Here is a 208,951-nt window from a genome sequence, read left to right on the forward strand (position 1 = left end):
GATCCATTTTGTGTTCTGTATTACTATTGAGCAATTTTTTCTTTTTCAAAACAAGATCTTTTTAGTAGAACAACAACTGCATAATTAAGAATTAACTTGACAAGACAGGACTTTGTCCACCTATAAAATGATTTGGACAACTATACAAACCAAATATTAGCTAAACATTGTTTTAGAGCAATTCATGTGAGTAAAAGTCAAAATTCATTTCAACTTGTTGTAAAAACAAAACTTTTTCTTTCGAATTTCTCTTCTTTTTTTCTGGCTTACTGAAAACACACTGTTGAGAAAATGTAGGGAGTATCTTAAAAGTTAATAGCTAGTCAAGCAATCTTGTTTTGAATGCTAACTACATACTGAAATGAAATGTAGATTTTCATCACCAGAAACATTTTTAGTGTGCAAATTAGGTTTTATCATCTGATCAGTAAAAAAAGGGGAAAAAGGGAACAGGAACCATGGATTTTCAAAGGTGTGAAGCATGAATGCGAGACTGAAAAAGTGCCTGAAGCTGAAGAGAATTTCAGGTAAGAAATGCATTTGAAACATACAAAAGATATGGATCTTAAACCTTGAAATTACTGATTAAACCTTGGTGAGCAAGGAATGCACAATAAGTATCTGTGAGCTTGGATACTGTATGTTACATTAGCATTCTTCCCTGTAGTTTCCCTTTGGAACAAAAAATGATCTGCAGCCCAGTTAAGTATTGATGCATCAGCACTCCTCATCATCTTTTTTTCATATAAACTAAGTTCACACGACCTAACGTCCGAAGCCTGTAAATTTATTAGCATTTAGCTTAGTACAGTGGTCCTCATTTGGGTTCACTGTCCTCTTTTGATGAGATAGCTTTTTCTGCCCTTCTTTAAGCACATTTCTCCATATAGGCTACTCACTTAATCTGACAGCTTCAGACTGTGTGAAGCTGTGAGGAGAATCTCTCCCTATTTACAATCTCTTTCTCTTTGATTAGAGATCTGAAGGTGTCAGGCGTGATTATCTTCTTTTCAGTGTAAATAACTTTAGTCTTTAGTGCTTAACTCACCCCTCCAGTTTCGTCAGTGGTCCCTGTCAAAGTTCTGAGTTGCAAGGATTTTAGTTTCCATGGCTTAGTCTGAATTTTAATTAGAGTCTCCCAGCTTTGTACTTTTAATGGCGTGTTCTATTCATCTACTTATGTTCTGATAATAGAAAGTAAATCCACCATGAGAGAAAATACGTGAAATGAATAAGGTTTGAAAATGAATGTGGGTGGTTGTTGGGTAGCCAATGCCATATGGAACAGTATATACACTAAAGTATACATTATTATTTATATTGCAAATGTATTAAAATAGAAAGCAGTTATTTTAAATTGTAATAACATTTTTTGTACTTCTGATAAAATAAATACGGGCATGGTGAGCATAAACATTATATATATATGACACACATCCTAATTATTGAATCCAGCTGTTTTAATGAGACCTATTGCCACAGTTGTAAAAAACAAAAAAAACAAAAACAAAAACAAAAACAAGCACCTACTGTAGCCATGCAGTATGCATTTACAAACATTTGTGAAAAAAAATGGCTTGTTGTGAAGAGCTCACTGAATTCAGCTGTGGTATTATGATAGGATGCCACCTTTGCAATACTAGATTTTCCACAGTTAACTGTAAGTGGTATTATTGGAAAGTGGAAGTGTTTAGAAACAGGAACAACTCAACCATGAAGAAGAAGACCACAGAGCATGGTGTGTAAAAGCTGACAATGCTCTGCTGATTCCATAGCTGAAGAGTTTTAAACTGACATTAGCTTTTTGCAATGGGTTTCCATGGCTGCATGCAAGCCTCACAACTACAAGTATGATGCCAAGCACTGGATGGAGTGGTGCATAGCACTGGACTCTGGAGCAGTGGAGCAATGAATAATGCTTCTCTGTTTGGCTGTCTGATGGGTGAGTCTGGTTTTGGCAGATGTCAATAGAACATTACCTGCCTGACTGCACTGCACCAACTTTAAAGCATACCAAGACATTTTGGATAATGCTACACGTCCAGAAACAGTTTGAGAAAGGCCCTTTTATATTCCAGAATGACTGTGCCCCAGTGCTCAAAGCAAGGTCCATAAAGACATGGTTGGATGAGTTTGGAAGAACTTGACTGGCCCACACAGAGCCCTGACCTCAACCCCATTGAACCTTTGGGATGAACTGGAACAGGCCTTCTCTTCCAACATCAGTGTCCGACTTCACAAATGCTCTTTTGAATGAATTGGCAATCATCCCCACAGTATGTCCTTTATGCTGCTACTGTCTTGGTGCCAGGTACCACAGCCACTGTCATGAGGAAACACCACTGCCATGAAGGGGTATAACATATTTCACAACAATCTTTAGGTAGGTCAGGTGGTATGTGTCAAAGTAACATCGAAATGAATCCAAGGACCCAAGGTATCCCTTATTGCCTTCAGTGATGCACACTCAAAAATAAAACCTGATTCATCAGACTAGGCATCAGACTAGGCAACCTTATCGCATTTCTCCATGGTCCAGTTCTGATGCTCACATGCTCATTGTACGCGCTTTCAGTAGTAGACAGGGGTCATCATGGGCACTCGGACTGGACTGCTGCTATGTAGCCACATACTCAGCAAGCTGCGATGCATGCTGGCAGCTTTCTGTTATGACCAGTATTAAGTTTTTCAGCAATTCAAGCTACACCAGCTCTTCTGTATGATTGGACCAGATGGACTAGCCTTCACTTCCCTTGTGCATTAGTGAGCCTTGGGCACCCATTACCTGATGCCAGTTCACCGGATGTTCCTTTCTTGCAGCACTTTTGGTAGGTATTAACTAAATACAGTGGGAACATTTGACACAAGACTTGACATTTGGGAGATGCTCTCACCCAGCCATCAAACTTTCACTATTTGTCCAATATCTTTTTGCTTGCCCATTTTTCCTGCCTCCAAAACATTAAATACAAGAACTGACTGTTCACTTGCTGGGCAATATATCCCACCCCTTGACAGGTGCCACTGTAATTCTATAATCAATGTACAGATTTGAAGATTTTTAATTTAAATGTTAAACTCCTGTCACAGCAACCTGTATACATTGTCTTTGATATGCATTTAAAGAAAAAACGTACATTTTTCACATATGTGATATGCTACTGTTTTAGACATATTCCCTCATTAATTGGAGTTCTATGTTAATAAGGCACTGTGTTATCTGAGGACATTTCTGCAACAGTGAACACATTAGTGAGGCTTTTATATTGTCCCACTGGCAGTTTGTTTATCCATCAGCTCTAATCCTATATTCAGTGGTTCATTGTATGATTAGCAGAAACATCATACCCCTGCCCCTGTCTGGAGTAGCATTTTGATTTAGGTCACAGTCATCATTTTCCTTGCAAGTCTTATACTCTGATCACTAACTTTCATCAATTTTTATGCTATTGTGATGACTCAGTGGGCTTTAATTGGTTAAAACACCACCGTAATTCAATCTAATGAGCCATGCTATAACACTTTTGGCACTTCTTTGCGTGATATCCCTAAGCACGGCACTGTATATTTCCCTTCACACACGTGCATACATTTAAATGTGCATTTATGCAAACACATTTGCATGCATCTTAACTGTTGTGGGTCAATGAATGTAACAGGATAATTGAACATTGTACGCACACGCCCTAGAAATGAATCTTCAGCCATTACTTTTGTGTTTAACTCTTCATTAGAGGAATTAAAGCATCTAATACAGTGCTTCAGCAGCAACCCTTAGGAAACTAGCGGGAGGTAAGAACAAAGGGCTTGTCTTGACTGTTTCATAACACAAGCTTTAAAAGATTTAAAATGGAGCATTAACTGTAGTTCCTGCCTCACCCACTCACTGCCCTGCCTAATGGCTCAGTTGGAGGTAGATGGCAAAATATAAATTGTGTCCGTCTGTCTGCTGACGAGAAAATAATGTGTTTTTAAAGTGGTGACAGCACTTAAAGAGAGAGACGGAGAGAGTGAGTGAGTAGTGATGCATAAGGGCCTAACTTACACAGCATTGTCTGCTTTTCTAAAGCAGGCAGGACCGCCGTAGGTTAAACTGGCTCATCTAATAGCTTGCATAACAGAGATTCGCAAATTAGTCTACTATTTTAAACCTATGCCTATGGTTTATAAAATATTAAATAATATCCCAATTTAAAAACCTAACCAATCAATAATACACTCATTAGTACTAAATATACCCAACGTGAGCATTACATTTTTCCCATTTGAATGAGCAATGGATGTAAACTGGAATATTGGTGCGATGCTTCGTATTCATGCACACATATCAACCAATTAGCCTTTAGACTTATCTTGCATTATAGACTTATCTGACTGTTGCAGTCAGACTCAACAGCAATCCGTGTAAGTGAAAAACCTAGAGAATCTGTGCTCTGAATGCATTTTAACACCACACTCCACAGACTTGGCATCTTCAGCATAATCTTCTACCCTAAAGTTCTTTTCCACCGCACTAAAATCCTCTTAATGTACACTTTAAGCATTATTGAGGAGCAAAGGAATAATTTTTGAAATTCTGAAACATCTACTGTTATTTAAAGACTGTCTCTCTGATAATCATGCTATCTTGCCCATCAGAAAACCTTTTAAGCAAGAGTTTTTTTTTTTTTGAAAATTCTGTTGCTAAATTAAATTTTGAGTGCAGCCAGTGTTTGGAGAGGTTTGCAGTCTTCGTCATATGTTCCTCTGTTGGTGAGAGAGATGAAGATGAGATAGGTGAAAGCAGGATATTATGTAAAATAAACAAATTTACAACCCTAATCAAATTTTTCAGAAATGAGCATGCATGATGTGGAAAGCTGGTGGAATAAGAACAAATGTCTTCTCGTACGATCTGAGAGAACAGGTCGGGATGTTTAATTAATCCTCTTAGATTGAGTTTCATACAATCTGTTTTTTCATGCCTCACCTGTCTCTGTAGTCTCTGAGCTTTTAAACAAACCAAATGCTTTTAACAGACACAAGTCTACTGACATATTTGTGCAGAAAGTGCCTGCTTTTAGCTTAGATTAAAACATATGGATATGAAAATAAAACTTTACATCAGTTTTGTTAGTTTTAATTTTTATCCATCTGCTGCCTGTGACGTCAGTTCACAAAAAGTAAAGAACAATGCAGCTTTCCAAAACGAGCTCTGTGTCTTTCAGAAGTGGTCCATTGAAGACCAACATTGTTAGCTTATTTCAATAAAAAAATAAAATAAATAAAGTTCACTTATAACTCTTCAGGTCGAATACATCTCACAAATGCTAATGTCCAGATAAAAAGTCAAAATTAATAAGAGCAGAACTAATAAATAAATCTTTCAAAAACTGGTAATCAAGTGGAAATGAATGGTCATATGCATTTGTTAAAGGGATCCCCGTGTATTAAGACATGTATAGCTTAATATAACGTAAATGATGTCTCTTATTTAAATATGTAGTAAAAAACCCATGAAAATGTATGTTATTTGAAAAAATATTTGCACGTTTTTGGACTATGGGGGGCGCCATTATTTTACGTGCACAGTACATTCTGCGTCGATGACGTCAAATGGTTGCACTCAGTGAGCTACTGACGCTTTTTACCGCAACACAACTCAGAAAATAAAATACTGATACGATACCACATTGTGAGGCTTTTGGTTGTAATTTTCAGTCGAAGGGTAACAAAATAAGCGATTTAATGTAAGACTTCACTGCTTTCCTAGCGATAAGAAAAGGAGAAAAGAATGGAAAATGCCCGTGGACGAATAAAACTTCCTAAAGACCCGCTTCTTTGTTCTCTCCACTTTAGCCCTGATGCCTTTGAGTCTTTTAGTAGACCACAGCTACTGAAAGAGCTTACAAACGGCTGAGACAAGAAACGCTAGATGCCATCTGTTAGGATGTACACATGCCGACGCGCGGCCGCTAGAGGAGTTTCTCAGCGCGGATTTCCCTCGAGATCCGGGGCGTTTAGACTCATTGTGGGGAAAAATCGATGGTACTGCATTTGGTTTAAACCTATACTTATATCCATCGTCACTGTAAGCTCTTTCAGTAGCTGTGGTCATCATATCAGTATTTTATTTTCCTAGTTGTCTATTCTGAGTTGTGTTGTGGTAAAAATAGCAACAGGTAGCACTAGTAGCTCAAGGAGTGCAACCATTTTACGTCATCAGAATAATGGCACCCCCCATAGTTCAAAATATGTATAAAACGATGTGATTTTTTAAAATAACACAAATCTTTAATGGGTTTTCTACTACATATTTCAGTAAGAGACATAATTTACGTTATATTAAGCCATACAAGTCTTAATACCCAGGGATCCCTTTAAAGGTATCGTAGGCTCATTGGAAAATTCAATCTCCAAAACGTACCTACAGTATACATATAATTCAATGTAGCTGATATGAAAACTAAAATTATGATTACAGGGACAAATGATTGATTAATAAAGACTTATTTTTGCATGGTAATTCTTATATTATGGCGTCAAAATTTTTTTTATAAACAATTACGTTTTGATGCTTGTGTCACATAACCAGCTCCAGATGTATGGCTTTTCTGATGTTGTAAACTTGCTTGATAGCCCACCTGGTACAGCTTTATAGATGCAATGCTGAGTGCTCAAATACCGGGATGAGTCATATGAAACGCAAGTCATGATAAAAGCACTCAAAGAATTATAGAAGCAAGCTAAAATGGCATGGTTGCTTCAGTAAATGTGTTTTTATCTCACATTTACATTTGTTTATCTCACATTTACATTTGTTAGCTTTAGGGTAAGGTTTTAGGGGTTGTGTGACCTACCGTGATTCATTTCTGAACTGCTGTGATATACACAAACAGCGTAATAAATGCTTTTCCACATTCACGTTCATCTGTTTCAGATGAAACTGAATGTGCTTTTAGCACCATTTACTGGACATCATTTTGCAGAAATGTTGCCACAGGCAGGTATTTCCAATGAGCCTTAGGTATACATGTTAAAAGTGCTATACCAAAACACAGGGAGCAGGGAGCTCTGAATAGATTTCTCTCACTGTAACATCACACTGACTATGTCTTAAATCTTAGATTAATTTTAAAATTCTCCTTCTTATGTCTAACAATATTGCTTTCAACTGTCCTTTGCCAACCCCTTACTGTGAAAGTAAATGCTCTTATACTTACAAGGGTCAAATCCTCAATATATACTAAATCACTTTGCCATTGTGCTGCCTTCTTGTGGAATAATTTATATTCTAATGTCTGATATTCATACTGAGCCAAGAGCTTAGAAACATTTTAGCCATGCTAGGACTTTAAGACTTGTCGTTGTTTTGGAATGGGGCCAGTATCAGAATCATAGTGGTTTGTCCTGTCATCTTCTCATTGATTGGCTGTGTTTTGCTTGCAAGTCATGTTGGTGGGACTGCATCTTGCTTACACTGCTTGCTACTGATGGTGATTCCCTATGCAATTTATACCTTGGTTACGCTGCCATGCTGGTCTGGGAGAATGCAAAATTACCCTCATCATTACCTGACTATAATTGTTCTCCCTTTCAAAGCTCCAGAGACTATTACAGTATCTCATTCATCAGACCTACCCTACCTTTGGCCTGACTGGGCACAATCCACCCTGGGATCTTTCTGACCTTTGGTATAATTTGCGCAGCTTCTACTCAAGGCCACATGCAGATGCTCCCAACCTACCTTCAGCCTGTCTTCTAGTTTCTCATGAGACCTGACCTTTAACCTCAGTATCATTCAATGTGTGATCAAGCTTATATGTGCATTTAATATTATTACTTATGTATATTTTTAATGACATTAACGACTTTTGGCTTTGTTGAATTATAGTTGGGTTCATCCTTTCTACTTTCTTCTATGAAAAGGAGGTTGTCTTTTGCATGGTACCTCATTCTTGCTTGCTGTGTTGCAATACCATTAGATTTTTTAGTTCTAACACTATATATTTGTGGGTGTATGTCAATGTATGTGGATAGTTTTCATGTAACTTAGCAGTCTGTTCTTTCTTTCTACTGTTTTAGACTAAAAATAATTAGAGAGATGTTGGCAAAACCCTGCCAGACCTCACAGAGCGGAAAAGGTAGAAATCAATAGTCTCATACCAAAAAAAAAAAAAAAAAGACCCTCTCTGTGAACTGAAATCAATTACAGCTTTTAAGTCTTCTCAGTTTCCTGTGGAGTTTATTTATTTATTTTTATTTATTTATTATTATTATTATTTGTAGAAGTTTAGGAAATGTTTGGCAAGTACTGTAAAATTGTTGTTTGGAGGCGTGAAGTGAGATAGATACTGATAACAGTATCATAAAAAAAGTTGCTATTTTTTGTGTGCAAATTTGTATTTAGCTTAGTTATTTTTGTTGTTAAGTTTAGGTATGGAGAAGAATTAAGGGATCTAAAATATGGTAATGCAGAACAGGGCATCGATATGTGATTTACATATACTAATATACAGCCAATATTCTAGTAATATGCATGCTAATAAGCAAAATTATTACCGTGTTGTGAAGTCATATAATTTCATACGAATTTGCAACCTATAAGAATGTTAGCAGTTTACACCTGTGGTGGTTGGGTCAAACTGAAGATCTGCAACTTAAATGCTTCATAGAGATTGCTGTTACTTTTAGTGTCCATTTTAGTATACATTTGAATGAAAATGCAGTGAAAATCAAAGTGTCTCTCTCATTCACTTGCTGTCTTTTTACAGCTGTTCTTTCCAGACACTTTGTCCTTTTTGTACCCATCCTGCTTTTCTTCTTTTGAACTGCGATAGATGGTTATCGCCAGGTAATGGAGTGTTCTGATCAAATCGACTGAACTCATTTCTCCTAACAATAAGGAACCTGCCCAAAAGATGATCCCTCACCTCAAACGTTGGAAATTTCATTATTTTTCTCAATGATTATTACCATTAACCATTTTTGAACAGACCGAAAAAATGCATTATTGCCTCCATTTGTAATCCTGTAATGTAACAAGAAACATTTACCACAGTTGCACTGCAAAATATCTTAACATTTCTTAATAGAGATATTGTTTGAAAGCTGACAGGACTGGAAAACAAAGAAAACACATAAATATGGCGATGATGTTAAAAAGTGGCATGATCTGATCTATGTGATGATCTTTGACCTCTGGTGTTAGGTGACTACTCATAAGTAGACTTGAAGAACCACTCTTGAGAGAGTGTTCTGCTATGCATGCAAAGCATATTTTTAATGATGCATAATGAACCACCATTCAATCAGGGAGAAAAGCTATCCATTCTGAATGCTGTGTTGGCTGAAAATAATGCTGACGACAAGCAAACTGACCCAAACTATTCAATACCATCCCCAAATATATAGGAACTCACGTGTAGGCAAAAAGCTAACAGAAATGTTTCTTCATTCTAAAAGAGAAACACTCAGCCGGTTTACACAATGGTCATTCCTGCCTGAAAAAAATAAAAAAATAAAAAGCTTACGAATTGCTGGATTTCGTTGCTCTACTTAATCAACACATTATTAATCAAAACCTTATCACTTTTAATTAACATAATTTCCTTCTGATCTGCATATTGTGTTTTTTGTTGTTGTTATCTCTGTGTTTTTTCTTTTTTTTTTTTTTTGTGAAACGCTCCCATTGAGCAGTGCTGCAGGGCTTCTTGTGTTTCTCTGTAATTAGCTGCTGGTGTTTGGCCTTCATCCCCCCTTGCAATCATAATCACTAATTAAACGCCCGTGTTCATTGTGCAATTTGCTGCTTATTGTGACATGATTAGGTTCTTTTTTTTAAAACTGGATTCTCAGATTTATTAGGGTTGCAATGCACCAAGGTCATTTTAAGGTAATTTCCTTCCCAAACTTCCTAAAGAAGTTGAAAAAGGCCTCAGACGATGTTGCTTGACGTGAATCGGTATATCATTAGAGTTTTTGGTACTAGCAAGGAGCTTCATCCACTAAATCAGGGGTCACCAAGTTCAGTCCTGGAGGGCCGGTGTCCTGCAGAGTTTAGCTCCAACCCTAATCAAACACACCTGAAGCAGCTAATCAAGGTCTTACTAGGTATACTTGAAACTTCCAGGCAGGTGTGTTGAGGCAAGTTGAGCTAAACTCTGCAGGACACCGGCCCTCCAGGATCGAATGTGGTGACCCCTGCACTATATAATAACGTAACATTAAACATAGTGGGTATGGGTATCTAACATCGCTGTGTAACCCACCATCATCCATCTTTACTGTTAAAAACCTTGTCATTCTGAAACATATTTTCTTCAGCTGAATTTTGTTGTCATTTACATATATAATAGCATAAACAAATATTATAAAACAAGGCACAACATACAACATAATATATATATATATATATATATATATATATATATATATATATATATTTATTTATTGTAAGTATGTTGTGCCTTGCTTAATAATATTTGTTTAATGTCTTGTGATTTTGTATTGAGGTACTTTATTACTGTTTTATTAGTACTTCAATTCAAAATCTCAGAAATGATCAAATATTTAATTTTAAAATCTTTAATAGTTAAAATTCACATTATTTCCCCTCTTTTAAAGACAACAATTAATGTATTTTCATACGTGCCTTGTTTTATAATATTTTACTTTTGCACTTGTTCTCTGGTTAGGATGAAGTTTCTAAGAACAAACTGAATAGCCGATGCTCACTGGTTTAATACTCCATCCTGAGAATTTCTAGGGGGAGAACATTTTAGTGCAGTGGAATAATTTTGATAATAGGATAACATTAGAAAGGGCTCCCTAGCCAGCACACTGACTGAACTAGGAAACCTTCAGCCTCTGTAGTACCCAGTTTCAGAGCAGGAATCAAATCCCCAAAGACCTTGTAGCAGATGTTGTTAAAGAAAACACCTGATAGTGAGCTCACTAAGTATTTGCCTTGGGTCTAGTGTACACCTTGTGATTGGATTAGGAGCATTTCCCACCAGTATCTTCACTGGCTTTTTGAAAGTTTGTGAAGGCGTGGAGGAACGTCAGCCAAGCAAGGAAAGCAAAATGATGATAAGGGAATTTCGGGTGAGCAAAAGCACTGATGTGAACAAACTTAATATATCTAACACTTGAGAAGACTCCTCAAATGAAATAGTCCTTCTGATGCTTAGAAATCTGGCCAAATGTGCTTTTTTTCATTAGCAAACTGAAATCAGCAGCGCAGAATCTTAAATATTTTTTGGTTCATTTAACATTTCTTTGTTTTAACATTAAAAACCTAAAGCTTTCTGTCTGGACTTGTGAAAAGGAATACATATTCATATGCACACACACATATTCCTCTTTTATGTCTTAGCATGTTGCCTTTGCCCATAGGCATAATTTACGAAGGTAATTGCAATTTAATAAGTGTTTTAACAACCTCTAATTTGCTTGAAGCTTGAAGCTATGTGTTGTCATCTTGGGTTAAGATCAGTTTTATTCATGAGAAAATTAATTGAATCTACAGTTGCATTGATATGGATGGTCTGGCTGTGCCCATATTTGCGTAACATTTCATGGCAAATGTCAATATAGATCAGTTTGCATCGCAGGCATAAAATGTCAAATTATCATATGTTTGGTGTTTCAGTGGTTTTCAGTAGACAAAAGATTCCTCCTCTAGACACAGTTTGCAGTAACAAGAGAAAATGGTAAATCAGATATCATAATAGTGGGGGCACCAAATGATTGAGAACTATTACACATCCATTTCTGTGTACCCTTGCGTATGTGTACATACAGGTGTATATGATTCTGCACACCAGCCTTCGGGCACCAAAGAGTGTCCATCAGTCATCAGGGCGTTGAGATGATGCTGTTTGTGTGTTTCTGTGACAGAAAATCGATGGCTTTCCCCCCACAGTGACTGTTTAACAGTCAGAGCAGCACGCTGTGAAAACTGGGTGTCTGTTTTAGTCAATGACCCAGCACTGAAGCCCAGCAACTGAGTATGGAAACGCAGATAGAGAGAAGAGGTCAAACACGCTAGATCAAGAGTATGTGAATCTATCCTCTCCTTGCTGTCTTTTCTCAGACATTTTATTCCATTATTGGCTAAAGCAAAAACACATCAAGTAGCCTACTTCTCCTCCCAAAACAACTTACTTAAAACCACTTCATAATGTGGAACCCGGTCTAAAACATTTTTAGCAATGTATTATCCATTAAAACATCAATGATGTTTGAGAACAAGTGAAGTCCACTGTGTTTAACAAGGCTTTAGTAGTTTGCTACTTTAGTAGTACGGCTACATGTCTGAAAGTTTCACTTTTCAAACTGACAGCCTGATATGAAATGTAGCACAAAGTGCTTTAAGTACAAAACGGACCATGAATGAGTTTAGCTTATTCTGGTCAATACAATGCAACAGCTTTATGACATCTTCCATGCTTTTCTTTATGCTGTGCTCTCTTCCTTCTTTCAATCTGTCCCCCACTCCTTCTTTTTGATCTTAATAATAGGTCAAGACTAGAGCTGCGTTTTTCTGAAAAATGATTTTAGGGTACAACAGAGACATGTTTGAGAAAACGTTTAACAGTGACAGATATATTGTTGTTTTGAGCGTTGCAAAACACAGCACTCTGTGTGCTTGATTTAACATGTGTTTGATTTTCTTGCTTCTGTAACCATTGTAGAACTAGTGGACCAGCACTATAACTGTTTATTGTCTGTGCGTTTCACAACTGCTGTGATTGGTTTGGCTTATAGGTGTTTGACAGAGATGAAGTGCTTGAGCTTGTGTTATAATGTCTGCTTTGTGTCTCTGAACCCAGTGTCAAAGCCATTACCAGAGAGGACACTGGGAGTATCTGGGGGCTTGCAGCCAGAATATTTCCCTTAGAGGTCACAGATCTGGAAACAGAATTTCTGTGCATATGCTTCCCTCATCACGCCCACAGACTGAGTTCCTGTCAGTGAAATCAGAGCAGGCAGATGACTCACTTAATAGCTTACAATTTAGAGCACAAGGTGCCTGCAGAAGTGCGGATGGGCTGCTAGTGGGGAAGGATTGCCAGAAGATGTAAGAAGTTGCACCTGGGTGCTTGTTAGTGTGCAGGTGTGTGTCATCATGTTCTCCATTGCCCTCTATTGCATGAGTCCTGGTAGTGCTAAGAACAGCTTTATTTGAGAAGCAGATTTACCAAGAAGCTATTTAGTATTAATGTGAGTGCTACACGTACATATAGACAAGCTTATTCTCATAATTTGCTATTTAGATAAGTCTATACTACTGTCTGGTCAGAAATTTGCCTGGGTAAGGTTGCACCTGCTGTACATAAGATCTTATTTAAATAGGAGATTAAAGCCCACATTAGAGGCTTTTTCTGGTTGGACCATTTGTTCTTAGAGCAGAATATAGCTAGTGAATCATAAGCACTCCATAAAGTAATGTGTAGTCACATAATGTTTTCCCTTAATGATTTAATAGCAGCCTTCAAATATTGTGTTGAAATACTGTGAATTTTAGCCTGCTTGTTCTTTCAGTTTATCAATTTTATTTTATTTTTTCACTCATGTAACTGATGGTTAAACTATTTCTATTGAAAATATGATGCTACTTCATTATGAATAAAATAATAGCTATTTTAATATGTCACAGTCAGACATTTTAAGAGTGTGCGTTTTTAAAAAAATTATTAAGGAACAATAAATAAATATTGATGAAAAATCATGATAAATTACACTTATTTACTGCGATTGATGATATTTTTGCGGTATATATGTGTTATATTTTACATGCACCGAGGCACACTGTTTAGGTCATAATGTTCTCTCTTAAAATTAAAACAAGAGTAAATATCATATATGTTTAAATGATTAAAGTTTAGTTTTTATTAAAACTAACATATTTCCTTCATTATATTACATTTTTGTTTTATTGTTGTTGTTATATTCATTTGTTTTATCTAATGTGAACTTTTCTTTTTATAAAGGTCACGTTAAAACTGCCTTCATTTCATTTTGCTACTTTTTAAAGGCCTTATATATTTTATAGTTTACCCTTTTAACGGTTAATTTTAAAATATGAAATTCCATCAAAAAAAATTAATTATTGCAAAACTCTGTTCTAAACAAAAGAGTAAAGTAAGCATGAACTAATTAAATGTTTAATATGTGAACATTATTTTTACACAAATTACCACTGTCCTTCAGGCCTCAATTATGCCTAGTAGTTTTATCAAGTTTATCAAAAGTTAGTGTACTTAGCTATCAAGGACAAAAAAAAGTGTCAGCAAAGAGCATGCTTAAGATGCAATGTGCTGTCAAACACAATAAATAATTTAAACAGTGGAAATGTTGCATGACAGAATTCTCCTTTATATAGTTAGACATTGTTAGTGGATAAATTAATAGAATGCAAGACTATAAAAGAGTTTTTTAAAAGTTTGTTTTCTAAAATAAAAGTAGTTGAAACACCCAAAAACATGCAAACTCAACAAGCTAAAACAGCAGAAATGTGTGCAGTGTGAGGGAAATACCTGCTTGTGGCATCATTTCTGCAAAATATTACATTACTTCTTGCATTTTTTTCCACAACATATTCGATGTGAAATGTCCAGTAAGTGGTGCTAATTGCGTGTTCAATTTGATCCAAAACAGAATGTGAATCTGGCAGTGACTTTCTACATTGGTTGATGTATGTAACATGGCAGTTTGTCAATAAATTGTCTTGCGAGTTTCGCTGCTCTATGCTCTATTGCATTTAAAAATAATGTAGCCTACCACCTACGTAAAATCTATCCAATAGTGTTAACAAAACCAAAAGTGATGTGAAATGCATTTGCTAAAGCAAACATGCCATTTTAGCTTGTTTCTTCAAGTCTTTGAGGTCTCTTATGTTTCGCGTGACTCCCGAGTGCTCAGTATGGCAAGTGCAGTGCTGTAACAGGTGAGCCACTGAGCAAGTTTACTTCTGCAGAAAAGCTAAACATATGAAGCTGGTTATGTGATGCAAATGTCAAAATGTATTAGTTTACAAATAATGCACTATGGCAAAACTGTTTTGAGGTCATATTCAAAGGAACAGTGTGGAATAGTCTTTATTAATCTATAATCTGCGATGTAATTAATTTGTGTCAAAAGGAATAAAAGTGGTTGGTGTTTTACTGCCTCTAGTGTTCATTTCAACAGTGAATTTTAGATATAGGTGCATTTTTTAGGTATAGGTTTCAACAGTATTATTCTTCATAGTTTTCCTGAAACTCAAACAACTTTATTTGAATTGTATTCATCTAAAGCTACCTTTTAGCTACCTTGTTGTTTGTTCTATAAACAACAATTATAGGCCTTTATTTAAATTATGCCTTAAAAGTGCAGATTAATATCAGATCTCTTCTTGTGCTTTTAAGGTAGAATTAAAGAAAAGGAGCAAACATTTTCTAAGAATGCACAGAGCATAAATTATGCAGTGGACTGTGTGTGGTTGTAATCTGTCTCAAAGGCCATTTCTTAGATTAATTAAATTTTATTCACTTGTTTTGCATCAACATGATACAAACTCATGAGACAAATGAAAATGTTATTTTCTCAAAATTACAACATTCCCAACATTGTTAGTTATAGAAAACAAACAATTAGATTGATTCAGTAAGTCGAACAGATTTTCACATAGCCCAATTACTTCAAATGATTTCAAAATTCTTGCATTAGAGTACAGCATGCCCAAGGCCAGAAAACATTTCAACAGGCCACTGCAAAATACCATTTCATCATCAACCTTGTCCAAAGTCAAGTATCCTCTCTATGCCTGTTGTGTCCACACAAATTAAGTTTGGAGTGACTATGCGCAGTCTGAAAGAGAAGATAGATGGAAAGATAGATGGAGAGGGGAATACATTTTAACTGACAGTACACCTCAGGGAAAAGCTTCAGGCCAACCCTGCACAGGCTTGTATAAATCAAAACGGTTTTGTGTGGCCAAATCATCTTACTCATCTTCTTCTGTAACCTAAAAGATGATGTGATGGTCCCCCCAAGGTGCAGAAAGATGTAGGCTACAGATGTGGTTGCAAAAAAAAAAAAAAAAATAGACCTATTTTGATGAGTGTGAGCAAACATTGCACAATAGATACCCATGGCATGTTCAGTCAGCTGTCCTCCTGGGTTCTCTCTACCAGAATATTGCTATTATATTATCAAATAAAAGCAGGCAGGAGAATAAATTCTGCTTTTAACAATTCTAATCATCTCAATTACAGAGTGAGAAAAGATGAGCATAAGATCACGAGCAAGATGGACACTAATAACAACCGCTATTGTTACAGAATCACAAACTACAAAACCTGTAAAAAAAAGATCATTTTAGAAAATAAAAGATCTCATCATATTCCAGAGTGCTTTCTCACTCTGACAGAAAAAGGTTAGAAGTGTGTTTAGAGCTAAATTGTCCACAAAGATTTTCCTAGTTAATATATTCATGTGTTTTCAGCACCTCTTTATTTTTTCCTGCATTGCGAGCATCAATAATGGCATTCATCTTCTCATTTAGACATGGTGCCTGAGGCAGTCCGATAAACAGAAATCATTTGCATAAATATGAAACACCTCAGTTTTGGAGTGGCATGGGGTGATCTAATGAACCCTCTTTCTCCTGTGTGAGGAGAGAAGGAGATTGATTCCTAAATTAGACAGACAGGTTGTTTTCCATTGCTCTGACTGAGGCGGTCGTATAGAATGTTTCTTAAGTGTGTCTAATATATGGACTTCGCCTGAGTAGAGTTGCGTCTTTATCATTTATTTAATCTGGAAGTGTTCCAAACTTGTGGTCAGACTATAAAATGGCATCTAAATCAAACCTATTTTAAGATGCAATGTTAATCTTGTTACCAAACAGAGGCTGCAACGTATTAAAACACCCACACTTTTACTTACCTCAAGATTAATGAACTCCTCTTGGTGATAAACATGTTTGTAAAGTGCTCATGCTGTACACCCTTTACCGCGGTACCATGATCTAGTATTCAGGGACACCAGCATGCACAAAACATCCTTCAGCTCACTGGATCTGATGTCTTCGATCTCACACCTAGACACCTGGAAATGAGCAGGGAGCAGTTACAGATAACAGGTACATATAAATCCAAAGTTTCAGAGGTAGCTTTCCTCATAGCTGCTTTGTTGTATGTCTCAGGTGTGATTGATAGTAACTGATTTTCTCTCCCAAGAGACACAGGAATCTTCTTACCCTGGAATTGCACATTCGCTGATCAAAGAATAGGCCAAAGCCTGATGCATTTTTCTATGTGAGCTGTCTCGGTTGATCAAAGTGATTACAACTCACCCAAAATACCGAGATGATGCAAAAAGGAGATCAGGTTCTTTCTTACAGCAAAGACATCTGCGTAACTGCACTAAAGCCTATTTATGTGTTTGGTAAATTGTGTTTAATATATAGGGCCATAATTCACTCAAACACTCTGTACACAGCAGGACACATCATTCTGCTTTTCCCCACACTCATTCATTCCTTTCATAATCCACTCCTTTAGTTCCTCTGCCACTCATTTCTTTCTTGTTGCTACTTCCCTCTGAGTCATCTTGCTGTTCTTCATAACGGAAGAAGCAAGGAACCAAAAAGAGAGCCTTGATTGAGATCAAATGTCATTCAGTTTATCGATAATGATAGGTTGTGGGCAAAATGGTTTCAGATATGCACCTCTTAAACAAAAACGCTGGAAAAAGTGTTCTGAATGGTTCAACACAAGTCCATTAGGTTATAACAGTATTTGTTCTTTTTTGTTTTAGTTCAGTAATCCTGTTAGAAATTCTTATTTGTTCTTGTAAATTAAGCATAATGGAATAAGTGACCTAAATAAATAGCCTCAGTTGATTTTAATTTCTTTGTTTTTATGTAAACTTGTGTCAAATCAATTATAAGTTTGTACTAGATAGCTAACTACTAATGGCATCGTTAGCACGCTATATATGTAACTCTTTTACTAAGTGTATTTTATGCCATCGGTGGGAAGTACAAGCAGGAGGTGACCAGTCGCTGCACTGGCTCTTGTACAATAATTGCTCATTTTTAGGGGAATGAAGAGGAGTCCTGTCTTTACCTCAGTATCAGTAGTGAATGCTGTCCGAGTTCTGAGCATAAATGGAGGATCTTATGCATTTGTGCAATGTTGATTTGTGCGAATGACCGAAATACATGAAGCTAATGGGAATGCAGTTCTGTTGGCGTGCATATTCATGCTGGGGGTGTTACTCATTTCAGTGCATCTGAGACTATTTTAAAGCCATTTTTTCAGCTGTGTTTATTTTCACTATTATAAACCCTATCATTTCAAATGCAACATGAAATGTAAATACATGTAATGTGGCTATATTATATTATGTGCATGTACTGTAAGTGCATTCGTTTTTTTTCCCCCATCAATTTTTCATGGAGAGCATGCTGTGAACTTAAATTCCCTGCCCAGTTTCAGTTAATGCCAGCAAATATGATTCATGTATTCCCAAAACAATTGGATTAAATCAACTTTTTATTATTATTATTTTAGAAATTTAAGTGGATTACTTAACATGCAATGAAATTAAGTTGTGACAAAATGATAAAAAATGTATTGCTTTAATGTAAATTGAACAAGCAAACAAAAAAGAGTATGGACTTGATTTATGCACATCCACATGGTACAGCTGTCTGTATTACTCAGAATTTTTAATGTAAACACCATATTCAGAATCCATTACTGAACATTTATTCATACCTGTGCATGTCCAAACAAAGGTAACTCTGGGTGATAGTAGTTACAGACAGTGTGAGAAGTCAAGCTGTTCATTGAACAAGAGTCTCGTGACCTACATTCTGCAATTCATCGCACTCTTGTCTGTTATTGTTAAAGACATGGATGATAATTAATGAGCTGGTTAAATTACTGCCCACAATTAATAAAGTAATTTTGTAGCATAATAAATGACAAGAGCATCTCCATTATTTCCAGAAGAAATTAGCAGGAAATATAGAGAAGAGCAGGAAAAGAATATTGGCATTTAAAGGGGTCATAAATTGAGAAATCAATTTTTCCCTGATCATTTGACATATAAGAGGTCACTATATTATAAAAACATATAGTAAGTTTCAGAATTCAAAACTTTCTCATTAGTCCAAAAGCAGCTTTTATTGAAACCAAGCTGCCAAAACAAATTGTTTTCTACTTCTGGGTTTTTATTACATAACAGAGATGAAAGCACTAAAAAAACCCTTTCTTTATAATCACCGGGGCTGTCAATCAGAAAGGGCAGGCTCACTGACTGCACTCTTCCATTACAATCAATGATACAGACTACACTGCTCAATAAATCTCTTTTTTACATTGTTGGGACATGAAGTACAGACACAGAACACTCCAAATCTGATGTTTACTCTGTATTTACCAAATATATTTGGGAACAGCCATTCAGGGAGAGTCATCGCAGAGTAAATCATGTGTGAGAGGCATTTAAAACTTCTTCTCTGTCAGTCGGAGTGGCTTAGAGTGGTTGATGCATGGAAAGAAGTCAGAAGTGGGGCGCTATCAGAGCAGCTCGAAGGAGAAGTGAAGCAGCACTTACTTTCACCTTAAATCTTTCTCAAGCTGAGTATGTGTATGATTACGTGTTTGTTGAGGGAGGAGGCGTGGATCACTGTCAGCGTTGCTTCCTGGGGGGAGATTAATAATTCATGAGATGGTTGGTGAGACTCAAAGATTCGCCTGGTGTGTCAAGACTTCGTTACACGTCTTTGCGTGTTTGTATGCTGCAGCGCAACACGTAACATTCCCCTCACAGCAAGGATAAATGATGGGACCACTTCTCTTTTGCTCTCAGATCTCTTCATAAATATAAGATGGACTTTCTGTCTCCAGGTCTGTCACCACTGAAGCTTTGAAACGTCTCGAGTGTGTTTGACAGGCTGCTACTCAACCTTTTTTCAAAGAAAAAGTCGACAAGAGTTGTTCTAATGTTCTGACTATAAACAAAATTGGGAAGCGGTCAAAATGTCCTCAAAAATTCACCCCCAAGGTCCACCTCAGTGTCTTTCTTTGAATGAAATGCTGTCAGACTAAATTACTTTATGATTCACAGGACCAATTCTGTTCAAACTCAGAGCTGCTTTTGAATAGCTGGTCATCAGAAAGCAGACCCCGGTGGCCTCCGATTATCTAATGCTTTCTCTGTTGAGATGGATGCATTTGTTCAGTAGACAAGTCAGGTAGGCAGCTTTGTTGTAGTACAGAACTGTATATAATACATATTACACAAAGCATTTTCTTTTAGATGACGGATGACCAGTAGCGGCTCCTGGCCGTAAATTTAGGTGGGGCAGATTATTTTGTAAACTTTATATTTTAAGCTCTGAACACAAACTTTTGGCAGAGATGTCCTTGCGTTATCCTGTGGGTGGCGCACTAATGTTGATTGACAGGCTCGAAGTAATGTTACAAGCATAAAATGCTGTATAATAATTGCCTTAATATAGAATTTATCACCTCCAAATGTTGATTTAGAATGTTACAAGTTGTGGAGCAATTCGGGTGAGGATAGAAGATCATATGTTTATTCTCAGAATAAACAAAACAAACACAACAGAACCATATAAAGGCTATTCGTGTGAGCACATTTAAACTAAAGGATTTAATGTACATTATAGCCTGCTTTGTTAATTTGGTCGGTTACACTTTATTTCGATAGTCCACTTTATACATTCTACTAATTATAAGTAACTTTGTAACTACATGCCAACTAAATGTCAACTAATTCTCATTCATTTGCAACTACATGTCTACTAACTCTCAGTAGGGTAGGTTTAGGGTTAGTAGAATAAGTTTCTCATACTCAGTATGTTGTATGTTGTGGACCTATCAAAATTAATTGTTAGAAGATATTAAGCAGACAGTCTACTAATACTCTAATGACTGCTAGTTGACATGTAGCTGCAAAGTTACTTAGCTTACTATTAGTAGAAAGTCTGAAGTGGACTATCTAAATAAAATGTTACCATTTGATCCACTACTCCACAAAAAAAACCGACATGCCAACTAGTTAGGCCCTACTGACCTGATGCAGACACATAGCTGAAGCGGATTGACATCGTCTTGGTGGAGCGAGGTTCACATTAAGGTAACGTGAAAATAAGCGGCGCAGTCTTAAATGTGCCCCAATGGCTCTCAATTAGAGCGCGCTGCAGTTCCCCTTTTCACCACAGATTTATGTTGCAAAATTGTGGGGCGCTGTTGAGCTCGAGAGGGCTCAGGCACCGTTTGCCCCGCTTAGTATCATGTATACATGCCTGCTAAAGCCACGTGCGGGATTTTAATATATACTGCTTACTTTACGACTTAAAATAGTCTAGAAAATCCAAAAAATATTTGTTGCAGAATGCTGAACACATTTACAATTTATTATTGATTCAGTTTATATAGAGGTCTATGTTTTGGACGAGCCGCGCCTGCGGATGACGAGTCAACGTTGTTTGAAAGCACTTTTCTAAGCACAGTGTTATATATCACTATGTACATAGAAAGCATCCTCATGGTTCTTAACAATTTATCGCTCCTTTTCTCTCTCATACTTATCATTTCTGTTTTTGTCGGGCATATTTGTGTTTAAAAGACTATTGATGATTATTGCATTTATTTTTGTGTTATGGATATCTGATGTACAGTACATTATGTACTTGTAGACTTTTTTCCAAAGAGACTGCAGCTGAGCTTTGGTATGTGTGTGTTTGTGTTTGTTTGTGTGTGATCACGCTACTCCTTAATCACTTGTTCTCGCATCTATCTAATCAATGGTCTGTCAGTCTCTTTTTTTTCCGGCAGGGAGGGAGATTGATCTTCAGGAGTCGCCTCACACTCGTTACAATGTTCTCAGTCTTCATTAACACCGCCATTAGTCTCACATTGTTACTCTCTAACACAACAGCACAAACAACACTTTGGCTACAGCACACATGGGGAGAGTGGAATAGACAACTTGGGAATAGACAACTTGGGAATAGATGCAATTTTGGAAGAGTGGCTCATGTGCATGCATGAACATAAATGCAGACATACAAAAACAGATAAAACACAGTCAGCATATCATTTCATTTGATACACACATTTACATTTGTTCATCTAGCAGATGCTTTTATCAAAAGCAACTTATAAACGAGGAGCATCACAAGCAATTTGTCATGAGAAGCAAAAATATTTATAGTACACAACAGAGTGCTGTAACCGTGACGTCAAAACCCAGAAGACTTATTCACCATGGGTTCCCTCGTGAGTTTCCTATGGGTTTTTATAATGTGGTTTTTCAATTTATGAGTGAAACAAGGTCTGTGGTATTTGACGATACGATACGATGCTCTAAATTACACATACTCATACATGAAAACACAAATTTATGCTTATTTTTAAAATGTGTGTTTATCATAAGTAACTGTAGGACCATTTGGGGTGTGAGTGTGTGTTTTTTTATATTTTACAAATTGTACAAGTATAAGAAAACTTTATTTTACCCATAAAATGAAAAACCTCATTATAAAACCCCATAGGGAAATCTGGGTTCTGGGTTTTGACGTTATGGCTGCAGCACTCTACGCCAAACATATAAATAGTAGAAATGAATGTGTACACAAGCTGAATTTAACAAAATTGACAGGATTTATTTTTAAACTTCATGATAAACTGGGATTTAAAAAATGGTAAAACTGAGAAAAATTATGACATAAATTAAAGCAATATTTAACATTCTTCCCTGTTTCAGTGCAATATCATTAGGCATTCATATGTAAAGTGTGTGTTCTAGCTACAATACATTTTCAGACATTTGCCTAGACATTGAGAAATACCAAATTCATATATTAACAGCATTTGTAATGTAACTTTTACATATGAACAAATTTAGGGACATACAAATGTTTGAAAATCATTGATGTAATATCGGATTCATGGAATTAACAGTTCAAAAGCATGTATATAATATTATATAGTGACTAAAATGATTGTACATGGATATTCCAATTACTTTTAAAAAATTTTTTATATTTAGACTAGGATCTTAACATTTTTGTAACATGTACCTGTACAAATTCATTTGTATTATTGTAATAAATATACAGTATTATAATAAAGGATTTTTTCTTGTTGTTTTACATTTCTAAAGCTGTTATGCATTATCTGCTTTCAATTAATCTATACTGAGATTCAATTAATCTATAGTCCAAATTTAGAAAAATGTATGTGTAAATGGTACACACGAATAGTTATAAATTCTTATGTTACTAACCATAACATATCCAACATTTTTTGACCTTCACCATTTCACCATGTGGACTTCTTTGTATAAATGGCCAGATGTTTGTTTTTTTTTTGCCTCCGTTGAAGCACAAAAGAAGCTCTTTTGTACATTGTCAAATCATGCTGGAAAGCATGGATCAAGTCAACTTTTATTCATACAGTGCTTTTCACAAACCATGTTGTGAGCCTTATTTGTGCAACAAACTTGCCAGGTATGCTGTCTTTAAACCATGAAGGACGTACCAAATAAGATGCATTTTCTCTAGCGGATTCTTGCACCCTACTTTACCTACAGTGCAGTCACATTCACACCTGCTGAGTAAAAGAAAGATAGAGAAAGAGCACAGAGAGTGGAAGAAAGAGAGTGTCGTGGTGGAGACAGTGAGTGACCGCTGTAAGTGGATGTAACAACCTGCTGCTGTGAGAGAAATAAAAGCTCTAGTGTGGGTTGGGACGGCTCTTCTCCACTGAAGGGGAAATAACCCCTGCCTTCTCTGCTCATGTAATATTAAATATCTCTCCTTCCACTTCTCTCTCTTCCCCTCCTGTTTCTTGTAGGGCATGTAGAGAGGGCAGCATTTTTACTCCCTGTCTTTCATATCAGCACTCTCTCCGGTTCCCTTACTCTCTCCATCGCTCTCTCGCTCTCTTTCCCTGAGTGTGCGAGAGGAGTTCGGGCAGCAGCTACGTCAGCCGTCAGCGAGCAGCTGAGGAGAGCTGTGGAACTCACATGTGTGTGTGTGTCTCTCTCATCTTTCTCTCATAGTCTCCAGCTCATGCCTCTACTCTCTCTGGAGTCTACGGCTGTGGCACATCCTGGGGCACTGACACGGCGAACGAAGCACCTCCTCTCACCATCTGCACTCTGCTCCTCAAACAGCAGCAGACCACAGCACAAACCAAGGAGAAAAGAAGGAGAGAGTGGAAGCAAAGGATGGAAGAGAAGAAGAGAGAGATGGGAATCTGAAGGAAAAGTGCAGAGGTAGGAGAGACTGATGGACAGAGTAGAAAAAGTAAGTGAAGAAATAGTATTGGAAGAATGAAACAGAGATGAAGTGAGGAATGCAGAGCTGATAAAGGTGAAACTGAAAAGAGAAATATTTGTTATAAATAGGAACGTAGCTGGGTCCGGGAGAGAAAAACAACCTCAGAGAAAGAAGATTTAGGAAAAAAATGTTTAAACAGCCACAGTGTGGTTGAATATAGCTGGTGAAACGGAAAAGAGCAGAGGCTCAGGGAGAGATCAGCAGGAGGGATCAGAGTCATTTGCAAAGGACAGCCCTGGCCAACCACATGCCCATCGAATTTGTTTGTAAAATCAAGTTTGCTGAGGGCGACGAAGCCAAGGGGGCCTCGACAGAAGGAGGCGGAACCGTTATGCTAGATGAAGGCCTTCGGCGGCAAAAAGGAGGCATGGCTGACCTGGCGTCCTTTGCAAGCTCCTCTTCGCTACACGGTCTGGCTCGGGTGTTGGGGACCTCAGGGCGCTTGGGCTTCAGACAGACCCTCTGGGGATTGGCACTGTTGTCCTCGCTCGGTCTCTTCCTGTACCAGGCGACCTGGAGCACGGCGACTTATCTAGAGCGACCCCACCTCGCAGCTATGAGGGAAGAAACCCGTCGTGAGCTCACCTTCCCGGCCATCACGCTCTGCAACGTCAACCGATTCCGCTTCTCAGCCCTCACCGACGCAGACATCTACCACTTGGCTAACCTCACCGGCCTGCCGCCCAAAAGCCGTAAAGGACACCGGCCAAGTGAGCTCCAGTACCCACCCCCTAACATGCTAGACATTTTCCAGAGGACTGGCCACCAGCTGGAAGACATGCTGAAGAGTTGCAACTTCAGCGGGCAGAACTGCTCGAGCGAAGACTTCAGCGTGGTGAGTAGCACAGGCTATGATTGGCTACCAGGATTGTTTGTTTGGCTTAAAAATCTTCTCTTTGCATGCATCTCTTTGTTTTGCCTCTATGAGAGACAGCTAACAGCTAAACGATTTGTCTGGAAAGAGGAAATTAATCCCCGTGCATCTGTGTCTAACCTCTATGCTGGGGCAACAGACAGTAGAACGATGCAGTTATTTGCTGTCTCAATTCGAGATCTGCCACATTTCTCTCTCCCCGCTTTCTACGTCCTTTTCTTCTCCTGTTACATCATAGTCTGTCCCATCTGATGCCGAGTCTTATTTTGGCCAGAGAATGGATGAAAAATTCAGGAGAGGGACAAGCGACATGATTCCTGCATTAGCCCAATCAGCCTTGAGGAGACACGCTCAACTCTCCAAAGAAAGTTCTTTCCCTTACGTTGACATTTTTTGCTTGTCACGATGGTGTAATTCGCTTTAGTTTTGCTGTTGTTGTTGTAATTCAGTCAGTAATTTCCTCTTAGGGCTCTTGCTATCAGTCTAAACAGGATTAGATACGAGAGATATCCGTGATATAGATCATGAGACTTCTGTCAAGGATATCAGCTCTCTCTAGAGTTCAAGCCCTCCTCCTTTTCTCTTCTCTGCTACCTCCTTCATTCTGTTTAGTCTTGGTTTCTTATGCAGTGTTTTGAAATATAATCATTTACTATGTGATTTCACGGGATTCATCAGTGAATGCTTAGGCAGGTGATTTACTTTATTATCCTGTTCTGTTCACAAATTTGTTTGCCAGTATGTATAAATTTTCATTGTGCCCCATGACCCGGGAGTTACAATAATTTCTGGTTTCTCTTTTCATATGGATATGCGCATCCAAATTGCTGCAGTTTTGTGCATATTGCTGACAGTCTGTTTTTCAGTGATTGACATCGTAACCTGCGCTTATTAAAGTATTTTCCCATGTGTACTTAGAGAGCTATAGTCAAGAGACTAACATCCTATTCTACAGATCTACAGTATTTTAAATAAGCTTGCATTCAGAAAAATATTTGGAAGTAGTAACCTTAAAGTGTATTTTAATTGTTATATTATTTTTATATATTTATTTTTATATTGCCCCATTATAATGGAAAAAATATTTTTAGCTTGACACTTAGTGTCTGTTTGTTTGTATTTCTTTGGCTTGATTTACTCATTTAGATACTTCAGAACAAATGTAATGGTCACCAGCTTTATTTGCACATTGGGATTTAACCCCTTTATTATTTTGCAATTGCTAAAACTGCTGCCAGTTGCTGTGTTATCCAATTACAAAAGCCAATTTTTACTCACATTTGGTGCTTGTTAGTTAGTTTTCAGTGTTGTGGTATGTTTGTTCTGTTGATATTCTATTTAGTTTAACGTTTCATGCTCTTTCATCAAACAAGTCACTAGCAGCTGTGATTTCTCTGATGTCTTCAGATCTTGAACCATCCTTATTAGGCTCCTTTGTTGCTCAGTTATGATTTCCTGTTTTGTCAACAGGTCATGTAGTAGTGCCAAAACACATTTAATACAGTACCTGTGAGGTTAGCACATCATAGTTTTGACATAAAGCCCTTGTTATGTTCTGACATTGCAGCAGGATGTTATAGTCAAAAGTCTGCAGAATTTGAGGTTGCTTGATGCAGTAATGCATCTGTAGACATCTCATTGCACAGATATGAAATAGTGCTGCTATACTATTTGTTATGTAAAAATTAGGTCATAACTGCATTCTGTCAAAATGAATTTTAATGTCTGTAAATTAGGGCTTTAAAACGGAAGGAAGTTCCATGTGAGAAAGACTGAGCATAAAAATCTTCTGCGTCGTCAATACAATCATTTGCTTAGATTGTTGTACCATTACTGGAATGAGTTATGAGAAGCCTATCTACAGTATTTTAACATCTACCTGCCTGTCATGTAAAAAAAGAAAAGAAAAGAGGAACAATGATTGATGGTTTTAATACAGTATGGAATTAGCCTTTTCCTGTCAAATTGAACAGTTCTTGTCGAGAATAATGCTTTTGTCAAAAGTCTGTTTTGTGTTACGGTAAACCACAGTCGCATCTGGTGCTAACCAGAAGTGCCAGATTATTATCAGGGTAGTTTTTGTATCTGTTTATTTACTGGATGATCTAGTGCTGAATAAATGTGCCTTCATTTTTTTTCAACCATCTAAGCTTTTTAGATCAATATTCAGTAGAGATGTGAGATAGAATTCTTTCTACAAGCCAAATGCTCTGTAAGTTACAAGTTGATCTATCTGTTCTCCTGTCTTCAGCGATCGTAATGACCCTTTTTATGGCTCTTACATAAAAATTGCTCCTGTCTAGATGTCCATCTCTTAGAATGAACCGATTAAAGAGCCTTTAAAATCATTATAATTTTTTTTTTCAGTACCAGAAATAGACTAAAGGCATAAGGGTGACAAACTGTGCATGAACTCTTTGTTGACAACCTCACTTACCAAAAAAGAATGTGTAATCCAACCTTATGCAGTCCACCAGGCACTAAAGACCATCATGTTATTTAGAATCAATGAACACCTTATAACTATATCAGTTTAAACAGGATTATTATTTGCCACTTAAAGCAAAACAAGTCATTTTCAAGTGCATTAAATAATAATAATAACAATAGGCATAATAATAATGCCTTTTTGATTCAAAATGCACCTTAAATACGTATTTATTTACATATTTATGTAAATATATGTCTTAAATATTCCAAACAAACAACCAGAAATCTATAGTACACCACTTGTGACTCTAATGCTCCAGCCCTTACAAAACATATAAGAATATTCTGAAATATATAAAGCTATATTAAATAATACATTTACATACAGGAGACTAAAGTGCTTATATTTTTCAGTGTACTGCAATATTTGCATGGACCATGTATGAAAATATATCACAATGAAGACAACCCTGCACTACATTTTTCCTCCTTTAATGAATCACTTGATTATTTAATTTCTCTTTCATGAGTTAACACGTGTTTAGATACAGCAATAAACTTACTCATATTTAAATTTATTGTTTACATAATTACACGTTTCATATATGAAAATATGTGATGTAGCCTATTAAAATGGGTCTATATTGAAAATAAATATTAAGGTATATTTCAGGGTTTTTTGGACAATTGGATGGAAATTTACACACATACACACACACACACACACACACACACACACACACACACATACATTTCCCTCATAGTTGTTCATGTTGCACATACATGTATGTAAATACATATAGTACATATATCAAATATATTTATATATGAACGGAACTAGATTTTATTACATGTATTACTGAATACAAAATTACATACATTACAATGTATAGAAGAAAATATATTGTTTTTATTTTCAGTATTTAAATAGTGGCAGTTCCTTTTGTATTACAATATATTGTAATATCTTAACAACATATTTTTGCATATAATTTCAATATACATTAAATAATTGAATACATATATGCCAATATGAGGAAATTTCTTTGCATAAGGGTGAAATATTCTTTTATCATAAAACGTCAGCATTGTTTTTTTTTCATGTCTGTCAGTAGTTCTGTACATCTGTAGTCTCCCCTTTAACTAGGAGAGAAATGAAAACTTGTTACATAATTTTCCCATACAGATGCAGATCTAATATTCATGCACTCAACAATAATTAGATGCTTTATAATGATATGATATTATTCATCCAGTAGTCAAAATGCATTATATGTAAACCAGTTTGCTTATACGGTGCCACTCAGAAAACACTTGCAATTTGCATTTCCATTCTATTTCCATTCAAATCAGACCGGTTGAAATTTTTTAAGCAGCCAGTGGTTCAGGTGCGAAGGTTGCAACATCCCGGTTGTCAGAGATAAATGTAATTACTATTTTTGGCATACAAGAAAGTCAGCAGTAATCATTTCTGTAAATAATGACCACACAACGACCTTGGGGGAACAAGAATAAACAAGCCCACTGGAGGTCAATGGATCAGTTCTCCCTTTTCCCTCCATCCTTTAGCTCGGTAATGATTTTGCATGCTTGATTTTCCACAATAGAGTGGCATAGATTAGTGAAACTCACATGAAACATTCATCAGAGCTCCCTGCCACTGAGATGGCAATGGATGGCTCCTTCCTGCCACTCACTGGATTTAGCTAATCACTCACACATACTGACCACTGAAACATTTATGCTGACCATAAATTTAAAGCAAGATTCTCTCACATTCAACAAAAATCTCATTACATGCATGGACATAAACATGTTTTTTTTTTTTTTGTTCACACAAAAAACAAATAACTTACTGATCTCAGATGTGATATAACATAGACAGTTACTTCACTTCACACATTCTTTCCTCTCTTCTCTGTCTTTCTCCATTCATCTATGTTTCCTCTTAAATATATGACTTTATCTCTAATGTAGTTTTAAGAAAAAAAAAAGAAAAGAAAACAACAAAATCTCCCAGCAGCAGATATGTCAGCTGTAGTCTCAGACTGCGGATGACTAATGTGTACGCAGTGGGTGATGTTAACAAACTCTTAGGCTTTCACAGAGCTTTTACAGTTCAGTTAGTTCAAACATGAGACATCAAACTGAGATAATGTTTCATTTCCTTCATTTTCCCATCCAAGAAACAGATTTTACTTAAATTCATTTGTTTTATTTCTCATCTCAGAAACAGGTTTCACATGGAGGAGTAATTGAGCGCTTCTGGTCTAAGTCCAGGGAATGTGAATCATTTCTTCCGATTAACGTCATGAAAGTGAACTGTGTTGGACTGCTATTTTTCTCTGACTTTAATGCTCTGCCGTTTTTTTTTTTTGTTTGTTTTTTTGATTTGGCAGAGGAGGTTTATCAAAATGTTCTGTGATGTTTTGATTTTTGAATAGTTATGAGTTTCACATAGCAAGGTTGCCAAACACTCTCAGTTTCGTTTTAGGAAAATAATAGATATTCTTGTTTTTTTTTTTTTGTTGTTTGCCATTTGAGATTTTTGCCATTTGAGATTTTTGTATAGTTCTGAATGATTGACATAGGACTTTATTGCAGTAATTTATTGTAATAAATTAATTTCATTGTACTCTCAAAGTGAGTTTGCTAGGTGAATTAAAACAATAAAGAATGACTGTACATGCATATTTTAAGGTGAAAAGATTTACTGTTCAACTTCAAAGTGCTTTGTATTTTAGAGATTTTAATTAACATAGCAACATAGCAATGTGAAAATATGACAATGAAAGCACAAGAAACTGAAGAAAAAAGTAAAGAGTAATTGTCTTTACATTTCACTGTAGATAAAACAGTTTGTTCAGTACTCTAACTCTTTTCAGTGCTTGTATCACAAGTAATCAGGTTATGTCATTACACCAGTAGGTGGCGACAAGGGACTGTCTTTGAGGGATTCACTGAATAATACGTTCAACTGATTCGTTCAAAACTCTGATTCATTAAGGAACAAAATAAATGATTGACTTTGTGTGTTTCTTAATTGGAAATTTGCATCCTTTCTGCATTTTTCTGCATCCTTTCTGCATTTGGACGCCGTCTAATTCTAGGGGAGGAGTCTAGGCTAGAAACCTCAGATGGACTGGCCCAGGAAGGACGCAGCCTCACTAGGATGCAGCCTTCCAACTGAAAAACACCTAATATGTTATCCTTCATCCCTATGCCCTAATCTCTTTGAAGGGTTTACCCTCCAGAGTGTAAGCGTTGAAAGAGTAACTGCTCCTTGCACTGTCTTGTCTTAGCACTCAGCATACCCGGTTAAAAAAGTCACAGCTCGCCACTGGTTACTGAACACGGTCCCACTTTATATTAGGTGGCCTTAACTACTGTACTTATATTTAAATTAATAATTTTGATACAATGCACTTATTGTGTACGTACATGTTTTTACATTGTACTTATATTTTTAAAAATACCTATATGTAATTACATCTGTAATTAATTTCTGTAATTACATTTATAATTACACTGTTGACCCATCCCTTACACATTAACCCACCCTTAAACCTACCCATACCACCAAACCTGTCCCTAACCTCACCCGTATCCCACCTCAGTAGCAGTAAAAGTGTTTTGCAATACAATATGACCACAATAAGTACATTGTACTTATTTTTTGATGTAAATACATAGTAGTTAAGGCCACCTAATATAAAGTGTGACTCTAAATATTAACTTATCTGTTGTATATAAGCAACAACATAATTTTGTTGCTTGTTACTCTAGTAAGTTCACAGAACCTTAGTCATTGCTAATTCTAATGTAACATTTTTGAATTAATAACAAAGACTTTGACACAACTTTTAAACAGTAGATCCCAAAGATAGTTCCACACACATTTTTTTTTGTTGTTGTTGGAGGGGTTGTTCCTTATGTATTTAATAGAGATGTGCATCTCCATAACTAAGGCCACATAGCAAACGATACGATACATTAAAGATATATATGAAACAGCTATGCGATACGATTCACCCCGATTACGATGCAGTGTGATCCGATTTCGATTCGATTAAATTCAATCAGTGCAATTCAATGCAATACGATGCAATGGGGAAAAAATTATGATGCTATGCAATTCAATATGGTACAAATAGTTCACATTTAAATTAACTTAAGTCCCTTCTGACTTCTAATGCCTCGGTTGTGATACATCATATTCAGGTAGAAGCTGTGGTAATAAGAGAATGCACTTGAGAAATAGATAAGAGAGAAGAAATCAATCTACATATAAAATATTGGTCACAAAATAATAAACAATAAAAGTATAGCACATCTTCTAATAATTATATATAAATAAATCGATTATCGATTTTTACCAATGCAAATATGTTAAAAAATGTTGCACCGCGATACAAATGCCAACACATATCTGGTGCACAGTTTTTTAAACTGATGCATCGCATCGTTAACTTTTATGCCGATGCACCAATGCAAATCGGTGAAACTTACCATGCCTAGTATATACTTGTCTGTTGAACTGACTGTTGTATTAATATCACTTGCAGAAGGCCATGTGTCAGCACTGTACAGTATATATAAATATTCTGCTGAAGTAAACTAAAAGTCCAAAAAGTTAACAGATAAAAGTTAGCAGCAGCTACCCTATTCTCATCTTCCTTGATCCTGCCCCACTGTCAAGTAAATCTCTATGTTTTGGCTCTGACAGAACTCAAACAATTAGCGTTTGTGTGTCATATCTATTTTATACGATTCGCATTGCACATCACAAGTGTAAACTGCTTGAGGGACATGTCTTTCATTGAACTAGTTTGTGCCGCTTCTTTTTTTTAAAAACCTTAAAATCATTGTTTGCTTTTGCAGCTACTGAATGTGAATGTGTTTGCACTCATGCGAATTTCTTCTTATTTTCTGACTGCTAATAGGAGTTTTGTTTGCTGTTTGATGGAGGGAGTGAAGTGCAAATGCCATAACAAACTTCTGTGACTGAATATGTTCTTGTATGTCTTAGTATGTAGGACATTTTAGGCTTTTTATAATAAAATAGACTTTAGTTACATATCAATGTGTTTATTGTACCTTTGTGTTTCAATTTGCAACATACTTTGTGTTCAAAAGGAGCACAGAATAACTCATGAAATATGTATACATTGTATTTTATAGAAAAACACAAATGTGTTCAGAGTACAGTGCATGTGTGCATAATTTAAGACAGAAAGTGAGCTGAAACAGCAAGCTTTCAGGTGCTTATTTCCCAGTTATTCACTCGGATGATGCCTGGCGTGGTGAGTGATCTACACATTGTTTATGCACACTGAGCACTCTATACTTCTATTGATTCTCATAGCCAGTATCAAACTGTAGAATCAAGTCAGTGATGTGGTAGATGACAGGTGTTTTGACTCATTGTGTCTCTGATTGGCTCAGCAGGATCTGTGATAGCATTAGTGACTAGGTAAGTCCCTGAGACAAGCTTATTGCATTACTGAGTTATTTTTGCATTACACCTGTGAGGGAGCCACCGATCTCACCTGGTTTTCAGACCCACTTCTTACTCTCTAGTCTAGAGCAATGTGGCATACATCCTAAAACCTCATAGACACAGGTTTTGTGCACCCTTAAACCTTAATTATAAAAAATAATGCATAGTTGAACAAATAATACATATTTTATAATAAACAAATTAGATAATAAACAAGTTTGGAATAATTACGATTTGTAAATGTTTTTTGAAAAAAGTCAGTTTAATCAAAAATATTGTAAAACATTATTACAATTTAAAATAAGTATTTTCTATTTGAATATATTTTAAAATGCAGTTTATTCCTGTGATGGCAAAGCTGATTTAATTTTATTATTATTTTTTTTATCAGCCATTACTCTAGTCTTCAGTGTCCCATAATCCTACAGAACATGTTGATTTGGTGCTCAATTAATATTGGTACTCAAGTAATTATTATTATTTTTTGCGGATTAGTATTTTTGTGGAAACTGTGATACATCTTTTTCAGGATTCTTTGATGGATAGAATGTTCAATAAACAGCATTTCTTTGATATATATATATATATATATATATATATATATATATATATATATGTAACATTATAAATGTCTTTACTATCACTTTTGATAAAATTAATGCATCCTTGCTGAATAATAGAATTATTTTGTTTCTTTTTATAGCGCACTTACCCACAATTTTTGAATACAAGTGTAGCACAATTTCCATAAAAACTATTATAGACTGGAATAATGACTGCTGAAAATTCATCACAGGAATAAATGAAAGAAAATATTTTAGAATATATTTAAATATAAAACCATTTAAATTGTAATATTTCACAGTAGTACTGTTATAACTGTATTTTTGGATCATGTAAATGCAGCCTTAGTGAGCATAAAAGACATAAAAAAACTATAAAAAATCTTAATTTCATTCTCTCAGAATGATTTTATTTATCTCTTCTCTAACTATAGAGTTCTGATGCTGTAGTCTCAATAAAAAAAGTGATTTGAAATTGAGATGATAAATATGAAAAAATGAAATAGAGATGATGAATATGGGCAGATTATAAAGAGATGAAGCAATGAAGAACAAATCCTCAGAAGGTTAAATGCAGGTCAGTTTTGCAAAATGCACACCGTATGACTTTAATAACATAATTGAGATCACACAGTGGTCATTGTCATTTCATCTCTTTGCGAGCACAGTCGTGGAAATATATCATAGCAAAAACACAAAGTACTATATAATGATTATAGCTCTAGGGACGAAATAACAAAATGTATTAATTGCAAGTTGCAGTAGGAATAACAGGGCAGCAGTGAATCCCGGATCCTGTCCTTTCCCTCTGTTTTGGACTTTGGAATTATGATGATTCCCCCTAGATGGTTCTCTTCTTTCGTGACAACTTCAAAGGCAAACTCGGTATAGCAACAGGATTTAGAGATTACATATAAAATCAATTGCGTGTTTGAAGTTGCTTTAGTATGAATGTAACGTTTCCCATTACTCAGCAACATGCAAATTGAGGGGCATCAAGAGGATGAGAGAGAAAGAGATGGATAGTTAGATACTAAGCAAGCGTGTGAGAGAGATCTGATGAACTCTACCACTGTCTTTAGATGATTTAAAACACTAATCACATCTCCATCAAAGAGTGCTTGAGATAAAAGGAAATCACTTCGCTTTTATTAATACAATCACTTTCAATTGGCATTTCATTGACGTCTAATCATCTTTCATTATCTGAGGTGCCCGGAGATTTTATTCTGTAGTACAATGTTCAAGCTTTTTTTGGCACATAGACATTTTTATGAAATATTGACAAAAATGAACACATGACATTTAATTTTTTTTCAAAACTCATCAATGTTTTTGTGTGGCATCTAAAGTGGTTTATTGACATTCTCTGTGTAAACAGTCTGAATGCGCAAACTAACTGCCTGAACAAATTTTCTGCTCCTCAATTCTGATTGCTTGTTTGATGAAGCATGTGTGAGCATTTAACCACATGCTCAAAAATAAACTGTAATGATGGCACAATATATCAGACTCGTTAGATAAATATCACACAATCACGCTCATATGTTTACACACCAAAACTGTCAATGTCAAATATATCAGAGAAGATATGTAACCACCAAGATATGAACAAAGCAGTAAATAGAATTGGATTAAATATTAATTTGATTATTGTAGAACATGCTATTTATTGCTTGTTAATAAACCAACATGCTGTCATTTCGTGAAAAATCAGAGATTCATGGGTGACATTTCTTTCAATTCCAAGAAATCTGCTGGGGTCAGAAACATTTTAATTAAATTATCTTTGCTCTGTCCTTGTACAGAATAACTTTGTTATTTACTGTATATTCATGTGGGGTTTTTTTCTTGGTTAAACCAACAAGCATAGTAGGTTAGTTAGAAAGAGAAAAAAACTTTGATAACATCTATGCATTTAATACATTGATGTTATCAAAGTTTTTTTCTCTCTCTCTCTAACTAACATACTATACATTGTATTAGAATGATTTCTGAAGGATCATGTGACATTGAAGAATGGAGTAATGCCTGCTGCCATCACATGAATAAATTACAAATGTATTCGTAAATTAATAAACACATTTAAATTATGTAATACAATTTCACAATTTTACTCTTTGTACTGTATTTTTCATCAAATAACTAACTTCTTTTAATAAATAAATAAATAAAATCTACTGACCCCATACCTTTGAAGGTAGTGCAATAATAAATCATTGATGAAGTCGATAAAATAAAACTTAAAAGTCAGTTGTTGTCAATTCCATGAACATCTATTGTTTTGGTCTTTTTTTACAGTGTACTGTTGTTTTCTCTCTTTTTCCATTGACTTTGTTTTATCTGTTTTCTTTTTGTTCTGTTTCTCATCGTCTTTTCTTTTAATAATCTTCCCCCCCTTAGATATCGGTGTAAATAACCCATTATATCACAGATATGGCAGTTCGGGTGCTGCGGTATGCTGACACCCTCTGTCACCCAAATGGCCGTAACCAACCACAACTGTCATAATTACACAGAAATGACCTGTCACCATGCAGACGCATTATGCACGACACAAACACAAAAGATTCCACACTGTCATTGGGTGCTTTGATCTGTTTCCTGATATGTGGTGGAAAACGCTCTTGTTCAGACAGGTTTTAAATTGCTGAAGGAAATCATTTTTAGATCAAAACAAATTCAGACAGTTTTAATGTTCAGAGCCCTGAAGACGTCAGACGTGAGCATGTGATTCACTAGAAGGAATTGAAGCAATACAGAGCTCTCTTTTTTTTTGTTATCTTCTACGCATGCAGCAGTAAATGTGAAGATTTTATGGTTTTATATGTAAAAGTCTCAGATGTGATTCATGTGCTCTGTCCATATCTCATTTCCCCTCCTCTCAGCGACAGGACAGAAGTGCTGACATTTCTTTTGACTCTAGGCTGATTCTCTGTGATGTCAGTGCAGTGTCCCGATTGGTTGGTCCCAACAGACAGGACAATACATGTGCAGAATTTTATTTCTGCTGTGTCTGGTCTGCAGTATAGCATTCTGTGTGTGTAATAAACATTGAGATGTAACTGACGCTTTGTTAGGTCTAACCTTTACGTCAATCGATGGCGCATTATCTCTTTAATGAAAGGTTCGAAGGCTGAGACTGACAGATGAGATGATTGCTGATCTTTGTGCTCAGGAAAAAATGGCCAAAAAATAAACAACAAACACAGACTGATATATGAGTAATGGCAAGCTGTCCCAGTGAGAGGTCATTATAAGGACAGGAAGAGAGAGAGCGACAGACAGAGACAGTAAAAGAGAGGGAATGTGATCCAGGTGGTTTCAAAGTGGGACACCGAGGTGTTTTTGTACATCCCGCCATCTTTCCAATTGCAGATTGACAAATCTCTTGTTTCAGACTGCAAGTAAACATATCTAAACAGACCCTACCGTAAATAAAAAGAAACAGGTCAAACAATGTCTCCAAATTGTATTCAATCTAAAAGACTAAGTAGCATTTCTGTCAACACCTGCCTGTTTCTGAGCAGTAAAAAAATGGGCTAAAGACAAGCCCTCCAGCTCTGATACAACATCTGTCTCTGAGTTCCAGGATGTCTTAAACTGCCCAAGGCAAAATGAGAGCACATTTTCAAAACATTCAGCTCTAGGACAGGAACACGCAGAGAGATTCAAACCTGCATGAGAGGAGTAAACTACACACACACACACACACACACACACAAATGCTTGACACACTCATTAACAATCAGACAGGTATAATCAAATTTTGATTATGGGTTGTTTAGACTCAGTTTGAGGCATTTATTGTTATTAAGTTATGAGAATCCATCAGTGTTATGCATAGTCTCATTATAATTTGTCTATGGGAGATCATGATTGTTAATAAACAAAAGCCAGTGCTGTTTGTGTGTACTCTATTGTTCACATGACAAGTTGAAATGAAAATGATCTTTCGGTCACACTTTATTTTAAGGTCTAATTTTTGCTATTAACAAACCATTAACTCTGACTTTTACCTAATATGTTAATAATAAGCATTCTAATAAGCAACTAGTTAATAGTGAGAATTGGTCACTATACTAAAGTGTTACTGATCTTTCCTTTACCTTAGTATTACAGCAATATTTTGAATTAGAAATGCCCCTTTGTCTTTTTCGCCAATACATTTCTTCTTTTTTTAATTTATTTTCAAACACAACATCATAACATCCATTCAAAACAAATTAAACAAAACAAAACAACAGACATATAATCAATACTTTAAAAGTCCAGTCAAAAAGGAAAGAATGTTAAAGAAAAAACCTTGCCAAGCATCAATAGTAGAAGGCTTGGCCCCATTAATTCGCGCTGTTGTACATTCACAAGTCACTATTTTCAGGAGGCTATGGATCCAATATGTTTTTCCACACATGTGCAGTGTAAACCAGTTCTGTATTATTGTCTTCTTCGCAGCTGTAAAACCAGCAAACAACATTCTCTTTTGTATTAAGCTTATATAGAGACCAGAATCATCATTAAGAAGACACAAACTTGGGTTAGCAAAGCAATCAATTTGTAGTAAGGAGGATAAAACCAGGTTTACATGTGTCCATATATTAATGACGATAGGACATTCCCAAAACATATGAAGAAAAGTACCTGATGATGCAGTATTACATATATGGCAGTTAAAATTTGGTTGTAGTTTCATTTTGAATCTTTTGTAAGGAGTTGTGTATGCTCTAGGAATGACTTTGAAGTGAATAAGACGATGAGCCAAGTTTTTAGATGTTAAACTGAGGTTAGACCACACTCTCTCCCAGTCGACAGATAAATTAAGGTCAGATAATTCCCGATTCCAAATAGATTGAATAGAAAGAGGTTTTGTAATGCAATCAATAATTTTATTATATATTAAGGAAACAGATGGCCGACCAGAAGATGGTGCAATCCAATCCCGCATAGGATGAGAGGAAATGGGAGATGCCCAAGGAACTCCATATGCTTTGAGAGCAGAACGTAATTGAAGAAAGACAAAATATACGGATGCTGATAAACAAAATTTAGTTCTTAATGTCTGAAATGAACAGAGGCCCTGGTTATCATATATATCACAGCACGTGTTTACACCCAAATAAGACCAAGAGGGTTGGACAAATGGACGATTTCCGCATACAAAACTAAAGTTGTGCCATAAAGGTGTACTGTTACAGAATTTGAAGGGTCCTCCTATCAGACGTTCAACTGTTTTCCAGATTTTAATAGAATTAGCCACAACCGAACCAAATTTCTAATTATCACCTTTTTTCCCTGTGCCAGTAAATAAAATGTCTTGGAGTTTTGATTTAACCTTGTCAGCTTCAATCACTCTCCATGAAACTTTCGATTGAGGATCAACCCAATTATAAAGAGCCTTAAGTTGGAACGACCAATAATACAATTCAAAATTTGGTACAGCCAGTCCTCCTGTGTGTATGGATGTTGTATTGTGGTAAGTTTGATTCTGGGGCATTTATCATTACAGATGAATTGAGAAAGTATGGAGTTGATCTCCTTAAAGTAACCTGGAGGGGGAGAAAGTGGTAGCATAGAGAAAAGAAAGTTAAACCGAGGTAATAAAAACACCTTAACTGTGGAGATTCTTCCTTGAAGAGAGACTTTAAGATTCTTCCATCTTTGAATGTCATTTCTGACCATAACTAGAATACTATTCAAATTGTCTCTGGCAATCTTATGGATGTTTTTATATATGGTAATGCCCAAATAGATGAAAGATTCCTTAATAGGGATAAATGAGGGAAGAGAAGAATTAGCCTTTACATTGTTAATTGGCATTAAAGCAGATTTGCTCCAATTTATTTTGCATCCTGATGAGCTATTAAAATGTTCAAATTCCTTAATTATACTAGAGACTGAAACATCAAAGTGGTCTAAATATAGAATAATATCATCAGCGTAAAATGAAATTGTACTATGATTATGATCACGAATCTTAATCGATACTTCAGATTTCCTGATGGCTTGTGCTAAGGGTGCAAGAGATAAGCAAAACAATAAGGGGGAAAGCAGACATCCCTGCCTCGTTCCTCGCTGTAAAGGGAACGGGAGGGGTGGGGGATAATATTACCAGTCAAGACTGATGCTGCAGGTGAGTGCTATAATGTCTTAATCATAGAAATGAAATGTTCACCGAAGCCGAAACATTGCAGAACTGTCCACATATAGTTCCACTCTAGCCTGTCAAAGACTTTTTCTGCATCAAGTGAAAAAAAAACGCACAAGGGCTCGGATGAGAGTCTGCAAAGTCAAGAATATGAAAGAGTCAACGCATATTGTCAGACGCATTGCGCCCCTTGATGAAATCGGTTTGGTCCTCCTTGATCAAACTATGAATTACCTTCTCCATACGAGAAGCAAAAACTTTAGCATAGATTTTTAGATCACATGGGATAAGTGATATCGGTCTGTAGCTGGAACAATCTAATGGATCTTTCCCTTTTTTAAGAAGTAATGATATCAGTGATGTTTTTTGATCTCTATGAAATACACCATGTTCAATTGCAAAATTAAATGAATTAAGCATGAGTGTCCCTACCAAATCCCAAATTTCCAAATATAATTCAGGGGGGGAGACCATCTAGACCCGGTGATTTGCCCTTTTGAAGGCTTTTTAGAGAGACATGGAGCTCCTCCAAACTTAATGAGGCCTCCAAAGATTTTTTTATCCACCTGTGAGATCCGAGGCAATTCTAATTTATCTAAATACTGCTTACAAATTGGTTCATCAAAATATGTTTCGGCTTTATACAGATTTGTGTAAAAACCTTTAAATATGTCGTTAACCGCCACAGGGTTCGTAGTGACCTGACCATACAATGATTTTATTGCGCTAATGTATGCCTTAGACTCACAATATTTCAGGGCCAATAAGTGACTAGGTCTCTCTGATTCAAAATAATATTTTTGCCTAGTCCTATGCAAGATAAATTCCGCCTCTGAGTGTGAAAGTAAATCATATTCTTCTTTTAAAGAGGACAGCTGTGTAGCCTGTTGCTCAGTAAAATGTTGTTTTTGTAGGTTTTGTAATGATTTTCTAATTGTGTAAACTGGTGAATTTTCGCTTTGGCAAGAGTAGAAGAGAAAGATATACAGAATCCGCGCCATCTAGGGGATTTGGCTTTAATATCAGAAAGAGGAATATTGCACAACACAGCAGAATGATCAGATAATAAAAAATGGTAATATAGAGATGGAGGAATTAGACTATGTAAATATTAGGAAATATGTAGTCTATCCTAGAGTAGTTTTATGTCTTTAAGTCTTATGTCTATTAGAAAAAAAAGTGAAGTCCTTAGATTTAGTATTTAGTAGTATATGTAGTATAAGCAGGATTTAGACAGCATTAAAATCACCACCCACCACTAATTCGCAATCAGTATGCTCAAGTAGTGTTTTGGAAATATTTGTAAGGAATTCACTGTCTGTCTCATTCGGACCGTAAATAGAGACCAATGCTAACCTATTATTATTATGTATCTTGCAACGGGTAAAAACAAATCTACCCACCTCATCACTTCCGATACGTTCAATTGTTAAAAGTAACTTCCTGTTAACAAGGATAAGCACCCCCTTAGTTTTATTAAGCACGCAGGAGAAGGCTGCCAATTTATAATACTTATTCTGGAAACGTGCCACGTCAGATTGCTTTAAATGTGTCTCTTGTATCAGAGCACAGGAAATTGATTTACGGTGTAAATATTCTAATTCACGAGTATGTTTAACAGCAGAATTTAGGCCATTCACATTCAATGCTAAAATATTTAGAGTATGCATTGAGTATTCATAATCCCAAAATTGTATTCAGTAAATGAAGAAAAGCAAAAGCACTCCCATTCTGTAAGTAACATGTAAATGCTGGTGTGCATTCTAGATACCAAACCACCTAGATGAAAAATCCTTTTAGAAATAAGGTAAAATAAATAAAAGTATGAATGTCTGTTGCAAAAATAAAAGCAACACAGAAACAGGAACAACAAACAACTATAAACAAGAAACAACTCAGACCGCACATTACCGAGTACGTAGGTCTGATTGAGCAACAAAAAATGGTGATGATACATGACCGGTCCACTTCAATGCAAGACATGTCCCCAAAAGGCCCACACAGTCAAAAATTAATTATTGTAATTAAACCTACTCTCCATTAGACCCCTCCAAAAAAAAAGGGTGTTAGTCTTACCAGTAAAGAGACAGTTGTGCCGGATAAATAGGAACAATATCCCAGGAGGAGAGAGAGAGAGAGAGAAATAAAAATAAATAAATAAATAAATAAATAAAAATGTCAGATAGGTGAGAAAGGGCTGGAAACCAAGTGCTATCATCTTCTTCAAGACTGGATTAAAGCTCTTTCTCTTGGTAGTTATGGCTGGACTGAAGTCGGGAAAAAATAGTAGCGTGACATTGCCGAGCACCCTTCAGGATCGCCGATCTGTCATGCCATCTTAGTACACGAAAGATAAGAGTACGCGGGCGATTGGAGTTTTTCCTTCCGTCATACACGCGATGGGCCCGGTCAATCTCGATGTCACGGCCTTTCAAGGAAGGGATCCACTTGGAAAGATTAGCTCTGAGGAAGCCAGCTGCATCGGAGCCTTCCGCCCCCTCCGGCACCCCCACAAGTCGCACGTTATTTCTCCTGCTCCTATCTATCTTCAGTGTCCATCATCTTCTCAGTGAGTTGCTCCAGCTGATTTCTTAAGTTTGTGACTGTCCTCCTATCCTCACGTGCAGCTGCTTGAACGGAATCGACCTGGTCACATGTCTGCTTCGCCGCGCTAGCTAGTCCCTCAAGCTTTGCTCTTAGCTCTTTAACAGAATTGTTGGTCGCTTGTATGTCCGCACGCAAGTCACGCAACGCTGGGGTCAGTACAGAGTCTACCGCATCTCTTACTGTCGAGGCCACAACCAAGTCCAAAGTACTTTTCTGCTCTTTAAGTGCTAGCTTGGTACCGTTAGCGATAACCCTGTCGAGATCTTCTCTGGAGATGGAGAATCTTGATTTATTTTTTTTTTATTGGCGATTGCTCAATCTCTCTTTTCCGATTGTCTTTGACTGTTGAAGTATTTATGATGGGTTAAATATAGAGTGGTTCGAAATTTACTGACAGGATTATATAATATTTGACAGAGTGAGCAGAGCAAAGGACTACGCTTGCATCGCTGCCGAAGGGTCACATGATCTCTCATTTCTTCATTTTTGTGTACTTATAATTTAATAAATGTCATGCATACAGTTCAAAAGTCTGAGTTTTTTATTTATTTATTTTTTTTAGAAATTAATACTTTTACTCAGCAGTGATGCATTAAATTGATCTTAAGTGACAATAAAGACATTTATAATGTTACTAAATGTTCTGTTTCAAGGAAATGCCATAATTTTAAACTTTCTGTTCATGAAATAATTGTGAGAAAATTGCAGTTTTCACAAAATATTAAGCAGCACAGCTGTTTTTAACATTGATATGTTTCTTGAGCACCAAATCAGCATATTAAAATGATTTCTGAAGGATCATGTTACACTGAAGACTGTTGAAAAATTCAGCTTTGAAATAAGTAAAATTTTAAAATATGTCAAAATAGAATTCAAATAAAAATAACAACAACAAAAAAACAACAACATTGGTTGAACTTAAGGCCTTTATGTATAATGCATTATAAAGGGTTATTAAAGGGTATAATACATTATAATTAATCATAATGTGCGTTGTAATGCATTATATCGTGTTGTACATAATTATAACCGAATTTAAAATGCATAGTGTAACAATGAATTGATAAGTGTTATAATGTCTTAACTATGGTTACAATTATTCATGAGATTGTACAATGCATTACAGGGCATAATTAATGCATTAAAACTACTTTTATAATGCATTATGCATAAAGGCTTTAAGTAAAGTGTTACCGCATTTCACAACAGTACTGTTTCTACTGTATTTTTGATCAAATAATGCATCATTGGTAAGCATGAAAGACTTTGCTCAAAAACATTGAAAATCTTACCAATGCCAAACTTTTAAACAGTAGTAAATAAATATAAAAAAATACCAAATAAATACCAAAACAACTTTCAGCGTCATGCACATTTATTATTAAAGAAATCCATTAGGAGCATTTTCTGTAGTTGTGCTATAATGCATAATGCACACGCTGTATATAAGGTAAGCAGATGCGGTGCTAAACACAGCGTGATGTGTGAGTCAGGATGACAGAGAGACAGAGAGGTTCTAACCTCAGCAGGGGATCAATCAAGCGATCATTAAGTGTGATGTTGTGCATTGATTAACCCCAGCATGAGGTCGAGAGAGTGATGGAACAGATTCCATATAACCTTCAGCTTTAAACATACACACACCGATGGAAAATGAAACAGGTCAATGTTAGCCAACCTGAAGCAAAGCAAGCACACACATATTCCTGCAGATATTCTCAGGCACATACATGCTTTACAGATGGTGTGTATGATGGACAGACATGATTGACAGCTAGCCCACTCAAGCAGAATGGGGCCAGAAGGCTTGTGCTGCAATTGATTACTGGGTTGCTTTGTAAAATTAGCTACAAATAAAAAATAATTATTTTTTAATGAATTGTACTGATAGGCAGCGTGCGTGTACAATTGCCTGCCTCTTTGCAACAAAATCTCAAGGCTGTTCACCTCCAGTATACTGTATATTGCTCTCCTCAGACGTTCAAGCTTTTAGCCTAATGGTGTTCATTAATTAAAATAGTCTTTAATTAATCAGATATGCCTACTTGGACATGTCTTATTTGCACATTTTTGCCGTGACTCTCTCAATAGGGACCCAAATCATGTGAATGAAAACCCTACTCCACTTACACTACAAAACTGCATGGCCATGAACATTCACAAATCTAAACTTTAATTGCACATCCACATTCATTTTCATCATGTTAAATTGGGTCTGTACCTCAGAGTGCATCCAATTGAGGCTGTGAATGGTGATGAATGCTTTCGTTTGGGTTGCTTTCTGGAATCCTCGTGACTTGAAGGGAGGGAAAAGAGTGAAAGATAGATGCTTTCTAGAATCGCAGGGCTCAATACCGTGTCTGTCTCCACAAATCTGTGGGCAGTCAAGCATCTGGTGAACATATCTGTGTCTTTGGAGGGTTTTTAGAGAACATGGAACGGAACTACCATTTTTCATTACAGTTGTTCAGATCACTGGAGCAGAAAACCTGAGGCAAGACGGCATGGCTGTGGATATGTGTTGTTTATCTGTTTTAGGAGCATGTGTGAACCAGGGCTGTATGATGTTGCCATTTCAAGCTTTTCGTCTGATTTTTATGGCAGAATGAATGAAGGAAATATTTCAATTAATTAAAATCATTCAGATAAAATAAAAAAGTGAAGTGACTTTTAGGACATTGTGCTGTAAACTGTATTAATTTATTATTTTATTTTAAACACTCATGACAAAATTTAATTTTAGGTTGAAATGAATTGAAATAACTTAAGTAACAACATAAAATTCTATTATTAATTACTCACCCTCATGTTATAGACTTTTGTTTATCTTCAAAACACAAATAAAGATGTTTTTAATGAAACCTAAGATATTTCTGTCCCTCCAAGTCAAGTTCATAAAGACATCGTAAAAGTAAGGAATCATATGAATCAAGCGGTTTAATCCAAGTCTTCTGAAGAGATATGATCACTTTATATGATGAAAAGGTTTAGTTTAGGCTTTTATTTACATATAATGATTAATGCACATACAGTACATAGAGAACATATCAACATATCACTATCAAGCAAGTACAGAAGCTCAACTGTACTTGCTTGATGCACGAGAACAAATATCATTGGTTCTCATATGGTTTTATTTTATGATCTTTTACATGCCAATGTTTTGGTTTAATGGACTTTCAATGGAGGGACATACATTTCTTAGGTTTCATTAATATCTTAATTTGTGTTGCAAAGATAAGCAACAATTTTTTGGCTTTGAAAGAAGGGTGAGTAAATGGTGAATTTTTATTTTTTTGTTTTTTTGGGTGAACCATCCTTTTAAGTCCGGCATGCATTGTGTTCCAAGCCCATAATTAAAGAAATATTTAAATAATTTTAATGGATAAAATGAATTAATGCTTTAAAAATAACAGTATCTGAATGATTTGTGTTTGAATATTTCAGTCATGTAGAAATATAACCCTGACTCACTTGTAACCTTTTAAAAATATTATAATTCATTTATATAATTTGGAAAGGAGTGAAAACAATTCTCAAAAAAATGTAGTTGGACTGCACTGAATTGAACGAAAAAACAACAGTTTGTAATAAAGAGCTAGGAATGCCATGCTGTGTTAACAAAAGTGAGGAGTTAATTAGAAACAGGAAATCACAAACGAAAGAGAACGCCTGAGGCAGACCTACTGGCAACAGTGGTGTCTTGTTAGTAACACACACACGCACACAGAATCCATATGTCTCCTGTGTTCACTAACTTCTGCCTGTTTTTCGAAAATACATTTAGCCAATTAACTTGTCATAACCATGAAAACAGTATTTCAAAACATAAAAATGATCTATGGTGTATTACGAGAATATGTTCAAATACAGCATACAGTAAATAGTACTAAAGATAAGGCTGTGTTTACATTGAATGTAGTGCTTTGGTTATATAAGACTGTTAAGGTATGTTTCTGTGGAAACAGCACAGAATACACTGGTTCCGTGAAGAACCTTTTACATCCATGAGAAAACAATAGGTTCTTTGAGGCACCAAAATGGATCCTCAATGGCATTGCTGTGCCCCTTTTTGGTACCTTCATTTTTAATAGTGTAAGTAAGGAATCATTGTTAGGACTCAAAAAATAAGACGTTCTGGGCCTCAGATGCTGAGGGAATGTTATGCAGTTTGAGGTTTGTAGTGAGACATTTGTGTTGTGATATGTATTTATCGTCAGCAGCACCTTCACAAACACCCGAAAGGAAAATCGCTCAGTAACAATGACAAGCATTGCCGCAGGCACAATTAAAGACTACACGTAAGTCTGCTGTCAGAAAGAATTAATGTAAGAGCACACACACAGTCTGTCACACTCTCTTTCTTAATCTTACTCTTGGACTTTCTCTTTCTTGTTTTATTTCTCTCTTTTCTTTGAACTTGAAATTTTCTGACTGGAATACATTCACACGTTACCTCTATCCAGTTAGCAGATTACTCATGAAATATGCATCTCACATCCATCTCTTTGTATCTTTCACGAGAGTCAGTCATGTTGTTTTTCATACCCACACTTTTGCATCTACGCTTAACCTGATTGAATCTTTATACCTCATGCGTCTTAAGTCAGTGTGAAAGTGTTTATTCTAATGCCATATTTGTTTGTTTATATGAGGTTAGTATTTATTTAATAGGCTACTGGAGTAACATTACTGTTTCGTTTAGTACAAAAGCTCTTTTCCTGACCTTTAGATTAAACCTTAGGTTAAGCTTCTCTTTCCTTCTCTTGTCCTTTCAATAACCCTGAAGAACAACTGTGTGTAATGAAAATCAGCTGCAGTTTGACAAGGAAATGGGAGATGACAGATACATATCAAAACTGATGCATTGATAAAAGTGATAAAAGTTTCAGATGCATATCACATCCTCAAGCTCTTGATTCTGAACTGGTGAAAAAGTATATATCACTTTATCTGTCAGAGAAAAGGGTGATCTAAGGGTAACAGATTAATGTAGCTAGGTTGATAGGTCTCACGCTGGATTACCACAGATGTACATAATTATCTGTCCAGACACATGCAGGTCACACACAAACATATGTTACACACAGACACACGTCACTCACATACACAAACACGAGTCACACGCAAGAGACTAGCTATAGAGGACATAAATTTAAGTAATTACACAAAACTTTTGTACATATTTCGTATGTACTGACCAAGGAAGTCTATAATGCCTGAAGAAAGCTTTCCATTAACATTCCCATTCATCTTAATGGCACATGCCCAGCAATTGCAGGGCTCCTCAGAGGTATGTGATCTGGATGCTGCCATCTTGGCTCCTGGGCACTTAGTTCCTGGTAACATTTGTCATGTGGCTGATTACTCGTCAAAGGCAGTGGGTAGAGGAAAACATTTTTTTTTCTCAAAATAGCTGAAGGTCCCCGCGGGTTCTTAAGTCCAAAAATGTCATCTGTCAAATGTCCAATTTAAGATCATAACAAATATCTTAAATGGTATGACAAAAGTCTTTATTATTTTAAGAGTGATTAATTATGGGGAAGGAAAACAGGAATCGCGATACGGTCACGGGACATGGTTGTAGCAATAGTGCACAAAGGAGTAAACATAGGTTCTTTAATTCCAATTTGTAATCCAAAACTAAGAACAGAACAAAAATCACCACACATTACATTCAAATAACATTAGTCAAGGATGAAGAACAGACAGAAACTAAAGGCTTATAAAGACAGGGAAACAAAAGGAGCAAACGAGATGATTAACAGGTGGAAACTAAAACTAAATCAGGGAACACCAAAAAAGGAAAAACAGGAAACTCAACAGGAACATAAACATAACCGCTACTCCCCTCCCAAACTTTTATTGGGAAAAATAAGGTCCTTTAAAGCCCGAAGGGATTCTGGAGGGCGTTCAGGAGTAGCGGAGCTGGCTGGAGCCAGCGAAGACTCAAGAGATGGTGGAGGACGGGACCAGCGGAGACGAAGGAGACTCAGGAGGATAGCTCCTTTGAGCGGACTCTGGGGTGAGGATACGCGCTGAGAACTCTGGGGGTAATGCCATATCCAGGAGTTTGGAGTTGCATGCTGGAGCCGACTCAGGAGCTGGAGCCGACACTGGAGCTGGAATGAGGGCTGAGAGCAGTCTTTACCTCCTCTTATTCCTCTTCTGGTTCACAGTGAGGAGGCTGCTGCTGACAGCTGATGGCCTGAGTGAGCCGCGGACAGCAGGCTTGACAGCGGAGCGGCCGGCGAACTTGGCATCCGGGGCTGAGGATTATGGTGGCGCTCAGGAGAACATAGGGACGCCTCGGTTTGGGCAGGTGGTCGGAGCTGTTGGCGAGGTATGTGGGGGTTCCTGGCATGAGGTGAGCTGGGGAGACAAGGCTCGTTCCAGAGGAGGCTGGACGAGGAGACTTAATTTATATTGATTTCTTCCACTTCGAAGTCCGGAATCGTTTAAATAAAGGACCAGATTAATCAGCTCAATCAAGGGAAAATCCCACATGGGGAGATCGCAGCAGATGGCACCATCGTCCAGCACCCGGCTGGAAACACGCACCAAGTAAAGAGTCGCGCCAGCTCACCTCATTGGAAAGTGTGAAGAATTCCTCCACATATCTTTCCAACGTCCGACCACTCTGCCACAGTGCACATGGTTTATCCTCTGCTGTTGTCATCTTGATCGGTTTTTAAGGCCTGGATTCTGTCACGGGACGTGGTTGTAGCAATAGTGCACGACAAAGGCGTAAACATAAAGGTTCTTTAATTCCAATTTGTAATCCAAAACAGAGAACAAAATCATCAACACACATATTCCATTCAAATAACATTAATCCAGGACGAAGAACAGACAGAAACTAAAGGCTTATAAAGACAGGGAAACAAAGGAGCAAACGAGATGATTAATTAACACAGGTGGAAACTAATAAACTAAATCAGGGAACATGACCAAATAAGGAAAAAAGGAAACTCAACAGGAACATAAACATCACAGATACAGGTTAATGTGATACTAGAGAGTAGATGAGTTTACCTGTTTGGTGTGACAACCTCTGTAGTCCCATTTAGTAACTTTTTCAAGACAAGTAAAAGCTTTTTAAAAATACTATACTGTATTTGCTGATTTATTATAAGTTGTAGAATAAAACACGAAAATATTTTGAGCTTATGTTTACCACAGACCTTATTTCAGGCATTTAACCAAAAACCCACTCAAAAAACCCACTGACTTCAGGACAATGGAACCGGAAATGCTAAAATACTAATTGGTTTTGGCCTACAAAAATGTGTCACCCTTGCAGCACTCAAATAACATATATCATATAACATAAACAGCTGGAAATAGCAAAGCATGTCAAAATAAGAGTCTGGGTGTATTTCGGGCTTGTTTATAATGAAAAATCCTCTTATTACAAATCTTGTTATTACCGGACTATAGAACTATAGAACAGGCTAAAAAGATTTGGTAGTGTCAGAAATTTGTTTACTGCCTTTTTTCAAAAACACATTTTTATTCTATCAGCAAAATCCAATATCAGTCATCATCTATCTATCTATCTATCTATCTATCTATCTATCTATCTATCTATCTATCTATCTATCTATCCACATTTTACATGACAAAAAAGTTATATGTTATGTGTATCTAGTTTTATACAGCATTAGTCATGTTTTTTACACAATGTTCCCCAGTGTCTCCTCTATCAGCCACATGTTTTGTGAACAATATTTGGTCATATTAGACTTTTATACCCCCATGTGTGTTATCAGAATGACTTGTGGGAATGCTTCTGCTCTACATGAGTATTTGATTTTCTCTGGGGGAAAGTTTTGTGCATTGAAATAAATTAATAAATAAAACCCTAACCAGCATGACATTGGTAAAATTGCTGCTATACTGGGTAGATATAAAATAATTGATTTCCCGCATGTTTGTGTTTATCTGAAAATCTGTGTTTGAGTGACAGATGTGCACAGTATTTTATGCAATGTGAAAGCTATTTCAACAGACTAAATTGGCCTTTTGTAGAAGGAAAAGTGTTCTCTTACATTTACATTCAAGGTATTTAGCAGATGCTGTTTTCCAGAGCAACTTACAAAATTGCTTTAGCATCGCGTATAAGACCATTGTTATCAACAGATGGCATGCATGCAATTTGGAAAGCTATCTACTAGAAAGCAAGTGCTTCTTATTGCAGTATGAAAAAACAAGATAAAAGTCAAGTCAAGTTGGATGAACAAAGGAGCTTGACCCTTGACTATCTTTATGCTAGGTTGTGTACTACAACTAAGTAATTTTAACTGTTTGACTTTTGTCATCAGGAGAGAGAGAGAGGAAGGCGTAGGTGGAGGGTTGAGTAGGGAGTAGAAGGTGCAAAAGAGTTTCCTCAGGGCAGCAGCGTCAAGCTTTGCTCCATAGTTTTTCGGCAAGATTGCAATATGAGGTACAGTCATCTGGAAATCCCTAATGTGCTGTCTGAGAACCCCTGTAAGCTACAGAAACTTGTTTCTGTCACAGGGTAAAATAAATAAATAACAAGACATGTAATTGTGACTTTTTATCTCACAGTTCTGATTTGTTTTCTCTCGCAATTCTGAGTTTATATCTTACAATTCTGACTTTGACAGAGAAAAGGTCATAATTGCAAGATATGTACTCTAATTGCAAGTTTATAAATTGTAAGATATAAACTTGCAATTGCGAGAAAAAAGTCAGAAGGATAAAAGGTTGGAATTACCTTATTATTATTTATTATTTTTTATTACATGGCAGCAACAGGGTATTAAGTCATAATTCTGATAAGAGAAGTATGAAATGTGATTTATAAACTTGCAATTGTGACAAAAAGTCATCTGCAACAAAAAAATAAATAAATTGCAATTGCAATTAAAAAAAATCTTAATAGCGATATAAAAAGTTGCAGTTATCTATTAGAGGGGGCAGAACAGAGAGTCAAAATAATGCAACAGTTGATGCTGCTGCTTCGATAATGGATACATCATAAGGTGCTGGTATGGAAGTGAAAAGAAGTGAAGTGCCATTTGCTAACACCTTTGTATGAAGATTGTGGTGTGGGTGAAAAAGACTAGGTAGAGGAGCACAGGTGTTGAGGTGTTTTCAGTAGTGCAAATATGTGTAATACATGTTTGTGTCTGTGGTCTGCAGGTGTATACACGGTATGGGAAATGTTACACATTTAATGGAAACAAGACATCACCCAAGCGGGTAAGGCAAGGCGGCACAGGAAATGGACTGGAGCTGATGCTGGATATTCAGCAGGATGAGTATCTGCCCATCTGGAGAGAAACCAGTGAGTGACAAACACAATTGCTGCCATTTTTCATCTCACTTAATGACTGTAGTGAAAATGACTTTGAAGAGTATCAGTATTCATTTTACTCTTTACTGCTAAGCTGATTGTTTTGAACAATGTAATTTTCTTTATATACTACCATTTAAAACTTTGGGGTCGGTAAGATTTTGAAATGTCTTTTAATCTTACCAAGGCTGCAGTCATATATTTGACCAAAAATACACAGTACAAACAGTAATATTATTACAATTAATACTGTTTTCTACTTTCATATATTTTAAAATGCAATTTATTTCTGTGATGGCAAAGCTAAATTGTCAGCAGCCATTACTCTAGTCTTCAGTGTCACATGATCCTTCTCAAGAAACATTTCTTAGCAACATTCTAAACATTATTTTGTGGAAAAAGTGATACTGGACATGATTCTTTAATAAACAGAAAGTTCAAAAAAGAATAACAATCTTTTGTAACATTATAAATGCATACTGTTGTCACGTAGGTGTCTTCCAAGAAGGGTAAAGAGACGAAGGAACGAAACTTAAGTATTTTAATGATGAATAATGGTTCAGAAATCACATTACAAGATGACATACATCCTCACAACGACACTACTTAACTTTATGACACGACAAGGGAGAAAACCAAACTGAATGCTTATAAAGGAAACAGGAACAAAAGAGCAAACAACAATCAAACTCAGGTGGGGACAATCAAACGATAATGAACTAATGAGGGCAGGAACTAAACCAAATAAGGGAAACAAGGACTGAGAACAGACAGACATGTAACAGTATCTCCCCCTCCCGGTAGGCGCGTCCCACGCCGTAACAGTTCCAACCGGGAGGGGGGGTGGGCGCCCTGGATGCCGGAGGGTCAGGAGGCTTGGATGGCCTAGGCGGGTCAGGAGGCTTGGAAGGCCTAGGCGGGTCAGGGGGCTTGGAAGGCCTAGGCGGGTCAGGGGGCTTGGAAGGCCTAGGCGGGTCAGGGGGCTTGGAAGGCCTAGGCGGGTCAGGGGGCTTGGAAGGCCTAGGTGGGTCAGGGGGCTTGGAAGGCCTAGGTGGGTCAGGGAGCTTCGGCGCCCAAGGAGGATCTAGGGGCTTGGGCGCCCAAGACGGAGCAGGAGACACAGGGGAATAGCCCCCCCCCCCAAAATTTTAAGGCTGAAATTTGTGGCTATCCATATTTTTCTGGACTCTTGGGGGCGCTCGGACAGCGCGGACTCTTGGGGGCGCTCGGACAGCGTGGACTCTTGGGGGCGCTCGGACAGCGTGGACTCTTGGGGGCGCTCGGACAGCGCGGAGACAGGGAGGCGCCTTCGTGGCGCAGGCACTGGGGTGCGCTCTTGCAGCGCGGGCTCTGGGCGGCGCTCTTGCAGCGCGGATTCTGGGCGGTGCTCTTGCAGCGCGGAGACAGGGAGGCGCCTTCGTGGCGCAGGCACAGGGGTGCGCTCTGGCAGCGCGGGCTCTGGTTTGCGCTCTTGCAGCGCGGATTCTAGGGGCGCTCTTGCAGCTGGAGACAGGGAGGCGCCTTCGTGGCGCAGGCACTGGGGTGCGCTCTTGCAGCGCGGGCTCTGGGCGGCGCTCTTGCAGCGCGGGCTCTGGTTTGCGCTCTTGCAGCGCGGAGACAGGGAGGCGCCTTCTTGGCGCAGGCACAGGGGTGCGCTCTGGCAGCGCGGGCTCTGGTTTGCTTTCTTGCAGCGCGATTCTAGGGGCGCTCTTGCAGCGCGGAGACAGGGAGGCGCCTTCTTGGCGCAGGCACAGGGGTGCGCTCTGGCAGCGCGGGCTCTGGTTTGCTTTCTTGCAGCGCGGATTCTAGGGGGCGCTCTTGCAGCGCGGAGACAGGGAGGCGCCTTCTTGGCGCAGGCACTGGGCGGCGCTCTTGCAGCGCGGATTCTAGGGGGCACTCTTGCAGTGCGGAACTGGACGGGACCAGCGGAAGCGAAGGTGAGCTGGACGGGACCAGCGGAGGCGAAGGTGAGCTGGACGGGACCAGCGGAGGCGAAGGAGAGCTGGACGGGACCAGCGGAGGCGAAGGAGAGCTGGACGGGACCAGCGGGCTTGCCATACTTTTTGGCGGGCTTGCCATACTACTTGGCAGGTTGGCCGCACTCTTTGTCGGCGGGTCGGCCGCACTCTTTGTCGGCGGGTCGGCCGCACTCTCTCTCGGCGGCGGGTCAGCCGTTCTCTCTCTCTGCGGCGGGTTTGCCTCTCTCCCTCTCGGCGGCGGGTTGGCCGCATTCTCTGTCGGCGGGTCGGCCGTACTTCTCTGCGGGTTTCGCGGCGGGGTTCTCGGCAGGATCGTCGTGCTTCGCGGCGGGCTCCCAGGACTGAGGACGATGGCGGTGTTGAGGAGGACTTGGGGGTATTCGGGGTTGGGCAGGTGGTCCGAGCGATTGGCGCGGTATGTGGGGGTTCCGGGCTTTAGGTGAGCTGGAGCGATGCGGCGTGCTTCTGCATGGGCTGGACGACTAGATTGACGGGGTTCTACAACTTCATGAATTTCGAAGTTGGAATCATTTAACAACAGTACCAGATTAAGGAGTTCTTTCAGGGGAAAATCCGAGGAAGGAAGATCGCATCGGATAATATCATCGTCCAGCCCCTGCAAAAAGCACACACCAAGAACGGCGTCGCGCCTGCTCAGCTGATGGGCTAGCTCGCAGAATTCCTCCACATACCGCTCCAATCTCCGACCAGCCTGCCGTAAAGTCCACAGCCTGGTTTCCGCCACCAGCATTTTCGGTGTAGGTCGTGTCTTCTGTCACGTAGGTGTCTTCCAAGAAGGGTAAGGAGACGAAGGAACGAAACTAAGTATTTTAATGATGAATAATGGTTCAGAAATCACATTACAAGATGACATACATCCTCACAACGACACTACTTAACTTTATGACACGACAAAGGAGAAAACCAAACTGAATGCTTATAAAGGAAACAGGAACAAAAGAGCAAACAACATAATCAAACTCAGGTGGGGACAATCAAACGATAATGAACTAATGAGGGCAGGAACTAAACCAAATAAGGGAAACAAGGACTGAGAACAGACAGACATGTAACAACTGTCACCTTTATTAATTTAATGTGAATAAAACCATATATATATATATATATATATATATATATATATATATATGTACACACACACACACACACACACACACATATATATATATATATATATATATATATACAGTTTTAAATTGGTCATGAAATGAGATCTGATCTTCACCAAAGTCACAAATATCATCAAACACAATATTTCTAAGCCGATAAAACACAAACAGTCATGATCTTTCACGTTTTTTTTTTTTAACACACCCATCAAACATATAAAGTGATGGTGGAAAAATAAGTGAAACAGTGCTTTAATAACTGGTTGAAACACCTTTTGCAGCAATAACCACAAGTAAGCACTTCCTCTAGCTGTGTATTAGAGCTGCACAATGTCCAGGAGTAATTTTGGACCATTCTTCCTTACAGAACTGCTTCAACTCACCCTTAGGATGTTTGGTGTAAATGGCTCTCTTGAGGTCATTCCACAGTATCTTTATTAGGTTGAGGTCTAGGCTTGACTGGGCCACTCCAATGGTGGATTTTATGTTTCAGAAGCCATTCTGAAGTAGATTTACTTCAATGTCTAGGGTTATTATCCTGCTGCATCATCCAGCTTCCTCTGAGATTCAGCTTGCGGACAGCCACCTTGAGATTATCCTGTAGGATATCCTGATAAACTTGGGAATTAATTTTCCCCTCCACAATTTTGGGATGACATTTTCCTGTTGGTACAGTGTTTTCTTTTTACACCATAAATAGAGCTGCATGTTCTTCCCAAACAATTCTATTTGTCCAGAAGACATTTTCTCAGTAGTGTTGTGGAGTGTCAAGGTGGTCTTTGGCAAACTTTAGGCATGCTGCAATGTTTTGTTTTGAGAGCAGTGGCTTCCTTTGTGGTGTCCTTCCATGGATACCATGCCTGTTCAATGTTTTACGTATTGCTGACTCATGAACGGAGATGTTAACCAGCTTCAATTAATCCTTCAAGTCTTTAGCTGTTACTCTAGGGTTCTTTTTCACCTCATTGAGCATTCTGCGTTATTCCTATGCCACTTCTATGGAAAGTAGCCACAGTACGATATTATCTCCATAGTTAGACAGTTTGTCTAACTGTGGACTGATGAATATCTAAAGTCTTTCCAGCAACATGCATATCAACAACTCTTGATCGTAGGTCTTCTGAGGCATAGCTCACATCAGATAATGCTACTTGTGAATAGCAAACTGTCACTGTTTGGGTGTTTATATAAGTCAGGTCAGCTCTAAACCACACCTTTATTCTCATTTCATTGATTGGCCTTCTGGTTTGCTAACATCTGACTCCAGTTGGCATTTAGTGACACCAGAAGCCTAGTTTTTCACTTACTTTTTCCACCATCACTTTGTAAATTTAATGAGTGTGCTCAATAATGACATGAAAGATGATGGTTGTTTATGTTTTATCAGCTTAAAAATATTGTGTTACAGTGTTGATATTTGTGGCTTTGGTGAAAATCAAATACAATTTCATGACCAATTTATGCAGAAAACCAGAAAACGTACTCGGTTACTAACATAACCTCGGTTCCCTGAGATATGGGAATGAGTACTGTGTCTGCTAAGACGCTATGGGAAAAAGTCCTTTTTTCTCCTTACCTGAAGCCTTTTTTCAATAACGCAGTGTAACTGCACGGCCATTGGTTTGTGCAGTAACTTAAAAATGAACCAATGGCTAGGCTGGCAATGAAGCCTGCCAGAATGGGTGGGGCCATCTGGCTACATAAGCGGGCATTTCGCCACAGGATCCTCAGGTTACTTTGACTGAAGTGACGACTGAGTTGTGCAGCTACAGAGCATGGCTAGTAACACAGTACTTGGTCACTGTATCTCAGGGAACTGAGGTAACGTTAGTAACCAAGTACGTTCCCCATCGATACTTCACTCGTACTGCTAAGACGTTATGGGAACCAGTACAATCACGCCATGCTATGGCAGAGGAACGACTACATATATAACTTGCCTTAAGCACCCAGGGCCCAGAGGGAAGTATAACAATAAATCTCCAAGGCGAAAATGGGCTAAAGTCACAGAGGTCACCCTGGGTGATCGTTCTAGAGGACTCGTACAGCCTCGGCACTCCAAGGGCCAAGAGCACACAAGTAAGCAGACCTGGCAGGTTTGAGCGTGTTACGGCCAAAACTCTTGCTAAGAGCTGGTTCTACATAAAGCAAGTGTGTGCCCACTTAAGCAGAAAGGACCCCAGCCTTCAAGGCAGGGATGTCCAGGTTGTAAAACCTAGCAAATATGGATGGTGAAGCCCAGCCGGCAGCCGCACAAATCTCTGTGATGGACACACCACTAGACCATGCCCAAGACGAGGCGACGCCTCTGGTGGAATGGGCTCATACTCCAATGGGGCATTGCAGGCCCAAGGAAGAGTAAGCTAGCGTAATAGCGCTAATGCTAGAAGCAGAGCAGTTTTCAGCGACAGGGACTGAAGGTCAGCAGATTGTAGCGGCTCAAAGGATGGGCCCTTAGAACAGTGGGCAGATCCCATGAAGGGACAGTGAGGGGGTGGGGCGGATTCAGCTTCTTGGTCCCCCTCAAGAAACGGACAACTAAGTTATTCCTGCATGGGCAGCCGCTATAGCTGCTACAAAGACCTTAAGCATGGATGGGGAGTGCCCTTTATCCAGCATCTCTTGTAGGAAGGACAATACCACTCCACGGTTTAGGCACCAGTCGGAGAAAACAGACCACTTATGGGCATAGAGGCGTCTTGTAGACATAGCTCTAGCCTCCAAAATAGTGTTTAACACACGCTCTGGGAGGTTTGCAGGCTCCCATCGAGCGGCCAAAGGTGCAGAGCCCATAGCTCGGGCTGGGGGTGTCATATTGTCCTGTTTACCTGAGAGAGGAGATCCCGCCTCAGGGCAATGGGCTAAAGGGCTGCTACGAGCAGCTGAGTCAGCTCTGATAACCAATGCTGGTTCTTCCCTAGGGGGGCCAACAGGAGAACCTTGTGTTCTTGTTCCCTGATTTGCCTGATTACCTGTGGGATCAGGGCGATCGGGGGAAATGCGTAAATGAGGAGGTTGGGTCAGTCGTGGGCCAACACGTCCCTTTCCTTCGAATAATAAATTGAGCAGTTATGGAGGATGGAGCATCCACTATTCTGAGGGGACATTGCTCCGTGATAGCATGTCTGCTCCATGGTTCAGTCTGCCCAGTACATGCGAATGTAAGTTGAGCTGAGCCCATTCCAGGAGGCGCTCTACCAGGATGAAGAGGTGCTTCGAGGAGAGTCCTCACTGGCGATTTATGTAGGACAGCACAGACATGTTGTCCGAGTGGACCAGAACGTGGTGTCCCTTCAGGTCTGGCAGGAAGAACTGACAGGCCCGACACACTGCTAGCATTTCCAGGCAGTTGATGTGAAGCCCTTCCTCTGCTTTCGACCAATGGCCGAAAGTCGGTTTGTCATCGCACAGAGCTCCCCAAACTGTGTTGGAAGCATCTGTCGAGACAACCTTCCTCCTGCAAACCTTTCCCAGGGCCACGCCCTGTTCCATCCACTGAGAGTCCTTCCAAATGGCTAGGGCTGTTACACTCGTCCACCTTGATACGTAGGCGTCCGTGACGCCATGCATGGAATGGAACCCGTGGTTTCAGCCAGGGCTGAAGGGGCCACATACGAAGCAGGCCCAGCAGTAGTGCTGGAGATGCTGCGGCCATGAGGCCCAGCATCCTCTGAAATGTCTTGAGAGGGCAAGATGCTCAGATCTTGAAGGAGGCCGCGAACTGCTGCATGGCCAGAGCACGCTCTGGCGTGACTACCGCCCTCATCTGAGCAGAGTCGAGAACTGCCCCCAGGAACTATATTCGTTGGCTGGGGACAGTGCACTCTTGGCAAAATTGACCTTGAGTCCCAGGCAGTGTTAATTTTGGCAGGCATTTTTGATTTAGTCTTGAGATGAAAATGCTTAATAGTCTCAGTCACATTTTAGTCATTTGAGTCTTTCATAGTTTTAGTCGATGAAAAGTCATTACATTTTTGTCAACTTTTAGTCATTACTTTTAGTCAAACTGCAGTTACCAACATTTATTTTGGTAGCTATTTTATATGTAGTTTTCAAACAAAAATAGTCATTGATTCTTCTCTCTTTAGACCAAATCAATTAAGCTTATGAGAAATTTGAATCAAGGATTGAATTTGGAAAAAACTGGAATGAATTTTCATTCTTTGGTAGAGATACAAATTAAACTAATTTTTCAGATACAGTAGGTACATTTTTAACTTAAGTGTACATTTATTTAACATCTTTTTTTTGTTAACACTGATGACACAGATAGGTATTTAATTAGGAATGCTGTCCATATAAGACGGAAGGTATGCATGTAATACTGACACACATTCAGTTTCCACCCACCTGTTTACGTTCACTTAAGCCGACTGTATTTATGTGAGATATTCTACTACACAATAGACATTTGGACTGCTGTGTGTGTATTTGAGCACTGAGAATTGATCATGAGCTGTATGAAAACTGAAGAAGTGGAGCGTGCGTGAGAGAGAGCACTTCACCGTGATTCCGCCTATCCTTCACTAACTTTAAGTTAATCGACAACGAATTGTGACTCCCGGGAAAAACGGGACGTCTGGTCACCCAATCCCTGACCTTTCAGGTGCTGAGGCCATTGTTTCAGAGCGCTAGTTTGCGTTTGGTAGCCAATCCATCCACCGCGGCTGTCATACTGAGACTAGATATACGAACGCCCCTCATCCGATTGTAATCCAATGACAGGGACACACATTTCGAAAGACAAGACAGTTAACTTAGTCTATTGGATGTATTTTGAATGTCCGGTAGTCCTCAAATAACATTCTAGTCCCGCCTCGTCTTGTTAACGAAGACGTGGCATGAATTTTGTCATAGTTTTTATCATCAGATATTAGTTTTAGCTCGTCAACGTCTCGTCTTAGTCACAAAAAAAAGGTTCATTAGCGAATATTTTTCATCGTCGTCTTCATTGACGGAATTAACTCTGGTCCCAGGCACTCTAAGTGGCTGAGGAGGAGGGTCCTGTGAGATAGCAATTCTGCCTCTGACTGGGCCAAAATGAGCCAGTCGTCGAGGTAGTTGAGAATGAGGATTCCAATCTGCCTCAGAGGGGAAAGAGCTCTTTGTAAGTGTCCATGCACTTTGTAAAAGTGTGGGGAGCCAAAGACCGTCCGATAGGCAGGACCGTATATTAATAAGCGACTCCCTCAAAGGCGAATCTCAAGAATCGCCTGTGATGGGGGCTATCTGGATGTGAAAGTAAGCGTCTTTCAGATCCAGAGAAAAGAACCAGTCCCCTGTGCGAATTTGCGAGAGGATCTGCTTCAGTGTAGTCATCTTGAACGTCCTTTTCATAAGGACATGTTCAGGCGCCTGAGATCGAGGATGGGTGGGAGGCCACCATGAGCCTGAGCTGGAGGAACGGCTCCTCTCTACGGCTCCTTTTGCCAGCAGATTCATCTCCTCGGAGCGCAGAACGTGTGCGTCCTTCCTCTGAACCGAGATTGGAACCACACCACTGAAACACGGGGGTCTTTGAGTAAATTGAAGTGAATAACCTCGTTTTATTTTCTCCAAAACCCATTCTGACACTCCGTGGATGGCCTGCCAGGCCTCGGCCTACATGGTAAGGGGTTGGATTAGTTTGAGTGGCTGGTCGCTGCATGGGGAGAGGGCACTCGTGAGGAATGGAAGAGGAAATTTTCTCTCTTTTTGAAAATGTTTGTGCTTTATTTTGTCCACTATAACAGCGGATGGTTGCTTGGGCGCTTGAACGGGCCCAGAAATTGCGACACATTGCTTTATGTATCCAGAACTGAACGGGGTGATAGGAGGCTTAAGAGAGGCTGTTGGGGAGCTGGTCCGGCTGTAGCAAGACTTGGCCCCCTCCTCTTCCTGTCCCGCAGTTCAGGATGACGCCTGTGGCACCGGGTCCAATGCTAGCTTGGGCCAGGGTCCCTGCCGTTTCAGGAAGGGGTAGCGTCTGCCCTTGGGGCTCAGGTTTGACAGGCTGGGCGGCGGCGGCAGCATGTGCAGGCTTCAAGGGCTGCTGAGTCGGCATAGACTTAGGGCGACTAGAGGCAGCTGCAGAGCTGGAGCGCTTCGGCAGTGTTATGGGTCATGTTGTTTTTGGTTCTGTTTTGCTATTGTTTTCTTTGTTTCTATAGATTGCCAGCTAAGGATCTACCTGTTCTATATTGGAGGACTGGGAATTTAAGAGAGTCCCATTAAGAGAGGAGGCTGCATCTTTTGTTAACATCCTGCCTTTGAGCTCTGCTGGACAGCTGGACCCTTTTGCCATTATCTTCCTTTAAATATTTTTTCTGTTTATTATTCATTTATTTGCTATTATTAATTCTTTATTCCTATCTATAAACCCTAGTCCGAATAAATGCTTTTGGCTTAGAATGATACTTTTGGACTCAGTTCCCTTATTTATTGTTGTTTACCCGAGTCGTGTAACAGCAGGAAGTGTCGCATGGCCTGGGACGAATTCTGCCTCTCTGTGAAGTGCTCCGCGAAACCCTCAACTGCAGGTCTGAAGAGGCCAGTGGGGGAGATCGGGGGTGTCAAGGAAGGGGACCTTGTCCGTGTCCTTGATTTCCGTCAAGGTGAGCCATAAGTGGCACTCGGCTGGCCATGAATCTCCCAATTGCCTATGTCGTGGTTTTAGTAATGACATGCTGTCATCAGGCAGTTCGTCATCACTCCCACCAAACGAGACCATGTTGCTCGTGCTGGCAGAGGGATGCTGGTCAGGTTGAGTAAAGAGGACGGGGGAAGCCTCTCTGTGTGGAGAGAGCGAGGTATGCGAGACCTGAGCTCACTTGCATCCGAGCACTGAAGTCCTCTGCTCCGCTACTTTTTCCTCACAGGCTCCAGGGAGGAAGAAAACAGGAGGGTGCGAGGGGCAGAGTCTGTGAGCGCAGAGAGGAGAGATTCATGTTCTCCCAATGAGAACAATCCGTCCCCATGAGCGTGGTTTCCGTGTGGGATTTCCCAAAGCAGGAAACGCACTCACTGTGGCCATCATCAGCATGCAGGGGGGACCTGCACATGCTGCAATAACAGTGCGGCATTTGAAACAACGCCAATTTGCTCTTTTAGAATGCTCTTTTAGAGTCATCGCCGGATGGCGGCAGGGAAGTGGGACCACTGCAGCTACGACACTGAAGACAGCGGATCAGCCGAGCAGAGAGAGGTCACTGGATCCATTGCGAGGCATGTCAACAATGAGCGGGCTTCTCCCTCTGAATTATATTTAGAAATTTGGGATTTGGTAGGGACACTTATGCTTAATTCATTTAATTTTGCAATTGAACATGGGGTATTTCATAGAGATCAAAAAACATCACTGATTTCATTACTTCTTAAAAAAGGGAAAGAGCCATTAGATTGTTCCAGCTACAGACCGATTTCGCTTATCCCATGTGATCTAAAAATCTATGCTAAAGTTTTTGCTTCTCGTATGGAGAAGGTAATTCATAGTCTGATCAAGGAGGACCAAACTGGTTTCATCAAGGGGCGCAATGCATCTGACAATATACGTCGACTCTTTCATATTCTTGACTTTGCAGACTCCCACCCGACCCCTTGTGCGGTCTTTTCACTTGATGCAGAAAAGCCTTTGACAGGCTAGAGTGGAATTATATGTGGGCAGTTCTGCAATGTTTCGCTTCGTGAACACTTCATTTCTATGATCAAGACATTATACCACTCACCTGCAGCATCAGTCATAACTGGTAATATTATTTCCCCGTTCCTTTGCAGCGGGGAACAAGGCAGGGATGTCCGCTTTCCCCTTATTGTTTTGTCTATCTCTTGAACCCTTAGCACAAGCCATCAGGAAATCTGAAGTATCGATTAAGATTCATGATCATAATCATAGTATTTTGTTATACTCTGATGATATTATTCTATATTTAGACCACTTTGATGTTTCAGTCTCTAGTATAATTAAGGAATTTGATAATTTTAGTAGCTTATCAGGATATAAAATAAATTGGAGCAAATCTGCTTTAATGCCAATTAACAATGTTAAAGTTAATTATTCTATTCCGTCATTTATCCCTATTAAGGAATCTTTCATCTATTTGGGCATTACCATATATAAAAACATTCATAAGATTGCCAGAGACAATTTTAATAATATTTTAGTTAAGGTCAAAAATGACATTCAAAGATGGAAGAATCTTAAAGTCTCTCACCAAGGAAGAATCTCCACTGTTAAGATGAATTTGTTACCTCGATTAAATTTTTTTCTCTCTATGCTACCACTTTCTCCCCCTCCAGGTTACTTTAAGGAGATCAACTCCATAATTTCTAAATTTATCTGGAATGATAAATGCCCCAGAATTAAACTTACAACATTACAACATCCTAATAGTGCAGGAGGACTGGCTGTACCAAATTTTGAACTGTATTATTGGTCGTTCCAGCTTAAGGCTCTTCATAATTGGGTTGATCCTCAATCTACAGTTTCTTGGAGAGTGATTGAAGCTGACAAGGTTAAACCAAATAGACTCCAAGATATTTTATTTACTGGCACAGGGAAAAAAAGGGGATAATTATAAATTTGGTCCGGTTGTGGCCAACTCTATTAAAATCTGGAAAACGGTGGAACGTCGGATAGGAGGAACCTTCAAATTTTCTAACAGTACACCTTTATGGCACAATTTTAATTTTGTATGTGGAAATCGTCCATTTCTCCAAACCTCTTGGTCCTCTTTAGGTTTAAACATGTGCGGTGATATACAGTATATGATAACCAGGGCCTATGTTCATTTCAGACATTAAGAACCAAATTTTGTCTACCAGCATCCGCATATTTTGTCTTTCTTCAATTACGTTCTGCTCTCAAAGCGTATGGCATTCCTTGGTCTTTTCCCATTTCCTCTCATCCTATGCAGGACTGGATTGCACCATCTGCTGGTCGGCCATCTGTTTCTTTAATATATAATAAGATTATTGATTGCATTACAAAACCTCTTTCTATTAAAACTATTTGGAATAGGGAATTATCTGACCTTAATTTATCTGTCGACTGGGAGAGAGTGTGGTCTAATCTCAGTTTAACATCTAAAAATCTGGCTCATCGTCTTATTCACTTCAAAGTCATTCATAGAGCATACACAACTCCTTACAAAAGATTTAAAATGAAACTACAACCAAATCTCAACTGCCATATATGTAATACTACATCATCAGGTACTTTTCAGCATATGTTTTGGGAATGTCCTGTCGTCATCAGTCTATGGACACATGTAAACCTGGTTTTATCATCCTTACTGCATATTGATTGGTCTGTTAATCCAAGTTTGTGTCTTCTTAATGATGATTCTGGTCTCTGTATAAGTTCAGTAAAAAAGAGAATGTTGTTTGCTGGTTTTACAGCTGCAAAGAAGACAATAATACAAAACTGGTTTACACCGCACATGTGTGGAAAAATATATTGGATCTGTAGCCTCCTGCAAATAGTGACTTGTGAATGTACAACAGCACGAATCAATGGGGCCAAGCCTTCTACCATTGATGCTTGGCAGTGCTTTCTCTTTGATATACGTGACTGTATAAAGGAGTGACTTTTGTGTTTTTCTTGTCCTTCCCTCTCTCCCTCCCTTTGACTGTACTTTGAGATATTGAGTATGTGTCTGTTGTTGTTGTTGTATTTTTTTTTTTATTTATTTTTATTATTATTTTGGATGTTATGTATGAAAAATACAAAATGTTGATAACAAAAAAACAATGAGATCTGCAGATCAGCGGAGAATGCCGTTGTCGCTGAAGGAGAAGAAATCACAGGATCCTGTTAAAACACCCGCTTATATAGCCAGATGGTCCCACCCGTTCTGGCAGGTTCTGGCGGGCTTCATAGCTATAGGCTCGTGCAGCACCGCTGCTGAGCTATTGTTTCATTTTTAAGTTACTGTACGAACCAATAGCCATGCTGTTACACTGCATTATTTAAAAAAGGCTTCAGGTAAGGATAAAAAAGGACTTTTTCCCATAGTGTCTTAGCAGATGCAGTACGGGTGAAGTATCGATAGGGAACTGTATTATACTGTATATATATTTACTCAGACAGATTTACATCAATTCACCTTCAAAAGTGCAAAAAAATATAACGTCAAGATTTTTTTACCCATACAATCTGTCCATTTTCAGATGAGACAACACTGGAGGCAGGTATTCGGGTTCAGATTCATAGTCAGAACGAACCCCCGTACATCCACCAGCTGGGCTTTGGGGTCTCTCCAGGATTCCAGACATTTGTTTCCTGTCAGGAACAGAGGGTAGGTTTAACTGGGGTAAAAACCACCAAAACCTTTTAAGGTCTGAATGTAACAGCAAGCTGTTCTAAACTCTTGAATTCCAGACATTTTAAATTAGGAACTAATTTACAAAAAGTCAAAAAGATTTCAGGGCTGCCTGGGATATATTTTAATTGAGACTGCATGTGCTAAATATTTCACAGCCATAGGGTGCACTCAGGCAGACAAAGAAGCAGAGACAGACTTTTTCTTTAAATGTCTGCTGTTTCTCTAGCTATCATACTTGCCACAGCCGTGGGGAAACTGTCGGGCTTCATCTGAGCCTGTGATCCCAGGATACGACACCTACAGCGTCAGCGCTTGCAGACTGCACTGTGAGAGCACACAGGTGCAGAGAGAGTGCAACTGCAGGATGGTGCATATGCCAGGTGCGTGCTTTGAGTGGGAGAGTTGTCATAAAAACTGTCTATATCAGTAAGAACAAATATGCCGTGTTGGTACTTGTCACGCCACCACACAGCTCATCTGTAAAATTGTTCTTTAAGCTGCTGACAGATTGGCAGCTGCATCACAGCATTCCTTGTTTCAATGTCGAGTCAGTGACTTTCTTGGAAACCTTTATGGAGCAGACTTCTGTAAACAATCTACAAGCTCTCTTACTGATGTGTTGGTTCAATTTTTTACACATCAAATATCTCTCTACAGGCAATGCTGATATCTGCACACCCAGTAAAATCAAGTGTGTTGACAAGGCTTTAGGTAAGATCATCACAGACACATCTTAAACACATAAATACTGATGCTGATTGATTATCTCAAGTGATTATAAAGTTTAAAGGGATAATTCACCCAAAAATGAAAATTCCGTCAGTGTACATGGTAAGTAAATATTTTATTTACTTACTTTCATGTTGTTATAGACCTGTAATTTGTATGAATTTCCTTCTTCTGTGGAGGATATTTTGAAGAGCAGCTTTTTCCAAGCTATGAAAGTCAGTGCGGTCCAAATCAAAACTGTAACATTTCAACTTTCATTGTATGGACAAAAAAACAAAAAAACACTTTTTTCAATATATTTTTATGTGTACTTCACTACTATCCGTACTTGATCAAAATACTCAGACGTTTGCTCAGTTACATTTACAAGGTAAAAATAATACTTTTTCTTCATTACAAATTCATGTATACTTAAAGGTCACATCCTTAAATCTTTTCCCATTTATTTAAAAATAAACATTTGTATTTTTCTTTATCCAAATGTGATTTTTGAAAGACAAATATAAGTAACTGATGACTAATGTTAAATTTTTTTCAGTGAACTAGTCCTTTCAGACATAGGCTTTGAACTATAGTAATAAGTCAAGTGTGAATATGATTTAAGAATAGCATTGATTATTCATTTAAAAATCATTATATTCAAATGTCAAACCACTGTAAAAACGTAATTGAAAACATATAGGTGACAGGTTTCAGGATACTGGATTTAGTTTAACACCTGCTGTGAGTTTTACATACAGTTTTCAGAACAATAGGAAAATAATGATTTTTGACATTTCTTTATGGAGTTTGATGGAGTTTTTTTTCATCAAAAATGCTAAAATTGAAAACGAAAAATCTGTGCGTCTTGTTTTCTCAATTTAACCTCAATTTAATGATAAGAAAATTGTTTATTTTTTAACTTTTGAATACTTACTATGTGGATACTTGAGTAACATTTTTGACATATTTCACACCCCTAGTAAATAATGAATAATCAGTCAATAATTATGATTTTTAAACAGTGATTATTTACAATTGCTGATTTAAAGTAACTGAGGTTTTAAAAACTCCCTTTTGTATTTAAAACTATTGAACAACACTGAGAGCTTGATTATTGATGGTAACAACAACACCATTTATTGCAGTTCCTGTCCTCAGCAAATATAATTCATCAATATTTCCTGTACACTTCTTTTGCAGCTTTACTCCAGAAGAGCACAGGTGACTCATGCCCCTGCGAGACACCCTGTAATTTGACTCGGTATGGAAAAGAGCTCTCTATGGTTAAAATCCCCAGCAGGGGCTCTGCTCGCTACCTTTCTCGCAAATACCAGAAATCGGAGGAATATATCAGGTAAGTCTAATGCATAAACAGCCACACATACACACAGTCTCATGGGGTAGTTTTCATTCTGCTGCTGAACATATTGAACATTATAGTTTGTACCCTCGGACAGACCAGAGAGGAAACAAACCCAATAGTTTTTTCATTGGAAGCTAAATGTGCTTCTGCAAGGATACCTGCCCAGCATTTTTTTAAATTTATTATTTATTTTTTTGCAAAACATGCTTCTCTCACAAATTCTATCAGCCTTTTCTAGCAGGATTTCTATTGTCCAAACTGAGGCTCGTTTCTGTCAGTTATATAATGGGATGAAAAATGTAATTGTGGTCTTCCATTCATTGGCTCAGTAATAGAAAAAAAAACTATTTTAATAGACTGCTCTATAATGACATTCTGTGGTTTCTACTAATTATTATTTTTTAACCATTTTGTAGTGCTAATCCTTTTCTTTCCTTAATACAAAAAATAATGGGCTCATTTCCATACTGTTTCCCTGCAGGAAATTAAACATTTTTATTAAACTTTTCATTGTGCAGAGACAACTTTCTCATCTTGGATATTTTCTTTGAGGCTCTTAACTATGAGACAATAGAACAGAAGAAAGCGTACGACATCGCTGGTCTGTTAGGTAGGTTTACAATCCCCACACACTATAAACATCTGTACTGCAACTGTTATGGTCATCAAGTGCGGCATATCCACCTTCTCAAAGATTATTAAAGGGATGGTTCACCCAGAAATGAAAATTGGGTCATTTTAAACCTGTTTGACTCACTTTCCAATAGGCAACAAAAGAGAAGATGTTCATGTTTTTGTTCAAATAGCTGGTCCCCATTGACTTGCATAGTGTTTTTTTTTTCCATACTGTGGAAGTCAATGGGGACCAGCTACTGAAGGCGAACTATCCCTTTAACATTCAGAAAGAAATTCATACTAGGTTGCACTTGGAGACAAGATGTCCAATAAATGCCACATGTTCAAATTTTTTGTGCAGCATTGAACAGACGTTGAAGCCCTTTTTTGTGAATTTTATCGTCATAAAACTATATACTGGGATATAGTTTTGTCATCCTGACATGATTCTTTGGGACATCATTTTCATTATCACATGCATTGGGAGTGAAAATGGTTTGGCATTTTTTAATGGATGTCAATGGAGGACAGGCTTCAATATGCTGAGTTCAGCATGCTGATCATATTATTAAACTGATGAGAAATATAATAGTGTGCTTTTGATAATCTTGTTCATTTCTGATGTTGCTGTTTTGGCTAGTAGAAATTCTTAATAGCCAGTAACTTAAAGGGTTAGTTCACCCAAAAATTCTGTCATTAATTACTCCCCTCATGTCATTCCAAACCCATAAGACCTTCGTTCATCTTCGGAACACAAATTGAGAAATTTTTGATGAAATCCGAGAGCTTTCTGACCCTGCATAGACACCAATGCAACTGAAACGTTTAAGGCCCAGAAAGGTAGTAAGGACATTGTTAAAATAGTCCATGACATCAGTGGTTCAACCATAATTTTATGAAGCAACGAGATCAGAGGAATGAACATGCATGGGTCGTTATACTCTCGTGAATGTGCATCGAAAACTGACACAGACAAAAAGAAATTCTTGAATAAAGTCGTTATTTTTGTTTTCTTTGTGCACAAAAATTATTCTCGTAGCTTCATAACATTACGGTTGAACCACTGACAACGTCACATGGACTATTTTAACAATGTCCTTACTACATTTCTGGGCTTTGTTTCAGTTGCATTGCTGTCTATGCAGGGTCAGAAAGCTCTCGGATTTCATCAAAAATATCTTAATTTGTATTTCGAAGATGAACGAAGGTCTTATGGGTTTGAAATGGCATGAAGAACATTTAGTAGCCAGGTTGGCTGATGAGTAAAAAAAGTTCATTTTAAACCCAAATTATACAAAAACTAGACAATTAATACAGAAGAAAATACTTAATTTGTTTATGTCATCATTGTTTGGTTTTCATTTCCAGGAGATATTGGTGGACAGATGGGGCTCTTCATTGGGGCCAGTATTCTTACTATACTGGAAATACTTGACTATATCTATGAGGTATCATCAGTTCTTTGTGAAAGGACAGTCCTGTGACATTCACATAAACACACCATCATAATGCACACGATCTCTTGTCGTTTCAGTCTGCTTTTAATCTTTATCTCTGTAGGTGGTCAAATACAAAATCAAGCAACTCCTGAAACCAAAAAAGAGTCAGAAACAACAGAACCAACGGAACTTGATCCAAGAGCAGATCCAGAGAACAAAGAACCTGCGAGAACAGAACCTGAAAGCTCAGCTGGCAGCCGGAACTATAGCTACAGTCAGATTTGAAGAAGTCAAAGTCAAGGTGAGTCAGAGAAACACAGTGATTTTTTTTGATGGCTTATATGCATTGCACCTAATAACTGATGATCTGCATCATGCGATTCGTTTGTTAACAGGCAGCTAATGAAGTGGCTCAACCGCACAGTGCACATCCAACTTCAATATTACCAAATCATCACAATGCACAAGCAGTCGTACAGCAGGACTTTGCTTGTTAAGGGACGCCTCTTCTTTTCTGTATTTATTTTTCATATCACTGGACTTGAAATTGGGATCCTGAATGGACCCTGTACACTGAAATACAAATTTCATTTTTTCCACTTATAAAAGCTACAGCCAAAGCCTAATCCAGGACCTTATGTGAAACCGGCTCAAACCAGTCACACCATCACTGTTCTCATTGTTCAAGTCAATACCAGATGAAGAAACCACACAATGCGTTTCATATGTGCTTTTGTTGATTTTTTTCCATCTGGATGGACCTGAAAGGATCAGATTCGGTCAGAATGTTACATTTCACATAAATTACCTATTTGACAGGACAAATATGAACTAAATGAAAGTTATAAGAGATGAAGCAACCATACAGCTGTTGCTTAGTGCAGAAAAAAGTTGGTTTCTGCTTGATTCTTCCTATGGTAATGTACAGTGCTTGCGCCATTTCACCTTTTCACATTTCTTAATAACATAATGAGACTTCTTAGTAGGAGAACAGCTAAAATATACCACTCGTTTCTATGTGAGTAGGTGTTATGTTCTTTTTCAGTCTTATGTAACTTCTCCATTGCGCTGTAGTCCTTATAATGAAACAGTCTGTCTCTAGATTTGAAACATGGAAAACACCACACTAGAGCACACTGTTTGCTGAAATCATCTCTAGTAAAAAATAAATAAATAAATAAAATAAAAACACAACTAATATTCTTTATATGAATATAAAAAGGTAGAGGTGATATTTATTTTGTATTCAAATACAAGCACATTCAAATACAAACACATTTCAATTTGTAGTAACATTTTGCTGAATATCCCTCTCCTTTTTTATCATTTCATGTCTTGAATAATGTATTGGAGACTGGTCACAAGCCAGAGCCTTCTGATTGAATATGCAGAATTTCCACAATTAAACAGTTTTCATGGAGGAAAAAAAAAATCTGCTTTTACTGCCATCTAGTGGGCCTAATAATAAAACACAAACAGCTATTATGTTTTATCAACACCACTTTGTATGAATTTGTCAAAGTCTGGTGGCTCAATAACAGTGGACATTCAAGGGTAGAAATGTTATATGGAATAATACAATTCTGGAAATTACTGTGGAAGTATTTGGTGAATAAAAGGTTTTTTATTATTATTTTAACAAAATATCTCATGGGTATGATAATGTCTGTAATCCAAGTTGTGAGCAAATAGGTTGTGATCACATAATAATAATAATAATAATTATGAAAATGTACATTGACACACTTTCAACAAATAGAATTAGAGCCTCTTAAGCTCTTCATCTGTAACCATTTCTGTTAGCAGCAGAACGGCACACACTGTAAACATCTGCAGTGTGATGCACTAACTCTATAATCTCATTATAGCATGTCAGTTCCACAGAGCCCAACACCAGGTACTCTGCTCACAAACATCTTTTTGTAAAAAAAAAATTTAAAAGGAAGGAAAAAACAAACAAACCACCTAAACATAATTTTGACATTATAAATATTCTTAAATATTTGGTTTATGTGCAAAACAAAACAAAACTAAAAAAGTGTTTGTGTGTTCATTTGTTTGTTAGTTGCATAGATGAGAAGCATTTCACTGTGAAGGAGCAGATTTAAAGGCACAGATTTTTACATGGACAATATAGTTAGGTTGTCCCAGACAGCCACAGCTCACAGGAAAAGGAAGTGTGGGTGGAATACTGGAATGTATTTCTAACATGGGTGGATTCAGAAAACTGGAATAATGCAAAATACATTGTGGAAATAGCTTTATACATTCGCCCTTTCTGAACTGTCCAGTATTGTTGTAAACATACTTTATCCTCTCTTCCCTCAGCTGCAGACACAATAAAAATGCAAAGCAAATCCTTTCACTACAATTACTGAAAAAAAGCAAAAAACAATCTATTCACATTCTCTTTCTCAGCTCCATCACTATCCCCAAGTATACTTTGTTTTTATGTGAATGTATAGTGTATATTCATAAGCATTCATTTTTCCCTAAAACAGTTTAGCACAAAACCTTCAACAAGACTTCATGGATTCAGTTCAGTTTAAACGTAAATATAATGGATGGATTAAAATGGATACATTTTTAGAATTGGCTTTGGGTGGGGTTTGTGCTGTACTGGTTTGGGGGGAGGGAAACATGCTATGCGTACAGTGTACGTGACATAAATTTAATCATAGATAAGATACATTTTTCCCATATGGATTTAAAAAAAAACTTTTCGGTAAAGCGCTATAAGCCATGAACAAAGTCAACTCACTACAGGGTGAATCCCAACATTACAAACTTCATTTGAAGCTAAAAGTATTTGAAAATCAGACAAAAAGACAAACACATACAACACCTATATAGCGGCTTTAGTGAGGGAATGAATTACAATCCCATGAAGCATACCGAATGACATGAATTAAAAAATATCAATATTCATTAAAAGTTGTTGTTGTTGTTTAATTCAATAGAAACTATATATTTTAAGTTTACTGTAAAATATGTATATATACGCAAATATTTCAGTTTTATGAGAGCATAGAGAGAGGACTCAATGTTAGATTCTCTGATTGGTGGACTTTTCTATACTGCATTATGGGTAATGTAGTTTTTCAGCACAAATTCTGCTGATTCCACATGATTATTTTTAAAATAAGTTCAAATTTGTATAGATGTTTTTTTAAAGGTTTAAAAGTTATCCTCAAAATCGATTTCCCCATGGAGATTATTAAGAGTTTTTACTTAAAGAACTCGGCTGTTGTAGTCTAGTATCTGCATACTGTATGTACACTGGCAGATATTTCTAACCACATTAACTCTGTATGCTTGCCTTGCACATGCACCTTGGATTTTTTGCATTAATTAGTTTGTCCACAAGGTGGCAACACTGGCCCGGGCCATTTGTTTCACAGTCGAAAAAAGGTGAAGACAGATCAACAACAAGAACAACGAACTACTGGAGAAGGGAACAACAACAGATGCCTGCAATGACGAGCGCTTGTGTGAGGGGGTTAAGAGATACCCACAATTCTAGTTTAAGTAATTATAAAGACATTTTTTAGCTGTCAATTTCTGGGGAGAAATAGCACAGACACTGGACAAAGTTAAAACGTGTTCACGCATGCTATCAAATGAAGTATACTTTGAAAGGCTATGGAGTTTGGCTGTACGCATATGCTAGCATCTGTCAGAACTGAAGTATACTATGGGCTTAACTCCACCAGTCTGTAAGGTTAATTACATTTACCAATGAGGAATCCAAAAACGATGGCAATTCATCCTAATGAGGCAGCAACATGAAACGTGCCGCAACACAAAATTCTAAAATTACTCAGAAAAGCACAGTGAAAGAAGTTTTTTGTAGTGCAATTACAGTTGTGAGTCAAGTGCTCACGAAAAAGATGTCTCTAGACATTTCTTGTTGAATGTCACAGAATGTTCCTTTCAGAACATTTCTCTTTGGTTTCAGTAAGATTTTACTAGAGAACTGGTTGACAGATGTTAAAATGGACAAGGAGTGCTGCTAGCGGTCAGCCAGTCTACAGTTACCCCACTGTTGCTTCTTTGGAAGCTCCTCAGGTGCTGTTACCTGGCTCTTGTTCAAATATCAGCATGGCGAGCTGGGAACGTGACCCCTGGCTCTCCAGATTGCTCTGAAGACAGCGGTGGAACACGTCCTCACTAAGCCGAGGATCGCAGGTCCGGTTGCGGTACGCCTGCCGCAAAGCAGGCTCGACGGCACGGAACACGTGCAGCCCCGAATACTGCACAAACACGTCATAAAGATCCAGGTTCTCCAGCAGCTCCTCATTCTCCTGCAAATCCCCAGACATCCGTGTGCGCGAGGACATGTAGTCAGAGTTGTAGAAACACACCTCTTCAAAGATGTATCGGTCAAACTGACCTGCTTCCCTGACCAGGTCTGGTGAAGCCGGAGGAACCTGGTCTGGATAAGCCACACTGGGGTCAAATTCTTGGAAATGGATGGGAAAGAAAACCTGCCAGCCACTGATGGCATTCATACGACAGCGATTCAAGAACTCTGAGTTGAGTACAGTGTCAACGGTGACCAGGAGGAAGAGTGTTTCCACCGGATGCTTCCTAGATACAATATCCAGGATCCGCAGGAGACCCGGACTTTCTGTCTTTATGCTGATCCAAGACACCTTCACGCTGGGATATCTGTGCTCGACAGAAGTGATCTTAGCCTTGACCTCTGCAAAGACGTCATTTGTACTCACTTTTTGGGCCTCGGCGGGTTCGTAGGTGAAGAGGACGTTAAGAACTGCATTCTCACCGTTCTCAAACAAGTTGGAGGAACAGTGATCCAAGAAGCGCAGCGCTGCATGGGAGTCATAACTGGTGAGGGGCAGGAGGACATGGACTCGTGTAGCCTCGGTGACATAAGGCATGGGGATAATCTCTACTTGGCTGAGGGGTCGCACAAGGTGTACACGACGTGCGATAGATTTCTGGTGACCAGACTCAGTCGTGGCCTGGAACTGCAGGTCCAAGGTGTACTCCATCCCTCGTGTATGATCCAAGCGCCTGTAACCGCTCACCAGCCGTGGAGCGCTCAGCTGTACAAAAGGGTTGTATTTTTTGTTGAGCTCTTCAACAGCGACCTTGATGACGTCAGTCACGTCATCACGATCAGCACCATTGAGCTGGCATTTAGGGGCACCGTCCACGCAGGAGAAAAGGTTATCTTCCGTAAAGTAGTCCCAACGGAGTACCTCAAAACGGCTCTTGGGTTCAAAGGGAGGTGTGATGCCGATGGGCCACAAAGCACTCTTGTTTCCATCCGCTGCTAATTCACTGACATTCTTTATCTCAGACTAAAGGTGAAAAGTAAGATTCATGAAAAGCTGACAAAATCCATAAAAACAAACACGACACTGTATCTTTAGGAGAAAAAGCTTGTCACTGGGACAGTACATCTTCATACCTTTCAATAATCTTAAAACGTGCATTTTAGTTTCTTAAGAGTACATATCAGTATATTAAGGTGTAGTGGTTTTCAACCTCAGCAAACTTTCAAGGCGGGTTCAAGATAACAAAACATGTAAAACTTTTAGTAATATATTTCTTCTATATATTTCTTTATAAATGTTTTATTTTCTTTAGAGAACACCATGGTTTTAGAAACCTTGGATATATTGAGGAGGGCTATTTTTAAAAGTGTGGTTCATAGACCTCAAAAAGTCATGTAAAGATTATAATCTTAAAATGTCATCTAGTTATGCTAATTTCTAAAATATTTAGTAATTTTTTTTTTAATTCAATGAACCCTTGCTTATCCAGTAAATAACAAAAGTCATGGGGCCTTTGTATGGAGTTACTTTTGTGTCTTTTTTTATTCAGTCAGACATACTGTGTTTGAAAGCAAAACTAATTATATTGTAATTAAAAAATAAAAAATTACAAATAAAAGTCTTGTTAAGACTAAAGTAATTGATAAAACTCTTTGCATTGCATATTCTCTTTCCTTTATACAGTTCCCACACTTTTCATTACACACCACCACATTTTGCTTTCTGTTCTGCTGTCATTTTTTGCGGGTCTAAAATCTGTTGAAAAGTTTTGCTTTCAAGTTGAAGTGAGTGAAACAGCATCTCAGTGGGCAGTAACTATGCACCAGAATCAAAGACCCGTTTCTATTGATCACTCTCGCTTTGTGCAATAATTAGGCCACACCCACTGCAAAGTCCCAGACAGAGAGCGAGGTTGTGGCGTAAAGAACAACACGCCATTGTCTAATGTTATGATCATGATCTTCTTTGGAACACACTTAAATGCCAGTTTCAAAACTTTTCAACTCAGAAGCAAAACTTTTCAACTCACAAATAAAGATTTTAGACCCCCCAAAAATTAAAGCAGAACAGGAAACAAAATATATGGGTGCATAATGAAAAGTGTGGGAACTACATAAAGGAAAGAGAGCGTTTGTTTGCAATGCAGAGTTTTGTTATCAATTACTTTATTTTTGTAATTAAAAAAATCTTAGCAAGAATTAGTTTTAAATTACAATGTAGGCCTAATTAGTTTTGCTCTCAAACACGATATGTTTGATTGCATGAAAAAGGACACAAAAGTAACTCCATACATTTCAATATTGTTGTGAAATGTGGGGGGCATTTGAGTAAAAGAAAAAAAAAGAAAAAATTAAGCACTGCTTTATGGTGGGTTTTAGTGATAAGGTAGAAATATGTACCTGTGAGGGAACTGCCCCAGTGACAAGCTAAAGGTAATGTAGCATGCATTCAAAAAGTATGAATTTAGAAAAAGTACAGATGCTGATTTTGATGGCTTTTGTGAGCAACATTAAAGAAATGTCATGCATGATGTACAAAATAAATAGCTGGGAAAAAAAGCAATGCTAAAGTAAGATATATTGTTGTTGTAGAGAAGTTGAAAATCTAACCTGTAGTTTTTCAATCTCTTCATAGGTCTTCTGCAGTTCTATTTCTGTGAAATGTTTGTGCAGACGATACATAAGTTCTGCACTGGTCACAGGATGAACAGTAAGAGCATTCTGGAATCCATCATTCCCCATTCTGGAAAGGTCCATATTGTTTTCCATTGTAAAATAATTATAATTCAGGCCCTGAGGTAAAGCAAGATTAATATTAGATCAGAATATATTATTTTACATAAATATATTTATATGCATTGTGTTTTTCACATGCCTCAACATTTGGCACTATAACAAGAATGTGGTCATAGTTTCATAGGCAGCACCTCTAGGTTAATTCTGGTCAGCTCTAGTCAGCAGACCTTTGCAATTTGCAGTAATGCTGTTTAATGTCTTGTTGTAACCATGCTAATTAACTGCACAAATCGCAGCAGGTCTGCAGCTGGCCTGCCGAGAACAGGAAGTCATTTACTTTGTGGCTCAGCAGCAGAAGAAGTACATCATTCCATTAAAGTAATCCTGGTTTCTGGACGCTCACTTGTTTTATGCTGGATCCAAACAGCATGTTCAGGTCTGTGTGAATTACTAATGCTTTATGTTCAGGTCACTGCTTTTTACGTCAATGTTCAAAAGGTCTAAATTTGAACAACTAGACTGTCCTAAACACAGTCTAATGATATGTTGCCTCCACATGAGACTGATAGCTCACCTAATGAGAGCCAGTGATTTTGGTTTCTCTGTGGATCGTAGAAGAAATCATTATTTTGGATATTATTTCCACTTGCAGCAATAATTATTTATACATTTATTAATATTATTACGGGTTTTTTTTTTTTGTTTACAGTTTTACAGAGATAAACATTTAGCTGTATCTTCTTCCAATCCATAATGTTCCCCTTAAACCAGTTAAGTGCACGCTGTGTTGATTGTCTACACAACACTAAAACAAACACTAACCGCTAACCTTGGTAGCACATCCTAATAGATACCATTGAACTTAAGTCTGAACTTTTCTTTGACAGGTGACTGCATAATCGAGTTGACCAATGAAAGCTATACTGTGGGTTGGGGTTTATGTTTAACTGTTTTGCTTCTAAAAATGTAAAACCACTAATTGATTTCTGCAAATATTAAATAGTTATATATATATATATATATATATATATATATATATATATATATATTATGAAATCATGTAATGTCGTTTTAATTAGTCTGAATCTATTAACTTATAATGCATTAAATTATTTAGGTTTTCTTGAAATAAAAATAGCTATTCAAAAATTGTTTGAAAAGTTGAAAACAACAACAACAACATTTCTGTATCTGATATCTTTGTATCATTTCTGACTGCATTTACAGTAGAACTAAAGCACGGTCATATTTTTGTGTCCCTGTAACATGAATCCTCCGTCAATGGGTTACAGATGTATTTTGTATGAGACCTATGCTACCATTCAAAAGTGTGGGGCCAGAAAGATTTTTTTAATGTTTTTTAAAGAAGCCTCTTATGCTCACAAGTCTGCTTTTATTTGATCAGAAATATGACGGAAGTTTCAGAGGCAGTGTGTAAACGTGATTAACACAACGTGATGTCGTATTTATTTTTCAGCATACGAAAATTTTGTGTGCAATGGCCTTAAGTCATGCAGAAAACCTGAATCAAATCAGATCAGGCAATTAAGCCTTTCCATCACCTCTATGTCAAAGCACTTAAATAAACCAGCAGCCATCACTCATGTTTAATCCCATTGAACACATCAACTCACAAACTATAGCTTGTCACACTTACACCATTTGACCAAGCACATATACTATTCAATACTGTCTCTGGTGCAGATTATGTGCAATACATGTTTTGAACATATGCAGAACATTTTCACATGACTGTGAGCTTGTTTGAGTATATCAATGTACCTGCCTCAGAATTTTCAAAATACTGTAAACTATTGATTATTTGGCCTCCCTGTTGCATTGAGCCCCTCAATATATAACAGCACACCCTCTCAATAAAGCATGGACCCTTGGGTAATGTGGTTTCCTGTCGAAACTAGAGTGAAAAATGTAGTCATTTGTGACCAGCATAAACATTGCCAACTAAGGGAAACCAGCAACATGAAAAGTCCACTTTATCAACACGAGCCTGTTTTTAGAGTTTTCCAGGATGATCTGTACATAGTTCAGGCTCTGAGCCCCCCAGTCCTCCCTCCTTTCAGCTTATTTCGGTACACAGCTTTCTCAGCCACATTTGCCCTGGGATAGATACTATTTTAGCTTGTGCCTAATTGGAATCTCATGATATGAGAAATGTAACTGCCTGGGTGATTACAGAGAATAAGCAGATGCAGAACTGATCCTGTTGAAAAATCTGTGTTGAGATTTAGTGTATTTCTTTAAGAATGACCAACAAGAATGAACAAAACAGAAAAAGTTACAGGAATAGTTCACCCAAAATATTATGTGTTATGTGGAACTTAATTTCCATCCATACATTTTCCAAAACTGCTTGTCCTATGCTGGAGCCTATTCCAGTGTCTCGGGCTGAAAATGTAATATGCTGGGGATTTAGTTTCAATATAGTTAAAGGACTAGTTCATCAAAAAAAAAAAATGTAAATGCTGAAAATTCACTCACCCTCAGGCCATCCAAGATGTAGATGAGTTTGTTTCTTCATAAGAACAGATTTAAGAGTTCAAACAGCTGATAAAAACATCAAAAATCCACGAGTAATCCACATAACAACAGGCGATGGAAACATTATTACAGATTATGGATGCTATTACGGTATTTTGGCCAGAAGCAACAGTTTAAAGTTAAAATCGCTTAATGATGGATATTTCTTCCAAACACTCAGCTTTTCACTTCACAAGACATTAATTGATGTACCGGAGTTGTGTGAATTACTTGTGGATTATTGTGATGTTTTTAGCAGCTGACGGCACCCATTCACTGCAGATGGTAATGCTAAATTTCAGCAAATCTCTTCCAATGAAGAAACAAGCTCATTTACCTCTTGGATGACCGGAGTGTCAGTAATTTTTCAGCAAATTTTCATTATGGGTTAGCTATTATTTTAATAAAATTGAAAGCTGTTTAAAAAATAAACAATGAAAACAGAATCGATTGTTTTCAAGACTAGAAGGGATTAAAAAATTCTGTCATCATTTACTCAGCCTTATGTTATGTATGTCTAATATATCTGCCTTTGTGTTCCACAGAAGTATGAGGATGAATAAATGATGACAGAATTTTTTATTCTAAATGCTCATGAAAATATTGCATAGATGTCATAACCCAAATTCAAGTCCCAGTTAATCATTACCTCTTACCTCATATTCCTCCACACAGCTCATGCCAGCATAATCAATGATACAGCGACCGAGCCACTCGTCAGGTCTGATGCTTACAATGTCAGTCCTGCACTGCTCCAAGAAAGGCTGGAGCTTCAGAAGTAGAGCACGGGATAGCAGAAATCCTGGTCCACTGTGACAGTACCTCCCCTGGGTTTCACCTCCAATGAACTCTCCAGGGTGGCCCATGTAAAGCTGAAGGTCCATGCTCAGGTGGCTTACTAAGGTCTTCAGCCTTTCCGGCTGGGTGTAGGTTTCATCCTGGACGAAGAAGAACCAATCGTAATCAGCAATGTGATGCTCTAGAAGATATCGGACAGATTGGAACATGTTTGGAACTGGACGCTCGTCACCATGGGCCACCACAAAGAGTCCATTAGGGAGTTTACGATTGCGAGTGCCTGTAAAGAAGATGAGCCGGCCATCCAGGTGGTGGTTAAGGGTCCGGTTGATGGCCACAGCTAAAGTGCTTATGGTGGTTTTGGAGGTAAATACTGAGACAAAGAGACGTTCACGAATTCCAAGTTCTGTGCTGGCATACTTGGCTCTAAAGAGAGAAAGATTGAGGATAAAATAATAACATGAAGAGTAAAGAAATCACAGCAGAGTTGCATTAGGAAGACACAGGCACAGCTGGGTTTGATGTGTCAGTTGGTTAAATAAACCAACCCGACCATTTATAACATACCACACACACCAAAATAGGCAGCAGTTGTGTCATTATTTACCCATGTCATTTAAAACTGCCAATTTTTCCCATGAAACCCAAAATAATTTTCATGCAGTTCTTTCCAAATGACAGTTCGTAGTGATAGGACAAACCAAAAGCTGAAACCATATGATATAGCCCTTATGAAAAATAAATATACTAAAATGTATTTGAAATACATTTATTTCATGCTATGTCTACTACAAATACATTTATGTACTTAATAAAAATATCCTTCAGTTGTAATTTTAGTATACTAAACTGGTATATCTAAATTCTGCTAAATTAGAACAAATAATTTTGTACTTAGTGCACTTTCATTTTGTGGAAGTAGTGCTGAAGTTCAACTAAAGTTATACTAAGTATATTTGATTGTGCTAAGGTGGAACTATTGCAAGTATGCTTTGTGTACACAAGAAAATTTTGGCCAAAGTTATTCAAAGAAAATGATCTGCCACAAATCTAATTCTCTTTTCCACAAATTTGAATTGCCATTTTGTGTTCAGTTGAGACACACATGAGAAAAGATTTTTTTGGCATCCATGACCCTCAGTGTGAACCCAACTAGATTTCAGGAGATTAGTTATTGATTTCCCAATTTAATTTTCTTTGTTTCTACATAAAGTTACTGTGCGCCTTCATTGTAGGCTTGAAAACCATGAAGCTTGAACAGCTTTACTCACTATGGACCAAAAAATACTGCATAAAAATTCTCCAAAATTCCTTTTGTTTGTTCCTTTTGTTTTGGCAATATGTCAAAATCTTTGACATATTGCCAAAAAAATGTTGACAGGCAGCTAGGTGTTTATTCCACACAGAATGTATTTTTTCTGGCTTCTGAAACTGCATACGCCATTCTATGTTCTATTCACTCAAACTTCAGATGCCATGTCCCTGTGATGGCTGGCCATTCTTCCAGGACTTTTCCCTGCCAGTGGCCCAAGATGCTAAACTAATACTCCTATAACTTTATTAGTCACCACTTCAAATAAATAAATAAAATTATTATTATTAGATTCTTACGCTACTTACCCACTATTTAATGTTACTGTAACCAAACTATATTTTTGTTTTAGCAGAAACTATAGTTACTATATTACACTTTTTTTTTTTTTTTTTTTAATGGTTTTTGTTTCTGCATGTCTTTATTAAGGACGCTGCTGACTTGTTGACGCTCTCATTGTAGTTCAGATTACTAAACCGCTGATCCATGAGGCCGCATCAGCTTCTAGAGGCCAAGGGGCAAGATCAGAGCCTTTGCTCTTTAAATAGCAATCGCCCTTCTAAAATGTTCCCTCTTTTGTGCATAAAAGACAAACCAGGTAACTTTAGTTTAGCTGCAGACCTCTTGCAGAAAAGCGCAAAGAAAATAAATCTGCTTGAGATGCTGTTTTTATTATTACTACTGTCTGCTATTATTATAATTATCATCATTACATTTTTTTCTTCTTTTGTGTAAACTACTCACAACCATTCATGCACGCTTTAAATACACCCGAGAGACTTCAGTCAGGATGCGCTCTATAGAATCACTGGTGGAGCTCCATGCTACACCTACCTGAAAACTTTCTTTGGAGGACCTTCCTGGGCAGGCTTGTTATAAGGTACTATTCTGGGCTCAAAGTCCTCTTCGACATTTCCGTTGTCAGTTGTGCCAGTGGATATCGAACTAGGTTTACGGGCCCCTTTCGAGCTCCCAGGCTGCCCTATGAGCATCTCGTCGCCGGCTCCCATCCAGTCAGAGTCGCAGGACTCATCCACCCAGGTGACGCTGAGGAGACTCAGAGTGAATCCCAGAGAGATGCCCACAATAATCGGCCCGGTCGGCCTGATGAGAGACACTAACATTGCAATTCTCATGCTTGCAGTCGCTCCTCAGCACAATGAGGAGATGCGTTTAGCAGAACGAGGCTGGGGAATTTCGTCGCTCTCTCTCTTCACACCTATAAAGACAGACGCGACTGTCTCTTTTGCCTTCTGACGTGTCATCGCTCCGGACTCCGCCCTTTACTAACCAGACGTCAGTCAATGCAAATTCTAAGCGCTGATTACTGCCATTCGACAGAGACACGGATGGAGGAGGCGCCATCTGCGGGACCGCGACAAACCTATCATTAACTCCAGCTATAATTTAGGGGTAAAAGCGAATTTGGTCGTTTGCCCTAGGATATTGCGAGGAAACCGCGTTTGACCTGGAAAGTTTATGATCTTTGTCTCACTAGAGGGCGACCATTCTGTTTCAGACTATGAATGTAATTCTACATGTGGACACACACACACACACACACACACACACACACACACACACACACGCAAATACTCTCATTAGGTTTTATTTTAAACATTCAATTAAAAAGAAGAAGAAAATAAATTAGTCTAAAAAAAAAAAAAACTAGTTGAAAAAATGATTGAACGTGGAAAACACAGGCTAATAATACTAATGCATAGCCTATATTATTATATAAAAAGGCCTATGTAAAAAAAAAAAACATAATAATACATACATATATTAACATACATACATGACAGACAATGTGTGTGCATGTTAGTCACCTTGATAGATAGATAGATAGATAGATAGATAGATAGATAGATAGATAGATAGATAGATAGATAGATAGATAGATAGATAGATAGATAGATAGATAGATAGATAGATAGATAGATAGATTTTGTTTAACATTTAAACGTTTTCAGGAAATGTTAAATATGAGATTTCGCTGATTCGGAAGATCCTGTTCTGCCATCTAACATGCATTAACTTCATCATGTGAATCATATTTTAACCAATAAGTGAAATGTTTATTTTTCTGCCTTAAGATTTCTAAATAAATAAATAGCTTTTGGTCCCTATAAAACAGGAGCTATCAATCACATTATCTCCAAATACACAATCATGCGTTGCACACACCAATTTCTCCCATAAATCAGCTATTCACAGACAAATAACTATTCTACTCACAGACTTTAAATGTGCACAAACATGGTGCAATATACAGAAAACACAGCTCAGACCTGGCTTTCTCTTTCATTCTGTCTTCCCCTGGAGCATCACATCTGTTCCTTCTACTGCATGCCTGTAGCTACAACTGAAGAACACTCAGTGGACTCCCCAAAGCTGTGCTGTGCTGTCTTTCTGTCTCACGGTTGTTATGGAGAAAACATTTTTCTCCTTGTATGTGATTGTTAAAACAGTAAATATTCTGACAGTGGGTTGGGTTTGTTACGCTTTTACTTTCTGCAGATGAAGTGGAGCATAAAGTGTTCTCCCAGGGGTAATCATTTCTTTGGGAGTATAATGGTAATTGTTTTTAAAGTGCCTTTAGTAAGAAACAACATAACCCTTTAATATTACATTTGATGTGATTGTGTGTGTGTATTTACCCGCTTTGTCATTTTCAATAGTGCCTTAAATTTAATAGTGTATAAAGCTCTCAAAAACATATGTTGTCTGAAGCTAACTTCATCAGGCAATGTTAAAAATGGACAAGAGAACAATTCACTGAAGTGTGTAGTCTTTTTATTCTTCCACTAGGTGGCAGTGATTTGTTAAATTGAGTGCCCTCAAATGGCCCAATTACATTTAGAAGTAAGATGTGCTTTTTAAGTGCCATTTTTAGAGATACATCTATGCTTTGCAATATTGTTTTAAAGCATAATGTGAACACAGATATATGTTGAGAGAAAAACATTAAATGATTCATAAAAAATTTCATAAATTTTCCACATTATACTTCAAGATATATGAAATATGCATATGATTCTACTGTGAGTTGCAGCGGACCAACTGAAAAAATATATTACACCAAGGATTCATGACGCTGTTTTATTCCCCCCCCCCCCCAATGTCCACTTGTTCAACCAAAAAAGTACAATGAATAAAACCATAGGGATAGATTTGAAGGTCAAAGACCTTTCTGAGTGGATGGAGATGATTGTCCAGGCCCACAGTTGTGGTATTCACAGTAAGCCATCATAGTGTATGAGGCCCTGAGCCAGGCATTGTTCATTCACTGCTCACAGTTTTCATCTGAACACTGAGGCTGTTTACTGTCTCTGGGATAAACGCAAGGAATGTATGGCAGAGTTTACTAAATAATGTCACTATGCCACCACCTCCCTCGGAAAGCCCGGATCACATGATCGCAGAGGCTTGTGCCTCTTCAACACACTCAGTGTTATTTGCAGAACTCTGAAAAGCCATATTGATGTCGAGCCTTTTATTATGTGTTTCCAAGTGCAAACTGTGTCCAATTACCTTTATATCTAGTACAGAAGATTATAGGCTGTACTTAATTGGAAGTGAAAGTGATTTAGGGTAAATGCATATGAATATCATAAACAAGAAATGTACAAGCAAATGCCACTGATGCATCACATCTAGCATGTTCTACTCATGTAACTTTCACTGACAAGTGTGTTTTATGTTCAAAATAGAAAATAGATAATTGTAAAACTATTGTTATTTGTTTTGTCAAATAAAGCCCTACTTTTTAAAGTAATAGTTCATCCGAAAATGAAAAGTTGCTGAAAAATTGCTCACCCTCAGGCCATCCAAGATTTAGACGAGTTTGTTTCTTCATTGGAACTGATCTGGAGAAATTTAGCATTACATCACTTGCTCCCCAGTGGATCCTCTGCAGTGAATGGGTGCCGTCAGAATGAGAGTTCAAATAGCTGATAAAAACATCACAATATTTCACAAGTAATCCACATGACTCCAGTCCATCCATTAACATCTTGTGAATCAAAAAAACCTCATGTTTGTAAGAAATGAAAAAAAAGACGTTTAAAAGACGTTTTAAACTACAAACCGTAGCTTTCAGCTAAAGTAAGTCTTATTCATAATATTGCTTTTTCTATGTGATGTTTTTATCAGCTGTTTGAAATCTTATTTTGACGGCACCCATTCACTGCAGAGGATCCCTTGCTGACAAAGTCATGTACTGCTAAATTTTTCCAAATCTGATCAGATGAATAAAAAAAATAATAATAATAAATAAAAAAAAATCTACATCTTGGATGGCCTGAGAGTAAGTTTAATTTTTTGGGCAACTATTCCTTTAACTAAATTCCCAGATATGTTCAGCATACAGCATGCTCAGCATATAGCACGTATTTTGGAAAATGCATGCATGGACATAAAGTTTTTGTTTTTCCTTTCTGTGTTTTTGTTTCTAAAACATGTTTATTCAATTTAGACATACTGTATACTATCAATATTTAATAATTAAACTGTCAGCAATTCTAAGAATTCATTCAGTATGAATTTCTAAAATGAAGTGTCTCTAATGTTGTGTGTGTCATGTATTATCAAACTAACCTTCTGCCAATTGATGAACTCAAGCACTACAACTAATTACTATGTTGTTTTTTTGGAAAAAAAGAGAGGCAGATGCAAGAAAATATCAATGGCCATAAAAGGCTTCCCAATGCATCCAAAGATTGCCCTGAGAGAAAGACTAGAGCTCTTACAAGTTTTATCAAAGTTTGACATTCTAAACAGATGATAAATCAACAATCAACAAGTCAATCTAAGTTCCTCTTCAAGAACTCGAGCTGCGTCCAAGAACGCTAGGGGAACGCCTCCAGCGTGGCCGCGCTCTGATACAAATAGGCTTGTTTGAGATGAGCAAAATCTGCGCAGAACCGATCACCGGTGATCACCGCGAGATGCATGCCGGTTAGAAAAGTGTCCAAGTTACTTCCGCCTTGCTCTGATGTCACGCTGACCTGTGCCAAAAAACTCTCGCGACGGCGAGGCGGCTGTGTCGATTGAGCAGTCGCGCGCAGTTGCTCTCCACCTACTGCGCTGATCAAAAGCATGATGGGAAACGACTGATTGACGACACAGCTTAATGCTCATTGGTTCAGACAACCGTGATGCTGCGTTCTCTTCTCAAATGTTGTATTTTTTAAATCTGATTTCATGCTATTATGTATCATATCTCTGGGTGAGATATGTGATTGTTGCCATATTTCTATAAAAATCTAAAATACACGTTTGTATTGAAGTATAAATGGATGACAAATACGCATTTAGTATGGAATTAAATAGCAAGCACTTTGAGTGTCTTGTTCATCATATTGATATTCATATAAAAGCAACAGAACTGAAATTATATCATGTTTATCAGCAGCACAGCATATGAGTGAGAATAACGCGATATCTGCCTTTGATCTCGTTGGTATCTGTTCCACTTCGAGAGGTCAGAACTGTCTGTCTTGACTGCTCTTATTTCACTCCTCCCCTCACTGCAGCCGCCTACTCTCGCCTACATTTCAGTCGAGGCCAGGCGCATCTCAAACAAGCCTAATGTAATCTGTCCAAAGGATGGGCGAGACGTCACGGGTGGGTGACGTAATGGCCAGGAAGCATAAAAGCACGTGCGGTGGAACCGGCGTCAGCTTTTGTCATTCAGCAACCGCTACTCTGTGTGTGTCTGTTGATCTGTGTTGTGAGTCTTATTTAGTGTTGTAAATAATTAAATAATTAAATAATTGTAAATTTAGTCACTTGAAATAAGCTCCACAATGTCTAAAGTGCAGAGAAACTAGCACTTGGGCGAGAGCAGATCGCATTACAGGCTGTGTGTTTTTCACTAACAGTCCGTGTGTGGTCTGCTTGAGAGCAGAGCACGCAGAGTCAGCTCTCGAGGGAGCTGACTGCCCGCTTGTGAGCGTTTGTGGCTGCGTATGCTTACTCTCAGAGGGCTCTCTTTGAGGAGGGAGCTTTCACCTGCGTTCCTTGCGTTACCGGCCCGCTTTCGCCGAGGCGGAGCAGCGGCTGCGTTCGCGGGGATCGCAGATGGATCAGGTGGAGGGAATGAAGACCTTCCCATCTTCCTTCCCATCAGATCCAGCGCCCGCTCTCTGGGTTCGGAAGCCCCGCGGGTTCTTCCCCCCCAGAGAGAGGGCTCGACGCTCCGCCTGTCTTTCTCCGAGGAGGTAGACGTGAAGGGCGTCAATGAGCTTTGTAAAATCGCAGTGTTTGCACGAGCATTGTTTGCACAAGCTTATTATGAACGAGGTTGTCATTATAGCAGTGTCCCTGCTTAGGAACGGAGTTCGCGCTGTCAGCTCGAGAAAAAAAAAAAAGGGGGGGGCTGATCTTGCTTCTCCCCGCCGTATGATCTCGCGGTTCCGGTCTGCCGCTGCTGAGGCACGGCGGCGAATGAGATCGCGGGGATCGCACATAGATCTGGCGGACGGGTTGGAGACGGGTTCGCCCTCTCTCCACCTGCAATCCCCAGATCTAGCGCTCTCGCTCGGGGCTGGAAGCCCGCGGTGCGGTTCTTCCCCCTTTGAGTGAGAGCTCACTGCTGCAGCGCGCGTTGCCGTTTCATGAATCCTTGTCATATCAGACCGTGTTTACTTGTCTGGTTGTTTTTCTTCATTTAATTTTGAGGAATTAAATGATCTATTTCATCTAACTAGGAGAAGTTAGATGTGTATGTGTAAAAGGAGCCTAAGAAAACTTGGGATTTTCTCGAGTGAGAGCACAATGTTTTACCTCTCTTCCTCTGAGGAGGTTGATGTGGTCAGCAGAGGCTGCTGGGCGGAGCAGCCCCAACTGTGTTCCAGCTCCTCATATAGGGAGCGTCACTTCTCGTACTCCCCAGTATGTTGGAGTCAGAGTGGCGCTCCCGGGCCGAGGCCTACTAGCAGAAGGCGGAGCTGCGGGCTGTCACTCTCGCTGGATAGTCTTTGGCTAAAACATCCTGCTGCCTATGGCCCAGGACTTCTGAGGGCCGGCCCCTCTGGGGAAGAGCGGCATACACGGTGCCCATCTCTCCTCAGTGCCCTCAGGAGATCGGTCTGCCAACCCTGCCACGTACGGTGTTCCAGGGCGCAGCGATCTCCAGCGAGCACACATCTCAGTTTCTTCCGCCCGGAAACGTAGCGGAGCTGAGATGCTCGCCATCCCTTCGGGGGTCTCTAGAGCAGCTAATTTGGCCGTCTCCTACCGGCGTGCCGTTCCAGGACACCGAGCTAGCCGCCCTGGTTATACCAGAGGCCAGTCTTGAGAGGCTGGTTCCCTTAGTAGACTATTTGGCAGCGTGAAAACTACTGCCAAATGTGTCTCCATGGGACCTGCATACTGTAGAGAGAGGCTACAGGCTACTCCGCCTCGTTTCAACGGGGTGAATCCCACTCTGGTGGGCCCCGAGCAGGTTCTGGTAATGGAACGAGAAGTAGAGTACCCTCTTGAGGAAGGAGGCCATCGAGGTGGTCCCTCCTCTCGAAAGAGATTCCAGGTTCTACAGCCGGTACTTCATAGTTCCCAAGAAGGATGGAGGGTTGGCGCCCCATTTTAGATCTGCATCACTTGAACCACTCAGTCAGCAGACTGAAGTTCAAGATGCTCAAACAGGCCGTGTCTCAGATCAGGTCCGAGGACGGGTTTGTCACGATCGATCTAAAAGACGCATACTTCCATATCTCCATCCTTCCCACTCACAGGGAGTTCCTGAGGTTTGCTTTCGAGGGCGAAGCTCACCAATATCGGGTTCTTCCCTTCGGCCTAGCACTCACCCCGCACTTTTACAAAGTGTGTGGAGGCCGCGTTAGCTCCGTTGCGGCTACAAGGCATCCGCATATCCACTTTGGTTGATTCTCGCTTAATCAGAGCAGATGGCGGCTCAACATCGAGATGTTGTTCTTGCTCACATGAAAGTCTTGGGGTTAAGACTGAACGCCAAGAAGAGTGTGCTTTCTCCATTACAGAGAACCACTTATCTTGGTGTGGTGTGGGATTCGACCACGATGCAGGCACGTGTGTCCCCTGCTCGGATCGAGTCAATCCTCACGGCAGTCAGGAGAGTGAAAGAAGGCCAGTCACTCAACAGTGGTGGCTCAAGACCAAGGGGTTCTCCCCAAGGGGAAACCCGCTTCACATGATCAAGGTCACATGGTGGTGCCTACGTGCCTTAGACATGTGGAGACATCCTTGGTTCTTGTCTCAGGGCCCAGTGCTGGGAGCTCCGTGTCGCTGCGTACGTTAGCGACGGACGTGTCCCTCACCCTGCCCGCAGTCTGTGGAGTACTCGCCGTCTCAGGTGGCACATCAACTGCCTGGAGATGCTGGCGGTGTTTCACAGAAACACTTTCTCCCAGACCTAAAAGATCGCCAATGTTGGTGCGATAGCACCGAAAACACAGCGGTGGTCTCTTACATCAACCACCGAGGAGGTCTGCGTTCACGCCCCCTGTACAGGCTGACATACCAGATCCTTGGGTGGTCCCAGGACAAACTCCTCTCGCTGAGAGCAGTTCACATGCCTGGGCATCTCAGTGTGGGAGCAGACATCCCGTTGAGGCAGGGGCCGAGGCCCGGGAATGGATGCTTCACCCCGAGGGGGTGTACGTTTTTCCCCGGGAGTTCTGGCGAGAGTGCGCTGGGACGAGGTCAGTCTACTTCTGGTAGCACCGTTCTGGCAGGGCCGAGTATGGTTCTCGGACCTGATTTCTCTCCTCGACGGTTCTCCATGGGAGATTCCCGTCAGGAGGGATCTCCTCTCACAAGCGGGGGTCTGTCACCCCCGCCCGGAGCTTTGGAAGTTGCAGGTGTGGCCCCTGAGGGCTTCCAGTCTCCCAACCGAGGTTGTTGAGACCTTCCTCCAGTACAATGCTCCCTCAACGAGGAAACTATACGCCTTGAAGTGGAACTTTTCACCTCCTGGTGACCGCCAGCTCGACCCAGCCGACTGCCCGATTGGTACAGTTCTGGAGTTCGTGCGGGCCTGTTCCTCCGCAGGGTTAACCCATTCCACCCTGAGGGTTTACGTGGCGGCTATACTGGCCTACCACGCCCTTTTCGGTGACCTTTCAGTGGGTAGACACCCCCTAGTACATGTTCCCTCCAGAGGCTGAGGCCTCCTGCCAGAGAGCGTTTGCTATGTGGTGGATCAGGATGCTATTCCATAGTCTCGAGTCCTCTGCTCTCCCCTCTTGGGGATCAAGACTCACTCTTCAGAAGTTGGCCTTCGGGACGCAGGCCCCACTCACCTTAGCCACCTGTGGCCTTTTTTCTCTCGCCCTAGCTGTGCTCCATCCACACTAGGCAGGGATTTGTCAGTCTGGCGGCGTGGGGATCTCGTTCCCCTAGCGTTCTTGGACTCTCGAGTTCCTGAAGAGGAACGTCTTAGGTTACGTATGTAACCCCAGTTCCTCGAGGGAACGAGACGCTGCGTCTCGAAGCCATACTTCCGGCATCCCTACGAGCAGTTGCTTCATTCCTGAAGCTGACGCCGGTTCCACCGCACGTGCTTTTATGCTTCCTGGCCATTACGTCACCCGCCCGTGACGTCTCGCCCATCCTTTGGACAGATTACATTTGTATCAGAGTGCGGTCACGCTGGAGGCGTTCCCCTAGCGTTCTTGGACGCAGCGTCTCGTTCCCTCGAGGAACTGGGGTTACATACGTAACCTAAGACGTTTTTCTCTGCTCCTGAAATTTGATGGGAAGGATTGGCATGGACATTTGAAATTCATTCAGTTTGGCTTGAAAATGTTCTAACAGACAAATTCTGGCTGATAACACAGGATACTGATATAGCTTTAGGGCCAAGAGGACTGCCAAGGTCAACACAGGCAAGAGAACACTTTATGAAAAACATATCAAAAACGACAGCTGGACATCATAACACTAATTGAAATTTAAGGACTGATGAAAACGAGAAATAAAACGAAAACAAAGCGAGACGAGTTTTCTGGTTGACATTAATCCATGGGAATCATTTCTGTTTCCAAAACAAATAAGGGCTGTGCGGGTTTACATCAACTAAACTAGTGTCATGTAGGGTTTCTGCACCGTTTGTTTACAAACTCCTGAACCTTTTGACTTGATAGGGATTTTTCTGACGCTACGTCAACAGAGGTGGAATGCGCGCGTGCCAATAGATGTTAATAAGATAGACGCGCTGTTCAGAAGTGAGTCGCACGGGTTTTACTCAGTGAACGCTCTCGGAAAACATGCTTGTTTGATGCCAGTTTTTTGGTCTGACTACAGAAGTGGAATATGTTTTTTGTTTGTTTTTGGATCGAGTTGAAAGCAGCGATGAATCATTTGTCTTCGCGCCCCTCTTTTTTTGCGCATCATAGGGTCTTCACGCACTTTTAATCGCGTCTCGGCAGTGCATTTAAACGTTTTCATGCTGTTCTTGATTACTGCTGGATATGATGCCAGTACAAAGTCTCGCCGACAAAACACGGACACATCGGTGGGACAGTTTCAGGTAGATTGACCCGTTTGTGGATGTAAATCCCTGGATGATGCTCTCAATGCAGAAGAACGTCTTCTTGATCCTTATTATCTTCAATACGACCCTCACACCTCTGCAACGAAGGTAAAGCTGCGGCTTTATTCACGCCTGTTAATATTCTTGTTATTGAGCTGCTCAAATATAGTAATAATATAATAATATAGTTCTCTGAAAACTAATGCAGCATTGCTTCTAAAAAAATTTGTTTTGAGTTAATTAGGATCACACCAACAAACGCAGGAATTTATGACTTTGCATTCAGGTTCAACAGGCCTTTTTAAATAACAAGAGGCAATGAAAGATGTGAAAAAACTGGTTTGTTAATGGCAAATAACTTTAAGAGGGAGGGTCAAGACTTAAATGATGAAAGGAGGACGGAAGAGAGAAAAAGGACAGAGCAAGCAAGAGTTTTAGAATCACATTTTTGTAGATTTCCTGAAAATTCCACACTATGAAAAATAAAAATAAATAAAAAACTTTCAATAATTTCCAAGTTTCTTATTTAGAGAAAGCACTATCAAATTGAACCCAATGTCTCTGTGTGAGTGTGTATTTTGTTTTGACGTGTATTTACTTGTGTATATACTTATTTCTTTTTGCACCAGGGTGGATGGCAACCCTTTAGTGATGGATCCTAATAGTATCTGCCGTAGAACTAGAACGTTGGTAGGCAGACATGCCGACATGTGCCAGTCTCAGCCTGAGATAATTCAAGAAGTGGCAAAAGGTGCCAGGTTGGGAATGCGAGAATGCCAACATCAGTTCCACAATCGTCGATGGAACTGCAGCAGTCAGAGCAGAAACCTGGCCAAGATCCTGCAACAAGGTGAGGAACAATACAAAAGCTCCTCATGACTTTTACTTAAACAATTAAAACTCAGTTGACTTTCAGTGAGGATGAAATATATGCAGTCAGCCTTTTAACACTTAGATCAACAATGACCTTGTTCAGCAAAACATGAGTGAGTGAATGATGACAGAATTTTCATTTTTGGATGAAATATCCCTTTAATGAAGGCCTTCATTAGCACCATGTAGTTAGCTGTATGACCATTAGAGGGCATGATTGTATCAATTTGACCATGAAAATAGTTACTTGATATAACATAAGTGAAGAAAAAAGCAGTAGAGCTTATTCTTTTGTTGGTAGGTTAGCTTACCTTGTGGTGCATGTGTCTAAATGAGGCTGAGATGAGGCATTTTGCCAATAAAAGACATTTTGTTTATGTTTGCCCCTTTTTCAAATCCAAATATGACATGCCAATTGCCAAAGTACAGCAATTTATAAGTTAGACTTGTGTACATGTTAATCTGATATCAAGAGTGAGTGTGTCTCGGAGGAATCCTTTACACTAAGGGGAAAAATGCTCTTTTGGCAGGTCAACATGTATTGAGGCAGGTCTAGACAACGGAGATGTGTGAGGAATGTGAATCTGCTAAATGAGTTATTGTTAATGTGGCAATTCCTTAGATATTTAAGTGATCTTAGAAGTGAGATGGGGTGTTGTCCTGAAACAAGAGTTTAGATGAAGATCATATTCAAACAGGTACCATGAGATGATCCACATGAAACAATGCACTTTTTCAGATGATCATGAGACAAAATATAAGGTTTTGTATTTAGACAAACTGTAGATTTTTCCCTGTTCTTTAACTGTTCTCTAGATATCCGGGAAACTGCATTTGTGTATGCTATCACAGCTGCCGGGGTGCTGCATGCAGTAACACAAGCCTGCAGCCAGGGAGCGCTGCCACAGTGCGGCTGTGTGACCCTTCAGAGTTCCTCTGAAACTTACCACGACTCCCCGGCAGAGGAGGTACTCATCCAGGCTTCACCTGTCCAAGATGGGCGCTGGGAATGGGGGGGCTGTGGAGATGATGTGGACTTTGGCTATGAGAAGTCTCGTCAGTTCATGGACACCAGACAGCGAAAAGGCAAGAGTGACATCAGGACCCTTATTGACCTGCACAACAACGAGGCAGGAAGACAGGTACGTTTGCATTTCTGGGTTTGGCTTGGAACACAGAAGGATAGCATTTTACATGGACATTGTAGTAAATGTAACTTTTGCAATAGCAATAACAAAAGAAAAAAATGCGCTATTGCTTTTACACAACCTCCAAAAGAGGAAAAAAATATTTTGAGAGATATGGACAACAGTCTGAATAGAGAAATAATGTAAAATCTACATCACTCCTTCAACATCTGCAGTGATTACTCTTTAATCTCTTTTGTAGTCTAATCTCTTACCTTAAATGAAAATGATTTTTTTTTCTTTTTCTAAATTTACCGTTACTTATTGCGGATATGCGTCATCACAGTCTGTGAGGACATCAGTGGTCCATTCAGCTACTGGCTTTACTGTTGCTAACTGCAGTGATTCACTGACTACAAAAACTTCCACCACTTCAATTTTCATCCTTACACTTATGTAGTCAAATAAAATAGCATATTTATCTAAGCAAGATTACACGAGCAAGAGTGCTACTGTTCTGGAGATCAACTGAGTATTATTCAGCCATTGGAAGAATGCCGTGGGAAATTCAAACCAAGCACGTATAATATTGCTTTTGCACAACGGTTTAATAAACACTAGGTTAATATATTGAGTCACTTACATTTTAGACACAATATTCCCAGATATTTTGTCTATTTTTGATCCTGCCAACAAAAATAGTTCCACAAGTCAAAACAGACTCAACAGTGGCGCCTCGCAACGCACATCAACACAGATTCGTTCTTTCAGTACTGTCTGTGGTTGCTGATGTTTGTATATTGTAGCAGTTTTTATGCAGTCTGAGATTCTAATAGAAATGTAGATTTGGGAATATTAGGGATTTCACTGGTCTTCACAGAGCTTTTTATTACAATTGTTTATTATACACTTTTCTTTTCTTTTTTTTTATTTCATCATAATAATATAGAATTTATGGATAATTGTTTTTATACTTTAAAAATACACACTCACCAGTATTCATAGTAGTCAACACACTGTACCTGTATGTAGAGAGTGTGTGTGTCATGTAACACAAGTACACGTACAGGCAGTAAAAAGTAAAATCATTATTTATTATACAGACAATACTTAAAATATTTTCTTTAGATGTAAGCCAAAATGTTACTTAATGTAGGTTAATATAATATTTTTTTACTTTTTATCCATTATATTCACCATCAACAAAAGCTAGCTATAATATGAATGTGAAATGATATGAAAGTTTCACTTTTATTACTTTTTCAAAATGTTGCTAGTAATTCATTTAGTTTACTTAATATAAATAAAGACAACTCTGAAAGACCTTAACATCGATTGTGATGTCTTTTCAAAAAATTTCATATAAAATGTTATGTGCTAACAACAACAAAATAAATAAAATAATAATGATAATAATAATAATAATAATGATGATAATAATAATAATAAAATAAATAAAAAAAACACAATCATTTCTACAGCCAGTAAAGGTAGCCAGTATGTGTTCTGCACATCAACAATCTGGTGTCAAGCCATCATTTTTGCACATTAAATAAATGACATGGTTGTTTCACTTATTTATTTATTTTTTTAAGCTAAATTGAGCTGAATAATAAATATTGTCTTTTCTGTAGAGCTGCTTTACATCTGAAATTTGCTCTTCATGTAAGAGACTGGATGAAATGCAGGACAGATAAACAGTTGAAGAAAAAGAGCGGATGTCATCTTTTTTTCTTAATTCTCCCTTGTTTTATGTGCGTACAGGCCATACGGATACAAATGCGGACCGAGTGTAAATGTCATGGCCTTTCTGGTTCCTGCACTCTTCGCAGCTGCTGGAGGAAGATGCCGCTCTTCCGTCAGGTTGGTGACTACCTCATGCAGAAGTTCCATAAGGCCGTCCGCGTGATGGGTGGGAATGATGGTAAATCGCTAGTCCCCATCGATCCAGATACCCCTCCCCTGGATGCTAACATCCTTATCTATTCAGCTGAGTCACCTGATTTCTGTCAGGCCAATCAAAGGACGGGTACAGAAGGCACACAGGGTCGTGTGTGTAACAGCACAGAGACAGAGCATGGAGGCTGTGACAGCCTGTGCTGCGGTAAAGGATTTGCAGATTACACACTGGAATATGAGGAAAACTGTCAGTGTCAGTTTCACTGGTGCTGTGAGGTTCAGTGCCAGAGATGTTCTGTGAGAAAGGACGTCAGCCTTTGCTTGTGAAGTCCAGTCAAGGAGTTAAAAAACAGAATTGCATCTATAGTAGTCGTGTTTGAGCTGGAGGAAGAGCACATTTGTTTTCTCTCCTATGCATAGGAGTGTCTTCTGTGCAGAATGAAGACTTGTGAAAACAGGCGGTTATCATCCTCTTGCTCACATGTATTTTTTGATGGTCCACAAGATTGAGCAATATCAAGTCAGCAAGTCAGGTGGGAGCAGTGTTGCCAGGTTTTGCTAGAGAAATAAGCGACCTGGTCTGAACAAAAATAAGCCCAAAATTAGAGACCTGGTCTGGGAAAACAAGCCCAAAATATGCTACCCCTGGTTTTAGGAAAAACACACACACACACACACACACGTCACTTGACTGCCTAAAGGCAAGCCCAAAGTCGTTTATAATAAGTGGATTTGGCAACATTGGGTGGGAGTCAGAGCTTTTATGGCTGCTTATGACAATGAACATACAGTACATCTTACTGCCACCTGCTGGTCCTTTATTAAGAGAAATTAGTGTGTTGAAAATAGCGTATTTCTCTATATTTTCAGAACACTGAAAATCTGGGAATAGACTGTTGAGCTTGAGAAACTTTAGATAAAAGCATCCTCTACACACTCCCAAATGAAAGCTATGTGGTTTGTGTATCCTTGGTATCTGAAAATGATCCAATGTCAGTACTGTCCAAGGTACTGAACCCCTGACTGACAGTTGCCTCGCAGACCTAAAGATGCAGTCAGTACCTGACGGATTTAGAACATTTGTTGGTCTAATTATGAAACATTTGTCCATTTTTTTTAAATTTTTTTTTTACATCTTCCAGCAATTTCCTTCTGTACCTGCACATGCATTTTATTAACTGCACATATTTGTAACAAATAGTAGGCTATACACTGGAAAAATGGTAACCTAAAAATGTGCTTCATGTGGCAATATTTGATGTTCTGAAATATTTTCACAAACTCACATCGAAATAGATTGAAGGAGTGCTTAAATGTTTGAAAATTATATTTATCAAGCAAAAACCATGTTTACAGCATCAGAGATGTATGAGAATTTAAATCACACTTAAAATGAGGATAATATTGTAGAGCAATAGGATCAATTGTCTAAACAGCTATGTTTATAAAACCAAAATTTAGAAGTAACATCACAATAAAAGAAAAGGAAAGTTTTTCAAGAAAATAATGAAATATCTATTTAGGTAACAATTGCAGGTTTACCTCTTTTTACAGTGTATAACAACAACATGATAGTGGGCTTTTTCACTATGCCGATGTTATAAGATTTTGTCTTTCATCTTATGCTTGTCTACAAATGAATGTCCACAAAGTGGAGCATAAACATGCAAAAGTGTCTGAGGCTACTGTAAGCAATGCACCTGTACCACTAAGGTTTAAAATACCATATTTGTGTTATGGTGTATATACCGATTTAAAAAGTATGAATGATCTGTTCTAAATCATTGATTTTTTTTTAAGCAACAGTGTGAAATGAAATTACAAATACATCATTAAAAAATGTTTTTGTTATCATCTATTTGTCCACTTATTGCCCTTATTTCTCTTTTTTTCAGTTTTCTACACTAAAAAATCAGTTGGTGTTTCCACTCAGAAATTGCTAATTTGTGACCCTGGACCATAAAACCAGTCTTAAGTTGCTGGGGTATATTTGTAGCAATAGCCAACACTGTATGGGTCAAAATTATAGATTTTTCTTTTATGCCAAAAATCATTAGTATATTAAGTAAAGATCATATTCCATGAAAATATTTAGTAAATTTACTACTGTAAAAATATAAAAACATTGCTTTTGATTAGTAATATGCATTGCTAAGAATTTGGACAACTTTAAAGGCAATTTTCTCAATATTTAGATTTTTTTGCACCTTCAGATTCCAGATTTCCAAATAGTTGTATCTGGGCCAAATATTGTCCGATCCTAACAACCCATACATCAATGGAAAGCTTATTTATTCAGCTTTCAGATGATGTATAAATCTCAATCTCACTTGAGACTGGTTTTGTGGTCCAGGGTCACATTTTCACAATTAATTACAAACAGCAGGTAACTGAATTAAACATGACATTTTTAATGAGAAAGACTGACATTTTTTTTCCCCCTGTAAAACTCAAATAATCTTTGTTTTATTTACACCTTCCAAGCAGCTGTGAGACATTTTGGGAATTGATTGTGTTTGTCAGGGAGATCTAGTGAGCTACCTTGCTAGCTGACATGTTGAATAGTTGTAGTTATGAGATACACTGTTTTCCATTGTTGGGAAAAATCCACAAATACTCTCTGAACCGCTTGTATAAAAATAGAAATCTGAAAGAGACTGTCTAACCCATATACACGCTCATATAAGATGTGGGCAAATGTGTTTAAAGCTTCCGTGGTTGGTGAAAGCAGACATCAGTTGTTTCACGTCGCGTCAGGATTGGCAGACGGAGGAGGCTTATCCCGGTTTACAGGTCTGTACCTTTAGTTTTTTTGCCCGGCTACACATTACAAGTCCTGCCCATTGCTCCCGCTGTCTGAGGCTGCGCGCGCAGTGGGATGCAGAAGGAGTGGCGGAGCCGCGCGAGTGACTGAGGCGAGCATCGATTATTACATAGGTACGTTAACCTAATCAACTCAACAGCTGTTTTCCCCCACTGTATACCCGGTGGTCACGCGAAACATAAATGGACGTGAACCTGTGACTCTGAAGTCGCACCTCACCGAGGCACTGAACGGGACGAAAGGCGAGACAGCGCATTCCGAAGGGCCGGTGGGTGTTGGTCGTCAGTGGAAAAGATGGGCACTGTGCTCTCGATTTCTCCCACGTCCAGAAAAGGAGGGATTCTGGATGAAAAGACGGATGGAGCTAGCAGCAAGACGGAGAAGAGCCTCAAGCGCCATTCGGTGCTGATATCAGCTCTGACGTGGAAGCGGTTAGTCGCTGCCTCGGCCAAGAAGAAGAGTGCCAAGAAAGTGAACCCAAACCCACCCGTTTCTCAGATCACTAACCCCGTTGACCAGCTGAACACCGAAAATCTTAAGAAGTCTCAGTCAGGCTCCGAGCGCAAGACGAAGCCTGGGCCACTCGCAGTGCCAGTCCCTACAGTACCGGATAAAAGCCTTCGATCCAGTCAAACCCAGAATGCATCCCAGAACGGAAAGCAGCTCCTGTCGGTCCAGCGGCAACCGAGCAGCCGCTCCATCATCTCGCCTAGACGAGTCATCGTGCAAGCCTCCACAGGAGAGCTCCTTCGCTGCCTGAGCGAGTTCATGTGCAGGAGGTGCTACAAACTCAAAGAGCTGAGCCCAAATGAGATCATCCTGTGGTTCCGAAACGTCGACCGGTCGCTGCTCATCCAAGGCTGGCAAGACCAGGGTTTCATCACTCCCGCCAACTTGGTGTTCGTCTACCTGCTCTGCCGGGAGGCGGTGACCGAGGATATTTCCAGCGAGTACGAGCTGCAGGCCACCTTTCTCACCTGCCTGTACCTGGCTTACTCTTACATGGGCAACGAGATCTCGTACCCGCTCAAGCCCTTCCTGGTGGAGACCAACAAGGAGGTGTTCTGGGAGCGCTCTCTGCGGATCATTGACAAAATGAGTGCCAAAATGCTGCAGATCAACTCCGACCCGCATTTCTTCACCGAGGTCTTCCAAGACCTCAAGAACGAGGGTGGCTCGAGCGATACGAACGGAAGATGGAATAATAACCTGGACCGCTAAGTTTGTCTCGTGTCAAAGGGAGAGAGAAGCTCTCTGATACCTCTCCACACCCTTCCTTCAAGGGTGAAATGAATGTAAGGCCCGACTGCTGAAGGTGTGAAGAGTGTTTCGCTCTACTGCTGGTTTATTGGAAACGGACAGGGGGATTTCGCCTCACCTCCATGAGAGGGGGTTTACGTTAATACATGTGTAAAATACAACCTTCATGACCCAGTGAATGTTACGAGCGCGATCTGGGGTTTCTTCATAGTTTACTTAATGCATGCTTAAAATATTCTACTCGTATCATCATTGTGGATTTTGAAGAAGAAGAAGAAGAAGAAAAAATAACGCTATCTGGTGCCGAGCTAAAGTGAGAGATGTAAATTATTAGCTTGTGCGTCAGTGTTGGGGTCTTATTTTTCTATTAGTTTCAGAAACGATGTTGTCACCGACGCTGAGCTGTCCGGGGTGCTGGCCTGCAACAGACACTCTCCTCTTGTCTCCTGTGGCGCCTGATGCTATCTATCTGAACGTTGAATGTACTGTTTTACAACAAAAACGATTCTCTACAGTCATATGTGCCAATTGTCATAGTATAAAACGTAATGTTTTATATTGTATATTTGAAAATATATGAATACAAATACCCCCAGACTCTCTGCCGCTTCTTTATTGTTTTGATGATGAAAAGGGGACAGTCGATGCATCGGTTCGTGATTGAAGTGTCCTTTTTGCTGCGTTTTTCATCTAGGCATAGGCTAAATGATCAAGGTTTTGCTGACATTGGCTGGCGCTGGCATAATGCTGCATGCGGATAGAAATCTGGCTAGTTTGATTTAACTGAAAACGATTTGCGTTTGCTTTTCAATATTTAACAAAACTAGACCATTGATAAAATTTGAATTCAAATCATGCATGAGAACCAGCAACAGTGTAGCCTTGGGATAGTGTCTACGTCATTCCTGTGCAGGCAAATGACCGCATATGCTTGAAGATAATCAGTCGGATAAGCGGCGCAGTAACAACATAAATCCAGCGCATGGATTCACCGGAGGCTTTTCACTTTGCTTCTAGCAGTGCAAAATCGTTTTATGTTAATTCCGGACAACAGACACCTACATTTAACCAATCGTTCGTGATTACGTTCTGTGTATAAATATGTATCGGCTCCTTTTTTACTCATAGCTGGTTGCTAGCCGTGGTGCTGAAACTCGCCTTCAGTTCCTGCGTTACTTTTGTTAACAGGCCCACATAGATATGGCTTATGTATCTATGGAAACTAAGTCTGTGACTAAATATGGGGGGACCTTGAACTTGGTCGATTATCTTACAAACCTCTACACGACTCTAATATATCACGTTTCAGAAGTTACAGTAAATTAAAAATCAATATTCTACTTGGTCTTTCAGTTCTAACAATTGGCTGTCACATAACGAAAAAGCATTAGACTCCCAGACGTCAGGTACGACTTGATAACCTCAGTAATCAAATGATCAGTTTTGTAAAAGAATCATATAAAATCTGGATTTAAATATACATTTTAATACTGTCTATTAATTTGCATTTATTTAATGTGTTTTGAAACATTTTAATATTTAATACATACTTATTAGCTATATACTATTATAGGCTATAGATATAGGCCTATTACAATTTTTAATATTTAATTTTTATTTTTTAATAATATAGTATTTAATATACTTATTAAAATGTTCTCTGTATAATATAGTATGTTTTACAAAAATAAAAATAAAAAATGCTGACACTGCTGGGCACAGGGCACTGACATAGGCTACTTTTCACTTTCTGGTATCAGGTAGTCCTCAAGAGAAACGTCTTGAGTGTGAAAATTGCCTCAGGGGTGCATGAGTCATTGAGCGAGTAAGAAGCAGCTGGTTTGAAACGAGAGAACCCCCAGAATTTGTGAATAAAACACGTGGTTCGGGAGCTCGAACATTTGATTGGCTGGATTTTGGTGCAGTCTCATAGAAGTGTCATTGTGACGGAAGGCTGCAGAACCGGGCCATAGGAATTCTGCGGGCGCATTCCGCTCCGTCTCTATGACAACGGCTATATTAGTAAAAGGGTCTAATCCAGATCGAGCGTGGGCTGAGAAACGCGAATATCTCGTACAACAGCTGTCTCTAAATATGAAACCGGACGCCCTTAAATTATTACCTGCAATATAGTGGCTGTAAACGTATAACATCTCACCTATCATTATTGATGTGCATAAATGCCCTTCCTATTCAATCGATGCTCTTGACAGTGAAGCAGTGAGGCTGCGGATGTGAATGTTAATGGGCTGGTATAGCCCTTAAACCATATACAATGAAGAAATGCACCAGCAAGCATGAATTAGGCAGCGTTATTCCTGAATGAACCTTCAATGTGAAGATCATTCTTGTTAAGTAAGCGGTTTATGTAAGTGTATACCGCTGTCTGCTGGAGCCGTAGCAACCACGGACGGATGCTGCCGTAGGACTGCGGTTGCCGTGGAAACGCCAGCAGCGGGAAGCGAGATCCAGGGACCACAGAAAGGACGAAGCCGACAATTAATATTTTACACTGTTTCCTTCGGCTTTCTATTTTTGCCAGAGATGACTGTCAAACCTATGGTGGGAATGTGGGATTAGTCCCCAGAGAACGCATAGGCTACATTGTAAAGAAGCCTGATTTCACTCTTAAAAGGTTATTCACAGCGATGCCATAGAGGAGCCATTTTTGGTTCCAAAAAGATCCATTCAGTCAAAGATTCTTTAAAGAACCATCTCTTTCTTACCTTTTATAATCTGAAGAACCTTCTTTCGCCACAAATAACCTTTTGTGAAACAAAAAGGTTCTTCAGGTGTTAAAGGTTCTCTATGGAACCATTTAGACAAAAAAAGGTTCTTCTATGGCATCGTGAAGCGATTTTATTTTTAAGAGTGTAATCCTGAATTCAGAAGGTCTAGGTAAGAAAGACAACAAGATTCACTGGACAGAGATTCACTTCCAACCATTCATGTTTCCACTGAAACAGAAATAAATGGATGCCCAGGCTATACTTACATGTAAACTACACTGAAAAAAAAATGATTAATTGAATTTACTCAATTTTTTTAAGGTAAGTGGTTGCAATCAATTTATTTTAGCTACATTTAAATAAACAAATTTAGCTGACTAACTTTCAACATATTTTTTTTAATTAAATGTAGCTAAAATAAATTGTTTGCGACCACTTACCTTAATTTTTTTTTTTCAGTGTATGTCATACTTTTGCTACAGTTTTTGGCAGATAATTACTGTATAATAAGCTAAAGGTATAAATTGCTCCTTATCAAATTAATTGGACACATGTGGGTTCAAGATAACTCAGTTTTTTGCTTTAAACAATAGGGTTAAATTAGGGTAATTGTGTTTTTTTCTGCAGTCATCTCAATGGTAAAAAGTGTCTAAATTTACCTGAATTTGTGCTTTTAAAAATTAAATAAAACATGTATTTCTTTAATTACAGTAAGTAAATATTTATGCAAATAAAAATGTACAGTTTAAAAAATACTACAGTTTTTGGTAGAGAATTACTTGACATTTTATTAAGCTAAACAATTTTTTTGCATATATTTTCAAACTAAACACACATTAAATGGTACACTCAACAGTTTGTTGTTCAAATTTTTTGTCCAACAGCAGGCAGGACACAGGTGGGCTCATGTCCTAAACAAAGTCAAAGGATGCAATGGTAACTTCTCAAGCATAACAAATGATTTCAGGTGTAAAGAAGTGCAAGCAGAATGTTCCTGTTGATGTCATTTTGTAAAGAGGTCAGGATTATAGTCTCTCTCTTTTCTGTCAAAACACAGACAAACATGAAAAATTCAGTTGCAAACACACTGACATCCTAATGAATTCATACAGCACAGTTGATCCAGTGAAGCTGCCCTCCCGAGGCGGACGTATCATGTAACATCCCAGTTAAATATCAGTTAATATCATTTTCTAGGTCATCAGCACAGCATTTGCAATAGTTTGTATATCTTTTTACCTCACACTTTATTCAGGAGGGGGCTTATGTCTTTCTGTACTGCAGGCTATATTGGTATGGGCTAATCTTGGCTATGAGATTACTCTATTCTCCCTGTGCATGCAGTTAGCCCCTCTGAGACACTCAGCTAAAAGTGGAAGACATAACCCACATCTAGTATGAAAATAACATTTGTGCCAAGACATAAACAGTTTTAAAAACAAACAGAACAGGCATAATATATATATGTATATATATATATATATATATACCGGTATATATATATACATATGCCATTATATGGTATTATTAGCCCATTGCATAAAATTGTACGTGAAATAACGAATTTTTAATATAATAAACTTTTTTAGATAACCCACTGTTCTTATATATATATATATATATATATATATATATATATAGTATATGAGCTTTCCTCTATTTGACAGAGGTAGATTTACAAGCATTTATTAACAAACTTATGACACAAGCGTTCATGCAAAACAAACAATGAGGCAACGTTATTTATATTATTTAAACTCTTTTTCTTTGCAACAGTAATTTTTGTCCCCTGACACAACATTCATGAAACTTTGCCAAGGACTTCAAACAAAAACAACTCACCCACGCAATGGTTAGATAATGTGAAAGAGGGGGAGTCATCAATGCAACTTTGATGATTTCATACAAACATAAATGAGGATAAGGACTGAATCAGAAGACTGACTTGAAATAATAGTTGTTATTACTTTGGAATTATTTTTTAGTATATATGTAGTAACATTGATAATATCAGTTACACCGAAAGACCCATTTTGCCTCAGCTCTGATCCTACACTGCACATTTTTTACATTAAAAAGACCTCTGCACCAGCTGTACCCCAATATGTCCCTTTCCCTTCATGGCAAGTGACAATATTCATGTGTTTTGCTCCTCCTCGTGGCCTTTCAGAACCCCGCAGAACATTCCCGATGCTCCACAGTGAGACTCAATGGGGATTAGGCTTCTTCCACCCACCTGGCACAATTATGAATAAAGTCTCAGAGCTGAGAGATATGATTATATAAGCCCTGAACATAAGCTCACTCAGCATCTTCAGGATTCAGCTTGCATGTACAGGGCAAGTCAGGGCAGAATAGAGCAGCAGGTTACGTGTGTATGTTTTCAGTGGAGTTGAGCTTATCAGAAGGTTTTGTAAGGTCTTTAACCCTCTAAAGACTTTCTAATGCCTCTAAATTATCAACATGATCAAAACTTCACTGAAAAAATCTTTACACAATCTATTACATGCTCGACTGATCATTTGAGAAATTAAAGATCTATTAGTATAATTCTAAAAATATCTTCCTTTAGGTTGTGGTACACATTTATTTATTTATTAATTCATCCATTCATTCATTCATGTACTCATTTATGGTGAAATTTCTTGATTTTATTATAAAAATAGTAAATAAAATTAAATAAAATAAAATGTCTTGATTATCCAGAAACATTTTGTTTTAGAAAAATAATGTTAAAATTTAAGTATCAAATATGATACATCAGGCTTTTGAGAAACATTTATCTGTACCTCTCTCAGTTATCACTGTATTGCATTACATGTGTTTTTACCCATGCAATAAATACTACAGAGCTTTGATCATAAAACTATTTTTTTTTAAAGTTTTTTTATCTTACTAAGACACATTATGTGACAACTGATATTTATATGGATTTTATGTAGTAGTCTACTATATTGTTTTAAAAATCTCATTGATTGACATTAAAACTATTGGACTTTTATCTTACTTTTTTGCCATATTTGCAAGAAAAAAATTCAATTCAAAGTTTTTTTTTTCTCCACAAAGCCTTATTTATCAAACATGACACGCATATGCAAACTTTAAAAAAAAACACATTAGTCTAATAGAATAATCTTGTCTAAAGTTTTAATAAAATTCTCCATTTAAAAATATATTTACAGCCTATTATTTCATATGTCAGATTTACATGGTTAAATAAGAGTAACTGTACCATTATGCTTACACTATGAAAAAAGAGTTCATTTGCAAAAACAAAAAACTTAATTTGTAACAATTTTCAAAAAATAATGTTTTATCATTGTGCATTCCAGTTAAACTCAATCAAACTGCAGTTGGGTTATTTTGATTAGGTTAAAAAGTAACTAAAAAATACAGCTGTAACTAATACAATAAAAACATGATAACAATAAAAAAACTGATTTTTGAACATTTAAAAAAGGAGTTATCTGTTTTTGCCAATAATCTCTTCCCTTCATATCAATTTCGGACCATATTTTGGGGAGATACAGTATATAAAATATATACACATATCTATAATGCTAAATTTAATCTGTAAATAAAAACACCAATATAAATGGCTCCATTGCTTCCTGTTAATCAGTATTTGACAGAAAAGTGAATGACAGACTGACACAATCATAACAAGGAATGATTCATGTGGGGTCATCAGCGCCTCTGCTTCTAGAACACCATTGCCTGAGTGTTGCCATGGTAGCCAGCAGTGGCAGTAACAGCAGAGTGAGAAAAAAAGAGTCAAAGATACTGGCAGCTGGGAAGGAGCGGGAAGAAGGAGGAACGTCTAGTACTGTTCAGAGCACAGAATAGAACAGAACGGAACATGAGAACATGAATGGGGACAGTGTAATGATGGATGTACAGCACAGAGGAAATAGGCTCTGGAGTATGTTTTTGGGGTGGTGCGTGGTACGCATGATAGGTTGGTGGTAAGAGGGTGATTCGAGTTGTTTACGGCTGATTAAACTCTCCTGATGAAGAGACTTGTGTAATGGCTGGTATAATTAGCGTAGCAACAGGTGCAGTGTTAGTTCTTTAAAGTGCAGAGGCCTCATTCTGTCTTAACCAGGTCGATGAGTCTGCATCAGCATCCTTGGAAGCTTTTCACCCATTTAAGTCAAAATAGAATGTCTAGTAGAATTGATTAGAATCAGTCATGTGCTTTTTCTATTACATTTGGGGTTTAAAAGACATTCAGTTATCAATTTAAAGGAATAGTTCCCAAAAAATGAAAATGTGCTGTAAATTTACTCAGGTCATCCAAGATGTAGATGCGCTTGTTTCTTCATCTGAACAGATTCTGAGAAATTTAGCATTACATCATTACATAATTTGCTCAATAATAGATCTTCTGCAGTGAAAGGGTGCCGTCAGAATGAGAGTTACAAGTAATCTCACAAGTAATCCACACAACGCTCATCCATCAGTTAATGTCTTGTGAAGTGAAAAGCTGTGGGTAAACAAACAAACGAGCAAATAAATAAATAAATAAATCCATCATTAAGGTGTTTTTACTTTAAACCATCCATAATCCCAGCGCTGGAGTCGTTTGGATTACTGGTGGATCATTTTCTCAGCTGTTAAAACTCTCATTCTGATGGCGCCCATTCACTGCAGAGGATCTATTGCGGGGCAAGTTTTGTAATGCTATATTTCTCCAAATCTGTTCCAATGAAGAAACAAACCCATGTACATCTTGGATGATCTGAGGGTGAGTACGTTTTCAGCAAATTTTAATTTTTGGTCAAATATCCCTTCAACTGCACTGGCACTGTTGGAGAACAAAGTTTGGAACAAAATTTGAACTAAATTTAGGTGGATAATGACAGACTTTGCAATATTGAATTGATTTGAGCTAAATAATGTCACTGTTTTCTCCTCCTGAGCTGGTTGTAGCTGAAATGACCTTGTTTCATGACTGATGAGCTATGCAACATTGAGCTTAATTATGACACTATTATCATCTGCAGAGCATTTTTACAGCTAAAAACCAACTGTAGTCAATACCAAGTGTAAACTTGCAATAAAAAAGAAAAAACGTATTTTCATCTTTCTTACAACCTAAAATGTGTGACAAGAGAACGTTTCAATGAAAAGAGCAAGGACGCCATCCTGTGGCAACATTGGAGATTTGCAAATTAATTATTAATTTAAAGTATATAAGTTTGTCCTAATTTACAAATTCATATAATTAGTAATATAATACAAACAGAAATGCAAACTTAGTTATGAAGTCCCAATCATAACCTTTTGCATAGCTAGACATTTTTATTTTAATATTAAAAGGTTTTTTATATGTTGGTAATTACGAAAAAGGCCTAACCATATATTTCTTTGTCTGCCTAGATATTTATCTGGTGTATGAATTTTTGTATCAATTTTCCTGAATAAAGGACTTTTAAACAAATTGCAAATTGTTAAACAAATAAAAATGTTAGAAACGTTTTTAAATGATTGCAATACTGTGGTCTGCACCTATTGTATATATGAAAACAACCAGCAGATGGCGCTTAATGATCATTTTGTGTGCTGCCAACCTGCTATCTCATAATATTTGAATGCGCCTCGCTAATCAAAATACTACGTTTGTTAGACCTTTGTAACCGATTGTGTTGCGTCGTGCTGTTTTAAACCCGCTGTAGCTGTGCTTCAGTCATGCGTGTTGACTACATTTTCATATTCTCCTTAATTCTTCTTAATTTTCTTATTTAACATAATCCAATGAAAATCAAATGGAAACTTTGTGAAGTTTAGAAATTAATGAAAAAAATATCTTGCCAGTACATAGATCTCAAATATTATGAATGGTTTGTTAGTCTTGCCCTTTATTGGACAGCTAGAAGATGTCAGCACCGCGGACAGCTCTCGATGATTTACTTACATATAAAATATCTGATCAAATAAGGAGATTTAAACCAACTTCTATGTAGTATTCAAATGCCGAGTCATCATAAAAAAAAAAAATTAAATAAAAATAGAAACATTTTACGCAGCAAAACTCAATAGATCTGGCAACATTGCACACAGTAGAAACACTAACAACAGCCATCATCTCGTGCTTTTGTTTATTGAAAATAAAATACAATCCGACAAGAACAATATACATTCTATGTCTGACATTAAGAAAAAAATTAAATAAAATTAAAATAAAATAAATCTAAAATCTAATCTAAAAATGTCTAATCTGAATTGAAAAGCTCTGTTAACAATATGCTAAATCTTTATACTGTAAGTACAAAGGCTTGGATAGCCTTATAAGCTGTTGTCAATTTGTTATAAAATAACACTCCAGTTTTTAACGATCTAACGTTAAATATTCTGGGCACGGTTTGAATAAATCAAAGGAATGGCGACAAGCACACTCTTTTTTCTGGAGTTTGAAAAAGCGTTTATTGCCTACTTCGTCTCAATATCATGCTATCACTTGATACACAGTAGCCAATAGGAGAAGAGTGGGGGCGGACTTAGTGCTGAATTCTGCGGATTGATTGGATCTGATTGCTGTGGGCCTGGGTGCCGTACTCATTATAGTTCCTGAATTCTCCCTGACGTCTGTCTCTCTCAAAGATATACTGGTATCCACGGTAACCTGGAAACTGGTAGCCCACCCAGCTGCAGTAGGTGCAAGAACAACATATTATTATTATTATTGAGATAATTCTCTGTGCAGAGAGAAGTAATACATATGTAACTTATAGGCCTACTGAAACAAATGGAGGATGACTTACGCTCCAGAGTTGACTTTCATAGAAGGAACCTCCTTACTGCACCAGCCCATGCCTTGAAGAGAGGGGTAGTCATCGCACATCTCAAACTTGCGTCCCATCATGTCCTCACACTCATACAGGGTAATTTTACTGTCACTGTGGTTCTGGAGATGAAAGAGGACAAAAATTAGGACCAGAAAATATATTTTATATTAGGTTTAGGTATTTTATATTTAGGTTTATATGTCAGATGCAAGATCATTTCATTGGAGCAGGTAGACTGCAGGCTTGTTATTTCTTTATCACACGTTGCCATTTTCAGTATATCACAATATTGATTTTGTTAATTTGATCTGATGTAAATAAATAAATGAGACACTTAAATGCATGAAATGCAAAACTCACAGCACATTTGATGGGTCTGAAGGAAAGCAGGTGCTCAGTGCGGTAGCTGCTGTTTCCGCTCCAGGCCTGATAGCGGGGATAATCTCCCTTCTCCAGGATGAACTGCTGACCCTGATACTCTGGGTACTCATAACCCACCCAGCTGCAAAAATGAGCAAAAATTATTCATATTATCTCCCAGAAAACACACACACACACACACACACACACATATATATATATATATATATATATATATATATATAGTTTTTTAGAGAGAGAGAGAGAGCGCAAAAAGAACCTCAACTTATAAAAAAAATTACACACATGTAAAACATTTGAATTTTTTTTTTTTAAATTAGCTTTCACACACACACACTTACGGGCCGTTGTCCACCTTGATAGAGCGAATCTTTTGGAAATCCCTGTCCAGAATGTTTGGGCACTCCAGCATGAACTCACAGCGCTTGCCCTGGAAGTTTTCCTCTTCCCACACAGTGATCCTCCACTGCCCCCGCTGCTCCATCTGCTCTCGCTGATTCATGATGGCCGCCTGTCTGCTCTCTCCAGCTTCTGACAACATTAAGGGATAAGGTTAACAATACAACAACACTTGCCCTCACCTGACAGATCACAAACATTACTTTTCAACATTCAGGCCTAACCTATGACCTCAGTGCTTTACTTTTAGTGTCAGGTTATCAAAAGAAAGATTACTGACAATGCAAGAGGGACCTTGTTTTAGGTCAGTTAAGAGTAAATGCATTTTGTACAATTAGGCCCTTTCAGTTTAGCTGCGACAAGAGAAAGGGTCCCTTTCTGACACGGTCCTTTCTTTGCACTAAAACAACCAGAGAAAATCAATAGTTTTAAGTTTGCCATCATAGGTAATAGGGCCCCATGAATCCAGCAATGGCTGAAATGAATCAATTCCAACATTGCAAGGAAAATTCATTTAGTAACCACCAGAAATGGGTGACTTTTCAGTCCATGGAAAGATTCACAAAGGCCTCTATCTCCCGCAGTCATGACGATCCATGATGATCGTGTCCGGTTTATCAGTTTATCCATTTTCACAGTTAAATCCGCTTTCATGAAGTTTATGATGTTGATTTTGGCAGCATGACGGCGACCCATACTCACATGCAGTTTGTGGGAGAGATTTGGCGTAATTAACGTTGGGGGTCGGTCCAATACGGGGTGTTTATATAGCCGCTGTCACTGCAGTTACTGCAGAATGTGCAGAGGGACTGCTAGCTCAGCAACATGTGTCAAAAGAGAGCTTAAATCCTGTTATTGTCTAACAGGGGCTTCAGTTTTCTGACTCATCAGAAAAAACAAGGCCCAGCCATACAGTTTAACACAGACACATTTACACACTCTAAATGCCCTTGCAATGTCCACTGACTGCAGATGCAGTCCGCTCAAGAAATAGTAAAACAGTGGCAGAAAATGATTTGAATCACTGATTTTGCAGTTTGTAGGGAAGCTTGCTTATTATTTTGCTTTTTGTCAGTTGATGCTGCACAAGTTTAAGAGAAGAAATAATAATCTCCTGGTAAAGATATCAAACAACCAGTCATCAATCTCAGCTAAAAGGTATTTCAGCAACTCTTAGAGTCACAAAAATGGTAATCTTGTATTAATCCTGTTTTTTTTTTTTACAGTTGACCATCCATCCATGATGTGCTATCCTCTCAGAGGTTCAGGAACATGATGCATTATTGTAAGAGTCCAAACAAAAGGTATTGTTGTTCAATGGCCCTCATCTTTTGTGGGGGTACAATCATTGTACCACCTACAGATGGACTACAGATATTCATACGTTTCATTTTTCTTCAAGCACGTTCTAGCGTACTGAATATGAACCTCTTAAAAACAAGCTTTTTAAGTGTTTTAAAAAAGAGCTTCTGGGAACTGTTCTGAGAGAACACAGAAATTCACTCTAAACTGAGAAAACATGCATTAAATGTTTAATATTGCTTGCACAATTTGTATGCTGCTATTGTTTATACATCTGCTACATGGGTGCTTCTATATGATATGGGTGTTTATTTAACTTTTATGTCCCAGAGGCTAATTTATATTACTTATTAATCACATTAAAACGGTCTTTGAAGCTTTTTTAATACCTATATAATTTGCTTTTGCCACTTTTCAAATGCCTTTTGTGTATAGATTTTATTTTATCTTTGTCCCAAACCTAGACTTTCAGTCTTATGAAAATCCATATATAAAGAGAAAAACGTTTTAATAATTTATTTTATGAAAATGATATGAATTGCAGCCGTCCCACAGTACCATAAGCAATAATGGCTCTAATGAATTTCAAAACTACTACTGTAATTGGTTCCCTAAAAGACAACAGTCAAAAAGACCATGCTTGAGATGAAATGTGACCCTGGACCACAAAACCAGTCTTAGGTCGCTGGAGTATATTTGTAGCAATAGCCAAAAATACACTGTATGGGTCAAAATTATAGATTTTTCTTTTATGCCAAAAATCATTAGTATATTAAGTAAAGATCATATTCCATGAAGATATTTTGTAAATTACTACGTTTTTGATTAGTAATATGCATTGCTAAGTATTCATTTGGACAACTTTAAAGGCGATTTTCTCAATATTTAGATTTTTTTTGCACCCTCAGATTCCAGATTTTCAAATAGTTGTATCTCCGACAAATATTGTCCGATCCTAACAAACCATACAATGGAAAGCTTATTTATTCAGCTTTCAGATGCTGCGTAAATCTCAATTTTGAAAAATTGACACTTAAGACTGATTTTGTGGTCCAGGGTCACAAATACGAGACATGTAATGTGTGAAGAATAAAAACCATTATTTTCTCATGTTAGTAGTATATTATGTTTAGTTGTGTATCATTTCCAAATAAGCTGTAATTCTACCAAATGATTTAACTGTGTTTAGGCTACATAAAATGCAGCTATGAGACAAAGGAGAGAGCCATTTTGTAAAAAAAAAAAAAAAAACACAGAACCAAAAGAAACTCCAATTTATTATTATCAAAAAATCATGCAAAAAAGTAAAATTTCATGGCTAGTTTTTAGTTAATAGTTTTTAATCATGTAAATGGATGTTAAATGACAGAACAGGCATAAATTAGGTTCTCTTCTAAACAAGCTTTCTACAACCACCAAAAATGCAAGACAGTTTTAATATTGGTCCAACAAACATTGTGCAGATTGGGACAGTGTATGTGCCTACATTTGCTCTTAGAATTGTATGTATAAATTTATACTGATTTTTAATACATTGTGATGATCAAAAAGTCAAACGGATGTTTGTTCATGGATTATATATTTATAGAAATACTTAAGAAGTGTTTCTATGCTTCTGTGGGTGTGAGACAGAGGAGTTGGCAAGCTTAGTCAAGGCCACAGGCTAATCACATCTTTCCTTGCATCACTACAGCATTCATTTCACAGTAAAATTAGTCCATTTACATGGCCAGGCCAGCCTACTCTCTCACACAGAGATAACCATTCAAAGTAGCACAGTGAGTCAGCCAGGTATTTATGAACCAGATTAAGACAAGATAGTTAGTGTTTAAAATGTGGGGTAAAATTTGCCAAAATTAGTAGTAGTATAGCTACTGGTCAACAGTTAGAATAATTAAGATTTTTTAATTCTGTTATTGAAAGAATTCCCTTATGCTCATAAAAAAACTGTATTTATTTAATAAATAAAAGCAGAGGAAATAGTTTAAAATAACTGTTTTCCATTTCAATATATTTAAAAATATAATTTATTCCTCTAAAGGCAAAGCAATAAGTTGGTGCTCAAGAATTATCAATGTTAAAAACGGTTTTGCGGCTTAATAATTGTTGTGGAAACCATCACAAGAATAAATTACATTTTAAAATATATTCAAATAGAAAATAAGTTACTTTAAAATGTAATAGTATTTCACAGTATTACTGTTTTTACATGATTTCTATCAAATAAATGCAGCATTGGTGAACATATGAGTGACTTCTTTCAAAAACTTTTGGAATAATAAATAGTATACATAAACACTCTCTTATTACCATAAAAATCATTCACTCCACCAACTCTTGGAGAGAATCCCGGGCTGACACATGTAGTCTGAATGTACTATATGAAGCTCAGTGTTCCAGGACCATCACCTGCTTCTCACTTCCCCAGTCATTCAGCCATTACACAGAACAAACAGGTAGTGTTTACACATCTGCCCCCGCTCCTGCTGTCTGCGTGCTACACCCTATACCTGTGTGTGTGTGTGTGTGTGTGTGTGTGTGTGTGATGAATGTTTATTAGTGTGTATCTCATTCCGTGTGTGAACGACAGGGTCAGTTAGTATGCAAGCGCTGTGTGCGTGTGTGTGTCTCTTTCATAAATCCATCTGTTCCATGGTAACACTCTTCGTCCCCTGTTCTTTCTGCGTCTCTATGAGATGGCATTAGCATCCTCATGTTGTCAGGTAGGCTCTGGAAAACAAGAGCTGTCTGGATGACGCACATCTCCAGGGCTGTTAACTAGTCACCTGTCCTTGGAACTATATTCAGTGAAGTTTACACACACCTTGAATATAATATCCACCATACAGACACGCAGCACAACAGTTACACCAATTTCACTGCCAAATTTCTAATTTGCATTCATTTAAAAAGATTCTATCTTTTATGTAAATGCAACAGACAAAGAAGTTGCAGTATGGATATGTTTACTGGAATGGAAAAAATGGAACAGAAAGAAAAACTATATATATATATATATATATATAAATTAAAAATAACTTTATATATACAAAATTACATTTAAACATTTTTTAAAAACAAATTAAATTTTTATTTTTCAGTATATATACAGATGTATAGCAAATGCTTCCTTCTCCAAAATGTTGTTTCTGTTTTATGGCTGTTGTTTTGGGATTTCCTCATAGACGGTGACAAAACTGGTGCCTTTTTCTGCTTGTAGTACAAAGCTGAGGGCCAAAACCACCTGCCACATGTTCACTAGTACCATGGAAACTAATCCTGCTCTGTGTGTGAAAAACAGGCCCTGACAGTTCAAACTCAGACATCTGCATCACCAACAAATATGCTGTGACTCTCACTCAGGGTCTTTGTTTGAATGTGTGTGTAGTTAGTGTGTTTTTTTGCAGTTGTGTGTGTTTCTGTCACATGCATGTTTTGTTAGTCACAGTATACTCATATATAAAATGCACTTTTTGATGAAAAAAAAAAACACTACTTTTAGGCTGTGACATTCAAAGACATTTAGAATGTTACAAAAGATTGCGGTTTTGGAATTTGAAATGCTGTTTTGAACTTTAGATTCATCACAGAATCCAAAGGTGGGAAATGTATCACAGTTTGCATAAAAATTATTTTTATGAACACCATTTTTTTGAACACAGCATATTAAAAATGATTTCTGATGGATCATGTGACACTGAAGACAGTAATAATGGCTGTGGATTCACCATCACAGAAATAAGTTATTGTGAAATAATTCACAAAACATTATAGCAATATTTCTGTTCTCATTGTATTTGTGATCAAATAAATGCCTGGGATAAAAGACTTTTAACACACACATATGCACAATATTAAGTGCTCTGATATTCATGCAATATAAATCATGCATTTTAAAAATGTAGCTTAAATGTCCACAAATATGTTTTTGAGACTCTGTATAGGGCTTGTATGTGTGCATGTCCATGTGTTCTATGCAGGTGTGTTTATGTTTGTTTGCCAGATCAGTCAGTAAACCCTCCAAACAAAAGATCCTTCTAATTGCTTTGGGCATATTGAATGTTGACCTCAATATTCTCAGTCTAATTGGTGATATTGAAGATACTTGTATGTCCAATCACAGGCTGTGAGGCAGCCTAAAGGCACTTGCATATTTCATTAGTGGTATTGTAATGGTCTTTGGCTGAAACACATGGCCCCTGGAGCTTCTTTAGTTGCAGTAACCTTCAGCATCATCAGAGCAGAACATGAAATTCTGATCTAATAACAGCCCTCTGATTTCACATCTGCTATAAACAACAATGTTTCGCTTTCAGCTAAACTGCTTTTGTCTTATTACTATGCTTGTATAGTCTGGGAGCTTTGTGGCTTAATAGAAGCAACAGATGCGAAAGAAAACAATGTGCCTCACACTCTAACAATTAAGATAATGCATTTGTACTGTAAACACAGCAGAGTTGTGCTATAAAAGGTGCACTGCCAACCTAATAACAGCCACAGATGTCGAATGGCTTTATGTGTGTGGTATCCAGAAGAGTTGGGGTAGTAATGGTAATTTATTTGAATGAATTTGACTTGAGAGATATGGAGTCCAGGGTGACTCAATGGGAGCCTGTGTGAAACAGCCAGGAGCAGATGGTCAGGCTGATGGAGAGGGAAGAGAGAGTCCATGCTCCTCTAGTTAATGTTTTACCTGTTACCTATTAGAGCAGATTACCCATTACCCCTTCTGCACAGCAAACTCTCCATTGACTTTCCATAGTAACCATATGCCTCCACAGTTACCAGGCTAGCGTACGTGTGATAACTCAACATACAAACACTGAGGAGTTAAGAACTTTATTTTGCCGTTACATCACTGCAGCATGAGAACTTCACCCTCATTTATAAACAGCACAGGAGAGAGGAAGTGCATCTCTCAACAAACATGTTGGATAACAGGTGACATTGTAAATCATGACCATTGCAGAAGACAGATAAGTTGCAGCTCATTCATTTGTTAGCGAATCTCTCACATCGCCTGTGTGTGGTTTGGATTCTTATTTTCCATTTATTTTCCATTATAGCAGTTGCTCTTGCTTTCAATCCAAAAATGTCACTGAAGTTTGGTACCGAGGAAGTTCTGCACTTGCTTAACGCGAGCCGAACGAACAAAACTGAATCCACATGTATTGTGCGTGTGGCTCAACGTAAAGCAAGTGCAGTTTATCCATTGAGGCTCTGGGGGTGCATTGGTGATAAACTCCAAAATTACTGTAGAAAATAGTGTCAAAAATGGGAATCCGTAGCTTTTCTTTGATCTCATTTTTCAGGCGTGTTCCCTGCCCATAACCTGCAAATAAGTAAAACAGTAAAGAAATATTAAATAGTATATTCTAGTATTAATGTACATTTATTTTAGATTTAATACTCATATTTCATTACAACAATGTTTTTCCATCTATTTAGCCTTCCTGACACAATTTCTACTCAAGTTGAATAGTTTTTAGAGTTTTGGTAATTACATTTTACATTCAGACTGGTTAAAAAGCGCAATGGATTTTTCATTGCAGGATGTAATTTTACTTCACTAAATATAACTAAAAGGCTAATTTTTTTATATACACACATTGCCCTTTATTCTAAAGAAGAAAAAGAGAAAAGAAAAAAAAGAACATAGTAACAATATAATAATAGGTGTTGATATTGTAGTGTGTATATACCAAATTCAGATTTCAAATTAATTAGAAAAGTATATTCTGCAAAACACAAACAGCATTCGTTTAGTAACAGTAAAAAAATAAAAATCTGCATTTTACCCCATTCTGTCTATGTAAGGAAGAAAGAAAATAAAATAAAAGAAAAACACTTTGGATAGCATTAAAGCTTATTTTTGTTTTACCTGTCTTGCTCACCTCTGTAGTTTCACATCCAAGTTGTTCTGGTGGAAGGCCTCACTCAGTCGACATGCTCGTTTCCGTACCTGCAGATCCAATGAATCAGCCTGGCCAGTGACGGGTTTTTATAGTCGACAAAAATCATGCCCCCTCTCCTCTTCCCGCAGCTGTAAAGGTGCTGATCTCTCCACGCACCTGCCGCACTTTAGAGCAGATCTAATGTTGACCGAGGGGCGGAGTGAGAGGTCCTGCCGAAGTGTGGTTTGGGCCTCCAAGGCTTTAGATGCAAATTTCTTTTTAGCTACTTTTGCGATCTAAGATATGATATATGTAGATATTTTATGCGGATCATCTGTGGTCGTAAGCGGTAGGCTACAAGTTTTGAGTCATTCAGTCGCTGAATCATTACAAATAAGATGACAAGGAAGGACTTGCTGTTTCACGCAGGGCGGGTTTAATTTGCACAAAATTTACATGACACTTGCAAATGTCTCTCTTTTTTCCTGATTCAGATCAGGCGCTGAAAAGTAGTTACCCGATGGACTACTAGGCCTACTTTATATAGCGATGTGCAAAGAGAATTAAATAACAGCAGTCTCATATCCGTTTAACGGGTAGAATAATGTTACATCAAATATGAGTTACAGGCAATTACCCTACATATAGCCTATCACATAAACAAATGCAGTTTACCTTAGATTAACTATGTAACTTTTTTTTCTGAGATGTATGTGTAACAGGCAGAACCTACATTTATCTTCTCTCTTCAATGATAGTTCCTGCTTGTGCTTGTAGCAGGAATATGGCGCCATCATGTGTTGAACGATGGAAAAGACGTATTTCTGCGCGTCCATATGGCACACAAAATGAAATCTTTCAATTTATGCGTTTAAGAAACACGGCTGTATGAAAGAGAATTGTTGAATGTCCAGTAGGCCTACTGCTTGGGGACAGGACTAATGTTGCAATAAACTGTTGGAATAAAGAGAAGGGGGACATTGGAGGTTACTTACATCATTGGGGTAATCAGGTGGGGACCCTCTTTGCTCTGTTTCGATGATATGGCAACAACATCTCCAGCGGACTCAACAGCGAACTTTGCAGTCACAGGTCACCCTCGTCTGTTTATAACCTCTTTCAATATGAGGCCCCCAAGTATAGTCCTTTTCTTTTCAACCATAGCCAGTACTTCTCTCAGTAGTTTCAGTAAGGCATCTGATAGCCTGCTGTAGATTATTTCCACTGACTGATTTGTTTCATTGGCTTGCTGGTGGACATACAATAGCTATGAACCCTCTGCAACCTATTTCGATCAGAAAGACGTGTTTTTTTCGAACCCTTTTTTCTTTCCCTCTCTGCAGTGTCTGTGTACTTGATGCTTCCTCAACTGCATCTTCCTAAGGCACCGTTAGCTCCACAATATACTACAGCCTGTGCGAGTATAAAATCTGTTCTGAGATTGGTAGAAACAATTTTCCAAGATCAGCCTGCAATTCTCAATCTTGAACAGCATGCAACAAGATTGTTTCTCTTATTCTAGTTGATCTATTCATGCTTTGCCTATAGCTGATTTAAATGCCACAGTGTGCTTTTGACTGACAGGGTAAGGGTATTAATGGTAGTATTACTTTCTTCCAGTGTAGAGGCTAACAGCCGAAGTAAAACGTTTTCCAGGTAATAGCTAATAGCTGGAGTTTTACACAGCATGGCATGATGGATCTTGTCCCATCCACTGGTTAGGGTTCTTGGGCGAGGAGAGTACATCGTGGATTTCTTTAATAATACACTCTTAAGAAAAATGGTTCTAAACAGTACCAGAAAAGGGTTCTTCAGCTTGTAATGATAGCAGAACCCTTTAGGGTTCCATAAAGAACCATGCTTTGAAAATGCTATATAGGTCCTTAATGGTCTTTTTAATGATAGTTTATTTTCATTAATATTAGTACATTAGTATATTTATATCTTTAATAGTATTATTAATATTATTTGTATATGATTTATTAATATAGTTTTTTACCACTCTATCTGCCTGGTCTTATATTATCTTGTAGCCTCTATTAGGGTTTTTACATAATAAAACAACAACAATAGCATGTCAATTAGGTACTTTTATTTATTTATTTATTCTTAATGACATGCGAAATTGTAACAAAAATGACAGTGCTCTAACAACAGTTATTAGCAGAATACATTAATAAATGACAATTGACATTGAACATAAATGAATACTTAAAGTAAAACAAAATAGAAACAGAAAATAGTGTGATGAAGACCAAGTTCCAGTGAAATACTGTATTTTCATAATCCTCTATGATGCCTGAAAGTCCATCATTATGCATATTTTGGTGTGATTGAGTGGCAGTTTCTCTCTGCAGATGACGAGGTTGTAGGATGTGACAGCATCTGAAATGCACAATTGAGTTTACAGTTACAATGTGTCTCCTTCCATTTGTTTAAAACAATTGTTTATGAAGGTCAAAAGTAGTATGTTAAAAGGAAAAAGTGATATAAAGTCATGGTATAGCTGTGACTGGGTATGTTTATGCATAAACCCAAGTAATAATAATGGTAATAATAATCATCATCTCACATAAATTCTATCTTTGTTACTTACTTGGTGTTGAAGAGGAGATAAGTATCTTTAACTGAGCAGGGCTGGTCACACTTACATATTCCGTTAAACTAAAAAGAGACAAAAAGACATTGGTAGGAAACCAGTTACAATTTGAAAGTTAAATTATTGACATTTTAAGAAAGAAATTATTTACCTGTTGAATGTGTTGACAGTCTGTGTAGCTGAATGGCTGAGCTTCAGAAAAGCAGTATTGAGCCTTTTATATATATATATATATATATATATATATATAAGTGTAGCCTATTAGGGTTTTACATTAAAACAACAACAAGAACAATGTTGTGTGGATCGGATACTTTTTTATTGACATGTAATATTGTAGCAAAAATGTCAGTGCTCTTAAAGGGATACTCCACCTCAAAATAAATTTTTTGTCTTTAATCACTTACCCCCGTGTCGTTCCAAACACATAAAAGGAGGTTTGTTACTGTCCCATTGACTGCCAACTAAATTACACTGCCAAGGCACAGAAAAGTATAAAAAAACATTGCCAAAATAGTCCATCCGCTATTCTCCGTCATCAGTAACGCATGGATACGCTGTTTCCGTAAATAAACATACAATACATATCCATGCATTATTGATGACAGAGAATAGCGGATGGACTATTTGGCGATGTTTTTTATACTTTTCTGTGCCTTGACAGTGTTATTTACTTGGCAGTCAATGGGACAGTCACAAGCCTCCCGGTTTTCATCCAAAATATCTTAAATTGTGTTCCTAGGACGAATGAAGCTTTTACGGGTTTGGAACGACATGGGGGTAAGTGATTAATGACAAAATTTTCATTTTGGGGTGGAGTAACCCTTTAACAACAGTTATTAGCTGAATACATTAAAAACTTACAATTGACAATGAACATGAATAAATACACAAAGAAGTAAAACAAAATAAAAACAAAAAATAGATGTGATGAAGACCAAGTTCCAGTGAAATATCTTCATATGCTTTTAAGTCCATCATTACGGTGTGACTCAGTGACAGTTTATCTGCAGATGATGAGGTTGTGGGATGTGTTGCATCTGAAATACACAAATGAGTTTAGAATTACAGTGTGTCCATTTGTTTATGTAAAAACAATTATGTTCGCAAAGGCCAAAAATAGCAAAAAATGGACAGTATGTGAGCCCTTCACAAACTTAAAAGAAAAAAAGTGACATAAAGTCATGGGATAGCTTTATAAAACCAAGTAATAATTAAAAAAAAAAACAATTCTAACAGTATGGATTATAAATTCAATATTTTAGTGGAGAAGAGTAGAGAAGTATCCTCAGCTTAAAAGAGCTGCTCACACTTACATGACCAAACAACTAAAAAGTGAAAAGAACATGTTTGTTTGGAAACCGGTTAAAATTTTAAACTTAAATTTGTATTTAAATTTAAGAATGAAATCATTTACCTGTTGATAGTGTGTTGACAGTCTGTGTAGTTGTATCACTGAACTCCAGAAAATCAGTAATGAGGTGCTTTCACAGTTACAGATTTGAAAAACAAAAGGGCGGGAATAAAGAACCTTCAACTCTAACACAAAGAACCATTTCAGCATAAAAGGGTTCTTCAGGATGCTATGGTTCTAAATATAACCGTTACTACATGTAAAGAACCTTTAAGAAACCATCTTTTTTTAGATGGTACAACTCAGAGACAGGTGCTTTTACTTCAGTTCCGCAGCCAGCTGTATAACTACAATATCCCTATATATGACAGCAATTTTAGCACTCTACAGCTTCATCAGGAGTTTGACACATTTGGTTTCACTGCACTTGTTGCTATGTCCCCAGATTTAGATAGTATCATTACTGATCTTGCTTCGGTACACTTATTTCCCTTCACTAGACTCGTAATAGTTAATGAAAACATGGTCCATAGAGTGCAATGTTACTGATGCAACATGGGAGTCCAAGCCGTTTTCTCAAGTATTGGCTGATTGTCCTTTCCAACTTTTGAAAAATCTTTGTAATGGCAAATTCGTAGACTGTCAGAGGCCACAGTAGAGAAGGCCGAACTAGAAACACCACAACTTTAGTTTTCCAGAAAGAAACATTTTTTTATAGATGCAGATTAAAGTTTTGTTGGTTTCTTCTCCTATATCTCTTTATGTTGCTTTGTATTAATATAATAAACAAACACAAATAAACACAAAACTTGCAGGTTCAACTTTAATCCCAAATAAATAAAGAACAAGTTATTGCTTTAGATGCATTTACTGCATAACCATTTTGTTGGTATAGAAAAAATTGCTGTTTTTTTTTTTTTTTTTAATCCCAATAACTGTGAAAGTGATAATTCCTCAAAATGAAAATTCGGTCATACTGGAATTTACACACCTTGAGGTTTGTTTTCAAACCTCAGTCACCTCACTTTCATGGCACAGTTTTTCCATACATTGAAAGTGAATTGAGGCTGTCATTGAGCCTAACATGCTTGTGTTCCATATTTGGGTAATTTAATCCTTTAAACAGCCATAATTTCCGCACTTCCCGCGAGTCTCTTATGTTCTGTCCACCAGATGGCAGCAGATTACGTCATTATTTTCCTTCATCTGTTGGATTGTTGGGCTGGAATATTTGAGTACATAATAATGGGGGAATAACAACGACATAAAAAATTATATTATAATCCAATGACATACTATAAGCCTATGGGCAATGTTTGATAAATGTACCTAAGCAACGTACTTGTATTTTTTAACTCATTTGTGCCAGTAGATAGGCTAAATCCACACTAAATTAAATGTTCAGCACTGTATAAATTGATTTGTGTACTATTATTTTGTTGTTTTGAGCATGCGTTTATTCAAAGAACTCGATGCAGTTACAGAGGAGAAGCAAACAGTTGTTTCTTAAACGAGGACAACAGTCTGAACGTTTTATTACAGACACGGATTACTCAGATATGAAATGGATTGTTTTTTTATCAGATTTGCCCCCCGATGCTTCCAGGAGTAGAGACTCCCATTAATCGGAATGAATTTCATGGATTTGCGTCTGTGTTCATTCAAATTCACGATCCTCCACTAGTAGCACTCGCGTGCCCTACATCTCTCCCTGACCCCGCCTGCTCGGGCCAATACGGTCCGCCCCAGACTCGGTGTGAGGGGTAACAGCGGTATTTATGTGTGTTTCGGCATCTTTTTGATCAGTGACTGTCATTCTTATGAAGTCACTGCACAGGATGGCATAATGTAGATCCTTTTTGTGCTTGATGACTTGTTCACAGATGCAAAGCGATAGTCGGTGCGTGGACTAATTGGCAGCACCCACAACCAACGAAAAGCCGACCGGGAGTCGAAGGAACCTCGGGAACATCACCGGAGATTTTTGTCAAGACAAACAAGTGCTTTGTATTCCCTATAGAGCTCAAGTGTGCAAGGCTGGATCGATGGGACTGGAATGTGGCTGTTTCGCCGGAGATTAGACTGTCGGACGAGCGAAGACGAAGCACGGGACCGGGATCTGGGAGAAGCAGGATGCTGAACCGCGATCAGGGTGAGAGCGCATATGTGCACGTCTGGACGCTTTGTTCAGAATAATATGATGATCAGTCGCAGCGTTGGTTTATACACGCTGACACTGTCGTTTATGCAAAAGCCACGCGTGTCAATGCAAATGTCTGTAGCATATGAGGATTTGTTTTGCGTGTTATGAACGCGATAATATCAAGTAAATGATGTCGTGGCCTACTTCGCTCGCGATGTCTCATCTGCACACACTCCAGATGAGTTTATGCATGAGATTTTGTAGTCCATTTACAAGATCAGATGTTGTGTCAACGGTTTGGTTTTCCGCAGTCCGTCTCTGAGTATTAACTCTGTTCATTTACGCGCAATAACGCACGGAAATCTCCATGCATGTGTGTTCATACCTGCAGGTAAAGTGAACACGACTTCTGTTTACATGCAGTATTTTGGCATTGACGTGCCAGACTAGACACGACATGCCACATACACACAAACTTGAGTGCGACAGCCTCGTGAACTTGGAAAGGCTTTTTGTTATTTTTTGGATGTAGGCTATATCATGTGAGTGTCATAGTTATATGAACTTCATGATATTTTAGTATATCACCATATTTAACATAATTTTCTTGCTCCAGAGAATATAAAAGGGTGGATTGGGAGATATTATTATACACTTTTTGTTTGCATTCGGAACCGAAATCATTTTATTTATTTTTTATTGAATTTCGGGATTGGACAATGATTATGATTTTTAGTTCCATCAATGGTTCTCATGCATGTATGGACTGTGATGAGATATTCTGATCTATTATTAAACGATACTACAACACCACAACTACTAAACATACATACTACAGTGCGAATGTGGTAACATATTTCTGAATAATGAGAGTCAGTATCATTAAATTCCTTACAATTCCAGTTCTTTCTTTGATATCATATTTCCAAACCGTTCTCTTCCTAAAGAAGACTCTGTGATCTTGATCAGTGTCTGTACTGTACACGTGTATATCCTCTTGATCTCCAAAAGAACATGGTTATGTCACTAGTGCCTTATCCTGATATATCATGTTCACTAGCTCTTTTGCATCATCTTATCACCATGTCCTCCTTGGGTTTTTGTTTGGTCTGATCCCATCAGTGTTCCCACGCATAGGCGACTTTGTTGGTGCATGCTATTAAAAAAAGAACCAAAACATACCATATCAAGTCTGTTCATCGACAACAACACACATACACACTGGCATTTGTCTTTCTAAACCGTCTGTTACATTCTCACAGTCATTGTGGCGATCCAAGTAAATTGTAGACTTTTGCTTTAAGTAGTTGATGACTGCCGGCACGTGCACTGACAGTTTTATTTGTGTCATTTGGCCTTTAGCCTTTGCGGATGTTTCCCAGAAACATCTGGTATTGGCACATGTCACCCATCGATTGCAGTGGTACAGTATAGCAGCAGTGGCACAGCACAAATGATGCCCCCAGGGCAGTCCCCATCATTTGTCCTGCATGTCAGCATGGCTGGAGAGACTGTTCCTGTCCAGAGCTATCATGTGACACCAACAGATTTGAGTGTGTATGATTGGAACTTGTGATTGCTATGCTTAGGTTACTATGAGTAGTACCTGGTATGTTATTGATTATGCTTTGGTCTGCTCTGTTGTTAGATGTTAGCATAATTAATATTGATAAATGATTAATTTATATTGATTTGGCTTGCCAATACGGACATCAGATAAGGGATCACACTCAAGTGAGGAAGCTTCAATACACACGTGCCATTTCAGTCAATGCAGTGGTCCAGTGAAATCAAAGAATGAATGTGGTGTGACGTTATTTCAAACAAAATCAGGCCTATAAAGAAGTTTTGCCAAAGCGAACTTTCCAGAAAAGTTCACTCCAGCTGGTAAACACTTTAGAACTAGTCTTCTGAAAAGGTGTTTTGAACAACTTTTAACCCGAATGAAAAGAAGTTTGCTGTGAGTCAGAATCGCACAGATTTCGCAACAAGTTTTCCAGTAGATTTGCCTATTGGCAATAGACCTTTTTGCCTGTGAAATTTGAAGTTTTGCTAATGTGAGCATACCTTTAGTCTTCATTTTTGCATGACCCATTACTTTTCAAAGATTGGAAGCATTTAATCAAAACATATGTTGATCATGTAACAGTTGTTTGTGCCATCATAATTTGATGCATATTGCTGCAGATATTGATGTGGTTTAGCTCTGTTTACACTGGCTCAACTTCCATGAACACAGAAACAGAGAAAAGTATTTTCCCCGGATGCACTGTATGATGAACAGACAGATCCATTGTCCTGCAGGCATCTAGCTGGTTGGTCACATCTGAGTCTTTCCTCCTCACTTGTGTATGCCACATGGGGATCCCTTTGTTCCATGTGCAAATCACCCAAAGACTTGCATTCTTTTGATGTCCACCAACTCTAACAAATATATGACTCATAGCCCATCTTATAGTGGGAAAACACAGATTTCAAGTTAAATTTGAGCATAAGAAGCGATCTAAGCACAAAGGAAAAATGAACTCATTGCTTTGTTTTAAGAAATCCCAATCAGTCTGAATGTTTATCCCCATGTTATGCAACAGTTGTATTGGTTGCGGAACAGATTATGTGGTAATTTCTGCGTGTTAGTGAAATAGGTGCTTGAGGATTTGTGTACTTAGCATGACAGGGTAATGAACAAAATGATGGAGTGAAATGGTGTGTGTGTGTGTGTGTGTGTGTGTGTAGCGATGTCACAGGTGGTTTGTTGGAGCCATTCCATAAACTCTGAAACGAACACAATAGAAGAGCGCTGGAAAGACTGAGAGGTGCTATGGAGTTTGCGCTGAAGAAAAGACAAAAGTGTACAGAGAGGGTGGAGGGCGGTGAGGTCATAATACTAATAATCCACTCAGCACAAGCCACATGTACTGCAGAATCTTATTAAATACCAGCGTGCACAAACACTTGTTGAACTAGCATCACACTTGCATTGTCACCATTATGTTGTTATGAAAACTGTTACTTGTTATTGGATGGGACATATCTGGAACTAGTTTGTTCATTCTGAATAGTCATTCATGAAATGTATGGACATGGGTAGGCAGCATGTAATTTGATGCAAATGGAAACAAGGCTTTGTGGGATGAAAGTGCAGTCGGTTTCAAAAGTTGTCGGTTTCAAAAGACTCCATAATGTCTATTCTTTATAGCCTCTTTTAAATTTGTGTAACATTTGTATAACAGAAATATGTGATGCTTTGCTTGGCAAGAATCTAATTATTCACATCCCTTTTCCTGCTATATGTTTATTATTTGGCATGCAATAAAATAACCTGTTGTGGAACAGAATGATTTGATAGAAAAACCTTAAATAAACTGAATGCGTCAGGGATCTGATGTCCTTGTGTTTATTAGACTAGTAGCATTCCCATCTAAGGCCTGTCATCACTGATCAAGTCTGTTTACTACAAAACTCTTCCCTGGCTGGCTGTGAAATTCAGTGGTCTGAACAATGCCATAACTTATTTGTGTTGAGTTGTTGTAGAATAGCCACAAAAGCTTTTGTTTTACTCTCTGTCAGAGCCAAGCATTGTAGTGAAATCTGGTGTGGTAATCTGAGGAAAGCCTGTGCTTTTTTTTTTTTTTTTTTTTTTTTGTTCTTGTCAGGTAGATTTCATGTGCGTTGAATCTGTAACCTCACCCTGTTGGCCTGGAATGATCCGGTTTAATCCTTTTAGTATTGCCTCTGGACATTCATTTGACGACCAGATATTAAATTTAACACATTGTCCATCATTGTTACTTTTAAGGATAAAGTAGCCACCAAAATGGATACATTTTTGGGCCTTGATGACCATGAATCAGTATAAAGAAAACGCATAAAATGCGAAACTTCTTGTAATATTGTCAACATATTTTCAGGTGATTCCAGCCCACAATAAGCATTTGTTTTGCACGTGAGTCTCTCTTGTTTTACATTGATGTGACCTCTTGTTTTTAACTGTATTTGGCCTCACGTGACCATCCCTGTGGGTCCGATTACAACTCTGACGCCAGAGGAACCTGAATTCAATCCAAAAGTCACAAGGTTTCTGTAATGATAGATTTTGTTTTCATTACCAGTGGTAGCTCAATGAGTGATTAGAGTGATAGTTAAAAGGAATATGCTAGTCTGCTGTATTTGTTTTTAGTTTTTTTTAGTTTGTTTTTTTTTGCTTTGTGTTTTGTTTGTTTGTTTTGGTTTGTGTTTTTGCTTGTTGATTTATTTAATTTTTGTTTTGTCCAGATAGTTATTTATTTTTAACTATTTACATCTGTGGCTTTTGCTTTGAAGTTGTCTTTGTTGTTTTGATGCAATGTGTTTCCTATAGACTGAGCCATGTGGTGTCAAGAGTATGACCTCACTGGAGCCTTGTCGTGCTGGGAGGCCCAGAGTTTGGTGGTTTAAAACTGCAGCAGGAGAAAAGTTATTGTTGTGAAAACAAGTTCTTGTCCACGTTCATGTATTTTGGTCAGATTTGTTAAACTAAGTCTGAAGAGTTGTGAAATGTTTCATCTGAATCCATTTTCTAGTTCTTTGCACAACCAAGCTGTGGGTTCCTTTCACCCTACGTCAGCAGATACTGCAGGCGACACTTGAACAGAATGAGCGGTGCATGACTGATCCATTATGAAGGAGTTATGCAAGAGAGGGTTCCATCTCTTACTCTTCCCCACACACACTTTCACTCTTCCTCTAATCACTTCTTCTATTCTTCACATTGTATTCCCCTCTCAGTCTCTACACTATTTAAAAATCACCACGGTCTTCTCCTCTCTCTTGTTTTGCTCATTGCCTTTCATCAATCTTGTTTTTTCCTTTTTTTATTCCGTTTCTCCTATTCTCTACCCGGCGTTCTTCCGCTGGCGGTGTTCCAGGCTCACCCACACATGCGCACACACACACACACACACACACACACACACACACACACACACACAGATCTTTTCCGGAGTGGAATTCTGTAACTCCATGCTGGGTGTTTGGCAGTGTCCAAACCGCAATGGGATGAGAGAAAAACAGCCCCTGCAGGGTTTGGACGAGACAGCAGACTATTTTAGTCGCAGGCTGTGCCAAAGAGCACCTTCCGATTCATGAAAATAGGAAAATCTGCTGGTGGTGTGTTGGGCGCTATCTAGACAATGTGTGAATGAGACTGTGCTTCCATGTCTGTGCAAATACGATACAGAATGTTTGTATGTGTTTTTAAATTGATTAAAACTGAGAAAATGTGTGAATGTTTGTGTAAGGAAAAGATAGAGTGGTGGGGTGTAGTTTTTGGCATCTTTGTGAGGATATGATTGAAGCTTACAGCTGGACAGATGCTTTTCTGACATTTTGCAACACATCAAGACCAGCACACAGTACTGGAACAAAACAGAGAGTGCGAGTCCAGGAAGTATGCATTTCATGAGGAAAAACTGGATAGAAAGTTGGAAGAGAAACAACTCTTGAGGCTAGATAAGATATGCAATACAATATGAGAAAACTATGATCTTGTTGATGGGTGATGCATCAGCCTAGAACCCTGTGCTCCAATGAACATACACACTGTTCAGCCCATCAGCCAAATTATTCAGGAACTGAATGCTTTCCAAACACGACACTGCCTCAAGCACACACACACATACTCACAATATAATCTGTAGCCAACGCATGCTGACGCTGCTGTAGGTGGGTTACTTCAGATGATTGGTGTTGGGTGTGGGTGACTAAGGGAGTCGTGAGAGAACGTAGCCCACAGACAAGGCCCTGCTGCTGGGTAAGACAGGACAGCTTGTAGGGGGTGTAGCAGGTGGTGCCGGATCTGCTTCTACAGTCAAATACCACTCACATAGTGCCACTCATTCAGTACATCATCAGTCACGTACAAACAAATGACTGGCATAGTTATTCATGTGTGAATCAGTCTGGAATCAGTTGCCCTTTTGGTTTTCAATGGGGACATATTCCAGTATTGACTGTTATTATTTAAAAAATAAAAACATTATATGATATTAATTCTACTCTTTTTATAATATCATTAATAATCCAGTGACAGTAACTTATTTGGTTGACACTCCAACTTAAAAGGTGGCAATATTGCACCTTAAAGCTAGTTGCCACCTGTCATTAAAATGGGAAGAAGTCAAAGATAAATATGACTTATAGAATCATTTATTTATTTAAATTTTGTATGCTGTATATCGCAATAACATGTTATCGTGAATTCTTTTGGCAACGATAACATGTAATGAAAACCTGATATCATGACAAATCCTACTTTGCATTATATAATATTTTTACCCATATACATGTCTACCTATAAACTAAAACGTTATTTTGATTTACATGATTAAGTTAAACCTTCTCTGACTTTTAGAATTACAGGGATGGTCAACTGAAATGTCTGTCATCATTTACTCACCCTCATGTTGTTTCAAACCTGTATGAGTTTCTTTCTTCTGTGGAACATAAGACAATGTTTTAAAAATGTGGGTAACCAGACCGTTGCTGGTCCCCATTGACGTCCACAGTATGAAAAAATACTGTGGAAGTCATTGGGCACCAGCAACTCTTGATTATCAACGTTCTTCAAAATATCTTATGTAGTGTTCAGCAAAATAAAGAAATTTATGCAGGTTTGGAACAGCTTGAGGGTGAGAAAATGACAGAATGTGCATTTTTGCGTGACCTATCCCTTTAAATACATTTTTCCAACTGTATCTTTAAGACTTGTTAATAAACTCTGTGTGGCAATGTAGTTCACACTGTCACTTATCAGAAAAGAGCTAGTTACTGAATATGTGCTGATTTGAGACGTGGGAAGTAGTATGTAAATGTGTTCATGGTTTTAATGTCAATAACGTGACAAATTCTAAATGACTAATTTTTGTTGCTTAGTTTTCATAAATGGCCTTTGCAGACTAGGGAGGGAGTGAATTGTGAATATTGTCATATGCTGAGTGAATCAGCAGAGTATATCAATGTATTTTATTTCAAAGAAGCTAGAAAATTTGTTTTTCACAAAATGTTCCCTGTTAAGTTGAAAGGTTGGATCAGTTCGGATCATATTACTTTTTTGAGTCATTTTTCGAATCAGCAAGGGAAAAAAAAAATTTCAGTGTAACTTTACTTTCCATTTATTACTTAAATCTAAGTACTTCTTTGATACCACAGCAAAACCTTAGCCTAACTAAGAAACTTCAAACATGATTAAAGACAAGTGAACAGCCAGTAAAAAAAATAAGAACGTGCACAAATTACAAGCATGGATAAATACATCAGAATGAAGTTACAAGTAAAATAAGGTTGGAAGAATTCAGGTACTGTCATAATTAAATGTAAAACAACACTGCGTAGTGTTCACTGTATAAATGAAAGATGTTTTGTTGTTTGAATAGCATTCATGACAGCAGCAGGTATTTATAGGCTGCTGTCCCTTTAAGACCTGATGCGTGGCTCAATATAATGATACACATCTGATTTCTTTTGCAGCTGTTTTTGTTTGCTTAAGAATGATGGTCAAGATGGGTATTTTATCCTCATTTTATGTGTACGTGACTGTTCAAATGTAAGGAGATTCGAAAGAGGATTCAGTTCTGTGTTTGTACGCTGTCTGAAACATGCCACTCTTCATGTGCGAAATCTCTTTCGCCTCTTCTTGTGCTGGAATGGTTTAAAATCGCTTGAATGTGTAAACATACAAATGATAAACTAACTCTTTGATGTTAAATTTTTAACGGGAAAGACTGGACTATTTCAGTTCACCAGAAGAATGATGGGAATGGAAGGGACAACAAACAAAACAAAAGAGATTTAATTTCATTGAGTGCTCCGCTTTAACATACAGTGGTGTAAGATTAATTGAATTGTTTGAATGTGTTATCTAAGATAGAATTGGCTAGGTGGCTAATGTTGGACCAGCGGATGATGAATCATATAGTGTTTGTCAGTAATCTGATTATGTTGTTGATCTGGAGGACAGATAAATACAGGAGTGTGAATGTGAGGTAACTCGAAGTGCGTTAAGGTGAGAAACAAAGGCACAAGTGTCCAAATCCACTAAAACACCTGTAGGGAATGAAGATGGGGAACGCTAAACCTCTCAGTTTAAATGGAAAGAAGTGCAAGTTGAGGTAAATGACCACAGATGGAAGTAATTAATGAGCTTTACAGAAGAACAGCAAGGAAGGAAGAACAAAATTCAGTGGGAGGCTAGGAGCTCAGCAAAAGGAAGGCAAACAGAAACAATAGGATAAATTGAAGCCAGACAAACCTAACAGCTGTGTCAGATTAGGTTACCGTAGTTACAAGTGTCCATCCCACTGGCTCTCCAGAGGTCATGATATCAGCATGACCAATAAAGAAGTGTTGTCTATTTGAATGTTTGAATCCCTGTGACATCAGGTAACCTCTGTATAAGTGACAGATTCAGAATTCACAGCAGTTTGACTCATTTCATAGTCACCAGAGACCAGTGGAAGAATGGAGATAACTCAGCGGTTTGTTTTTAGCTTTGCACTAGGAAAAAACATAAAGAGAAAATTGCTAACCATAAAAGTCTCTTATGCTTGCCAAGGATGCATTTATTTGATTAAAAATACAGTCAAAATGGTAATATTGTGAGGCATTATTGCAATTTAAAATAAATGTCTTCTGTTTGCTGAGTGCTCAAGTAACATTTTTCATTAATATCAGTAGGGGTGGACGATATGACCAAAATCTTATATCACAATATGAGTAAATTTATTTTACGGAAACGATATATATCACAATATAGTTATTTTTTATTTGAATAAGGTCTTTATGATAAGATAATTTTTGCTACCATAGAAATTTTATAATTCTTGTCACCAGTGCAATATAACAAAAAAACAAAAAATCAGCGATTAATGGGAATAAGAAACTAATTACAATAGGACAAAAAGTACAGTAGAACAAATAAATAAGAAATGCTACATACATCGTATAACGTATTATTTGAAATGGAAATGTTTTATGACAATTATGTAAAGGGATTTACTGTTGCTTTTCATCAATTCAATGCATCCTTGCTGAATAAAATTGATTTCTTTAAAAAAAAATCTTACTGATCTCAAATCTTTGAATGTATATTTTTAAAATAAATGTATAACAATTAATATATATATCCTTTCATATTTTTAGTCATTATTTATTTTTCTTCTTTTTTTAATATATGTAAACACTGTTCATTTTCTAATGTGTAAAGTGCCTGTAAAGTGAATTATGGCATTGTTTGAAAGCTTTTTACTTTCAGCAGCAGTCATTTTGAAGAGCCCTCCTGAGGGAGTTGTACACACTTCTGTATAAAACAAATGGTGTTTGATGGTATTGGCACTTGAGACGCCTTTTACAGAGATTTTAAAAACCTGCTTCAGCCACAGTCTGTGATGGTTTGCATACATTATTCAGAATTCCTAATTCATTACAAACTGCAGTAGTTACCATGAGTCACTTTACATCCTCGCAGCCTCCTTCTCATTTCACTTTCCGTTAAATAAATGCCAGTCTGCTGAGTAAAACATATAAAATCATCTGTCTTCCCCAAACATTTTTCCATAAGTCAGTTTCTATTCAATCATGTCAAACTTTGACTATGTCTCTTAACTAGACTAGTGGCTTGTTGTGTACTCAGACATGCATGTTTAGGAGAGCAGTAGTGTATGTTTGTGTAAGCATGAATGAAGGTATGGTGGTCAGTTTATTTTAGTTCCTCAGGTTGAGATGATGATGCTACAGCAACACTTAGAAAAGCCCCACAAGCTAGAATGCCTCTGATTGGCTCTGGTCTGTTGCTATGGAGGGGGAGGCTGCCTTTCTATTGGTTAATACCGCCTGGCCCCGAGCTGGTAAGCTTTGCATCTTTTCATTGTTATGGTCACAGACAGGAAGTGGAAGGTCATTGTTGTTGGACATCTGACTGCATAGGGTGATCTATTGATGTATAATGAGGAAAACATGGCTGTCTTTCTCTCTGTGCTGGATTGCAGTTTAGTTTGGCTGGGATTCTCTGCCACGTGAGGGTTGACGTAAACTGAGCTTTGATTATCCCTAAGTTAAAGATAATTACTAAGGCATGTGCTTTGTATGACAGAGCAGGGGAGAAAATACGGAGGGAGTGTAACTGAATGAAGAATGTTCTCATGTTCAACTCGGACTGGCTTCAGGGGAATTATGGGCTAGGGATATACAGCACTATAGTTTCATAATCTACTCCTCAGTGGGTTTTCAGAATGACTAGTTGACTAGTCTGTCTTAAGGAAGCCCTGTATAATTAAGTTGGTTTGGCCCTGCCCACCAGATCAGACGTGTTTCGTAGAATGTGTTTTTGCATTCAGAAACAGCACAGATGTACATAACACTGAAACAGAGAGAAAAAAGAAAGCAGCACAGCTTTTATGGCTATTGTGGCATTGCTTTAAAGATGATAAAGTTGGGGAGATGGCTTTAAAAAAACAAAAAACACTCTCAGTATAACACCCTAAAATCCTTTTTTTTTTTTTTTTAGCTTTTATTGCAGCACCTAAAATATTAAAGATAAACTAACATTATATATGTGACTTGATTTAGTCAATAAATTAATCATTATCACTATTCAAATATAGAAGTCAATTGATTGCAATAGCAATGAATTAAAATGAATTATTTTATGTTCTTAATGGTTGTTTCTAATGGTTTTTATTATAAATCATGGTTGCAATTAATTGAAATGAACTGTTTAAAAGAACCACTTTGCAGTTCCCACCACTACTGGTCAAGAGTTCTGACACATCACTACTTTTCACTGCAGTGTCAAAGTGCATTTGTGTAAATTAGATAGATGGATAAAGAAAAAATAAGTAGAATAATTAGAGGAACTGATGTCTAGCTGAGTACTGTAGTAAACAGTGCCAGAACAATTGCACAGCTGTCAGAGGAGAAGCGGCCATTGATTAGATTGCGATCATTTAGAGAAAGAAGACCTGACCGCAGAATAGTTATTAGGCATCCTTAAGCACACAATGAACCACAACTATGTGACAGAAGAGAAGGGCATGACTGATCAAGTGGTGGAGGTGAGGAAGTGAGTGTGGGGAGAGAGAGAATGTAGAGTAAAGCAGAGAATAAATGGAACGCAAACTTCTGTGAGTGAGTTATGGCCTTATATATCAGTAGTGTCACATGGATATATTTGTTTAATAAAAGTAGCCTTACATGACCCAAAACCCCTTCTAAGGAGCCTCACACACAATAGTTAAGTTCAAGGGAAAGGGTAAACCGAAAGAGAGGGAGAAAAGGAAAACAAGAACATGAGAGTCTCTCACCTCTGCTCTGTTATGGATTGCGGGTGGAGTGAGTATAATTCTAAACCTGTAAATCTTGAATACTGTGCTAGAAATAGGCCTAGCTAATTGTACAAGAGAGTTTTGGGGGTTACGTTATGTTTGATTTTATATATTTCTACATGGCAAATCTGCTCTGTTATAACATCCAAAAATAAAATATAATTCAGCAATTTATTAAAATTGGGATATACAGGATAAATCTTACATTACCTGCATAGATCAAATAAAGCAGTATGTGCACTTTTAGAAACAAAGTACAAAAGTAGGTAATTAGGTAGGTTAGGTACTAAAATGTACACTTTAGATATTACCATGTACATTTAAGGTACCAACATAGACCTTTTAGGTATAAAGGTGTACCTTTTGAAATGGTACCGGCACCAGTGACAGCTTTTATGCCTTTTTTTTCAGAGAGTGTACTGTAATCTTAGCTGCATAATTGTTTATATCGTAACATGTAAACTGTGTCATCACACAAGTTGGATATATATTATATCCAACCTAATATGCGTACATACAGTACACTCACATGAAGCAATATATACTATAGCAAATCTATATAGAATGTAACTAAATTATCGCCCAACTCTATATCTAAGTTGGATATATAGGTATGTCCAATGTTATACTCATACATACAGTATATTTGTGTAGGGCAATATAGATAATCTCAACTGCTTAATTGCTTGTATTGTCACAAAATTGTAAACTATATTATCACCCAGCTTTAATCTGCTAACTTTTAAATGAAGATAATAAGATATTTTAAACAGTAACATCATGATTTTCTGTAAAGCTGCTTTGAAACTGTATTTTGAAAAACTCTATACAAATACATTTGACATGACTAGATTTTCCATGTTGAATTTGCGACTTCTATAGTGCCCTATTTTAACGATCTAAGCGCATGGTCTAAAGCGCACGGCGCCGGTGCACTTAGGACATTTCCGAATCCACTTTTGCTAGTATAACAACGGGAAAAAACGGTCGGCGCTCCCAGCGCGTGGTCTAAAAGGGTTGTCCCTATTCTCTTAATGAGTAATGGGTGTGTTTTTGGGCATAACGTGCAATAAACCAATCAGAGTCTCATCTCCCATTCCCTTTAAAGGGATAGTTCACCCAAAAATGATAATTTGATGTTTATCTGCTTACCCCCAGGGCATCCAAGATGTAGGTGACTTTGTTTCTTCAGTAGAACACAAACGAAGATTTTTAACTCAAACCGTTGCAGTCTGTCAGTCCTATAATGCAAGTCAATGGGCACACAATCTTTGAGAGAAAAAAAACCATGCACAGACAAATCCAAATTAAACCCTGCGGCTCGTGACGATACATTGATGTCCTAAGACTTGAAACTATCGGTTTGTGCGAGAAACTGAACAGTGTTTTTATCATTTTTCACCTCTAATACACCACTATGTCCAACTGCCCTGAGCGCGTGCACGGCATCTGGTGCGTGACGTCTGTATGTGCTCTGGCGTAGTTTACGCAATTTGAAAAGTCAACACTCCTGGATGAGTTCGTGCGAGCAAACGTAATCTTTTAGGTTTAAGTCGGTTTGAACAATCAGGATAAGCGCAAGTAATTACCATTTTGATTAGCCGTCATACCCACAATCTCTGTGCACTGTGTAAACAATGAGTGACGTATATGCGCGATAGATCGCTTCCGGCGCTTGTGTAAACTACTGTTGCGTCCCAATTCGCATACTATCCGTCCTAAATGGTATTCGAAAATAGAATTAGTATGTCCCAAATCACAGTATGTTTAAAAAAGTATGCCAAAGATTCCCGGATGGTCTACTACTTCCGGTTAGAATTCGAAGTACAGATCGATGCACACTGTCTAATATTGCCCACAACACATTGCGCGGCGGACGAGGAATCGATCAGAACTACAAACACGCATAAAACGTGTTAAAAAAACTACAAACATGGCGGATATGCGAGACCAACAGACAGGTAGAGAAAGTGATTTGAGTGATAAATAATCAATGTCTAACCTGATTAAAAAATATTAATTTAAAGTTATCCACGTTATATTTCATCTGCAGCAACACTGTGAACTTTTATAACGATACGTTTGGTCATTAACTTTTAAATGCATCATTATGCAAACACATGAGCAGAGTTCTCGGCGTGAAAGACCCGCGATGTGCTGCTTTATTTCTCTCCAGTAGGGTAGGAAATCAAATTAAACGAAATGTGGATGATGTTAACTGTAATAAGATGATTAACAGGGCAGTTTAAACAGTGACAGGATGCAGTAACTAAGCAACAGAATGTCCGTTAAAGAGGCAGTTATGACGAAGTAGTATGTCCCAAAGCCTGCCTACTATTCTGCTACATACTCAAAAGTATGTACTTTTTCTTCACAAAAAGAGTACATACTTTTAGGGCATAGTATAAGTATGCGAATTGGGACGCAGCACAAGTCTGTATGTGCTCTGGCGTAGTTTACGCAAGCGCCGGAAGCGATCTGTCGCGCGTATACGGCGTATAAAATGGTAATTTTGCTACTCTCTACTCGCGCTGTTTATTGTGTTTGAGATGTCCTGTTTTCCTTAATTCATAACTTACATTTCACACTGGTATATTCTCCATCTGTAAATGTTAAAAAAGCCATGGAAATATTTGCATTTTGCTGTCAGACGGAGCTCAATGAGATAGGAGCGCAATAACTCTGACTAAAATATACATTTTGCTGAAATATTTGTAGTTGGACAATAAATTACATTTGTAGAATTTTAAACCTACAAGTACATGTATGATAGCACTAACTGTAAAGTGTAATGGGGTAATCAAAATAGCCTCGTCTAATTAGTCTGTGCTTTTTCATTATTTTCATTTTTAGTTTAGTAAATTTAACTTCTGCTTTAAAAGGATTATTTTTGTTTTTAGATTGCAATGTTAGAATGTAATGTGATTGTAACACTTTTTTGCACATAATATATGCCTACATGCTTACATTCACTTTATTTGTTTAATCCAAATACAAAATACCGAGAGATATACCGTATACCGCAAATCAGCCAAAAAATACAGAGATATGAATTTTTGCTCATATCGCCCAGCCCTAATAGGGTCCCTAGTCTTCAAATATTATGTTTTTGTGAGCTGAGGTGTTATATAACATTTATTCATTTATTCTCTCTCTTACAGGTAGATTCATGTGGACGCGAGGTGTACCCTGATTTCCCAGCCCCTCCCCCTTCCCTCAGTCACCCCCTCCCTACAACCTGTTCACTCCATCCAGCACACTACGCTCACCATGACGTCTACCTTGCAGACCCTAGCCTTTAAGCTGGCCCCTCCCTCAAGAGAAGCTGGACCAGAGCAGTTGGAACCTTGCAACGATGGCACGGGGCGACATTATGAGGTGGTCCCCTCAGTGGTCTGCTCTATGTGCTGTCTTTTTGGAATCATCTATTGCTTCTTTGGTGAGTTGAGTCTTCATGTTTACTTATGCATCACCAAAAGACAAAATTTCTATGTATTACCAGAAAATGATGTTATTATTTTTATAGGTAAAACCCTTTAGATGGCATGTGATCTCATACCCCCAGTCTTTCATTATTAGAATTATTCAGGGTCAGGGTTATGGTGGTGGTTATTAATTTTTCTGTCTGTTTCTGTGTTGAATCCATGTTCTTATTCTAAACCTTTTTTTTTTTTGCCCACTTTTAAATATTTCACGAGGTTCTAAATAAGGTCATGGCTTGTATAACTGTTCTGCACTCTACTTCATATGGGCACAGATTTAAAGGGGGACATAATATTCTACTCTTATGTACCATTTAGATTTTCTTCTAAAGTCCTGTTTTCTTGTTAGTCATCAGCTGTCATGTACAATTTAATGGATGTTTTTGATATTGTACCTTTAAGCCTATCATGAATGAGAAATGCAAACAATAGCATTGAATAATAATTGGCTTGTCTGTATGGAGTATCAGCCAGAAATAATATGGGTACATCCCTGCTGGGGAGTTTTGAATTTTATAGTTTCAAATCAAAATATTTTATAAAAAAAAAAAATAAGGCTATGTCCCCTAAACTTGGTTTTTGGCTTTCCCTCACGTTTGTGCATCACCCTGTAAAAGAAGTTTTACTATGGTGTAGAGCTGGAAATATTATACATGAAAGGTATAATCCTGAGTGAATCAACCTCAAAGTCGCTTTTCCATATTGAAAGTGTTGGAAAGTGTTTAACTGTTAATAAACTGAGCAGAATCGTGGTCTCACACTATTCTGCTATTCTTGAGCTGTGAAATCAGCCACTCTATGCATTTCCAGTGTTTATCTGTCTAGCTATTTTTATCTTTTTCGTCTCCCTCCTTCACTCTTTCTCACATTTTTTTCGCTCACTCAGTTCTCACCTCCTGTTCTTTCTCTATTTTGCAGGTTACCGCTGTTTTAAGGCTGTACTCTTCCTCACAGGGCTCATGTTTGGTTCTGTAATCATCTTCCTGCTCTGTTACAAGGAGCGAGTATTGGACACGCAGCTGAGCGTTGAGGCCAGCGTGGGCATCGGCCTGGGCATCGGCACCCTGTGTGGCCTGGTGACCATGTTGGTACGCAGCGTTGGGCTTTTCATGGTGGGGCTGCTCCTGGGCCTGCTGGTGGGCATCGGGACCCTGGTAGGAATGGAGGAGCTGTCGTCCAACCCCCCGCGGTCAGTATGGGTGCCCCTGGGCGTCCTGCTGGGGCTGGGCATGCTGTTCGCCGTCCTCACCCTGCAGTGGCAGAGATGCTTCACCACCCTCTCTACGGCTGTGTTTGGGGCTGCAGTGATAGTTGTGGCTACAGATTATTTTGTGGAGCTCTTTGCGCTGGTGAGGTACATTTACGAGCGGGTGAAAACAGGCCCCCGGGAGCCGGTGTGCTGGATGACGTGGGTGGTCCTGGGAGCCTGGCCTGCTCTCGCCCTGCTGGGTGTTTTGGTGCAATGGAGAGTGACGGCAGAGGGCTACTCCCACACGAAGGGTGAGTCAGGGACGGACAAAGTGTTGTTTGGAATATATGACACACTGTTCTTGTGGATTTACTGTACCGGAGAGGGAGAGAAGGTTGTATGAATGTGTGCAGCACAACAGATGGTTCCTGTCTGTCGGTGTACTCACAGGCCTGTGTGACTAATGATTACAGAAACAATCATGCAGAGCAGAGTATCAGTTCATGGAGAGGCTCTCTCTGTCTGTCTGTCTGTTTCCAGTACAGTAAAGTTGTGTGTGCACTGAATGGTTTATAATGTCCAACTTCTTAAAGAAAGAGTTCACCCAAACATGAAAGTTTGGCACAATTTCACCCTCACGGCATTCCAAAACTGTATGATTTCCTTTCTTCCATGGAACACATGAGAAGTTTAATAGAACGCGCAAAGTGCTCTTTTGATAACTAAAGTAAAGGAAAAGTGTGGAGAAAACCGCTTACTGGTAGATCCACATTTATTTATATATATATATATATATATATATATATATATATATATATATATATATATATATATATATATATATATATATATATATATATATATATATATATATATATATATATATGGGTTAATGACGTGACGCCTAAATTTTCTGTCCGATTGCATTTTTTTTTCCAGTTAAAATTGGTTTAAATGCATAAAAAACATTAGTTATTTGTAATTTTTCTGTCATTCAAAGTGTCAAAATATCAAGTGGTGCGACCGTCCGGCCATAACTTTTTGTAAACATCTTTGAAATTACCCTAAATTTATTCAAATTAATTTTATCCACTATTTGGCATGATTTGCAAAGTGTTTTGTAATCCTGTATAAAATTGCAAAGCATTTGTATTTATATTTCCATCATAATATACAAACAAACAATGATTTCCATTTTATGAAATATCATGTGGTGTGACCATAAAGAAACTACCATTTTGGGACTTTTATGTTGAAATCCATTCAAAGATAGGACTTTGCATCATATACCAATTTGCCAAGGACCCATGGAAGCATCAGGCAGGTTTGTAAGTCTCTTTCAAATTTGGAAGAAAAAAAATTACCTTTTTAACGGCTGGTATGTAGTTACCACATTTTGATATCATGCGGTATGACCTCAAAAAAACAATGAATAATAAGTTCTTTCTGCAATTATTTATTTTCATTATAAATTTCATAGTGACCTTTTGTAGGAAGCTAGCTTGTTTTGTTTAGGTGACCAATTCTGTGCTTGTAAATTTTGACTGAATTTGAAAATATCATGTGGTGCGACCAAACATCATGTGGTGTGGCCACTGCAGAGTGTTTTCCATTATAGACATACAGTATGTCCCAGATTGGCAGTTTTTGTGCTTTTATATTCAATTGATGGTTTATATACATAAAATACTTTATTTTAGTATAATTTGGAATAGCTTTTTATGCAGTTTGGGTCATTTCAAATGGTTTGTTTAATCTTTGTACAATATGAGGAAAAAAATGCAAAAAATTATTCAGAGTATGTAATTTAAGTTTGGTAATTATGAATTTATTAGTAATTTATTTATTAATAACTATATTAATCTATTCTACGAGATTATACTGCCAAGCAAAGTAAAATAAACGCTCACCATAGGCAGCATGTTAATTCTGACCCTGCAGTCTAGCACAAACTCCAGATGTCATTTTCTACTACATTTACATTTACATTTAGTCATTTTGCAGACGCTTTTATCCAAAGCAACTTACAATTGGAGAATATATAAAGCGATTCATCTTGAAGAGGCAATCAGACAGAGGAAGTGCTCGCAACACCACGTCTCAAGCATTGTTCAAATAAGTACAAGCTAGCAAGGGAAGGAATAAATAAAGAGAAAGATAAAGGTTGTTTTTTTTTTTGTTTGTTTTTATAAGTTTAGGATGAAGTCAAGTAGTGTCGAATGAGATGAGTTTTCTGACTACTATAAGTACTATAAGTAAGACTTTCTTACTATAAGAAAGATGTTCATGTTGTCATCTCAGAACCTGAGCCAGCAACCTCCCCCTACTCTAAATTGACCTTTCGCAAAGACCCACCCCCCCCTTAGTTACTGTTGCTACGTCCGTCAAACCATGGCACTTTTATGCCACGCATCATGTTCTCACGAAAATGAAAAATACATCACAGAGCAAAAAAGACACTGACAATGCGCCGACAGACAAGACAGAGCTGGTTACTTTTAGTATGAAACAAAGTCACAGTGTTAAAATGTTGTCTTTTTTTTTTTTTTTTTTTTTTTTTATAAAAGAAATTCAAACAACAAATACTGTTTTGTGTCTCTTTAACATGTCTTGACAAATCGCTGTAGTACCTCAAGCACAGTTCAAGTGACACATGAACATCTCTTCATCTTTACTAGTCATAGCACAAAATATATATTAATGAACATCAGAAGGTATCTTGTTTCAACCGTGAAAAGATGTCTGCACACCATTTTTCAAGTTCAAGTCCACCGACGTTAATCTACTCTCCTGTCTGGTTTGTTTGTCGGCGTTACAATATGTCAGACTGTCTGTTAATCAAACTCCCGGCGAAAGGGTCAATTGAGCAGCCAATATTGGGCAAAGTACAGAAATAACTGGGGCTAAAGAAATGCCTGCAGTTAATGCCACGTGCAGTACTTTTCACACTACTCTTTAAATGGATGTTTAATGATATAATAGCAATAACTGTATTAAATTTAAAAATAAAATATCTCATGTCTGTGGTTGAAATATGAATCACTGCTACAGTATGCTTAAGTGAATGGTATTTTTAAAATATTTTTATCAGTTTTGTGCAATTTGCAGAAAAAATTAATCTGTTTATTACATTTAAGAAGTCAGCTCTGAAATTATAGAACAAAAATAAGATATCATTATTTACAAAAACTCAAATTAAATGCAAATACTTTTTCTAAACACTTTAATTACTGAGAACATTTAAAAAAAAAATGTTAAGCATGTTAAGGAAATTATTTAATTTTAATATAAATCATGGTCGCACCACATGACTTTTTTTTTTAAGGCTACGGCCAATTCAGATGAAAAAACACTAAATCACTTAATTTTTAATTTTATTATGAATTTATGTGTACATAACATTCTTAATGTTTGAACAATTACAGTGGATATTATTTTTTGTATTTTAAAATTGGCCTGTCGAAAATCCTTATACGTCATGTTCATGTTTACATGCACTGAAAACACAGTGCATGTAAACATGAACACCGCTTTCATGTCTTAAGCAAATTTATTGCAAAAACCCGAAAGCCGGTGTGCATGTAAGCATGCTCTTTCTATTCATCAAATGAACTATGGTTTGGCTTCAGAGTAATATATCATATACATGCTGTTCAAATTTACATTTGTTTCCATTCACTTTAGAAAAGCAAACATGAAGCAATCTACAATTTTTTTTGTGTGTGTGTGCAAGTACATAAGTGATGAAAGTTTAAATTTTTTTATAGACAAAACGTATAATGTTCAAAATGTCTGTTACTGTTATGTAATGTGCTCACGCTCTCTTTCTCAGTGATGATCAGTCGCCAGCAGCGGCGAGTTCAGCTTATGCGTATACGTCAGAAGGAGGAGAGGAGGGAGAGCAGCAGGAAGAAAAAGAGGAAGCAGCCGCAGAACGCACACCACACACATGCCGCCAAACCCCTGCACCCAGAGCCCGCCTACCGCAGGAAACCCAACCCTATACGACGCTTTGATGGAGACGTGCTTTCTCCTGTGAGTCCACACACACTATCCTACACATACCTACTTGTTCTAACTTATTCAAATATATTGCAGAGCAAAGTGAAAATGAAAGGGGACCTATTATGCAAAAATCACTTTTATAAGGTGTTTGAACACAGTTGTGTGGCCGCAGTGTGTGAAAACAACCAGCCATTTATTTTATAATCACAATATATAATCATAAACAGACTCTCAGAACACTTGATTCCAGATTTCTCCCTACATGTCATTGTAGGGAAAATTTCTGCCCATTTGTGACTATCTCTGCCCTATTAGCATAAACACAGCCACAGAGTGAGAAGCAGCAGTTCGCCATTACTGTTTTCTTGCTGTAACGTTAGCTGCTGGAGATATACAATATCAGCACCAAAGAGGCATTACAAGTGTTGTTTTGGGATGCACCAAAGGACATAGGAGGCATATTTTGTTTTCCAAATTGCCTTTCTGAAAGAGCTTCTTGGCACTCTGTAAGGCTAATGTTGCTAAAGCTACCATTGTCTCTGCCTGTTTTCACTGATGCTGCCTTCAAGTGCTACCAGAATGATCCTAAACAGGAATGTGGTAGTTAAAAATTGCATATGAAAGCAATGTTAAGTCAACTGCTTGAATTTGTCGAGCTCATAATCACAAGTGGGACTTATAAAGATTGTGATAGCATGCAATAGCACCATGAGACAAGCTATGACGTTATTTTTATCGCTCCGTGCTCCTCGTCTGTATAATAAACGCACATTTATTATGCACGGTACAATCAGATGACTGACTTTTAAACTAAATATGTTTTCTGTGAAGATAACAGACTTGTACTAATAGTGGAATGTTTATTTGTATGCCAGAGCTTGAGCTCTTGAAGCTCCACCCTTTTCTGAATAGGGGGCCCAGAGACCAGCTCATTTGCATTTAAAGGGACAAAAACGGTGCATTTTGGCTCATACCCTAAAATTTTAACAAGCTTTAATAAATTAACTGTGGGGTATTTTGAGCTAAAACTTAAAATGTGACTGCAAAAGAATGTCCCTTTTTTTTCTTTTTTAAGCCTAATTTTCCAATTATTTGTATGAAGAATTTATTTAACCCTTTGATGCATACGATCACACTGTAATGATCACTCTTGGCTGGTTCTTGGCTCTTACAATCACACCAGTGTGATTAGAATACTTAGTACATCACGTGATCAACTGCTAAATTCAAATCTTCTTTTGTGCTTTGACTGGCACTGAGACAGAGGGAGACTTGCTTAGCGCTTGTCATTTATCACAACCGTTCAGTGTTTTCAACCACATAATGTTTGTTTTAGTTTTAAGATATTGAAGTACCACCAAAAACATTTAGAGTTCTTAAAACACATACAGTTGTCTATGGAAGCATATAATCTGAAATAATAATAATAATAAACCCTTTCAAACTTAAATTGATGATGTTGTATTCATGTTAGAAACACATTGTGTATATACAGTACCAGTCAAAAGTTTGGAATAATTAATTTATATATATATATATATATATATATATATATATATATATATATATATGTTTTGAAAGAAGTCCTTATATTCACCAAGGCTGCATTTATTTGATAAAAAGTACGTTAAAAATCTATGCATTGAAACACGTACGAACATGATTTTAAACGTGTGTGAAAGTTAAAATATACCTCTTAAAAAGTGTTGTAAATTTTAAACATTGAACATTTGTGACAGAAATTATCTTAAATACCTATCATTGAATTATGTTGTTCTGAAATGAAGAAAGTCATAATTACTGTATTCTAACCATAACTTTAATTTTGTGAAACATTTTGTCCTGCAAAGCTGGAAAAACTTATCACCTGTTAACCTCTGAAAGACACGCAATTACTTAAAAATAAAAAAATAAAAAAGTAACCTTGGTCTTGTTTAATAATGTAGTAATATTTAGTTTTTTGTTCTATTTATGTGATTTTTCTCTCTGACAGAGCTACATCCAGAGTTTTCGGGACAGACAGGTGGATGGACGTGCTTATCCAGCGGGTGGGCTGATGGCTGCAGGTCACACAAGTGTAGATATGGACTATGACTGTGGATCTAGGGTCCCTCTCACTTCTGGGGTTGGACCACATGTTCGGGTCTGACCATACTCACTTCTTCACCCCCCCCACACCCCTTTACGCACACTTTCATCCGGTGCTGACCTGACCCTGGGTCCCAAATGCACAGAGGCTTGGGTCTCCTCACCATTCAGAACTGAACAATGAAAGCACTTCTAACTATAATACTGGATGCATCATTCCGAGACCATGGTTGTATTAAAGAGCTGCTTTCACAAACACAATTACACTAACACACTTTACCTGAACATGTGCCTGAGATGTGGCATTCTGTTCACCTAATACGGAAACCATTATGAGGTGGTTTAAAAAAAAAAAAAAAAAAATCAATCTGGGCTCCATTCTGTCGAATTATTTTCAAAAAACGTCTGTGGTGAATTAATGTGTTGCCCGTTCTTCAATGTTTCACGATATTGCGTTTCTGTTTGTGACAAATTCATCAGTTGGTGCTGAATCTTGTCTTTGTACAACAACGCTGACTGTCATTTTGAAGTCAGTCGTTCCTCCTCTCATCGTAAAGTCTGTGGATTCCACCAGTCAGTGTCTGTACTGTGAGATCCCGCATTCCGGCCCAGGACTGTACCAAATACCATCGAGCAGGGGTGCCTTCGAGACACCACTAAGAAACTCTCTCAGGAGAATCCAACTCCTTAGCCTTGTTTCAGAAAGGCTGTAGGGCAAAGAGCCATATTACTGCTGATCAGAGCCACCTGGTCCACTCTGGGATGCAGAGCTGAACGCCTGGTGATGAAAAGAACGAGGACAAGATGGAGGAAATGAGCGAAGATGATACTCAGGGACAGCATGAATGTTTTGGAGTACTGGGGAAGAACTATAAAGTACATGGACACAGAATAATGATGCAAAAACTGTAGATTTGTCCCGTCGGAGGCGGCGCAACGGATGGCACCATGAGCGTTCAGTTACTGCTGTGTATAAAACTAGTTTGCGAGTGAATATATAGGGTGTCCAGGAAGACATGATGGTTAAGGAGCAAACGTCCTTCTTAAAAGATCCCCACAGTACTTTGGGGCAAACTGCATGGCATAAACACCCCCATTTTCCTTTCCACAATGCGTTTTCAGGCCCATCTTCATACAGACAATTGAAATGAGCAGTTTCTGCCATGGTGTCTCTCTTTTTCTCTTTTTTTGTTTTTATTCTGCAAAGCAGAAAATCTATGTTATGTACATAAAATGCACATTTAGTATATCCATTTCAACATGGCCACTCATATTTATTAGATATTGGTTTATTTCTAATTAATAGTTTTTCAAGGGATCCAGAGTCCCGACAGGTGAATGGATGGTGGTATTTATTAGTTTGTTTGTTTGTTCCGTTTTACATGCATAGTCATGTTTTCTTTATAACTTACCATCTGATAACAGAGTGTAGTCATTAAAGACAGAAAGTCTTCATGCAATGAAACCTTTGACAATCTGACATCAATTTTTTTTTTTTTTTTTTGGACACTGTACAACAGCATGTGTTTGTATGGGCCTGGTTATTATGGTAAACTTTGTGAATTCACTGTGTCTCTTGTGATCTGTGATTCATCTCTCTATTTCTGTCTGGGCATATTTATACTCATGTATAGGTGAACAGACGCACACAGAAACACAAACACACAGAGAAAACATTAATGGAATGTGTTGGCTTAGGTATGTTTAATTTATTTTTCTTATGCTTGGCACCATCTTCACAGTCCTCTTTATCATTTTATGTTATCTAAGTCTGCTTTCTTCTTCTGCTCCGTTTACTGCGCTCACCTTACTATTTCTGTCCTTCTTTCACCTTATCTGAAACTTAGTTTAATCTACCTTACATTATTCCAAACTGACATATAGGCTATAACTGGACTAAAAATGCTTAAAAAAACAGATTTAAAAAGAATGTGATCGCTCTCTTCTCCCGCTCATGCAGATGTGCTCATATAACTTTTAGGATGTGTGGAAAAACAAAAGAAACTACAGATTAAGAAAATCTGTCCTAAAGGTTTTATTTGTATCTTGGTTTGATTCTTTGGTTGCAGCTCCTTATCCGAGGTTTACATGATGTCCTGCTGGTGTTGTGTAGATTCACTCACTACCTGTAGGGGACAGTAGACTGATTTAATTTCAAAGATAGACTTCATCGGCTCTTTGTCGACAGGCAGCCGATTTGTGAGGAAATCACTCCTGCAAAGCTTTTTTCCCCCAATTTTATTTATTGGTTTATAGTATTTAAGTACTGTAATCAAATATTTTAAAATTGTAATAGTGCATCTAATATTGCAAAGGATGTTGAGGTTATACAGGAGGGAATGAATGAAGAAGACAGCACTGGGATGGACTGAAGTGTGTGTGTGTGTGTGTGCACGTATCACACCTCCCCATCCCGTGTCTCAATAGTCTTGATAAGGACGGTTTTCTTTGAGTGCATTTCAGATGCTCTCTGTTGGTGCTCTGGACTTGTCTCTGTTGAAAATTATGTTTAATTAAAAATATATATATATACACTACCATTTTAGTAACGCATACATTTTACATACATAGATTTTAGTAACACTTTACATTTAAGGTCCTATATTAGTAAACATTAGTTAACATTAACTAAGAATGTGGAATACATTTGTTACAGTATTTATATCTTTTAAAAAATTTTAGTTAAGTTATCTCGGTTCCATTAACAGATACAACTTTTGATTTTAGTAATGTATAAAATGTTGAAATTAACGTTTAACTGAGATTAATAAACATTTTTGATGTATGTTTCATTGTTAGTTAATGTTAACAGAAGGAACCTTATTGCAAAGTGTTACCAACATTACTTATTATTACTTATGTTGAAAATATTTCTGCTTAATATTTTTGTGGAAACCTTTACACTTTTTTGAGGGTGCATTTTTCAGGATTCTTTGATGAACAGAATGGTTAAAAGGCGTTTATTTGAAAGATTTCCTTTAGAAATCAAACATAAATGTGCATCTGCTGAATAAAATTATTACTTTCAAAAAATTACCAACCCCAAATATTATAAATATTAATCTGGGCTCCATTCTGTCGAATTATTTTCAAAAACGTCTGTGGTGAATTAATGTGTTGCCCGTTCTTCAATGTTTCACGATATTGCGTTTCTGTTTGTGACAAATTCATCAGTTGGTGCTGAATCTTGTCTTTGTACAACAACGCTGACTGTCATTTTGAAGTCAGTCGTTCCTCCTCTCATCGTAAAGTCTGTGGATTCCACCAGTCAGTGTCTGTACTGTGAGATCCCGCATTCCGGCCCAGGACTGTACCAAATACCATCGAGCAGGGGTGCCTTCGAGACACCACTAAGAAACTCTCTCAGGAGAATCCAACTCCTTAGCCTTGTTTCAGAAAGGCTGTAGGGCAAAGAGCCATATTACTGCTGATCAGAGCCACCTGGTCCACTCTGGGATGCAGAGCTGAACGCCTGGTGATGAAAAGAACGAGGACAAGATGGAGGAAATGAGCGAAGATGATACTCAGGGACAGCATGAATGTTTTGGAGTACTGGGGGAAGAACTATAAAGTACATGGACACAGAATAATGATGCAAAAACTGTAGATTTGTCCCGTCGGAGGCGAGCGCAACGGATGGCACCATGAGCGTTCAGTTACTGCTGTGTATAAAACTAGTTTGCGAGTGAATATATAGGGTGTCCAGGAAGACATGATGGTTAAGGAGCAAACGTCCTTCTTAAAAGATCCCCACAGTACTTTGGGGCAAACTGCATGGCATAAACACCCCCATTTTCCTTTCCACAATGCGTTTTCAGGCCCATCTTCATACAGACAATTGAAATGAGCAGTTTCTGCCATGGTGTCTCTCTTTTTCTCTTTTTTTGTTTTTATTCTGCAAAGCAGAAAATCTATGTTATGTACATAAAATGCACATTTAGTATATCCATTTCAACATGGCCACTCATATTTATTAGATATTGGTTTATTTCTAATTAATAGTTTTCAAGGGATCCAGAGTCCCGACAGGTGAATGGATGGTGGTATTTATTAGTTTGTTTGTTTGTTCCGTTTTACATGCATAGTCATGTTTTCTTTATAACTTACCATCTGATAACAGAGTGTAGTCATTAAAGACAGAAAGTCTTCATGCAATGAAACCTTTGACAATCTGACATCAATTTTTTTTTTTTTTTGGACACTGTACAACAGCATGTGTTTGTATGGGCCTGGTTATTATGGTAAACTTTGTGAATTCACTGTGTCTCTTGTGATCTGTGATTCATCTCTCTATTTCTGTCTGGGCATATTTATACTCATGTATAGGTGAACAGACGCACACAGAAACACAAACACACAGAGAAAACATTAATGGAATGTGTTGGCTTAGGTATGTTTAATTTATTTTTCTTATGCTTGGCACCATCTTCACAGTCCTCTTTATCATTTTATGTTATCTAAGTCTGCTTTCTTCTTCTGCTCCGTTTACTGCGCTCACCTTACTATTTCTGTCCTTCTTTCACCTTATCTGAAACTTAGTTTAATCTACCTTACATTATTCCAAACTGACATATAGGCTATAACTGGACTAAAATGCTTAAAAACAGATTTAAAAAGAATGTGATCGCTCTCTTCTCCCGCTCATGCAGATGTGCTCATATAACTTTTAGGATGTGTGGAAAAACAAAAGAAACTACAGATTAAGAAAATCTGTCCTAAAGGTTTTATTTGTATCTTGGTTTGATTCTTTGGTTGCAGCTCCTTATCCGAGGTTTACATGATGTCCTGCTGGTGTTGTGTAGATTCACTCACTACCTGTAGGGGACAGTAGACTGATTTAATTTCAAAGATAGACTTCATCGGCTCTTTGTCGACAGGCAGCCGATTTGTGAGGAAATCACTCCTGCAAAGCTTTTTTCCCCCAATTTTATTTATTGGTTTATAGTATTTAAGTACTGTAATCAAATATTTTAAAATTGTAATAGTGCATCTAATATTGCAAAGGATGTTGAGGTTATACAGGAGGGAATGAATGAAGAAGACAGCACTGGGATGGACTGAAGTGTGTGTGTGTGTGTGTGTGCACGTATCACACCTCCCCATCCCGTGTCTCAATAGTCTTGATAAGGACGGTTTTCTTTGAGTGCATTTCAGATGCTCTCTGTTGGTGCTCTGGACTTGTCTCTGTTGAAAATTATGTTTAATTAAAAATATATATATATACACTACCATTTTAGTAACGCATACATTTTACATACATAGATTTTAGTAACACTTTACATTTAAGGTCCTATATTAGTAAACATTAGTTAACATTAACTAAGAATGTGGAATACATTTGTTACAGTATTTATATCTTTTAAAAAAAATTTTAGTTAAGTTATCTCGGTTCCATTAACAGATACAACTTTTGATTTTAGTAATGTATAAAATGTTGAAATTAACGTTTAACTGAGATTAATAAACATTTTTGATGTATGTTTCATTGTTAGTTAATGTTAACAGAAGGAACCTTATTGCAAAGTGTTACCAACATTACTTATTATTACTTATGTTGAAAATATTTCTGCTTAATATTTTTGTGGAAACCTTTACACTTTTTTTGAGGGTGCATTTTTCAGGATTCTTTGATGAACAGAATGGTTAAAAGACGCGTTTATTTGAAAGATTTCCTTTAGAAATCAAACATAAATGTGCATCTGCTGAATAAAATTATTACTTTCAAAAAAATTACCAACCCCAAATATTATAAATATTAACATTAAATTATACTACCTGTTTTTAACTTTTGTAATTAATAATAATAATGATTTTATTTTAAATTATTCACAAGACATCACAAATCTCGGTAGTCAGGTACAACGGTAGTCAGGTACAACGCCTCCTAGTGGCCTCTGAGGAAACACATCTACAACATTTTTAGTATATTACAAGGTTTCCATCTTACCTCTAAAGCTCATAGTGGAATATGACTGCATGGGCATCACAATCCTTCAACGTGAGAGAGGAAGAAAGGTAAAAAGTAACAAAAAGCCATCAGAATAAGCAGAAAGGGTGGAGTATGTTTTTAACAAGGACAATTCTTTTTCATTTCCTTTGTACCTGCTCTCCTCTCCTTCCAGCAGTTTCCTGTAGGTGGCAATCTCCACATCCAGGGCCATCTTAATGTTGAGCAGGTCCTGATATTCTCGCAGGTGACGTGCCATCTCGTCCTTCATGTTGGCAATCTCTGCCTCCAGCCTGGCAATGTTGTCCTGGAAAGCACCGGCCTCACGACCGTGGCGATCCTCCATATCTCTCATCTGCCTCATGAGAGACTCGTTCTACAGAGTGAGAGACAAAGAGATGAATGCCACATGGAGAAAGACAAGGAACGTGTATGTCCACATCAGACAGAACAGATAAACATACGGTGCCCTTGAGGGAGTCGATCTCACAGGTATAGGACTGGATCTGGTGTCTGAACTCCATGGTCTCCAGCTTGGATTGTTTGAGAGCCTCGTTGTTCTTGCTCACTGCCTGGTTAAGATCTGACACCTGATGGTGAAAATACAACAATCAACAGGTTTTCCTTTCAATTATCTCACTCAGTTCACCAGTGTTATGGAAGCAACTTTCCCAGTGAAAGATAAACTGCCTTCATTGCTTATAAATTTCTTGGTATGCAATATTACTGCCAAATGTTGCATTCAATCCTTTTTCAACTCCTTTTCTTTCAATTAAAGCAGGTTTTGTATTTCTTTTTTGACTCTTATTGATCATAGGCCTCACTGATCTGAGCTTATTCATTTACATTACATTACATTACATTTAGTCATTTTGCAGACGTTTTTATCCAAAGCGACTTACAATTGGGGAATACATAAAGCGATTCATCTTAAAGAAGCAAACAGACACAGGAAGTGCTCGTAATACCAAGTTTCAGGCATTGATCAAATAAGTATAGAAAGGGAAGGAATAAATAAAGAGAAAGACTAAGTTTTTTTTTTAAATTTAGGATTAAGTCAAGTAGCGTCGAAAGAGATGAGTTTTCAGCTGTCGCTTGAAAATTGTCAGGGGTTCAGCACTCCGGATAGGGGTGGAAAGATCATTCCACCGACCAGGAACGGTGAACGAGAATGTTCTGGAAAGTGATTTTGAGCCTCTCTGTGATGGTACCACGAGACGTCGCTCACTAGGGGATCTAAGACTTCTGGAGGGGATGCAGATTCGTAATAGTGAGTGGAAGTAGGTGGGTGTTGAGCCTGTGGTTGTTCTATATACAATCATCAATCTCTTGAACTTGATGCGAACCGCAACCGGTAACCAGTGCAAGGAAATAAAGAGAGGTATAACATGGGCTCTTTTGGGCTCAAAAAGTCCAGTACAAAAAGTAACAAAAAACGACAGTATTGGAAAGAAAGTTTTAGTCCAATGTGATAACATTAACATCATTTTCAGGAAAAGGAAAATCTTTTCTGGGTTACATTGACCAGAACACAAGGGATAAAAAAAAAAGTAGGATTTAAGTCCCAAGTGATAGTGTTCAAAAGGGACAAGACATCCAAGAGTATAAATTTATTAGCGTTGTTTGAGACACTTTGGGGATTCGTTGCCAGAGACAAGACCCTGACAGGTATCTTCAGTCAGGTGCATAGGGGAATGTATAAAATGCAGCTGTGATACCTAATGGTAAAAATGCAAAGGTCAAAAATCAAAAGGTTCTTTTTAAAATATATATATATTTTTATCTTCTTCTGTCTCACCTTTGACTTGTACCAATCCTCAGCCTCTGCGATATTCTTTGCAGCAATGCCCTCATACTGAGCACGGATGTCCCTCAGGGCAGCAGTCAGGTCCGGTTTGGACATGTCCATCTGGATTTGGACTTGAGTCTCTTGCATCTGGGCCTGCAACTCACGAATTTCCTACACAGAGAGAAAGAAAAAGCTTGTATGTATGTGTTTGTGCTTGTTTTAATAAAGCAGCATGGCATTGCTGATAGGACTAGTGGCAGGACTAATCTCAAACATCCACACACAGCTGGCCCTGAAACAGAGGCTTGTCATGCTGTTTTAAAGTAGCTGTGTAATCTCCAGGAACAGATGCAGCTCTATAATAGAGCTCTGAGATGAGAGTCACTCAGCTCAGCGGTGTTGAGGAAGCTACTTTAAAACTCTAGCTAATTGAAAACTACAGTGGAGCTACTCAGTACTGTTTCTTTTATTTTGGAAGAAAATAATCTCATTATCTGATGTTACAAAAGATTTCAATTTGAAATAAACTTTAGAACTTTTAATTCATCAAAGAATCTTGAAAAAATGAAAAAAAATTCCATTATAATTACTAATAAGTATCGTGCTACAGAAGACTGGAGTGTCTGCTAAAAATTCATCCATCGCAGAAATAAATTACATTTTAAAATATATTAAAATAGAAACTGAATATTTAAAGTGGTAATAGTATTTCATAATGTGTTATTTATTTAAAAATGTGCAGATTTTTTTAATTAAATAAATGCATCCTTGGCAAGAATAAAATACTTTCAAAAACATTAAACAAAAATAAAAACATTCCAAACTTTTGAACAGTAGTGTAACTGAATCTAAAGTATAGTGACAATAGGAGAATTTAATATTGCCTTACAAAAAGAGTTGTAATGGTCCTAAGTAAAGAGACTCAAATAATCTATTGAATCAGTGAATCATTTAACCTTGTCCTGAAGAGATTAACTTGCAAGAGCTGTCTAACACACTGATTCACTCAAATGAATTGAATTTTCAAATATAAATATTAAAATGAATCATTTTGAGTTTGCGTATGAAACAGATGGCTATCAGACTCACGTATTGTCTCATGAATCAGCCTTAGCAATACTACAAATAAATCAGTGAATAATTTTTTGACTGAAGAAACTGATTAATACCAGAGTTTGTATGAGATGTCACATTTTAAGTTGGTTTGGATGTAGTCTGTTTTACAACATTTTATTGGCACACAATAAAAATGAAATGTCCTTAAATGTGCTAACCTCCTCATGGATCTTCTTAAGGAAGGCAATCTCTTCTTGGAGAGTCTCTATACGTCTTTCCAGATCCAGGCGGGCCAAAGTGGCAGCATCCACGTCCTGAAATTGGATGTAATATCAAAATAAAGCTAAGCCACATTTTATTATTTATTACTAATGAGAAAATAAAACAGAATGGAATTCAAGAGAGGGGGTTTTGTATGTTAGGGGACTCACCGCTCTGAAAGCGGCCAGATTATTATCCGCCTCTTCCCTCAGTGCAATCTCCTCCTGAAGCCTGGCGAGAAGAAGAGGGAGAATGGGAGAAGGGAGTTATGTATCTCATATTTATTACAGCCAGCCTATTTCCTTTCCTTTTATAGACTGAAGGTTTACAGCAACCTCACACAAAGCTTTTCCCACTGGAAGATGGAGTGGGGCCAGCACATTTAGGCTGACTAACTCCTGAATAGGAAGTAAACTAGACTATTGTAAACAACATGCTTGAAAGGACAATAGCTTCCTTTATAAAGGCAGTTTCCTTAAGCCTTTATTAACTTCTCTAGGCCTGATATAGCATTTTATTTCACTCATAATTGGTTGGTAGACCAGATGAAGTCATGTTTAATCATTTCTTAGCTTGGTTACTACAGAGACAGGCAATTTGTCGTCTGTGCCCAGTGGTCTGCCAGTGGTCTATCAAACTGATTATATAAATTATCTTCCTTTCCAACTGCTTTTGTTTGTCCATGTTGATAAGACTGTCCCTACAGTGGCCCAGTAGTGCACAATGCAATGAAATCTCCATAACACAACGAAATCGCCACAATACAACACATAGAACTAATTTTGTTGTGTTGTGCAAATTTCGTTGTGTTGCGACTTGTTTCCATTGTGCTGTGTTAATTTTGTTATGCTGTGGCTTGTTTCCATTGTGTTGTGACTTATTTCCATTGTGTTGTGTTAATTTCGTTGTGTTGCGGCTTGTTGCTGTTGTGTTGTGTTCATTTTATGTCGTGGCTTGTTTCCTTTTGTTATGGCTTTTTTTCCATTGTGTTGTGGCTTGTTTCCATTGTGTTGTGCTTGTTTCCTTTAGGTTGTGGTAATTTTGTTATGTTGTGGCTTGTTTCCGTTGTGTAGCGTCTTGTTTCCAATGTGTTGCGACTTGTTTCCGTTGTGTTGTTGTGGAGATTTCGTTGGGTTGTGCATTACTTGGCCACCATACTATTCTGGACAAAGTAATTTTTTGTTTGTTCTCCTGTTGGCACTGAATGAATCTGGATTGTTATGTAATGTACTGTGTGTTTCTAAATATGAAAATCAAGAGTGGGTTGACAGCTTCAGTACCACAAAGAATACATGAGTAAAATTTCCATGTATTTTTGAATAATCAAATAACATCTGTTTACAAGTGTTTGCTGGCCTGGCCAAGATGTTCTTCAGATGATCTTTTTGGACTCCCTGTCTGGCCAAAAGTCTTAAATATAAAGGTTCTTTATTTATTTTGATGGTTCCATGAGGTGGAAAAGGTTCTTTAGATTCTTAAAATGTTCTCTTAAAAGAAACATTTTTTTAATGTGAGATGTTAACTAAAAGGTTCAAAATGGCTCTTCTGTGACATCATTGCAAAAATTCCTTTTTGAACCTTTATTTTTAAGAGTGAAGCAACCAATTTATCATGTAGCCTGACCACCTGGAAAGTGCCCAAGACCGATTTAAAAAAGCCAGACCAGCCCAACTAGACTGTTAAACCAATTTAGGCTAGTTTAAGATGTTTTCTTCCAGTAGAAATTCATGCTTAATGCATCTCACCTGTGTTTCAGTTTCTGCAGGTCATCTGCCAAGTTATCCCGCTCCACCTCCACACGTGATCTGTGACTGGTGACCACTTCGATCTCTCTTCTCAGCTCCCTCATCTCATCCTCATACAGGTCAGCGATCCGTGTGGGCTCCCGCCCCTTCAAGCGCTCCACCTCAATCACCAGCACCTGGTTCTGCTGCTCCAGCATGCGGACCTTCTCAATGTAGTTGGCGAATCGGTCGTTTAGGTGCTGAAGCTCAGCTTTCTCATTGGTGCGTGTTTGGAGAAACTCCTGGTTGAGCGCGTCGGCCAGGTTGAAGTCCAGCGTTTCACCCATGCCACCATAGGAGCGGGTATAGCCCGCAGACAAGTTGGGCATACTGTAGGAGGAGGCTCGATAACTGGAGAATCCAGGAGAGGAAGTGGACGACTTGTTGACCTCGTAGACTCTGGAGCTGACCCGAGAGCTGCCGGACCCCCCGGTGGAGGCTCGGCCGAACATTCCACGGGACATTGGTGATGTCAGGTAGCCAGGACCACCAAACATTCGACGGTATGATGAAGAGGATGAGGAAGAGGCGTAGTTACTCATGTTGGAGCGCAAGAAGGACAGACCAGATGAATACAAACACCCTCCGGAGAGGACAGAGACAGAATGAGCGCATGGCATGCTCATCTGTGGCTATTTGTAGGCTTCTGCCCCCTCCCTTCCCAGCTACCCCAAACTACTTCAGCTCACTTTCTCTCTCCCATAGCATCTTCTCCATCCTACCCCTAACAAATAATTTCTCCCATCCTATCTCTTTCACTCACTGCCCAGCTGTTCCAACTTTTGGCACAAGAATACTGAGCTGATTGACTACAAGCTGAAAGAGAGAAACAACTGTGCCCCTCATCACAGTGGTGATCTCATCATTGAAACTTAGCTGACTCTCTGGTCCAGACCAGCAAGCTTGGGAAATGACAAGTATGTTTTTTTAGTCTTTTTTTTTTTAATTAAAGGGATAGTCCAAGCAAAATGAAAATGGTGTCATCATTTACTCACCTTCATGTAATTCCAAACCTGTAAGACTTCTTGTCTTACATAAATAAATAAATAAATAAATGTCAAATGATGTTTTAGACCCCATCAACTTTCATATATGCCGGGTTCATGAAGTCAACTAAAAACTCAACTAAAACTAAAATCATTAAAAAAATAAAATCATTAAGAAAATTTGATAAAAGAAAAGAAAATCTTATTTTATTTCAGTTAGTTGCCAAGGCAACGTTTCTTTATTTTATTTAGTTTAACCTGATGTACTAAAATAACTAAAACTAAAAAATGATAAAAAGATGTACATATTTGAAAAGATTAAAAATAAATAAATAAAATACGAATAAAAATGACAGAAACACACAACAAAACTGCAAAAACTAACCAACATTAAATTGGAAACTGAAAAAAAAATTAAAAATCAATCAAAATAAATACTCAAAATTCTATATATTAACACAAACTATAGTAGTATCTCAATGATACTAAAATAACACTGGTATGGACAAAAACATATCGAACTTGATCTTCCTTTTTAAAATATGTTATTTTGCAGCAAGTCAGACAGGTTTGGAAAGACATGAGGGTGAGGGTAACGATGACAGAATTTTCCTTTTAGGTTGAACTATTCCTTTCATTTCAAATGCAAAAGGCCACTTTGAGAATAAAACCATTCCTCAAAGATGTCTCGTTTGTTTATGAGAAAAATTAAAAAGCATTCACATTGGAATTCCATAAATTACCACACTGATGTCACTGCATCACTCTGTCATTTGTAAATGTCCTGATAACAGCTTGAGAAAATGTCACATTCTAATATTGTTAGTGCAGCACCTAAAGCTGGTAAACAGATGAGCACAGATTGAGCAGAAGGTTTATTTAAGCTGCCTTAAAAAGGAAAGGCATGAACAGTAGAGGAGAAGATGCAACACTGTGTACCTTCTCTGGAAACAGCAGGGAAGATGATCCTCTCCTCCTGCATTGGTAAACTCATTGCGTCATTATTGACAATAGCATTTCCCATGTCACTGCTGAAGGAGAGCAGATTTAAGATGTTTCAACACACCCCTGGATATAATATAATATAATATAATATAATAATAAAAGTTCCTATAGATTTGGAGAAATTTAGCATTACATCGCTTGTTCACTAATGGATACTCTGCAGTGAATGGGTGCCGTCAGAATGAGCGTTCAAATAACTGATAAAACATCACAATAATCCACAAGTAACTGACATAACTCCTGTCTATCAGTTCATGTTTATTTCTTTCCTGATTCACACGAGACGACTTTTTCACTGGAGAAAGCAATTATGGATTGATGACTCAATTGGTTTGCAGTTAAAACATCTTTTACTTCACAATATGTTAACTGATGGACTGGAAACATGTAGATTACTCATTATTGTAATGTTTTTATCAGCTGTTTGGACTCTCATTCTGACGGCACCCATTCACTGCAGAGGATCCACTGGTAAACAAGTCATGCAATTCTAAATTTCTCCAAATCTGTTCTGATGAAGAAACAATCTCTACACCTTGGATTGCCTGAGGGTGAGTAAAATTTATACTTTTTGGTTGAACTATTCCTTTATTTCTGGGTAAACTTGATATTGTAATTTCCCCCTACATTTACATGATTTCACATATAATATTTTGAAATAAAACTATTAGTATACCACCTAATAGTTGTAGACTCCTGCTTAAAACTCCTGATTCAGACCTGTAGCAGTATAGGATAAATAATCGAAGATGTACATGTAATGACAAACCTATGTTTCTGCAGATGATCATAATATGCTGAAAAGTGGAGATCAAGGCCTGTTTTCATATACAATCTGCAGGGATTTCAGATCTTTTGTAAGCTGATCAAATAAGGCATATAATTGTTACAAGACTCTGGTGGCTGTCCATGGTTCTTCTCAAACCTATTTATAGACAGTGTAAGAGGACTGGAATTCCATCTTTACAAAAGCTTCTCTGGAAGCCTTCAGCTGACAGGAGAGAGAGACCACAGGTGACAGACTATGTAAACACATCTTCTTTTCTTCGACTTTCCCACTCTCCTCCTGTTTATTTGCCTTTTCTCCCATCCTCTTCTATCTGTTTCAGCTCTATATAAGGTGTACAAGCCTCTGAGATCAGCAAGCGATACTGAGAATGTTTGATTTGATAAAATGATGATGAAAAGTGTTGTATTTAAAAGTGCTTTCAACAATGGTTTCCTCATTTAAATAGTGTGGCAAAAACACGTGAACTATTACATGATCGCACCTCTAGGTGTCAGTAAAGCCCAAGATGGCTGATTTGTATTTAATCTAATTTATTAGCTGAAAAAATACAAAACAAGTACAAAATAATTGCTGGGTCTAAACATATCAAATATTGTAAACTCAGAGTTTATTTAGACAAAGTTCCTGTTTTCTTTGAAACTGCTTTAATTAGAGAGTGTGACCTTTCACTATCAGATGTTTCCATGTTATTATTCACATAGAAGCCGTGACATTTCTCTTTTGTTCTGTGACTGAATAAAAATACGCTGTGGCCAAAACCACGTCACACCCTAAAAGTTCAGGGGCATACAGCATGTTGCTGTACAATGTCACTCATATATAAGCTTGAAATCTAGCAATTCATCGATAAAAGATTTTACTTATTCCTTATTTAGAATGGTATAAGACAAAAATGTAAATGATATGAAAATGCTATATGTTGTAATGAAGTTTTGGGAATCATCAGTTTAACTTCCTGCTCCAGGGCTGTGTGTGCTCTTGCTTTGGGAAGGGGGGCAGATCATGTTTCTAAATATTGTATTGCATCCTGGCAACAGTACACAAACATAGGCATACATATCTAACTGTAAGTGCAGTTATTTTGTTTATGTACTTTTGTTTCTTATCTCAGAACATTTAAATTATTTTAATATTGATATGTGTTTCTGTGGTTATTGTTTTGAGTGAACATATTTCCTTGTATGCTATGCTTCTCCATGGTTTCCTTATTTTGCCATAGCTGAATTATATTATATTATATTATATTATATTATATTATATTATATTATATTATATTATATTATATTATATTATATTATATTATATTATATTATATTATATTATACAAATATATAGTATTTTTATATTTGAATAAAATGAAAACTAAAAGAATTTCAAATCACATGAGCCAATATTTTATTCAAAATAGAACATAGATAACATAACAAATGTTTAAACTGAGAAACTACAATTTTATGCACAAGATGAGCTCATTTCATATTTGATGCCTGCTAGAGGTCTCAAAATAGTTGGGACAGAGGCATGTTTATCATGGTGTAGCATCTCCTCTTCTTTTCAAAACAGTTTAAAGACGTCTGGGCATCGAGGTTATGAGTTTCTGGAGTTTTGGTGTTGGAATTTGGTCCCATTCTTGCCTGATATAGGTTTCCAGCTGCTGAAGAGTTTGTGGTCGTCTTTGACGTATTTTTCGTTAAATGATCTCTATAGGTGAAAGATCTGGACTGCAGGCAGGTCAATTCAGCACCCGGACTCTTCTACTACGAAGCCATGCTGTTGTAATAGCTGCAGTGGTTTTGCATTGTCCTGCTGAAATACACAAGGCCTTCCCTGAAATAGACGTCATCTGGAGGGGAGCATATGTTGCTCTAAAACCTTTATATACCTTTCAGCATTCATAGTGCCTTCCAAAACATGCAAGCTGTCCATACCGTATGCACTTATGCACCCCCATACCATCAGAGATGCTGGCTTTTGATCTGAATGCTGATGACACACTGGATGGTCTCCCTCCTCTTTAGCTCAGAGGACACGGTGTCCGTGATTTCCAATAAGAATGTCAAATTTGGACTCGTCTGACCATAGAACACTTTTCCACTTTGAAACGGTCCATTTTAAATGAGCCTTGGCCCACAGGACACGACGGCGCTTCTGGACCATGTTCACATATGGCTTCCTTTTTGCATGATTGCGCTTTAGTTGGCATCTGCAGATGACAGCAGATTGTGTTTACCAACAGTGGTTTCTGGAAGTGAAGAGTTCATTTGCAAAAACGGATAACTCAGTTTTTAACAATTCTCAGAAATCATGTTTTTTCATTGTGCATTCCAATTAATCTCAATCAAACTACAGTAGGGTTATTTTGACTAGGTTAAAAAAAAAAAAAAAAAACAGCCAACTAACACAATAAAACACAATAAAAACATGATAACATAATAAAAAAACATGTTTTTTGAAAATTAAAAAAAACGGAGTTATCTGTTTTTGGCAAATAAACTCTTCAAGTATTTCTGGGCCCATTTAGTAATGTCAATGACAGAATCAGTGTCAGTGATGTAGTGTCGTCTGAAGGCCCGAAGACCACGGGCATCCAACAAAAGGTCTTCGGCCTTGTCCCTTACACAGAGATTTCTCCAGTTTCTCTGAATCTTTTGATGATGTTATGCACTGTAGATGATGAGATTTGCAAAGCCTTTGCAATTTGACGTTGAGGAACGTTGTTTTTAAAGTATTCCATAATCTTTTTATGCACTCTTTCACAGATTGGAGAGCCTCTGCCCATCGTTACTTCTGAGAGACTCTACCTCTCTAAGACATCCCTTTTTTAGCTAATCATGTTACAGACCAGATGTCAAGTAACTTAATTAGTTGCTAGATGTTCTCCCAGCTGAATATTTTCAAAAATATTTCAAAAAGAAAAGTTGAGCCAACTTAAAATTTTAAGGCAACCAGCTTCAGCAGATTTTTGAGTTTTCTCAACTTGTTGATTTAAGTTGAGACAATTAAAAAATCTCCTACAAAAATAAGTTGAGAAAACTCAAAAATCTGCTGAAGCTGGTTGCCTTAAAATTTTAAGTTGGCTCAACTTTTTTTTTTTTTTTTTACAGTGTAGGGAAGGGAAGAAGCGAGTTTACGAACAGAAAAGTAGATAGGCCTACTATTATTACTCGCATCCGAATAGGACATAGTGGGATAATCCAATCTTTATTTAAAATGGGAAATCATGAAACGGGAATGTAATTATTGCAGTCAGAAACAATAGAGCATGTTTTACCAAGTTGCAAAAAATATGGAAAAGAAAGATTAGAACTCATCAAGGTAGTAAATAGAATGGGTACAAAAACATTCGGTATCCAAAGCCTCTTGAAAGGAAATGCAGAACAATTTAAAGTATAAAATGCAATTATAAAAATTATTAAAGAAATTGGATTAGTAGGGAGAATTTAGTGTTTTTTTTTTTTTTTACTGCTTATTAGTGTTCCTCACTCCAGTCCGGTTGGTGGCGGTAGTGCACCTAAAGTTGGTTTGCAAACCGCAATAAAACTTCATTAGAAGAAGAAGAAGAACGTGAGGTAAGCAACGCAAGGCATTGTGGGTTTTTAGGACACGGAAGCTGCATAGAGACAGTAGGCAGGCATCGGAGTTTCTATTGTTATACAACAAAAACACGCAGGAATGGTGAACTCTTGCTGTGTTATCAACTGCAATAACCGTTCTCAGGACCGGTATGGAAAACGCATTTTAAATGGAGTGCGATTTTTCAGCTTCCCAGCTTGGAAGCAACACCTTGGAAATCAGATTTCCGACTTAACAAAGAGGCGTCGCATGGCATGGGTATCAGCCATAAGACGCAAAGACATCACCTTCGACAACATTTCCCGACACATGTTTGTGTGTTCACGGCATTTTCTCTCAGGTAAGCTATAACCAAGACACATCTAACTGTTACGTGGTTGCTGCTAGTAATGCAAACATGGCGCAGAGCTACACAGCTATCTTTGCACAACTAGCTGGCTAACAGTTACACACATACATGTACTATCGGTCAAAAGATCACGATTGTTTAATGGTTCTGGAAGAATCATTATGCTCACCAAGGCTGTGTTTATTTGCATTTATTTACTACTGTATTAAAAAGTAAAATATTAATATTGTGAAATATGGTAACAGTTTAAAATAACTGTTTGCCGTTTCAGTATACAATGTGTATTATACAATGCTGAATTTTCTGCAGCCATTACTCCAGACTTCAGTGTCACAAGATCCTTCAGAAATCATTGTAATATGTTGATTTGGTGTTCAAGAAACATTTCTTATTATCAGTGCTTATTTGTGTGTGTGTGTGTGTGTGTATATATATATTTTTTTTATTACTTTTTTTTTGCTTAATATTTTGCTTGCTTCAAACTTTTAAACGGCAGTGTAAGTTTTAAAAAGTTTCAACGTTGATAAGAACCGTTATTAAATAAGTGATGATAATTGAGCACCAAATCAGTGTAATAGAGTTATTTTTGAAGGGTCACTGGAGTATTAAGACCAGAGTAATTCAGCGTTGCCATCATTTGACAAATATCAAATTATTCTAAACCGTAATAATGAGTCACTTTATTATGTAGAAAAGTCATGATTATTTCAAATGTTTCATTGTTAGTGTGACTAATCAAAGAAATTTTGTTTTTTCTTATGATCAGGCAAACCAGCCTATGAAATGCTTGAGTGTCATCCTGACTGGGTGCCGTCATTACATCTCGGGCACACAGAGGTCAAAGCGACGCATCCAGAGCGGTTTACCCGTAGGTCAAAGAGACAGAAAGCTCTCGCACAGAAGAACGCTGCACCTGCAACATCACCAGCTCTACCAGACCTGAAATTGGAGATAGATGAAGATCCACCATCAGATGAAGATCCACCATCAGATGAAGAGCCGCCATCGGATGAAGATCCACCATCAGATGAAGATTCACAGAGCTTACAGATGGATGAAGCTGCATCAACATATGAACTTGAAGAACAGCAGGAATGTAGTTTTTGTAGCTGCAGGCGTGCTGAAATTAACCGCTTACTAGAGGAGAACAGGCTACTGAAGGAAGAGCTCTCCCAAAAGACAATGTCTGAGGATTTTTTGGGAGATGATGAAGAGAGGGTCAAGTACTACACTGGGCTGCCATGTTTTGCTGTTCTGATGGGTGTGCTGACGCAGCTTCTTCCTTGCCTACCACGGACAGGACGCAATCTTTCGCCTTTTCAGATGCTCTTTTTAACTCTGATGCGCCTGAGGCTGAATCTGCCAATCCAGCACATTGCACACCTCTTCAGCATAGATCAAAAGACTGTGTCCACCACATTCAGAGACACCATAAGTGCAATGTTTACACACCTCAGCCCTTTGGTGCACTGGCCAGAGAGGCATTGCTTGAAGGGCAGCATGTTACAACAGTTTGTAGAAGCTTTTGGCAATCATGTTGCAGTAATCGTGGACTGCTTTGAAATTAACGCAGAGAGAGCATCGAATCAGAGAGCTGTAGCACAGACATCTTCACAAAAGCACACGCTAAAGTATCTCATTGGCATTACACCACGTGGAGCTATTGCTTTCGTTTCTAAAGGGTGGGGAGATGGTGTCAGTGACAAGTATGTTATTGAGAGCAGTGGCCTTCTTCATAAACTGTTGCCTGGAGACTTGGTGTTGGCGGATCGAGGGTTTGACATTGGTGAGAATGTCGGATTAATGTGTGCAGAGGTGAAAAAACAAAAGCTGGTTACAAAAGATGCGGAGGAGACACGGAAGATAGCTCACCTCAGGGTCCATTTGAACAGGGTGGTTGGATGTGTGCGCAGAAAGTACACCATGCTAAGTGAAGCCGTACCGGTGAGCATGATCGCCCCATGTGAAGACGAGGACATGATGTTCCTTGACAAGGTTGTGACTGTGTGCTGTGCCCTGACTAATATGTGCCCCAGTGTTATGAAACTGTAAACCATGACATGAACTGTACACATGACATAAAACAAACTAAATGTGAACTGCATATTCTTCTTTACTGTTTCACGTTATAATAATAAATGATGAAAAAAGACTACAGTTGTGTATCTCTTTATTTGTGTAATGCTGAAGTAAATGTGTACCATTCACAGGGGAAAAGAAAATACAACAAGTAAAAGTAAAGTGACAGTGTAACCAAGTACTGACAACAGAGATTGAAAGGCAATAAATAAGTTAAATGCAGAATGTACAATGAAAAGTGTTAATGTAGTGTAAATACAGTGGCATGCGAAAGTATGGGAACCCCTCGCAGAATCTGAAAATGTGAATCATTTTAATAAAATGAGAGATCATACAAAATGCATGTTATTTTTTATTTAGCACTGTCAGGAGTAAGATATTTTACATAAAAGATGTTTACATATAGTCCACAAGACCAAAAAAATAATTGCTGAAATTATTAAAATAACCCCATTCAAAAGTTTGGAAACCCTTGGTTCTTGATACTGTGTGTGGTTACCTGGATGATCCACGCCTGTTTTTTTGTTTTGTGATGGTTGTTCGTGAGTCCCTTGTTTGTTCTGAACAGTTAAACTGAGCACTGTTTTTTTTAGAAAAATCATCTATGTCCTGCAGATTCTTCAGTTTTCCAACATCTTTTGCATATTTGAACCCTTTCCAGAAGTGACTGTATGATTTTGAGATCCAACTTTTCACACTGAGGACAATTGAGGGACTCAAACACATCTATTAAAAAAGGTTCAAACATTCACTGATGCTCCTGAAGGAAAAACGATGCATTTAGAGCTGGGGGGTGAAAACTTTTGAACAGGATGAAGATGTCCAAATTTTTCTTATTTTGTTTAAATATCTTATTTACTTATTTTTTTTTTTCCATTTAGTACTGCCCTTCGGAAGCAGCAGAAGATACTTGCATGTTTCCCAGAAGACAAATTAAGTACAATTTACCTTGATCTTCAAATGCAGAAGGTTTCCCCCCCACCCTGGCTCTTAATGCATTGTGTTTTCAAGAACAAAAATGTCTGGTGTTAGTCACAAGTACGCACTAATTAATATCTAGGCATGTTGATCAAAAAAAGTCTACCAAAAGTAAAATGTCTGTAAATTATTAAGAGAGTCAGACCACCCATTATGTGCAAAGAATACAGATCTTCACAGTTTATTAGAGAAAATGGGGCAGTTAATAACTGATAGGAATAACTGACCATGTTGTCTGTTGTAAAGCCATTGTACACTAGATCTGAGAATGAAGAAGTTCTGGTAAAAAACCTCTTTACAATAGTAATTCACAGTCTGCTTAAAGCCTTCTTTGAGCATAACTAATTGCAGTAGAGAGATGCCATGATCTTAACAATGATGCTGATATTGCAAGAAATGTATGTGACCCTGCAATAGTTCTTATATAAATGCTGTTAACAGTGAATATAGTCACAGGGAGTGTGGTAAATTGTTAAATAATGCCAAAATTATTTAAAAAAAAAGAAAAAAAAAAAGTTTAACAATGTCTTGTAGGCTTTGCAAACAAGAGCAAATAGGAAGTCAAAGCACACTAGTTTTTTTGTCACTGAGGCTTTTTATAATTCAGATCTATTTAAGAGGTTTAAACTGCTGGTGGTTTTAACAACTTGCTGCAAGACTAATAGCATCTGAGTCAAAATCATTAATCATACCTTGAGCCATGAGAAGTCAAGACATGATCAACGGTTACTACATCACCTTGGCTCTCTGATGAACTTTTCAAAGTGTACTTTGTTTTCATTGTGTCTTGCAAAAATGCTCTGTCAGCTTCTACTTTCACACCATCACCTGTTAAAAATATGTTCGGAAAACAAACAAACAAACAAAAACATGAAAGCTATTGAATAATACCTGAACTGGGATCATAAATGGGGATATTGTTCTGCTTCATATGTCAAGGATTGCATGGAAACACTTGTTCTTATGATCTTATTTGACAAAAACTGTTGATTAAAGCTTAAATTCATGGTACATTATCCTCTCAGAATTATTAAAAACATCACAAGGTTTCTTGCATGAAGATATAAAATAACAGAAAGAAACACTTAACTCTACAATGAAAAAACTTTATACTAATTTACTTGTTCTTCCTAAATACGAGTGGTTTAGATTTGGCTTTCATCTAGAATTCTTTTTTTTTAATCTTAATAGTTGAATAGTTGCCATTTATTATTAAATATTTTATTTTACAAGTTTAAACGTTTCACTAAAATATGAAAAGAGATAATATATTAATATAAAATACAATACAATATATATATTTTTAAATATAAGAGCTATTGCCCCTCCAAACACTAGAGGGCCTTCTTCCGCTACCAGACTACAGCAAATCCCCACAGCTTCCTGCATTCTTGCCTTGAATGTGAAAGTCCATTTGTTCATATATGCAGGTAGGAAAGCTTGTCGGGTAACTTTAAAAGTGTTGGTGACTTGTGTAGAGAATTGTATTGTCTTCCTCGTGTGGGATTTCCAGTATTGTACAAGGGTTGTTGTTTTGTTATGTAGGTATCGATTATGTGTGTTTCTTGCGCTTGTATTTTATTGATCAGATATTCGCATCATGTACATAAGTTAGCCTAAGTTACCTAAAGCATGATAATAAAAATCTCCGAAACAAGAATACAGATGGTTTCACGCGGTCACTCATATAGTAGCTGATCTGAAATAGCATCTGCATAGGACTGACTTCTTTCTCTCTCTGTCTACACTTACATTTATTGTTTCTTGTATATTTTACAGTCTTTCATCATGAAAAGCTCCAAAGAAGCTGTGCAGGCTGCTGCCAAAGAATTTCTTAATTTTGTCAATAAGGGAGTTTCACCTTACCATGGTAAGAATGACATGGGATTGAAATGCTGTACAGGTGCTGCTCGTATAATTAGAATATCATCAAAAAGTTGATTTATTTAACTAATTCCATTCAAAAAGTGAAACTTGTATATTATATTCATTCGTTACACACAGACTGATATATTTCAAATGTTTATTTCTTTTAATTTTGATGATTATAACTGACAACTAAGGAAAATCCCAAATTCAGTATCTCAGAAAATTAGAATATTGTGAAAAGGTTCAATATTGAAGACACCTGGTGCCACACTCTAATCAGCTAATTAACTCAAAACACCTGCAAAGGCCTTTAAATGGTCTCTCAGTCTAGTTCTGTAGGCTACACAATCATGGGGAAGACTGCTGACTTGACAGTTGTCCAAAAGTTGACCATTGACACGTTGCACAAGGAGGGCAAGACACAAAAGGTCATTGCAAAAGAGGCTGGCTGTTCACAGAGCTCTGCGTCCAAGCACAGTAATAGAGAGGCGAAGGGAAGGAAAAGATGTGGTAGAAAAAAAGTGTACAAGCAATAGGGATTACCGCACCCTGGAGAGGATTGTGAAACAAAACCCATTCAAAAATGTGGGGGAGATTCACAAAGAGTGGACTGCAGCTGGAGTCAGTGCTTCAAGAACCACAACGCACAGACGTATGCAAGGCATGGGTTTCAGCTGTCGCATTCCTTGTGTCAAGCCACTCTTGAACAACAGACAGCGTCAGAAGCGTCTCGCCTGGGCTAAAGACAAAAAGGACTGGACTGCTGCTGAGTGGTCCAAAGTTATGTTCTCTGATGAAAGTAAATTTAGCATTTCCTTTGGAAATCAGGGTCCCAGAGTTGTGGAGGAAGAGAGGAGAGGCACACAATCCACGTTGCTTGAGGTCCAGTGTAAAGTTTCCACAGTCAGTGATGGTTTGGGGTGCCATGTCATCTGCTGGTGTTGGTCCACTGTGTTTTCTGAGGTCCAAGGTCAACGCAGCCGTATACCAGGAAGTTTTAGAGCACTTCATGCTTCCTGCTGCTGACCAACTTTATGGAGATGCAGATTTCATTTTCCAACAGGACTTGGCACCTGCACACAGTGCCAAAGCAACCAGTATCTGGTTTAAGGACCATGGTATCCCTGTTCTTAATTGGCCAGCAAACTCGCCTGACCTGAACCCCATAGAGAATCTGTGGGGTATTGTCAAGAGGAAGATGAGAGACACCAGACCCAACAATGCAGAAGAGCTGAAGGCCACTATCAGAGCAACCTGGGCTCTCATAACACCTGAGCAGTGCCACAGACTGATCGACTCCATGCCATGCCGCATTGCTGCAGTAATTCAGGCAAAAAGAGCCCCAACTAAGTATTGAGTGCTGTACATGCTCATACTTTTCATTTTCATACTTTTCAGTTGGCCAAGATTTCTAAAAATCCTTTCTTTGTATTGGTCTTAAGTAATATTCTAATTTTCTGAGATACTGAATTTGGGATTTTCCTTAGTTGTCAGTTATAATCATCAAAATTAAAAGAAATAAACATTTGAAATATATCAGTCTGTGTGTAATGAATGAATATAATATACAAGTTTCACTTTTTGAATGGAATTAGTGAAATCAACTTTTTGATGATATTATAATTATATGACCAGCACCTGTATATTGACTGTAAATATATATGTAAATTGCATTGACATACGTAAATTGCATTGACATACATAAATTCCACTCTTTTTTTAAAGTTTGAGCTACACTTTGTTGATAAGATTAACTAGCTTTTACAGTCTGACTAGATATGGCTCTTGGACATTGTTCTTCACTGGCTGATAGAGCTCCAGATATGGACAATTGATCTTGATCTAGACTTTGAAAGAATGTTCTTTCACTTTTTCCCTAGATCACAGGCTTTGTAATGTCACTGTGATGTAAGAATTGTACTGGAAAGTGAATGAGTTTAATTGTAAGTTTACACTTTGTATATCTAACGTTACCTTCTTCTGTATGTCTTTTTCCTCCATCCTTCTTTGTCTTGCAGTGGTGGAGGAGTGCAAGTCTCGCCTGCTGAAGGCTGGCTTTACTGAGCTCAAGGAGTCTGAGCATTGGGACATTAAACCTGCCAGTAAGGTGTGTGTGTGTGCGCTTTAACCTTAACATTTATCTTCAAAATCAGAATTTGCTGAAAATCCAGCATGTCGATGAGTTTGTTTCTTCATCGTAACAGATTTGGAGAAATGTAGCAGTGCATCACGTGCTCACCAATGGATTCTCTGCAATGGATTAAAACATCGCAATAGTCCACATGACTCCAAAAAAACAAATCCATCGTTAAGCTGTTTTAACTTTAAATTGTCATCTCTATACAAAATACCGTAATCCATAACACATCCTCCAGTGCAAAAGTTAATTGCCTGTTGTGCTCTCACATCAAAACATATTTAGAACTGTTTTGGACCATTTTCACAGTGCTTGATTTGTGCAGTTAAAGTTTTAACTGGAGAAAGCAATATTATGGATAGAGGACTCGGTTTTAAGTTAGAAGTATTGTAATGATGGATTTGTTTATCGCAAACACTCAGCATTTCACTTCACAAAACATTAATTTATGAACTGGAGTCGTGTCGATTACTTGTGTATTATTGTGATACTTTTATACAGCTGGGGGAATGACTTTAAAAGGTGCACATTATAAGAATAATGATAAAATGTCTTTGGCCATATGTTACTTATTGTGATATTTTTATACAGAATGAGAAAAAACTCATATTAAATCTTTTTTCACTGTAATCTTTTTCTGTCCAGTATTTTGTAACCAGGAATTACTCCACCATTATTGCCTTTGCTGTCGGCGGTCTCTACAAGCCTGGAAATGGTTTTTCCATGATCGGGGCTCATACGGACAGTCCATGTCTGAGGGTGAGTAGAACAGACACAAGATGCCCTGTGAAAGGGCTTTGATATAGATAAAAAAAATCGTGTAGCTGTGTGTAGTAATTACATTATAGCAGTCAGATAACTGTATTCCACATTAACGTACGTAGAGGATGTATTTGGATGTCATTCTTAATTTATTTTGTGTGTGTTCTCAGGTGAAGCCACGTTCTAAGAAGACAAAGTTAGGCTTCTTGCAGGTAGGAGTGGAGTGTTATGGAGGAGGAATCTGGAACACTTGGTTTGATCGTGACCTGACCATCGCAGGTCGTGTAATGGTTAAGGTAAGCCTCTGTGATACAGAAATGTAAAACGTACCCAGGTTCCTTTGAATCTTTCATTGTTAATGATCTTTAGTTGTATATGAATAACACTCACTTTTACCAGTGCTGTCTATTTGTATGTTTTTATTCAGAGTGAAGGCAAGCTGGTGCAGCGTCTGGTTCATGTTCCCCGTCCCATTCTCAGGATCCCCCATCTGGCCATTCACCTTCAGAGAGACATTAACGATTCGTTTGGACCTAACAAGGAAAACCATCTGTAAGCATGTATTTAAGCATAGGAAAGGACAGATCGTAGGTGCAAGACAGATGTGTATAATCATGCTGGAATGCTGCTGATTTTATCAGTATTTATCTGTATTTGTGTGTCTGTTATAGAGCACCTTTGCTTGCCACTGCCATACAGGAGGAACTGGAAACAGGATCTGCCTCATGTGGAGATGCCTGTAATGCAACATCCGTTGTAAGATCACACAAATTAGTGGTATAAGTGTACAAACCCACACAAGTCTGATTAAAGGGTTAGTTCACTCAAAAATGAAAATTCTGTAATTAATTACTCGCCATCATTTCGTTCCGAACCTGTAAGACCTTTGTTCATTTTCAGAACCTAAATCAAGATATTTTTGATGAAATCCGAGAGCTTTCTGACCCTGCATAGACAGCAGAGGAAACTACCACATTCAAGGCCAGAAACGTAGTAAGGACATCGATGAAATAGTCCATGTGACATCGGTGGTTCAACTGACCCGGAAAAGAAGAAATCATTGAATAAAGTCATTATTTTTGTTGTCTTTGTGCACAAAAAGTATTCTCATAGCTTCGTAAAATTTCGGTTGATTAAATTATTAAATTTAAATGATGCCTTTACTACGTTTCTGGCCTTGAATGTGGTTGTTACGTTGCTGTCTATGCAGGGTCAGAAAGCTCGTGGATTTTATCAGAAGTATCTTAATTTGTGTTCCGAAGATGGACGAAGGACTTATGGAACGACATGAGGGTGAGTAATTGATGACAGAATTTTCATTTCTGAGTGAGTTATCCCTTTAAAGTTGAAGCATGTGCTTTCTGTGGAACCAAATGATAATTGGTAATGGTGGACTGATCAGGAAATTTTAGGCTGGTACCAAAAACCAATATTTTAACATCGTCATCTGATTGTTGTAATTGTCATCTGATATTGATTTGATGTTTTACAAAGACCATCTTACTACATCTTATTCTGCAACATAATGCATCACACTATAAAATAGGGATGCACCAATATTAAAAGGATAATTAGAAAGATATTTACTCAGGCTCCTGTCGTTCCAAACCCATAAAACGTTTGCTTATCTTCAAAACACAGATGAAGATCCATCAAAACTTTAAAGCTTCAAAGTGTTAATAAAGACATCGTAAAAGTAATCCAAATTAATCCAACAGTTTGCTCCAAGTCTTCTAAAGAGATATGATTGCTGTATATGATGAACAGATTTATTTTAAGCTTTCGTTCACAAATAAACATTGATCAGCACACATGACACATGAGAACACATCAGCTCAAGAACAAACCTTGAGCTTGAGGAAGCATGCTTGCGTGACATGCGAGAACAAACCTCATTGGTTGTCATTCACCAAGGAAGCACCTTTGAGTTTGTGAAACACAAGCTTCTGTTTCTCATATTTAATGTGCTTGATGTGTGTTTGGACTGGTTAGTAACTGATGACGGAGTTTTCATTTTTGGGCAAAAAAAAAAAAATCGATGAAATTCTTTACTATTTTAAGTAAATTAAAAACACAAAATCAGTTGTTGAAGAATGCTACAACTTTATTTAGGATTTGTTAATTAATTTAAGATTTGTTAAAAATTACATTTAAGAGTGTTATTAAAACAATATTTTTATAGATTCGTTTTAGAGGGGTCATCGGATGTGACATGCACTTTTACAGGTAGTTTGAACTGAAATCTGTGTTGGCAGTGTGTGTAACCGACCACCCTATAATGATAAAGATCCACCCAGTGTTTTTTTTTTTCCATCTCGTTAAATCATTACCCCTTTCTCAAATCGAGCCGATCTCAGATGCCACACAGACCCAGGCCCTCCCACGATTGTTGATTGACAGTAGCGTTTCAGCACAGACTGTCTTACCTTAGACCCGCCCTGAGTGAGCTGTCATCAGTCCGCCCTTGTTTCGACGCCGGAGCAGTTGTAGGCAAGAATGTCTCCTAAGCGACTGAGGTGTTTTGTTGTTGGATGTAATAATGAACATAGCAGTCGTCATTTACTCCCGACATCTGAGCCACTGAAGACTCAGTGGATTACTTTTGTTTTTGAACCCCCCGATCTACCTAAATGCGTTTGTTCATGTTTTGACAGGGTAAAAATGGTGTTGTTTTACACCAAACCATGTTACAGACTTTTCGTTAAGACCCTAAAGAATCATATCAACTTGTGGAAAATGGGCATCCGATGACCCCTTTAAGCAAATGTTAGATAATGGCAAAAGCAGTCTAAATGTTATAATGGGACGTGACCATACACAATGATAGCAATAGCCATTTCTTAATTAAAATGAAATGTTTTATGAACACTTCTCTAATTATTTTGCTGTGTTCAGGCAGAGAAGCATCACCCTCTGCTGATCCAGATGCTGTGTGGACAGCTCGGGGTCGAGCCAAATGCTTTACTGGACTTTGAGCTCTGTCTGGCAGACACGCAGCCTGGCGTAAGTCGCTTTGTCTTCATGTTAGACAAATACCCAAAAGATTTCAGTTTTGCTTTCTACTCTTTCTTTTTTGAGGTTTTGCACAAAATTGTGCTGACATAAAGAGGATTAGTATGCAGGGTACATTTGTGCTCAGCAAAGAGGATTGCTGTTATTTTTACCTGACTGAAGAAAAGCCTTTAAATGTGAGAGTGGGACTACTGGCGGAATGAAACATTACTTTAGAGAATCTGGATGGAACGAGACTAAGAGCTCTAATAGCTCTCATTTCCATATGATTTACACATAAAATAACTGTCAGAGCGACAGCTATGGGTTCTCACCGGGGCTTTTCAACTGATTATCATGAGTTTTGACATGTTTTTGTGCTCTGCAGGCACTAGGAGGTGTCTATGAAGAATTCATCTTCTCCCCTCGTCTGGACAACCTGCACAGTTGTTTCTGTGCTCTCACGGTACAACAGAACACAGAGAGCAACATCTTATTAAATATTCAGTCATTCACCCACTCAGAAATTATCTGAGGAGTGATGATGAATAATTAATACATAATTATGTCCTCTCTCCCAGGCTCTCATGGACTCCAGCACACCTGATTCTCTAGCAAAAGATCCAAACATTCGTGTGGTTACTCTATATGACAACGAAGAGGTGAGACAAAAATATTATCAGCAAACATAGATTCTAAATCCATCTGTCTCTAGACTCCTCACCCAAATAATTTGGCTTTTTTATTTATCAATAGGTGGGATCTGAGAGCGCTCAGGGAGCTCAATCTAACCTGACTGAGCTGATTCTGCGGCGTCTAGCTTCGACTCCTGACAATCTGACCGCTTTTCAGGAGGCAGTGCCACTGTCCTACATGATCAGTGCGGACATGGCACATGCTGCACACCCTAACTACCAGTCAGTCTGTCACTATGGCAACTTGTTTGTTTCTATGGTATCACTTAAATTAGACGTGTTTTTTACTGGTACAATCGATCATCACTATGATGACACTGGATTTTGTGGTATTGTTTTAATAATGATCAAATTTCCCAGTCATGAGAAACACCTGGGAGTATCAAGAATAATTTTAAGTCTCGGGAAAATGATAAAAATGAATAAAATCTCAAGTCTTGGGCATTTCTATAAAAACAAATATATATATATACAGTGCCCTCCACTAATATTGGCACCCTTGGTAAATATGAGCAAAGGCGGCTGTGAAAATAAATCTGCATTGTTTATCCTTTTTATCTTTCATTCAAAAAATTCACAAAATTCCAACCTATCATTGAAGTAAAACAACTGAAAGTGGGGGGAAAATCTCATTGTGAAATAAATGCTTTCTCTGGTTCATGTTGGCCACAATTATTGGCACCCAATTATTGCAACGTCCTTTTCCCAGGGTAACAGCTCTGAGTCTTCTCCTATAATGCCTGAAGAGTTTGGAGAACACCTGATAAGAGCAGAGACCATTTTCTTCATCCAGAATCTCTCCAGATCCTTCAGATGTTAATACTACTACTCTTCAGTTCACCCGACTCATTTTCTGTAGGCTATGGTAAAAGGTTAATTTTGTGCTCAGTGACCCATTTTTGTGTTTATTTTGATGTTTCTTTTGGATTGTTGTCCTGGTGGAAGGTCCAAACACGGCCCATTATAAGATTTCTAACAGAGGCAGTCAGGTTTTTTTTTTTTTTTATCTGTTGGTATTTGATAGAATCCATGATGCCATGCATCTGAACAAGATGTTCAGTACCTCTGGCAGAAAAACAGGCCCACAACATTAAAGATCCAGCAGTATATTTAACCGTGGACATGGGGTACTTTCTTATCCCTGTTGGTACTAAACTCATCTGGTGGGTTTGCTGCCAAAAAGCTCTTTTTTCGGTTTCATCTGACCATAGAAGCCAGTGCTATTTGAAGTTCCAGTCGTGTCTGACAACTGAATTTGCTGGAGTTTGTTTTTGGATGAGCGAGGAGAATTTTCCTTGAAACCCTCCCAAACAACATGTGGTGATGTAGGGGATGTTTGAGATATATATTTATTTTTTATAGGTTTCTGACCCCAAGACTCAACTAATCTCTGCAATTCTCCAGCTGTGTCCCTTGGAGAGCCTTTAGCCACTCAAACTCTCCTCCTCACCCTGCATTATGACGATATAGACACGCGTCCTCTTCCAGGCAGATTTTTAACATCTTTAGTTGATTGGAATCTCTTAATTATTACCCTGATGGTGAAAATGGGGATTTTCAATGCTTTAACTCTTTTCTAAATATGAGGAACACAAAGACCAAATTCCCTTAATCATCCATCACAAAGATATTTTACTCATAAGAATTTCTAGGGGTACCAATAATTGTGGCCAAGATTCATTGGAGAAAAACATTTATTTCATCATGAGATTTTCTCCCCACTTTCAATTGTTTTACTTCAATGATAGGTTAGAATTTTGTGAATTTCTTGAGTGAAAGATCAATAGGATAAACAATGCAGATTTATTTTCACAGCCACCTTTGCTCATATTTATCAAGGGTGCCAATGTTAGTGGAGGGCACTGTGTCTATATATATATGTCTATATATAAATAAATAAATAAATAAATAAATATATGTGTGGGGTGGGGTGGGGGTGAAGTATTTGATCCCCTGCTGATTTTGTACGTTTGCCCACTGACAAATAAATGATCAGTCTATAATTTTAATGGTAGGTTTATTTTAACAGTGAGAGACAGAATAACAACAAAAAAATCCAGAAAAACGCATTTCAAAAAAGTTATAAATTGATTTGCATTTTAATAAGTCAAATAAGTATTTGATCCCTATCAATCAGCAAGATTTCTGGCTCCCAGGTGTCTTTTATACAGGTAAGGAGCTGAGATTTTTAGAGAGTGCTCCTAATCTCAGTTTGTATTAAAGACACCTGTCCACAGAAGCAATCAATCAATCAGATTCCAAACTCTCCAAAATAACTGTCAATCTCACTCAGTCTGGGGCTCCATGCAAGATCTCACCTTGTGGAGTTTGAATGATCATGAGGACGGTGAAGAATCAGCCCAGAACTACATGGGAGGATCTTGTCAATGATCTCAAGGCAGCTGGGAGCGTAGTCACCAAGAAAACAATTGGTGTCCAGACCTTAATCCCATAGAAAATCTGTGGAGGGAGCTGAAGGTTCGAGTTGCCAAACCTCAGCCACGAAACCTTAATGACTTGGAGAGGATCTGCAAAGAGGAGTGGGACAAAATCCCTCCTGAGATGTGTGCAAACCCGGTGGCCAACTACAAGAAACGTCTGACCTCTGTGATTGCCAACAAGGGTTTTGCCACCATGTACTAAGTCATGTTTTGCGAAGGGGTCAAATAATTATTTGACTCATTAAAATGCAAATCAATTTATAACGTTTTAGAAATGTGTTTTTCTGGATTTTTTGTTGTTGTTTTTGTTGTCTCTCACTGTTCAAATAAACTAAATCATAGACTGATCATTTCTTTGTCAGTGTGCAAACGTACAAAATCAGCAGGGGATCAAATAATTTTTTCCCCCACTGTACACACTACTATTCAAAAGCTTGGAATAAGTGAGATTTATTTTTTTGAGAAAAAAAAACTGGTTTGCATCGAATGGATCAAAATTACGAGTAATGACTTTTCCATTGTTACTTCCATTTTAAATAAATTATTTTTAACTTTCTGTTCACCAAGGAAATTCTGAAACAAATGTATTGCCATTTCCACAAAAATTCTAAGCATTTTCAACATTCTCGAGGACCAAATCAGCATATTAGAATGATTTCTGAGGAATCATATGACAGTGTGCCATCACAAGAATAAATTATATCATTTACATTTTATTAAAATTGTCATAAATTTTTTATTAAATAAGAGACTTAATGGTGAACATATGAGACTTATTTAGGCAAGGCAAGTTTATTTATATAGCACATTTCATACACGGTGGTAATTCAAAGTGCTTTACATAAAAGGAAGTGAAATAGTCATTAAAAATAATAATAACAAGAAATTAAAAATAACAATCACAACAATAAAAACAAAGTGATTTAAAAATTGATTTAAAAAGAATTTAAAACATTTAAGAATAGAAAGTGATTATACATAGTGCAATCGGTTCGGACGTAGCACAGAGTGCTCATTCAACAAATGCACAGCTAAACAGATGAGTTTTGAGTCTGGATTTAAATGTGGCTAATGTTTTAGCACATCTGATCTCTTCTGGAAGCTGGTTCCAACTGCGGGCGGCATAATAGCTAAAAGCGGACTCCCCTTGTTTTGTGTGAACCCTTGGTATTTCTAACTGACTCGATCCTAATGATCTGTTAGGTTTATATTCAGTGAGCATATCTCCAATGTATTTAGGTCCTAGGCCATTTAGAGATTTATAAACGATTAAAATTACTTTAAAGTCAATCCTAAATGTAACTGGAAGCCAGTGTAAGGACCTGAGGACTGGTGTGATATGCTCAAATTTTTTGGTTCTAGTCAGAATCCTGGCAGCAGCGTTCTGGATGAGCTGCAGCTGTCTAATGGTCTTCTTTGGAGCTGCAGCTGTCTAATGGTCTTTCTTCTGTGAGGAGACCATTACAATAATCCACCCTGCTGGTGATAAAGGCATGAACAAGTTTCTCCAAGTCTTGACTGGAAACAAAACATCTAATTCTTGCAATGTTTTTGAGATGATAGTATGCTGATTTAGTTACTGTTTTGACATGACTACTAAAACTAAGGTCTGTCTCCAGAAACACCCCAAGATTTTTGACTTGGTTTTTAGTTGATTGACCCCTAGAGTCAAGGTATGCATTCACCTTGAGAACTTCATCTTTGTTTCCAAATGCAATGACTTCAGTTTTCTCCTTGTTTAACTGAAGAAAGTTCTGGCACATCCAACAGTTTATTTCATCAATGCATTGGCAGAGGGAGTCAATGGGGCTGTAGTCATTTGGAGATAAGGCTAGGTAAATCTGGGTATCATCAGCATAGCTGTGATAGGCAATTTGGTTCTTTCTCATTATTTGACTTAGTGGGAGCATATACAGGCTAAACAAGAGTGGTGCAAGAATTGAGCCTTGTGGGACTCCGCATGTCATGGACGTCCACTTAGACTTATGCTCTCCTATACTGACATATTTTAAAAAAACATTAGAAAAAATCTTTCCGAGCCCAAGCTTTTGAACAGTAGTATGTCCATATATGTAATGTAAATATATATAATATAATATATAATATAATGTTGTATGTATATGTGCAAAAAAATTATATCGATCACTTACCAGGAATTTCTTTTTTTCTTCTCCAAGTTGCCATTACTCTATGTGTGTTCTTGAATATATGGTTTATGAGGACACAAATGTGCAGAATGACATGGGTATTACAACGTAAACATAGTTTATGAGGACCATGGACCATAAAGCAAATGCATTAAAATCATACTAAACTGTGTTTTTCAAAATATAAAAATTGCCAGTAGTTTTCTGTGAGGGGTAGGTTTAGGGTAGAGGGATAGAAAATACAGTTTATACAGTATAAAATCCATTGCGCCCCATAAACCACAAATACAAGTATATGTATGTTCAGTTTTGTGAGGTATTATATACACATGACGTATCATTCTTTTTACAGGGAGAAACATGAGGAAAACCACAGGCCGGCTTTTCATAAGGTAACAAACACACACACACCAATTCCTCCTATTCATGAAGACCTTAGCACAGCCCAGTCAGCTAAATCTCTCACATTGTGTGTCCTGGATCAGGGCCCAGTCATAAAGTTTAACAGTAACCAGCGCTATGCCACCACTGCTGTAACTGCTGCCATATTACGAGAGATTGCTGGAAAAGTGGGTGTACCTCTGCAGGTAAGCAGAACATTCCCCCTCCCTTATATTTCATTACATCCTGCTTCACCATCTGTCCTTCCCAAGAATCTTCTGCCATATAAATGAGTTAAAGTGATCCTCATTATCTAAGCTAAAATTAGTATCACTGCTCTGAAGAAGTGAAATCTAAGAGAAGGATATTGTGTGGTTTGTTTTTGTTGGTGTGTTTTTTTTTATGTTTGTGTATATCAAGAGAATGCGATCTGTCTACATACCACCTAATGCATGAGCACTGCTCCTAGCAACAAGCTGCTCACAAGACCATGTGGGATTTATAAACAGAAGAGTGCAGCAGAATGATGTAGAAAGGGTGAAAAAAAAATCTTGCCTTTGTCACCAGGACACCATATCTCCTCTTTAATACACAATTAAAACTGATAGACATGAGCTCTCTTCTCTCTGTGTGGAATGGACATTGATACTAGAAACAGCATGAGATCTCATCAAGTCCTTCTTTTTTGTTTCTTTTTTTTTTTTACACAGGATGTAATGGTTAGGAATGACAGTCCATGTGGAACAACAATTGGGCCGATTTTAGCAGCTCGTTTAGGAATGGCAGTCCTGGATCTCGGGGCACCACAACTTGCCATGCACTCCATTCGTGAAATGTGCTGCACATCTGGAGTTCTCCAGACCACCACCCTATTTAAGGTAAATTTACAAACAATTTTTAAAAGGCCCGTTATTTTTGACCAAGAACAGGTAAAGGATTTTCAGCACAGCACAAGGGTTAAATCAATAGTTCAAAAATGAAATTTGTCATTTTATTTTCAATTTGTGATTTGTCCTAATTTCATTTCAAATCTGTATGACTTGATTTCTCCCTTGGAACACAGGAGAAGTTGGCAAAATAGTGCCATGAATCAGTATAATATTATTGAGGTTTTGGTGAATAAATTATTCTGACAGGTAGGCCTATATATATTAAAAAGATCCAATACTTAATAAAGATTTTAAAGCGTCATGCTCCATTCCTTGTAATTGTGTAGAAATGAGTGACCTTTACAGTTTTTCAATTTCAACTTTTCTGTATCATGGAAGAAAGAAACAACATGAGGGTGAATGTTTGGGATTGTTTTATGAATGTTTACCAAGTCTGTTTTGGGTTGTTCTAACCATGTTGTAATATGCAGGGCTTCTTTGAGCACTTCCCCTTTGTAAGAAGCACAGTAACTGTGGACTAGACTGTGAGAGGGATTCTCCAGAACCACACAGATGGGATTCATGGACACCATTACTAGAGAAATCAGTATCACTTTTTCCATTCTCATTCATTTTCTCATCATAGCTATCATTGCCATCTGTCTATTTGTCTACATATGTCCATTATCACTTAGAGAAACATGGAGAGTTTGTGCACAATACTGTAGCACTTGAAGTGTTGCCATACTTTGTGAAGTTAATAAAACCAATAAACCTTTGATGCCAGTGTTTTCATGTCGTCCATTAATGCTATTTTCTGAGCATGTCACGTGTCTTGAATTTGTAAGCATGAAGTCCAATCCCCAGACCAATAATGGCCATTATGACGTAATTTGTGTATTATTCAAAATAACTGCATTAATGTACTGATTGTCGTGCCCACTTTCCGGGTTTTCTGTCTGTCCGGTCCTCTCACCCCCTCCCTTCGGGAGCTCACTGGTGCTCCTTCTCGCAAAACACTCATTTTTATCGCACTCTTACCCAAGTCTCGTGTTTGTGGAGTTTGGCACACGCACAACATCACACTGCTCGCTGTGTCATCTAAATATGTCGGTGTAAACGAGAATAGAGGAAAGAGAAGCCGAGGGAAGATGAAATCGGCGCGTCTCTGGATGCTTGTCTGTTTGGCGACTGCGTGTTGTCAGCTTGGCACCGGTGATAGATACGGTACGTCAAGAGCACGAGCCACAGGTTAACTTCAGCTGACTGAATGATGCATGATTCAACTGCGGAAAACGACTAGTATTAAATATCAGCTTTTAATATGCACGCCCCCCTTACATTAAATGCATAGGCAATATAGACTTTATATTTTTTTACTTAACAGCTTACAATGTGGCATTCATCATCTAAAGATGCATTGGGAATAAGTAAAAACGCGTTATGTCTGGGTTTTGAACACCTGCACAAGAAGTATGAACATGCATACAAAACGCTATTTGTAAATTTGTTGCTTGCATTTAATAATTTTGTGAAAGAAAATCGTGAGCTTGCTGTAGCCTAAATGTTGACGTCGATGAGATAAAGCTAGTCTCGGGTGGGATGAATGGCAGCGCTTGAAAATAATGTTTCATTATGGAGAATGTGCCTCATGTTTTCAAATATTGTCTTTAAGATTATGATAAAATAGTAATTTATGTTTTAATTATTAGCATTCAGTTAATCTTATTATTTTGGCTAAATGTTTTAGCTTAAATGTTACCTGAATTGTTTTAGACAAAATGTAAATACACTATTATTAAACTAAGTTTGTGGTGTTTGGTAAAGAGTGAAATCAGGATGTTCATTGGGAATGTTATAAAGTCTTTTTGAATTAAAAGCTTTTAAGAGTTAAAAAAATGTGTGAATTGTGTAAAATTAGAATTAATTTATTTGCATTATTTTTTTCCTGTTTACTTACTGTATTATAAAACATTCGTATTCTCTGGAGAAAAAAAAAAGAAAGGATGGCAGCGTTTGGCGATCTGGCGACATCAGATAACGGCATGATTCATAGACCCCGCAATAACGCAGCCTACACTGCCAGTCTAGTAGAAATTTATAACTCCACCGACGCGAGCTGCCTTAGCTGTGTTGGGAAGAGTTAACAGTTTATATTCTGGTGCTATATGATTATTTAGTGTCATTAATTACTATAATTCCAACAGTTCATCAATCCTCTGCCTTCATAAACATTTTACGACTTTCATTCGCGGCCATAGTCCATTGCCGAGAGGTCTTGTTCTGTTTGTTGTGGTGTGAAAATTCAGCACCATGGACAGCGGAAGTAGTCAATCTGTAATAGCGCACAATGGGTCGATTTGGGAACAATTGTTCTCAATTGATTTGACGTTGATGGGGTGTATCATGTTTGCGAGGGGGGTCGGAGTACATGTGTCCTAAAGAGATGGTATGTTCGCTTGTGCATTGCATTTGCATTAGCTCCTCTTCTGCAGCCTGACTCACCACTGACGAGCCATCCCACGTCACTCTTATAACAGCCGTCACTGTGAGGGCACACGTCACTCAGAAGCATACAGAACTCTGTGGGAATGTCTCATAAAGCACAACAGCTTAAATTGATATCCATGTGTCAAAGGTGGCAGAAGATGTGGAATTTTGTTTCTAGACTAAGAAACAATGCACAATGAGCTCTTCTCTTCTGCCTCATGTACAATCTCAGTAAGACTTTACATTTATTTTGATAGAGGAGGCGTACAGCAGACTGGAGCAGGAACTCCCACTCATGTAACCAACTTTCATCTGAATGATTCAATTATGTATGACTAGTGTGTCTGCCCAACTCTCAAGTGTGTGTGTGTGTGTGTGTGTTTGAGGGAGCACAAGGGTACTGAAGGAAATTGAAGGTTGGCAGAATGCACATTTTGGTACACTGTAAAAAATGACCATGAATTTAATGGTAAAAGACTGTAAAACTGCTACAGTAAAATCCTGTTAAATGGTTAATGGTAAATTCCCCTACTATATACGATGAGAAACTCTATTGGACATTACATGTAATTTTACAGTAGTATACCATTTTTGGAAGTGGAAAAGAATGTATAGTTTACAGTAAATAACTGTAAATTGACATTTCCAGAATGCCCTGTGTTACATTTCAAATTTGATGTTTTTTTGTTGAAATAACTTTTTTCTTAGTTTTTTTCTTATCAGTTTTGTACATTAGGGTTGTATGTTACACCTAATGTTGTTAAATGAATGTTTATTGCATTATTTCAGTTTCATGTGTTACCATGATAGTGTTTAGTGCTTGTGTGAATGACACTGTGCACATTCTCTATATGTTATTATTTAAAAGCTGCTTGTGATGGGCCTTGGTTCATCATATGACTTTCTCATCACCTTCTGCATTTGGTGGTTATCAGTGTATTACAAAGGTACAAAACAGATTTCAGTACTTCAATAGATTTGTATATTAACATTATATCAGTTAATGGAATTACTGTATTTAACTGTAAATTTAAGTTAAAACCATAAAACCTAAAATGTTGCTACCATATTTTTTACTGTAAAATTCCAGCAACCACAGCAGCCAGTTTTTTACCTTTTTTTTTTTTATATATATTTTTTTTTTTACAGTGTATGCTTTCAAACAATCTTGAACAACTGGCTTGTCCTACAGATCTTGATATTGCTTTTTTCAGTTATTTCTAATTATTTTGTGTAAATCCTATTAGGAAGCATTTATACGGAGATGCAGATGGCAGTTGGAGCCGCTCTTGCTTGTTTTGTCTCACAGCATTCTGGCAAATCTTTACTAATGTCCATTATGGTGGTTGGTTATTATTCCAAATCATTACTTGTTTGTTGCTATGGTGTTAAAATGACTGACAGTGTCTGATAATCAATTGCACACACTGACATATGGTGCTGAAATGGTCAGATCTGTGCTTGTGGTCTGTATTTAGCTCTTTCTGGAACTGTAACTCACATCTATGGCATTTTTGTGCTGCTGTGAGCTAGTATAAATCTTGAAACAACCTGCTCACATATGGGAAGAGAGGGTCTGTGCTGGTCTATTTTGTCAAATGTCAGAAAAACAAGTACCCTTTCATAATCTATCTTCTCTTTTTTTATTTCTCTCTGTCAAGGTTGTCTGTTTGATGGAGGCCTGTGTTCCAGTGGTCAGGTTTGCTGGGATGGTGAGTGCTGCCATATTTTACAGTTTCAGTCTTTGACCCTTGTACAATGTGGCTCATTACTGGGGGAAAAAACAAAATAACGATAAGACTTGCCATATTGCCTCAGAGTCCCTGGAACAGTTGTGTAATTATGGCACAACGTAATAGTATCAGCGCCATCCTACAATCTTTTATATTTTATTTAGCTTTCATGTATCAGTCTTGCCGACCTTTTGTTATTTTGTGTGTATATAATTACCTTAGTCTTGCTTCACTGTAATGCTGATAAATCTACTGACTTTATTATAAAAAAAAAAAAAAAATACTGTAATGATTGTTATATATAGGTTTGATCTTTGACTATTTTGTAGCTGTTAGCTAAAGCTGATATGTGCAGTAGAGTGTGTAAAAAAAATCATTGACTACACAGTAAACACTCACTTTCACCAGCACCTAGTCTTACCCAATCAGTGTTCATCAACCGTTTCCATGGCAACTGTGACATCACACAACTTCACCCTCTCCGTAGTCTCTATTGGTCAAATAGAAGCAGAAAGAGCAAGGGTTAGAAAGTGAAATATAGAAAGGAAGAGATCCTCAGATTAACATTTATAACAAACGTGTAGCCTATTTTTAGTCAGTTTGTGACTCACAAATACATTAAATAAAAAGCTGATCTGAGCAGGCAATGTCCACTGTCTATATTCCTACAAGAGATATAGTATAAGGTTTCTGTATGTGTGTTACAGATGAGCTGTTTGGTCAGTGTCTTACACAAAAGCAGGAAAGGTTTCGCTACAGGGTGACTGCAGTCCTACTGGACAGACTGCAGTCATTACTGCAGACGCTTATGAAGGAAGGTGAGTTTCACATGGAAATTTGAAAATGCTTCTTCAGTGCAGACTGAATTTCTAAGCACTTTTCCTGCTTGAAAAAAATGATGGTTGCCATAGCAACGACACAATGCAAACACAATGGGCCAAGTGACGATTCATCCACTGGCATGTGACAGAAAATCATCCACATGTTGCCACAGTAACCAAGGTCAAATGAATATGTAAATATATGTGTAAATGTACCTGTAGTCAATGACATGATGCCCATTTTTTGTCTGCATCTATTTATTTATTTGAATTTAACAATTCATAAAAATGACTTAAAACACCACTTCTATGAAGAATGTTTTTAATTTCTGAATTTTTTTTAGGGAATAAAGTTAAAAGGGCATAAAAAGCCTTTTTAATTCTTAAAAAGAAAACCTCATGATGATATATCATATAGAGGACCACTGTTGACAATTGTGAATCCTTACCTTGTGAAACTCTTGAAAAGCTCATGATATTACTTTTAGTAATATATAATGTTATTGCTTAATGGTCACCACACATTACATTGTTAGAATCCAAAACAAATACAAAGAGTACATTTATAAGAACTTATGTGACACGTGTTTTAAACTAGATTTTTCCTTTTCTTTATCATGGAAATTCTTATTTCATCATTTACAAACATTATAAGGCTTTTTGGTTGCTCTGACCCAATGTGATTTTTTTTTGCAGGATTAACTTGGCAGGATGATGTCACCCAATCAATGATTAAGAAAGAGCTTAGCAAAGTTCCGAAGATCCCACTGTCTTCTGGGATAAAGAATGGCCCATCCACAGAGTAACTCTTACTTTTGTCATATAATCATGTTTCTCACTTTTTTATTTCACTGCGTTGATTTATTTCTGAATCTCTCCATTATCAAAGGTCTCAGAGTGGCCCTACAAACCAGCTCAAACCCAAAATGGTGCAGCCCTATATGGACTACATGATTGTTGATCCACCTCAGTCATCTCTCCATATGCAGAGCCTGGATCCTTATAGTTACCAGCGAGTGAGAGCCCAAACACAAAGCCCTTTTGTCACACTGCACTGATTGTAGCTTAGAGCATTGGTCTACAACTACTTCTCTTTAATTCCATCATCATGTCTTTTTGCCTTACAGTATGGTTACCAAGATGAAGAGGAGCGTTCTTTGAACCTGGTGGAGGGAGGCAGGTACCCACCGGCCTCCTCTCGCATTAGGGGAAATTCACCACTTCCTCCATCTCTAGATAAAGATGATCAGCTTCTGCAGGATCTGATGACTCTCCTCCTTTCTTCACCTGCACAGCCCACATCACGCCATCGTGTGGCAGCACCTCACTCCACCTCATCTTTTTTCCAGGATCTGGACTTCCCGCTTGACTACAAGAACTTCTTTTCTCAGGACGAAAAGATCAATAGCCAACAGGAGCAAAAGAAAGGTCCTCAGAAGTATGGAGTGTTTTCTGGGCACAATGGTGAGAGAGTGTTAATGTTTATCATTTCAAAAATCTGTTCCTACAAAGTATTTGCATATTTTGGCAATGACTTCTGAACTCTGACCCTAGGACTTACTCAACAGAGCCTAAATGAGCTGCTCTTGCAACATGGATTTGATCTAAACCATCTGAACCCTGAAGAGATGGAGCGTCTGTTCACTGTCCTTCAGCTGCTGCAAAATGAACCAACAAACAATCAGAGAAAACGTAAGCACCATGAGATTTCACTTTTTATAGAATATCAGTATACAACTTCAAGATATACACACCATATAGTTGGAGCTCCAAAAAAATATGTAAAGTCATAACTGCTTGATTTCCTTCATTCAGCTGAAACAAAGGATTCCTCTGTGTCTCCAAAAGTGGTGAGCATCAAAACGTTTCTGCTGTTTTTAAGTGATTTAAGGCTGGACTACACTACCTGACTTAAATTCTGATTAGATTTTAAAAACACTAGACATTATACGCTTGCCGACTTGTAAATTGTTACAGAGGAAAAACTGGACATCCCACCCTAAAATGGCAGAGAATCATGTACTACCAGACTTTCAGTTCATTCTGAAAACAATAAACTCACACAGAAATGCTGCTAGGAGACACATGACAAATCAAAACAAAATATCCTAACATCGGCTTAAAATATCAAACATGGACTGGATGGAATCATAGTCTGAATCTAAAAACTGGAGTCTGTGCCCATCATACATTATGCAAATTACTGTCAAATCTGTCAGCTCTGCAGACTGGCTTTGACTTGTCCAAACTGCAAATCTGTAAAAAAAGTTATGTAGAGTATTCCAGCCTTTAGTGATATTAGAAGGTTGGGTTGATCTCAGTAGTAATGCTATATATTACCTGCAGGGGGCAGCAATTGTTAACTCAAAATATTATGAACTTAAATATATTATATATGGGAAACATGAGCCATGATTATGTGTGATTTGTTTTGTAGGTCTTTTATCTTTTAGGCCTCTTAGCCAACATTAGTTTTTCTCTGAACACAGTATTTTAGGTGCTTCAGTACTGCTGCAACATGATATCCTTTTCTCACCCTTTCGGCCCTGTTACATCAATAATCATGCTTGGTTAAAAAAATTGCCCTCTCAAAAGCATTTTAAAGAGAATAAGAGAAAAGACTAGAAATTGCAAATAAAACAAAGACTAATTAAGTACATTTTACAAGAAAATACTATTTCGTTTTTTCTACTTCAAAATTTAGTTTTATTCAGTGTGTTATTTGCCATTTCTTTGTAACTGTTTGTGAAATTGACCTGCAATTTCTAAATGATTTTTTTTTTTTTCCAGTGTACATCATACATGGAACAAATTATAATCTATAGGCAGTTAACTTGACATGGCATGTCTTATGTGCTCTATCAGATGAAGATTACGGAGGGGGAGATGACCCATGTGGTGGAGAAGGCTTCTGCCCAAGCTACAAATTCCTCTTTCAATTCTCCACTCAACCCCGGGCCTGAAACCTCCCCAAGGGTTCCCAAGGGGCCTCCCAGGATAACTCCATCCCAATAGGTGCTAGTGCACTAGGGCCTTCATCTCTCAAACAAGAGGATGGACGACTTGGAAAGGGAGCCTTGAGTGTGAAGCCAGGAAAAAATGAAACCAAGTTAAAGGAGGAATTTGGATACATTGTCACCAATCAGAGGTACAACTAACAGTTTAGACTGTTGGACTGAGTGTTAGTCTATGTGGGTGTTCCTTTTGTCTGAAATTAAAGTAGTCATGTGGTATTTGTTTTCAAAACACTACATTAACGAAGGACCTGGGGGCACACGTCAAACTGGCTATTCAGTGGAGAGTCTGTTTGTGTGTTGTTTTCGTGAGTTCTGTGTTAGTTTGTGCTTGTGAAAGTGTGTGTGTGTATGTGGGCGTATGAATGTGTATGTGTCTCTACAGCCTTCTCACTCTGTCCGATGGGGCTCATCTACTGAAGACACTTGCTGAGAGGATCCATCTCACCACTGGCTCTTTCATCAATATCAGGTAGGCCTAGGTTTAGAGCAGGGAGGTGAAAACAGCTGAGTATAGTCCCAGATTTTGCTTTGGTGGTGGGCCTTGATTAGATCTTGAAAGTATACTAACCCCTAAGCTTTATTTAATTCACAAAGCTTGCGAAGGCATTTACTAACACATAATCTGAAGATATGGAATGACAGAGGCAAGCTGTTTAACTTAACTTAGCTTAACCAATGGTTTATTTATTTGACAAATATTTTATCAATGCAAACAGTCTTGATTGCTGTTTGTTGATGTGGTTAGGAAGCAAATGCTAATCCCACTAACCCTTTTTACTAAATCAAACTGTGGTGAGCTGGAACCTTGATCCATTGTCCTTGGAGGACAGAGGGGGATGGCTAAGAGGGACAGAATGAGAGAGAAGAGAGAAAAGGCAATGGAATGAACTGACCTCAAAAGTGGATTTGCTCCACTACTTGTCCTCCCTTTATCGCTTGGATCCCAATATCTAACACACATAATCAGGGTCTGAAATTAACACCCGCCAACCCACCATGCGGATGAAAATCAACCGGGGTGGGTAAACTCACTAGCCAATTTGACAAGTTATGATTCATAAATTGTCATCACTTTGCAGCCCTTCCCCTAAGATGGGCCTCCAAGACAAAGCTTAAAGACGATCACCCAATGGATGAGAAGCACCACACCATTGCATGTGTTTACAACTTGAATATGTGAAAACTCAGAGAATTTGTTTCTATTTTATTTACTTTATTTTGTATGGTATCTGCAAACAATGATCAATGGTCGTAAAACGGAAAGCCATTCAACGATTCAGAGTCAGATTTATTAATAAATATATTTAAGTCTAAGCTTAAATTTTGATAATCTGGTTTATTTCTAATAGTATGTAGCCAAATAGTAAACAAATTGGCTTATGAGTAAAAAAGTTAACTTCAAACCTTGCACATCGTCATATGGGAAACTTGCATGTGATAAAAATTTCTGCTCTACAGTGTGGTTGGTCCAGCTGTCACTTTCCGGGTGCTCCCAAACAACCAGAATTTAACAGCAAGTGAGGTGTCCGAAAAAGCCAGTAAGTAATGAAGACAATGTTTTTAATGTCTATTAAGAGTGATTTCTGTCACACAATTGTTTCTGAGACACAATAATGGCTCAAATGACATACAAATTAATGTAAAACAAAGTTTTTTACAGACGTGGTCAGAATTGTTGGTACCCTTGGTAAATATGATCAAAGAAGGGTGTGGAAATAAATTTGCATTGTTAATCCTTTTAATCAATTATTTAAAACATTCACAAAAATCTAACCTTTCGTTGGAGAATAAGAATTTAAAATGGGGGGAAATATCATTATGAAATAAATGTTTTTCTCTAATACACATTGGACACAATTAACGGTACCCTTTTACTCAATAATTTTTGAAACCTCCATTTGCCAAAATAGTATAGGAGTTTTCTCCTATAATGCCTGATGAGGTTAGAGGACACCTGACAAGAAATCAGAGATCATTCCTTCATCCAGAATCACTCCAGATCCTTCAGATTCCCAGCTCCATGACGGTGCTTCTTCTCTTCAGTTCACCACTCATTTTCTATAGGGTTCAGGTCAGAGGACTGGAATGGCCATAGCAGAAGCGTGGTTTTGTGCTCAGTGACCCATTTTTGTGTTGTTTTTAAGATTTGTTTTTGGATTATTGTCCGCTTGGAAGATCCAAACATGGCCCATTATAAGATTTCTAACAGAGTCAGTCACTTTTTGATTTTTTTATCTATTGGTATTTGATAGAATCAGTGATGCCATGTGTCTAAACAAGATGTCCAGGACCTCCAGCAGAAATGTAGGCCCACAACATTAAAAATACAGCAGTATATTTCATTGTACACATGGCGTATTTTTTATCCCTGTGTTCACCAAACCCATCTTGAGTGTTTGCTGCTAAAAAGCTAATTATTTTAGTTATATCTGACCATAGAAGCCAGTCCCATTTGAAGTTCCAGTTGTGTCTCATAACTGAATATGCTGGAGATTGTTTTTTGGTGATAGCATTTCCATTTCTTGATTTTTTTCTTGAAACCCTCCCAAACAACATGTGGTGATGTAGGTGCTTTTTGATAATTTTTAAAAAGGTTTTCTGCTCCCGAAACTCAACCTTTTTCTGCAATTCTCCAGCTGTGGTCCTTGGAGAGTCTTTAGCCACTCAAACTCTCCTTCTCACCGTGCATTAGGACGATATAGACATATATCCTCTTCCAGGCAGATTCATAACATTTTCTGTTGATTGGAAATTCTTAATTATTGCCCTGATGGTGGAAATGGGAATTTTCACTGCTCTAGCTCTTTTCTTAAAGCCACTTTCTAATTTGTGAAGCTCAATTATCTTTTGCTGCACATCAGAAATATATTCTTTGGTTTTTCTCATTGTGATGGGTGATTAATTTGGAATTTGGCCTTTGTTTTCCTTCCTATTTATACTTCTGTGAAACAGGAAGCCATGGGTGGATAATTTCATGTTCATAATCATGCTGGTGTGCTCAAAATTGTGACTATGAATGGGAATATATTTCAGATATATTTTACTCATAAGAATTTCTAGGGTATACCAGTAATTGTGTCCAACATGTATTTGAGCAAAAAAAATGTATTTCATAATGATACCCCCCCCCCCCCCCCATTTTAAATTCTTATTCTCAAATGAAAGCTTAGATTTTTGTGATTTTTTAAAATAAAAAATCAAAAGGATTAACAATGCACATTTATTTTCACAGCCTTCTTTGATCATATTTACCAAGGGTACCAACGATTCTGACCACTTCTGTAATTAGCAAATGGCTTTTATTTTATATTACCACGAGTTGGCACTAGTCAGGCATAAGTGTTATTAGGGAGAGGAGCATTCTGACTCTAAAAAGCATTTAATTTGACAAAATGAGTGAGTGCAGCATTCTATATTAATGTACCAAGCCTATATAGGACTAGTATAAATAATGTAAATATTAATTGAACATTGCTACATTTGATCATAGTGCGGTTACTGCAGCATTATAACAGCAATAAGCTACTTGAAGTTGTGCACTACAGTGATATTTACCACTATTTACTCATGATAAAATCCCTGTAATGCAAAACCTCTTGTAGTTTATTGCTTTATTCAGCAGACTGGCACAGAGTACATGTAAATGTCTCATTTGTATCAGCTTACAAAAACAATTATGTTGAGAAAACATTAGAATAAGCTGTCTGTGACTTCACATTTATTGTTTCACACGCAGTGGCTCAAAAGAACCTTCTAGAATCAGCGACTGGTCTAAGGGTGCTTCAGGCAGGTGTTGGGGAGGTAAGGATGTGCAGAAACGTTAACACAATGTCTTAACTTGTGTGCCCGTTGATTAGTCCTTTCCCACTAAATTCTGTCTCTTCTATGCTTGAGGAGGGAATATCTCACAAGACCCCTGACACCCACCCCCCGTCTCATTTGCTTTGTTGCTATGACAACGACATCATACGTGTCAAACTGTCAGGCGCGTTCACAAAGCGCGCGGGCGATTGGCATCCCAAATGCTTCTCCCCTCAGAACGCAACATTCCCGCGAAACATCACGATGTCCGTGCCAGGGCTGAGCTCTGTCACCGTTGTTCGTTTCCCAAGGACTTAAACTTACCAGCCGTTACAGTTCCTAACAAAACTGAACGAAATTCAAATGTGAAACCGGCGGAAAAAAGAGCTCTACGGTTATTGCACGTACAGATTTCTGCTCATCTTCGGCGGACCACCGGGCGCGAGCGCTTTCCATTCTCCATTAGTTTATTGATTTTTTGGTGAGTTAAACTTTCTCTTGAACTTAATTAAATGTTACATTGCATTAATGTAATCTTACATTATATTAAACATGTTTATTAATCAGGTGCAAGCTTGTACGAGGCGGTAAAACAGCAAAGAAATCTGCTTTTTATCCCGTGAATGATCCACCTACCTGTCATTTCAGTTCACTTGATTTCTTTGACAGCGTTTTTTGCTTAGAAATCTCTTACAGACCACATGTGGCGGGAAACAATGTGACCGGTTTATCACATACTGTCTAACCCCTTGGTTTCCCCAGCATTCAGTTTACTCACCCTTCGAAGTCAGTGGTTTCAGGCTCATGAATCAGAATTGTAATAAATGAGTTTACTGGCCACCTTAAAGTCGGGACAGCCTGTTTTTATTTGAATCTATGAACCTGCAATAGTCGTTAAACTGTTTTCCTTGAACTGCTCAGTGATTTGTTGAAATAAAGAACGCGCAATAAAAATGCCCAATCAGAATGATTTGCACTCAGAATCTCCGCACAGACAGTGATGTCAGGTAAAGATGGTTGCTGTGGCGACAAGGTCAGTGCGGTGTGCACAGGAGTGATGATGTAATGCCCTGGCTCCTGTGTGCTGGTCTGCATCATTCCAGCAAAGGACCAGGGAATATTAGTGGATTCATATGTGTTGAAATGCCTTGTAATAAACGATTTATATAGTCTTCTCCTCTGGTTTCTCTCATCAGTTCCTTGCTTTCTGTCTATTGTCATTTTAATGGACATAGCTCTTACATCAAACGTTGTGATGTTGCCATAGCAACCAGTGACCCTACTGAGATCATACTTCCAGACAGCAGGGTGGGATGGGTAGTCCTGTTTTAAATGTTAAGTCGTTTTTAATACTCGTCTTTTCCTCATGGCCCCTCTTCACTTTTCCATTTCAAAATGTTACAGATGCACAGTCCTTTATGGTTCCTTTAATATAGTAAATAGGGTTACATCTCTTCTTGTTTGTATCTGTTAGTTAGTTTGATGGTAACAACATTAATTGGGGCTTTGGGATGTATTAATGATTTGTGATTTATATGTTTGTTTTCATCTCTCCGTTTTTTCCAGAAGAACGATGGCCATGCGTTGCCGGTGGCAACACGTGTACGTGACAACACCCAATGGGTGTTCCTCATGTTTGTGGGTGTGGCTTGTGTTGGTGGACTCCTGGTGGGGGCACTGACCATCGCCTGCCTGCGCACCCACGCCCGCCAGTTGGCCTCAGGGAAACTGGGACTTGGACCTGAAGCAGGAAATGTGACGCATTATGAGTACCAGGTTTGGAACTGTTTGGCATGCGCACTGCATCACATCTCTGCAGTACAAACATTCTCTGCAACCAAGCTATTTTAATCCCAAATGATTTTAGCAGCTTTGCTCGTGATGGCATGTTACTGTAAGACACTAATGTGATCGGATTTATTTGATTTGAGCGTAAGCAAAGCAGAGCAAATTGATTAGCTGCGATATTCAGTTACCGTGAATTGCACATGCAGCATGTGCTGCAATTTGTCAGTAGTCTTTTCTTAATTTCTCAGGATCTTTGTCGGCAGCACATGGCTGCTAAGTCCTCTCTTGGAAGGCAGGACTGTGGGGTCGGAGCTGCAGGTGGTGCTGGTCCAGGAGGAGGAGGAGGTGGGGGGGGAGGAACGGATACATCACGAGTCAGCAGTGTATCATCACAGTTCAGTGATGCACCTCAGCCAAGCCCTAGTTCGCACAGCAGCACCCCCTCCTGGTGTGAGGAGCCAGCGCAGTCTAATATGGATATCTCTACAGGGCACATGATACTGGTAGACATGCAACCCCCTATTTACAGATTTCGGGATAAAAAATGAAAAATGAGCTTCCAATGCATAACCATAAAGACCCATTTACACCGAGAATGATAACAATAAAGATAACTATTTTAGCATCCACAGCAATGGACTATAACGTTCTGTTATGGTCAGATATAGTCTGTTATAGCAGGCATGCTGCAGTTTTTTTGTTTGGCACTTTAAATGCTTGTGCTTTTTAAGGTTGAATTGGATTCTCATTGGCTGTCAGTGTTTTATCATTCATCAGCTGGAAAAAAAAACTGAAAGTAATTCCAATGATATCGTTCCTCTGCTGTTGTTGTTATAGTTTTGGTGTGGACTTGCATACTCCCATAGAATTAGAACGATTATTAAAACTATAGGATAACACTTTATTTTAAGGTGTTACACATGTTACATGTACTTCACATATTAATAACAGTATAATTACAAGTAACAAACTCTAAACCAAACCCTAACCTTTACGTTATAGTAAGTACATGTAGTTAAGTAATTTTACTCAGTACTTATTGTTGTTTAATTACACTGTAAAAATGTATACACTGTACAAATGAAGTGTAACTGTTTGTAGTTAAAGTCCTTGGTGTGAACAGCCCTTCATTTTTTCACTTTGTTTAATGCTTTGAATATGAATTGCCCTTCAGCTGCTTGTACACTTTCATATTTATGCCATGGTTTTACAAAGAATGTTTTGTTTCTGTTTTAATTTTGTTGGTTTATTAGCATTCTCTAAATTTTCATGTGTTTTTTAAGTATCACATGAATGAGCAGCTGAGAAATCAGGGGTCTCTATTCTGGTCTCTCTCATGCTTTCTAGGCATATATGGAGGATCATCTGAAGAATAAAGACCGTTTGCTCAAAGAGTGGGAGGCTCTGTGCTCCTATCAGGCAGAACCCAGCACCATCTCAGCTGCCCAGAGTGAAAGTAACGTAAAGAAGAATCGCTGCGCCGATGCTGTGCCCTGTGAGTAAGACCCTAACGCTCCCCTACTCCCCTGCTTGTCTTCATTTTCTATGTAAGCATGTCTGAAGGGTTAGTGTCCACTTTGTCTTTTTGGAAATTTTCAGTGTGAACACATTACTCACGCTATTAATTTATACTAAAAATGGCATAGAGTAGTGCATAAGTACACAAATTGGAATGCAATCTGTGTCTCTTCACACAACTTGATTTGACTTTTCCTCTTTTTAATGGATTAGGCGTGTAACTGTCAGTTGTTTTTGCAGATGACCATTCTAGAGTGAAGCTGAAGGCTGAGATTAACCCCTCCAGGACAGATTACATCAACGCCAGCACCATTGTAAGTATGTGCACTTGATGGTTCTCTTTGCCCTGGACCTCATCATGTGACTTATTTCTTTAGAACCGGAAACATGACAGTTTGAAGAGCCTTTATTATGGTCTCTTTCCTGCTCTCTGTAGCTGAAATCTAAGCTAGAAATCTAAAGCTTGAAAGCCCTCCTTTCCTTGCATCCCTTTCTGTTACCAAGGCGATAATCCATTTATTCCTCATAGAAGTGCAAGTCTGCCACTGGTTTCGGAATCCCCTTCTCAGTGTTGCCATGGATACATTGTATTGATCTCATTCAGGATGTGTAGGTCTGGAATCCCCTGCTGCTCTGTTGTAGTCTAGAGCAAGGGATCATTAATTAAGCCTTCATGCGCCTCGGATCACATTAATGGCCTGTTGTCGTGGTGATGGGCAGATCCAGGGTTAAGAGGGCTAAAGCACTGACCCCTGACCTTTTGTCTCCTGTTGACCCTTTAGATCGAGCATGACCCCCGGATGCCTGCGTATATTGCCACCCAAGGTCCTCTCTCACACACCATCTCTGATTTCTGGCAGGTCAGTCACATATGTGGATTTAATAGCAATGCAGTAATTTGATGTGAAGGTATTCAAGTTGCTTGAAAAGTACACTACCATTTGAAAGTTTGGGGGGTCAATGAATTATTTTTATTTTTTTTCAATGATTTTAATACTTTTATTCAACAAAGATGCATTAAATTGATTTATAAACGGCCTCAGATAATTCTGAAAACAATTGTATAAAAAATATGAAGCTACACAACTGTTTTCATGGTTAATATTAATAATAGTTTATTGAATGATTTCTAAAAGATCATGTGACTCTGAAGACTGGTGTAATGGCTGCATAAATTTCAGCTATGCCATCACAGAAGTAAAAAAATGCTTTATAATAAAGGATAAAAGTGGAGCCTTGGTGAACATAGAAGTTTTTTTTTTTTTTTTTACATTTTAAAAACATCTTGATGCCACATATTTGAATGGTAGTGTATTTAGAAAATTTTACACAGTTCTGTGTATGACTCAGTGCTTATTTTCTTTGCATTTCTGTAAATACGGCATGAATAGCATGTTTTGTAAGCCATGTATGTTGCACAGATGGTTTGGGAGAGCGGGTGTACAGTCATAGTGATGATGACAGCTCTGGTTGAGGACGGAGAAAAGCAGTGTGATCGCTATTGGCCTGATGAGGGCTCTTCTCTCTACCACATTTATGAGGTTTGTGTGAACTTGTAAGTCTCATAAGATGTCCTGAGATGTTTGCTTTATGTAGCGTAAACTACATCAAATATTATGTTCACCTTTAATTATCTCACTCAGGTGAACCTGGTGTCTGAGCATATCTGGTGTAATGACTTCCTGGTGCGGAGTTTCTACCTGAAGAACGTCCAAACCCAGGAAACTCGTACCCTCACTCAGTTCCACTTCCTGAGCTGGCCTGCACAGGGAATACCCACCTCCACACGGCCTCTGCTGGACTTCCGCAGGTATTGCGCATGCTCGCACACATAGTATGTATGTATTTCTATTTATATACTGTATATTGTATTAAAGTATATATTACTATTTACACATCTAGGCCCAATAATCACCTGCTCATGATGGTTTGCTTTAATGGTAATTATTTGAGATAACCACAATTGTTGTACAAATCTGTAGAGTGTACAGAAAGTATAAAAGTATATAATAAAATGAGAACTATTATCATTGCAATTATTTATATTTGATATATATTTGTATTTTGTTCATTTACTATTTATTGTAATTATATATTAAGATGGGCTGGGTAATATAAAAAAAAAAAAAAAGATACATATTTTAATATTTAAAATATTGTTATTCATGTCATTTTCCCCAGTGCAATAGTATTATTATTATTATTATTATTAAATGTTTACTAAGTCTACTATTACTATTATACAGCTGGAAATTATACATTTTTTAAATTCAGGGTAAACATGAGTTCTTAAGCTGTTTGTGTGGTAAGTTAAGTTTACATTATAAGTGTCATGCACAAAAAAAGGACTAAATAATTAGTTGCAATTTTCATTAGGCAAAAGTTATTGTACCCAAAATTCCATAATTGTGACAGCTCTATGTATATGTCATTTCCACTTCAAGTTCTCCATTTGCTCTCTCTTTTCTCCTAGCTGCCATTACATGATGTCATTCCATCACTCTTCACTCTGTTTCCTCCACTCTCTTCAGTCTCTTTACCACAGTCTATTTGAACCTCTTACCCACTCTCTGTCTCTTTCTGAGAGCGATGGAGCGCAGTAGCGAGTATTGCACAGCTGTCTGTGTCATTTTTGTGGTTTGCAGCTAGTAGTCTGGTTCCAGTTGCATAGTCACAAAAATGAGCACAGACAGGTGTGGCTGCAGCAACGCTGATGAAACGCTCCATCGCCTAACTCCCCCCTCCCACTTTCTCTCTGCGTGATTCTCTGTCGACCTCTTCATCTTAGTCTCTTCGTTTCCTTCTCTCCTTTCTTCACTCATGTTCCTACATTTCATGCTTTTCGGTGTTGATGGTTGATGTTGCCTGTTTCTTACCACTCTTGACTGTGGTATAACTCTGCTCTTTTTGATCTTTCTGGCTCTCTACTGTGAAGTGGTCCTGATGTTTTCCTCTGATCTCTGTGGGTCTCTACTCTACATAAACCTAGATTTTTACAGTGTTTGCAAGGCGACCACTGTATCGAAGTTTCTCTCATCTTTATTCATTTTGTTTTTCACAAATATCTGCAATTATTTTAAACTACTCAATATATTCCACTCCAGGCACCATTTAAACTTTGTTTCATAGTTAATTGTAAGCTTTAGGTGTGCTGTGCTATCTGTCTAGAATTTTTGTATCCTCTGTGAAAAAAAATCAAAATTCAAGCATTCGTCATCATCATACTAAGTACTAAAATAAATAATACCCAGAGCAACATATTTATATATTTTTTGTATTTTCTGCCATCATCAATAAAGATCACAATAATTAAAGGGTTAGTTCACCCAAAAATTTAAATTCTGTCATTAATTACTCACCCTCATGTCGTTCAAAACACGTAAGACCTTCGTTCATCTTCGGAAACACAAATTAAGAAATTTGTGATGCATCCCGTGAGCTCTCTGACCCTCCCATAGACAGCAAGGATCCTTGCACAATCAATGTCCAGAAACATAGCAAGGACATCGGTAAAACAATCCATGTAACATCAGGGGTTCAACCGTAATTTTACGAAGCTACGAGAATATATTTTGTGCGCAAAAGAAAAAAAAAACTTTATTCAACAATTCGTCTCCGCGCAATTTCTTTTGCGCACAAAATATATTCTCGTAGCTTCGTAAAATTACGGTTGAACCCCTGATGTTACATGGATTTAAAAATTAAAAATATATGTCATCAGTACAAATCACAATCATCATTATACTAAAGTAAACATTTAAAAAGGAAAAATAAACATATATACACACACTGCTGTATAAAGGTTGGGGTAAGAATTTTTTAAATAAATCTTTATTTTTTTTTATTTAGCAAGCATGCATTAAATTGATCCAAAACCACAGTAAAAATACATTTACAATGTTATAAAAAAATTCTGTTTCAAATAAATGCTGTCTTTTTGTATTTCTTCAAACAATCCTTAAACTGTCACGGTTTTCACACAAATATTAAGTATCAAAACTGTTTTCATCATTGATAATTATAAGAAATGTTTCTTGAGCACTAAATCAGCATATTAAAACAATTTCTGAAGAATCATGGTACACCTAAATAATGTCTGAAAATTCAGCTTTGCCATCACAGGAATAAATGACATTTTCAAATATATTAAAACAGAAAACAGTTTTCTAATTGTGTAATTGAGTAACTTTTTACTGTATCTTTCAAGTCAAACCATATAGACTTCAAGTCAAATAAATGTAGCCTTAATGAGCATAATAGACTTCAAAAACATAAAAAATCATACCAACCCCAAACTTTTAAACGGTAGTGTATATACAGTATATAGATTTTTTTTAAAATAAATTTTATACAGATTTCTATAGCTATTTATGTCATTAAAAATTTAGAAATGTAATTAAAAACTATAATGCTTGTTGTTTAACATGGCAGATTTGCATTAAGGATTTTAAATGATCTTCTTCAGGCAAACCTTTATACTGCAGACACCTTTATGTGCATTCCCGTGCACAGCTGACAGAGATCGACATGTCATGACAACTGCTAACCATCATTTCATTTACCCAGAACTAAAAAGCCTAAGTCCTGAGCTAATCTAACTTTAAAACTATTGCTGCCTTTCAGGCACTGGTATTTCCTTCAGGAAATCTCTTTTTCTGTCCCTCAGGAAAGTCAATAAGTGCTACCGTGGCCGCTCCTGCCCCATCATTGTGCACTGCAGGTATTTTTAACACATTGATGCATTTGAGGAATTAAAGGGTTTTTTTTTAATAATTGAAAGATAAAGAGCGTAGTTTGATAAGATTTAAAGACAAGATGCAAGAAATGCATTTTATTAGTTTTGAAATAAAAACAGTATTCTTCTTGTATATGGAGTACTGCATTGATTCTGAGTGTGCTGAATGGCACATAAGATGTTTTATCAGAGCGTATTTCTCACAATATCACCCTTCTGTGCAGTGATGGTACAGGCCGGACTGGAACATACATTCTGATCGACATGGTTCTGAACCGCATGGCTAAAGGTCAGCACATGATGGAAACTTGTAAAGCTTGTAAAGAAATAGTGTTTGGGAAAGTAGGGCATACTGAAAATTGTTGTTTTGTTTTCAACTCAGGAGTAAAGGAGATCGATATTGCTGCAACCCTGGAGCACATTCGAGACCAGAGGCCAGGAATGGTGCGCACCAAGGTAATGAAGGACAAAACAGCAGAGCTGAGTCCCATATCAAAAATCAAAGCACTATTGTACCCATAAAACACCATAGTATCAGTAGCCTTTCCTATTCCCCTCAGTTGCAGTGACTGCTGTATATCTTTTTCATTGGTGCTGATAGTGTTATTAAAAGAGCTGGAGTAGTGGATTGTGAAATAGAAATGCTGATCTATGCTTTTTCTCTCCTCAGGATCAGTTTGAGTTCGCACTGACCGCTGTGGCTGAAGAGGTTAATGCTATTCTCAAAGCTCTACCGCAGTGAAACGAATGCCCATGACCGAGCAGGCACACCAACGCATACATACACACTCACAAATTACATAGCAACTACATGCATGTGCATACATGCCTTATGTGGCCACTGAGGTTAGTATTAGTGATGTGCATGAGTAATCAACCAGTCGAGTTCTACACCTAATTACTTAAATAATAACCTAATTGCAAATTGATTTTCCTTTTGCTGAAATGAACACTCTTAAGTTGCAGCTAAATTGTGTTGGGTTGCACTGTGCAATAGAGGGGTGAGAGATTTAATTGTGCAATATTTTAATCTTTATGGTTCTTGTTAGAGTCATGCTTTCCACTAGATAAAGATCCACTTTTATGGTGCCAAGTGCTAAATTACAAGAATGGTGAGAAACTATTTGTGCAGCCTTTTTTTTTACAGCAGATTTCTGCTGTTAGCAAATTAAAATGTCAACTTATAACACTTGTATTTCTGAATAATATTGTTAAATGATAAAATAGGTAAATATCAGATATAAAACATTAAAATTAGATTTTAATTTTAACCCAGTGGGTAATCTGGATGAGTTTTTATTATTTTAAATCTTTTAAATTTTTATTTTTTTTAAGAAAGGCATAGTTTAATTTATTTTGTGAAACCATTCTAAGCGTCGTGTAGGCTTATGTTTGTGGTTAAAACAGAAAAATAATGTTATATTAAATGATACAGTGTTACAGTACACGACTTCAAAATTACTCAGTGCCATCCCTACTCATTTTTGCTGCTTTCCTGCACTTAAACACTCAAAACCACATATCCCAACCAGTTCTGCCCAATATTACCTTCCTACAGCATGTAATATCAAGTCTCCTTTAAATTAATGCTCATACACATAAAAATATACTACTTGGACCTATATTTAAGCTCTTCAGGGTCTGATTTCTTCCTTGCCTTCACTCTTGGTAACAAAGATGTAATTATCTAAAGGCAAGTGCGTTTCTCCGTGTTTGCTTTCTCTTACGCAGCCCTCTGTTTCACCGTGGTGATGACTTAGTCCTGTTACGTACACTTCATCAGTGTTATGTGGGTTTGCTTCACAAGCCTCTTGTTTACTTTGGAGGAAAAACAGAAAGTGTCATGAGCATGAGCATAAGCGTTGCTGTTGCTCTCATGTTCAACTTAAGCCATAGTCAAGTGTAGGCTTGCATGGAATGTGTGCCCTAAGAATTGTAACCATCCCTCTGCCCCTTGCATGTTTGTTCATTTCCATTTTACAGTTTTAATCTATTACACAGAATTATGACAACTGCCTGCACAAGCAGAACATAATGTGAAAAAAAGTGCACAGATTCCATTGGATCCTACTCACGTGCCTCTACTGTTCAACCTAGTGACTCCACATTTCTTAATTTCTGACAAATCCATCACACTCAATTTCATGAGAACTCCAAGTCAAATGCTGATGTGACGGTAGGAATTTCAAGTGGAAGATGTTGAATTTCAGATAAGATTCTGGAGAACATGCTGATCTGCTGTGGGAATTATCCAGGCAAAGAGATAGAATTCCCTCTTTTCCTTTCCTCCTTGGTCAAAATTTTTGTCTACTTTTCTCTTTCTGGTTTTGTGGTCAGCTTAAATGTTCTATTCCTCTTGCAAGTCGAAAAACAAAAAATAAAAACAAAAAATATCTATTATATATAAATATATAATAGAATTATTTAAAAAAACATTTTGTATATTGTGATAACTAATAAAACTTGTTTGTGAAGTGATGCAGCAGCATCACTGTGTACATGTCTTTTATTTATTCCATGTTTTGAATTTTATTTTTTTATTTTCTATTTTTTTATTAATTTTAAATTTTATTTTCAATTATATTTGATATAGCGATCCATTATGCTTTGCATATTAACTATACCATTAATTCCTAAATGGTTTCTTCTGAAATTGAAAAGAGAAACGCAAATTGTTCTGTTGCTGGTGAATATTTGTACAATTTGTAACAAGAAGAATTTAAAATAACATTCAAATATGTATTGAATATCAAAAAGAGAGACAAAAAGGGTACTTGTCATTGCTTTATTATATCCCTCTCAATGCTATGATTTTTACCACATGGAGCATGACAAGCAAGTCCTCGCTGTCCTTGTGTCTAAATAAAGCCAGAACACAACTCTTAAGATACATCATGTTTTATTGGCAAAATATATGTTAAGTGTGGTTACATTTTAACTTAATACACTGATGTTATAAAGAGTGAATATGAAAAAGATTGTAAACCGTCTACTTTGGCACAAATATTGAAAGCTGTTTCGAGTAAATATGTTTTACTCCTATGTTCACATATTACACATTAAACTGGCAAATCAGCAAATAAGTTCAAAATGCCCATATTATATATATATATATATATAGTTTATATATATATGTTCTCTGGACTTCGAGTGATTCAGTGCTCTTCCTGGAGTGCATACTGTACTTGTCTGTAACTTCCTTTAGAAAGACATAGTACACAAGATAAACTGCAAGAGGAAATTGAAGATATTGTTACAACACATTACAACAGCTTCCCATAAGCTTTCAATTAAGTAATTTATTTTACTTCCACAACTATTCAGCGTAAACCAGCTGTTCCAGTTAAAACCATATCTGATGTTAACAATTAAGTGCCAGTGAGGCAGAAAAATAGGCAAAATGTGACAAATTAGTTTAATGATCACTTACATCATCATACTGGAAGTTCACCATTCCTTGCTGCATTGTATCTCTCCTCCTGAAGGTGTCTTGAAAAAAATTAAAGTCACATTTTTAATCAATACATTTTAAAAACACTATTAGTATTTAACCAGAATACTCAGTATAACTATAATCAGTACAACTATTGAAATCAAGTTTTGGATTAGCATTGCTAAATTTTTAGAAAAATCCTCACCTGTAAGTGCCCTTAGCCTCACACAACACGCCACATAGTCATCAAAGTAGATCTTTCCTGACCTGCTGTAGCGTTTGATGATTGCGTTCAGAGCCTGAGGGCTGATTCGGAACCCTGTGCAATCATGACAAAATATTCGATTACATCACAGTCTTATTCACATAGTCTTTTGGTGCAACTGTGTTGGCTAAGAGATCCCTTATAGCAAAATGTAGTTTTCAGTTTGATTTTATCTTAAAGCTCCAAATGAGTGACCTATTATTTGTTCTTTGAGATATATTTTGCCCTGAGAACTAGGTGCTTTTTAATCTCAGTTGATAGAAATTAAGTTACCACTCACCCATATTAGCAATGCACTGGGACATCTCATGAGGTTCCACCGTTCCACTGCAGTCCCTGTCCACCATTATGAAGTTCTGCTTCCAGCCGTTTAGCACCGAAAAGAGTTCTTTGAACTCATTGAAACCCATCTTTCCAGTGTAATCTCTCTGCACAAACATGGTTAAAGAAACTAAACCACAACAAGGAATCTACTGGGTTACTGGGACTAGCATGAAGAAAATTTTGACCCATGTTAGAGAGAACGGTGCCAGATCTGTTTCGTGTTTCTGTGAAGGATACATCCAGCATGGCAATCATAATCCTACAGGTTTCCAAACTGAAGGCTGGGGGAAAAAAGCAGTGAGATGATCAGCTTAGACACCTAACTCTCAATAGAGTATTAGTAGACTATTAGGCTAAAGTAACTTTGCAGGAACAGGTCAACTTATTCCACTAACACTAAGTACAATAAGTTGACCTGTTGTTGAAAAGTTACTTAAAGTCGGTCGAATGTCTGTTGACCATCAAAATTAAGTGTTAGCAGATGAAGCAGACAGTCTACTAACACTCTAATGACTGGTAGTTTATATGGAGTTGCAAAGTTCCTTGTAGTTAAAAGAATGTCTAAAGTGGGCTATCAAAATAAAGTGTTACCAGATGATCTACTCACTCTATTCATTTGGAACCACAATTTCTATTTCTACTCTCTCTGTACTTACGAGTGTATGTGCCACTGATTCCAGTCTGGGTGAGGCACCTTTGAAGTTCTTCAGCGTCAACTTCACCATCCTGATATAACAATCATGACAATAACATGAGGGGACAGAAAAGACATTAGGCTATATCGACATTCACACAGGCTGCTCTTACCTGACCAGCTATTGCTGTGAAATAGCCCCACATTGGGTCCTGGGCAGGAGAAGCAGGAAAAGCCCCCGGGTAACCCCCATATGGCTGTCCTGGGTAACCACCTGCAGCAGGAACCCCTGGCATTGCCATACCCTGAGCATGAACTCCTGGCATCGGAGGACCACCAAACTGCACGAAAAAGAGCTGTACTTTTAAGAATCAATGCACCAAAATGAACGTTTTACCAAAACACTGAAACCGAAATTAAGGTAATAAGGTGAATATATATATTTTAAAAAGTATATAAACATTTAGATTGCACATAGCAGTGACGTCAAATGACGCATCTCACTGAAGTCGGGGTTGATCGATCCGCCCTGAGTTCACAGGTCGGATGTCCGACTTCAAGTGGCCATCTAGATGTTATTTGCAAACAGGAAGTGGGAAATAAAATCTGAATTTCAAGTTGTATGAAATGCAGCATAAGCTCCGGTGAGACTATGTTAGCCTCATGAGAACAAAGTTTTGTTTAAAGCAAAGGAAAATCAGTCTACTATTAGCTTATATCGAAATAATTTTTAATATAACTCCGAATGTATTCATCTGAAAGTAGTAAGTCATATACACCTAGGATAGCTTGAGTAAATCATAGGGTAATTTGGTGAACTATCCCTTTAAATAACGAAGAAAACGGGTTATGGTTAATATGTAATACAGTGCATCTAACTAAAGATTTTTTTCCTTTAATTTACTAGTTTTATTAGTACTAATTTACTAGTTGTTGACACTGAATGTGGACACTGAATGACTTTGCTGAGGTAAATGTAACATTACATTATTTACAAGCTATTTTATTGACGGCTTTCCACAGTTGAAACACTGATTGATTATATATTTTAGTAAATTGTACTGGTTCTTTCAACTGATACCTTTTGATTTTCATTCATGTTTATTTTGTGCTATAACTAGTAGCAAAGAGGAAGAGATGACTGGTGCACTTTGGACAAGTGTTGCCAAAAAAAGAGAAAAAAAAAAAAAAATCAACATTTATTGTTTGAATTTCATTCATGAAACTAACAGAATTTGAAAGCTCCCAATTTGTTTCATATCAAAAGGTAACAATGTACACTGCATATTACAATTACTGGGTGGTAAGCACACTAAAACAAATTTATAGTTCAATTGTTTTCATACATCACCTGATAACTGCATAGACTAAAATACCTCAGTTAATCCAAATGAAGACTGATCAAAACCAAGAATTAAAAAAAAAGGAAAAGGAAAAGTTTCCGCTGAATATTTTTGGTTGATGAAATTTCAGTGCTTCCCAACTTTTAAAATGTTTTAGAACAAGGACTGTCATTCAAATTCAAGAGGTCCGCCCATGACAATAGTCCTATTTACAACTAGAATAAAAAGTGCAATCCAAATCAACCTTTAGTTTCTGTTCAAAGAACACAATGTATTGTATTCCAATTGCTAAATACTATATGATCTTAAACATAATTCCACTTGGAATTGCTCCACAACTCACAATTACCTAATTAAACTGATAACAAATATACAGTCTGACACATCCCACAGGCTTTTACCAAGGACACAGACAGGGCAATCACTATTTGGCCTAAATGAACTCCAGCCTACATGTTCATATAGTGGAGAGAGGTTGATGCATATATAAGTGTAGTTTGTGTAGTGAAGACCATGCATTTGTGTATATTCCTTTTTTGTCCACATTAACCTGTTTGTACTAAATCAGATAGGCAGGATAAAGCAGAGTGAGAATCAGAAGCAGAAAATGCCAATGAAAATCACTGTATTTAATATGTCAGGGGGATATTTCTCAGTAGTAAACAGAGATTACATTAAAATATACCGTGACATTAAAAAGTAACATGCTAGCATGGGGACCAAACATTTGTTTAAAATGCTAATAAGCTTATAAAACAGTATTGAACTGAATTACTTGGTATATTGTTCATTATTCTGCTACCTGTATTTGACTAAAATCTTAGAAAAAATGTGAATAAATTGTACCTTTAGGGCTACAGCAGACGGTCACTGGGGCAGTATCTTAAATATCTTTGTACCTGATTTACCTCTAAAAAGTATTACTTTAAGTGTGCATATGTACCTTTCAGTGATAGATAAGGAACAAAGTTATCCTTTTAGGGGTAATGCCCCAGTGACAAGCTTGTTAATATAAATAATAATTATATAAAATAAATCGATATTTGTATAATTTTTGCACATTTTTCCTGATAACTAGCATATTTTTTTTCAGATAGTGAATTTATTTCACTTGATTCATTTATTTGATTAATACATTAAGACTGGTCTTAAGCATTAATAAAACACATTTTTAAGTTTATGCTTAAAGGGGGGGGAAACATATTTGTCAGTAGGGTAAAAATAATAATTCAAGATTCATTATTTTTTTAAATTTGTTGTCCTTAATAACGGTAAAAATGCCCTTGTAAACCAATTCCAGCGGGCAAATATTGCCCTGTATCATTAGTTAAAGAATCATTTCTGACCTGGGGTCATTTACCAAATGACTTGCCGCGTGTTACAGTTTATGCCTAATTCATATGAAAGAAAATGTCATTTATTTGATGAAACTATTTGTGGCGTAACAACATGCTACAGATTTCTCAACCAAGATCTCATCTCTCTTAAGCTAATTATCAACGTCTTTTACATTTTACAAACTGCAATTGAAAATAAAAATATAAGTGACACTTACATTGTTATATCCCGGATACGCCATACTTTATTATCGCACTTGCGAATAGGAGCGACCTAAAATGAATTTTACGGAAAAGTTTTCTTGCAATCTCTTCCGTACTTCGACTGCAACAGGAAGTGATTGGATGACGTCAGGGTAAAATGCATAGACATAATAAATAACGTGTGATTGACAGCGATAGGATTAATCTGTCGTCAAAAAATGTCTATATTTACTATGGAGAGCGTGTTTTGGATCAGCTAGCTCTAAAACAAAATCAAGCGTACAGATTCACGGAAGTCTTCTGGCCATTTGACTGATAACCTTTGTGGCCAATGATATTGTGCTTGCATTTTGACTTATTAAACACGTTGGCTCATCATGAAAACATTAGTTACGCCCAAAATGACCGCAGACCTGGTAATTAACCTAATAGAATTACTCCTCTCGTTGACGTGAAATTCTTTATTCGGTGATTTACGTGATTATATAACATCAACCTCTCATTTACGTTAAAAACCACCAGTCGGCGCCATTACACTAAAAGTAGCCAGCAGCTCATTTACTCAACCAGCTTCCTTCCGTTCAGGATGTTTTTTTATGGAAGCATACGTGTAGCAAAATTCAATTTGCAATGTAATATGTAAAATGGCAATGTATTTAAATTTACATTTTTCCATACCATATATGCAACATTTAGTGCAAAATGAAAATTAAATTATATAATTTCAATTTGCCATTTTCTACACTATAGTTTTAATATGCAAATTAAAAAAACATATTTTAAAGCTTTAAGTTGCTTATTAAATTAATTATTAAAGTGTATTATCCAAATTGATTAGATATGTTTAACATGTCCAAGCAAAAACTGTAGCAAACTTGTCATTTAAAAGCTGTTTTTACTAAATGCATTTAGATTTAGGGGTAGGACACTTTGCATTTTCATCATAATACCGCGTGATAATTGTAACAAAATGCATTCTGAGCCAAAGGTGCAGCAAAAGGGTAGCAAAAATGGTGATTTAAATGTATTTTATTTTTCTTAAATGCATTGACACTTACATATATGACGTTTCAATTGCATTTTCATTAAATACCCCGCGATGAATATAGTTTTAAGGTGCTGTATGTCGGATTGAACTAGGTATTGCAGTCCAAATTCAAAATAATGGAGATAGTTTTTTTCACCCGGCCCCTCCTCCTCAGATTTGCCGCACAAGCAGGTTGCCAGATTAGTGACACCAACAGGAACGAGCGCACATGCCGGTGAATGAAATTAAATACGCTGTGTTTTCCGCCAACTTGCTTATGTGCATCAATCCGAGTGTAAAGAGTGAGAGATGTTGAGGCAGGTGAAAAGCGTTTGCTTAATGGTGAATATTCTCTCCTCAACCAC

The 208,951-nt window shown here is 37.8% G+C and overlaps 11 protein-coding genes and 3 long non-coding RNA genes across 20 annotated transcripts; 8 read left to right on the forward strand and 6 right to left on the reverse strand.

The window, feature by feature from the left end:
• Positions 1-202: 202 nt before the first annotated feature.
• asic4b (acid-sensing (proton-gated) ion channel family member 4b) lies at positions 203-69,867 on the forward strand. Of its 2 annotated transcripts, XM_058779758.1 has the most exons (12): positions 203-527; positions 24,076-24,322; positions 24,424-25,190; positions 51,643-51,787; positions 65,052-65,179; positions 65,433-65,586; positions 65,864-65,917; positions 67,118-67,271; positions 67,799-67,890; positions 69,264-69,343; positions 69,456-69,635; positions 69,730-69,867. In XM_058779758.1, exons 3-12 carry the CDS (start codon positions 24,603-24,605, stop codon positions 69,829-69,831), a joined length of 1,677 nt encoding a protein of 558 aa, XP_058635741.1. In that variant the 5' UTR covers positions 203-527; positions 24,076-24,322; positions 24,424-24,602; the 3' UTR covers positions 69,832-69,867. The 2 variants fall into 2 exon arrangements, with proteins under 2 accessions (XP_058635741.1, XP_058635740.1); XM_058779757.1 differs by having other exon boundaries at positions 24,076-25,190.
• Positions 69,868-70,964: 1,097 nt separating this feature from the next.
• chpfb (chondroitin polymerizing factor b) lies at positions 70,965-82,227 on the reverse strand. Its single transcript, XM_058779755.1, has 4 exons — positions 81,856-82,227; positions 79,568-80,135; positions 76,248-76,430; positions 70,965-74,661 (listed from the first exon to the last, which is right to left on the reverse strand). The coding sequence occupies exons 1-4, from the start codon at positions 82,155-82,157 to the stop codon at positions 73,399-73,401; spliced, it is 2,316 nt and encodes a 771-aa protein (XP_058635738.1). The 5' UTR covers positions 82,158-82,227; the 3' UTR covers positions 70,965-73,398.
• An 8,432-nt stretch (positions 82,228-90,659) lies between these two features.
• wnt6a (wingless-type MMTV integration site family, member 6a) lies at positions 90,660-97,238 on the forward strand. Its single transcript, XM_058779225.1, has 4 exons — positions 90,660-91,645; positions 92,167-92,387; positions 93,227-93,552; positions 95,302-97,238. Exons 1-4 carry the CDS (start codon positions 91,569-91,571, stop codon positions 95,761-95,763), a joined length of 1,086 nt encoding a protein of 361 aa, XP_058635208.1. The 5' UTR covers positions 90,660-91,568; the 3' UTR covers positions 95,764-97,238.
• Positions 97,239-98,212: 974 nt separating this feature from the next.
• Positions 98,213-100,108, forward strand: cdk5r2a (cyclin dependent kinase 5, regulatory subunit 2a (p39)). The gene has a single exon (XM_058779510.1). It carries the CDS (start codon positions 98,555-98,557, stop codon positions 99,479-99,481), a length of 927 nt encoding a protein of 308 aa, XP_058635493.1. The 5' UTR covers positions 98,213-98,554; the 3' UTR covers positions 99,482-100,108.
• An 8,633-nt stretch (positions 100,109-108,741) lies between these two features.
• cryba2a (crystallin, beta A2a) lies at positions 108,742-109,941 on the reverse strand. The gene is made up of 4 exons (XM_058779462.1): positions 109,760-109,941; positions 109,398-109,539; positions 109,014-109,156; positions 108,742-108,897 (listed from the first exon to the last, which is right to left on the reverse strand). The coding sequence occupies exons 1-4, from the start codon at positions 109,918-109,920 to the stop codon at positions 108,750-108,752; spliced, it is 594 nt and encodes a 197-aa protein (XP_058635445.1). The 5' UTR covers positions 109,921-109,941; the 3' UTR covers positions 108,742-108,749.
• LOC131542617 (uncharacterized) lies at positions 108,826-111,091 on the forward strand. Its single transcript, XR_009271748.1, has 3 exons — positions 108,826-108,902; positions 108,984-109,133; positions 111,044-111,091. It is a non-coding gene; the product is annotated as an uncharacterized LOC131542617 (long non-coding RNA).
• A 4,851-nt stretch (positions 111,092-115,942) lies between these two features.
• On the reverse strand, positions 115,943-117,382 carry LOC131542916 (uncharacterized). The gene is made up of 2 exons (XR_009271825.1): positions 117,001-117,382; positions 115,943-116,451 (listed from the first exon to the last, which is right to left on the reverse strand). It is a non-coding gene; the product is annotated as an uncharacterized LOC131542916 (long non-coding RNA).
• A 5,085-nt stretch (positions 117,383-122,467) lies between these two features.
• tmem198b (transmembrane protein 198b) lies at positions 122,468-146,089 on the forward strand. Of its 5 annotated transcripts, none has more exons than XM_058778721.1 (6): positions 122,468-122,746; positions 122,850-123,118; positions 137,625-137,902; positions 138,864-139,445; positions 142,967-143,169; positions 145,133-146,089. In XM_058778721.1, exons 3-6 carry the CDS (start codon positions 137,734-137,736, stop codon positions 145,286-145,288), a joined length of 1,110 nt encoding a protein of 369 aa, XP_058634704.1. In that variant the 5' UTR covers positions 122,468-122,746; positions 122,850-123,118; positions 137,625-137,733; the 3' UTR covers positions 145,289-146,089. The 5 variants fall into 5 exon arrangements, with proteins under 5 accessions (XP_058634704.1, XP_058634705.1, XP_058634706.1 ...); XM_058778722.1 differs by having other exon boundaries at positions 122,468-122,729; XM_058778723.1 differs by having other exon boundaries at positions 122,724-122,738.
• A 2,230-nt stretch (positions 146,090-148,319) lies between these two features.
• On the reverse strand, positions 148,320-157,125 carry desmb (desmin b). Its single transcript, XM_058778720.1, has 9 exons — positions 156,026-157,125; positions 154,451-154,511; positions 154,238-154,333; positions 152,973-153,134; positions 151,639-151,764; positions 151,330-151,550; positions 151,175-151,218; positions 150,323-150,411; positions 148,320-150,042 (listed from the first exon to the last, which is right to left on the reverse strand). Exons 1-9 carry the CDS (start codon positions 156,688-156,690, stop codon positions 150,001-150,003), a joined length of 1,506 nt encoding a protein of 501 aa, XP_058634703.1. The 5' UTR covers positions 156,691-157,125; the 3' UTR covers positions 148,320-150,000.
• A 5,276-nt stretch (positions 157,126-162,401) lies between these two features.
• zgc:113019 (uncharacterized protein LOC550590 homolog) lies at positions 162,402-164,920 on the forward strand. The gene is made up of 2 exons (XM_058779128.1): positions 162,402-162,758; positions 163,534-164,920. Exons 1-2 carry the CDS (start codon positions 162,518-162,520, stop codon positions 164,817-164,819), a joined length of 1,527 nt encoding a protein of 508 aa, XP_058635111.1. The 5' UTR covers positions 162,402-162,517; the 3' UTR covers positions 164,820-164,920.
• Positions 164,921-167,158: 2,238 nt separating this feature from the next.
• On the forward strand, positions 167,159-180,895 carry dnpep (aspartyl aminopeptidase). 2 transcript variants are annotated; one of them, XM_058778535.1, is made up of 15 exons: positions 167,159-167,254; positions 167,604-167,694; positions 169,712-169,800; positions 170,476-170,589; positions 170,763-170,888; positions 171,020-171,144; positions 171,264-171,348; positions 173,488-173,595; positions 173,972-174,049; positions 174,165-174,245; positions 174,340-174,500; positions 179,219-179,258; positions 179,352-179,453; positions 179,958-180,125; positions 180,608-180,895. In XM_058778535.1, the coding sequence occupies exons 1-15, from the start codon at positions 167,249-167,251 to the stop codon at positions 180,656-180,658; spliced, it is 1,425 nt and encodes a 474-aa protein (XP_058634518.1). In that variant the 5' UTR covers positions 167,159-167,248; the 3' UTR covers positions 180,659-180,895. The 2 variants fall into 2 exon arrangements, with proteins under 2 accessions (XP_058634518.1, XP_058634519.1); XM_058778536.1 differs by having other exon boundaries at positions 167,253-167,365.
• Positions 180,896-181,055: 160 nt separating this feature from the next.
• On the forward strand, positions 181,056-202,532 carry ptprnb (protein tyrosine phosphatase receptor type Nb). Its single transcript, XM_058778534.1, is given in 24 exon segments — positions 181,056-181,343; positions 184,268-184,318; positions 185,047-185,157; positions 185,857-185,962; positions 186,050-186,176; positions 186,288-186,624; positions 186,715-186,852; positions 186,976-187,010; positions 188,026-188,131; positions 188,134-188,308; positions 188,560-188,646; positions 189,636-189,715; positions 191,914-191,978; positions 193,545-193,754; positions 194,015-194,269; positions 195,114-195,261; positions 195,525-195,598; positions 196,067-196,144; positions 196,706-196,825; positions 196,928-197,094; positions 199,951-200,004; positions 200,244-200,308; positions 200,402-200,475; positions 200,690-202,532. Coding segments are annotated over 24 exon segments (2,811 nt in total). The 5' UTR covers positions 181,056-181,267; the 3' UTR covers positions 200,762-202,532.
• LOC131542154 (uncharacterized) lies at positions 184,252-193,382 on the reverse strand. Its single transcript, XR_009271668.1, has 3 exons — positions 192,757-193,382; positions 184,761-184,829; positions 184,252-184,377 (listed from the first exon to the last, which is right to left on the reverse strand). It is a non-coding gene; the product is annotated as an uncharacterized LOC131542154 (long non-coding RNA).
• Positions 202,533-202,901: 369 nt separating the features above from the next.
• gca (grancalcin) lies at positions 202,902-207,889 on the reverse strand. Its single transcript, XM_058778537.1, has 8 exons — positions 207,574-207,889; positions 204,849-205,016; positions 204,698-204,767; positions 204,279-204,322; positions 203,998-204,145; positions 203,658-203,771; positions 203,450-203,508; positions 202,902-203,247 (listed from the first exon to the last, which is right to left on the reverse strand). Exons 1-8 carry the CDS (start codon positions 207,595-207,597, stop codon positions 203,221-203,223), a joined length of 654 nt encoding a protein of 217 aa, XP_058634520.1. The 5' UTR covers positions 207,598-207,889; the 3' UTR covers positions 202,902-203,220.
• Positions 207,890-208,951: the final 1,062 nt, after the last annotated feature.

Source organism: Onychostoma macrolepis, chromosome 06 (assembly GCF_012432095.1).
Source record: "Onychostoma macrolepis isolate SWU-2019 chromosome 06, ASM1243209v1, whole genome shotgun sequence".
Classification (NCBI taxonomy): domain Eukaryota; kingdom Metazoa; phylum Chordata; class Actinopteri; order Cypriniformes; family Cyprinidae; genus Onychostoma; species Onychostoma macrolepis.

Excerpts from the sequence above, each read along its gene's own strand:
- asic4b (XM_058779757.1), top strand. The coding sequence starts at position 24,603 with ATGCCCATCGAATTTGTTTGTAAAATCAAGTTTGCTGAGGGCGACGAA. Across the intron at positions 65,587-65,863 it reads CAGGATGGTGCATATGCCAG|GCAATGCTGATATCTGCACA; the intron begins GTGCGTGCTTTG and ends ATCTCTCTACAG. Across the intron at positions 67,891-69,263 it reads CGACATCGCTGGTCTGTTAG|GAGATATTGGTGGACAGATG; the intron begins GTAGGTTTACAA and ends TTTCATTTCCAG.
- chpfb (XM_058779755.1), bottom strand. The coding sequence starts at position 82,157 with ATGAGAATTGCAATGTTAGTGTCTCTCATCAGGCCGACCGGGCCGATT. Across the intron at positions 80,136-81,855 it reads CCTCCAAAGAAAGTTTTCAG|AGCCAAGTATGCCAGCACAG; the intron begins GTAGGTGTAGCA and ends TTCTCTCTTTAG. Across the intron at positions 76,431-79,567 it reads GCTGTGTGGAGGAATATGAG|GGCCTGAATTATAATTATTT; the intron begins GTAAGAGGTAAT and ends GCTTTACCTCAG.
- wnt6a (XM_058779225.1), top strand. The coding sequence starts at position 91,569 with ATGATGCTCTCAATGCAGAAGAACGTCTTCTTGATCCTTATTATCTTC. Across the intron at positions 91,646-92,166 it reads CTCACACCTCTGCAACGAAG|GGTGGATGGCAACCCTTTAG; the intron begins GTAAAGCTGCGG and ends TTTTTGCACCAG. Across the intron at positions 92,388-93,226 it reads GGCCAAGATCCTGCAACAAG|ATATCCGGGAAACTGCATTT; the intron begins GTGAGGAACAAT and ends ACTGTTCTCTAG.
- cdk5r2a (XM_058779510.1), top strand. The coding sequence starts at position 98,555 with ATGGGCACTGTGCTCTCGATTTCTCCCACGTCCAGAAAAGGAGGGATT.
- cryba2a (XM_058779462.1), bottom strand. The coding sequence starts at position 109,920 with ATGAATCAGCGAGAGCAGATGGAGCAGCGGGGGCAGTGGAGGATCACT. Across the intron at positions 109,540-109,759 it reads ATCAAGGTGGACAACGGCCC|CTGGGTGGGTTATGAGTACC; the intron begins GTAAGTGTGTGT and ends TCATTTTTGCAG. Across the intron at positions 108,898-109,013 it reads ATGAAAGTCAACTCTGGAGC|CTGGGTGGGCTACCAGTTTC; the intron begins GTAAGTCATCCT and ends CACCTACTGCAG.
- tmem198b (XM_058778721.1), top strand. The coding sequence starts at position 137,734 with ATGACGTCTACCTTGCAGACCCTAGCCTTTAAGCTGGCCCCTCCCTCA. Across the intron at positions 139,446-142,966 it reads GGGCTACTCCCACACGAAGG|TGATGATCAGTCGCCAGCAG; the intron begins GTGAGTCAGGGA and ends TCTCTTTCTCAG. Across the intron at positions 143,170-145,132 it reads ATGGAGACGTGCTTTCTCCT|AGCTACATCCAGAGTTTTCG; the intron begins GTGAGTCCACAC and ends TCTCTCTGACAG.
- desmb (XM_058778720.1), bottom strand. The coding sequence starts at position 156,690 with ATGAGCATGCCATGCGCTCATTCTGTCTCTGTCCTCTCCGGAGGGTGT. Across the intron at positions 154,512-156,025 it reads CTGCAGAAACTGAAACACAG|GCTTCAGGAGGAGATTGCAC; the intron begins GTGAGATGCATT and ends TCTTCTCGCCAG. Across the intron at positions 154,334-154,450 it reads ATCTGGCCGCTTTCAGAGCG|GACGTGGATGCTGCCACTTT; the intron begins GTGAGTCCCCTA and ends ATCCAATTTCAG.
- zgc:113019 (XM_058779128.1), top strand. The coding sequence starts at position 162,518 with ATGGTGAACTCTTGCTGTGTTATCAACTGCAATAACCGTTCTCAGGAC. Across the intron at positions 162,759-163,533 it reads TTCACGGCATTTTCTCTCAG|GCAAACCAGCCTATGAAATG; the intron begins GTAAGCTATAAC and ends TCTTATGATCAG.
- dnpep (XM_058778535.1), top strand. Across the intron at positions 169,801-170,475 it reads ACATTAAACCTGCCAGTAAG|TATTTTGTAACCAGGAATTA; the intron begins GTGTGTGTGTGT and ends TTTTCTGTCCAG. Across the intron at positions 174,501-179,218 it reads GCTGCACACCCTAACTACCA|GGAGAAACATGAGGAAAACC; the intron begins GTCAGTCTGTCA and ends TTCTTTTTACAG.
- gca (XM_058778537.1), bottom strand. The coding sequence starts at position 207,597 with ATGGCGTATCCGGGATATAACAAT. Across the intron at positions 204,323-204,697 it reads AATCAGTGGCACATACACTC|CCTTCAGTTTGGAAACCTGT; the intron begins GTAAGTACAGAG and ends TTTTTCCCCCAG. Across the intron at positions 203,772-203,997 it reads CCAGTGCATTGCTAATATGG|GGTTCCGAATCAGCCCTCAG; the intron begins GTGAGTGGTAAC and ends ATGATTGCACAG.